Below are 288358 nucleotides of genomic sequence, written 5' to 3' on the forward strand. Positions count from 1 at the left end.
GAGGAACACAGCAGACTAGGCAGCATCAGAGGAGCATGAAAGTTGAATTTTGGGTTGGGATCCTTCTTCAAAAATGGGAAGAGGGAAAGGAGCTGGGAAATAGAGAGGGGAGTGGTGGGGCTGGGGAAGGTAGGTAGGATGGTGATAACTGGATGCAGGTAGGGAGTGGTGGTGATTGGTCAGAGGGATGGGTGGGACAGACAGGTAGGAGAGAAGATGGACAGGTTGTGTTAGGTCAAGGACGCGGGGATGAGAGGGAGTGTTGGACGTAGGATGAGGTCAGGGTGGGGAGACTTTGAAACTGGTGAATTCGTTGTTTTGGACATTGGGTTGTAGGGTCCCAAGGTGGAATATAAGGTGTTGCTCCTCCAGTTTGCATGTGGTGTCATTCTGACACTGCAGGAGGCCCAGAATAGACACGTCACCCTGCCAGTGGGAAGGGCAGTTAAAATGGTTGGCGACCGGGTGGTGCTGTTGTTTATGAATACAGAGTGCAGATTCTCCAAGAAACAGCCTCAAAGTCCACCTTTTGGTCTCACCAATATAAAGGAGACCACATCAGGAGCAGCAGATACAGTAGACCAATTTGACGGATGTACAAGTGATCCACTGTTTGATATGTCAGTTTGTTTTGGGCTTTGAAAGGAGGTAAGGGGGAAGGTATAGAGGCAGGTGTAGCACTTCCTGCAGTTGCAGGGATAGATGCTGGGTGTGGTGGGGTTAGTGGGGAATTTGGAATAGATGGGGTAGTTGTGGAGAGCAGTCCCAATGAAAGGCAGATAAAGGGTGGGGAGGGAAGTCTCTCTATGGTTGTGGGGTGGGATTGTAGGTGGCGGAGAATGATATGCTGGATCTGGAGTTTGGTGCGGCGATGTGAGGACAAGGGGAATTCTGTCTTTATTTTCATTGAGGGGAGGGGATATGAGGGCAGAAGTGCAGGAAATGCAAGAGATGTAGTTGAGGGCATTTTTGATCACTGGGGTGGGGGGACAAGTTATGGTCCTTGAAATAGGAAAACATCTGGGATGTTTGGGGAGTGGAACTCTCCATCTTGGGAGCAGACACAGGAGGTGGAGAAATTAGGAGTAGGGAATTGCAGTCTTTCAGGAGGGTGGATAAGAGGAGGTGTAGTCTAGGTAGCTGTGAGAGTATGTGGGCTTGAAATAGATGTCAGTTTTGAGGTGGTTACCAGAGATGGAGGCAAAGAGGTCCAAAAAGGAGAGGGAGATATCAGAGATGGTCTAGGCAAATTTGAGGTTGGTGTGAAAGGTGTTGGTAAAGTTAATGAACTGTTCACGCTCCTCATGAGAACACGAGGCAGCGTCGATACAGTCATCAATGTAGCAGAAGTGGGGGATACTGCCAATGTACAGCAGAAAAGTGACCGACCCACATATCCTACCAAGAGGCACGCATAGCTTTGGACCATGCTGGTGCCCATGGCCACCTGCTTAGTCTATAGGAAGTGGGAGGAGTTAAAGAAGTTGCTCAGGGTAAGGACAAATCGATGGAGGTGTCGGTGGAAGGGGGCTTGTTGGGCCTGTGGGAAAGGAAGAAGTGGAGGGATTTTAAGCCTTCTACATGGGGATACAGATGTGCAGGAACTGGATATCCATGATGAAGATTAGGTGTTGGGAATTGGAAGTCTTGGAGGAGAGGGCATCGGAGGTGTCATGGACATAGGTGTGGAGTTCCTGGACTGGTGGAAAAAGAGTCAAGGTAAGCAGAGATAAGTTCGGTGGGGCAGGAGCAGGCAGAGACAATGGGTCGACTGGGGCAGTCAGGTTTGTGGATTTTGGGAAGGAGATAGAAGCAGGCGGTGCAGAGTCAGGGAACGATGAGGTTGGAGGCCGGGGGTGGGAGGTCACCTGGAGCGATGAGGTTGTGGATGCTCTGAGAGATGATGGTTTGGTGATCAGGGGTGGGATCATAATCAAGAGAGTAGTAGTAGGAGGAGGTGTCAGAGCGTTGGCACCTGGCCTCTATGATGTAGAGTTCAGTATGTCCCATCGCTACCGTGCGCCCGCCCCCCCCCCCCCCCCCCCACCCTTATTATAGGGTTTGATGGTGAGGAGCACCACCTCACATTCCACCTCAGGAGTCTACAGCCCAATGGCCTGAATATAGAATTCACCAGTCTTAAAATCCGCCCCCCCCCCCCCAAACTCCTGGCCTCATCCATGTCCAACCCTCCCACTCATCCCTGCCTCCTTGACCTGCCACAACCTGTCCATCTTCTTCCCCACCTATCCATCCCACCCTTCCCACTGACTAATCCCCACTACTCCCTATCTGCTTCCATCTATCACCATCTCACCACCCTTTCTCCAGCCCCACCCATCCTCCCTCTGGCATTCTTGACCTGACACATCCTGTCCATCTTCTCTCCCACCTATCTGCCCACCCATCACACTGACTAATCCCCACCATTCCCTACCTGCATCCACATATCACTATCCCACCTACCTTCCCAAGCCCCACCCATCTTCCTTTTTGCCTCCTTGACCTGACACAACCTCTATATTTTCTTCCCCACCTATACACACCTCCCATCCCACTGATCTATCCCCTACTGGCATCCACTTATCACCATTCCACCTAGCTTCCCCCAGCCTCACCCCTCCTCCCTCTATTTATTTCCCCACTGCCTTCATCCTGCCCAATTCTGATGAAAAGTCCCGACCCAAAACATCAACTTTCCTGCTCCTCTGATGCTGTGCACCTCCAGCTCCACACTGCATTGAGTCCTTCAAAATTGCTGGGTCAAATTCCTGGAAGTCTTTTCCTAACAGTACATCTAAATCTGTGAACTGCGAAAATTCAAAATGGCCAATTCTCCAGGCCACATTAAGGAAAGGCAATTAATGCACACTACATTCATGACGTCCACATCCCTAGGAGAGAATTTTTTTAATAAAATCACAGTTGTTAAAAATTAATTACTAAATCCAGGCTGAAATTCTCAGGGCAGTACTACACCATTAAACCTGGTGACTTTACAATGAGACTATAAAAGGAGTGTCTGTTTGCCCCCTGTTTGTCGATATAGAGAATACCTTGATACTCTTTGAAAAAGAGCAAAATGAAGCTCTCTCTGCTAACATCGTTAACATTTGCCCCTCCGAGTTTGCTACTGTTTTGGGAATTTGTGTCAAACCCATGACCTTTAGGCTCAGTAATGAGAATGCTACCACTGACCTATAGCTGAGATATGTGATCAGTAGACCACAGATTTCACGCAGTCTAAAGCATACTCCAAAGTGCCTGATGAACTAATCAGATTTTTTTCCCTTCATGTGAAACAAATCTATTAATTAAGAGTTTAATGAATTAGTTAATTCAAACAAAAACTCATCCTTTCGAAATAGAATTCTACAGGTAGGGCAAATAAAACTGCACTCAAAAATACAGCCAGTATATTGCCCAGATTTGCCACTGAGTATCTCCCAACCTAAGGCATCTGTTAAGATGGAACTACAGAATGGAACTATTCAGTCTGAAGGGATATTGGCCTTATTTTTAAATGGACATATCAAGAGTTGGGAAATCTGTTGCTGTTTGGCCTAAACATAGATTGGGTGGGGGGGGCTACCCCATCCACAGGTGAGGTGTGGCATACCTAACAAGACCCAGGAAGTTGCTGAAGGAACATACCAATTACTACACAAACCGCAGTTTTAAACAGGGCCTTGAAATGTCAGAAATGACTTTCTTCTTCCTCTGATAAGAGTGATGCAGCAAAGCTCAGAAATGAGATGAGCTATAAGGATGCCAATGGTGTTTTGGTTCAGGGAGCACAGTTTGCTACAATTTTAAGACTTCATTGAGTGGATCCATGTTGTGTTAAGTCAGTTGTATGAAAAATGATGTTCTTATTAACAAAACATTCTTGTCACAGCTGTGCATGTGACTGGTATGAATTAAACTGAAGTACCATCTCATCTGCTTTCCTCTTCCATATTGAAAACTGTTTCTGCTCTTTACTTGTCTGCGTTCAGGGTCTAAGCTCTTTATATTTTTCTGAAACACATTACAAATTAAATCCTCACTGAACTATTTCCTCACTAATTTCGATAAAGATTCAAATGTTTCCTGCCAACAGTAACGAGAGATTTGAGATGTCACAGGACGCAAGTTAAAGCCAAAATTCTGTTAACCAATTCATTGTTTTATGATTAGCAAGCTTCATGTTACATATTTATGATGGTGTTTTGAAATGTTTACACATGTTCTATATTTGTGAAAAAGAGACAAATGTCAGCAGGAGTGAAAAATATTGTTTGGCACTAAGATGAAGCAGAACTTTCATCTTGGTGTACATTGAAACTATTATTGCATTCTTACTGGTTTTTTTCCCAAGTTCTTTAAAGTTTATGTCTTTCTGATTGTTTCTAACCATCCCTCAGCCACTTCTCACTCTCTTAGCCCACCCCTCCACCACTGTCTCCACTTCTTCACCAATCGCCAATATCCCTCATCTACAACTTGGCTCCAGAGAATCTGCCGATTTCATCTACCAGCTACATCCCAACCTCACTCCAGTGTCTGCTATTCATGATCGGGCCTCACCAACTTCCAGTATCGCCATTTCCCTGTCAGGTTAGGCCCAGTGGGAATCAACGCTAGTCTCCTTCAACCCAACCCCACCTCGACATCTCCAGCACTCTGCAAACTCTAACAGACCACCCTCCCATCTCACCTAATGCCAAACCAGTTCCTCCACCCCAGCTGCACGTTCACTCTTTGTTCCCAACTCCACCCTTAATCTCCACGTCAATGGCAGTATTGGTTGACTACTGAACTACAGGGGGTTGTGGTGGTGAGCACAAAGCCCTTGCCCTTCCACAATCAGATATGGGTCTTTTATAACAGAACATCCCTGAACCAAAGCTCTTCTGGGTCTGGTGGAAGTTTCTATTTGAATTGGCATTGTACTTTATACAGCATCCACGTATAATCTGGATTTAATTTTAGGTTTGAATCAATTTTCTTCACAAGGAGACATTTGTCTGTACACTTCATGTTTCAATGTCAGTGCTACTCAAAGCGCTCTTAAAATCGTAGGAGAAAGAATTTACATTTCTATAATGCCTTTCACAACTTCAGGGCTTCCCAAAATATTTTCCAGTTAATAAATTACTTTTTGAAGTGTGGTCACTGCTGTAATGCAGGAAATGTGCAGCTAATTTATACACAGCAAGCTACCACAAATAGCAATGTGATAATAACAGAAAAGCTGCTTTAGTCAGGTTGTTTGGGTGCTGAATATTGGGTGGGAAATTGGAAAAGATCCCCTGCTTCAAAATAGCTCAATGCCATCTTTTACACTTACCTGGGAGGGCAGCAGCTATTCAGCATCTCTTGTGAAACATGGTACTTTGACAGTGCCCTCAGTACCTCAATACTGCACTGGGGAGAGCATCAACCTAGATATACACTAAAATCTCCAGGCTGAAATCTGAAAGAACTATTGACCATTTTCTCAACCCTTCTCCAATTGGACTTACATATCGAAGAGCTTCACTTTAGGTTTCACTGCATTGTATTTAAATGTCACCATAAGACAGGGGAGTGGGAGTAAGGCCATTCAGCCCATCGAGTCCAGTCCGCCATTTAATCATGGCTGATGGGCATTTCAACTCCACTTACCCAGATACTCCCAAAAGCCCTTAATTACAAAGTGGCCAATAATTTATAACTTACAATTGCAATGATGAATTCAGAGCCTCCAGCATCTCTAACTTGTGTGGCATTTAGAAGAATGAGGGAGGATGTCATTGAAACGTACAGAGTACTGAGAAGCCTGGGTGTGGAAATGTTTTGACGAGTACAAGTGACTAGAACCTGAGGGCACACCCTCTAGAGTAAAGGGACAACTTTTAGAACAAGGAAGAAGAGGAACTTCTTCAGCCAGAGGGTGGTTAGATTGTGGAACTCTGCCATAGAGGATTGTGGAAACCAAGTCATTGAGTTTACTTAAGACGGAGATGGATAGGTTCTTAATTTAGTAAGGGGATCAAGGGCTATGAGGAAATGACAGGCAAATAGGATTGAGAAACATGTCAGCCAGGATCAAATGGCAGAGCAGACTCAATGGGCCGAATGGCCTATGTCTGCTCCAATGACTTATGGTCTAAAATCATAATAATCAGGTGAGTTACCCAGTTCAGAAATAGAAATGGAAAGTGCTGGAGAAACTCAGCAGGTCTGGCAGAGTTTGTAGAGAAACAGAGTTAATGTTTTGAGTCCAATTCTGAAGAAATCAAACTGAAACTCTGTTTCAGTTTTCCAACAGCTACAGCATTTTTCTTTTATTTGAGTCTCCAATTCAGTATGCCTGCTCTATTCCAAGTTAGCTGACTTGATTAATAGGACTTTTAATCACTGGCCTAAGGACAAGATTGCTAACATTGGAATAGGAATAGACAATTGTGCCCTGAGGTCAATCTGCCTTTGGTGTGGCCTAACCACCTTTTTGTCCCACATAATTATCAGTCATCACAAGAACCAAAGCCTTTAGAGGAAGAGTAACCAAAATTTTGGGTTGAATATGCTTCCAGAATGAGCTGAATCTAATGTGAAGAATTTGACTCCAATGCACAAGAGTAAACTGTTCCTGTGTATCTGTCCTCTCTGGCTGTAATTTATGATAATTATGCAGGAGGATGCAACTGAATGAGGATCACTTGATGTCAGCATGGTTTACCATTCTGTCAGCATTCACTACCAGGATACGCAGAGGATCAATAGCCAGGTGGCCGATCTATTTACTTACATTTAAATATTTCTTGACCCAAAGATATTCTGAGATCATAAAGGAGTTCATGCTCGCTACAGATGCACAGGGAGCTGATCAGTGCATTGGTTTTCTACGAAGATGGCACTTCATGGATTAGAACCAAAGTACTGTGGTGCTGGGAATCCAAACTACGAACAGAGTGTTGGAAAACTCAGCAGGACTGGCAACATTTGTGGAGAGAGAAAGAGTTAACCCTATTGCAAAAAACAGTACTCATTTTGTTTCAATTCACTTGTGGGATGTGGCATTGCCAGCCAGGCCAGCAATTATCACCCTAGAGAAGGTGGTGCTGAGCTGCTGCCTTGAACTACTGCAGCCCATGTGTTGTAGGTGGACCACAACACCATTAGGGAGTGAAGTCCAGGATTTTGACACAGTGACATTGAATCAATGGTGAAATATTTTGAAGTTAGGATGGTGAGTGGTTTGGGGGAGAATTTGCAGGTGTTAGAGGTGTTTCTGTGCATCTTTTACCACTGTCTTTCTAGATGGAAGTGGTCATGTGTTTGGAAGATGCTGTCTAAGGTCTTTGTTGAATTTCTGCTGTGCAATTTATAAATAGTATACACAACTGTTACTGAGATAGTGGAGGAAGTGGGGATTTGTGGAAGTGGTGTCAATCAAGCAGTCTGCTTTGTCCTGGATGGTGTCTTTTGACCTTATATGCTATTCTTGTTGTTCATTAGGGAACTTTGATATTGCTGAAAAGAGAAACATGTTATTGAAAATTTTTCAAATTGTCTTGCACTCATCAGGCCAATTTCACACATTCACAACAACTAACACAACAAGAAGAAAAGCTGCTCCTTGGTTGGTAAGTCACATCTGAGTGGCCAAGGTATTGCCATAGAAAAAGCCACAGGAAGCCATGGGTTCACCTATAAGTTGCTGTGATTGTTTGTTTGAAATTTGGTATTCTTGCATTTATCTTGATTGAATGCAAGACAAAAAGTTACATTAACATGGCTTTCTTTTCAGTGATATTCAAATTCTGGACTTTAATCTTCGACTTGTCGATGTTCACTTTATTAAATAAACCAAGAGGCTGGACAAAAGGGATAGCACGGTTATTCCATACTTTATCAGCGACTCGAGCTCACAGCAGTAAAAGGCTTGATGGACATGATCAGAAAGACCAATACCATCTATTCAGGGCTGGGTATGTGTAATTATTGGTACTGTCACTGCCTAGGTTCCAATATGCAGAATATCCAGTTTATCAACAAAAATGTGCATTCACCTTTAACATGGTGAAAATGCCAAACCACTCCACAGGACAGTTATGAAACAAAATTTGAAAGGGATCCACAAGAAGAGATATTAGGATCGGTGACCAAAGATTTGATCAAAGAGTTAGATTTAAGGAGCATATTAAAGGAGGAGAATGAAGCAGAAAAGTTGAAGACATGGACACCAGTGGTGGAAAAAATCGTACTTGGCATGCTCCAGATGTCAGAATTGGAGGAGCTCAGATCTCGGAAATTTGTAGAGCTTAAGGATGTTGAAGGGAGAAAGAGCAGTGAGACCACAAAGATTTCAGTTGCAAAGATGTGATGTTTTAAGATTTAAGTCTTAATTGTAAACCAACATAAGTCAAAGGTCACTGGGGGATGGATGATAGGGACTCTGATGGATTATGTGTTTAGCACAACTCTGGATGACCAGAAAAGAAAAGGTTTGGACACAGGAAATGTCAGAAATGAGTTGTGGTTTGAAGCAAGTCAAATACTGATTCACTCCAGGAACAGTAGGTCAGCCTGCATTGTAAAAACGACGAAGGATATGAACCCAAATTCTGAAAACTTTCCTTTACTTGTGAGAGATGTTGACGGAAAGTCTTTGTACTTTAAGTTGATGCTCTGGGCAAAGATTATTTTCCTTTTTATCGGTAGCAATTCACATTGACCTCCAATCAGACCTTTGGAATTTGAACTATGGAAAGGTTGTAACCCTGACACTGTCCTTTCACCACCATGTGATGTGAGATCATTCCTCACACCAGCTGCCTCGATATGCTTGAAGGCAATGCCTTCATCGGGGCCCAGATGTGTCCCATTGTACTCCATGCTGACTCACTGCTGCCTTGAGATCCTTCCCAGACTGTGACATGTCAGGACCAAGGGTGTCATCTCACTGGTTTCGTAAAGGCCTCAGTCCATTTCAAATCCCTTCAAAATTCCCTGTGGTGGCATCAACAGCTAATTGGGTGGACAAGCTCAAGCTAACTAACGTGGTTGCTAGTCTACCTCTGAGTCAAGGCTTCCGACTTCAAGCTCTACTCTTGGAAGACAGAATGTAATCTGGTACTTCCAGTACAGCACTGAGGGAGGCTGGACTGCTGGAGGCCCGACTGCTGGAGGCCCATCTTTCTGATGCAGTTCTATGAAGTGCAAGCCCCTAGCCTGTAGTGGACTTTATTCCAAGGTTTTAAAATAAGTAACTAGTGAGATGGTTAAGGCATTGGTTTTAATTTTCCAAAATTCCCTGGATTTTGGGTACATTCACTGCTTTCCAATCTAGGACAATGTAACTGCGTGATTCAAAAAAAATGACGGAGACAGAAATCTGGAAACTATAGATCAGTTAACTTACAATTTCATAAGGAAATTATTCCAAGTTATTGTTAAATCCTATTAAATGTTAAAGGAGGGCACACAGAAACTTTTAAGTTAATCAGACAGTCAACATAGTTTTGTGCAAGGAAAATTTTATGTTTAATCAATTTATTGGCATTCTTTGAGGAAATAATGTGCGCTGTGGGTTGGGGTAGCTGGAGGATGTACTGTTTAGATTTTCAGAAGGCATTTGATTAGTTGCCTCATTATATATTACTGCGGGAAAATAAAATCTGTGTACAGGATGACATTTTCTCATTAGAGATTAGCTAGCCAATAGGAAACAAAGGGGCAAAAATGAATTATTTTCTGGCTGGAAAGATGTAATAATAGATATGCCACAGAGATTAGTTGTGGAGCCTCAGCTTTTTACAATTTATATAAATAACTTCTTGAAGATGTGGTTACTGAATTTGCAGGTATTACAATAATAGATAAGAAAGTAAGTTGAGAAGAGGAAATAAGGAGAATACAAAGGGATGTAAATCATTTAAGTCAGTAAGCAAAGATGTGGCAAGTAGAATATAACACATAATATAAAAGATGCATATTTTCTGAATTATGAGATTACAGAGTTCTGAGATGCAGAAAGATCTGTATGTCCCCCTAGTGCATGAACTACAAAAAGATTACTATGCAAGTACAGCAAGCAATTAGATGGCTAATAAAATGCTATCATTTGTTGTGAGAGGAATTCGGAGAAAAGAAAGTAGAGAGTTTGTATTTTTCAGTCATCTGCGAGACCACATCTGGAGTTGTGTATGCAATATTGGTCTCCATATTTAAGGAAATATGTAACTATGTTGAAAATATTTTAAAGAAGATTTAGTATTGTAATATCTTAAATAGGAGGATTGTCATATGAGAACAGTTTGGACAGGGTAGACTTATCTGTTGGAGTTAGGAGACTGAGAGGTCACTCAATTGAAATATAAGATCCTGATGTACCTTGACGAATGGATGTACAGTGGATGTTTACCCTTGTTGGACAATCTCAAACTAGAGAACATTGCTTAGATAAGTGAATGCCCATTTAAGACAGAGATAAGGAGAATTTGTCTCTTGTTCTTTAGAAGTATCTTTCTCAAAAGTGGTGGAAGCGTGGTCTTTACCTGTTTGAAGGTGAAGTATTCAAATCAGTCTTGGCCTAACTGAATGATGGAGTAGGCTCAAGAGGCTGCATTGACTACTCCAACTCTTCATTCACATGGTCCTGTATTTACATGATGTGCATTCACTTTTGTAAAGGGGAAAGAATGATAATAACACGGCAAACTACCACAAACATCAGGCGATAATGACTAGAAAACTGGTTTGAGACCATAAGTTATAGGAGCAGAAATAGGCTATTTGGTGCATTGAGTGTGATCTGACTTTGAAAGAGAATGAATGATGAGACCATTCACTCTCCTGTCTCTTCCACATACCCTTTGATTCTCTTTTACTGCTTAAAAATCTTCCTCGGACTTGAATATACTTCATGAACTAACCTCACCAGTCCTCTGCAGTAAAGAATGCCACTGATTCACTGACCAATGCGAGAAGACAATCGTCTTCGTTCTCTGTCTTAATTGAGTAACTCTTTACTCTCCAATTATTTTCCCTGGTTCTAGACTGCCTGAAAATGAGCAACTACCTTTCTGCATCTACCATCTCAAGTTCCCTAAGACTCTTGTATATTTCAATAAAGCTATCTCTCCTTCTTCTAAATTCCAACAAGTTCGGGGCCAGCCAACTCAACGTGTCCTCATAAGACAGTCCCTCCACATCAGGGATCCATCTGGTAAACTTTTTAGTGGTGATGGGGATTGAAGCATCAATATTAATCAGGACACTGGGCAAATCTCCTCTGCTCTTCAAATTGTACAATTAGATGTTTTATGCCTACCTTAGAAGACAAGCAGGGCCTTGGTTTAATGTGCCACCTGAAACAACACCTTCAACAAGTGCAGCATTCCCTCAGAATGCATTGGGAATTACAACCCAAAATGCTATGCTCTATTTCTGGAGTTCGGTCTTGAACCGATAACCTTGTAAATCATCGGTGAGAATGCTACCAATGTGTTAGTTTTCCTAAGTATTAAATGGCTTATATACTTACAGAAAATAAGACATAAGATTTTTCAAGGAGATTTACCCAAGGCAATAAACAATGATGTCTCAGTTTTGCCCTCAGAAGTTATAGGGAATTTTCAACTCCACTTGTGACTAGCATCTCCGTGAATAATAACTTCCACATTTGTCATTCTATGTCAGGGCTATGGGATTGTTCCAACAAAGTAACAGCATATATGATGAAATAAATTACCTTTTGGCTATTGTAGACATTCATTGAACCAATCTGTCTCAGTAGGTCTCCACTGCTGAAATTCAGGCCTCCTGGAGGAACAGCACCTCATTCCACCTGGGAACCCTACAACTCAATGGTTTTGATGTGGTCTTTACTAGATTTGAAATCTCTCCACCCCCGACCTCATCCCAAGACCAGCACGCCCACCCCCGCCCCCCACAACCCTGCCTCCTTGACCTGTCCGTCTTTTCTCCCACCTATCCACTCCTCTCGCCTCACTGACCAACTTCCTACGTACACTCACCTCACCTCCAATAGCCTCAGCCTCATCCCAGCCTCCTTGACCTGTCCATCTTCCCTCCCACCTACCTGCTCCTCCCTCCTCACTGACCAACCCCCTACCTACACACACCTTCACTGGCTTCGTCCTTGCCACCTTGGCCTGTCCATCTTCTCTCCACATATCTGCTCCACTATCCACCTTCTGTCATAGCTTCCCCCCTCCCTATTTATTTCAGAGCCCCCTTCCCCTCCCCCATTTCTGAAGAAGGGTGCAGACCTGAAACGTCAGTTTTACCTGCTCCTCTGACGCTGCTTGGCCAGCTATGTTCATACAGCTCCACGCCATGTTATCTCAGGTTCTCCAGCATCAGCCGTTCCTACCATCTCTAAACAAAGGCTATGTTTGCCTTCTGAATGGCAGTCGGGAGTTGAGGTCCCACAGTAACGGAGTGTTAGGCAACCAATGGCAAGATCATATCAGCAGGGTAAGAAATTTTAGGACCGAATTACCAGGAATACATTCCAAACAGATTTGGCATCCCAGATCCCAGTGCATCCACATGTTTTGGATTGTGAGGATGACTATCTCACAGCGGGGGTGGGGACAGAGGCACTGCAAACTAGCAATCAATAGATATTAAATAATGAATATGCTAATTCCAGATAATAACGAGTGACTGGTGGATGTTACTAAGTACCAGATGTGGGCAAAGCTCATGTGTTCTTGTGCACGGGAATCCATGGAAACATGGTCACAGAGTTGCTCCACATGTGTTACTGGCCCATTATTAATCCAGGATGCTGCGCAGGTTAAAGTAGTGGGTTGTTGACTGATTTATAAGCTGGGCTGACAGTCTGTTAAACTGCAATAAACAAAAATCACATTCCAAGCTGAAGACCACCCAGGATCCGTGAGCAGGGAGGGGAGTACATCGGGGGGGTGGGGTGGGGAATAATGTATGGGACAGGGTGCAGGGGATGGGGGTAGGGGCAACTCAAAACATGTGGATGTTAATATTGACAATTGGGAATTTTACAGCTTCTGTAAAAGAGCAGTCCCCATTTCACAGTTTCAGAAGGACAAGGTTACACCTTAAAGCACCAGAATCTGTCCATCACACTTGGGATGTCTTGACTGCCACTCCATTGATGCCTGACTGAAATTCGCAAGTCCAGGCACAATGCTATTTTAGCAAGAATTCAGACATGGAGCTACATCCAGCGAATGAACCTGATGTTGAGGCAGCAGAGATGGTGAGGCTGAAAAAGAGAAGTAAGCAAAAGAAAGAATGAACACGCAAGGGAGAAAGAGCGAATGATTGAAAGAAAGATCATGGGAGAGTGAAAGATAACGACAAAGAGTGACATAGTGGGAAAGAAGAGAAAGACATTGAAAGAGGAAAACGGCTTTGTGAAAGTAATATTTTGCAAGAAAACATGGGAGAGAAAGAGTACTGTAGAAACTGAGTGAGAGTGTGTGAAATTAATTATATGTAGGAGACCAGGAGTGAGAATAAGATAGACAATGAGTAAGAGAAGCAAGCAAAAATAGAGGGAGAGAAAAATGGAGTGACCAAAAGAGTGTGAGTGCAAGCAAGGGAATTAAAATGTAAACTTTGTGATGTGATTAGTTTAGTTGGGGGTTATAATTTTCTAATCAATTTGCAAGCTTGGATATTCAAAATAGAGGCAATAAATCAGACTGTTTAAGAAAACATTTAGGAGGTTCAAAAGCTGAGGTGAAAAGTATTTCCTGAGAACTTGATTACCTGATAGCTATAATTGATACAAATTATATTACCGCATCATTCATAGCTCCTTCATGTCCTGAAGGTGTCAGCTGTACTTTAGTGGGTAAAAGTGTACCTCAGTTTTACAGGGTTGTGGAGTCAAATCACAATTCCATAGACACGAGCTGATGACACTCCCATCATTGTACCAAGGGAGTCCAACCCCATCAGAAGAGCCATCTTTCCAAGGTCTTGTCCAGAGTTATATAAGAGATTTTGTATCATTATTTTGAAGACAGGTGAGTTCCTTAGCCTCCTGGTCAAAATTCATCTCTTAGCCAATATTGCAAGAATAGCTGTGACCACATTGGTGTTTGTGGGAGCTTGCTGTGCACAAATTGACTGACTGCTATGTTTCCTGCATTATAAATGGCCACACTTCAAATTTTTGGTTCTTTGGTCATGAAGCACTTTGGATACCCTGAGCCGTAGAAGCTGCTACAGAAATACAAATTCTTTCTTTGCTAAGTTGTTGTCTTAACAGCAAATGGAACAGCATCTGTGTTTATTCCCATAAAGAACAGATGTGGGGAAAGTTACAGAAGGTGCTGCTTTAAAACATGCCATTTTGACAACTGATTCATTAGTGGCTCATTAACTACAGAGAGAAAAAAAACACAGGTATATTCATGTCTCATGTTAATGAGAGTCTTGGACCCTATTCTGGGCACAGTCTGACATTTGTAGCTGAGCCACCTTTGATTTAAAAGCTGCTTCTGCTTTTTTAATATAATTTATTCTCCCTGTGAGGAATCCAGAAAATAAAACAAAATCAATGCTGGAAATCTGAAGTTAAAATCTGAGACTGTAGGAAATACACAGAACATTCAATGGAAATCAAGGCAGGTTGATATTGCGGATGTGGTCTTTTCAAAAGTACACTGTAATATGTTCTGCTTGTATCATGATCAGTCACACATAAAGAGGGGTTAGAACCCTTTTTATCAAGTTTTCCACATCAGAATACTGTAAAGTATTTGAAGTCATGTCGACAAGAAGAAATAATTTGTGAGTGTTTGAGTGCCGAGTGTTATCCCGTCCCCCCCATCCCATCGGTATCAGCTTACATCTATGAGAAACTAATTTATTACGTGTTTGCTGAATGACTAGTCCTCAAAAACAATGTAAGCCCAGAATTGTCAACTATGCAACTGGACAGATTTTCTGCTTTTATTTAATTAACATACTGTTTTTTGGCAAGCTCTTGGGTAGGTTCTAGAGAGAACATTGTCCTCTTACCATATTTTCTTTTGCACTCTGAGCAGTCATGATGTTGACATGTAGAGATACATTATGCAGACTGGGGTCAGCAGTAGATATGACATGCTCCAATTACTTTGTAGATTTATAAAGAGACAGAATTGGCAATTGTAACATAATTGGAAAATAGAGAAACCTTGCTAATTTACACTGGGTGGTGAATTGATAGTATAAATAATATATTGCCCTGTCCCTGTTGCATAGCATAGAGATCATAATACAATGGGATTAAAAGGAGGAGGCCATTCAGCCTTTAAAGTCTGTTCCTCCATTCTGAGATAATTGCTCTTCTATCATTCCATATACCTGCCTTTTTGTCTCATAACATTTAATACATTGACTGGATTCATAAAAGAAAATCAATCTCCAGAAGTGTTCCCTAGCTTTGGCCTAAAAGGCTTGGCTCTAATTCTGCAAATTTCCCCAAGCTCCAGAATGATTGCCAAGTAAACATCATGTGTGATGGATGCCAGCTTTATAATTCAGAAAATGGCAAGTGTGGGACAGCATTGCATGTTGAATAACACTTGAGAAATGGTTTTACATCATTCTTTCAAAGGATGTAGTTGTCACCACTGAGGTCAGCATTAGTTGGCTCTCCTGAATTGCCCTTGAGAAGATGGTGGTGTGCTGCTGGCTTGAACTGCCACGGATGGTGTGTGGCCTGGAGGGGAAACTTACAGGTGGTGGAGTTCACACATCTGTTGCCCTTGTGGGTGACTAGGATTGAAACTGGGCCCCTGGCACTGAGAGGCAGCAGTACTAATCACTGAGCCACCTTGCCACCCTATTTCTGAACAATGGTAACTCCCATTACTTTGATATTTGGGGTTTCAATGATGGCAATATCATTGAATCTTAAATTATTTGTGTAGCATGAATGTTCGACCAATGGAAAACAGAAAAATTATTTGTAAAAAGAACAGGTGAAAATTCAAGGCCAGTGGTCAGAAGAGGGTTGGCCAGAGAGAAAGAGAAGAAGGGTTGGGGACAATGTGAAGTAATTGGCTGCAATCTTGGTCAATGCTGCGGTAGAGACCAATTTCACCCAGAAGACTTCAAATAAGGTGCAAACCCTCTTGGTAAATTCTAAATTCTGCAAGTAATGCACACTGTACATATGGTACCTCAGTCAGTGATTTATATACACAGAAGTCTGATACTTTTATTGTTATATGATGTCAGTGCATATATGTAAAATATATGACCTCAGCACTCAGCAATCTAGAGTTTACCCAAAAATCTGTTGATTTTCCCCACCCTAACTTGCAATAATTCTAATTTACCTATCACCATGCTTGCTGACCTACACTGACTCCCCAACTGACAATTCTATTTTTAAATATTTATCCCTGTTTTCAAATCCACCCATGGTCTCACTCCTCCATATCTCTGTAATGTCCTCCAATCTCACAGACCTGTGAGATCTTTGTGACCCTTCAATTCTTGAACATCCCTGATATGAATTGTTCCACCATTGCTGCCTGTCCTCCTAGCTGTCTGAGCACACAACTGTGGAATTTCCTCCCTAATCCTTTTCACACCACCACCACCACTGCTGCACCCCCCCCCCCTTAAAACCTCCCTCTGATGAAGATTTTGGTCATGTACTCCAACATACCTTTCAGTGGATAGACGTCAAATTTTGCTTAATTTTGTCCCTGTGAAACAGCCTGGGGCATTTTGCTGTGTTAAAGGTAGAGCATGTATTGCAGGCCATGATTGGTTAGCTCAGTTGGCTGGACAACTGTTTACAGTGTAGAGCACTGCCAATGCTATGTGGTTGAGTACCACACTGGCTGAGGTTACCACATGGGATTACTTGTCAATGTGGGAACTCTGAAACCCAATGTAACTCGGCTTCTCAATCTTTCTTCTGGAGCAATTTGAACTCTTCCTCAAATAAGAGACCACTGTATCAGTGATTTAAGATTTTCTAAATGATTCCCACACCACCCTGTCTTACTGTGAAGGGTACCCTCTGTGACCCATCTACCCTCAATGAACTTAAGGGGAGAGGCCATCCAACAAATGAGAAGCAGTAAAGCCTGCAGCTTAAATGACATCGCCACTGCAGTGTGATATGCTGGCGGCCATTGGCTCACATTATGACCCCAGCTGGAGATGTCAGAAGATGATTCAGATTTTGCTGCAGTCATCAATGGCCAACAAAAATGTTGGCAGATGATCCAAATGACTTCACAGTTTAGATAATCAAATGTTATTGTCAGACCAAAGAGCCATGTGCTTGAGAGTAGGGGTTGGAGATTACGGCAGATGAATGCACGGTTAAGGGGCTGGAGTAAGGGTCAAGGAAACGCATTTTTGTGCCACTGAGATCTCTTCTGGGGTCGAAGTCAACTGTATAAGAAGGACAGGTGGCCATAACATTTGATTCTCTAAATTGTGAAGTCTTTTGGATCATCCTCCAACATTTTTGTTGACCTTTGATGGCTGCAGCAAAATCTGAATCATCTACCGACATCTCCAGCTGGGGTCATAATGTGAGCCAACGGCTGCCAGCATATCACAGCATAGTGGCGATGTCACTTCAGCTGCAGGCTTCACTGCTTCTCATTTGTCGGATGGCCTCTCCCCTTAAGTTAATTGAGGATTGATAGATCACTGAGATCACTCATCTTCAGTCCCGGCCACAAAAGAAACATCCTCAGGGATTTCAAGAATGCAAGCATCATTGCTAACCACCAGAAGGGGCATAAATCTGATTATGGAAACTATAGGGGCATTACCTTGGTTGCCCAATGCAGGTAAGTTACTGGCCTGCATCTTCCTGAAACACCTTTGTCCTATCTCTAACGTGCTCCTCTTGAAACCCGGTGTGGAACTCAACCATCCTGGGATACCATGGGCACAAATCCTGTGGCTAGGCAGGTCCTGGAAAAATGGTAGGAACAAATTCTGGAATTGTTCCTTGTCTAGAGTCATAGTTATATAGCATTGAAACAGACCTTTTGGTCCAATTTGTCCATGCTAACCAGATAAGATAAACTCATCTAGTCCCATATGCTAGTTTTTGGCCCATATTCCTCTGAACCCTTCCTATTCATATACCCATCCAGATGCCTTTTAAATTTTGTAATTGTACCAGCCTCCATCACTTTCTCATTCCATGCACCAACCTCTGTGTGGAAAAAGTTGCCCCTAGGGTCCCTTTTAAAATTTTCCCCTCCTACCCTTAAACCTATGCCCTCTAGTTTTTGACTCCCCTATCCTAGGAAAAAGACTTTTGCCATCCTATCCATGCCCGTCATGATTTATAAACTTCTATTAGGTCACCCCAGGGAAAATAGCTCAAGCCTATCAAACCTCTCCCTCCAGCACAAACCTTCCAACCCCAGCAACATCCTTTGTAAATCTTTTCTGAACCCTTTCAATTTTAACAATATCTTTTCATATAGCAGGGAGACCAGAATTGAATTGAGTTCAGTATTCTAAAAGTACAAGAGACAATAAATAAATAAACCAAATAAATTAAATCAGTTAATATTTTTTAAACTGTAGCCATCCTCTTTCAAAAAAAAAGCACACCTGAATTAAAAGTTTGATATTGTGCACAAGTACTTCAGTTCTGTTGTAACAATCTCCCTCCCTGAGTGAATCCATGACCTTCTCTGTAAGAACAAAGCTTAGACATGAAGACCAACCATAGAATCCCTGTGGTGCAGAAATAGGCTATTCAGCTCATTGAGTCTGCACTGACTCCCTGAAGAGCATCTCACTCTATCCCCATAACCCCACATGGGGTTTTCATCATGGCTTTTTCACCATGGCTAATCCACCTAAACTGCACATTGCTGGACGCCACAGGGCATTTTTAATGTGACCACTTTGCCTACTGTGCACATCTGAAATATTTACAACTAACCACAGTAACTCCCTTAACGTAGCAAAATGTCCCAATGATGCTTCGTAGGAACACTGTTGAGCAAAATTTGATACTGAGCCATATAAGACGGTGACCGAAAAATTAACCAATCAAGTAGGTTGTAAGGATTGTCTGAAAGAGAGGGGGGAGCTTTAGGGCAGGAAGCCCATGGCTTGGGGGCTAGAAACTGTTCTGTTGTTCAGCCTCAATCAAATCTGGTATGCTCAACGGGCCAGAATTAGAGGGATGTAGTTATTTCAGACAGTTGTAGGGTTGCAGCGGATTACAGAAATGGAGAATGGTGAGGACATGTGTAGATTTGAAAGCCAAGATGAACATTTTAAAGTTGAAGCATGACCAAGAGACAGAAGTGAATGGAGGAAATTGACCGCAGAGTTTTGGGTGACCTCCAGTTTAGAGGAACTGAAAGATGAGAATCTTTAAGGTGGAATTGAAGAACCAAGAATGGGTACATCAAAAGGCTAGTACAGTGAATCAGGCTATTATTTCTTGTCCTCTGAAATGAATATGATCTGGATTAATAGAAAAGAACAAAAGTCAAGTTGTAGAATATTTCCATCAAATCTGCCATAAGCTCAACATATCATCAAGTGATTTTCAGCCGTGAAGAACATTTGAATTTTCATTGTGCAGGAAAATCTCTTTCAGTGCTGGCTGAAAGAACCTCAATGAAAGAGGCCTGTGATGTATTGGCCCAGTTTATGGAGGGAACAATTACACATCATGATTGGGCAGCATGTGACATGTCAGCTGTGGCCCAGAGGGTGGTATTCACATCCTGATAATTTGCATTCAAGAATTCAGCCTGACATCCAGGGCAACACTGCAGGAGTGCTGCGAGATCAGAAGTGCTGTTTTTTTTTTGGATACAACCATAAACTAAGGCTCCATCTTCCCTCCCTGTTGAACATGAGATCCCAGCATACATTTTTAAAGGGGCTTTCTCAGATATCCAATATTTATCTCTGACTCAATAACAGAAACAGATAAAATGGCCAGTGACTCATAGGCAACTATGAGATTTCACCGGACACAAATTGCTTTCATGATTCCTAACATTTACAAACGTAGCTATTTCACAAAGATTTCCTTTGACTGTAAAGCGCTTTGAGACATTCCAAGGTTGTATTAGGTGCTGTTTGCAAAAAAAAACCTTGCTTTTTTTTAATGGATCGTAACCTGTCATGGTTTGGCAGTGTGAGGATGATTAATGTGGGAAATCCAATGCCAGACCAGTCCAGTGTTGGGAAGATCTTGTTTCAATCCTGGGCCATTTGACACTGCGAATGTCTGAAAGAGGGAAGTGTTCTATTCCTGGTTCTCAACTCCAAATGGAAAACCAGAATTTAATTGTGAGTTGATAATTAAAACAAAATCTTAGATTGGATGTTTACTCTCACTGCATAGTAACAATTAAGTGAGAAAAATCAATCTCCACAGCAGAATGATTCAATCACACCTAATTTTATACATCTTCTCTTAGCTTTAACAAGTGCATCAGAAATGACACAATATTGCAGCACCATTTTTTTAATTGTTTATTAGAAAATCTCTCCATAATATACACATGCAGAGAATATTTGCTTTTACTTATAAAGAGCTGTCTGCAAAATCAAAACAAATAAAAGAACTCCTTCAGGCATTTTACCTACATTCCTAATTGGTGTCGATTGTAGGAATCGGTATTTGAAAAGAGAACATGATTCATGTGATTCAGCATCTCCTGTCCCTGGTAGTCACTGGACAATATTGGAATTACTGATCAATCACAGTGCTCAATATCTATCAGTATGTCTAGCAGAGACCCAGACATAAGGTGAGGAAGTCCCTAACGGCAGGGAGCTTCATGAAGCTAAGTCCTCACTAACAAACCACAATGACCTTATGTCATGTCACAAGTTACTCAGGAATACAAAAGATGTGCATTCTAATATTCTGCTTGCAGAAAGTAAAGACATTTTACATTTCTCAGTACTGCACAGATAAATATTTTTAGTATAACTTTTCAATCTGCATTAATAGTCCAAATGAGAAGCTGTTGTTGAAATAAGCCATTTACATTGGTGTCTATCAAGCAGCTGACAGAGAAGAAATAGATGGGCAGAGAGGCGGCAGATATAAACATACCCATGTGTTTTGGAAATAGCCCTTCATAGTCTCAGCCTGATTCTCCCAGAACTGTTCAGAAGGTGTTTCTCAATGCTCCAAAAAAGCTGCCAGAAACTCAACATCACCCAAAAGCAGACCTCTTGATCATTGCCCCATCCACCATATTAAACATTCACTCCCTCCATCTCTGATTCACCACCTCTAGAGGTGTGCCACCCAGGATCATGTGTTCACTTTCAGATGGAATTGTTTCCACTGCCTGATGGGAGGCTCATTGGTTTATCTCTGCTGCTTGTTTCTGCTTACACAACATACAACTCCATTGTACATCTGCAGTGTGAGACATTGCTTCAATTCTCTTAGACTCAAACAAACCAAGCCAAGTTATAATTAATAGACAAATGGCATATATGCCATAAACAAAAAGGACACAAGGAGTTGTGCATTAGAAAACTAGTAATATATCGAAGTGAATCCCCTATTAGTCATTATCAATATACCAAAAAGTGAATATAGTTTTGTGAGAAACTAGATGGATATTGACAAGAATTTACCAATTGCTTTACGGGTGTAGTTAATGCCTTCCAATGAGATTGGCTGAGCTCTTGATTGGTGTTGAGTTTTTGATCTCAACCAGACCCAGGATTCCATCTCAGTCTCCCAGCAACCCCCAGTCCTCCTCCTCTACCTGCACTATTCTCACCAGGCTGGAGTTGTGAGAGGTTCAATTGCTCCTGTAAAGGACCGTCCAAACCCAATAGGTTGCAAAAGAGACTCACAGCTCATTCTTAGAACCAGAAGACTGCATGATATGGAAGTAATCTGAAAACAATGATTGGCACCTTCCACCACCTTAGGCAGTCACTCCCTCTGTCACACAGTGGCAGCAGTATGACAACTATGTATAGAACAACTCGTCAAACCTCCTAAAATGGCACTTCCCAAGTCTGCAACTTCTACCACCTAGAAGCAGCAGATGCATGGGAACATCACCACCTACAAGTTCCCCTCCAAGCCACACACCATTTTCACTCAGAACTTTTCGATAATACCTCCTTTCCTAACAGCATTGTAGGTGCACTGGCAAGGCAGAGACTGCAGTAGTTCAAGACGCAGCTCAGTACCACCCCCTCAAGGGCAATTAGGGATGGGCATAAAATGCTAAACAATTCAACGATGACTGAATTGACATATTAATGACTGAGGTGCGAATATCTAGCATACATAAGTCAATAATCCTACATGAAAGAAGAACTACTTCAACTACATGCTACAAGGAACAGAACGGGGATCTGAATCAGTGAAGATGAACAGATTAAAAAAATTGTAAACATGCAGCAGGTCAGGCAATATAACAGTTTTCAGTTGATGATCTTTATCAGAACTGGAAAATTAGGAAAAAGGAAGGACAGATACGAAAGAACAAAAGAAGTAGAAGTCCTATGTGGTATATTACAATAACCAAATATTTTGTTACACTGCCATCTGGAAATAGAATGTATGAATAAACTTCATTAGCGAGTTTTGAGAAGATTAACTTCGTTAAATACTGGCCACCTGATGATGTATTAATCTCACTGAATGCAATGTGCAACAAAAAGATGTTGATGAGCCGGTACACAATGAGTCAGAAGGTTACATCATCTGCAGGTACACTGTGAGTCAGAAGGCTACATCATTGAAAAGAATATCGCTGAATAATATTCAGGGTGAATTCAATGAGTGAATTCAATCCTAACAAAGACGATTGGTATAATTATGAGCAAAGGTTGCAAACTTGGATGAAAGCAAAGAAATAGAAGGTCGCCACATTACCAAAAGGATGTGGATGCTTTGGAGAGGGTGCAGAGGACGTTCACCAGGATGTTTCCTGGTATGGAGGGTGCTAGCTATGAAGAGAGGTTGAGTAGATTATGATTACTTACATTAGAAAGACGGAGGTTGAAGGGGAACCTGGTTGAGGTCTACAAAATCATGAGGGGTATAGACAGGGTGGATAGCAAGAAGCTTTTTCCCAGAGTGGGGGACTCAATTACTAAGGGTCACGATTTCAGGGTGAGAGTAGAAAGGTTTAAGGGAGATATGTGCGGAAAGTTCTTTCCGCAGGGGGTGGTGGGTGCCTGGAACGCATTGCCAGCAGAGGTGGTAGAGGTGGTATGATAGCGTCATTCAAGATGTATCTAGACAGATGCATGAATGGGCAGGGAGCAGAGGGATACAAATCCTTGGAAAATAGGCGACAGGTTTAGATAGAGGATCTGAATTGGAGCAGGCTTAGAGAGCTGAAGGGCCTGTTCCTGTGCTGTAATTTTCTTTGTTCTAGAAAATAAGGATTAAGTAAATGTTTTCTCATCATGATAGACCAAATACTTCTGAGGTTGGTGTCTAGCCAAAGTTGTCCAGTAGTCCTCAGGACTACAGAGTGCTGGTTTAGCTCAGTTGGCTGGATAGTTGATTTGTGAAGCAGTATGACGCCAACAGTGTGGTTTCAATTCCCAGACTGGTTAAAGTTACCGTGAATGATTCTCCTTCTCAACCCCTTCCTTCGCCTAAAACAGCAGCAATATGTTATGGTAAGACAATGGTGTCTTGCTCCTTAACAGTGTTCTAAAATTAATGGGATTATCAACACATATTACAGAATGATTTAAGAATAAGCTTGTTCCAAGTGGTGTTTTCCATGGAAATAAACAATTCACAAGGGCAATCTAAATGTCAAATTAAAGACCCCCTCTTATCAATGTGCATTGTGTAATCATAGAAATCAATCTTAGACACCTGTTTGAGGGAGACCTAAAGAACGATAATCCCAGGCCAAACTTGTGCAAAGCTTGTAATGATGCCACATCCATGGATATGGCAGGGATTTGTAGATTGCAAGGGAGTTCCTATCCTGACTCTGCAGGGTGATCCATTAGATTTCAGCCAGATGGAGGCTATTGTAGCCAAATTCATATTCTCAGAGTCAGAAATTCAGATGTTATCTATGACAGCATAATTACAACATTTAAATGTCCCCATTTTCAGTCAAAATGCTGTGCCCGTTGGCAAGTTAGTCACTCCCTGACTGCAAACTGAAGGGGAGGGAACAATAATGCTTCAGATTGTGGTAAAGCTCCAAGTCTAAACTATATAGTTGGTCAAGCACGTTTATAGGTCTAAACCTAGTTTAGGTGTTTGGAAATTTGAAAATGTACACTTGATAAATGCGGAAGCAGAAGTTGATGTTATTAAACAAGAAAGTCAAGCATTGTACTCAGTCAGATAGCAACAGAAACTGCATGCAGAAGATGAGAGTAATAAGGCTGAAGATAAAATCCCACTGCCCATAGTAGAAATTCAGGGCAGAGATTCATAACTTACTTTCCTCAATGATATGAGTCTCTAAGTCATATTTGTTTACACCAAACCAGTAACTTCTCATCTTTCCACTTTTCAGGCCAGCCATTCGTTACGTAATTGAGAACTTTAATGAGCACACATGCTTGTGAGTTGTTTCATTAACTCTTCTGCCCGACACTAGCACAACACGTCTTTCTCTCGTTTACTGCTCAATGACTTATTTGTGATCAAATGCAAGCAGGCATTAAAGAACTAACTTTATACACTGCTCCAGCACTAAAGAGAGAGAGAAGTATAACAAAATGGCTAACTATTACAATTTACTGCAGCATGTACAAAGCCTTAGGTCACACCTGGAGGCCTGTGAGCAGATTCATTCCTTAAGAATGTATATTAACCTTGGACAGATCAATGATATACCAGAATGATGCCTGGACTCCAAGGATTAAGTGACAAAGAAAGATTGCACACACGACGTTATATTTCCTGGAATTTAAAAAAAATAAAGTTGATTTCATCAAATTTTTCAAAATATTAATGGGAGCCGAAGTGGTAGATGGGGTAAAAATATTTCTGCTGGTTGTGGAGTCTGGGCCAAAGTCATTGTCTGACAAATTGGAGCGAGACTTCTCCGGAGTAGATTTCAGAAATATTTTGACACATAGGGTGGGAGGAGTTTAAAACTCTCCCTGTGAATAATAATTGATGCAAGATCAATTGGTAATTTTGAAACAGAAATTGGTAAAAGCTGTTAAGAATTCGGGGCCAATGTATGTATATGTAATCAGGTCATACATCAAACATGATTGCAGAGGATGGGGGAACAGACTCAAAGGGCCTTCCCCTGTTCCTAAAAGGGTAGGTCTGTGTTAACCTGAAAGGCAGGTCTGATGAAATAACAAAGGAATGATGGCATAAGGCTGAAAAATGCAGTAATGAGACAAGGAAAGAAGCTGAAGGTGGGTTCAGGGGAGATGAGAATAAGAAATGGCAGAATCATCATCATGTCATAGCTGCAAAATAGAAGCAGTGGTTATGGTGTGGGATGAGAAAGCAAACTGAGGGATGATATTTAGAAACATTTCACACAAACTATAACTTACAGTTTGTTCTCTGCTTTAATACATGTGTCAGGAGATAACATGGCTATGGAGTAGAAAGAGACAGAGCGGGTGTGCGTGTGTGCACGTGTATGAGGTTGGTGATTCCTGCTTGCTGCCAATGTCTGTGATGTGTGGCTTGGGAAGGTGGAAGCAAAACCTCTCAAATCACCCAATTTTTTTTTATTCATTGGATGAGGGTGTCAGTGGAATTTATTGCCCATCCCTAATTGGCCAGAGGGCAATTAAGAGTCAAGCACATTGCTGTGGATCTGGAGTCATATGCAGTCCAGACCAGGTAAGGACAGCATTTTCCTTCCCTAAAGGACATCAGTAAACCAGAAGGGTTTTTTCTTGACAATCGATTCACAGTCATCAAATTCTGAATTCCAGGCGTTTTTTTTTAATTGAATTCGAATTCCACCATCTGACATTGCAGGATGTGAACCTGGTCCTCAGGATGTTACCTAGGTCTCTGGACTAAGAGTCCAGCAATAATACCACTAGGCTATTGCTTCCCCTTTTCTTCCCGGAGCGCTAAACAAGACATGATCAAATTCCCCTGCTTCATTCGTATTCGCCTCAGGAAGTGCACTGAATAAAGCAAAATCCTGGAATTCCAGGTTTCTGGCTGTCAAGCTGATGAGGAATGGATGGATCTCCAAGGGATGCTGCATCAGCAAATAGTTATACTGCTTCTCGGTGTTTGTTCCCAATTAGCCCTCAGCCTCTGGGCTGGAGATCTAGGGCAAACTAAGGCCCAATGTATTGCTGGACCTTGCTTGATGTAATACAATTATGTATTGATTTATCCTGCTCATTTTTAAATCTCAATGCTTTGCTCATTTATGAATGAGTCTTTCATTATCAGAATCAAGCCAGGAAACTGTGAAGAGAAAAAGCAACCCAAATATTAGCAGTCACATTGAAAACCATAGATTGATCACACAGTGCCTGCAGATTTTCTTATTTCGATGTGTTAAATTAATTGGCGTCATATAAAATGTTTCCCTTCTCCTTTCTGGGGTAAACCTAGTTCGAATCATATTTTGAACCACTGTGATGTACTGCAGCCTGATTTTATCATGAATAGGTTGTGCGCAGAGCTAATAGATGTCATGACTGGTCCCACAGGTTTTGCACTCTGGCTTTGAGTTTGCTTTTCATTATTATACAGCAATTAGCCATTTCATGAAAGTGCTGGTGGATCCATCTCTGCCTCCTCCTTGACCAGCCCCTCCCAGTTCCCACCCCTCATTCCCCATTAGTTTTCTTCCCTTTCATATGGAACTTCCAAAAAGGAACCTTTTACTGCTCCTAGGCAAGAGGGGCCTATCCCTCAAAGATCCGTCAATTGTGAAAGATATTGGGAGGTAAAATCACAGCAATAAAGGTACTAATATTTGGCAGTTTTGCATCAATTCGAACATGAAAAGTTTTTTTTTCTTTCTCTTCTTCTTCCCCTTACTAGTTCCAAACTGCCAAACTGCTGCAACGGCAAATAAACAGATGTTTAAAAAAAATCAGTAAGGGTCAATATGAGCATGGGCATGCTGGGTAAAGGAGCGAATGCAGCGAGTCAAAGTTCTTTCACTAATTCTTGATGCTGGAGAGAGAGGAAGGTTCTGGAGGAAGGTGGCTCCTGGAATTGTCCTGATCTAGTTTCAGGTTAGTACTGGGGTTTGGCTCGAGCCGTTTGGTTCAAAAACCCGAAGGCCGTATCATCATGGTGACCGTGCGTAAGGAATAACTCGGGCCTTTGAAGTAATGCCATTTAATGCCATTCAGCTTGCCCAGCTTCTGTCCTGCCGAGTAATAAATCCCATTGAGATTGGAGGGTCCGCAAGCATCAAACCACCAGCCTGCAAGAGCACAGATTAGAGAGGTTAACAGATCAGCCTGTTAGGTTAGCTGCACATAACAGTCATACATTCACAGAGTACAGGAGGAAACCACTGAGGCCATCACACTTGTATTAGCTCCGTTCAAACAGACTCACTCCACTGCTCTTTCCCATATCCCTTTCTCCTCCATTTCCCTTTTGTAATATTCTTGTGGAATACGCTCCACCACCATTCCAGTTTACACCAACTCAGTCTGTTAAAATAACATTTCATCTTGCCCTCTGGTCCTTTGTAATTTTTCTTAAATCAATGTCTCTCCACTTGTACTGACCCTCTTGCTACTGGAAGCTTTTTCTCACTACTTATTTTGGTAAAACCAGTTTATAATTTTAAGTTTACTTAGATTCTCCCCGCCTACGATTTTTTTTCTAGTCTAATGAGAACAGCCCCAACCTCTCCAGTTCTCCACATAACTGAATTCCCTCATTCCTGACACCATTCCAATCAACCACCCTGCATCCTTTCTTGCTTTGACATTCTTCCTAAAAAGATTTTCCCATAATTGAACACAATGCTACAGACAAGATCTTCTAGAGATTTGTAAACAGGTTGGAATAACATGTTTGATTTTACAGTAGTGTTTTCTAAAATCAAGGGTCTCAAATGCTTTTGAACAACTTTATCCTCCTGCCCTGCCTCTTCAGGGTTTTGAGATTGGAAATCTTATTTGTCATTCTCTGTGTATTTGCACACATGCAGTCCCAGCTTGAGTTATTGCACCTTCTATATCTGCCCTAGTATATCCCACCATCTCCTTGAGTTGGACTATTATTTGTTCTAACAGTGTCTGTCTCTCCAGGAACTTTATTTGACACCTTTCAGTCAAACTTTTATCAGGGTTTGGGAAAGCCTGACCCACACACTTTCACAGATTGAACAACTCACAAGTGATAACAAAGTGTGGAGCTGGATGAACACAGCAGGCCAAGCAGCTTCTCAGGAGCACAAAAGCTGACGTTTCGGGCCTAGACCCTTCATCACACGTGATTCAGGTTTATCAGAGTAGGGATTATTGTCTATTTCACTCAATAGACTGGACTCGCAGTGTATTACGTGGGCTGTGATGGAGCTGCGTGAGGAAAACAGCTGCTGGAGTGGGTCAGTTAGAAGGTCCACCTCAGTTCTCCCAAAACAACAACCCAACTACTGACATCAATTTAATTAAACTTCATCCCCCAACCTCCAAACCTCATGGGGACTCGTACCACCTCTCATTCCCTGATACCACTGACACCCTGTGTCCTTTCACACTCTATCATACCAGATATGGCACCAATGCTAGTCACGCTCTCAAGCATGCCTCCTAATGCATTTTGCATGGCCACTCAGCCTCTTTACACGATATACAGTTCACAAGATCCAGGCGGTAGCAATAGGAATTGTTTCAAAATAATTGGAAACCCATTAAACCCCCAGCAATTTAAAGCAAAAGCCTAAATTTGAACACCGTATGTTTGATTCTGGACCAATAACCCTAAGGCATTACGAAGTTGTAATCTTCTAAATGTATATTAGGTTTGTAAACAAACAAGAAAGACAAATATCAAAGACACAAATGTTATAATAGGCTCATAAAAGTTTCAATCGTTCTTAGATGAAAACAAACAGAGGCTGGATTGATAATTTGGAAATTGAGGCAAGCATTCATCACGCAACAGCTGTCATAACAAAAGCTTCTAGCTTCACTGACCATTTTCCTTGGTCACACACACCACTGCCCTGCCTCTATCGTCAGTGACACATCAGCCTAACTCCCAGTACTGAGGTTTAGTCAACACTCCCATAATGAAATAATCTGATTCTCCTTGAGTGGCTCGTTCTGCCACTGTCCTCTGCAGAGCTCTCTGTTTTCATATGGGTATGGAAGAACGGCTGTGGTCATGTTACTAAGAATCTAGAGAATGCGAATTCAGATCGGACCATGGCGAATTTCAGAATTAGGATTCAGTTTAAGAAATTCTTAATAAATATTGCTCTCATTATGACTAAGAAGCTTTCAGGTTGTAAAAATGCAAAGGGTTCATTAATGCCAATTAGGGAAGGAAACTTGCTGTGGCCGCTGGGCTTGGCCTGTATGTGAGTCCAGGCCAACAAGAGCACATTTCTGTCTCTTTATTCTGAACTCTCGATATCAGGGGAGATTGTTTCTTTCTATCTACCCAATCAAATCCTTTAATTATTTTAGACAGTTCATTTCGACCATGCCTCAATATTTTACATTCAAAACAGTACTCCAGTTAAGTCTACTTAACTTATTTAAGCCTGTACATCTTATTAAAGTCCAGTGAGTGTAATTTACATCAACCCAGTCTTGCAACATATACAAGCTCAGTCAATGCAAGTTATACAAGACCAGTCTGTGTACACAAGCCTAGGCTGTGTAACTTATTCAAGCCCAATCTGTGTATTTCTACAAAACTAGTCTGTGTAAATTATACAAGCCCAATCTGTATAATTTATACAAGCTCAGTCTGAGTAATTTATGCAAGTCTGATTTGTGCACTTCTACACATGTTGAGGCCTGACATTGAACAGCACCCACAGTGATGCTAGCTGTAGCAGTTTTTTCTTAATCACGCATCAGTTCAACCCTTAAAACTCTGCTTAATGTCAAAGTCATTGAGGCAGATACAGGGATTTACACAAAAGAATCGCAATTACCTCCGCATGAGGTATGGCTGACATGAAGCTGCTTACCTCCTGTTAACATCTGCGCACACTTGCAGATGCACTTATCATGATCCATGTCTTTGGTGCTGAAATCTGCTCCATGTAAAAGCAAACTGCTCTGCCTGCCTGCTGTGCCACTGTATCCTTTCAGGAAGAGCCTAGAAGGAACCAGAATTAGCGGAAGCTGAATTCCATGACTGTCAGTAAACCACATCAAATATGCAACACAGTGTACTGTCAACGTGCTGAACAAGCAAATCAGATGGTGGAGAAAGAGGAAAAAAAGAGTAAACAGGGAATAGGAAAGAAGAACTTGCATTTGTATAGCACCTTTTACAGCCTCAGGACATCCCAAACTGTTTTAAGTTGATTAAGCATTTTTGAAGCAATAGTCACTATGTAGTTTGGGGAACACTGCAGCCAAATTGCACACAGCAAGATCACACAAACAACAATGTAATAATGACCAGATAATCCACATTAAGGAAGTTGGTTGAAGGATAAATTTCAGTCAGGACTTTGAAGGAAAGTGTCCCTGCTCCTTTTCAATGCACTGCTGTGGGATGTTTGTATCTATCCGAAAGGAGACAACGGGTCAGTGTACTGTCCCATCTGATGGTGCAGCACTGCCCTAACACTGCACTGGGGCTGTCAGCCTGTACTTTGATTTTCGAATTGGTAAGAGTGACATCCACTGTGCTTAGCCTGACACAGAAATTAAAAGAATAAGATGAAGCTTTTTCTGTATTCTTGCCTGTTCTCATACTGTTTCTGATGGGTGTTGTTTTCATTTTACAATAGAACAACAGAACTCGGTCCATTGCAACAGCTCCTGTTCCCCTTCCACAATTAACCAGAAGGAAGTTCAGTGTAAGAGACTCACGTAAGAGAGAAAGTTAGTGTGCCAACTCAAAAACATTTCCTCCTGAATGATAGTTGGCATATGAATTATTTTTTTCAGTGCCTTTCAGGAATCAAAAAGCCAAACAAAATAATAGTCTTGCGTAAACAATGAAAAATTAGGGTGGGGAGAGTTTGAGATGTTATTTGGGATGTATCGTGTTTAACCCGAGCACACAAAACCATAACAGCTATTTTTTTATTATAAAGCCAAGCACTAATTATCTCTCAATATCATTACAGTTAACATCATACAAAATTGTTGACAAGTTTTCATTCCCACTTTGGAATAGTTCCATTTCTATTTTTCTCTCGTACCACTAGCACTAGCTACTCTATAATTAGTCATAGTTGTTCATTATGGTGAAGAGCAGAATAACAGAAGCACAACATGCTGTTCCAATGAAAGATCATTAACCTGAAATATTAATTCTGTTTCCCTCTCTAGGCCTGCTGAAAACTTCACCACTGTTTGTGCTTAATTTGCATTTACAACATGTGCAGTATTTTGATTTTGTAGGGGAATGACAGGTTCACCTAAACATATGTCTCATCAAGTACAGGCCATATTCTGCATTGAAGATGTTACACAATTCCATCCCTCCCTTCTGCCACTTTCCACATTCATTCGCAGGATGTGCTCATTGCTGACAAGGCTGGCATTTATTGCCCATCCCTGATTGCCCAGGAGAAGGTAGCAGTGAGCCAGCTTCTTGAACCACTGCCCCTCCAGTTGGTGATTTCTTGCAGTAATTTTGATACAACTGCACAGTCACCAGAGGACGCTGCAGAGTCAATCACGTACAGTGATGTTGTGATCACACTGAACTAACAATCTAGGGAACACAGCTCAAATCCTGTCATGACATCTATCACCTAATGAGGAGAGAGAAGCTGAGGGGACTGGAAAGGAATTCTAGAGGTTAGGGTCTAGGCAGCTGAAGGCATGAATGGAGGAATGATACTTAGATGATGCATAAGAGGCCAGACTGGAAGACTGCCAACACCTCGGAGAGCTGTAGGACTGGAAGAGATTATAGAGAAGGGCCAAGGTCAGGGAGGGATTTGAAAACACAGAAATTTAAAAATTTCCTCCATGTGTGTGCTTATTCAAAAGTAACATTGGGATATAATGTAAGTGAATGAGCGCATAAGTGACCAGGACTTGGTGCTTGTTGTCTCATAATGAGCAGTTTGCCTGGTGAAACCTGATGAATTTTCAACTATTCCACTTCAGTTTTCACAGAAAACCAGAAATCTGATGGCTACATAAAAGGGATCTTATTAAAATAGCCAGAACACATCCTGCTGTCTGTAATTGAGGCTGGTGATAATGGAATACTTGGTTTATGGCCTGCACATTTTCCACTGTGTACCAAACACGATGAAGTTGACAGAGTTTGCCTGAATTACTTGTAAAACTAGTGTTCACTACAGGTCCCAGTGCTCAGTTAGTTAAAACAACCTGGGAACGAAAGGCAAAGCTGACAGTGATTGATCACAGTGGGAGGCAGCTAGGGTTTGGATTGAACCTTGTTCCGTTTAATACATTTTGTCAGCTGCAACGTGACTCTTAGCGCATTGCACATCAGCTGCCTATTCAGATGTTGTACCTTGACTACTAGAAGTATAGAATCTTTCATTGTGAATGAAAACCCTTCACTCTGAATCACCAGCACAGTCACCAGTCGGCTGTGTTGCCTGAACAAAGATGAAAAATAGAGATGAGGACGAACAGAGACATCGTCTGCTGAGTGAGTGCTGCTCTGGCAGAAGTGCTGGCTCTCAAGTGAAATATTAAACCAAAATACTATTTATTACTTTGGTAGATGATTGTTCAGAACAGCAAAGGAAGTTTTTTCAGTGTCCTAGCCTATATTTACACTATAACAAACTTCATTAAATAAAAACGTTGCCTGGTTGTTAACCCATTGTTGTTTACAGGACCTTGCTGTGTGCAAACTCATGCTGAGTTTGCTGCATTACTGCAGTGACTGTACTGAGGTTGTGCTAAGAAATTCAATTCTCTTTTTGATTTAACCAGAGATTAAGAAGCAGGAAAAAGATGAACCACGTGTACGGTGCATCAAGCAAGCTATGCTTTCATGTACTGGACTGAAGCTAATTCATAGCCATTATACTTATTGACCAGCATATCATCCACATATGCTTGTGGACATACTGTTCATTTGAAGTGCATTCCACACTAGCCACTGATTATAACCAACTGACACACCAGTGACAATAAAGAGAAAATGATTGAGGAATTTAAGAAAATTCAATATGAAAGTTTTGGTTTAAATCTTGGCAAAGGACAGGAATTCCAGGGAAGACAGCTTCCTGCTGCTGAGGTAAGGACAGCGCACAATATCGACAAACATTGAAGCATACAGAGAGGCCAGTTTCTTGGAAAAACAAAGAGTTGAAAGAGAGAACACTTACTCTCAAATGAAAGGCCTTTGGGGGGTAGAGTTTTACAAACGGCTGCTTTTGAAGTCGGAAAGGGAGTAGCACCAATCATCATGCCAGAGTTGAACCAGGACAAGGTTAAGGAGGAAGACGAGGGGGAGGATTGAGGAGACTGTGTGGTTTAAAGTGTCAGTGTGGGCATGAATGGAATGAATGAGGGACTTTCTAGAGAGTATGAACATTTTGCAACCACATTAAAAAATAAATCAACATGTTTTCACAGGCTGTATAGGGCTTGTTCCACACACTAAACCAAAGTAGACCCACTTAAAGTTCAGAAAACTGGCTGGAAATTATTACATGTAGTGGGGCACAAGGATAATCTCGTGCCAGTCACACATATTAACTGAGCTAGTTAACTCAAAATTCCACAATAAAAATCAGTGTGATCTTTGCACCAATAAAACCTAGAGGAGAGATGTAACACAGAGCAGCACAGGATAACTTTCATTTCCTTAGACCAAGGGAAGAAAAGAACATACAAGAAACTTTAGTATAAGAGCCAATGATAATTAAGAACTGACAACCAACTTCTGTAATCATTAATCATTTAGTAAGACTGAAATAAGGAATGTATGTTTCTCCATAACTTCATACAAACTTGGGACATCGATACTTGTATTTTCAGCTAATTAAGTTTTTCTTCTGTAGTCACTGTTGTACAGGAAACATGGCAACTTTTATAGTAAGATTCCAAAAAACAGCAACAATATACATTTATTTAGCACCTTTAAGATGATGAAGCATTCCATTCTCAGGAGGGACTATAAAACAAAATTTGACACCACCCACATAAGGATAGGTGATCAAAACTTGGTCAAAGATGTAGGTTTTAAGCAAAATCTTCAAGGAGGAAAGGCAGGCAGGGGGATGGAAAGATTTAGAGTCAAATGCTAGAGCTTCCAGTCCACCAGGAATGGTCACCAATCGTGGCGTGGATAAAATTTGGGATGCTCAGAGTTGAGGAGTGCAGAGATCTTGGAGGCTTGTGGGGTCAGACAAGATCATGTGGAGGGGGAAGACCATGAAGGTATTTGAAAATGAGGATGAAGTTTGTGGTGACTGATGTAGATCAGTAATCACAGGGTGATAAATGAGCAGCACTTGGTGCAAGTTTGGGCCCAGACAGTGAATTTGACTGGCCCGAGGGGGTAGAATGTGTGAAGCTGGCCTGCAGACTGTTGGAATAGTCAAGGCCAGAGTTAGGACAGGCAAGGATGTGGGTTTCAGCAGCAGGTTAGCTGAGGTAAATGCTGAGGGAGATGTTTTGGAGGTATGCTTGTCAAACCTCCAGAAAGGCTGGGAGATGAGTGGATTCATCCTCAAAGTCATGGTGACACTTTACCAAAAGGTTATTATACTTGAAGGCAGCATCCCCGTGCAGCCACAGGACTATGACATACAATGATCATGTTGTGAAGGTGCATGTATACAGCACTGCCTGGCATCATGAACTGGTGCTGAGCTTGGCACTGAGTGAACATAAAGTTTTTTTTTTAATTGATTCATGGGATGTGACCTTCACTAGCTGGGCCAACATTTATTGCCCATCCCTTTTTGCCCAGAGTCAATCAAATTGCTGTGGGCCACGTGTAGGCTGGACCAAGTAAGGGTGGCAGTTTGTTCCCCTAAATAGCATGGGTGAACCAGGTGACTTTTTCCAACAATCGACAATGGATTCATGATCATCATTCGCTGTTTAATTTTTAATGAATTCAAATTCCACCATCTGCCATAGCAGGATTGGAATCCTGGTTCCCAGATATGAGCTGCATTTCTGGATTAATAGCCTAGTGATAATATCCTAAGCCATCACCTCCGCAGTCACGAAAGAAAGTTAGAGAACTAGGAAGTTAGAAATCGAGAGGCTAAACCCTGATGTCAAAAGTGTCCTGTTTAGAACCCTGACCTTAGCTGTATACTGTAGAGATTGTGGTTAATTTGCAGAATAAATAATTTGAATGGAATGAAATCTAGTATGTTATTTCCTTTTAGTGCATTCTTCATTATACTTCACATTACACACATTGGCGGAATGGACACTATGGGCACTCCTTTCACCTGCAATGAGATGAAAAGAAAATGGTAGCTTCACTGCGCACAAATTTGGGAATATCAAGTTAAAAGTCAATTCATAACATCAGCATTTTCCGAGTCAACAGTCTCATAGTAATTGCTGCACTCTGAGTTGGTAATCCTGAATGGAGGTGGAAAGCGACATGCTTAGGGATGGCCCAACTGAGTGGTCCAGACTTCATCTTAAGAGTTTAATATGGCATCACGGTTGAATATGGAGCTTTGCAGTAGGGCTGGGGGTTGTCAGTGACTAGGGAATAGAGTTTATGGTGACAGCTGAACACAACAGTTTCAGCTTTCCCAAAATCTAGCTGAGGGAAATGCAAAAATGCCCAACTCATCTGTTTCTAGTGATGTTAATTGAGCGATAAATATCGGCCAGGGACAACTTCTTCAAATAACATCATGGGATCTTTAACAATCTACCTGAAAGGAAAACAACTTTCCTTCATTTAATATCTTGCCCAAAAGACGACGGAGTATCCTCCCACGACAACATTGGCAGTGATAACCCAGATTGTGTGCTCAAGACTCTGGAATAGGACTTGGACCATCTGAATCCAAACATGAATGTTACCACCGAACAAACAGTGAAAAACTGAGGGAGGAAGGTAGCCTATTATTTAGTAAGGCCCTGATTAAAAGCTGTGAAGACTGAGATTGTTCCAAAGTTGAATCATCAAAAAGTAAATATTGATGCTGTAAATTTCTAATGCCTCAGTAACACAAGGAAATAATCCAATAGTGGTAAGATGTTTCCCAGGACTGATGATTGTGGCATTTCCCTCCTTTGTGATACTGCAATCTAATGTTCAATATTGACTCTACACTGTGTTTGTTGTATTTACTATAGTTGTAAATCACCCAGCTCTAAATAACAGACAGAATGTGGGAAAAACAAGAAAAGGATAGACTAGACTAAAGTAATACTGTTGATATTAGTAAAAATGGCCTATGTCATTTCATACATGCTCATGTGATGATAAATCAGTTTGCGATTAGAAATAAACTAGCACTTTAATTCAAACAAATATTCCAAACCTATATGACCCTCGCTGATCATAAGGCACAGAGCCAGTCATTTATCAAACTATATCAGCGTTTCCCAGAATTAGCAGTTTCTCTCCTGGGTGAGGTCAGAGGCGGAGGAGTAATTCATTGCAAAGGTATTGCAGACAAATGGAAGCATTTGCTATTCTATTACATTTACCAAAGATTAATCCGTAATCCACAGTTTTACAGTTCTACGATAGAATCTCTACATGAATTCAAACCCTGCCTCATCCAAGCCTGTTTCTGTTTTCTGCCCATTTTTCTCAGCACTCCTAAACGCCCTAAAAATGTTAACAGTTTACTGTGTGTGACTTTACCTGCACTCTCCTGGAATTTAACTCAAGAGTCTGGTTATATTTGACTACACAGGCATCTCAGCTCATCATAGTCAGTCCCCACTCTATACCGAAGTGAACATCTGAGGAGGACAAGATAGCTGAATAATGAATTGGATGATCAGGAATGCTGATTGATCTTCCTTGTTTCTTACACATTAATGCTGGGGAGACTGAGTAACTCCTTTGTTTAAGTTGATAGGCTCCTGACCTCTGGATGCTGGTTCCTGGGACCAGGATGTGAATTCAAAGCTCAGACCGATCACTGATACAGAACAGTGGAGCGGAGGAACAGGAATTCAGTGTTAAACACGGATGGTGTCAGAAATTAGGGTCCTCTTTAAAGGTGAATTATTTTGATGTTTCATAGTTAGCATTCCCAGTGCATAGCGTTAAATAGCCTTCTGCAAATAGGAAAACAAAGGTAGAGGTATAAGAATCACTGAGGTCATATTGCTCTATCGAGTTGATGTCAAAGATTTGTCAGGTGCCACACTGCCCTCAAATCAACCCAGTGCCCAGAGAATTAGGACTTGCAGCTTTAGAAGGAAAGGCAACTACCGTCAAATGGAGACTAGGAAGGGGATAACAGCTGTCCTGACATCATACGCAACTGCCCATGGTCATTGTTCAAACGTGCCTGCATGGGTTTCTGCTGGGTGCTCCAGTTTCCTCCCACAGGCGAAAGACGTGCTAATTAGATATATTGGCCATGGGAAATTGCACAATAATGCTCAGGGATGTGCAGGGTAGTCGGATTAGCCAGGGGAAATGCAGGGTTACAGAGATAGGATAGAGGGGTAGGTCTGGTTGGGATTCTCTTCAGATGGTCAGCATGGATTTGATGGGCTGAATGCCTGCTCCACAATGTAAGGATTCCATTCTGTTTTATTCTATTCTGTTCTATGACAGGGTTCAGACAGGTGACATAGCATAGACTGCCAGTCCTCATTATGAGGTACATGAACATGACTTGGTGGATGGATAGATAGATAGATAGAGAGAGAGAGAGAGAGAGAGAAAGAGAGGGATCGGGGTAGGGGATTCAGGTGGACAAACCATCACCTTCCTGGAGAGAAGACTGGGAGTTTAACGGAAGAGCATCAAGGACCCAAGGGCTGTGAAACATCAATGATGAATACCCCACCCCATCACTTCATACTGTTGGGATGCACCGCTTCTGCTTCTCTATTCTATAGAGAGGCTTTGGGATCAGGAAAGTGTCCTCATCTGTGACTGGCTATATAGTTCTTTTCTTTATCTAATTAAAACATGCATCATAGATCACTGCTTTGTGGAGCATCTACGCTCGGTTCATGACAAACGACAACACCTCCCAGTCCTTGGATGACATGTCCATCCTGAGCGTCCTCCAGTGCCACAACGATAGCACCCAAAGGCTGGAGGAACAGCACCTCATATTCTGCTTGGGAACCCTGCAGCCCAATGGTCTCAATGTTGACTTTACAAGCTTCAAAATCTCCCCATCCCCAAACTCATCCGAGGACCAACCATCTCATCCCTGCCTCCTTGACCTGTCCATCTTTTCTCCCACCTATCCGCTCCTCCCACTTCACTGACCAACCCCCATCCCAACTCCCTACCTACGCTCACCTTTACCAACTTCATCCCCGCCTCCTTGACCTGTCCATCTTTTCTCTACCTATCTGTTCCACTATCCACCTTCTATCATCAACCCACACTTCTCTATTTATTTCAGAGCCCCCTTCCCCTCCCATATTTCTGAAGAAGGGTCTACACTCGAAAGGTCAGTTTTCCTGCTCCTCTGATGCTGCCTGGCCTGCTATGTTCATCCAGCTCTACACCTTGTTATCTCAGACTCCAGCATCGGCAGTTCCTACTACCTCTGTATCATACCAAAACTGCTGATTCTTAACAAACTTGATAACTTATCTGAAAATTGTTTAGAAGTGGTCAACTTCAAGAGGAAACCCAAGCAGACAATGACCACAGGCATTTACTCCTGACATCAGGAGAGCTGTTGTCACTTTGCTTGCCTTCATTTGAAGGTAGTTTTCCTTCCTTCTAAGTAAGTGAGAGTGGAGCAGCAAAGAAATCTTGTGAAGGGTGTGGCAGAAGGTGAGGGCTCAGTTATATGCAGAGGGTAAACAGCAGGCAAACAACAACCCAATATTCCTAACTGGACCAGAATGGTGGATTACTGAGAGGTAAAAGTGTCAAACTAGAAATATTACCACCTAGAAAATGAACAATCTGCTTTCAAGTGGATTGATACTTTTAGACCTTCACCTTTTTTTATTCCATTAACTTTCAGCTGCAGCTAAATTATTTGAGAAGTACTTTTCAATGAATGGTTGGTTTTTAATGATGGGTGCTTGGGAGTCCTGAGTAAGTGTGGGATTTGCTACACATTGTATTAGAGAGAGGGATGTGACTGGATCCAGACAGGGAGCAAGGAGAGCATATGAGTGAAGATGAGAAGAGAAGAGACGAGACGAGACGAGAAGAGGAAAATAGGGGAGGAGAGGTGTGGACAGGATGAATTGTGGGGATGAAAGGAGGGGAGTGGAACATTTTTGATGCAGAGAAGGGGAGGGGCTGGGGTTTAGATAGATGTTTTCCTCACATGGAAAAGGAGTGTGAAAAAGCTACCCTAAAATTAGAGAAGAAAGCTGCAGGTACAAGGTGCCACTTTCCTGCAATAGCTTTGGTCAAGTGTCAAGTGTTGACTGGCTGATCTTCCTTTGGGAAGCGAATGGAAAAAGCCCCAAGAAATTGTTATTCTGAAGCTGCCCTCATGTGTCTCTCTGCTCCCGCAACTGTGTACAATGCACGACACAAGGTATCAGATGAAAAGGAAGAGCGAGGAGGCAACTGCAAAATTAGATTTTTTTAAAAAATCTGATACAGCTTTTCTTACACTGTCTTTTGCTGCCTCTACCATCCCTACAGGCAGTAAGTTCTATATTCCCACTGCCCTCTGGGTGAACAAAATATTCTCACATCCCCTCTAAACCTCCTATCTCGTACCTTAAATCTATATCCCCAGTCACTGATTCCGTCCACCAAGGAGAAATGGTTCTCCCTATCTACCCTGTCTACACCTCTTAATTTTACACATTTTATACATTTGTCTCCTCTACTTCCGTTAATAAAGGAAAATGTCCCAAGTGACTTCTTAAACACTTTATCCACCTGTCCCACTGTCTTAAGGGACCAGTGGGTACACACACACACTGCGGGCAACTGTCTGTGTGGAGTTTGCACTTCCTCCCTGTGTCTTTGTGGGTTTCCTCCCACAGTCCAAAGATGTGCAAGTGGATTAGCTATACAAAAATGTCCCGTAGTGTCCAAGTCCAGGACATTGGGAGGCGATGGCCTAGTGGTATTATCGTTGGACCATTAATCCAGAAACCCAGATAATGTTCTGGGGACCTGGGTTCGAATCCCACCACGGCAGATGGTGGAATTTGAATTCAATGAAATATCTAGAATTAAGAATCTAATGATGACCTTGAATCCATTGCCGATTATTGGGAAAAACACATCTGGTTCACTAATGTCCTTTAGGGAAGGAAAATGCCATCCTTACCTGGTCTGGCCTACATGTGGCTCCAGATGTACAGGTATGTGGCTGATTCTTTACTGCCGTCTCGGGCAATTAGGGATGGACTGTAAATGCAGCCTAGCCAGCAACACCCTCATCCCGTGAATAAATCAAAAAGAAATCAGGTCCCTCTGATCCTTGGTGCTTCCCAACGTCCTACTGATCCCTATATATTCCTTTGTTTTGTTTGTCCTGTCCAAGTGAAACACCTCACATTTACATGGACTGAATTCTATTCGACACTGATTTGGCCCATCTGACCAGCCTGTCTACATCCTCCTGCAACCTAAGGCTTGCCTCCTCACTATTTCCTACAACACTAATTTTTATATCACCTGTGAACTTACTGATCAAGCCTTCTACAGTCAAATCTAAATCAGTTATACATGCCACAAACAGCAAGGGCCCTCAACAGCGACACCTGTGGGTCCTCACTAGATACAGACTTCCATTTCCAAGAACAACCCTCAACCATCCCCTCAGCTTCTTGCCACTCAGCCAATTCTGGGTCCAATTAGACAAAATTCCTTGGATCCCATGAGCTCTTAACTACAATATCAGTCTCCGATGCAGGACCTTATCAAAAGCTTTGCTGAAGTGAGAGTAGAGTATGTCAAATGCATTGTCCTCACCTACAAACTTCTTCAAAAAATACAATCAACTTGGTCAGAAATAACCTCCCCTTTACAAAACCACGCTGACTGTTTGAGATTAATCCCTGCTTCTCCAAATGCAGATTAATTCTGTCCGTTGCTTCCAACGGTTTCCCCACCACTGAGTTTAGCCTGTAGTTTCTTAGTTTGTCCCTTGTTCTCTTCCTGAATAATGGCACACAATACATTATTAGACAATCCAAACATATCTCAACTGTCTCAGCGCCAATGTGTATGATGAAGAGTCATGCGCAATCAATTGGTTTATTGAGGGTGATGGGCCTCTATGTGAAAGTTACTACTACTGAGGACAATGTGGGACACGGCTGGTGTCATCCTGACAAAGCCACATTACCTTTTATATGACTTTTCTGCATTTTTAAACAGTACTGGCCATGAGGAGGAAAGGCTATTGGTCACTTTTATTTCTATTTTCCTGTGTTTTCTTTATGAGATACAAATAGAAGAGCAAGCACACAAAACCAAACATGTTGCTTTCTACTGAAGAATTTGAGGCTTCTAAACATCTGGGTGACGGAGTCAGGCTGAAATCATTCCTTTGTTTCCTCAGAACTTCTTATCCATTTACTCCCTGCAAAAAGTCTCTTGCCCTCAATCTTTTAAAAACTTATTGAGACATTAATTACAAAATAAACCCACTACAGTAAGTTAAAGCTCAAAATTTAACAATTTTATCAAGATGATAATTGTTAAGACAATTTCAATGCATTTGAACCAGAAAGGGAACTATTTGAATTGCTCAATCTCACTCCAACAAGTAGTGAATTCTTCTTCGTGATTTTAAATAACACAAACTTTAAAATTTTAAATATTTTATTTCCTTTTCCTTTTTATTTTCTGGTGGCATTTGCATCTCAATTAAACCACAACTTACCAGAATGAAATGGCCTGTTCCAAATGGATTCTCTTCCACAGAGAAATCCAAGCCCTCAGAAACCCGGATGTGTATCAGAGGTGGGCACCTGGTGACTGTGCCCTGTGCCCAGACCTTGCAGGAAGTGCTTGATACTTTGCCCTTGAGAGCAATAGGACTTGAAGTCAATGTGAATGATTAGTTATGACGTATGTTCACCCAGCGGAGGGAAGACAGCACAAGGCTGCAGGCTGGCTGTCACCCTGGTGCAGGCTGGAGCAACGGCAGCACTCCAGAGGGAGGAGTGAGGAAAGGAGGATCAATGCCTGAGGAAGGGCGGGATACGGTCCATCCGTGGCTTTTTATTTATTTATTCATGGGGTGAGAGCATCGCTAGCTAGGCCAGCATGTACTGCCCATCCCTAATTGTTAGGAGTCAACCACATTGCTGTGGGTCTGCAGTCACACGTAGGCCAGACCAGGTAAGGATGGCAGCTGGCTTCCTTAACAGACATTAGTGAACCCGATGAGTTTTGTTCTTGATAATCAAGAATGAATTCATGGTCATCATTAGACTCTTAATTCTAGATTTGTACTGAATTCAAATTCCAGCATTTGCTGTGGGGGGATGCAAATCTGGGTCCCCAGAAAATTACTTTAATCCAGAGATTAAAAGTCCAGTGATAGTACCATGAGACCATCACCTCCCCTGCAAGGTGGAAAGATGGACATGGGAGGATGCATCTGTCATTCATCCAGACTTGATGGCTGGGGATTTTGCACCAGAGCTGGGTGTCCAGGTCATGGTCAGTGCCAACAAAAGTTACATCTGGGCATTTGAACGGTGGCATTGAGCATCAGAGGGGATAAGCACCAGTCAGCGGGAAGAGTTGATTATTGTGAGGAGGAAGTTCCTGAATGAAGGTCTCATGCTGTGGGAGGGTTGGGGGAAATGAGGACTCATGGCGAGTGAGGCTGCGGGTCACCTCAGGAGCGGGAGGGTCAAGCTCAGGACAGACATTGGCATGTGGATAGTTAGTGGTTCAGTAAGGGGTGGCAGGATGGAATGAGAAAATCAAAATAAACTGGGATGGGGTCGGTGGAAACATGGAGCAGTTCAATGCAAACAGGTGACAGAAATTGCAAGTTGGGTAAAGATAATGAGATGGAACTGGAGGATAACAGGGGAGGAAGAAAGGTGTCCAAAAAGGAAGCGATCTTTGTAGATCAACAGTGTTGCAGTTAGCCAAGGGGAGGATGACTAATCAATGGGAGCCAGTTCATCCCTACTCACCCAGGCGCTCAAAAGGCTCTCCTGTCTAAAACCATAACAAAACAGGGAAACTCATCCGGTATCAAGTCATAGCAATTCATGTTTGCCTAGGTATTGAGCATGTTTTAGAATGTATACATTTTATTAAAAAATGATAACATAGTTAAAAACAATCTTTGCAATAGTATTCAGTGGTTCTTGCTATTTTAAAAACTCCATGTTGCAAACTGGCTGATGCAAGACATGAAATTATATCACTGATCCTCACTGTCATTGGGTCAAAACTCTGGAATTCCATTCCTAACGGCACTGTGAAGCTAAATTGCATAGAAGACAGCAGTTCAAGATAGTGGTTCACCGTTCTCAAGAATAATTAGGGATGAGCAACAAATGTTTATCTTGACACCAACATTTATGGTGATGCTAAATTAGGATTTTAGTGTATGTTTATTGATGTAAATAGGCCTCTTGCCACTCACTGTTAAGTATCTCATCCCACTATTGAACACTTCCTTGGAAAATGAGGTTCTTTTTGCTCTCACTGTCAGGAAACAGCTCACTGCCAATCTCACAGAATTCTTCCAATTTTCTCTCCAATGCCTACATCATTTCTGGGCTAGAGGATTCTGCCGTGAGAAGATAATTGAGCAGATTGAAAAAAATTATGATTGCTGACAGGGCTTCCGTTAAACTATATTGTTTTCCAAATTTCAGAAAATGAACGATTCTTTACAGTACTTTTGATGAGCAATCACAGCTGTAATGTTGGGAAATTACCTCCTGCGTAGCAAGTGCCCCCACACCACAATACGATAATGATCAGATAATGTGTGTTGATAATTATTGAGCAATAAATACTGGTCAGGGCGCCAGTGACAATTCCACTGATGTTCCTCAAAACTGTGCCATGGAATCTGATAAACAATCTGAGTGGACGGATGTGCCTCATGTGAAATATAGCATCTCTAACAATTCAGCACTCACTCAGTACTGCACTGGGAGTGTCAGCCTAGATGTTATGCTTCACTTTCCAGATTAAGACCTGAACAACCTCAGATCTGGAGTACTAGCTAGTGAGTATATTGTAGCAACTTTGGGTTCAAATGAAAATATAAGACAAAAACCTCACCTTTAAGCAAAGAATTAATTTAGGATGATCAGTTGAGCTCCCAATGTGACTCATTAACTTCTGCTCGAGATTACAGATATTCAAATGCATGCCGGTTCTCTGCAGTAAAAAGGAATGTGTCCACATACTGTGCCTTTGTTGAATTAAACAAGAGCAAGGGGACAATAATTCACTGGTGCAGTCCCCGTGGTAACACCTCAACCAATCAGAGCTGATTTGCCAATCAATCTGCCCCTTTATTTTATGTACCATAAATTATTCATCTCTTTGAAATCTGGCATTCTTGCATCTGTCCTGATGAGTGCAAGAAGAAAAGCTTTGGTTATCATTTTATTGTTACAGCTGTAAACCACCTCTTTCTAACTGGTGATATTTTAATCAATGTTATATAGGTTAACACCAGAGTTACAGTAAGACAAAGAGCAAAGTCTAAGTTTCCACCGAAAATAAATGCTTGCCAGATTTTTGCCCAGGGACAGACAAAAGAGCTGTGCCTTATTTCCAATTGCCTCATGTGTGAATGGTTCAATGATATACAAATAGAATGAAAGGATTTCAAAACAGCATTTGGAGAAAGTGCCGCAAACCCATCAGCCAAATTGTGTGTGATTTATGTGTTCCATGATAAAGATGGGTTTGTTAGGTTATATTGCAAATTGTTGGCACAGAATGTATGGCGGAACCATGATAATTGGAAGTCAAGTATGGCGCTGACAGGAAGTGCACCAGAACCTGAGTATCCACAAGCATACTTTTGATTTTGGCAATGCCTAAAATCGATCATAGTGATTCAAAAGTCTGTGGGATTTCAAAGGCAGGTTCTTGCAATGCAAATCCTCTTTTGCACCTTTTATTTTTAAAAAGGCATGCCTTAGGTCATGCACTTTGGTAAGAAGAATAAAAGCATGGGCTATTTTCTAAATCTGGAGAAAATCCAGAAGTCTGAAGTGCAAAGAGTCTTCGGAGTTCTAGACCAGGATTCTCTCAAGGTAAACTTGCAGGTTGAGTTAGCAGTCAGGAAGGCACATGTAACGTTGGCATTTATTTTGAGGACTTGAATATAAAAGCAGGGATGTACTACTGAGGCTTTATAAGGGTCTGGTCAGGCCACATTTGGAGTATTGTGTGCAGCTATATCTCAGGAAGGATGTACTGGCCCTGGATGGGGTTCAGAGGAGCTTCACAACAATGATCCCAGAAATGGAAAGCCTAACAGAGTGGGGTTGAGGAACTTATCAGCCATGATTGAATGACAGATCACACTTGGTGGGCCGAATGGCCTAATTTCTGCTCCTATGTCTTATGGTCCTATGAAACCAGCCCCACCCCCAAAAAATGGACAAGCCCAGATCAACTTACAGATATTTGGGGCCATTTGTGGGATGTTGGAAAAGCGTGCAAAAATTAACGTTCTTTTCAGGTACAAAGACGCCAACAGGCACATTTTAAAAGCTTTTAAGTCTTGTCAAGTATCTAATTCATGAATAAACCTGCAAAAGTAGTAAAAATTGAAATAACTGCAGATGCTGGAAATCAGAAAGAAAAACAGAAATTTCTGGAAAACCTCTGACGAAGGGCCACTGGACCCGAAACGTTAATTCTGATTTCTCTGCATAGGCGCTGCCAGACCTGCTGAACTTTTTCAGCAATTTCAGTTCTTGCAGCATAAGTAGTAAATGGTTCTGGGTAGTTTATAGTATTGGCAGTGATTTTAAAATCACAAGATTAGAACCCTTAGTTTTAAAAAGCTTATTTTTGTGGTAAACTCAATTTCTGCCCCAGTGATAAACCTGCACCGAGTTACCACTCTTGACTATAATCAAATAATTTTTCTTAATATTCGGGAGAAAAAAATTCATCAAATTGCAAAACACTGTTAGATTGTGCTGGCTCATGGGAGATTTTGCATTCAGCAATATGCAAATAGTTTCAAGCAGAAATTGAGCAGTGCATTTAATCCAGTAAATGGCTGGTATTTTGATCTCATTTTACAACCAGGTCACTGACTGTAGCTCTGAAATTGTGTAATATTTCAAGTACGAGATATGAAGGGAAAGAAAGGAGCAGAACCACATCATGATGAGGTCTAACAGATTAAGAGGAACATTGCCAGGTCTGTTATTATTCTGTACTTGAACTGGGCTACACTTGGTGTTAACTGACATGTTCTTAAATACAATGGAATTTGTGTCTGAACACTCCAACACTTTCACAAGTGCTCAAGGTTGAAATCAATAGTAACAGCAATAAGAAAGGAAGTGTGGAATTACACTGCATAAAGACTTGTATCTACCAAATATTATAATAAGGTTGAATGGTCAGAACTAAAATACCAGATGTCTCAGTTCAAACTCTGGTCTGCCAACTGTCTGCCCCAGGCTGGAAGAATAAAACAGAACTTGGTTCTGGAGCCAAAACCTATTCCTTTCTACAATTGATAAATAAAGCTCTACATCTTTTCTGATGTCTTGGCAATGTTTCCGCCTTCCAACTACATGCTTTTAGCAGATTAGCTTTTCGCCCAAAAAAATGGTAATTTTTCTTTCCCTCGTAATTGGACTTCAGGAGTTTGGAAGTCGTTGCCAGGATGTATTTATTAACAGAAAGATTTGAAATGCTTGCTCCTATCTGACACGTCCATCAGTTGGAATGAGTCTCAATGAAGTGTCCAGGGAGCCACAGCAATCCAAACACTTTGACTTTATTGTACATGACACTGTAATTGTCTAGCCCATGCCTTGTGGCTCATTAGTGAATGCTTGAATCAATCATGGTTACAATTGTTTTTCTGCCACTATTGCAGTAGATATTTTTCCTAACTGATGTTATCTCTGTGTGACAAAATTGATGGAGTCAATGTGAACAGTTTTGAGAATTCTGTATCTGATTCATGGAAAATATGTAGCACAAATGCAAATTGATGGTGTGCACACTTACAGAGATAATTTTCTGGGAAGAAAGCAGGGAACGATTATCTAGTTGTGCCCCTCTTTCAGATAGTGAGTTTTCAGTGCCATATTGCAGCAATGATGACTAACATTTAACAGAATAAAACATCCCAAGGTAGTTCACATGAGAGCTATTGGACAAAATTTGACCAAGTCAAATTTGAGGAGACATTAGGGTCACGTGACCAAAACCAGGTTAATTGTGCAGCTTTTAAGGAGCAATGTTAAAGGAGGAGAGAAAGGCAGAAAGGTTTAGCTGGTAATGCAAGTCTTTAGGGCCTTGGGAAGTGAAGCATGACTTACAGAGATGGAGCAATTAAAATTGAGGATGCTCAAAAGACCAGAATTTGAGGAGTGTGGAGATCTCGGAGGGTCGTGGGACCCTCTCTGTGTGAATTCATGCAGGAATTTAGAAACAAAAATTAATATGTTACAGGTATGAAATGAACAGAGATACTTTACTGTAGGCAAAAATGGGGGAATTTTAATAAATCACTCATCCAAAGCAGCATTACTGACATCAGCACTTCCTTACCTTTGCGTTAAACGTTGTATTTGCACTTCTGAAGATGTCAAACTTCTGCTGTTACCTAAAATCTAAGCTCACTTAAGTGTCTATCTTTTAATTTTTAATCAAGATTATATATTTCCTTTTCAGGCTATTAGTGCAGAACCCCTCTCAGTGTGTAGTAGGAGACAGCAGTACTGCAGTTCATTATAACCAGCACATTTACATCAGCGGTTCTGCTAAAATTTAATTGAAAAAATCAAAGTAGTTGGGCAAAATCAATGTCAAAATACATGAAGGTGAGTCTGGAAAAATGTTTAACTTACTAACTGGCTCATAATATTGGATTCAAATTTATCAACCAATTACAGGTGTGTATGTCCTATAACAGGTCAGTGAAACTCTTGAAGTCAATTCATGGTTTTGTTTGTTTGGTTTAAATTGACTTAAGTGACTTGCGACCAAGCTCGCAATGGACTCCTCTCAAACAGATTGCGCAACTCAGACAGAATGATATATTGCATACAAAACTGTTCCCTTGAACATCAATGGTACTGAGGAAATTTACCAGGCGTGTAATCATTCTTGAAAGAGTACAGAGATCTCGACTGCATGGGGTATTGTCTGAGAATGTAAAACGATGAATCATATAGTCATGTGGTGACAGAAGCATTCTGCCCATGGTGAGCAGAACTCTATAATCAAATGGCACTGGCTGCTGAGAATTGTATTAACATATATTGTACCATTATAACCAAATAAAGGCAAATACTAGGAACATAAAAAGGAGGAGCTGGTGTAGACTATATAGTCCCTTGAGGCTGCTCCACCATTTAATATGATCTTGACTGATCTTCTACCTTAACTCCACTTTGTCAGCTGCTACCCATATCCCTTAATTCCCAGACAGGCCTCTCTATCCTGTATTCATGATCACATGTTTCTTCTATTAAATCAATCCAATGGAGATTCATTCAAACAAAAGATTTCTATTGGGAAACAATATTTTGGGGACCAGTACATCCATCATTTGGGAGATGACATGTAGTGCATGTGGTTTGGGAGGACCCTACAGCTCTTGATGCACTCAACCACCTCACTCGTTTCTGGGTCAGATGTGGACCCATTGATAGAGATTGATCACTGCGATTGATCAGTGACTCTATCAGGCTGTTGGAGATTGAGCAAGATGAACTTTGGATCTTTTTGTGTCTAGCAGTTCCCGCAAGACTGGGAAAAGCAGCTAATGTACCAATATTCTCTACCTGTAGTTTTCTTTTTCACTTGCCACTTGCATCTTCTCATAGAAGGAATAGGCCTGGTTTCCCTCCCAATCTCTCAGATCAATTCTCAGTGAGTACTGTCGTCGGTTTGTTTGAAGGAAGATCATCTCATTGCCGAGCCAGTATTCTCCAGCTGGATTCCCAAAGCCCTACCAAAAAAGCACAACAAACAATGTCTGTACAACAGCTCAAACGTTCAAGGGAAGATATTTGTTCCATCAACAAAAAGCACTCAGGTGCATTCTTTGCAAATGCATGACCAATTTCACAGAACTTGATGCTGGTGTGATGCCTCCTGCAGAAAGATGTTCAAAATAAGGGCTGTGGATGTGGCATTTCCTGCTACACATTGGCAACTGAAGGCAGTTCAAAGTCCAAACCAGGGTGTCTACATTTTTTAAAAAATGGAAATTAAGTGAATACTGGAAATCTGAAACAAGAAAAAGAAACATTGGAACTGAGTTCCAATACAGGCTTCATTCCAGAATGTTAACCTATCTTCTCTCTTTTGGATTCTGCCTGAACTGGTGTGAAATTCCAACATTTCCTGTTTAATTAATTGTCATTCATCTGCTGTTTAAAACCAAAAATCTAGCCATCAAGCATAGAGACAAGTAATCACACCTCAGAGGAGCCCATTTAGCCCACCTTGTTGTGCCAGCTCTTTGAAAGAGCTAACCAATTTCCCTGCTCTTTACTGGCCATTCTAATATTTCCTTTCCCAGTCTTTATCCAATTCTCTTTTGAAAGTTACTATTGGTATTATTACTTCCACTGTCTTTGTCAGACAGTACATTCCAGATCCCAAGAGATTACTAAATAAAAATCATTCCACACACATCCCTCTTATTCTTTTGCTAATTGACTTAATTCTACATCCTCTGCTGATTGACCCTCCTGTCAATAGAAACAATTTCTCCCCAATTCCTCAAATTAAAGCCTGCATTTTGTTTATTAAATGCCTCTCATAAACTCCTCCAAGAAGAACAATCCCAGTAGGTTGTAAAGCAACAAAAAACTTGTCTTTCTTTGGTAAATTTAATGTTGGAAAATTTACCCAAGGAACTTCACAGAGAGGATATTAGTCCACGACAGATGGTGAATCGATAATCAGATATTCAGAGGGGCAAATAAAGCTCAATGAAAGCTTTAAGGAAGATCTGAATACAGGGGAGGATTACAGAGAAGAGAAGACACAAGTGAGAATTCCAGAGCGTGGGTTCTAGACAGCTGAAGTCACAGCATCCAAAGCTGGGGCAATAAGAGTTGAGTAGATGCAAAAGGAAGCTAAGATGGAGAAATGTGGAGTTTTAAGGCAAAGTGAGGAAAATGTAAACAAGAATGAGAGCCAAAGCAACATTAAACTCAATTCAGAGAGGTTAACCACAATGGTGTGGGTGAATAACAATGAAGCATATGGGAGTTAATTATAATAAATAGATCAGAACAAGAACATTCCTTCAGGGAACCAGAGTGACTATGAAACACAGATCTGGTTAAAATATATTTCTTTGTGCTTATTTCCTTTTTTATCTTGTAGAGTTCAACCCGACATAAGCACATTGTAAGTTGCCAACTTGGAACTGTTATATGGCTTTAGATTTGTCAGGCTGTACATGATAAGTTTGATGAGCACAAATTGTACAAGACAGGAGACCACAGAATTTTTCAAAGTCAATACTGAGATTGTTCTGGTGGAAAGAGGTAGGGGGGGGTGGCAAATGAAATTTTAACCCTCACCAAATCCAGGCTCAAACCATATTGACCCCAGTGTGATTTAACCTGCTCAATCTCACTCCCTCAATGTAGATTCCTCCTTCACCTGTTTTTTTTTATTCCTAGAATCCCTGCAGTGTGGAAACAGGCCATTCGGCCCAATAAGTCCACACCGACACTCGGACCATCCCAGCCAGACCACTCCCCCCTATAAGCCACCTAAGCTACACCTCCCTAAAAGCTACGGGCAATTTGGCATGGCCACTCCACCTAGCATGCACATCTTTGGACTGTGGGAGGAAACCAGAGCACCCAGAGGAAACCGAAACAGACACGGGAGAATGTGCAAACTCCACACAGACTGTCACCCAAAGGTGGAATTGAACCTGAGCCCCTGGTGCTGTGAGGCTGCAGTGCTAACCACTGAGCCAACATGCCACCATGAGTAGACAAGTGGAACACTCAGAAGGCGATGGGGACTTTCTTTAAATGTATAATTTATATCATCAGGGACACCTCACTATTCCCCAGTGAGATCATCCGACTCCAATGTTCACTTTTCAGAAAGAAGACCAAGCCACTTAACAATACACCATTCATCATTGAATGCTTAATAAATTTGAAAATCTGAAAGGAGGTAAAGAGATACAGTTAAATTCTACTTAAAGGTAACATTTAGTTGACAACCTCATACCAATGCCCGGTCAACATTGCATAGCATTGACGAAAGTTAGCCAATCTTTCAACTAAAGCAATAAATGTATCATTTTTTTCTGAAATTACAGATCATTTCCTTCCAAGTGTCTATTAAGAAAACTTGCCAATATTTTACATTACTAGCATTAACCCAATAAAATAAACAATTTAGATATAAATTCAGGCAGATCTCTATAATGCAATCATTAAAATGGATGAGGGTATCAAGTTACACATCCATTACAATATAATTCGAGTCTATCTCAAGGAAGTCTTCAGCAATGATCTTGTTCTTCCTTTTTTGCATCAGAGACTGACAGCACTTGTTTCCACAGCTGCTTCCATACTCTATTGTATTTACCATAGCTGTGAACATAGGGTATTGTATAGGCAATAGTAACCTATCTCTGATTCAGATAATCTGGGTTCAAGTCTAACCTTTTGAACAGTTGATTAAAAATAATTATAACTTTATCTTTGAAACCTTGAGAAATCCAATCAAAAAAAGCTCCAACTTGTACTCTGGGTATTAAAATGATCCAGTGTTTTGCACGGTCACCATTTTGAAATGTCATTGACAGCTCAATGTCTGTACCACAATTTACAGTACCTGAGTAATCTTCACTCAACACTCTAATAATGCATGCTGTCTGACACTAAAGCTATTCTGTGAGAAATATGCGTGTAAACAGCCCATACGTGTGTTATCATGTGTTTTGTTGTTGCTTTAATATCTTTGCACTCTTCCCTTAATGTTTGAAGAACTGGAAGGATTCTTAGGCTCCTTCACACTCCGACAAACTGGTGTCAATATTAGTTTTGTATCTTTAGTCGTTGTTTTGGAATCAGCATGATCCTCAGAGCAACGGGCACTCCTATTAGTTGTGACATGAATGCTTCTTCCATTGATCATCACCACCTTTCCCCCAGTGGACATGGTGGTGGTGATGAGGGCACATCCTACACTGCCAGGTCAGGTGTGGTCCCTGCAATGCACATGATCAGGGGTTGGTGCCACCTACAACTACCAGATATGAGGGTCCTCTTGAGTTCTGCCACTATCTGCCTAATCCAGCAGGATGGTAAGGTCAAAGTGAAAATTGAACTAAACAGTGTTTTGATCCTTTGGATATTCAGAGATTTGTTTTTTAAAAATCTGTTATCAATTTGTAGTTAGATATTCCAAATACTTTATAGGATTACAAGAAATCCTAATACTTAGGCATGGCATTTCATAACATAATTGAAGTTTATTTTCCCATTGAGTGTAGACCATTGCAACTAAATATCAAGCAGTGGCTAAGGAATTTTGGCCAGCTTTTTCCAGATTTATGCTCAGTCCCATCATAATTCTGGTGTTTTCATTTAGCGCAAAGGCTTGTTTGCATTTTAATCCTTTTCTGACAAAGCAGCAGTCAAGTCAATTGGTCATTCTCACTCACTGATGAATGAAATGTCCAAAACCAAAACTCACTCCTGCTCATCCCACCAAGCGGTACTTAACACCTGGAATTCTCTCCCAGTGAAGGTGGTATATAAAGGAGTGGAAATTATGCTGCAATTGTACAGAAATCTATTCAGAGCCCACTTCTAGTAGTTCTTGTTGCTCTGGGTACCAGACTTCAAGAAGGCTATAATTAGCCTTGAAGAGGATGGAGTATAGATTCACCAGAATGATACCAGGGTTAAAAAAAAAATTAGGTTTCATAGCTGATGTTTCTATTCCAGATTTGTACATATGTACTGGAAATGCATTTGCTGTGACCTCGTTAATCTTCAAGGTGTATTTAGGGATATTATTTCTATGTATAAAGCTGTGCATCAATTATTCTGAAAGAAAAATACTTTAGAACATTCAATTTAATAGAAAATTAATAATTCTTGGGGATATTGATGAACTCTTCAAATTCTGCTGCTATGTCAAAAAGGCTTTATAATTACATAAATACAGCAGATGATGTTACCTCTTAACAGCAGAACCTAATAAATGAGAGTTTGTGAGAAGGAGAACACAGCCTGTGAAAACCAAAAGTATCAATAAGAGAAAATCTCAAGGGGAGGTGTTGAAAATGGAAGTATTTCGTTCCCTGCTGTATTCCTTTGATCTTAAAAGAATAAAGGAGATTTGTTTGAGGCGTTTGATAGGGCAGATAGTGATCAACTATTTCCTTTGGTGGAATGAAGATTCCAGAACAAAGAGATGGGGGTCAGGACCTTAATACTGGAGCCAGACTGTTCAAGGGGCATGTCAAGCAGCACTTCGTCAAAACGGAATAAAAATCTGGAACTCAACATCAACAACAAATTGCAATTATGTAGCATCTTTAATGTAATAGAATGCTGATGCTGCATAGGACCATTCTCAAACAAAATTGGGACAACAAGCTACCTTAAGAAATACTTAGACAGGTGACCAGGTTTGGTCAAAGAAGCAGAAGTTACAAAAGGCAGCAAGGTGGCTGAGTGGTTAGCACCGCAGGCTCACCGTGCCAGAGGCCAGGGTTTGATTCTACCCTCGGGCGACTGTCTGTGTGGAATTTGCGTGTGCGAATTTGAGTCTGCGTGAGAGTCCTCCAGGGGCTGTAGTTTCATCCCACCATCCAAACCTGTGCAGTTTAGGTGTATTGGCCATGGTAAATGCAGGATTACAGCGAGTGGGTTTGGGTGGGATGCTGTTCAGAGGGTTGGTGTGGACTCGATGGGCCAAATGGCCTGTTTCCCTACTATGGTAACCTATGATTTTAAAGACCAAAAGGAGAGGTGGAGGTGTGTTTTATGGAAGAAATTCCAGTGTTTTGGGCCTGGACAGCTAGTGCACAGACCAAATAAGACATTAAGGTCACAGAAGCAAGGTGGGCAGATGGAGTTTAAACAAATTGAATAGTAAAATATGCTAAATAGCCTCTTCCTGTTCCCATGTCACTAAACAAAGGTTAAACAATCATGATTCTCCAGAATATTTGGGATTTAAAGTTTCAGCTAATGTGAATGAATACTGTTTCTCTCATCAGTTGTATATTTTTGTTTCACTCAATCCACGTCACGTACATTGACTGAAAGGTCTCACTTACCATTTTATATTCTTTCCAGGTCCGGTGAAAATCTACACTACCATCTCTTCTGTGCTGTATGACCATCCACCCACCTCCTGCTGTCTCCATGTTACAGTACACCTGTGGAAAAAGACACCGAGCGGTTAGACACAACTGTGAAACATATAAAATAATCAGAGGGTTAGATAGGGTGGATAGGGAGAGCCTTTTTCCTAGGATGGTGATGGCGAGCACGAGGGGGCATAGCTTTAAATTGAGGGGTGAAAGATATAGGACAGATGTCAGAGGTAGTTTCTTTACTCAGAGAGTAGTAAGGGAATGGAACGCTTTGCCTGCAATGGCAGTAGATTCGCCAACTTTAGGTACATTTAAGTCGTCATTGGACAAGCATACGGATGTACATGGAATAGTGTAGGTTAGATGGGCTTGAGATCGGTATGACAGGTCGGCACAACATCGAGGGCCGAAGGGCCTCTACTGTGCTGTAATGTTCTATGTTCTATGTTCTAGAGAGAGGAGAGAGCTAGGTGAAAGTTTCCATCAGTTTATGCAGCGATATCTTCCAGACCAATCTTAATCATAGGCTTTAGGGTAGTAATGTTATTGATATTATTAATATAACAAAGATAAGAATAACAGATGCATTTAAGAGAAGAGGGATAAACACATGAGAGAGAAAGGAACAAAAGAAAATGTGAAGGTGAGATAAAGTAGAGAGGGAGGACGTTTGTGTGGGCCATCAACACCACCGTGAACCAATTCAATTGACTGGCCTGTTCCTGTAATTCAGGTTTGATATGAATCTCGAAGTAGATTGATATTAAGAATAATCCCCCACTTACTGTTCTTATAATTGAAAAGTGTCTTTCTGTTATAAAGTAAGCGTTTTACTTTTGTAGTGGAAGAGATTAGATGAGGGAGGCTGAAGAGTACATCATTTCTCAAAATATCCCCAAGAGATTTCAATATTGGTGTCCCACTGATATATTTGTACAGTAACTTTCACACAGGTCATTTATGCTGAGACATTGGCTTCAGACTCAAGCTAAACCCATCGCTCAATGTTGACAGGTACTTACAAAACAATAAAAGCTCCTAGAGACTCAGCTTGTTAGCATCAATGTGATGGATGTCAGTGCTGGGGAACTGAATACATCTCCCAGACACCGATCTTAACTCTTCCCTACTGCTGCTAGAAGCTGGAGTCAGGGTGGGGGAAGTGCAAGGATCTGCAGTTTGAATGAAATCTCACCCTGACACAATCCCACTGTCTTCCCACTGAGACATGGTTATGATTCAGTGGTGTGGGTGAGGAATAGACAGCCACAGAAGGTCCTTCTGTAAACCCGCAGATGCTAAATGGGGCTGTCTCCCCCTGTCCCCACAAACCAAGGCAATATCCCGTCAGGTGCTGCCTGAGGATAAGGAGAGTCCCAGTATGGTAAATTTCAACTGATGTTATTTTTGGAGTTCTGTATCAGGGCCAAGAGGAGCAAAACATTTGGACCTCAGAAGGAATCCTCACGTCTCCCATGCCTTGGTCAGTAATTGGATTTAATGTGCAATTTTTGAGAAAGGAGACAGAGGTTTAGGGAATGAATTTCAGGGCAGAGGGCCTCAGCATGAAGGCACAGACACGACAGTGAGTCATTTAAAATCAGGGATGGTCAGGAGGCCAGAATTGGAGGCTGCAGATATACGGAGAGTTGTGGGGCTAGAGATTGCAGAGATAAGGTAGGACAAAGCCATGCAGGAATTTCAAAACAACACACTCTGTACATTTCAGACAATTCTTGTGTACAACAAAGGGATTTAGACACGTGAATATCAGTTGCTATTCTGAAGATATCAGCCCAGATTACTACTTCAATGTGCCAGCAGGTATCTCTCTTGCCATTAACACATGACTAATGTCATGGCAAACAGCCAGAATGGTCACATATTTCTTGTAATATCATTGTTGGGAGCTTACTCCTAACAGTACAGCTGTGAGCAGCTGGTTAATGTGAAGTTAATAGCCTGTATTGATTTCAAGGAAGTTTAACAAGTGTTGATAATGTTATTCCATCAGATATAATTCTACCGAGAGCCGTTGGGTGTGAGTATTCTGTACGCGAGAGGGTCAAGTTACATCATACACCAGAAGTGTGAAACTTGGCACAACCAAGTGACTAAATTAAAGACTCTTTACTTTCTCCCATTAGTTTTTCATTTAAAGCTTATGATTTGCATCAAATAAATACAGTGTAAATGATGGCGAGATGTGGTGCTGAGATCAATGAGGTGAGACTGAGAGAGGCTGATATAGAATCCTATTCAGAACTGTTCCATCAGAGAGGGTGAATTTTTTTTTTCATTAATCCACAGGATGAGGGTGTTGCTGGCTAGGCAGCATTTATTGCCCATCCCTAATTGCCCAGAGGGCAGTCAAGAGTCAACCACATTGTAGTGGGTCTGGAGTCACATGTTGGCCAGAATGGGTAAAGATGGCAGTTTCCTTCTCTGAAGGACATTAGTGAACCGGATGGGTTTTTCCAGCAATTGACAAAGGATTAATGGTTTCATAATTCACAGCTTAATTTCTGCCTTTTACAAATTCATGTGATTTCTGTCGCACGGTAGAGTCAGTTTCAAGCAGAACGAAGTTTCAAGAGGATGAGGAATGCAGAATAGATGGGATGTTTCAGACCTGTAACATTTTAACTCCTTGTTTTGCTACCAGAACAGACTGGTAAAAGCGCAAAAGGTAGGCGTTATGAGGCAATGATTGGTCAGCTCTTGATAAAATTGGGAGTCTTGTGGGAGTGGAAATGTAAGAGGATGGGAGGATGTAGTGAAGGGCTCATTATACCGTTACTCTAAGAATATTGACCATGTGCAAAAGAAACTATGTCATTATGATGTCAGGTCACATGGAAGTGTAAGGGTGCCTGTGAGGTTCCAGAAAGATGTTCTCTCTTGCTGTGCCTTGTACATGGTTATGTTAACTAAAGCTTGTTAAATGTTCACTTGACAGAGTGTAGATGTCATCTTACTACACAATGGGAACAGTGGCCAGACCCATGGCCCTAGAGGGAAGTGACCAAGAGTGCCTGAAGTAGAGACACAATGTTACAGGTGAAGCACAAAGTCAATCCAGAGTTGGAGGAAATACCCAAAGAGAAGCGCAGTGACAACATGGATCAGTGATCAAAGGACTGAAGATTTAATAGACATTGAATAGGAGAGAGGGAAAGCCTAGATAAAGCTCGCCACAGGAAAAATGACAAGGAGTCAAGAAAAGCAATCAGTTTGTCACAGTGAGTAATATATTTCTGCACATCAGAAAGCTTTAGAGAAAGAGATAACCACACAAGACAGAATACCTGGGCAACAGACTGCAGAGAGGGAAAGTCCATTCAAAATCTGATAAAACAAGGGAAAGAAAAGAAAGTGTTTGGGTCACAATAACCCACACAGCAAATCCATCTAGCATGGAAAAAGCCTTGTTTTTTTCTGGACCCTGTAGAGATTGTGCAGGATCCTGGCCAAGCCATAAATTAGGTACAACGGCACTGACAGCTTACCAGATATGGTACTGTTTCAGGTCTCAATGGAAAGTCAGACAATGACCAGGTCTGTATGTTGTTGAAGCTAAACAACAATATTCTCAGCAATAATGTATAGCAAAAGAAATTGTAATATCATCAGCAATAATGTAATTAAAGTTCACAGCCTATTTCAATTTAAAATGAAACCCATTTATAGTTGACAAAGTTTAATTAGAACAACCAAGCGGGAGTGAATCCCTCAATTCCTTTCTAAATGATTTATACTGCATCACACAAATTTGAGATTTTGGAACTCTGAAAGAAGAATCCAGAGGGGATCACATTGTATTGGGAGTGTTGGATGAAGCTTGATCAGAATTTTTACAGTCTAAACAAGTGGTGCAGTCCAGCAGACCAGACTTTTATCCACTAGTACAGAAAATCTTCCTGAAGTCGGTCACTGACTCTGACTCCGTCCACTTTATTAAGCAGAGGGTTTCCAACACGTTGGGATGGTAGCAGTTACAAGGAGAAATGGGAACTGCATCCTCCATTGCTTCTTGTGGCGACAGGGATGTTCCACATCAGTGTCTACAATGCTCAACCAGCAATGCTGAATACTGAGCATTACATTTTTATGGCCACTTTCAAGCCATTTGCTAAAGCAGCAATAGGCAATTTCAACCTACCTTAAGAAACCTTGAGAACAGACCTTCCCTGTTTGCAACCGTCCACAATGTACATACTACTGAGGATCAAACGAAATTCTTGTGTGTGTGTGTGTGTGTGTGTGTGTGTGTGTGTGTGTGTGTGTGTGTGTGTGTGTGTGTGTGTGTGTGTGTGTGTGTGTGTGTGTTTATGATATGATTCAACAGGGACAAGTAATTTCAGGAAAGCTCTTCAGGGAAAAGATTATGCTTAGGTCCAAATCAGGTCAGGCCCATATTCAACATTCCCAAATGTTTAATCTGTAATAAGCCAACAAAAGCCAGCAAATGAAACCCATTCTGAATCCATGAGCACTTGTGCCACCTCACAGCAAAGAGAAAGAGGAAACTGTAAAACTCCAAACAACACAATGCCTTGGCAAAGCTCAAAGTTGAGCAACAAAAGTTGCTTGAACAAATCAAAGTTCAATAAGAATTGGAGCAGTCCAACTACTTCAAAAAGACTGTTGAAGTAAAGACCCAGCTACTATCCATTATAATACCATCAAACCTTGGAGGCTAAAAAGAAAAGGCTACAGAGATACATTGATGGAGGAAGAAGTCTCTTTTTCACAGTGGTATTCAGAGCTTCAAGGTCACTATAGGTGTGGAAAACATTCTGTAGCAATACTGAATGATGATCTTACATTTAAAAAGGACACTGTTGAAAGGGAGAAGCAAAATCTTCATTTATGTTTGCACAAGACCATCAGGTGGTAGCAAGCTCTTGTTAGGGATAGACATCATCTACAGAAAAAAGCCTGAGAAATACATGTGGACATACAGCCACATTGCAATCCAGCCTGCAGCCCATGGTACATCATAAGAAATTCTTCTAGCTCCTGGTGCAGAAGTCTGTTTCTATATTGTTGATGAACACATCTACTTTCTGATGGAGTTCGAGAAAAGCTTTTGGCTAGGGAGAAGCTGCCAATCCTGCGTTCACCATTCCAGATAATTATAAGGGAATAAATAGATTTTGTATGTCCTCCAAGAGAGCTGAGAATGCTGTTGGAAAATAATACCTCAGCAGAGTTAAATGTAGAGATGGGGAAGGGGGGGTGGTGAGTAAGTTCGTTTAAAGAGATAAATGCTCAGAGTTAAATGGTAATAGTTAAATGGTGTACCTGAAAGAACGTTGGAGAGGGCGGTGCATTATGTAGTATAAGGTTATTTATACTTTTATTCTAAGGAGGCTACTAAGCATGTATGAACAGAGCCATGTCATAGTAACATTCCAGAAGGATGTCATCTTTTACCCTACTTTATAAATACATTTGTTTAATAAAACTTATTAATGTTCACTCACAAGAGTGTGGACATCATCACATTCTGGTAGTTGGGGGAGGGAGGTGCAGGGCAGCTGGAGATAGGGAAGAGGACATATAAGGGGCGGAGAAGCATGGCAGAGACCAGGGGAAAGGGAAATATTGGGAGAACATTGTGAAGGAAATCTGTCTCCAGAGTGAGAGGGGAGTTACTCCAGGTCTGGGGACACAGCTAGTTCCCTTGAAGGATTTGGAAGATGTCCGTTCTCTGCTAATTGTACATGAGGAAGCTGTGAAGTCATCCGGAAGGCTGGAATTTATCCGAGGCCAAGCAGGACATTCGGATGTAACACGGAGATTCTTTCTAAGATTATTTCCTGTTCCTCCAGCATTCGCTGTAATAATTCAAGAGTGGATTTTTCTGAGCTGCTTCAGTTCCAGCACCCATCGGATTGGGCAGAATGGGAATGGTGTGTGCTATCACGTGAACTGGTGATCCATGTCTTATCTACATCATGGGGCCAAAATTTTCATTTTGAAAGGGGCCAGTCATTTTAATAAAGCAGTGCATTGTTCATTTGACTGTTGAGCTTCCCAGAATAGCAGCAGCCATATTAGCAGTGAGGCACTTTGCAGTCAGTTTAAAGGCTGTTTATCCTCTCCGTTAAAGTGAATTGTGTGGTAAAGTAACTTAACCTTCCACTCACCCTGTTTCTGCTGGTACTCACCTTTCATTATTATATCCCAATCATTTCAGCACTGTGCAGTAATCTAGTTAGAGGCTCAGACGTAACTGCTCATCAATATAACTTGCTAAAATTTAACTGGGACTGCATAGTAGGCTTTGCACTAATGATTACACAGGCAATGGCCAGAGAACAAATTTCTAAAGTGCATTTAGTGTACCAAAACATCCCAAAATTCTCAACAGGACTGTTCACCAAGTCAAATAACCAACAACTTCCTCAAAGAGGTAAGTTTTAAGGAGTGTCTTAAGAGGAAAGAGGGAAAGACAGATTAAAGAAAGATTACGATTAAAGAAAGACAGAAGGAATTCCTGAGTTTAGGGTCCAGGCACCTGAGAACAAAACTTTCGAAGGTAGAGCAAACAGCATGGGAGAAGCTACAATTGGAAGAGCATAGAAAGACAAAGAAAACACATGTTTAAACTTGGGAGCAGCACCTCTAATTAAAAGCTAGTTTAGAGCTTAGAATTAAACTAAAGGCCATTGTCAATGCGATGCACGTAGCATACAGACAAAATTAATCATTTAGATAACAAAAGCGCATTTCGAACACTTTTCATAAGTTTGCTAAACAAGTTGGAATATATGTATCAATGGCAACAATTATTTGTCACTGTCAAGCAAACATCTATTTTTAAGAACTTCTTCTTGAAATTGACAAACAAATTAAATAACTGCTTCATAATTCAAGGTGCAAAGTGAGCACATGAACTAATTTCTGGTTGATTTAATCTTGGCGTATTTGCAATGCTCTATAGTTCTCCTGTCTCAAGTTTCAAAGCCTGTCTCTGTGTGTTTGCATATTTGTGTGTGTGTGGGGTAGCTGGTCACTATAAATTGATTTTGACTCTGTACTATGTCATGTAATGGGACACGTCACCAGGGCTTAAGACTATAAAGAACCACGCAGGATGGAAAGACTTTTCATTTTGCTCATATCTGGTTCAAAGAAGGGAAGGAATGATTTTTTATTCCCCCAGACATAACGAACAAACCTGAGAGTATTTTATTTCCAGCACTGGAAAATCACACAACATTCATTATGAACATTTCACCATCACTGGCTCTGGTTCAGATGTACCATACTAGACTATGAGCCAGCAGGAGAGTATGGCACTGAGAATGAATTGCCCATCCTCCCCATGACCCCTCCCAATATTACGTTTCAGTTGACAAACTGACACTGAAGAGTCCAATATAGATTGCTGGGTTTTTCCAACAGGTAATATGACATTCCACAATATGGAGCCATCCATGGAGGTGCTCTGAATCTATCCTTGGTCCAACTTAAACACTCAACATCTGTTTTTGGATCCTTCTCTATACTGGAAGAAAAACCTATCAGAGCTTATGCCATGCATGCTCCAATAGGTATCTTGTCTATTTTGTACAGTAATTTAGGTTTAATGAAGAGATAGCTGGAGGCATAAGTAATAAAAGCACAAAGGTTAGATATTACAATGCACCAGAGCTGCAAGTTGAAGTGGCTCTTCTCAGTTCCACATTAATAATGCTGCTATCTTGCACTTGTGAAGCCACTCCATGGCCTTCTTCCCCTTAAACACACAGTATCAGTTTTGCACTCTGAATTGCCACACACGCACGTGACTAGGGCTTGCAGTATGCCTTTCATCTTTTGATGATGCGAAAGGATCAATATATCCCAATCCTCCAGACCATCCCTTCCACCAATTGGTTTGTGTCCCATATCTAGCGCCAATGAATTACCTAAGTTTCAAGTAAGTTCTACCATGCAATTCTCACCTTCTTAGGCTCCGACATGTTATTGATGCGAATGGTGTAGACCCCACTTGTGTTGTGACCGCTCTGATAGGCTTCTGCGCAGTCCCGGAACAGTTTCTCCTCTTTAGTGCCTTTCATTACAACTGGAGAGAGAAAAGGTGCAACTGGTCATACAGAGTTCTCTCAAGGTCTGGAGAGAAGTCTCATTGAATAGGGAAAAAAGGTAACACATCTCCAACTGTAGACGGAGTACACGGTCTGTTTGAGTGACGTTGTTTTCTTTGGATTCCAGAGTACTGACTAGCTGTGCTAAACTACAGTAGGACATGGGCTTTGCTCCTCTGATTTTATCAATCCTGCCAAGTTCTATGTCCAGGTAAACACTCAAATCAGTATGGCATCAACTAGCTGTTTTTATTTCTAGCTCCCCCACCCCACAGCTACAACAAAAGCTTTGTCAGGGATGCCTTCTTTCGGATAAGACATTAAAATAAGATTGCACCTACCCGCTCAGAGATATCATTGCCTGACACTTGGGTAGCATGAATGCTACTTGCCACTTATCAGTATGAACCTAGGTGTTATCTATGGCTCACTGCATGTTGACATGGAATGATTTGGTGTCTGAGAAGTCATAAATGGTGCTGAATATTGTGTAATCATCAATGAACACCTCCACTGTGACCTTTTAAAGAGGAAAGGCCATTGATAAAGTAGGTGAAGACGGTTGGGCCTAGCACACTACTCAGAGGAGCACTTGCTCAGTACGATTAACCTCCAACAACCAAAACCATCTTCCTTTAAAAAGTTATGAGTCTAAAGAATGGAAATATTTCCCTTGCTCTTATTGACTCCATTTTTTTTAAGTGATCCTTGATTAGGTGTAGAGCTGGATGAACACAGCGGGCCAAGCAGCATCAGAGGAGCAGAAATGCTGACGTTTCTGGCTAAGACCCTTCTTCAGATATGAGGGAGGGGAAGGGGATTCTGAAATAAACAGGGAGAGAGCCGGCGGTGTATAGAAGATGGACAGAGGAGAAGATAGGTGGAGAGGAAACAGACAGGTCAAAGAGGCAGGGATTGGAGCCAGTAAAAGGTGGGGAGTTAGGGAGGAGATAGGTCAGTCCAGGGAGGTCAAGGAAGCAGGATGACGTTAGTAGGTAGGAGATGGGGGTCGAGCTTGTGGTGGGAGGAGGGGATAAGTGGGAGGAAGGACAGGTTAGGGAGGCGGGGATGAGCTGGGCTGGTTTGGGATGTGGTAGGAGGGGGGTAGATTTTGAAGCTTGTAAAATCCACATTGGTACCATTGGGCTGCAGGATTCCCAAGCGGAATATGAGGTGCTGTTCCTACAACCTTCGGGTGGCATTGTTGTAGCACTGCAGGATGCCCAGGAAGGACATGTCATCTGAGGAATGGGAGGGGGAGTTGAAATGGTTCACGACTGGGAGGTGCAGTGTTCAGTGCGAAACCAGCATAGGTGTTCTGCAAAGCAGCCCCCAAGCCTCCACTTGGTTTCCCCGATGTAGAGGTCACAACAGGAACAGTGGGTGCAGTATACCACATTGGCGACTTTGCAGGTGAACATCTGTTTAATGTGGAAAGTCATCTTGGAGCCTGGGATGGGAGTGAGGGGGGAGGTGTGGGAGCAGGTGTAGCACTTCATGTGGTTGCAGGGAAAAGTGCCAGGTGTGGTGGGGCTGGAGGGGAGTGTGGAGCAGACAAGGGAGTCACGGAGAGAGTGGACTCTCCAGAAAGCAGATAAGGGTGAGGAGGGAAAAATGTTTTTGGTGGTGGGGTCGGATTGCAGATGGTGAACGTGTCGGAGGACGATGCATTGGATCAGGCAGCTGGTGGGGTAGTATGTGAGGATGAGGGGGATTCTGCTTTGGTTGTTATTGTGGGGAGGGGGTGTGAGGGATGAGGTGCGGGAAATTCGGGAGACACGGTCGAGGGCGTTCTCAACCATTGAGGGGGAGAAGTTGCAGTCCTTGAAGAACGACGGCATCTGGGATGTGCGGAAGTGGAATGCCTCATCCTGGGAGCAAATGCGGTGGAGGTGAAGGAATAGGGAATAGGGGATGGAATTTTTACAGGAAGGCGGGTGGGAGGAAGTGTATTCTAGGTAGCTGTGGGAGTGGGTGGGCTTGGAATGGATATTGGTCTCTAGGTGGTTGCCAGAGATGGAAATAGAGAGGTCCAGAAAGATGAGGGATGTGTTGGAGATGGCCCAGGTGAACTTGAGGTTGGGGTGGAAGGTGTTGGTGAAGTGGATGAACTGTTCAAGCTCCTCATGGGAACATGAGGTGGTGCTGATACAGTCATCAATGTAACGGAGGAAGAGGTGGGGTTTAGCGCCAGTGTAAGTATGGAAGAGGGATTGTTCCATGTATCCTACAAAGAGGCAGGCATAGCTTGGGCCAATGCGGGTACCCATGGCCACCCCTTTTGTCTGTAGGAAGTGGGGGAATTGAAAGTGTTGTTGAGGGTGAGGACAAGTTCAGCAAAGCAGATGAGAGTGTCAGTGGAGGGGGACTGGACGGGCCTGCAGGACAGGAAGAAGCGGAGGGCCTTTAGGCTATCTGTATGGGGAATGCAGGTGTATAGAGACTGGATGTCCATGGTGAAACTGAGGTGTTGTGGTCTGGGGAATTTGAAGTTTTGGAGGAGGTACAGGGTGTGGGTAGTGTCAAGATGTAGGTAGGGTGTTCCTGGACCAAGGGGGAGAAAATGGATTCGAGATAGGTGGAGATAAGTTCGGTGGGGCAGGAGCAGGCAGAGACAATGAGTCGTCCAGGGCAGTCAGGCTTGTGGATTTTGGGAGGGAGATAGAAGCGGGCAGTGCAGAGTTGGGGAATTATGAGGTTGGAGGCTGTGGATGGGAGGTCACCTGAGGTGATGAGGTAGCAGACGGTTTGGGAAATGATGGTTTGGTACATGGGGGTAGGATCATGACCCAGGGGACGGTAGGAGGTGGTGTCGGAGTGTTGGCACCTGGCCTCGGTGATGTTGAGGTCAATGCACCATCCTGCGGGGATTCCCTGCTTATAAAATCCACTAGGACTTATCAGTGGATTTAAGCTACTCTGAAGGAGTTCAGAGCAATTGGGCAGGTACAAGAGTTAAAACATTACAAACTCCTCAGTTGAGAGAACAGTAAAAACATACTGTTCAGAAGTTTATTTAAAAAATCTGTTTGCTCTCTCAATGCAGCTTAATTGAAAAATAAACAATTTACTTATATCTGTTCTCAGTGGAAAGATAAGGAAAGAAAAGACAGTGCTATCCTTTTTTGATCACAAAAGACATTCCTTATGTGTTCCTAATCTTAACTGATACATCAGCGCAATGGGATTTGGCAAAAGACCATCCACTACACTCATGGAGTTATTGGCTCTTTCAGGCTAACTGGCAGAAACTAAACTCAAAAGTGCTTCAAAACAGAATTATTTGAAACACTAACAAACAGAAAGGGCTGAGGTTATTATATAACATAAAGAGGGATTTCACCCAACCACCCCACTTGCCAATCATCATTTCTTTCTTTACTCACAGATTTCAACATCTGGAATTCATACTTTCACACAAAATGATATAAATCGACTGAGATGGGCACTTTAAGAAAGGGAATGTTTTGTAAAAGGGACAGTGATGGATATCTGTGGTGTGCCAGTGTCTTTTATAATGGGCAGTATCTCTGCAGAAAAATGTTTGTTTCCTACTGAGTCAGAGCAGACTATTTTTAGCAAGCAAATTTGAATATATACATCAGACTGATTTACAGGACTTAGACTTCTACTTCCCATGTGGATAACATCAGAAAACGGGTGGGAAACAAACTTTGATGGAGATTCAAAACAAGCTGGGTACATCACCCAGCCATTATTCAAGCCACCCTATTTTTAGCTGTATTAAAGTTAGCGGCATACAACAGCATTATAGCAGGAATAGATTTGACAGATATTGAATATGCAGAGGCTGTATATTGGGTATACAACAGTTATAGAAACAGCGTGAATTGGACAGTGTAAACAGTGGCTGTACGTTAGTGAACATAAAGGCTGTTAAGTGAAAGTACCATGTGAATATAAAATAGGCGTCTATCAGATGTACATTTGGTGTACAGTGATCTATAATAACAAATTTACTGCCTTCAAATAAGCCTTCCGGCCCATCATGTAATTTTCCTCTCCAAACACAGCAAACTGACTCCTGCCTGAGGTAGATGTTCTGAGTGCCCCCTCTTAGGCTGTTCTACAGACCTGTGTGTTAATAAGACCAATTAGTGCTCCTGAGATGTTGCTTGGCCTGCTGTATTCATCCAGCTTCACACTTTGTTATCTTGGATTCTCCAGCATCTGCAGTTCCCATTATCAGCGTTAATATGCCTTCCTTATCCCTTCCCTATCTCCAACCTTTAGTTTTTCAAGTTCACCTTTGTCCTTCCCATGACTGAGTTCTTGCCCTTAGCACTCCAAATTTGTGTTTTCTCTATTTGTTTTACGTTCTTTCCCCATTCGGTCATATCTGACTCATAAACACTGTCACTTTCTCATCATAATTTTGCCTTCAAATTTATTTCTTAATGTTTATGCCTTCTACTCCTGTAATTACCTCAATTCTTCTTTCCTGCATCTCCCATTGGTTTTGCTTATTATCACATCTGCCCCTTTACTGAAGAATTGCTAAATTCTCTTCCTCACATTAATGCAAATGGAGCCTTTGTATTTTGTTAGTTTCAGTAACATGTGATTTTTAGATACACACGGGAACATGATGATTGACTTTGGAGCTTCTTTAACCAAGGACATTGCTATGTCAAGTCCTTTAGGAATGTGGCTTTCTCTAATCACACTTCATCAACCCAATATGATCTATTTTGTGAGCTGTCCATATTTGAGTCAACACCATGTACTGAATTTCCTGTTGTTATTACAATGCTGGCAATTCTACTCCCATGTTGAGTGATGTTATTTAATGTGAATTTTTTTTTCAGAAAATGTTTCTTCCAAATTTAGCCTTCCCAAAGGATTACAGCTCTCAATGATCAGCCTGTCAGTCAAAACATGCACAAATGATTCCAGTTGCTGTACTTAAGATATGAATAATATTATTATGGAACGACTAAGCAAGTTTAAGGGGGTAGGAAAACAGAATTGGTGTACAAGGATCTAAGCAAAAGACAATTTTGTGTTTGTGTGCATCTTTCACAGGCTCAAAATGTCCCAAAGTGCTTCACAGCCTATGAAGTAGTTTTGAAGTGTAGTAACTGTGGTAATGCAGAAAACGTGGTAACCAATTTGAACACAGCAAGCTCCTACAAACAACAATATGATCATCACCAGATCTGCTCCACTTTAGCAATTTTGGTGTAATTATACAACAGGGAGCAATCTCTGGGAGGAACATCCCAGAATAAATACAGAAAAGAATCCCTTTTGCATTGTCCGCTTCAAATATCTAAGGAATGAAGAGATGTCAAAACTTAGTGCAAATTTGTTTCAAAGAAGTTCCAGCCTGCAAATAAAATCCAAGTGCCAAACAAGTAGACCAGGTTCTCCTACTTATTACTGGAGAAAGCAAACTTTATAAACATTAAGAGATAACAAGGTGTAGAGGTGGATGAACACAGCAGGCCAAGCAGCATCAGAGGAAAAGGAAGGCTGATGTTTCAGGTCTAGACCCTTCTTCAGAAAATTTCTGCAGAGGGGTCTAGGCCCAAAACATCATCCTTCCTGCTCCTCTGATGCTGTTTGGCCTGCTGTGTTCATCCAGCTCTATACCTTGTCATCTCAGATTCTCCAGCATCTGCAGTTCCTACTATCTCTTATAAACGTTAATTCTGCCATAATTATGTTTAATTACATGCAAGGGCTGGGTACTAACTGTGGATTTATTTTAATTGATAAATACATGCAAGTTGAAACAGTGATTTTTGGATTTGGAAATATATGCTTGGAAAATATTTTCAACTCATTCAGTCCCCGCCATTGTCTCATTCCAGGAAAAAGCAGCATAAATTGAGCAGGGGGCTGACACAGGAGATGGGATGCTCAACATTCATCTGTTTAACCCTCACAAGGAGAGAATAATGGTTCCAATAGGATTGCACCGTGGCCACTCATATAGTGACGCTAAGACCCCCATGTCCCAGCAACATAGTAAAGTTCATTGACAAGCGCTTTGCTGCTCTCCCATTACCAACACAGCAAATATATCCATAAAATCGTAGAATCCTGACAGTGTGGAAACAGGCCCTTTGGCCCAAAGAGTTCACACCGACCCTTCAAAGAACATCCCACCCAGATCCACCCCTCTATCCTATCCCTGTAACCCTGCATTTTCCATGGTTAATCCACCTAGCCAGCACATCCTGGACAATATTGGGTAATTTAGCATTGCCAATCCACATAACCTTCAAATCTTTGGACCGTGAGAGGAAACCAGGGCAACTGGAGGAAACACAAGTAGGCACAAGGAGAATGTGCAAACTCCACACGGACGGTCACTCAGCGGTGGTATCAAACTCAGGTCCCTGGTGTTGTGAAGCAGCAATGCTAACCACTGAGCCACGATGCCATCTTGACTAGCCCAAGCTTCTCTCCCTGTAGCACAATTCATTCCCTCTCATCTCTGTCAGCGTGAGCAGCATCTGTATAGCCTCCACCCTGAAGAAACCAGTCCTCTGGACTTCATCTCCTCTTCCACCTTAGAGCAAGAAGAAACAGGTCGCAGGGGATGTACTAGCCAGGTTGTCTCATTGACTTTCCGCCAGCTTAGATATTGACACCTCAGTGGGTATGATATCTAGATTAGAGACAGGAACAGAGTCTGGTGAGCACGCTACTGCCACACCTGCACTGCTGGCCAAAGAAGAAATGCTGCAGATTGGGAGCACATGGAGGACTGTCAGAGGCTGCCAAGGCACCTGCTCAGCCCCAGCCAGGACAGGGCATCATGGTCAGCAATTCATGGCTTCACTGAAGTGCACAAACACAGGAGCAACTGGCATGTTTGTCCAAGGCACGGTAAACTGGGCTGGAGGTTGGAGGAGTCCACCAGCACTATCTGTACTGACATGGCTCCAGCACTTGTGGTCTGGCTGCCTCCATGAACAGAGTGGTGGCTGCCATGGAGAACCATGTCCGGCCAAATGCTCCTCGGTTACACAGGCCTATACCTCACAGCTTTGGCTACCGGGGATCAACACCAATGGCAAAGAGACAAGGGGCCTTACAGTAGGTGCCCCTTTCTTACAAAGAGATAGGGTGGTGCCAATAAGCACCCAGCTAGAGGGGTAACCACATATAGACCCCCCCTCAGAAATTCCCCTCAGGACACTCCAGAGGTTCCTAGCTCCTCCACCTCCAGCCTACCAACAGGCTCCACTATAAGGTATCAGTATCTTAGCTGATGGAGGGTCCAGGAGGCAGCCTTGCCAGTGCGTCCCCTAAGAGACTTGTTTCTTGCTTCTTTGAGGTGGAGGAAGAGATGTGGTCTAGACGGACTGGTCCCTTCAGGCTGGAGGCGATACAAATGCTGCTCATGCCTACAGAAGACAAGGAAAGGAATGAGTCATGCTACAGGTGTAGAAGCATGGGCATGTTAAGAATATACAGCAACCACCCCTGAGCTGGACTGGGACCACACCTGGGGAGGGAAAGGAATAAAAGCTTACAAAGGCACAAAGGTGACACAAGTGAAACTTCTCTGTAAATAGAATGTGACATTTGTAAATATATGTTCACTTTATGTCACCAGATGTGAGACTGGCTGTCATTTTAGCTGCAGCTAGAAGACTGAAGTTAGAGAGGGTAGCCTACTGTAGCACCATATAATCCTGTCTGAAGGACAGCTACTCTTTCTCTTGTTGAACCTGTTGTCATCTCATGCTCATCACAGTACAAGCAATTATTGAGGAGCACATGCATCTGGAAATGAACGACAGCGACCACTGCATCATAAAGTTTTGTTATTACTGAATGAGGAAGCATCAGATGTTGTGAAGGCTTCCACCAGCTTGTAACATTTACTTTTATTAAACAACAGGAAAAATGAACAAAAAACAAATGGGTAAGGTCCATGTGAAATTGAGATTACGGAGGGGATGCTGGCCTGCCCAGCATCAGCATATTTACAGCTAATGAAACATTATCATGAAGTAGTTGCCAATGAAGTCCTTGTATTGATTGCTGTACCCAATGCTGCTGGGTTGTAGGATAGTCAAGGTGATGTTCATTCTGATCAGGAACCTTATTTCCTACTCGGAATGATCTTACCAGCCTCACAGATCTTCATCCCCAACACATTCCTCATTGCTGCTCAGTTGTCCACTGCACTGCACACAAGGACCATACAACCCATTTTGACTATACTGTACAGCATGAAACCTCAAACTTCAGCAAGCGTGGGAACTTCACGCTGCGGAGACATTGTATGGTCCTTATGGGCCCCAGTGGAAGAAGCTGTTGCACTGTACATATGCTGGGCCTTATGACAAAGCATTTTGACTGTTAGCTCTGTACAGGCTTTAACATCCCGCATCTGGAATGTTTCAGCAGATGGCACAGTTTTGTCATAGTGTCCCTTCTTCCACTGGGGCCATGACAGCTGTGCACAGTGTCCCAGGACATTCTCATTCAGCAGTGTCACTGCCAGTATCTCATCTGGAGGACATTCCACTGAAGAAGAACGTGCGTAATTCTACTTTCTGTATCATGAGGGCACCTACTGCTAGAAACTCTGCTCCACATCTCCAGGACCTTGATGTTTGTCCTTTATTTCCAGATGCATGTGCTCCTCAATAATTGGTTGTACTGTGATGAGCATGAGATGACAACAGGTTCGCGGCTTGAACTATTGGTGACAGTTCCAATAAGCCTATGATGAGAATATCAGAAACAAAGCAGCTCCTCAGTCACGTGATCAGGCAGCAGGCACAAATAACCTGTAGCCATCATCCTCCATATATTGGAGCAGAGGTGGCAATAGGATGCCTCTATATAGACATTTTACACAGTGGATCTGATTCAGATCTGGATTTCACCAGCTGTGTGCTACACTACTGTAGGGATGGGCAGCTGAGACCTTCCCCTTCCATCCCAACATCCACATTTCCCGAAAAAGGCAGCGTTGTGTCTATGATAATGTGCAGGCATTTTACAGTCCAAGGCATGAGGAAAGCAGCTCTAAGACCTCGTGCAACCTATGAGACCTGGGAATGTGTTTGTGATGTGTGGAAAACTGATGAAGCTTTCCTCTCACCAGACATTACTTCTGCTTCATTGTCATTAGTAGGATTAATTTGTAATGACCAATGAAACGGTCACAACTGTTTGTGGCTAGAATTTTTTGCTGGTCACTGTTCACAGTTCACATGCAGAATTTCAGCTGTCATTAACCTGTAGTGTATAAGTCTCAGATTAACGTAACTGTCTACTGAAGGCCTTCCCACTGCTAACAATAGAGCTTCCTCACTCAAATAGAAAAGCAAGAATTGCTCCACCCACCCTGGGTTAGGTGGCAGCCATTCTTCTCTTTGGTTGCACATTTGCAATCCAGATGAGGATGGAAGAAGACAAAATCAGTGCTTCACAGAGTGAGTCACAAACTCAGCTTGATAATCAAGGTGAGCCCCCAAATCTTCACATTCCTTTCTGTCTTGCACTTCCTGTCAATCCCATCGAATTCCCACCATCTCACCTAACTCTTTTTATTTAACTCTTTGAACCCCACTTTACTCCTGAGATCCTGGGGCAACAGCTTGATTATGCTAAACATCATTATGCACTGCTCTCCTGCATTAAAGCCAGATGATGGTGACTCTCAATGGTACACCCCTCCTCAACACTATTCCATACCCTCCCATGTTCTATCTTCTCCTATCCATAAATGTTGAAGTGCCCTCTCTTTTTCAATTATTGTCTTCTCCATGTCCCAGCATGCTGCTTCTCATCCCCACAATTGACTTCTTGACATAGCAAGGTGTGGGGCTGGAGGAACACAGCAGGCCAGGCAACATCAGAGGAGCAGGAAATCTGACATTTCGGGTCTGGACCCTTCTTCAGGAATGCCATTTCTAAAGAAGGGTTCAGGCCCGAAACGTCACCTTTCCTGCTCTTTTGATGCTGCCTGGCCTGCTGTGTTCCTCCAGCTCCACACCTTGTTATCTCAGACTCCAGCATCGGCAGTTCCTCCTATCTCTGACTTCTTGGCACCCCCACCACAGCAGTGAGCCCTAATAAACCCCTCTGACTTTCAGTTAACCATAGGGACATGGACCAACCTCCTCACCAACGTGGAATGATGGCCCAACTAATGAGTGGCCAGGCCCCTAACTGATCTCTGTGCTGCTCTGCACATGGCTTACCACTCAACCACAGACTAGTTACACTGTACCTGCTGGACTAATCTCAGCCCACTCTCCAGCTTGAAATGCGACAGAATTTCTGACCCCGACTGCCTTGATTAACCAAGTAACCACATTCGAGCTTTTAGGCAGATACTGGATGATGCCCTTGACTGACTGCAGCAGTATCCCTTAACTTGATGGAGGACCACTCCCTTTAGTCTTTGGGATATAGCATTTTAGCTGAAGCTTATGCAAAACATTTGTTCCATAAGCTGCTGGTAGATGATATAGCTGTGAGATTCAGTACTGCAATATTTCTTCCCTTTTGACAATCATTTCGCAAACATGTTAAGCTGCTTGACTTTTTTCTGCTTTGGTCAAAGGCCAGGCAACACAGAACTTCTGTCACAGAACCAGAGTAGTAAGGGCGTGGAATTCCCTGCCTGCAACAGTAGTAGACTCGCCAACTTTAAGGGCATTTAAAGGTCATGGGATAAACATATGGATGATAATGGAATAGTGTAGGTTAGATGGGCTTCAGATTGGTTTCACAGGTCCACGCAACATGGAGGGCCGAAGGGCCTGTACTGCGCTGTAATGTTCTATGTCAGCCTGTAAGTTCTGAATGAAATGGCGATGCAGAAAAGGCAAGGCAAGGCAAGGTAGAGGTGCTGTGTGCATCCAAGTGGACACACAATGAGTAAGTACTAAGAGCAAACCAAGAGCCCTGAGATGGGCGAGGATTGCCTCAATGACGCAGTAGTCACCAAGAACCCAAACTCGCCTCCAGTACCACCGCGACAAGTTGGTACTGCTGAGCCTACCTGAGTCCATGCTGCTGGGCCCATTCACTGCTACCAACGCTGTAACTGCAATTGAAGTCTTCACCAAGAGGTAAGTATATCAAAATGAAACCGAAACAAAAATGAGAGAAGAGAGAAAAGAAAGAAAAGAAATGAAAAAAGAAAAATAGATGGAGCAGATGGCCCCCCAGGTTCAGAAGCCCTACTCCACAACAATTGTACCAGAAGTCTTCCATGATGGTAAACTTCTATGAAGTGTTGGGGAATGCTAGCCAGGGTGTAGAGGACTCCGATGAGCTACAGCCACCAAGTAAGCATTCTGGCTTTCATGTCAGAAATTGGTACAATTGAGTTTTTTTACATTGCTTGGGAAAATAGCAACACACATACAAATAAGGTGAGATTAAACAATAATGAGATGTAAATGCTTGCAAATAGGCTGCTCACCACTTACTAGTGCGTTTCTAATCTAGTTGTTGAAATCTTATAACGAAAACTGTACTCTTCTTCCTCAGCAGGGAGGATCAAACATTTCTATCCTCACCATAATTTCCCCACTTTCTCTCCAATGCTCACACTGTTCAGAGGCTGGGAAAATTCCATGATTTACCTTCCAACTATCTATTTTTCTGCAGTATTTTTTATTCTTTCACAGGCTGCACAGATCAGTGACAAGGCCAAAATTTGTTGCCCATCCCTCATTGCTGTCAAGCACAGTGGCTGTATGCCATTTCAGAGGGCAACTGAGACTCAACTACATTTGCTGTGTGTCTAGAGTCACATGTAGGCCAGCCTAGGAAGACTTCCTTCCCTCAAGGACGCTGGCAAACTAATGATCAATGATAGTCACATAATTTATTAATTGATCTTAACTTTATTTAAGTCAGTTTTCATGGCGGAATTTGAACCCAAAGCCTGAGAGCTCTTACTCAGTGTCACTTGCTCAGTGACATTACCATTACGGTCTCATTTCTCCATGCACACATAATGAGCTATCATGGATAATCAGAATCTTCATCAACTCAATTGATTGTCTTCGGAAGTAAGGAAGTTTTTATCTTAAAATTTGCCACAATTCACATCATTTTGTTGCATCTTTATGACTTAAAATTACATAGGTTGTAGGATGCACCCTAATATTGGGTTTAATTAAGAAGGTAAGCGCAGGTAGACTGTCGGATTGCTGTGATTCCCTTCAAATATCCTTCCGAGCATGGGAAAGGTGGCAAAGCTTACAGATAAACTCTTCCCTAGTCCAGGATTGGCTTCTGCAAATGCACAGAGACAAAGGCAAGACCTTTGAAAGCATTCCCGAGAGACTCCAGGTGTATGACTCGGGATCAACGCATCACCCGATGACCTTTGAGTGGAACCAGAGCAGGTGCAAGGTGACATGCAGGAGAACATTGAGTTTCATCTGTCATCAAACTCTGGCCATCACAAATCTGCAATGAGATAGTCAGAGATCAGGAGCGGCTCATGTTACCCTCCCAGCTCTGTGTCCTAAGACTGCCACCCAGGCAACAATGCAAACTGTGTTTTATAGCTGTCACTTTGATCATCGGATCGTATCAGCTGCACTGAAGCCATAGTTAGGAGTCTACTTGGAATGTGCGGAAGACACTCTAGTCTTAAAGCTACAGTTGAATACAGTTCACCAATTCAATGGAGACAATATGGGGGACAGATAAATGTCACTCACTGGGTGCTCATCCTGGACCAAAATGTTCAGTCATCTTTCAAGTTATCTCATTCTGGGAAAATAAACAAATGAGGGAAAACACAAAAAACAGGAAATTCAGGAAACAAAGTTTCTGATACAAACCCTTCATCAGAACTGAAACTGAGCAGAAAATAAAAAGACCAAATTACCACAGAGCATATTAAACATAGATCAAGCACTGAGATCAGAGAAATTACCTTTGTGATTGTCAGACTGCAGGTTACAAACTACTCACTACAACAGCAGGAAACTGATAGACACAAGAGAAGATTTTACAAGTGAGATCACAAGTAGTGTTTAAAGGGTTTGTAATTGAAAACCATACAATGCTCGAGAGATAGCCACACCAGAGTCTCCAAGAGATAAAACTTAACCTCCAGGGCACTGCTACATGTAAACATGGGAGGAGAGTCACATGTTTGAAAGGTTAATGTTTATTTTCAATTTTCCTTGGATACTTTCATTTATTTGCCCTAAATATTAAGTCAAATGCTAGCCAGTTAAAGCTTGACACTAGACACCAATACATTTCTGGATTATAGGAAAGTCACAGGAAATACCAAAGGGAAAACAACATTCTCTATGAAAGGAGATTGCTGATTGGTTTGCAAATGTTCTCTGATTATTGGAGAATGAACCAATTAATGTTAATTGATAGTTAATGGCAAGGATTTGGTTAAATTTTAAACAAGGCAGGTTGACTCTGACAGGTCAAGGCATTGGTCTGAGTGATGGGCCAGAAAATGGCTTTAAACTATTTTGTTGCATTGAAATGGGTGCAGTGTATATGTTCTTTCTGTCTTCAAAGAACAAGGCAATATGTATTAAGACATGTAGCTTCAAATGCACACAAGTGCTGCAAGCCCAACTGACAATCTTATATTGGTTGCCAGAATAATTCTTCTCACACTGAAGACTCTGTAGCAAATATTATTCAACACTTAACAAATGATACTAAGTAGTGTGCTTTACACAGGGTGATTGTATACAGTCAGTGTCCTGCTTGTTGTGAACAGTTGAAGAGATATGCTGTTCGATTGGATCCTCCAGACTTTGGGATGTATGACTTACATAGCTGATATCGGATCAACACTGAAATCCATATACCATGACTCAATGGTGTGACAAGGAGAACAACAGTTTGGCTTCACAGCAGAATTCTGTTGGTATCAAACACCATTAATGCTGCTATGGCATTGACTTGGGGGTGGGTTGGACCCTGAGCCAACTGCATGAGCAGTAGTGCTTCACCATCAGAAGATCAGTGTTGAGCAATGGTAAGTGCTGTGGGAGCCCTGCACACGTGGATGGTCGGTACTCAGGGAATACTGTATCATCAGAATCAGAACTGAGGGAGTGTCACATTGTCAAATGGTCAGTATTGCAGGAGCATCATACTGTCAGAGGGTCAGTCCTAAGGGAGTGCTATACTGGAAGAAGGTCAGTGCAGAGGTTCAGTACTGAGGGAGTATCACACTGTCACACGGTCAGCACTGAGGGACTGTCACACGGTCAGCACTGAGGGAGTGTTACATTGTCAGAGGGTCAGCACTGAGAGGGTGCTGCACTGTGAGAGGGTGCTGCACTGTCAGAGGGTCAGTACTGAGGGAATGCTGTATTGTCAGAGGGTCAATGGTGAGAGAGCATCACGCTGTCAGAGGGTGGGTATTGAGGAAGCATTGAACGCTCAAGAGACTCTACTGAAGGAGTGCTACATTGTAAGAGGCTCAGTACTGAGGGAGCATTAAACTGTCAGATGATCAGCACTAAGGGAACACTATACTTTCAGAGGGTCTAGGCTGATGAAGTGTCACGTGATTGGAGTTGCTGCCTTTCCGATAAAGGACAACGTGTGCCCTTTCAGCTGGATGTGAAAGATCCCACAGTCAATGCTTTGAAAAAGGGCGGCAGAATTAGCTGCCATACCCTATCAATACTTATCTCTTAAATCAACATCATTAAAAACAGGTTGCCTGGCATTTAGAACATTACTATCAGTGGAATCTTGCTGTGCACTATCTGATCGATTGTCACGTTTGCTACATTACAAAATTGGTTATGCTTTGAGAAGTACTTCCTTGACTGTGTTGGCTGCCATAGAAGTGTAAATTTGACGCACATTAGTACAGTAATACCTCAAACGTTCTCAAAGAATGGTTCTGTTCCATATATGTTTAATAGTCAGAGTGCAACCGATAGCAGCACAATTCTCCACCTCAAGGGGGGGCACCAGACAGGAAGCCAGGGAGATAGCAAACCAGGCAGCTTACTCCCTGTAGGAACTGGCAATGAAGATTAATTAAATAGACCAAGCAAAACGGAGCTGACTGTCTTGGTCTCTCGCATCGAACTGTTGTGAGTTGGGCAGGATCATAGGGGAAGAGCAGAAATGTTATTTGAATAAAAATACAAAAGGAGGCATCAATCTAGGATTACATAGAGTATACAATTCAGAAGTCCATGATATTGTTTATGTTTCACTCGAGCCTCCTGTAAAACTCCCTCATCTATAACTTGCTGATCCTCTCTTCCCCTTTCCCTCCTATGCTTGTCTAGCCTCCCTTTCCACGCTTCGACCAGTCGCTGCAGTAGTGAGTTCGACTTTCTTACCAATCTTTCGTAAACATGTCTTTTTTGTCCTGAGTTCAATTTCTTAGTGGCTATCTTAAACTGAGAGCCTTGCATTTAAATCCTCCCACAAGTTGATCCACACTCTGCGTCTGTTCCATCAAAGCCTTTCATAATTTTATACATGCCTTCTCTTTTCGGAAGAATAAAGCCCTCGCCTGCCCATCCCCTCCTGCCAGGTATAATCCTCACAGTTCTGGTATCAGCCTTGTTATTATCCGATTCCCATTTTGAAAATGGAATAAGTCCTACCACAGACATACACCGAGGGATGTTACACTCGGACCCAATGGCTGGATGCCACTCTCCAACCGTCATTGAGGGCTCGGCTCTCAGCTTGAATCTTTCTTTTGAGGAACCATGTGCTTCATAAGTGACTATTTAGAGTCATCGCTCACCTCCTCCTCCTCCCTGCGAGACCAATTTCTGGAGATTCTGCACCGTGTCAGCCAACTCTCGTTGTTGTCTTTGCAAGCTGGTGTTGTTGGCAGTAACTCGGTTCAGTCTTGCCTCCAGCTCATCGATGACCCGGTTCTGACGGAGGACTAGGTCCTGGAGGCTGCTCCTCTCCTGCCTTAACGTCTCAATCTCCTCTTTATGCCGGCCTTCCATGTCTAGAAGTTTCTGTTCCAGAAAGCTGAGAAAGTGGGGATTGGAAGGATTGAAAGAAAGCAAGATTTGCATTTGTGTAGCACCTTTCATCACTTCCACAGGAGTTCCAAAGCCCTTTACAGCCAACTAAGTACTTTTTCAAATGCAATCACTGCTGTAATGTAGGAAACACAACAGCAGCCAAACTTGTGCACAGCAAGATCCCACAAACAGCAATGTGACTCGTAATCAGCTAATCTTGTTTTAGTGATGTTGGTTGAGGGATAAATATCGGCTGGGACACCAGGGAGAACCCCCTATTCTTCTTCAAGATATATGTTATGAGATCTTTTACTTCAGAAAGAACATAGAACCTCTGTTTAACTCCTCATTTAATATGGAGCAAATATGCAGTTCAGTATGGAGTAGATGTGAGACATTTGAGTTCACAATAAGGTACAGGTGACAGACAAGCTGACAAGTTTACTGAACACAAAACATTAGTAGTTTATACATTTTTAAAGCCTACTATTTGCTGGCAATGTAACAAAGATGAGTTAACTCAGTGTCCTGTGCAAATACGCTGTCTTTATGTGTAATATATTGTGGTATAATTTACATTATTAAAGCAGCATGTAAACATTCTGTTGACATAGTTCTTTATGAATTTCGATACACATTTGTATTTTACTAGACTGAGGTCTACAGAGGAGTCCTGAGAATATGTAATCTGACTCAGGATGAATAACAAATCACATTGTCTCACCACCTCAAGGTTTAAATTAGCACTTTCATTGCACAACAGATGTGGAGACAGGCAACAGATCAAATCAGCTTTATCTGAGTGTAGAATTAGTACAGGACAATTACAAAGAGAAGGGAAAATGCTGCTTGTTTCTCAGCTGAATGGATTCCCAGTCTTAAAACAATGGCAATGAAAACAAGAAAGCTAGAAATGAGACATAACACGGTGTGAAGCTGGAGGAACACTGCAGGCCAGGCAGGATCAGAGGAGCAGGAAACTCGACATTTCGGGTTGGGATCCTTCTTCAGAAATGGCGGGAGGGGGTAAGGGAGCTCAGAAATATATACAGTGGAGGGTGGGGTTGGGGAAGGTAGGTGAGATGGTGATAGTTGAGAGCTGGTAGGGAGTGGTGGGGATTGGTCAGTGAGGTGGGAGGAGCAGATAGATGGGAGAGAAGATGGACAGGCTGTGTCAGGTCAAGGAGGCGGGGATGAGAGTAAGGATTGGGCATGGGATGAGGCCAGGGTGGGGAGGTTTTGAAACTGGTGAAATCCACGTTCAGGCCATTGGGCTGTAGGTTCCCAGGGTGAAATATTAGGTAACGCTCCTCCAGTTTGTGGGTGGTGTCGTTGTGAGACTGGAGGAGGCCCAGAAACAAAAGATTTGCTCTGATGATTGCTAGACAGTCTGTAATATCAAGTGGCTGCAATGAGTGACCAGCACTAACAGTTGATAGCAACTCTATACTGAAAGGTCTGCATTGATGTACATGGGGAGTCTACACTGAGGGTCCATACTGATAGTTGATGTGGAGTCTGGACTGAGGGACTGTGCTGATACTTGATACTTGTACTGAGAGATCTAAACTGACATAAACAGGGAGCATGTAATGAGGGACCTGTACTGATAGTTGATTGCAGACCTGTAATAGGAGATCAGCATGGACATGTGATACGGATCCCACAATAAGGGATCTGCACTGAGATTCTGTTTTGAGAGATCTCTACCGATAGTTGGTTGGGAACGTGCAATGTAACCTGAAGTGCAAGAATTCCATCATAGCTCAAAGAAACTGAGCAGTTTAAAGAAACCTAAATGAAATCGAAGAAAACTGCCATATTTTAATGCATATTTCTTTAATCTTTTCTATGCTGTGCTAGTAAACAGATTTAGGAAACATTACAATTGTCAGCTCTTGAGCGGGAGAAGGAATTTTATTAAAGGCCTATAATTTTTAGATATGTAAACATTCAAAAAGCAATGTGTTTACTGTCGATGTAAACAAATATGTGCTTAACATGGAAACATGCAGCACAATAAAACACTGCATTTTTTATATGTTATATCAGCACAAAATTGTTGGCAATCAACTTCCCTGGTTCAGACATCTCTCCAAAAAAACAAAATCATTAGATACTTTTTGCCCAATGTACCTTGACTCCAACCATCACTATTAAAGCAGTTTGTTTGCATGTTCATTAATATTGCTTTTTGTGGGCACTTGCGGTGAACAAATTTGCTGCTGCGTTTTCTGCATTGCAATAGTAAGTACACCCCAAAAAGGTATTTCATTGGTGGTATGGAGCATTGGGATGTCCTGAGGTGGCAAATGTACTTGAAAAATGGAAGTCTTTCTTCAAATGCAAGGAAATATATTAAATGCTCGGTCATTGCATTCTTTTTGCTTTAGTCATGTATCATTGGGAATAATGAAAACTTGGGCTGAGAAAGGAAAGTTCCAGAGCTACATCAAATACCACAGTAACAATGATTCTTAAAATTGATATCAATCCAGAATTTAGAAATGACATTGGTAAATAAAGCTCTCATCTGTCAAAATAATGCCCAAACTTGCTTAAGTGATCTTGGATACAAACCAACTTTGATGAAGAAGTATCATGTTTCCCGCTTTGGGAAAACTAAGGAGTAATCTTTCAAATCCTGGGATTTTCATAAGGTAATTTTTCATTAGGTGTTTCTTCATTATTGAGCTCTAGAATCTGATGTAACTCTGCTCTGCTCCCTCCAGCCAGTCACCAATTCAGGAACAATAAAGTGGTCAGATTCACACCTCAAACAAGGAAACCTCAGACTAGAAATCTGATCTGCTTCTTCTTTGCTTCCCCCCAACTGCACTGTAATTTTGAAGTGCAGTTCCTTTGCAAGTACAGTGAGTTTACGATCTTCCATCCTGGGCATTTAAAACAGAAGTAACTAGAGGATGCTGACAGAGTGAGCAGAAATATTTCAGCATGTCTGCCAAGCATTCCTGTATTGTTACCCCTGTGAAGTGCTCATTAACTCAAAGCACAGATTGATTAATGGCATCAAGTGCTGTGTGAGTTGTATAAATAGGTTCTAGAAATAAAAACTGCCTCAGGTCCCAGCTGAGGTTTTCTTGTCAAACTGTTCAAATTTATTTTCTTTTTTGCTTCTAAGTGGGAAAATTGGTGCTTTATCGGAAGAAAATGAGCTGCCCAGCACAGGAACAGGCCATTTGGCCCAATCGGTTCGTGTTGACGCTTATGTTCCTCCTCCCTCACTTACCCAGTTAGTATGTTTCTTTTTCCCCCTCACCGTATAGTGAGGTTCTCTTTATAGAAACTAACAAAGTTGTAGAACAAGTCAGGGCTGTTCATTAGGGCTATTCTACATGTGACAGACTTGTCATTTTGAAGTGAGTATCTCCAGGATGAAATAACTTCACCGTATCTGTTTAATATTCAGAGTGCGTGGATTCAGACTGAACCACAGTGATCTCTCAGTCCAAAGCTACTTCACTCATCCCTTTTTCGCCTAAATGACTGATTGAAAATCCTCTTAACCTCCCTCGTGGAGTTAGTCAAACGACCCAACAATCTGGAATCAAGGCCTAGTGCAGATTAGAGGCTAGGTGCCAGCATGAACTGGTTTGGAAGGACTGTTGTTCTGAACTTATTTCTTTATTTTTCTCATTTTTTTTAGAAATTGTACTGAAGAATCTGTACTTAAGTATTTGTATTAAGTTGTAGCCATAGGTGGTGGCTTGTAAACGTCTCTGTACTTATTTGAGTACTAGTGACAAGAAAGCTAATTACATTCAATTCAATGCAACATCATTCATTTTAACAAACGCCATCTCGAGAACTATCTTGCATTGCTTGCCAACTAGAGGGCAACCATTTAAGATGATTGACAAAAGAATTAGGGGCTGAGATGATGGGAAATAAAATTATGCAATGATCCATAATGTGCAGGGACTCAGATACAATAATAACTTGAAAGGTAAAACGTACAAGCCTTTGGGAAAACAGCTGGAAACTGGGACTGATTGGATAGCTCTATCAAAGAGCTGACACTGACATAACCAGCTGAATATCCTCTTTCTGTGTAATATGGTTCTATGATTTGATGACGGAGCTAAACATCGGGTCAATTTTAACTCAGGGTTGTGTCAGGTGTATGTGGGGAAGCAAAGTATTGACTGAGTTACACCCCACTTTGCTTACTGCTGGAGAGAATGCTGACATAGCTTGTTCATACCCAATAGCATTACAAGTTTCATTTAACCCTCTGGACATGCCCAAACATGAGGAACATTCACAGCATCATTCAACATGTCAACCACCTCATCCCTGTACAAAAGGAACTAATCTCTCATACCATGTATTTTCTTGATTGACTTACTGTCCACTGACTGCATTCCCTCTGCTGGCTCACTGGAGTAAGAGTTGTGGGTTCGCATCCCACTCAACCCCAACTTCCAGGCTGACACTCGAGTGACAAAACAGAGGGGCTGCTGCACTGTCAGAGGTGCTGTCTCTCTGATGATTTGTTAAAATGAGATCCTGTCTGCTCTCTGAGGCAGTAAAATATTCCATGGCACTAATGAAAGAAGAGCTGGGGAGTTCTCCCTGGGTCAACAAATAGTGTTTAAATACATACCTTTAAAGAAATTATCTGGACACAACACATGGTTGTTTGTCAAAACTTGTTGTGTGAAAATTAGCTGCTGTATTTCCTACTTCGCAAAAATGCCAACATTTCAGAAGTATATAGTTGGTTGCCAAATACTTTGAGCTTGCCAAAGTTTGTGAAGGATGATGTAGAAATGGAAATCTTTGCTTTCCTTTCTACTGTGCTGATTGGTTATTGAGCTTAGATTTGCTACACTCCAGGCCCAACTAATGGTCTTTGAAAGCTGTACATTATGCAGGAACCCAGAAGTACCACGTAGCTCATGCATGCCTCAACCCTTTTAAGACATATGCATGGATGTGCAAAAAAAACCTAAAAATGACCGTACATGTAAATAAATCTCCATGCACACCCAAAACAAATTAAGGGGAGCCATGATCCTAATGATTTTACAACTACTGCAGACTGAATCTGAAATAATGTAACTGGATAAATTTTAGTTCAGGGAAAGCTGACTATGGCTGTACTATCCACACTACTTGCGCTTGCAACAACTGTTGCCTGGTCTGTACAATGAGACAAATGAACAATTTCTGCTGAAGAAATCACAGTTTCCAATCAAGATAAGAAGGGGTGAAACTATCACTGGGCAAAAATGCAAAGCTCATACTTTGAAATCATACAGTGTGGAAACAGATCATTCAGCCCAACAGGCCCACACTGCATCTCACCCTGACCCTCGACTAACCCACCTAAACTAACGACCACAGCCGCTATAACATAGCCACTCCACCTACCCTGCACAGCTTTCGGACTGTAGGATAAAACCAGAGCGCCCAGGCAGAATGTGCAAACACCAAACAGACAGTCACCCAAGGCTGGAATTGAACCCAGGCTCTTAGCACTGTGAGGCAGTACTGCTAACTACTGAGCCACCATGCCACTTACACATTTAGAGCCTCCCCGGCAGGGAACTGAACCCCAGTCTCCCATGTGACAGGCAGGGATACAAACCACAATACTACTGAGGCGGGCAAATCAGAAGTCCGTCCAATTACTGGGGACTGTTCACTTACTATCAATCATCTTGAGCTATAACCCAGTGTGAGAATGTCCCCACTTTTGTTTCAGAAATGGGAACCTTGTAAGTTGCCTCTTATCATCAAGTAGTGCACTGTCAATAAATACAATTTTGTGGATATAATGAGCCTACCTGTTCTTATCATGCAGCTTATAGATCTCATTGGTCTGAAGAATCAGCTGTTTCTCCAGCTTATATGTAAACAAGGAATTTTCCAAAAGCTGAATTTCGAGCCTTGAGGTTTGGTTCAAGACCTAAATGTAAGTTTATAAATCAGTATTCTTGTGACTTATTTATTTTCTCACAGCATTTCGGAATGAAACAGTTATTCACAGAAACAGACTAAAGTAATTATTAAACAAAGGAGATAACAAAGAACATGGCAAAATCCTCCAGCTCCACACTGTGTTATATCTGACTCCAACATCCGCAGTTCTTGCTATCTCTCATGGCAAAATCCCTGCATTGTTGTTCATTATGTTACCATTTGGATCGGGAATGTACAGGTACTTTACACTTTCTACATTGAGACAGCTGATCAAGGAACACTGGAATAAGAGGATAACAAAGTGTGAAGCTGGATGAACACAGCAGGCCAAGCAGCATCTCAGGAACACAAAAGCTGACGTTTCGGGCCTAGACCCTTCATCAGACCCTCTCTGATGAAGGGTCTAGGCCCGAAACGTCAGCTTTTGTGCTCCTGAGATGCTGCGTGGCCTGCTGTGTTCATCCAGCTTCACACTTTGTTATCTTGGATTCTCCAGCATCTGCAGTTCACATTATCTCTGGAATAAGAGGAACCTGCTCAGCCCATCAAATTTTTTCCAGCTTTCAATTAGATTATGATAAGCTGTATCTTTATTCAATAAACACACTTAGACTGTACATGTCTTGAGATGCTTTCCCATCATAAGATTGCCAATACCCAGCCAAATGCAACATTGTGGGTGTTAACCTCAGTGCCTTGGGTTAGGGAGCCTATTCGAACCCCTAGGGACCCCCATTACTCAATGGAAAGCATGTTCACAGTGGGTTTGGACAAACTCAAGCAGCATTCAGTTAATCTATTCCCGTGGAAGGTCTGTGTTCACATCCTAAACTCGTGAAGGATACTCACCAGAGTGAGTTTCTCATGGGTGTTTAGTAAGTCACTTGGAAATGGTAGTGCTGCATCAGAAAAATTCAAACCATAAATCCAGGAAAAACCTGGAACTCTACATTGATCCAAATTCTGAAAGAAGGTTTTACACGTTTGCTTAGGTGCGAGTCTGCAACAGTGAATGATTGTGTGTGATTGGGTGTGTGCATCTGTGTGTTTGTCTGTGTATGTGCATGTGTATACATCTATGTGAGCATTTGAGTGTGTATCTATGTGCAAGTGTGAGAGTGTGTTTCTGCTGCCAAGGGATTAAGGCTGCTGAGTTACGGTGTGGTGGCAGGCAGGCTAGGCTGCCCAGGACAGTGGTGGGTGTAGGGAAGAGTAACTAGGAGCCAGGGACTGAGCAAGGTTGGGGAACTGAGAGGAAATTGAAGCTGAAAAGTGTAAAAAGGAGCTGCAAAGAGGAGAGAGGGTATGCAAGAAGGAGAGAGGCAATGGGGAAAGGAGGAGGGACTGCAGAGGCGAGTAAGGGACTGCAAAAGGAGAAAAGAGGTGCAGTGGTCAAGAGAGGAGCTGTTCAGAAAGAGGAGTTACAGTTGGGAGTAGGGTGGGGGCTATAAAAGGAAGTGAGAATTTACAACGGAAGAGAAGGGCTGGAAAGAGGAAATAGTAGTTTTAAACCTTTCAACAATGGATACCCAGCTAACTAGTGACCAGGAAAATCTGAAGTTCCTATGAGGAATTAGTTCCTAGTGAATGTAGATGGCCTCTCCTGTGTAAAGTTTCAGAAGTTCAGAAGCTACGCTAGAGGATAATGAAATGGATGCTATTGTAATGAATACTATGCCAACTAATTAATTTCATACTGCATAGTTTTATTTAAAAAGACTAACCTTTATGCATTATCTCATATTGTCTCACTTGAGATACAACATTAATTAGAGATAAACCTGCAACCACTTAGCTGTGACCACACCAGTTCAATGCAAATGTGATAGATTTTTGTATGTGTTTTTTTTCAAAAATAAGCATTTGTTGCTCCCTTGTGCCAGTTAGCTTTAAATATCGTGCTTTTCTTGTGTATTTTGGCTTTTAAGTTCAATAGAGTAATAACACATATTGAGGACATGTATGTCTTTTTTTAAAAAAAGAATCACATCTGTGTGAATCCAAATACATCACGCATCAACTTTGATACGGAAGTCAAAGTTACTATAACAGCACATCACCTAACCATTGAGTTACTGAGAATAAACATTTCTATGAAAAAGGAACCTCAAAAATCAAAAAACCCTGAAAAACTAAAACACATCCCTCGAGAATATCTCAAAAGGAACCTACAAGGAAATAATTATGTATGCTTATGTGAATGTTTCTGAGAATGCATGAAAGTGCACGTCTGGAAATCTGCATTTAGAAGTGTGAGTACATGTGAGAATGCGAGTGAGTGTAGCTGTAAGTGCATGTGTGCATGTACATATGGGTACATATGTGCATCAATGTGTGTATTTATACATGTGTGTGAGAGTGCGCATGTGTATTTCCCTGAGTGTCAGTATATGTATGTGAATATGTGCATCTGTGAAAGTGTGCATGTGCATGTGTGGGAATGTATGTAGGAATGTATGTTTGAGTGAATGCATATGCAAGAGTGTGTGCATGTTTGGGAGTGTGTGTGAGTGAGTATGTACATGGGTATATGTATGTGCAAGGTTGTGCACCCGTGTGTGTGTGTGCTGGAGTGTGCATGGGTGCAGATGTGTGTGTGTGTTTGTGCATAGATGCATATGAGTGCATGTGTGTATGCACTTGCATGTGTGTGAGTGCATGTCAGTGTGTGTGTGAATACATATGTGCTTGCATCATGTGTGTGTGTCTGTTTTTGTGTGCATGAGTGTCTATGTGTGAACATATGTGTGAATGTGTAAGCAAAAACCTGTGGGTCATTTTTACCAACCTCTGGCTGAATCCAAAACTTTGGCATCATCTTAAAGAGGGAGCTTTTAGATTTATGGGTTAATTCTTCATCTCTTCATCTTTAACAACGAGCTCCCCTTTCCAGTTCCTACTAGACCCCAACCCCAAACAGAAAGAGTTGAAAAATAAGTGATTAAATGTGATGAGTATTAGGTGTTAACACAAAGACTGAAAATCATCCTGTTCCTTCAGGAACAAGCTTTAGAATCCCCACAATCTTAAATTATTTATTGACATTTTCCTCAGCTTTGTTTCTGTGCCAGCAGGGCTGATCACTCTCACAAACCAATTTAAACAAAATTCTTACAACATGCTGTAACCAGATAAAGATACCAGAGACATATTTGCAAGGATCACTCAGACTTGTATGATCTCTGCCAGTGAATGTTTTTCAAAGCTCTTATTTAATTTGGAATGAGGTGCTAGAAACTCTGTTTGTGTGTGTGTGCGTGTATTATTTTGGCCCAGTTGAAGCATGAAGGCTTCTGTTACATTTTGTACCCCTTGCAGCAGCTGATTGACCTTTCCCCCAAACACTCCGCCTGCCCATCAACAACATTCCCACCCTCTCCCCGTCCCCAGTGGGATCTTACCTGTGTTTCCACGTCTGTGAGTCTGCGTGTTTGCTCTGCTGACTGACTCAGCAGACTGGTGCCAATCTCCAGGATAGTAGCTGTGTGGTTCTGGACAGCAGTCTGCTGGATCTGAACTATCTCTGCCTTCATATTCTCCTGGACGTAATTCTCCAGCTGCAATGAGACCATTTGAAATGCCTTTAAATATCAAAGTGAACCAGGAACATCACCTTTTCTGAAGTAAACCAAGTTTGATCACTGGGCAAATTGCAGCATGCAGTGACAACTTGCTTCTTTGTGGCACCATTCTCTATTTCCCAAAACACTTGCCATTCAATGCAATTTTGAAGTGTAGTCAATTTGGTAATGTAGAAAACATGGCTGCCAAACTGCACACAGCAACATCACGCAAACAGAAATATTAGATTACCACTTATTGTTATTTCTGGTCCTATAAAAACAAAGCAAATTTGTTCAAGCGCTGCAACATTTTTGAATCATCTGATAGCATGGGGTGCCTACAGATCCCCACTGCTTTTCCTGCATAATGCCTCTGCCAATCAGAGTTGACTTGCCAGTCAATCAGCACTCTTTTCTCCTGCAGTCATAATTGTTGTGATCGTTAAAATTTGGCATTCTTTTGTTTGTCCTAATGAATGCAAGATGAAAAGATCCAGTAACGTATCTGTCTTTTCAGAAATATTAGCAGAGCCTGCTTGTGACAGTCCCACGTGGGAGGATGTCAGGCTACATTGAGCATTGTCAAAAGAGTAGCACTCCCTCTGACAGGGTGCTCAAATGGGATTAGACTAAAGACGAGTATCTGTGCAGCACCTCCTTTCTAGTTTCTATGTAATTATTACCAATGTGGACAATCACAACTGGATCACTTCCCTCCTTCTCCATGTTACTGCACAGCTCCAAGGAGTCTTCAATCCTGGCACCAGGTAGGCAACACTTCTTTCAGACTCAAGCTCACAGAAAAAGAGAACATGATCTATCCTCCTAATGATACCATCCCGAGCCACTGTTACAGTCCTGTTTCCTCCACCCCATATGAATAGCTCCTTTTATTAGCACATTGTGACCAGTTTCCTCACCCTCCTCCCAGTCCTCACTCAGTTATCAAGATTTTGTTACTCTTGGATAATTGCAGAGGCTAAGACTGCTTGAGAGCTGCCCCAAGACCTGTTTCACCTAGAAGCACACCCTCCCATCCTTGATGATAAAACAATTTTGAATGATCAAGTCTGAGAGATATGATAGCTTTCTGAAGCAAAGTGTTCAATGAGTTTAGCCCCTCCTGATGTGGTGCAGTATCTACAGTTCAGACTCCAGCTCTTCTACTTGGAGGTAAGTTTGCTTGGGCTGTAGACGCTTGCTACATATCTGTTCATTATGGTTCATATGGTATCCAGAAGCTCAGTTACACTGCAAATACAATACATCATCCAGTTTGCTAACTCTAAGGTGTTTATGTTATTAATTAATCATGTTAGTATCCCTGCCCATATCACTGCCCTCCTCCCTCCGACAGCATCTGCAGTTCCCATTATCTCTGACCACTTAAAAAGTCTCCACTTTTTACACTATCTTGAAACCTTTTTTTAAACACCAGTAACAATTTGATAGCTAACAAGCAATTTATAAGGAAAGATGAGAAAAAAAGACTAGAGACCTGAAAACAAACTGACGACTTTTACTTAAAAGACTAGAAATATTTACCGGAGATAGTAGGAACTACAGATGCTGGAGAATCTGAGATAACAAGGTGTAGAGCTGGATGTACACAGCAGGTCAAGCAGCCTTCCTGCTCCTCTGATGCTGCTTGGCCTGCTGTGTTCATCCAGCTCTCTGCAGAAATATTTACCAATCGTTTTCACCAATCAGCTGCTTTGTTCAGGCAAAAGCAACCAAATACATTTCTCCTTCCTCCGCCAGACTTGAGGAGTCCAATTGCAGCACGCTATTGTAAGTCACACTAAATTGGCTACTTTATATATGTACCAACTATAATGGGCCAATTTCAGTCAGTTCTTTTTAAGATTAATGTCATCCATTAAATTATAATCACTTTGTAGGATACGAATCCGATTGTTTGCCTCAAGGTCTTTTCTCTGCAAGAGGCTTGAGCTGATCCAAGCAGTAGCAGAAACAGAGATCCATTTCTGCTATATGAAAGTTTTACAGTCAGCTATGAGGTAAACAATCTCAAAGAAATATAGAAAAGAAGAACAAGAGTTGGCTATTTGGCCCCTCAAGTCTACTGCACCATTCAGTATGATCATGGCTTGTCATCCTAGTCAGTATACTGTTCCCACGTTTGTCTCAGCCCCTTTGATCCCTTTATTCTGAAGAACTATGTCTTCTTATTGAAAACATTCAATGTTTTTGCCTCAACTGCTTTCTGTGGCAGAGAATTTCGAAGACTCACCACGCTTTAGATGAAGAAATTTCCCTCATCTCAGTCTGAATTGGCCAACCCCATATCCTTAAACTGTGACAATTGGTTCTGGACTCCCTGGTCCTTGGGAGCATCCTTTCTACATTTACCCTGTCTAGTTCTACTAGAATTTAAAGGTTCCTATGAGATCTCTCCTCATTTTTCTAAACTCCAGTAAATATAGTCCTAACCAATCCAGATTTTCTTCAATATCAACTCCGTCATTCCAGGAGTCAATCTGGTAAACCTTTGCTGAAATCCCTCCATAATCAGAATATACTTCTTCAGATAAGGAGACAAAAAGTACAGATAATATTCCAGGTATGGTCTCACCAAGGCATTTACAGTTGCAGCAAGACATCCTGCATGCGTATCCTCTTGCTATGATATTCCACTTGCCCTCTCTACTGCCTGCTACATTTGCATGCTTACTTTCAGTGACTGCTGTACAAGACACTGAGGGCTCATTGCACCTCCCCATTTCAGCTCTACACCTTGTTATCGCCATTTCCTAATCTGTTGCAATTCTGGTAATAATTCATCCTCCTCATTTTGCTACCAAGGTGGATAAACTCACATTCAGCCACATTATATTTCATCTGCCATTCATTTGCCCATGCGCTCCACTCATCCAAATCACACAGAAGCTTCTCTTCATCCTCCTAACCGTTCACTCTCCCACACATCTTTGTGCTGTCTGCTAACTTCGGCACATTATGTTTAACTCCCTCATCTAAATCATCAATATATATACAGCGAATATCTTGTTCAAGCATTGATCCCAGTGATACACAACTAGTCACTGGCTGCCACTCAGAAAATGACATATTTATTCCTGCTCTTGATTTCTGTCTGTCAGCCAGTTATGTATCTATGTCAAAGTCAATTCCATGCACTTTAATTTTACATGCTAATCTCTTATGTGGGATCTTATTGAAAAGTTCAAGTAAACCACATCCACTGGATTCCGTTTATCAATTCTATTAGTTATGTTCCCAAAAAACATCAATAGATTTATCAAGCATGATTTTCCTTTTGTACATTCATGCTGGCTTTCCTTTCCGTTTTCTGGCTACTATACACTCAGCCAAGCCTTGGCAAGGATAACCCTCAAGTATCCTTGATGTTACTTGTTCAGGATATTTTGCCTCTCAAGCTGAAATGACTAGCCTTTCTTCAAACACCAGCAAACCATCTTGGGCTGTGAAATGCTGTCAATGCTGAGAATTGATCTTCATTATCAACCCACTGGTCTTTGATCTTGCTAATATCAACAAGCTCTCAGTCCTTCTTTAGTTGCTCCTGTTGTATTTGAATGAGACTGTTATGTTGCTGGCCACTGTACCACTGTGGCATGATTACAATGCAATCTCCTGAACAAATTCCTTTTCATTTGTTGTGAATGTTGTAAATGCTCTGGATGCATAATACACCAATTACCAACATCTGTTTACTTCTGAAAGAGCACTGCTGTCTATATTTTGTAGCTCAAACATTAGCTTCTGTAATAGATGGAAAGGATAGGTCAGGGCATCCATGGATATCTGTGTGCCCTGGGTCTTTTGAAAAGCATCCTCCAATACCATCCCTGTGCCTTCACGAGGAGTTGCTTTAAGAATTCAGTAACCATTGCCAAGGGAGGCAAAAAGTTTCAACAGTTGTGTACCATGCCTAAAAATTATTGCATGGTCATGAACTGAGCGAGACATTCATTAACAACCATCATTTACTGTGGGTCTGGCATTACTCCATTCTTGCTGATATTCTGTGGATAGGTTCCTCGGAAAATTTACACATTGTTGAGGATAAGCCTGTCTTCCTATCAGCATTTCAAACCCCTATGCAGCTCCTGATCATATTTCTCAACTGGTTCTCCATGTATCATCCACCTTGTTGAGCTGTGCTCGGTCAATGCATATTCTGATGGGTCCATTAGATTTGGTTCCAATAGCCATGCCTGAACACAATTCAGTTGGTTTTGTCATCAGAGAAATTACACCCTATCTGGCTATTTCTTCAATTTGCTTTTGAACTTGATTCATTAAGGAATGTGGAATTTTCCTGGGTAACTAGAGGCATAATATATAATAACATTCTTTTTAACATGATGCAGTATTTAGTATCAAGTACTCCCTAATCCTGTGCGCAATCTATAGATAACCTTTCTCAAAGGTATTCCTGTTCTGTAATATATCACATCCTAGGGAGTCATGCCACATGGACCTTGTAGTTTTCCCTCTTAGCCTCTAACTTCTGTTTCTTCAATCATGATATACAAACTTCCAGGCAGTGGTCCTCACCCTTGTATCAGATTTAAAATTAGTGATGTCCATTGTTCTGTTAGACTTAAATTGTTTGGATCGCCCTTTCCCCCATAATAACATTGGGTTCTTTTTTCTGATTCTGGAGTTTCAGTTGCAATAACCATAAGACCATAAGACATAGGAGTGGAAGTAAGGCCATTTGGCCCATCGAGCCCACTCTGCCATTTAACCATGGCTGATGGGCATTTCAACTCCACTTCACTGCGCTCTCCCCGTAGCCCTTGATTCCTTGTGAGATCAAGAATTTAGCAATCTCTGCCTTGAAGACATTTAACGTCCCGGCCTCCACTGCGCTCCGTGGCAATGGATTCCACAGGCCCAGCACTGTCTGGCTGAAGAAATGTCTCCTCATTTCCATTTTAAATTTACCCCCTCTAATTCTAAGGCTGTGCCCATGGGTCCTATTTGCCCCGCCTAACAGAAACAACTTCCCAGCGTCCACCCTTTCTAAGCCATACATTATCTTGTAAGTTTCTATTAGATCTCCCTTCAACCTTCTAAACTGTAATGAATATAATCCCAGGATCCTTAGCCATTCATCGTACGTTAACCCTACCATTCCAGGAATCATCCATGTGAATCTCCACTGGACACGCTCCAGGGCTAGTATGTCCTTCCTGAGGTGTGGGGCCCAAAATTGGACAAAGTATTCTAAATGGGGCCTAACTAGAGCTTTATAAAGCCTCAGAAGCACATCGCTGCTTTTATGTTCCAACCCTCTTGAGATAAACGACAACATTACATTCGCTTTCTTAATCACGGACTCTACCTGCAAGTTAACCTTTAGAGAATCCTGGACCAACACTCCCAGATTCCTTTGCACTTCTGATTTGTGAATTTTCTCACCGTTTAGAAAAGAGTCCATGCCTGTATTCTTTTTTCCAAAGTGCAAGACCTCACATTTGCTCACATTGAATTTCATCAGTCATTTCCTGGACGACTCTCCTAAACTGTCTAAATCTTTCTACAGCTTCCCCACCTCCTCAGTACTATCTGCCTGTCCACCTATCTTCGTATCATCGGCAAACTTCGCCAGAATGTCCCCAGTCCCTTCATCCAGATCATTAATATATAAGGTGAACAGCTGCGGCCCCAACATTGAACCCTGCGGGACATCACTTGTCACCGGTTGCCATTCCAAAAAAGAGCCTTTTATCCCAACTCTCTGCCTTCTGTCAGACAGCCAATCCTCAATCCAAGCCAGACATTTTAACACATTTGTATGAGTAGGCATTTAACCTTTTGCTGCTCTGAAACTTCATCGTAATTCTACACAGGCTCAGAAAGTTGTGCAGATGTAGCTTTATTTTGTCACAGCTGGTCACTGCTTGTGTTTATGAGGCTTTTTTGATTCGCAGCACTGACTCTGATTCTTAGTATTTGTTCTTTGAAAAGATCTTCGTTTCGGCTTCCATTTGTGTTTGCAGAGTTTTTGCACCACAATAAGTCGAAAAGTCCTGTTGCACTCAATAAAAAAGACTGTCCTTTTGCCTACATTTTATCTTGGTTGCTGATTCCAACACAATCTAAACAGTTTTCTCTAAAGTCAAATCTTCTTTTGAATGAATTAAAACTGGCAAAAACTCATCAATAATTCCAATAACAATTCCAACTTTCATGACTTGTGATTTCAAAGCTCCACTGTCGCAGTTTTCCACAAATCCGTTGAGATCATTTATGACATTCTTTACGGTTTCTCTGGATGCTGAGCTCTTCCATCAAATTTTGCTCTTTCAATCATTTTATTCGTTATCAGATCATTGTATTTGTCAAAATGAATTTGTCAAACATCTTCAAAAGAATATATGTTGATTTACAACATCATCAGCAATGTCATAGTGAATGCAATTGTATCCAGTTACATATTCTGACTATGGTTAAGTATTTAAGTTTAAAGCAATTTTATATCTTCATGAATGTTTTCTCCAAGATTTTCAATCTTGAGTCTTATTTGGGACTTCTTTGGTATTAAATCTTGCAGTAGTTTATTTTCCTTGCATGTCTTCCAGTTATGATTATTCATTCTTCCTTCTTTTAAGCTTTCCAGTTCTGCAGTATCTCAATGGTACTGTAAGCTCTTTCCCTTCAACATATCAATACAGAGCAGCAGTAGGCCATTCAGCTCCACAGACCTCATCTGATTACAATTTCATGCAACTCTTAGCAACTTCTGTTTTTATGTCTGATTTTCAGCATCTACAGTTCTTCCAGTTTTAATTAATAATCTATGCATTTCTGCCTTAAAAATATTCAAAGATCTGCTCTCCAAACTTTTTCAGGATGACAGTTCTAAAGACTCAACCTCTTGTCAGAAAAAAATCACCTGTTCTCAAATGGGTGGCACCTTATTTTTAAACAGGAGCCTGCTGCTAGATTCTTCCATAAGAAGAAACAACTTAAATAAAAACCAAAAGAGCTGCGGATGCTGTAAATCAGGAACAAAAACTGAAGTTGCTGGAAAAGCTCAGCAGGTCTGGCTGCATCTGTGAAGAAAAGAACAGAGTTCACGTTTCGGGTCCAGTGACCCTTCCCCAGAACTCATAAAAATCTTCTCCACATCTGCCCTGTCAAAAACCTCGGAATCTTGTATGTTTCAATGAAGTCAGCTTTTACTTTTCTAAATTCCAGCAGGTACAAGCCTAGCCTGCCTAACCTTCCTTCATAACACAACATGCTCATTCCAGTTACTGAAGATTATTACTTCGGTAAATAGCAATGCTGTTTTATTTTCCTTGTTTTAAGGCTTTTAAATTATGCAGTAGAGCAATACTGCATTTTCCTTCTTTTACGGCCTTTTATTCTGTTAAGTAGAAATACCATATTAGATTAGATTCCCTACAGTGTGGAAACAGGCCCTTCAGCCCAGCAAGTCCACACCGCCCCTTGAAGCATCCCACCCAGACCCATCCCCCTATAACCCACACACCCCTGAACACTACAGACAATTTAGCATGGGTGCTTTTCCACCTTTTCATTGTCAAATACATGTCCTTTTCTACACCTTGCCCAAATAAAACTTTGCGCTTACAGCATTACATCCAAAAAGAACCCTTTGTTCAATCATGTTTGACAACGATTGAGCAAAAAACATTAAAGTCTTCTTTTCAGGAAATTTTCCAGGATAAACAGAGCCAAGATTCTTCTGCGAAAGAAACAATAAACTCCAAGTGAAATCCTGTCTCAGCGGGATTTGGACCAGAAAATAGCTTAATCACTTTACTAAGTTCTTCAGGAGCTGAAAATGTGTTGAATTAGGTGTGAATGATGAAATAATATTTTTTAATCATTGAAGCTTCATCTACAAGCCACAAGTCAATTGTATGATAGAACACTGTCCATTTGCCTGGATGAGTGCAGCCTCAGGAGCACTCAAAAGTCTTTACATATTACTGATCTATTAATTGAACCCAATGCTTATTTTAATCAGTATCAGAGGATATTATCTTGGGCTTCTGGATTAGTATTCCCTTGACATTACCACTACACCACCAACTCCCCTGTTTGTGTCTCAAAGGCTGTTTCCTGTGGGGCAACTCAGCAATCAGTGCTGAATCCCTTGCTGATTTAAGCATAAATGTACCTGTAGTTTTTAAATGATTAAAATGTTTGATTCTAAAGCTGATTCTAAATTTGGCTAAATAGTTGCTAATGAGAATGAAAGCAGGCAGATATCAATGTGTAGCAACATTCAAATATAATTCAATCGAGCAGTATTTACGTTCTGTACTCCCAAGATACTGATTTTAAGTTCTCTTGTTAAACTGTACATCGGTATAGAAATGTGGGAAAGTTATCTCTTTTAGGCTGTCAAATACATGAAACAATATGTACCCTCTCCTATTGCCTCCACTATAGACTCACACAATGTTACAGAAGTGGAGAGAAAGGCCATTAGATCAATTTTGTTGGTGCTGGTGTAGATATCCTACAGAGGGTTTCTCTTATACTCCTCTAACATATACAGTCAGCATATCCTTCCATTCCCTGCTGTGGATTCGGGAGAATATTCATTGGTAACCTTGACGGGGCAGCATGGTGGTTCAGTGGTCAGCCACTGAGCTGGGGACCTAGGTTTGATTCCAGCCTTGGGTGACTGTGTGGAGTCAGCACATTCTCCCCGTGTTTGTGTGGATTTCCTCTGGGTGCTCTGGTTTCCTCCCACAGTCTAAAAATGTGCAGGTTAGATGGATTGACCATGCTAAATTGTCCGTAGTGTACAAGGATGTGCGAGCTAGGTGGATTTGTTATGGGTAATGCAAGGTCATAGACTTGGGAGATGGAAATGCGTCTGGGCGGGATGCTCTTCAGAAGGGCAGTGTGGACTTTACTGGCCGAATGGCTTGCTTCCGAACTGTAGGGATTCTATCCTTAAAAAAAAATCGCTGCTTGTTGTAACAACCTATCGGGTTTTATAAAAATGTCCTTTAGGGAAGGAAATGTGCCATCCTTAGCAAATACGGATTACATGTGACTGTAGTCCCACAGTAATGTGATTGACTCTTGATAGCCTTCTATTAAAACCCCGGCACAAGGACTACAAACTGCTCCCCAGTGATGCTCACATCCCAAAGATGCTCAAAGGACACAACCATTAGCCTGAATATTTTGCTCCCCATCACTGAGTGAATTTTGTATGCCATTTGCCAACCTGCCCTTACATCCTACTTTTCTGACCAGTATGCAATGTGAGACTTTTTCGAATCTATGTACACCACATCAAACATGTTACCCTCATCTATCCACCATCTTTTCAAAAAAATTCAAGTAAGTTTTTCTCTTGACAGATCCTTGTTGATTGTTCTTTTTCTAATCTGTGGCTCTCTAAGTGACAATTATAGTACTTCTCAGAACTTTCTCCAGTCACCTGTTCACCACTAACATTAGGCTGACTAACCTAGAATTATTCAGGCTATTGCCACCTCTCTTTTGAAAGGACAGTACAACATTGTTCGTCCTTCCCAAATGTGCCTGTGCCAAAGGACATGGTAGTTGATCATCTGCATGCTGATCCATTTGGGTCCTGGGAGAAGTATTCAGGTCTGAGGGCAGGATTGGATCTCATGGCAAGGACACTAAAGCGCTCTCAGATCTGGCCACATCCATTCCTTTCCAGTTGCTGATCCTACGGGATCATTTGTCAATTAAACCAAACACTAGCAGACAGTCAGGTGTAGGGGTTTATTTCCTGCATGCTGCTGATATACATAATGTCAGTTTTCAGACAAAACACAAAGTGAACATGTGAATCCTGGAAAAGTTGTGTGCAAATTGGTGAGACAGTATATATTTTTAAAAAGCATGATTAGCAAACAAGAGGAAGCTGAAGGTGTTTTTTTTCTGCCTGACTCACAGGAGCCGTGGAGTGGGGGCTGATAGTAGGATGAGCGGTGTTTGGCTGACTGGACTATTTCTCGAACAAACATTCCGAGCTGAAAAGTAATGTCATCACTTTTTCTTAACCGTTTTCTTTTCTTCAAAAAAAGACTTAAATACTTCCTTTCATTCCTGTTCCTTTTTTTTTGGAAATCACAACTGGCGTGAAGTGGTTTCAATTTCCTGCAGGCACAGATGTTAACAAGCATTTCTCAAAACAAGCAGCTCCATTTTTCCAGAAGTTTTCAGGTGTGTGTTTCAAATGTGCACATTACAGCTGCAACATGTAGATATGCAGCTGTCCTCTCAAAGCCCAAAGTTCAGAGAAAAACATATACTTGTTCTGAGAGTTAAACTAAACTTAATTACTTTGACATTAGAGTATCACCAGCTGCTATAAACACTCCAAAAGACTAAAAGATGGAAAAACTCGCATTTATATAGCACATTTCAAAACCTTATGACCTGCAACTATTCTTAAAGATTCTGCTATTCCCATTTCCACCTCCCCTGGATTCATCTTCTATTTATCTACGTGTACCTTTGCCATCTCCTTTTGCTTTGCTTTGGTCTGATTTGTGTAGCCTTAGGCTCTCCACAAAAATCTCCAACACTAGGCTCACTATCACAGATTTGGGCCAGAAATGTTATATTATAGACTTAAAATGTTGAATGGTTTAAAATCATTCAACTATTCACGTTTCCGTTAGGCGGGAAGACTAGGACCCGTGGGCACAGCCTTAAAATTAGAGGGGGTAAATTTAAAACTGAAATGAGGTGACATTTCTTCAGCCAGAGAGTGGTGGGCTTGTGGAATTCATTGCCGCAGAGTGCAGTGGAGGCTGGGGCATTGGATGCCTTCAAGGCAGAGATCGACAAATTCTTGATCTCACAAGGAATCAAGGGCTACAGGGAGAGTGCAGGGAAGTGGAGTTGAAATGCCCATTAACCATGATTTAAATGGCGGAGTGGACTTGATGGGCCAAACGGCCTTACTTCCACTCCTATGTCTTATGGTCTTAAAACCTGGTCTAACTCAGTGATTATCCAGTGTAAATAAACTGATCACCACAACTGAGTCTTCGCTCTGACTTTCCTGTCTTTCCCACCAACATTAGCCCAACCCCAACTCAACATGGCTGTTCACCCACCCACTCATTCACTTACTCAGTCACCCACCCATGCATTCAACTGCTCAGCTATTCACTCAAGCCCAGCTATTCACATCTGCACCCTCTCCAATAGGAACTCAACCACTTACTTAAATAATCACTCACTAACATAATGAAAAACTTGAGATCTTTAAAAACCTATCTGAGTATGAAAGGTTTTGTCATTTAAAGCAGCCATGCCTGCTCTTTTCATGTCTTCGCCTATATTTGTTGGCTTGGCTACATACGCCACTTCACTGCTGTAGCTGAGTTCAGATCCTTGGCTGAAAGAACTAACAAGTACACTTAGTACGTTAAGAGCAAGGGGATGTGTAAGGAAAGGGTTAGCTTATCAGAGATCGAAACAGTAACTTGTGCTTAGATGCAGAAGACGTAGGCAACATTCAAATTAAATATTTTGTCTCTGCATTCACAAAGGAGAGGGATGGTTCAGACATTCTTGTTAAAGAAAAATATGTCATATCAGATAAAATAAGCATAATGGTAAGGGAAGTACTGGAGGATCTGACTTCCTTGGATAAATCACCAGATGAACTGTATTCAAGGCTGTTAAAGGAAGTAGTGTGGAAATAACAGATACTCTGAGAATCATTTTCCAATCTCACTTCATACAGATGTGGTACCAGCTGACTGGAGGTCAGTGAATATTGTACCATTACGCAAAAAGGGTATGAGGAATAGGCCAAACAATTATAGATGGGTCTGTCTAACCTCAGTTATGAGCAATCATTACAATAAGTATTGAGAGACAGGATTAGCTGTTACTTGGAAAGGCAGGATTAATCTGGGATAGTCAGCATGGTTTGTTTGAATTGAAGTATTTTGAGAAAGTAACAAAGAGAACTGCTGACTGTATTTCAGGTGGTTTTATCTACATGGAGTCCAGTAAGATACTTGACAACATCCCACATGACAGCCTGGGCAGAAAAGTAAATGAGCAAGGGATTAGGGGGGGATGTTCTGACTTTGATCCAAAATTGATGCAGTGACAGGAAACAAAATGTCGATGGATGTTTTTGCCAATTGAAAGTGGTTTCCAGCAGCATTCCACAGGGCTCAATGTTAGGTCCCTTGCTGTTTGTGGTATTAATGATTTAGACTTAAATGTGGGAGACATGGCTGGGAAATTCAACATGAAAGTTAGCATGGATGGGGATGGTTGTCAACTCCAGGAAGAAATCAACGGTTTGGTTGAGTGGGTGGAACAATGGGAAATGGAATTCAGTTGAGAGAAGTACAAAGTTATACCTTTGGGGAAGGCAAGAAAACCCTCAATTCATTCAAGAGGAATCTGAATCTGCACCTGAAGCACTGTAGCCTGTAAGTCTATGGAAAGGATGATGGTGTGGTGGTACTATCACGGAACTGTTAATCCAGAGACTTGAACAATATTACAGGGAACCGTGTTCAAATCCTGACACAGCAGGTGGTGGAATTTGAACTTTTTTAAAAAATCTGGAATTAGGAATCTAATGATGGCCATGAGTCAATTGTTGAGGAAAAACTCATCTGGTTCACTAATGCCCTTTGGGGAAGGAAACTGCCATCCTTATCCAGCCTGGCCTACAAGTGACTCCAGACCCCAGCAATGTTGTTCACTCTTTCAATGCCCTCTGGGCAATTAGGGACAGGCAATAAATGCTGCCCAGCTAGTGATGCCCTCATCCCATGAATGAATAAATAAAAAAGGACCAGGCGCTGGTAAATTGCAATAGAATAGGTGGCTGATTTATTCAGCCAGTGCAGACATGATGGGCTGAATGGCCTCTTTTGCCTCTGAATGCCATAAACATTTCAATGGTTCTCTGGTTAAATGATCAGTTACAGAAATCTCTGTGGACTGCATCAACACTGACCAGAAGATCTGGCCACAATCTCTTCGAGCTGCGACCAAATCACAAACCTCTTCCTTTGTACATCCTCCCTTCCCCTTTTACTTACTTACCTGAAATCTGTAACATTTCCACCATTTTCCTCTCCTGGTGAAAGATTACAGACCTGAAACCAAAACTGTTTCTATATCACAGGGGCTCTCTTGTCCTGCTGACCATTTCCAGCATTTTCTGTCTTTATTTCAGATGTTCAGCATTTGACATTAATTTAAGATTAGCTACAAGAGTATGAAGAGTTTGGGAGTGATAATGGGAACTGCAGATGCTGGAGAATCCAAGACAATAAAATGTCAGGCTGGATGAACACAGCAGGCCCTCTCTGATGAAGGGTCTAGGCCCGAAACGTCAGCTTTTGTGCTCCTGGGATGCTGCTGGGCCTGCTGTGTTCATCCAGCCTCACATTTTTTTGTCTTGAAGAGTTTGGGAGGTTGTTTTATGCACTGGATTCACAGAACATTGAATGCTACAGTACAAGTAGACCAAATGAAATAGAGTGGGGGTGTGATGAGGTGTGCAAAACTCTATCAGAGAGATAGCATAGACTTTGTAGGCCAAACAGTCTACTCTGACATGTAAAATTCAACGTCAAGCAGACCTGTGAACATTCAGTCCAGAGCACTGCAATAGAAAGTAATGGTTTGGGAAGCTTTGGAAGCTCATTGGACTATAGGTGTTAGTTATCACTGGCAGGGAGTATATAATGAAGTGGATCCCGTACAATCTGTAGAATCCATCTGACTCCAGTTCCATTAAAATCAACCGATGCAACAATGGACATTTCCTCTAAAGAATATGCTATCAGATCATTAGGATGGAAGGGGGAGGTTCAAGTTTTAACCCTGAAGTGGAAACAAAGTAGTGAATCCATTTACAATTCCAGCAGGCTGAGTGGCTGAAATACAAATTCTGATTTCAATAGCACATTCATTCATAGCCTACGCAATTGTCTTTTTCTATTGGAGGCAAGTTGTCTGGTGGAGGGGGTCATATGGGCATTTTAACTCTCATCGGCAGTCGAAAACTAGACGGTAGTAAACCTGCGCTTGGTTGTTAACCCCAGTTACATCATGTAATAAATAATTGAGTGCTCGCATTTAAGGAAAAAAGTCCTTGGATCAAAGTGTTAAAACAATGAACAATCGCAGCCAGGTAATGATCTGATATTCAGAGCAATGTTACAGGTTTAATTAACTGGATTCAGATCTAGTAGGCAAATATCGCCAAAGAGAAATGGATTACAAAAACAACTTTTACACGAGCATCAAAAGTTGGCAATTAACACATCATAAAGCATTCATTTAAAATCAAAATTCTTGTGAATAATCAGAAACTGGATCTTTTGAACAATTCCTGGTTCCCTTTATTCCTCTCTCTCTCTTACACAGAGTCAGAAAATCATAGATATGACGAAGGAAATTGCTGAGCTCTTCCAGCCTAAGAAGATTCAGCATGCTGTAATCCCAGTGAAGTTTTTAAATTGCTTCACATATCAAATATTTGAGTTGAACAGCCTGTCAAATGCCAGGATCCTTAATAAATTTAGAACACACCTGAGTGATAGCAAGGAAAATATAAATTGCCACATACTTCAGAAAATGAATGAACTCAGTTGCAGCACTGAATGGATCAAGACTCAGAGAAACTAACAGTGCTGAAAAAGGCCTTTCAGTCCACTCTGTTTCTGTTACGCACGTTCCTTACCCTCAAGCACTACCTAAAACTTACTTCTAAAATTATTAATGAAATATGCTACCGCCAACTTTTAATGCCAAGTATTTCAGATCCTGACAACTCACGAATGAAAACACTTCTTGCCACCCCGGAAACCATTTACAATTATTCTGAATCCATGATCACTACTTTTTGAAATTATTAACTAATAAATTCCTTAGCTCAAATTGATTTATTTATACAACAAACAAAAAAAAGATCTGCAGGTCATTCCTAAGATTAAAGAGAAACAATTTGGACAAAATTTAGTCATGATGGTAGGTGGAGGTCTCAGAAATGTAGAATTGGGAAGACATGCTTCTCTGGGTCTCTGCGTGACCCAGGGACACACATAATTAGTCACTTAATTGGTTGGCACTGGTTATGCCAATCACATTAAGGGGAGCTCTCCCACTCAGTCTATCTCCAGTGGTTGCTCACTAGTGCCTATTGGAGTGCTAGCCATTGCTAGGATAGCACCTGTAAGAGGAGGGAACGTTGATGGATTTGTGCCTTGCAACCAGCAACAAAATGGGATTTGGGGGCACCAGCAATGTCAGGCAGACCCCAATGAGAATGAGAGAGGGTTTCTAGTGACAAGCAGCATAGGTATAGCAAATACCAGTGAGTCAGGTTCTTGTGGGCAAAAGACTGCCAAATAGGATGGCATCATACTCCTTCCCTAGAGCCCTGTGGGAAGTCTGCAACGTTTATCTGGTAGCACATAGAAAATGCAACCCTGAAATCATATTGCCAATATACAAGTCTATTAACAGATGTGGTGCAAAAACCAGGTGAATGGAGTTGGGATAAATATCAACCATGATCTGAAAGAATAATGGAATAGAACAGAAGCTCTGAGTTACCCCTTCCTGTCTTTGGGTTCCCTTTCAACATATTGTTAATGTCATACAGTGGCATAAAATTCCTGCAATGGAAAATAAATATGTGACAATACTGACTCTATTAACAACAAGACTCAATATGAACATATCACATACCAAGATTAACTCAACAATATTTAATTTACATGCTTGAGGATACACAATGCAACAGAATTACAGAAATTACAGCACATGAGGCCCTTCAGCCCATCATGTCTATACCAGTTCTTCATGAAAACAATCCAGTTAATCCCACTCCCTTGCTGTTACCCCTTATCCCACAATTTCTTTCTCCTTCAAGGCTCAGTTACAAACTTGGGATGAAATGGATTAAGTGACATTAGATAGTGGTTCCATGCTATTATAATCCTAACCATAAACTTAGATACAAAAACAAAGTTGCTGGTAAAGCTCAGCAGGTCTGACAGCATTAGTGAAGTAAAAAAACAAGAGTTAATTTTTTGCGTCCAGTGAACCGTCCTCAGAACCGGACCCAACCCATCATCAGACCCGAAACGTTAACTCTTGTTTTTTTACTTCACTAATGCTGAGCTTTACCAGCAACTTTGTTTTTGTTCCTGATTTACAGCATCTGCAGTTCTTTCAGTTTTTATAAATTTAGATAGATATTTCTGGTGAAAAGAAAATCTAAACAACAGCAAATCACTTAATCATCTCAAAAAAAATTTCTAACTTGTCAAAAAACTTTAAAAATGAGATAACTAGTCCAGAAAATTAAAGTCTACATAATCTTTCAATTTATTTCATGGAATCCTACTTTAAGAAAGATATATTTGTGCATTTGTCCAGCAGCTGTGCAAATTCTAGCTCCTTATACAATTAATCTTTTTAACGTTTGTCATATAATTTTGGGCCAATTTCTAACCTGAAAGAAAGATTGATTATTTTCACATGATTTAAGCTAATCATTGCCTTCCTCAAGATGATTTTACCTGGCACTGAACAGATCCAACTGGTTGAAATTGTAAGTGTGTGACTGAAGGAATTGAGCAGTGAGAGAAGGAGGCCCCAGGATTAGTGTAGAGAAGGTGAGTGAGATTCACATCAATGCAGTCTTAGCTTGCTTCCAGTTCAACTAGATTTGACAATTATTGAATCATCATTATGATCTATCTCTTCAGAGCATGCCTACTGGCAGCTTATAGCTCAGTCCCATTAAAGACAGGGGAGTATGTTTGATGACATTGATGGATGAGCCACAAAATGGGAGAGAGGTAGGAATCTAGAGCCTTTCAATGTCTTTGGGCTTTATATTGTTAATGCTCAATGGCATTTACTGAAAACTCGAGTTCATTGTAACTCTACCTCCATCGTGACCCCTTCCTTAGTTAAGCTTACGTTTCACATGTTAGAAGTAAAGTGACAGATCTAACTATGTGGGTCAGATCCAAACTGATTCTAGCATCGAATATATTTAACAAGTGAAATGACTGAGTAGTTTCTGGGGAATTATCAAATTGTTATTAAAATCTACCCTGCTAAAATGTTATTTCATGATGTCCTGGGAACATAGTATTCTTCTACAAATGGATTTAAAAGTTTTTGGCTGTAGATTCCATTTCAGATATTTCTCTTCCCCTTCTTTGTTGAAGGTTTATGATGGCAAGGTACATTCCCATAAACACTATAGCCCTCTCCACTGATGCCCTCCCCACAAAAAATTACCAGTATATCAATACAGACAAATAGTGCAAATGTTTTGTTAATAATCTTCATAGCACCTTTTAATATGACAAAGCATTCAAAAATGCTTTATAGCCAATGAAGTATTTTTGAACTGTAGTTGTTGTTGTAATGTAGGAAGCAGTGGTAAATCAATATATTTGTTATTTAAGATAACAAAGTGTGAAGCTGGATGAACACAGCAGGCCAAGCAGCATCTCAGGAGCACAAAAGCTGACGTTTCGGGCCTCAACCCTTCATCAGAGAGGAAGCAGTTCCCATTATCACTGATACATATTTGTTATTTAGTTGGTTGAGAGAAGTATTGGTCAGAACACCAGTAGAACTATACTGCTCTTCTTTCAAAAAATTCATTGACAAGATACGAGGATTGCTCGGCAGGCATTTATTGTACATCCCTAATTGTCCAGAGGACAGTTAAGAGTCAACTGCATTATTGTGGATCTGGAGTTACATGCAAACGTTACCAGGCAATGAAGGCAATTACCTTCCCTAAACGACATCAGTGTACCAGATGGGTTTTTTACTGACAATTAACAGCGGTGCTTTTGTCAATACTAAACTCCTAATTCCAGATTTTTTTTTAAAAAATTGATTTCAAATTCCATCCTCGCTTCCCATAACTGGACCTCTGGATTAATAGACTATTGATAGTACCATCAGGCCATCACCTCCTACGTTCACAATAATACATTGAGATCTTTTATATCTGCTTGAGGGGGCAAACAGAACCTCTGATGAAGATGTCCTCTGAAAGACAGCATCTCCAGCAATTCAACACCCCCTAAGTCCTGAACTTGAGAGTATCAGTCTTGATTTGTGCTCAGGTCTTCAGGGTGGCACTTGAACCCCAACCTTCTGACTCAGAAGTAAGAATAATTTCCACAGAGTTTTTTGTTGATTCCATGATCCCTCATGCTTTGCCACGGTATTGATAAAGTCAGAACAAATAGTCAAAGGCCGATAATGCAAAACTGGACATTTCAGAAATCGTAGTCCATAGTAAAATAAAACTATTTAGTGGGAAAAATTAAGTCATCTCACAAAAGCCATGGAGTGCAGCATTAAATATTCAAATAATTTTTTTATCATATCCTATTACAAAGTAACAGAAGTAAGATGTTCAAGTCTGTACCACCATTCAATTAGATTATTCGGTTCTGTTTCAGTCCCTTGTTTCCCAACCCCCTCCCGCACTATTAACCTGATAATTATTCCTTTTTGAGATTTGACATTTTAATTTCCCTTTGTGAGTTAGTGATGAATCAGCTTCCACCCCATGTATTTGAGCAAAACCCATCATTTTGCACAACCTTTTTCAAATCTCCCATAAATCTTTCTACTCTAAGGAGAAAAACCCAACTTCTCTCTGCAGAACTAACGCTTTTCATTCCTGATACTATTCTACTCAGAGTCTCCTCTGCTCCTCTTCAAAACCTTGATATTTTTCCCTAAGTGCAGCATCCAGAATTGGAGTTAATTCCCTAACTGGAGTTTATCCAGTAATTATTTAATGTTTAGCAAAATGGTTTATGAAGAACAAGTAAAGAAATGATTCATTCCACAGCTTTGATCTTGTTTTCCACTTGTTGTCTGGTCAAAAATAAAGAACCAATTTTGGAGATTATATTCCCTGGTCCAAGGGTGTATGGGTTAACTTTTCAGGTCTTCTCACTAATCACCTTGTGCAGAGGTTAATGGAAAGATCATTTTAGAACCTTCTGAAGGGCTGGGCTTATTCCCTTCAGTTTTATTTTTATGACACAGAATAGGCTGTTGCCACAGGCACCATCCAGTTCCATTGCATCCTGAGGATTACAGCCAGCTTGTGATCACTTCTCCTATAGGACTGTAAGGAATAGGAACAATAATAGTCCATTTTGTCCTTCAAGCCTGCTCCACCATTCAACAGGATCATGGCTGATCTGACATTCTTCATATCCACTGTGCTTTGTTTTCCTAAACTCCTTGATTCCCCTACTATTTAAGAATGTATCTATTTCAGCCTTAAATATACACAGAGACTCTGACCCTACAATTCTCATCCCAATCTTAAATCAATGCCTCTTTATTCCAAGACAATGCCTTCTGGTTCTAGGCTCTCCCATGAAGGGAAACATCTATCCAATATTTACTGTGTCAAGCCCCTGAAGAATCCTGTATGTTGCAACGAGATCACCTCTGATTCTCTAAACTCCAATGAGTATAGTTCCAATGTATTTAATCTTTGCTCATAACACAAACCCTCCATACCAGGGATCATTCTAGTGAACCTTTTCTGAACTGGTTCCAATGAAATGATATTTCCTCTTAAATAAAGGAACTAAACTGCTCACCGTATTCCAGATGTGGTCTCACCAGTACCTTGTACAGTTGCAGTAAGACTTTCCTACTCTTATACTCTAATCCCCTTGAAATAAGGGCTAATATTCCATTAGCCTCCCTGATTACCTGCTGTTCTTGTGTGCTAGCTTTCTGTGTTTCATGTGCAAGGAATCACAAGTCCCTTCGTGCTCTACTGTTCTACACTTCTTCTTCTTTTATACTCTGTTCTTTTGTTCTCCCTTCCAAATGAACAACTTCACATTTTTTCCACATTATACTGTGTTTGCCAACTTTTTGCCAACTTACTCAACCTATCAGTGTCAGGAACCTGGGTTCGATTCCACCCTCGGGCAACTGTCTGTGTGCAGTATGCACATTCTCCCAGTGTCTGTATGGCTTTCCTCCGGGTGCTCCGCTTTCCTCCCACAGTTCAAATATGTGCAGGTTAGGTGGTTTAGCGAGGGGAAGTGCAGGGTTACGGGGATGAAGTTGGGGGGATTAGTTGAGGTAGAATGCTCTTCAGAGGATTAGTGTGGGCTTGATGGGCCAAACAACCTGCTTCCTCACTGTAGGGATTTTATGATTCTATGACCAATATCTCCCTGTAAACTCTATTCCTCTCACAATTTGCCTTTCCACCTATTTTCCCACTACCCTCTTTTCCTGAAGGTCACTATTGACATTTGATACTCAGCAGAGCTCTCCTCAATCCAATTTCCTAACTCAAAGCCCAAAAAGCAAATGTAAATCCTAAATCTGAAATTCACAACCCACAGCCCAAACCCAAGTCCCAACTGCAACTCCAAAGAACCAAATCACAAGCCCAAACCCAAAGCCCAAACCAAAATGTAAAGCCTAATCCAAAATCAAAAAGCAAGATCCCAAAAGGTTAAAATGAAGCAGACCATTTGGAGAAACTCAATCATTTGGCTATTATTCATATTTTTGTCTTTAGCATTAGCAGGTTGCCATTTGATTTTCAGCATATCTCAAGGTTAAGGCATTTCGTTACACTAAAAATTTGAACTAACATAAAATATTTAAATTGTTTAATAACATGTTTTATTAACACCAAGTATGAACAGGAATGTATCTTTCAGCAATGAGGTTGATGGGTTCAATTGATTCAGGTGTCTGAGGGATAGTCTCTCTGTAACTATTGCCATCTTCCTCACTATTCTGGTTTGAAAGTCATAACAATCAGTTTTAGGCTGTCTTACTGTCAATTGCCTTTTAATGGAAGCTTTACATATACTCAGTGAGGTCAATTTTTCATTTTGTTTGGCAGCTTTCAGATATACTTATCAAGATTCCATTATTGTATAATAATACTTCTGAGTATTATTTTGAGTACATTTGCTCTACAGTTCTTTACCACAGAGAATGGTTTGACTGAATCTTTGTTTTATTTTCCACAGCTGTGTGTATATATACAGGGAAAAGAAACAGAATAAAGGAAATAGTTGGTGTATAAGCAATGAGAAGAAAGATTGAAAATTTGACTCTGAAAGAGACATTCTCTTCAGTACTGGCAGCAACCACACGTGGATCTGCAATGCAGCATTTTCATTGTGAAGACCCACAAACAGGAATTGCTCAAATTTAGCCTGTCTAACCCACTCTGTGATTCAGATCATGACTGACTTTTATCTCAACCATGTTTGTCAATCTTTGTTCTATGCCCCTTAGTTCCTTTGCCCCACAAATATCTGTCCATCTCAGTCTCGAAATCTCTAGCTGAACTCCCAGTTTTTGGGGGGAAGCGTTCCAGACTTACACAATCCTTCATGTGGAAAAACATTAGTTGAGATCACCGCTGGACAACCTGGTTTTAATTTTAAAGTGTGGAGCTGGAGGAGCACAGTGGCCCAGGCACCATCAGAGGAACAGTAAAGTTGACACTTCGGGCCAGGGCCCTTCTTCAGAAATGGGCCCATTTCAGCTGACCCAAAATGTCAACTTTCCTGCTCCTCTGATGCTGCCCCTAATTTAGGGGTGGCACGGTGGTTCAGTGGTTAGCACTGCAGCCTCACAGTACCAGGGACCTGGGTTCAATTCCCACCTCAGACGACTGTCTGTGTGGAGTTTGCACATTCTTCCCGTGTCTGCGTGGGTTTCCTCCGGGTGCTCCGGTTTCCTCCCACAGTCCAAAGATGTGCAGGCTAGGTGGATCGGCCATGCTAAATTGCCCGTAGTGTTCAGGGGTGTGTGGGTTATAGCGGGATGGGTTTGGGTGGGATGCTTCAAGGGGCGGTGTGGGTTTGTTGGGCCAAAGGGCCTGTTTCCACACTGTAGCGAATCTAATCTAATCTGACTCCAGCATCAGTGGTTCTTACCATCTCTTTAATTTTAAAATTCTGTTTTTCTGGACTCTCCCCAGCATCAGTCAGGGAAAAGGGGCAGAGTTTGATAGGGGTCTCAGCAATGTGAGCTATGACGGAACCACGCAAGAAATCCAGCCAGACTTAACCTTGACATCACAGGCATCTTGCTCTGTCCTTTATGCTTTTAACAAATGGCATCGCAAGTTTTCTGTTTAGGCAGCTGCAAATTGCCAACTCAGAGGGATTGTCGCTTGATAAATGTCTACTTAACAGCCCAACTCATTTCATTAATATTCGGCTTCCTGCCTGACCAGATAATCCAAGCAAACTAGATGCCAAGAATTCTTGACATGGAAATCAGAGTGGGTACCTGGTGAATTCAGCTCACTACTTGCTCCAAAGTGCCTGCATATTGGACACTGGCTACCAACATCTCAGGGAAGCACCATGGGCACTGGTTACATACACCCTGTGTCCATGGATGTTGGTGTCAACCTCTATCAATCCTTATGGCACATATCTGACTTACAAGATACTTCTGCCCTTTAATATTACATTTTGGTCTGCACTGGCAACTCTTACTGCAATACTGCAGCAAGGACACTTGTGCACTTACAGCCAGTTCATGGACTGCATCTCTGAACCTCCAAGCTCACATTGTCACAGTATTCACCCACTCTGAGCCTATCTGGATGATCACGGCATCCTTGCCTTCCCTTGCCTTTGTGCACCTTGCCCCTCAGCCAGAGGTTCCAGGCTCATGTCAGTTCCATTTTGCCTAGTAGCTTAGCAGCGACACATATGTGGTTATCAGTAGACCTCGGCCAAGTTGGGAGGATAGCCTTTGCTCATGGGGTCCTGGCACAGGGCAGATTCTGATACCAGTCCAGGGGCTTGGACAGGATCAGTCAGAGGAGGGTCAGAGTCAGGATAGCCAGAGACATGATGCTGCCCACATAAGGAATGAGGAGCCAAATGTGAGGTTGTGCACCACCAGTGTTGAGACTTTCTGCCCTGATGGGGCTGTTTTCCTCCTGGAATGAGAGAGATAAATATTACAGGAGGCAAAAGTAGGTGGCACACCTTTTGGCACAGTTGAAGGTGCCTCTAGCAAGTGATTTGACAGTGCAGAGGGCATGCAGGGTTAGTGGTGTCAGTGTTGGGATGGGTGATAGTAAGTAAGGGAAGATGTTGCGAACATTAATGAGAACGATAAAGTGTGAACCTTGATGGAAAGTGGCTTCAGTAGCAGAGATATAGTGAGAGTTAGGTATCAGGGAAAAGATGCTGGCACTTACATTAGCAGAGTGGAGGTGGACACTGGACTTCTTCCTACCAGCTGGGCATTCCTCCAGGTGGCTGAGACTGTTTTAATCTGAGTGACAACTTCAGGCCAATCTGGCATGGTCTGTTGTCATGTCCTTTGTGGGTCCTGGGAAAGAGGAATTCCTGTGTCTGTACCACCCCATGCAACAGGGCCTTCCAGAGGATTTCCCCTGCCACCATATCCGTGGAAAATGTCAGGAACTGCATTTGACTGCTCTGGACTGACTGTGTTCAACAAATGGAATACTAGGCTTTTAAAGAGGGGGGCAGCACAAGAGATACTGGTGAATTCTGGGCTACCTGCTGACTGGGAGTTGTTCTGGGAATGGTGCAAGACAAATTGGGAAAAGAAGCAAACAAGTGGAACGCCATAGGGCAGGTACGTCATAAGACGGGTTTGGTAAGATGAGGTGAGAAATCTTGCAGCAGAAATCTGTCCAAGGACTTAACACATCTCAGACTTAGCCAAAAAAAACCGCACCCCATATTTTCTCTTGATTTACTGCTTCATGCCCTTTAGACACTCTCAGCACAGCAATCAAGATCACAACTCAATGTGGGGAATTGAAAGCCTCATGGTATTATCACTGGCCTGTTAAGTCAGAGTCCCAGCTAAAATTTTTGCAGACCTGAGTTCAAATTCCACCATCTGTTGCAGAGGGACTCAACATAAAATCTGGAATTAAGACCATAAGACCATAAGACATAGGAGCAGAAATTAGGCCACTCAGCCCATCGAGTCTGCTCCACCATTCAATCATGGCTGATAAATTCCTCAACCCCATTCTCCCACTTTCTCCCCATAACCCTTGATCCCCTTAATAATCAAGACGCTGAGTCTCAACTGTACGCAATGACCTAGCCTCCACAGCCTTCTGAGGCAGTGAATCCCATAGATGCACCACTCTCTGGCTGAAGAAGTTCATCCTTATCTCCATTCTAAAAGGTCTTCCCTTTACTCTAAGGCTATGCCCTTGGGTCCTAGTCTCTCCTACAAATGGAAGCATCTTCTCAACATCCACTCTGTCCAGGCCATTCAGTATTTGAGGAGTTTAATGATGACCGTGAATCCATTGCCAACTTTCAGGAAAAACCCATCTGGTACACAAATGACCTTTAGAGAAGGGAACTGCCATCTTTAGTTTCAAAGACAGTAGGAACTGCAGATGCTGGAGAATCTTAGATAACAAGGTGGACAGCTGGATGAACACAGCAGGCCAAGCAGCATCAGAGGAGCAGGAAGGCTGACATTTCGGGCCTAGACCCAAGGCCCAAAATGTCAGCTTTCCTGCTCCCCTGATGCTGCTTGGCCTGCTGCGTTCATCCAGCTCTACACCATGTTATCTGCCATCTTTAGTTGGTCTGGCTCCAGACCCACAGCAGTGTACTTGATTCTTACCTGCCCTCTGGACAATTAAGGGTGGGCAAAAAATACTGGTCTAGCCAGCGATGCCCTCATCTTGTGAATGAATAGAAAGGCATCAACAAGCTCAAGGGATAAAAGTGATAATTATGAATAAGTTCATAATTTAACTATCTCAGCTAAATACATGACATGCTATTCAACTAATGCAATGCCTTTTATCCCCTAAAAATATATTTTCCATAAAGTTTATAAAAGTACATTACATGATATTCAAAGTTGACATTAAACTAATGAAACCGAGAAACTACATTCCTTTCAACTCCGCTTGTTATTCACTAAATTTACAGTTCAAGTTAATATTTACAATATTCATTACATGTCAAACATATAGCCTGCAGAGTTTTATGCAGTTTCCAGCCTCTCGGTGTATTATAACTGAAAAGCCTCAAATTATGGCTTTGCCCATCGCACCTTTGCGACAGCTACCCAAACCTTTAGTGAATTCCACAGCAGAGTCTTGAGCCTTGGGAAGTGCTATGGGCCAGCAGAGCTATGAAATATTTTAACTTAAATTCCAGCATTACAGCTAAGTCTCAATTTTAACCAAACTCTCCCAGCAGAATAGTGTTGGGTTTATGTCAATTGTCTAATAACATTCCAGTTCATTTACACCAATTGTCCTCATCAGCTTATTCATGCTTGACAAGCAAACCAAAAACATAGTCTCACTGTCTCTCGTGGTTGAGGAGATTCAATTTGAAAACAAGACAGATTCAGCAATAAGATTGCAGTTTGATTATTTAGTTACTCAGTTGGATAGTACTGGAGATGCTGCAGCAGGCTCTCTGGGCTCAAGAGGAGGAAAATTTACCTGAGGCCAAGGTTAATATTCTGGGGATATGGTTCAAATCCCACCATTTTAGCTGGTAGAATTATATTCAACTAACTTAATCTGGTCTATAAAGATAGTTTCACTGGCGGTGATCATGCCAGCCGTCATCATTTTTTGTAAAACCTATCTGATTCGCTAATTAGGAAAGGAAATTTGCCATTTTACCTGGTCTGGCCTAACATGAGACTTCAGACTCACAGTGTAATGTTTGACTCTGAACTACCATTTGCAATGACCTAACAAGGCACTCAGCTCCCAGATTATAAAGGATGGGCAATAAATGCTGGTCTTGTCAGTGGCACCCACATCCCATGAAAGAATACATGTGCACAAATTAATCTTGTTCTCTGCTTCTGATCTCTACTAAGCAAACCCTACTCTGTACATTCATGGATCATCTATACCTACACTATTTGCCCTCCAGCCCTCTCTATGGATTGTGACAAAAAAATGCATGAACTCATTGGGGCTGCAAACGTTGTCAAGGCAACAATCCAAGACAAATCATAGAAAATATAAACAAGAATAGGCTATTTGATCCTTTGAGCCTGCTCCACTATTAAACTTGTTCATTGTTGATCATTCAACTCAGTACCTGGTTCCAGCTTTCAACGCATATCTTTAATCTCTTTAACCCTAAGAATTATACCTATCTCCTATCTAAAACTATTCAATGTTTTGGGCTTAACTGCTTTCTGCAGCAAAGAACTCCACAGGCTCTTGGGGTGAAGAAATTCCTCCTTAACTCAGTTCTAAATAATCTAGCTTGTATCCTTTGACTGTGACCCCTACTTCCGGATTCCCCAGTCATTGGGAACATCTTTCCTGCATCTACCCTGGCTAACCTGTCAGAATTTTAAAGGTTTCTATGAAATTCTTCTCATTCTTCTAAATTCCAATGAACATAGTCTTATCTGGTCCCATCTCTCTTCATAAGTCAGTCCTGCCATCCCAGGAATCAGTCTAGTAGATCTTTATTGCACACTTTCTATACCAGAATATCCTCCCTCAGGTAAGGAGATAACTGCAATGAGACATCCCTGCTCATGCATTTATATCCTTTTGCTATTAAAACATACCATTAGCTTTCTTCCCTATTTGCTGCAACTGCATGCTTAGTTTCAATGACTGGTGGATAAGATACCCAGGTCTCATCACACACCCGCCTTTCTCAGTCTCTTGCCATTCAGATAATAATGTCCTTCTTGCTTTTGCGGAGAAAGTGGATGACATCATATTTATCCACATTATACTTCGTCTGTCACTCATCTGCTCGTTCAGTTTGTCCAAATTATATTGAAACACCGATGTGCTCCACACAGTTCACTCTCCCACCCAGATATGTGTGGGCTGCCAACTCAGACATTACATTTTTAATTCCCTCATTTATGGAATGGTTGGGGTCCAAGCACTGATTCCTGCTGTACCTCACAGAACACTGGCTGCACCTCAGAAAATGACCTGTTTATTCCTATATTGTATGAAGTTTAAAAAAAAACATTGTTAGGTATTTCAGGGTGATCTCTCACTTAAGGGATTAAATACTTAAGTGAAATGTTTGTTGGCATAAGTGATTATTTGAAGGAATTTCAATTTTTTTTATCAATGGGTGCTTTCTTCCATTATTGATATCATTGATACACACTGTCAGCTTGCATCTTCAAGTTTGCTCTTGTTGCACACAACGGGTGTTGGCACGGAGAGGGCAGCAAAGCATGGTGGGTACGGAATATGATTTGGCACAGAGGACATTAAGGGCCATAGAGTTAATAGGAAGGCATGGGCCATATGAAGGTGTCAAAAGGCTAATAGTCTGATGCATAATATGGTGCAGAAGCTTTAAAGGGCCTTAAGGGATGCTAGATGGTAAGAGGATGGCATAGGGGCCATAAAGAGTTCTGCGGGTTAGGTAAATTGGTGTAGAGTGACTAAGGGATACATGAGGCTGTGAAGAGTGTGCAGATTGGCACAGCGTGGCATGGGAGTATGAGAATCTCCAGTGTTAGGGTTAAGGAACATACTATGGCTTGAAAGAGGCAATTGTGCATGGGTGAGGGAGATTGAGCAGAAGGCATGTTATATATATTTCCTCATTAAGTTTAATTCATTCTGGAGCACTGATGTAGGCTCTCTGCCCAGCCCACCCAGGATACTGGCAGATCTACATGTCAATCTCTGCTATCACACTCTGGTATCTGGAAACACTCTGAAGAGAAAGGGGAAACAAGAAAACTGAAGAGTCACTTAATGCCCCTTTAAGGAGTTAATGTGGACAAGTATCCTATTACTTCAAGAAATTAAATCCAAGTTATTAAAGCCTGGGAACTGTGATAACGTTTGCAGGAATTTGTAGCGTTGACGATTTGTTTAGAATTGGATGTGGCTCAATGGGTAATACTCTGGCCTCTTAGTCAGAAGGTTATAAGTTCACATCTCACTTCAGAGAATTGAGTGCAAAATCCTAGCTGAAATTAAAGCAACACAAGTCTGGGATTTCTCCATGGTGTTCCAGGTTGATGTTTATTCTTCAATTATTATCATAAAAGCATAATAGGTCCAGATCTACCATTGAAGATCAGAAACCCTACGTCTATTCCTGATTAGTCAAATCCTCCAATTGTGTGAGTGATCTTCCAATGGAGGACCCTTAATACCTCGCTCAGTGCAGCATTTCTCAAAGGGAACGGCACAGAGAATCCATGCAGACCTCACAACCTCTTTTTACAGTACTAACTCCAGGAAGTAAAGTATAAATGTCTCAGAGCATCTTGTTATGTTAGTGCGAACGTATGGGTGGGTACATAGTTGTGTAAGTGTGTAATTGGGTAAGGTGGGTGAGGTCTGTGGATAAGAGCACAGAGTGCCAGCTGAGAACATGCTAGCTGGGGTGGATGACTAAGGGCTGGGATGATAGTGTGGCAGCTGGCTGGAATGGCAGGGTGTCACGATGCTGGGTCAGGTAGGGTCAATGGGGGAATTGGTGGGAAAGGATTTAAGAAGGTGATAGAACGATTTTTATCTGTCTGACATATCTTGCATAATTATGTGGGTAAGTAATTCCAAAACCTCAGAAACATCCAATTCTAAGTCAGAGTTGAAGATGTTTTCAGAGGGTTCCAGACACAAAGTAACAAGCCATTGAAAGATTAAATATCTGGGGTGATTCCCAAGTAAACACTGCATTGATACTTTTGAGGGCTCTTAACACGTATCTTGGCTTTGTGTAGGGATAAACTGACTGCCACATTTCCCACCTTAAAACAGTGACAAGTCTTCAAAAGTACTTGTTACATAGTTTTGAAGTTGCGAAAGATGAAATAGAAATATGAGCTCTTTTCTTATTGGCCGCCATTAAATACACATTTCAAAACATTAGAGAAAACAATGACAAGCCTGCCTTTATTTCACGTATTTAATATGAACATATGAATTAGGAGCAGGAAGAGGCCATTTGGCCCTCTCAAGCCTGCTCTGTCATTTAATGAAATCATAGCAACACTGATTATTGTCCCAATTCCACTTTCCCATGCACTTCAAATCACTTTGTCTCCTTTGTTAGTCACTGCAGAGAAACAAAGAAGACATGGAGTCAGAGTTGTGACTGAAATTTGGTTAACAAGAGGCATTTTAAAGAGCTCATTAACGGAGAGAAAAGAGGCAACAACAGAGCTTATATTTACATATCACCTTTCATGTAATAAAACAACCCAAGATGCCTCACAGAAAGAAATTTCAAACAAATTATGACTAAATCTCTTGTTTGATGTTCACCCAAGAGGGAAACACAGGACAGTTTCAGATCGATTACAGGATGTAGTGAAAATCCATATTTGCCGTAGTGCACTCTGTGTATAGAATGGGCAACAGGATAATTCTGCGAAATGTGTTCATTCTTGTGTAAGTGTTCCTCTAATGGCAGCCATTACTAATGGCCAACAGATAATGGTGAGAGCTGCTCTCCACTGCATCAGCTAACTCTAAGCTTGATCTGCAGAACGCTGTAAGAGTCCTGTTAGTGGGAAATAAAAAGATCAAATTCACACTGAAATTACTATGACTATTTTACCACACTTCTGTGAATAGTAAAGCCTTTGACCTAGTTCCAAGGTAAAATATGTCATGTTGCCAAATGGGTAACGTTTCCTCAATTCACAACAGTTAAATCAAGTTTAAGAAAACTTGTCTGAAGTGCCGGAATATCTAACAGTTTTAGGAATAATCGGAAAAGATGAGCTAACGCAGCAAATCTATATCAAATGACAGGTCTGACCCCTCCACTATTCCTATTATATTGACTCTGGTAGCCTCCTCTCCATCTGCTTTGTGATTATTGGAACACACTCACTCTGCTAAGCAGGATAAGCTTTTTGGCAACTCAGATACCCCAGATGACAGATTGTTGAAAATCATATGGGTTTAAGTTCAGGTCTCTGATGTACATTGCCATGGTGTGAGGAAGAACACTTGAGGAAGGAGATTTTCTGAAAATTCACCCCAGTCTTGATGAATAAATTAATAGGGAAAACCAAAAGTATTAATAAATTCACTAAATTTAGCGCTGATACCATCACATTAAAATGTGGGATGGGGGCCAACGTATCCGTTAATATATCAGCATTAATTGACAAAAATAGAATAGAAAGATGTGAAATATAATTAAGTGAAAGAATTTGGTGAGTTTCTGAAGCTCTCAGTCAAGTATAATCAAGTACAATGCTGGGATTCATCTGGAGAGGCTCAATTACAAGTCAAGTCAGGTTATTTTTTATTTTTTACTTACTTGATCCAGCCTTTGACAGAGAAAACAATGCCTGTAAATCACCTGAAGCAACTGTCAGGAAAATAACTATGTTATTTCAAATATTTTACCAAAATTGGTTATCTTAACCACAATTCCAACAAAAACCAAAAGAACTGCGGATGCTGTAAATCAGGTTCAAAAACAGAAGTTGCTGGAAAAGCTCAGCTGGCCTGGCAGCATCTGTGAAGAAAATATCAGAGTTAACATTTCTGGTGCAGAGACCCTTCCTCAAAACAGAGGAGTTCTGATTTTTTTTCTTCACAGATACTACCAGACCTGCTGAGCTTTTCCAGCAATTTATGTTTTTGTTTCACAATCCCGACAAACCTTTCATAAACATTCTTCACTCTCTGTAGCTACAGTGTCAAGCCATTTTATGTCCCAAACATGCCTACACACTTCAACATAAGGTCAAAGGCAGGGTGACAATGTAAATTACCATGCAGGGCATTGTACATAAACTATAATAGTCTCTTTCTTAAAATCTGGAGGAATATTGGGTTTATTCAATCAATTTTTACAGAGTTATGAGCTGAATTAAATCACAGTAAGATCAACTTTATTAGTTCCCTCTCTTCCACTTTAAGCTCAGTATAGTTTTGTTCCTTTTCTTTCAACTCTGATTTTTTTCTCTTCTTGCACGTCTTATGGTCCCTCATGTGCTCTTGTGCTCCTTTGCATTTCCTCATTCATCCTCGTATAATCTTATGATCCCAAATGCTTTCCTTGCACTTCCTCATGTTCGCTCATGCATTATCATGCTCCCCCCGTGGCTCTTGTTTCTGTCATAACTCCTCATGCATGGCGTTCCCTCATGCATGCTTGTGTCCCCTCAGGTATCCTTGTGATCTCTCATGCCTCCTTATGCACTGTCATGGAATCATGTGGGAACTTTGTGGGAAGCTAGGGAAGTCATTGTTGGGCCTCTTGCTGAGATTTTTGTCTCATCAATAGCCAATGGAGGGTGCCAACATTTAAGAAAGGTGGTAAGGAAAAGCCAGGGAGCTGGATGAGCCTTGCGTCAGTGGTGGGTAAGTTGTTGGACAGGATTCTGGGATACAGGATTTTCAAGGATTTGAGATGGCAAGGGCTGATTAGGGCGAGTCTGCGTGGCTTTGTGCAAGGGAAATCATGTCTAATTAACTTGTTCGAGTTTTCTGAAGAAGTGACAAAGAAGACTGACGAAGGCAGAGGGGAGGATGTTGTCTATAATGGATTTCAGCAAGGCATTTGACAAGATTCCACATGGTAGACTGGTTAGAAGGTAAGACCACATTATAGCCAGGGGCAGCTGATCATTTAGATTCAAAACTGGCTTGAGGGTGATGGTACAGGGTTGATTTTTGGAATGGAGTCCTGTGACCAGTAGTGTGCCACAAGGATCAGTGCTGGGTCCCTTGTTTTTCATCACTTATATAACTGATTGGATGTGAATATGGAAGGAATGGTTAGTAAGTTGCAGATAACACCAAAATTGGTGGTGCGGTGGGCAGTGAAGAAGGTTACCTCAGAGTACAACAGGACCTCGCTCAGATGGGCTAAGGAATGGCAAATGCAGTTTAATTTAGATAAATGTGAGATATTGCTTTCTCTATGGAATCCCTACAAGTTGGTCACCAGACCTGAAACATTTTCTCTTCACAGATGCTGCCAGGCCTGCTGCTCTTTTCCAGCAACTTCTGTTTAGGTCCACACCCAGACCCAGCCCCCATCCCATCCCTGCATTTCCCATGGCTATGACACCTAACGTGCATGCTATGGATAATTTAGCACGGCCAATCCACCTAAATTGCACATCTTCGGACTGCGGGAGGAAACCAGAGCAGCTGACAGAAACCCACACAGACACGGGGAGAATATGTAAACTCCACACAAACAGTCACCTGAAGCTGAACTGAACCAGGTCCCTGACGCTGTGAGGCAACAGTGCTTACCACTGAGCTAGTGTGCCATTGATTTTGGTAAGGACATATAGACTTAATGGTAGAGTACTGGGCAGTGTTTCTGAATGAAGAGGCCTTACGGTTCATGTTCATAGTTCTTTGAATGTGGAGTTGTAGGTAAGCAGAATAGTGATGAAAGCGGTTGATACGCTTGCCTTTATTGGTCAGTGCATTGAGCATAGGAGTTGAAATGTTACATTTCGACTGCACCAGACACTGCTTAGGTCACTTTCAGAATACTGCCTTCAATTCTGGTCTCCATGTTACAGGAAAGATCATGTTATACAACTTGAAAGGGTTCAGAAAACATTTACAAGGATCTTGCTAGGTTTGGAAGCCTTGACCTATACCAAGAGGTTGAATAGGTTGGGGCTATTTTCCCTGGAGTGTCGGAAGCTGAGTGCTGATCTACTCGTGGTTTATAAAATCACGAGAAGCACAGGTAGGCTGAATACCAAGGTCTTTTCCACAGAGTAGGGAAGTCCAAAACAAAGGGCATGGGTTTAAGGTGAGAGTGGAAAGATTTAAAAGGGACCTAAGGCACGACTTTTTGACCCAGAAGGTGGTGTATGTATGGAATGAGCTGACAGAGGAAGGGGTGGATGGGTACATGAAGAGAAGAGTTTCGAGGGATATGGGCCAAATGCTGGCAAATGGGAGTGGGTTAATTTAGGATAACTGGCTGGCATGGATGAACGGGACTGAAGGGTCTGTTTCTGGGCTGTACAACTCGATGACTCAATGAATCTATGTGTCACACTTGGCCTCCTGTGTTGCCTTGCATTCCTTCATGCATCCTCATGTTTCTTTGAACATTATCATATTGCCTCATGTTTTCCCTTGCTTCCCCACACTTGCCATTACATCATTGTATTTACTCATGCACTCTCGAGCAGGGTCTACTGCTCTTCCTCCTCATTTTAGTTCCACGTTACATCGTTATCATACTTCTGCCACTCCTGCCTCCCTTGTTCTCCTTTCTCCAACATTTTCCACTCGTATAGTCCAGTTCCTTCTCTGCTGCAAACAGAGCCAGTTCTAAGTTTCTATTGATATTTTCAGAGTTTTTGGAACTATTATTTGTTGCCGCAAATTTATTTTTGTTGAAACCTTAAACAGCCCATTTGATCTGCCAGTGATTCAGCTCCCAATTGTTACTATTTTGATTGCTGCCTTGGAACAATTTTAACTTGGAAAAAATACAGCACTGCATGGTCTGAGGGTCAGTACTGAGGAAGTGCTGCACTGTTGAGTGTCAGTATTGAGGGAATGCAGCAGTGTCAGAGGGTCAGAATTATTGAGGGACTGCTGCACTGTCAGAGGGTCGTACTGAGGGGCTGTTGCACTGTTGAAGGGTTAGTATTGAGGGAGTGCTGCAGTGTCAGAGGGTCAGAATTATTTGGGAACCTGGCATAGTCCAAATAGCGGTTTTGGGGGAGCACAGCACAATTTGCAAGGTTGTACTGAGGGAGCACCGTGCTGTCAGATGGTCAGTTCTGACAGTATATTGTCCTGTTAATGAAGGGAATGATGCAAAACCAGTAGTGTCACCTTTTCTATGTGATCTCGAATGTTAAGACTCCATCTGCCTTCTCCAGTGGGTATTAAAGACATATGGAATTACTGGAATAAGAGCAGGGCATTTCTCCCAAATGTCCTGGTCAATACGTATCTCTCAACTAACATTTGATTAGCTGGTCATTTTCATGTTGCTATTCATGGCAGCCTGCTGTACACAATTTGCCCACTGATTTCAATGGAGGCTGCATTTCCGAAAGTGCCTAATTCACTCGAAACGACTTTGCTTTAAGGTAGTAAGAGGTGTTATGTAAATACAATTCTTCCTTTCTTTCCAGTTCTGCTTGAATGAAAGCAAACCAAGAGTTAAAGATTTTAGACGGTGAAAAATGCCAGTGGGTTTAATAATAATTGCTTTGATAGGCGTATGGTAACAGCAGTAATTTCTGTTTGGAGGTCTGCAGCCGCGGAGGCCATTCATGATTCCATGCTGGCTCTCCACAGCTCAGCATCACTCAAAATGATGGAACATCCGATGAGTCACAGGCTTGCTTTCAGGAAATTCTTCAAAATGAGGATCACTGCTTCCAAAATAAATTCTGATCTGAAGGAGGAAAACTGATCAGGCAATCTCAAACTGCTTGGAGGAAAACCTCCAATCTCAGTGTGGGGGTTCACAGCTAGTTCTCAGCGTTCCAGTCTTGTGTAGCCAAGATCCATCAATCATTTTGTCCACTTGCTCAGAAACAGCAACCCTTGCTGTTTTCCAAATGCCCAGGAAGTCCCCAGATATAAACAAGAAAGTGAAAGTCTAAGCAAATTAATCATCGTAGAACACTCACGATGGCTTCAAACAGAGGTGTAAACATTTGTGAACAGCACAAAGTGTTTCAACTGCTACCAACACTCTGCCAAAGAGAGGACACATGTCGTTACAAAGGAGGAGTGGTTAATGTAGATCAAGGAGAGGACTGTGCTGTGTGGGTTGTTGTGTGGATTTTCCAGACAGGCATGCAGAGTCTTGGGCTGGAAAATGACAGAGCACACAAAACACAAACAGCATAACTCAAAATTTCTCAAACCTCCAGCACCACAGGTTACAGCTTTTCCTCATCAACAGTTTCCTCATCAACGCTCGGTCTATTTCAAAACATAGAAATGGGAATTAATCAGAAATGGGCTGTTCTCGGGACAGGAAAACAGTTATCGATGTCTCAGTGAGCTATCGGGGAGACAGTGGTAAAAGTGGATGGTGGATGGACAGATTAAAATCAGTTTTTTGGCAGGTTTAGACCTGAGATGCACTGCCTGAGAGTGTGGTGGGAGAGATTCAATCAAGGCATTCACAACTGAATTGGATAAGTATGTAAGCAGACATAATGTGCTTGGTGATGGTGAGAAGGCAGCTGAATGTGACAAGGAGTTCATTCAGTGAGCCAGTACAGACATAACGGGCCAAATGTCCCCCTTCTAATGCTGGAAGTATTCTGTGATTTCTTTGAATGAATGGGTGGCCCAGCCCTTGCTTCTCTTCCAGAACCATTAGCAGCAATAGAACTCTACGATGGACCTCACTGCTCAGGCCAGGCCAGTGAAGCAGGAAAATTTACTGGCTCTGTTTCGCTGGTGATTTGCCAGAAGAAAGTGGCAAACCGGAAATGAACGGCACCCGATTTTATGAGGACAGTCTCCATACTTCCAAAATCTTACATGAGAAAGCTTTACCTCCGAGGGATTAGAACTCCAGATGTTTCCTAGGATTTTCTTCATGCACATATTTTCTTGCAGTATTTTGATGCTAAAGGAATCTCTTTGATTGAGCAAAAAGAAAATTCTGTTGTTTGTGCTTCACCTTTCAGGACTTGTGGACTTTCCAAAGTACTTGGCTGCCAACATAATCTCTTTGAAGTCCAGTCATTGACTTACCTCACATTACAGCTGCGGAGCATATATTAAGTATTCCTAAATACTGTAAATTAAACATACGCCTCAGTCTGGAGCTTTTGGACACAAACTACTGCTTTAGATAAATATACTGTAACCTACTGTCACTGATTTGAATGCCAATAAAATACAGCAATGCTCCATATGGAAGGGTGCCTAGGATACTATGTCATTGTCCTACTTCTCATTTTACAAACCAAGAGGGTTCAGGATGAGCTAAGGGCGCCACTAGCCCGGTCAATTCCCATGTCTTGCAAAGGAATAATCTGCTCACTGATGCTCAATTTGAGTTCAACCAGGGTCACTCAGCTCCTAACTGCATTACAGCCTTGGTCCAAATATGGACAAAAGAGCTGAACCGCAGAGGAGAGATGAGAGTGACCGCCCATGAACATCAAGAAAGCATTTAATCAAGTATAGCATCAAGAAGTTCAAGCAAAACACACCAATTGGAATCAGGGGGAATTCTCCACAGATTGGACTCATACCTAATTCACAGAAGATGGTTGTGATTGTTGGAGGCCAAGAAGCTCATCCCAAGGACATCTCTGCAGGAGTTCCTCAGGATAGTAACCTCAGCACACCTACCTTCATCTACTTCATCAACGACATTCTCTCTTTGATAAGGAATGGGGATGTTCACTGATTATTATGCAATGTTCAGCACTATTTGCAACTCCTCAGGTACAGAAGTAATCCATGTTCAACTGCAACAACAGCTGGACAACATCCAGAGAGTTAAGTGAGAAGTAATAATCATGTTATACGAGTACCAGGCAATGACAATCACCAAAAAGGGAGAATCTAAGCATCTCGCCTTGACATTCAGTGATGTTGCTGTCACTGAATTCCCGACTATCAACATCTGGGGATTATTATTGGCCAGAAATTGAACTGGACCAGCTAGATAAATACTACGGCTGTAAGCATAATCAGAGGCTGGGAGGTTTGCAGCAAGTGTCTCATGCCTGACTCCCCAGAGCCTTTCCACCATCTACAAAGTATATGTCAGGACTGTGATGGAAAACTCTCCACGTGCCTGTAAGAGTACAGCTCCAATAACACTCAAGCAGCTTGACACCAAAAGGATGAAGCAGGCCTCTAAAATAGCATCACACGAACCACATTCAATTATCCCTCCCTCTCGTACTGACATACTGCCAGACCAATGTGTTGGCTTTGGAGAGGGTACAGAAAATGTTTACGAGGATGTTGCCTGGTTTGGAACGTATTATTATGAGGAGAAGTCAAACAAACTTTGGTTTGTTTTTAAGAACAAAAACAAAGTTGCTGGAAAAGCTCAGCAGATCTGGCAGCATCCGTGAAGGGAATAAACGGTGGCGCTTCTGAGGAAAGGTCGTCGGACCTGAAACGTTAACCCTGTTTTTTCCTTCACAGATGCTGCCAGATCTGCCCAGCATTTCTAGCAACTTTGTTTTCATTCCTGATTTATAGCATCTGCAGTTCTTACGGTTTTTATTCAGTTTGTTTTTATTTGAATGTCGGAGGTTAAGGGATGATCTGAAAGAAGTTTACAAAATTATGAGAGGCATGGATAACATAGATAGTCAGAGTCTTCTTCCCAGGGCAAAAATGTCAATTACTAGGGGACACAGGTTTAAGGTGAGAGGCAAAAAGTTTAAAGGAGATTTGAGAGGCAAGTTGTTTTTTACACAGAAGGTAGTAAGTTCCTGGAATTTGCGGTCAGGGAGATCATAGAAGCAGATGCAATATCAACATTTAAGAGGCACCTTGAAAAATACATCAATAGCCTGAGATTAGAGGAATACAAACAGCATAGAAGCAAAAAGTTTTTAGTTCAGATAAGAGTCATGTATCAGCACAGGTGTGGTGGGCCGAAGAACCTGTTCCTGCGCTGTAGTGTTCTTTGTTCAAAACGACAGCCTTAAATCTTGAGAATGTATCCCTCCTCCAGCCAGGGGAATTGCCCTCTCAGTGTCTACTCTGTTAAGTTTCTTCAGAAACTTGTGTGTTTCGATGAGATCATCTCTCACTCTTCTGAACACCAGACAGTAAGTCCTGTATCAGACCACCATCTCGGGACAATGGTCTCATCCCAGCTACTAGTTTAATGCATTGTGTGTTACCACCTGCCTGAGCTCACAGATCCGGAATTTCCTCCCTAAACCTGTCTACTCATCTTTTTGTCTTCTCCTTTAAGAAACATCCTAAAAGCTTACGCTTTCTTTACGTTTCCCACATCTCGTCACTGTCAAATTTTATCTGATAACTCTTCTGTGAAGTTATCTGGGACTTCTTAATTATGTTAGAGGTGTTATGCAACTGCAAATATAGGAGCTGGGATGTCATGTTGAGGCCTTTTCTGGTGTACTGTGTTCAATTCTGGTTGCCCTGATACAGGAAGGACATTATTAAACTGGAGAGGGTTCAGGAAAGATTTACCTGGATGTTGCTGGGACTGGAGGGTATGAGTTATAAGGAGAGGCAGCGTAGACTGGGACTTTTTCACTTGAGTGATTAGATTAGATTCCCTACAGTGTGGAAACAGGCCCTTCAGCCCAACAAATCCACACCACCCCTTGATGCATCCCACCCAGGCCCATCCCCATATAACCCACACACCCCTGACCACTACAGGCAATTTAACATGGCCGATCCACCTAACCTGCACATCTTTGGACTGTGGGAGGAAACCGGAGCACCCGGAGGAAACCCACGCAGACAGTTGTCCGAGGCTGGAATTGAACCCGGGTCCCCAGCACTGTGAGGCTGCAGTGCTAACCACTGAGCCACAGTGCCGCCCACACTGAGTGTCGGATGTTGTGGGGTTTTGAGGTTTATAAAATCATGAGGGGCATAGATAAGGTGAATGACAAGGGCTTTTTTCCCTACGGTGGGGGAGTTCAAAATTCCAGAGCATATTTTCAAGGTGAGAGGTGAAAGATTTAAGAAGGACAGAACTTTTTTACACAGAGAGCGATTTATGTGTGGAATGAACTCCCAGAGAAAGTGGTGGATGCAAGTAAAGTTACAACACTTGAAAGACATCTGGACATGAATGTGAATAGGAAAGGTTTGGAGGGATATGGATGAAGTGTAGGCAAGTGGGACTAGTCTGGTTGGTTGGACCAAAGGGCCTGTTTCCACGTTGTCTGATTCTATGACTTGTACTCCAATTTGTTGGTATCACACACAGCAGGAAGATTCCAATTGTTTGCTATGCCAAAAGCTGTCCCGTGAGATAAATATACAAAAGCAAGGTATAGATTCAAAAATTAAACCAGACCAGTAATTTACTCCAGCTTTTGTCTGCTGTGGCAGAACAGTTTTCTCCCCAGAATACAGTTTCTAAAATAAGACCCATCTGGTCTTTCTTCACCAACCAGGTTTGGTTAGATTTTAATCAATGGCAATGAGTAGTTCTCAAAACACAGTGGACCACACAACCTGCAGGCTGCCTCTGAGAGAACGCAAGCCTCCAAAATGCTTTAACATTAAACAGACAACTTGCCACTGGCCTTGCTCAATGTGTGGCATTCTCACAGCAGAAACGTTCAGCTGAAGTTCCAGGCTGACACGGCTGTGCTGGTACTGAGGGAGTGCAGCACTGCCGGAAAGGCCATTCTTCAGATGAGACGTTAAACTGAGGCACATCTTCCCTCTCTGCTGGATGTGAAATATGCCACAGTCACTACTCAAAGATAAACAGGAGATTCCCCCTAGTCTGCTGGCCAATATTTCTCTCCCAATTATACATGACTAAACAAAACATTTGATTCAATTATTATCACATTTCAGTTTGTGGGAGCTTGCTGTGCACAAATTGTCTTCCCCGTTTCATACATTACAACAGTAACTAAACTTAAACATGTATTTTATTGACTGCAAAGTCTCTCTGTCTTTCATTTGTCACCAGACAGTTGTTTGCCTTCACAGATGTGGATTATAGATTACACTGTTGCCCTTGACAAGTTCTTTTACCTTTATTAATATGATATGACATGATCAAGCAAGTGATAGCAACAATTTGCATTCATGTGGTATCTTGAATGTTAAAAGCCAGAGCACTGAGAGTTGTGTGGAAAGGAAACCTGGGTCCAGGAAGGTAGGCAATAGGAGGAACAGCTAAAGACTTGGTCATCGAATCACATTGTTGCTTCTGAGAGGGATGATATTGACTGGAGAAGCAAAGTACACGTTTAGGGAGGGGGTTCCAAAGAAAAAGCACTCTCCGATGTAGTTCTCTTCATATTGTTGGAATGGCATTGGGGTGACAGGTGGTTGTGTAGTTAGAAGCCAATGTTCATTGAGGATGGGGTGCCTGACCGGCAGGACTGAAGTTAAGGAAGAAAATGGTCAGCAGAGTTATAAATATGTTTCAGGCAGAAATTGGGCTGGTAGCACAAAGTTCATTCCCCATTTAAAACAAATTTAAAATAGGTTTTTTATTCACTCATGGGATGGGAATGTTGCTGGCTAGGCCAGCATTTATTGCCAATCCTTTGTTGCCTGGAGAAGGTGGTGCTGAGCTGCTTTCTTGAAGTGCTGCAGTCCATTTGCTGTAGATTGACTCACAATGCCCTTAAGTAAGGAATTTCAGGATTTTGATGGAACAACTGTGAAGGATTGGTAATGTATTTCCAAGTCAGGATGGTGAATGGCTCTGGAGGGAAACTTGCAGGTGATGGCATTTCCACGTATCTGCTGCCCTTTTCCTTCTAGATGGAAGTGTTCAGGGGTTTGGAAGGTGCCGTCTGTGGATGGTTGGTGAATTTTGGCAGTACACTTTGTAGTTAACACACACTGCTGCTACTGAGCTTCAGTGATGGAGGAACTGGATGATTGTGGATGTAGCCAATCAAGTGGCCTGCTTTGTCCTGGACGGTGTCAAGTTTTTTGAATGCTGTTGGAGCTGCACTAATGCAGGCAAGTGAAGAGTATTCTATCATGCTCCTGACTTTTGCCTTGCACATGGTTTACAGGCTTTGGGGAGTCAGGAGGTGAGTATTCTAACCTCTGACCTGCTCTTGTAGTCATTGTATTTCTCTAGTGAATTCAGATGAGCTTCTGTTCAACAGTAATCCACAGTATGTTGATTGTGGAGTATTCTATATTGTAATTTCATTGAATATCAAGGGGTAGTGGTTAAAGATTGTGTCTCACTGAAGTTGGTAGTTGCATGTCATTTGTCTGGTGTGAATGTTACTTGCCACTTTTCAGTGCAAGCCTGAATACTGTCCAGATCTTGTTGCATTTGAACATGGGCTGCTTCAGTGTCTGAGGAGTTTTGAATGGTGCTAAACATTGTGCAATCATCGGCGAATATCACCACTTCTGACCTTATGTTGAGGGAAGCTCATGGACAGCTGAAGATGGTTGGGCCTAGAACACAACCCTGAGGAACTCCTGTAGAGATGTCCTGCAGCAGAGATAACTGACCTCCAACAACTGCAATCATCTTTCTAAGTGGCAGGTATGACTCTAGCCAGTGGAGAGTTTGCCCCTTGATACCCATTGACTCCAGTTTTCCAAGGGCTCCTTGAAGCCACACTTATTCAAATGTGACCTTGATGACAAGGGATGTCACTCTACCTTCGCTTTTGGCATTCTGTACTGTTGATGACACCTTCTATTTATTTACTGATGCTCAAGAATAGATTGACGGGGTGGTAATTGGCCCAGGTGGATTTGTCTTTTTTTGTATACAGGACATAACTGGGTAATTTTCAACAGTGTTGCCAGTAAATGCAAGCGTTGTCATCATACAGTGATAACGGGAACTGCAGATGCTGGAGAATCCAAGATAACAAAGTGTGGAGCTGGATGAACACAGCAGGCCAAGCAGCATCTCAGCAGCACAAAAGCTCCTGAGATGCTGCTTGGCCTGCTGTGTTCATCCAGTTCCACACTTTGTTGTCATCATACAGTTTGGTGAGTGCAGTATCAAGTTTTGCAGCATAGGTCTTGAGTGCTATTGATGGAATGTTGTCAGGGACCGTCATCTTTACAGTGCCTAGCGTATCCAATAATTTCTAGATTTCACATGGATGAATTAAATTGGCAGAAGACTAGCATTTGTGTTCAAAAACAAAATTGCTGAAAAAGCTCAGCAGGTCTGGCAGCATCTGTGAACGAGAAAAACAAAGTTAGTGTTTTGCGTCCAGTAACCGTTCCTCTGAACTGATGGTGGCTGGGAAATCGTCAGCTTATATGCAGAAAATAGGGGAGGAGGATGGGGTAGGGAGTAAACAATAGGATAGAGCCTAAAAAAAAGAGAAATCTTAACAGACAAAGAGTTGTTAACGATTCGGCTGGGAGGGTGAATAGTTGTTAATGGGGCCTATTAGTGGCTAATAACAGGTAGTGGTGTAATGGCAGGCTATGTGGTAACAAGACCTGGTTTGCAGGGTAGGGGGCTGGGACATGGGAGAGTTTAGGCCCTAAAATTATTGAACGCAGTATTGAGTCTGGAGGGCTGCAGGAACCCAAGCAAAAAATGAGCTGTTGTTCTTCCAGCTTGCGTTGAGCTTCACTGGAATACTGCAGCAAGCCAGAGACAGAGATGTTGGTCAGGAAACAGGGTGGTGCTTTAAAGTGGCAGGCAACAGGTAGTTCAGGGTCCGTTTTTACGAGCAGAGTATTGATGCTCTGTGAAGCAGTCACCCAGTCTATACTTTGTTTCCCCAGTGTACAGGAGACCACATTGTGAGCAGCGGATACAGAAGACTAGATTCTGGGAAGTGCAGGTAAAGTGTTGATTCACCTGGAAGGTATGTCTGGGCCTTTGGATGCTAGGGAGGGAGGAGGTAAATGGGCTGGTTTTGCACCTTCACCGGTTACAGGGGAAGGTGATGTAGGGCTGTGGGGGTGTCTTGAGGGTGAAGGAAGGAAGAAGTCCCTGTGGAAGGTGTACAGTGGAAGGGGGGGGAGGAATACATGCCTGGTGGTGGCATCTCGCTGGAGGTGGCAGAAATGGTGTCTGATGATCTTCTGGATGTGGATGCTGGTGGGATGGTAGGTAAGGACAAGGGAAACCCTATCGCTATTGCAAGAGGAAAGAGAAGGGGTGAGGGCAGATGTGCGGGAACATCTGTGTTGTTAGGGCCACTGGAGGGGGCCAAGAGTGGATTGTCCATTTGACTCTTCTGGCTGAAAATTGCTGCAAAAGCTTCAGCCTTATCTTTTGCATTGATGTGCTGGTCTGGTCTCTCCCAACATTGGGATGGGGATATTTGTGGAGCCTCCTTCTCCAGTGAGTTGTTTCATTGTCCACCACCATTCAGGACTGGATGTGACAGGACTGCACAGCTTAGATCTAATCCATTGGTTGTGGGATCACTTAGCTCTGTCTGTCACTTGCTACTTATGCTGTTTGGTGTGCAAGTAGTACTATTTGGTAGCTTCACCAGGTTGACATCTGATCTTCAGGTATCTGATGAAGGGTCTCGGCCCGAAACATCAGCTTTTGTGCTCCTGAGATGCTGCTTGGCCTGCTGTGTTCATCCAGCTCCACACTTTGTTATCTCTGATCTTCAGGTATGCCTGGTGCCAGCACACCCTCCTGCACTCTTCATTGAACCAGGGTTGACTCTGCTCCTTGACGGTAGTATTTAAGTGGGGGATATGCCAGGCCATGAACTTTCAGATTGTGCTGGAGTACAAATCTGCAGCTGTTAATGGCCCACAGTGTTGCATGGATGTCCAGTCTTGAGTTGGTAGATCTGTTTGAAGTCTGTCCCAATGGACAAGGTGACAGTGCCACACAAAACAACATAAGGTGGTATCTATGCAAAGGCAGGGGTTCATCTCTACAAGGACTGTGCCATGGTCACTCCTACAAATACTGTCTGCTGAATGATAAATCAGCGGTTGACTGATTGGTAAGGATGAGGTCAAGTGTATTCTTCCTTCTTGTTGGTTCCCTTACTACCTGCTGCAGATCCAGTGTGACTGGTATGACCTTTAGAACCTTAAGTGCTTGATCAGTAACCTAAGGTTCCATTAGTAAAAACAGGTTTACAATCTTCATGCAATCCATTAAGCATTTATTGATTAGTTGGCAATCTATATCAACATGTCAAGACTTAAAAAACTTTCCTCCTTGCACCTTCGACTTCTTACATGCGAACACAAAATAAGTTTTGGGATAAGTTCACGAAAGCCTGTTTGGTTACATGCCTTTTCATGGGCAGGTAAGGATATAATTCTCAGTGATCACAAATGGGAACAGGTTCTGCCTTGCGAATATGAATGGACTCCAGGATGGGTTAATTGTCCTGAAATAGTTCTTTTTCGCACAACATTATTTGCTCTCCATGGAACACAGCTATAAATTATCCTCAAAGGTGAAGATTGTAGGGAAAGGTTCACCCTGGAGAGGAACTGGTGTCGTATCTGAAAGGAAAATAGTCCCAGGAGATGAAGTGCCTGCCTCACTCACATTTCTTTCTGAAATGTTTACCTTGGTTTCAAGTCGTTTCCCCTTATCTCTGAAGGGAAAGGAATTACAATATGTTCAGCTGATCTTTATCATCACTTGTTCTACTCATCTGAACAAGATAAAATAAAAAAACACATTACCGTCTTGATGATGTGACAGGGAAACAGTTACATAGCCATGCGGCACTTCCCATGAATCTGTCCAAATGGATGCTTAGAATATTTTCAAATGAATTGCAGACTGTAAATGTCAGAATACTTTGCGGAGGTCTGAGGTTTGTTTTTGACACATCAGCACAATCCTAACTCACTCACACACAATTCTGCTGTTCACAAGTTGTGTGTTGCATTGCTTATAAATGCTGACAAACTAACCTCAGTGCAGTGCCTTTTTGAGATTACCTTTCACACACTGAATAGGGAGGTCTACTCAAATAAAGGTTTATCTTATTGGTGCTGCATACATTTTTGTTTTAATTTTGTACATTTTGTTAAAACACCTGTTGACACCCAATTACTAATGCTGAGATTTGTGCCCCCCCCATCCAGACCAAAGGGTGACCCCAATCTTCAGGCGTCCTGTCACTTTATTTCTTCACCTTGTTCTCACACTAATTTGTCTCTCTTGTGCTATTCTGAAGAAGCTCAGTGCAAACTCAAAAAAAACGCATGTAAACTTCCCATTAGGCACTGTACAAATGTCTCAATTCAATATTGAGCCACTCCCGTGCCCTATGTTTTTGCACATTTGCACTTTCTCTTGATCTTTTTATTGGTTGGTTGCTGTTCATTATTTTGCCTTTCACATCTTCTCCAGGCACATCTTTTTCTTCCTTAGCTGTCTCATTCCCACTTCCCACGGACCTACACAATCAACTCCTTTGGTCATTTCATCTCTCCTGCCCTTTCCTGCATCCCCGACCTTCCCTTTTACCCACTCTGTTCATTTTCTTAAAACTTGGCACATTTTAAACTTTTCTCAATCTAATGAAAGGTCAACATGGGACTGGATATTCAGGAGTCAAGGATACTCGATGGAGGGGATAAAGTTCTGGTGTCCCGGCTCTGTTCCCAGAGTTTCTGATTTACGTCAGCATCGGTTAAGGTTGCAGGCTGACTCAGGCTGTGAGCACACACCCTGGCCAGGTCGAATACAGTGATAGGTATGTCAAAGTCCTCTGAAATACCCACAAAGTTGGATCAGTTTTTAAAGAAATCATAGCTCATGACATCTGAGAGTTCCTCGGAACCTTTCTGGAAGCCAAGTTCAAAAGGTCTGGCCCTTGTCCCTCAAGCTAACTGATGACCCCTAAATACCTCCCATGGCTCTTTATAGACAAGAATCTACTTTGTCAGGCAGCTTATTCCATACACACCACCCTCTGTGTGATAAAGTTGCCCGTTTTGAATCTTTCCCCTCTCACTTTAAACCTATGCCCGCTAGTTTTGGTCTCCCCTACCCTGAGGCACAGGTCTTCGCTATTCACTTTATCTGTGCCCCTCTATGACGTCATGCCTCAACCTCCAGGGAAATAAATTTGGGCCTATAGAGTCTCTCCTTATAACTCAAACCGTCCAGTCTTGCTAACATCCCTGTAAATATTTTCTGTGCTATTTCCAGTTTTTAATAACATCCTTCCTATGGTAGGGGTGACCAGAATTGCACACAGTATTCCAAATGTGGCCTGAGCAATGTCTTGTACAGCTATAACATGACATCCCAACTCCTGTACTCAAAGAAACAAAAGAACTGTGCATATTCACTGGAGTTAGAGAGTTGTACTTACAGCCAGTGATTTATCCAAGAATGGGAAGGAGAAATTTTAATTGGAAGTCTGTATTTCAATTCAAAATTATTTTAAGTTTTCAGTTGAATTTAAATGTGTCTGAGGCACTCATTTTTGCTGCTAAGATGCAAGTGTGAATGTTTGTCCATGGTGGTTTGAATGGAATTCACATTTAGTACTTATGAAATTGGACAACCAACAAGTGACTGAGTATTCCCTACTCCCTCTTCTTTTATCCGCCTCTGTCTGGCATCTTCATTGACCCTACTCTCCACTTCTTTGCTCCTTTCAGCTCTCATAATAGACTGTTCAGCCTATTGAGACCAATCCCCCACTCCTTTCAAAACTTTCATGGCTGTGCTTCCTCATTCCACTTTCCTGTTCTCTGAAAATATCCATTGATCTGCTGAGACACTAACATTCTGCTTACCCCACCCTCAAATATGTTCAACAGTTGAGGAAAGGCTGTGGGACTTGAGGCTGTTTTCATTAGAGAGTAGAAGGTTGAGAGGTGACTTAATTGAAACATATAAAATAATCAGAGGGTTAGATAGGGTGGATAGGGAGAGCCTTTTTCCTAGGATGGTGACGGTGAGCACGAGGGGGCATAGCTTTAAATTGAGGGGTGAAAGATATAGGACAGATGTCAGAGGTAGTTTCTTTACTCAGAGAGTAGTAAGGGAATGGAACGCTTTGCCTGCAATGGTAGTAGATTCGCCAACTTTAGGTACATTTAAGTCGTCATTGGACAAGCATATGGATGTACATGGAATAGTGTAGGTTAGATGGGCTTGAGATTGGTATGACAGGTCGGCACAACATCGAGGGCCGAAGGGCCTGTACTGTGCTGTAATGTTCTATGTAACTGTGGATGCTGTAAGTTCTGAGGAAGGGTCACTGGACATTAACTGTTTTATCCTTCACAGATACTGCCAGACGTGCCAAATTTCCCAGCAACTTTGTTTTTGGTCCTGTACTCAATTCTTTGACTGAAGAAGGCAAATTTGCCAAATGCCATCTTCACCACCCTGGCTACCTTTGATGCCACTTGCAACTAGCTATGTACCTGCACACATATGTCTCTCTGTTCAACAACACTCACCAGGGCCCGGGCCCTAACTGTCCTGGATTGACCTACCAAAATGCAAAGGCCCCCGATTATCTAAGTTAAACTCCATCCGCCATTCCTCAACCCACTGGCCCAGTTGATCAAGATCCCATTGTACTCTTAAATAACCTTCTTCACTGTCCAATTTACCACCAATTTTGGTGCCATTCGCAAGCTCACTAACCATGTTTCCTATACAGTCATCTAAATTGTTCATATAAATGATGAACAACAGTGGACCCAGCATGGCAATTGTCTGTGTGGAGTTTGCACATCTCCCCATTTCTCTGTGGGTTTCTGTCAGGTGCTCTGGTTACCTCCTGTAGTCCAAAGATGTACAAGTTAGGTGGATTGGCCATGCTAAATTGCCCTGTAAAGTCCAGGGATGGGCAGACTAAGTGGAATAGCAACGTGAAATGTGGGGCTGCAGGGATAGATGTGTGGGTGGGTAGCTCTGAGTGGAATACTCTTCAGAGGGCCAGAGCAGATACAACAGGTTGAATGGCCTCTGTCTGCAGTGTAAGGATTCTATAATTTTAACCAATTCAAAGTCTTGATCATCCAGGCCTTTTAAAATAGCAATAGCAGAAACTGCAAGCTATTTGAAACCTCTGTATCGTGTGTAAAGAACTAAATTATTTGTTATTATATTACAAATTGTTTAGAGTGAGAGCAGTGAGTCAAGCAATGATTTCACTGGGGCTCAGCTGTTTGAACACTCTAGATATCTGGGGTGAGCCAAGAAAGCATAATGAAGTTCGATACTTTGTTGATACTTTAAAGGGCCAGGATGATTGAAACTTTATATTGGGTTGTAGTAAAAGCCCTTTTTATAAATGAATGACTTCCATAAAGCTTTTTTAAAACACATCTCATTGACACTTTAGAATTTATTGGTTCTACACAGAGTTTATAGTGGACTAGTGGAGAAGTAGGAACAGATAGATGAGATTCTGGGATGACAGTTATGAAGAGCAATAGGGTGTTGGTGGAGAGGCCTAGCCCTGTACCGTGAGTATACAGGTCTACGGAAAGGTAGATGGAGGAGGATGACTTGGCATGAGGGTAGTGGATATCATGGGGTTTGGATGAAGGACATGGTTTGGGATGGAGGGTATGAGCTGCCTTAGGCAGGTGGAGGGCATGAGGTGGCACTGGTGGAGAAATGGGAATGTGAGGGTTGAGACTAGAGATCCTACTGTTTTCTTCATAAATGGGATGAAGTATCACAGCACTAAGGACGGCCTACTAAACCAGTCACTTCAGCACCTGACAGATGGTGTGGCTTCCTCCAAACCAATTCTGGGGCAGGGAATGAGCCTGACAACCCTTAACTAATAGGATCCATGTTAGTATTTAAAGTTCAGTTCCACACACCCCCCATTATCTACCTTTTTCTGGGGGAGAGTTCCAGACTCTCACTCCCCCTCGGGTAAAAAAGTTCTTCCTGGCATCACCTCTGAACATTTTGGCTCTAATTGTAAGGTTATGTTGCCTTGTTTTGGACCTCCCAACCTCACTAGGGAAAACAGATTCTCTCTATTGACCCTTTTCAATCTTTTAATCAACTTAAGCGCCTCAATTAATGTTCTAAACTCCTCCGCAGCTCCTAGCAATATGATTAGGAAAACATTCCAAGTTGTCTTTTTTGGATCCAAACATGAGAAAGCACGATACAAATTCCCCAACGATGACAAGAAATTCTTCTTTCCATGCACATCTGAATCAAAGGCCTCGGAATAATTCCATTTGCGTCATTTGGCAAAGCCACTCTCTCTGGTCAGGCAGGAGCAGCACAGAGAACAAACATCGAGGTGAAAAAGGGGTCCATAATTTCCTCGGAGTTTAGATTTTACAGCCATTATGCATTCTCATGATAGCAGGGGTATGTCAAAGGCAGCATCACACATTCATCAGGAGCTGTCCTTTATAGTAGCCTACCTCACTTTAAAGCAGTGCCGCACAATGATTAACCTTATGTGATTTTATTAAAAAATTAATTCAGGCAATGTGGGCTAGGCCAGTAAGGCCCAAACATTTACTGACCATCACTAATTGCTGTTGAGCTGCCCCCTTGAGCCGCTGTTAGGGAGGGGGTTTACAGGTTTTTGACCTATTTCACTCTCCACCACTTTTACATACTGTTTACACTGGAAGGTAGTGGTCAATGATTTCAAATCCTTGCCCAAAGATCAGGGTTTCCATTTAACCGCCTCATCCTGCAGACATTAAACAGACACACACAACAAGGGAAAGTCCTGTCTTAGAGAATGTCAGCGAAAACAGAGGGTCAACAATTCCAATGTCCCAGGAGTGCAACTGTTTGGGAATGCAGCAAGGCCGAGAGGACGACACTGGGCCAGGATTTCAAGTACATTTCGAGTTTTGCAGTGGCCAGGAGGCAGTCGCCAGTGAAGGGGTGGGGCATGTGGTTGGAAAAGGAAAGAGGAAATTGCAAGGTTGAGGTGGGTCCTCCAATGGACACGGGCGCCCATCGGGAGACACCAATGCTCACACACAGCCCAGCTCTGCAGCCTGATCACAAGGCATGGCCATCTGCAGCAATGGGTAAAACACCAGCAGCAGGAGGCTCTTAGTGTGCCACTAATTAGCCACTTAAGGACCTCAATGGTTCCACTGTCCAATCATTGCCCTGTCAGGGCTAAAATATTGCACAGGAGTGGAGTTAAAGACAGGTCACTGGGATTGTGCTGTGGCCTAATGCCCAATTTTTGTTCCCCACTCCCTGTCAGCCTGTTCCCAGAGTGGGGAAAGTAGAAACCCTCTATCCAATATTGATGTACATTTTAAAACAGCGGAAAATCATGAGGTCCATTATTTTTCCTTCAATACTCTCAGTGGAGAACTGTAGAGGCTCAGATCAGTAACGGTCACACCAAATATACAGGATATTTGCAATTTACTGTGGAGTGAACTTCCTTTGATCACAGCTGGGCAACTATTAAACCATTTTAAAATAAATCTTGTGGTTTGACTCAATGCCCCTGATCTAAATATCAGCCTCCAGTCAAAGGTTTGCACAACACCATTCAGTCCATTGTGTCCATGTGGGCAGACAAAGAGCTGACTACATTAATCCCATTTTCTAGTTTTTGCCCACAGTTTTTAAGGCAATGACAACAAAAATGATTATCAAAGTTCCGCTTAAATGACTACAGCAAGACTATTGCACTTACTAAACAAACTTGAACTGAAAATACAAAGCCAGTACAATGATAAAGAGTGAAGGGACTTAATATAACCATATGCCCGACTACAACTCATCTCCTAACAAAAATAAAATGGTCAATTGCCTTCCCTTGGGCATTTCAGTACCCTCCAAAATACACAAGCATTCTTGGCTACAAAACTTACAAATGTAACCACCACAGTATGTAATTATTAGATCCAAGAACATTTTTAAGATTTATGTAAAATTGTACAGTACAGGAGGAGGCAATCCACCCCACCATGTCTACATCAGCTCTTTGAAAGAATAATCCCATCCTGCTGCTTATTTCCCTCCAGCCCAGTTACTGCTTCCTGTTTCAGCAGATTTCTTTTTAAGAATACGTCCTTCACAGAATATGGGCACTTATTGCCCATCGCTAAAGGACTTTGAGAAAGAATGACTTCCTCAATCATTGCTCTTCAGAGTCAACTGCATTGCAATGAGTCTGGAGTCACATGTAGGCTAGTCTATGTAAGGACAACAGGTTTTCTTCCCTAATGGATATTACTAAATAACATCGCTTTTTGTAATAATCAATAATAGTTATCTTCATTGCCACTAGCAAGTCTAGCTTTAATTTCCAGATTTATTTATTGAAATTGTTAATTAAAAGGATTAATTTCCACCAGCTATCATGGCAGGATTTGAATCAATACAGTGTGCAGCTGGGGGAACACAGCAGGTCAGGCAGCATTGCAGGAGCTGGAAAGTTGACGGGATTGCTGAAGTGTCCCGACCCGAAACAGCGACTTTCTTGCAATCTGATGCTGCTTGACCTGCCATGTTCCTCCGCACTGTATTGACTCTGACTCCAGCATCTTCAGTTCTTGCTATTTCCAAATGGCGGGATTTGAATTCATGTATCTGAGATATTAATTTGTGGTCTGAATTATTGGCCCAGCAACATCAACACTATGCATCCACCTGTATGTGATATAATTTATTAGATGTAGTGAGTATTGCGGCTTTGCAAACTAATGATTCGTTTTCTGTCCAACACTTTCCAATCACTCTGCTTTAGAAAAAGGCACTGGAAAATGCAAATAATTCTTGCTTTCTCTTTTCTTTTCACTAAATCAAATTGGTTTCCCTGCTGGTGATAACCTCGAGCTCTTTGGGGTACATTAATTTATTGCCAGTACTTGAAAAGAACAGCTATCACTTTAACCAATCCGACCTCCCAACATTTTTCAAATTCATAAAAAACAGAGAAATCTAGTTCAAAAGCTTTTGTGATTAATCTGATCAGATTTATAGATCTACTTACACTGAAGAAAATAAATGATTTGAGGCTAACCCCCACTGCTTATAGTAGCGCAAGGAGACTCTGGAAACTGAACTTACTTTAGAAGATTAATTTAAGACAGTGTAACATGTGTTTATGACGTGTGTAGCATAGCCAGTTCCTTCTGATTTGTCATTTAATGGATAATAAATGGCATTCAAGCTGTAAAAATAATACACCATAATTTATTATTAGATGTAAATGAAGAGTATTTCTTTTTGTTGCCTCACAGGGTGTACGATATTTCAACTCTGATCCCCACAATGATGTTCTGTGCTTTCGCTAACGTGTACAGTTTCCATCTGTAATGCCTTCTTATCATATTGCAATCATCTGCAGGGCTCTTGCCTACACTGAGAACTTCCTACCTATCGTAACTCCATCCATCCCAAAATTAAAGTAGCATTGCCCCACCTAGCAATCACCAGATGAAGAAGAGACCAAGGTCCCCCTAGTTCACCTTTCACCACTCTGGTAATCCCAGAACTACCACTGAAGATGGCACCAAACCCAGTGAAAATAAAGCCACTGCAAAGCTGTGTGCTGTCTCAAGCCAACATGCCAAGTACTGAGGTGTTAATCATTCAAAAACCAGCTCTAAAAAACCAGACATATTGTTCATATCCCTGATACCAGACTTCCAAAGTAACAGCTCCTTTGAGTATGGTTGCTATGGGAGACTCCCTGGAAGGCAACAACACCACTTTAGGAATGTCCTAAAGGCATTTCTGAGGAGGTCAAACATTCCCAGTTGACTCATGGCAGATCCTGGCATGTGACCAACCAAAATGGAGAAGGTGTTTTTGGAAATGACACCAACCACATTTGTAGAGATAAAGGAGTGGCATCAGTTGTACCACGGGCTGTGACATTGCGCATTTCAGATCAGCAGACTGCAAGCTACCTCTGAGGATGATATCTCTGAAACCACCAGTACAGGTAAATTCACTTTGATGTGCCCACTCTCTACTTGGGCGGGGGGTGGGAGTTGGGGGTTGGGGTTGGTGAATCACAATCTGGTGGGCACATTACTGACATGGATCCAAAGCCTGTACAGCAGGCAATGGCCAAGATCTCCAAGACTTCCACGCAAATAATGTACTTCTCTACCAGACCAGAAATGGTATGCCACGCATGCAGAAAGAGGCAGGAGAACAATAAGCAGAGATGTCAGAGGCCCTTGTTAGACTAGAATGAAAGATGGTAGAAGCCATCAAATTCTTACTATTGAGGTAGATCTACCATCTGATGGCCTCTATGAAAGGGTCGGCAGCACTTTTGAGACCCAGATTCAGCAGAACTCTCAGTGACTGCCAAGTACACACTCAAACCTGGAATCCATTGCATTAGGCAAATGTACTCAGCATCCATGGCAAGACAAAAGGTGAACAAGGCACTTCAGCCTCACTTCAGTCATCCCTTCATCTCAAGGAGACTAGAAGGTGCCAGGAGGTATTCAAAAGGAGAAGGAGCAACAAACAGGCATTGTGGGAGGTTTATCTCAGGACACTCCAGTAGTGGCCTATCTCTCTCTCTCTCTCTCTCTCTCTCTCATCGTGCCGGTGAACCCATTTCCTTTGGGAGGCCCAGGTGAGGAGTGTGCAGCTCCCCTGTGCCAATGCAGGTAGGGGCCTTCTAGGCCTTGAGACCCCAGAGAGCACCAGCCAAATCACCACAGTCACCAGGCAGCTTCCAACTCAGCTCCGGATGTTAGGACAACCCCTGGATGTAGTGGAAGGCAAAAAAAAATGATGTTTTGAGGGCACAGCAAGAGTATTCATTACATGTCTACTCTGCATTCTTGTAAATATGTATTCACCTGCACTGCATAACATTTAATGTATTCAGCAAATGAGTCAATTGGAATCAGGAAGCAATTCTCACCCAGTTGGAGTCAGACTTGCCACAAAGGGAGCTGGTTGTGGTTGCTGGAAGTCAGTCATTTCAGATCCAGACATCTCTCCAGGAGTTCCTCAGTGTTTGCCCTCGGCTGAACCATCATTAGCTTCTTTATCAACAGGTCATCATGAGATCAGAATGGGAGATGTTTGCAGATAATTCCACAACGTTCATCAACATTCCTGATTCCTGCGGTACAGAAGCAGTCCATGTCTACATGTAGCAAGACCTGGACAATATCCAGGCTTAGGTTGACAAGTGAGAAGTAACATTCAAAGAGCAATTAACTTAAAGGAAGAGAGAGGTAGAGAGGTTGAGAGGTTTAAAGAGAGAATCCATGCCTTAGTGTCATGATTGCCAACAGTGGAGCAAACAAAATACGCATTCCTATCTCGCCCTGTCCTTGGAGGTGGCTAGCAGAATGGTTAGTCTCCTATAGCAGCACTTGAAATATTCATGGAAGTTTGAAAACTTGCTCAAGCCTCCCAACAAACTTCTGATTTCAGCAAGCTTAAGAGTTTTATCCTTTGCTGTTACTACTTTTAGGCAAAGTCAGCTCTAATTCAGTGTTTTTGAACCATGCTTCCAGTTTTCATCTAAAACTAGACCTAAATCCACATTGAATGTCCTTTAAGTATGCCCTCAATGGTGTGTGAACAATTCACTTTAAAATTTGATCGGCCTTTGAATCTAAATCACACTCCACCACTGACAAGATTAAGTAGCATGGTTACAAGAAGGTACAACAACGTGTCATCCTCCGGTACTTCTGCCATCTGCAATCCCATCCCACCACCAAAGACATTTTTCCCTCCCCACCCTTATCTGCTTTCCGGAGGGACCACTCTCTCTGTGACTCCCTTGTCCGCACCACACTCCCCTCCATTCCCACCATACCCGGCACTTTTCCCTGCAGCCGCAGGAAGTGCTACACCTGCCCCTACATCTCCCCCCTCACCCCAATCCCAGGCCCCAAGAAAACCTTCCGCGTCAAGCAGATATTCACCTGCACATCTGCTAACATGGTATACTATATCCGCTGTTCCCAATGTGGCTTCCTCTACATCGGGGAAACCAAGTGGAGGCTTGGAGACCATTTTGTGGACCACCTACGCTCAGTTCGCGACAAACGACTGCATCTCCCAGTCACGAACCACTTCAACTCCTTCTCCCACTCCTTTGACAACATGTCCATCCTGGGCCTCTCCAGTGCCACAACGATGCCACCGGAAGGTTGCAGGAACAGCACCTCATGTTTCACTTGGCAACCCAGCAGTCCAATGGTGTCAATGTGGGCTTCACAAGCTTCAAAATCTCCCCTCCACCAGCCGCATCCCAAAACCAACCCAGCTCGTCCCCGCCTCCATAACCTGTCCATCCTTTCTCGCACCTATCCCCTCCTCCCACTTTAAACCCCTGTGCTGTGATGTTCTATGTTCATTATATATTATCTCACCAATCCTGTTTGCCAAACAATGGATATGCCCATTCATGTCAGCATTGCACTGTTAATGTTTGCATTTCAGGGTTCTAAAACTAGAGAAGCAATCAACGGATGTAGTTTCCCTTCTTACATGTCTACCTTAATCTCCTACCACAGCCCCCTTTCCCACTCCATCTAATCACTCCAATCCTTTGTGAGATTCTAGCGGTATTTTGTCTAAGATCCACAATTCAACTCATTAGCATCATTAGAACAGAAGAAATTAAATCAGTAGGAGGCCAACTCATCCTTCAAGCTGGCTCTTATCGTTCAATATGATCTTGCCAGATGTTTATTATCAACTTCACTTTTTTCCATTCTCCCCATCAGTGTTTTCTGTAACCTGTGTGTGGTTACGTAGCTACCCCGAGCTTCATCTAGGTCCTGCATGTGCCAATTAGTGCAATCAGCTTGCCACTGCATTGACTTCCTTTCTGGAAGTTGCTGCCATATACAGTCTCGGAGACCCTCAGAATGAATAAAGAATTAAAGGGAACATTGATTCCTGTATCCCCAAACACACAACAATCTTTGTTTTCAATGTAGAATTGAATAGCCTCCAGGTACAATTTAAATCACAGCATGTCCTTTCCTAGCCACCCTGCTCAGGGATATGATTACATATCGATGAAGGAGATAGGATTTGAACCCAGGATTCCTGGCTCAGAGGCAGGGACATGACCACTGCTCCACAAGACCTCTTAAGTGATTAGGCTTTACCCTTGAATATTGTCCTTGTATAATTCTTTCCACTGAATCTTTTTCATGAACTCAAACCTTTCCAGTGAAGACTGCATTGCAAATCTGTTAATTTATTAGTTTTAAAGTGATGTAAACTTGGGGGCAATCCTGAAAACCACTTGCAATTAAGGGACAGGAAATCCATTATGTCCCTCCTGGTAACCCCTGAGGTGTGTCAATTCCATGGAATGACTCTGCAAAGATGCACTCCTCAAATGAAGCCCGGACACATAACAGACTAACTAACTCTTATTACTACTGTGGGACTTAGGGGAAGTGGTGTCCCTGGTCAGAATCAACAGACAGCATTGGAAACTAGGCTGTTGGTAACTTTACCTGTTACTTAACATTCTTCATGGTGGTTCAGTGGTTAGCACGGCTGCCTTACAGTGCGAGGGATCCAGGCTCAATTCCAGCCTCAGGTGGCTTTGTTTGTGGAGTTCGCACATTCTTCCTGTGGGATTCCTCCGGGTGCTCTGGTTTCTTCCCACAATCCAAAGATGTGCAGATTTGGTGGACTGGACATGCTACAATTGCCCATAGCATTAAGGGTTATGTGGCTCGGTGGATTAGCCATGGGAAAATGCAGGGTTACAGGGATAGGACAGGCATACGCTGCAGAGGACCAGTGTGGACTCAATGGGCCGAATAGCCTGCTTCTACACTGTAGGGATTCTAATTAGTTACAAGGGAAGGCTGTTAGCACGTGGTATTATCACAGAACCTATTGTCATGACTTTTCTTACATCTTTGATGATGTAAATTGACTATTTATATATTTAGCATCAACCTTTTACACCACTTCTCCCCAATTCTTTAATTTTATACATTCTTGCTGTTATCCTACATCCCTACCTTCTCTCATGCCCATTCCATGTTCATCCTGATGGCTCACAGAGATAATCACTGTGAAATAGGGTTTTGTCCATATTTGGTCTTCTTCCTTCTTGTTGAAAAGGAAGGTAGCATCAATCCACAGGTAATACAGATGGAAACCTTTCCTTCTAGTGCTTTTGAAATTTCCACCCACCAATGGAATTTTATAATCTGGCATGGCATGTTGTAATACCCAAGTGACCGTAGTGTATCCTCTGAAGTCTCATGGAATGACCAATCTCTGATCATTGATTAATAAGTTATGCATAGCATGGAGATATCTTCCCTGCTCAAAGTATTATCTGAGAATGAATTACTTGAAACATATTCTGGCTATCTTTGATACCGTATTAACACATTTGAACATACTCTTCATCTGCTTTTTGAGCTTCCTGAATTTTATCCATTCTGAATCTCTGTTGCAGGTAAATATTCTGTAGTTTATTAAGCATATGATTGAATTTATTTAATAAAGCTTTTGTCCTCTTGTGCAGGATTTTCAAGAGGAATGTGTGACAACGTGTCTGTTGATGTTTTCATAGAATCCCTACAGTGGGGAAGCAGGCTGTCCAGCCCATCAAGTCCACAACGACCCTCTGAAGAACATCCCACCAAGACCCAGCGCCCTAACTTATCCCTGTAAGCTTGCATTTCCCATGGCTAATTCAACTAGCCTTCACATTCCTGGATACTATGGGCAATTTAGCACAGCCAATCCACCCAACCTGCACATCTTTGGACTATGGGAGGAAACCCACACAAGCACAAGGAAAATGTACAAATTCCACACAGGCACTGGCCTGAGGCTGGAATTGAACCCAGGTCCCTGGCACTGTGAGGCAGCAGTGCTAACGGCTGAACCACTGTGCTGCCTGCTTCATTATCCTCGATTATGGTCTCGAGCCTCTTTAATCTTAAATGAAACATGCAGCCTTGATGGCACCTTCACTAGTTCCTTATCATCCAACAATGTAAGCAATGGGTTGTGGTTAGTTTCAATGGTTAACTGTTAACCTGTTGCATGGGCTGAAAACTTCTCAAAAGACCATGTTACAGCTACTGTTTCCTTTTCAGTTACTCTGTATCTCTGCTCCATTTCAGTCAAAGGTCTGGTTATGTAATAGACTGATCTACCTTTCTCCAACTCTGCACTGAGAAACATACACCTCTTAGATTAGTTGATGATGCAGCTTTTATCTCTGTTAAGGGGGAAGCGTTTAGGATCATAGAGAGCTAATATATATAGTGAAATTGTTTTAGCCCTCTTAATGGAAGTTTCATGTCAAGCACCATGTTTAGTCTTCTCTGAGCGGCTGTCATAATTTACACGTGCCAAATTGGGTAAGAGCTTTCAACTAGATTCATCAACTCCATGAATTATTGCAGCTCAGTTCCTGGTGTGACAATGACGTATCTCAAGATGTACTGGTGAGTTATGAGAATTCACGTTTGTCATTGAGGGTAAGTCTTGCTTCTTTTAGGCATTGCTATGTTGCTGTTACTCAGTCAACATATTTTCTTGTAATTGAACCATGAATTAGAACGTCATCTGAATAGCAGGTAATTCCGCTCTAATCCTTCTGGGAAATTTATCAACATTCTTTGAAAAAATTCTGATGTAATACTAAAGAGCAGTCGATTGAAGCAATATCTTCCCAACTGTGTGATGAATGTTGTCAGTAGTTTGGATCGTCCACCCGAGTTGGTTGCCAAAAAGTTTTGCTCATTTCTTTGTGCTTTTTACTATCTTTGCCAGACTTTCATCAACAAATGCAATTAAGTAGATCTCCATTTCCAATCCTTTGTTTAATTGTTTGAGGTCAACAAAAAGCTGCAGTGAGCCATTTGGTTTTGGTGCAGGAACTGTGCCAGAACACCAAATGACTTTGTCACTGGTTAACTCACTCTCTGATACCGCACTGACTCAATTTCTCACTTTGCCTTCTTTAAAAGAGGAAGCAGACTTGTCTTGGGGTGAATAAGCACAATACGTTGGCATCTGGTCTCAATGTGACATGGTAAGTCTTCTAAATAACTTTGGAAACTCTGAATTAAGTCCTGTCAGTTTTCCTTAGTTTATTAATTCGTCTACTTTATAAAATAGTCACAGATCTGTGGAAGCTTTCCAGCTTAGTGAACATGCTTGCTTTTGAATCACATACACAATTCTTGCAGACAGGGCATTTACAGCCAACTGACCCTTTACTTTTAGTTGAATTCCCTGGATCCATAGAGTTGGATGTTGGATGAATGGAGGAAATCTTATTTTAGCCATCCAATGTTCTGAAAGGACTGGTACTCCTCCTCCAGTATCTATCTTGAAGCTTGTTTCATGCCCACTCGCCATAATTTCACTGCTGCATCATTGGATCCTTTAATTTTTCCCAGGAACGTTCATTATTAGCATCTTTACATTTCTTGAATGCTCCACATTTTGGTGGGTTTGTCTTTTTGATTTCATATCTGGTTTCTTGCAGCAAGAAAATTTGCTATCACACTCCTCTGTCTTATACCATTCTTACTCATCCACTGCAGCTCTCTTCTCACTAACTGTGTGACATTTGCCATCCAACTTTGCCAATGTTGATTCCTCCTTCTGCTACCCTGCACTTTGCCCTCTCAAAGAAATCTCTACATCTTTTCAGCTTTGATCAAATGGATGAAATATTGACAATTTCTTCTCTGAAAGCTGCATTTTTAAGATATATTTTTGCTTTTTCAATTTCAGTACCCCTTCATTTGACTTATGATCTGTATGTGGAATTTTTAGAATATGTCTAACATTTCAAAGGTCTCTATATTTTTCCATTGATGTTTACTTCTTAGCCAGGTTTCTAAGGAATCCAGCAGAAAGGGAACAGAAAGTAGCATCTTTCGAGTTGTTACCTCATTACAAGCTTTCATTTTTGTGTCAGTACATCCATCATCTCCACAAAACCATTTTGGCTAATCAACTTTTTGCTAACCCCTGCATCACATACGCCATCTTCTGTTATCATTTGTCCTAAACAGACAAATTTACAAAATCCAAATTAGGGGCAAAAAATAGGCAAGTCACAGCCTCTAGCCTACTTTGCCACTCAATAACATCATGGTTGATGTGACTGTGACCTCAGCTCCACATTCCCACCATACCTCTTACGGAAAGTGAGCATTCCTAGATCAACATTAGTTGCCCAACTATAATTACCCCGAGGACATTTATGAGTCAACCACGTTGCTGTTCCTCTCTTAATTTTTCTTGCTGTCTTCGTCCTCCTGTGAGTTTAATTTGGTGCTTCTTCCAATGTCTTTACTGGTGCTCAGTTGGTCTGTTATAACCAATTGTTATTATTGTAAGGATCTTAAAGGAAACGTGTCCTTGATCAGGATCAAAAGAGGTTGCTGGAACCCACACTATTGATAACTTATATTAAACATTTTTAACCATTTATGGGATAAGGCTTAACATGTGGCTTAAAAGAACAATTTGTCTATGGAATCTGTTGCCATGATCTTATGATGTAGATTGACCAGTTACGTATATAGCATTAACCGTTTACACACTAACAATATCTGATATCTTTTAATTCACAAATGCAAGTCAGCAAAAGCTATTGTTTGAGTGAATATAATCAGTTAATAAGAAAGAATGTTAAAATTCCAGATTTTAAGTTCTAATGATATTGTCTGTGAACAGGCAAAAGCCATCTACAGCTCATCACTTCACAACAATTTCAATTGATAACACTTTGCCCGATGAAATAGAAATCAAGTTTTAGTAATTGTAACGAGGTTAGCCAGGTAGATCTTATAGAATATGAGTTCCCTGATTGGGCCCATTAATCTGGTCCAGTCATGAGGCCCTGGCTAACAGATATATAACAGGAGTGTCAGAGTTTCTGTTCGTTCTGAGGAAGCCAGGCCAACATCAAGTATAATGCATGTGTCAATAAAGGTTGACTTGGTGATGCAGTATTCACCTCTGTGGAGCTATTTCACAAGCGATTTAGATTTCTAAATCTCAAGGATGCAAATCAGACAGAGCCTGAAAATGACATAATTCTCCAAACTATTTTTACTTGTTTCATCCAAGTTACTGCACGCTTAAGATAATAAAGTGTGAAGCTGGATGAACACAGCAGGTAAGCTGTCGATGGCTCTGCTCAGCTCATCAGCAGTTGGCAATGTGTCAAGCTCCTCCATGACCATTAGGCATTCCACAGTGTCAAATGCGTTGTCCAAGATGCCGTTTTCCCTGGAGTAGTGTTCGGAGTAATGCTCCACCCATCTCTCCATCTGCTTGCTTTTGTCTTTGATGATCTGGCCTGTCCTGGATTTTAGTGGAGCTGTCTTGCTCTGTTTTGGACCGATGGCTTTCTTGATCCCCTCATACATTCCACGTAAGTTGTCTGTGTCAAATGATAGCTGGATGCTTTCGCATAGTTGTAGCCAGTAGTCATTTGCACAGCATCTGGCTGTCTCCTGTGCATTGTTTCTTGCTGTCCTCAGCGCTTGCAGTGTTACCTGGGTAGGTTGGTGTTTGCGTTTCAACAGTGCAGCATGCTTCGCCTCAACGGTCACGTTGAGCTCTTTCGCGTTTGCTTCAAACCAGTCCTGTGTCTTGCTCTGCTCTATCCCGAAGGTCTTCAATGCAGTGCTGTGATAGTGTCCTTTAGAGAGTCCCATCTCTGCTGAGCAGCTCCTTCTGGTGGGTCTGCAACGAGAGCATCCTCCAATGACTTGATGAATACTGCTGCCTTGTCTGAATGTTGGGTCATAGTAGCACTGATACGCTGCTTGCCTGTAGGCTTGGCATAGCGCATCTTCTTTGGTTGGAGTCTGAGTTTGCAGCAAACCAGGGAGTGATCCGTGTCACAGTCAGCACTGTGAAAGGATCGAGTCTTGAGCACGTTTTTCAGGTGGCTGCATCTTGTGAGGATCAGGTCTAGCTGGTGCCAGTGTTTGGAGCAGGGACGTCGCCATGAGACTTTGTGCTGAGCTTTGGCCTGGAAGTAGGTGTTGGTTATACATAGTTCGTGGGGCGTGCAAAGCTCGAGCAGTCGTTGTCCATTTTCATTCATGTTGCTGATCCCATACCGTCCCAGACAGCCTGACCAGGAGTCGTGGTCGGCACCCACTCTGGCGTTGAAGTTGCCGAGTAGCAGCAACTGTTCCTGATTCGGGATCACCTGTACTTTCCTTGAAAGCTGGTTGTAAAACTCATCCTTTGCATCTTGTGTGGAATAGAGGGTTGGGGCATAAGCACTGATAAGGTTGGCAGGACCATCAGTGGTGTGCAGTCGAAGTGAGAGGATCCACTCCGATCCATCCTTCCTGGGTTCCACCAACTTCAACTGCGAGTTCTTCACGGCAAAGCCGACACCATGCTCTCTGGCCTCGTCTATGCCTTTCCCCTGCCTGAAAGTATAGTCTCTCTCACGTAAGGTCCCCGATTCTGGGAGCCTTGTCTCTTGAAGTGCTGCAATGTCCACTTGGAGTCGTAGCAGTTCATTGTTAATCACTGCCGTCTTGCAGGTGTCACTGATCTCTCGAAGGTCGTCTGACAGACCAGTTGTCATGATCCATACATTCCAGCATCCAAGTCTGAATGCTGGCTTCTTTCCTTGTTTCCCTGTTGTTTTACTTGGTGCAGTGTTTACAGTCCGCGATTCTGGATACTTGTATCCCTAAGCCCCACGCACCCAGTGGAGCGGGCGGACTGTGGCAGGACAGCACTTAATTGGCTGGGGGCTGCCCAGCTTGAGGCGGGCAGTAGCTGTCCAGTGAGTCCCTCGTCGAAAGCAATTCCTGGCACCTTGCTCTACGCCAATCGAGCACCATAGACTGCTGCTTTCCGAGTTTTCCTGTCGCAGTGAAGTGACGCTGGAGTGTCCTCTCCAGGGCGCAGGCCTGGGCAGGGTTTTATGAGAGATCGGCAGTTGCCCATGAAGCTCGTCTCCCCTCTCCACACCACCAATGTTGTCCAAGGGAAGGGCAAGGGCCGATACAACTTGGCACTGGCATCATCGCAGGAGTTGCCAGAACAAGGTTGGATATAACATTGGACTGCCTTAGGGACTCCAGTTCCTCAGGGTTTACTCCCGAAGCCTTTCCCATGATTGGGTATGGCCACAAGGCAGCGAAGGTTTAAAATCAGAGTTTTCCTTCTCTTAGATGGAATGCCCTCTCAAGCTTACGAGTTCCATCTACCTGGATTCCATCGACCTCAATTACAGATTTAATTTCCTCATTCTGCACCACTGTTCGACCTTCTCCCTGTCATGCACCCTGTCAATCCAGGTGGGGGCGGCTCCACCTGGATTCTATACCCATTGGAATTAGGAAGAATGAGGGATGATCCTATTAAAACATTTAAGATTTTGATGGTCTATCAAGGTAGATACTGAGAGGATGTTTTCTCTTGTCAGGGAATTCAAATCTAGGAGGCATTTTACCACTTTTATTAACTCTTTGATAATTGTTACAATTTTCAATCACAAGAAGTTTCCAGTATTTGCCAAATAAAACTTCCAGAGCCTCTTTGGATTCAAAACTTTTTATAACCATCAATTACAAGATCCTGAAAAGAATTGTCAGTTTTACAATGGCTACCCATTATCAAACTTAATCCACCTGGAATGTTATCACTTTAATGATAGGTCAAAACAAACTGACACAACTGGATGACAATGAGGCCACAAACTTCAGTTAGGTGTCAATGGTGCCCTAACCAGACCTTCTGCAACAGAGAACACGGCAGCATGATAATGTTTCTTGACTAGCCATTTAAAAAGACTGAGACTAATGATCAGAGGTGAGTTCAAATCCCACCGCTGCAGCTGGGGTGTTTCTATTCCATTAATAAATAACTCTGGGATAAAGCAGATAGTACAAGTAATGATGACCATAAAAGTTCAAGATTGCCCTAAAAATCCATCTGCTTCATTACTGTGCATTAGGGAAGGAAATCTGCTGGTCCGGTTTCCATGTATCTGCAGACCCCGATCTTAACTCTTGATTGCCTTTTGATATGCCAAGCAAGCCATTCGGTTAAGGATAATTTGAGCTGGACAATCAATACTGGCCTGTCAAAAAGACCAAGATTCTGTGACTGAGTTATAGGAGATATGTTTGCATAAAAGAAATAAACTAAGAAGTATGAAGCGAAACATTTGGCCAGGGAGAGTGAGACAAGGCAAAATGAATAAAACACTGCAATTATAAACCAGATGCAGGAACAGGAGTCTAGAGGTGTACACATATAAATATGTGAAAGTGACAAGACAAGTTGAGATGGCTGTTAAAAATAGCATATGGGTTTCTCATCTTTCCAAGTGGAAAAGTAAGGAAATTACACCAACCTTTGCAAAACTGTTCAGGCCCCACTTAGAGTTTTCTGTTCACTGCCAAGTTCCAGAAGGCAGCAAAAAACCACAGCAGTAACTTGCCAGGCGTAATCATGGAGCAATCCAATGGAAGCCTGTACTTGCCAATGTCCTCTTAGGGGCAGCAGAGCAAGGGAAAGGAACTGTTTTCAGTAGGAGAAGGCCCTGTGGCTCCAGGATTTTTGAGGTGACTGGCAAGAGGTCAGAAGGGAGAAAAGTAACATTTTTGTTACATAACAAATTATGAACGATCTGCCTTAAAGAGAGCGGGAATAGATTCAATGATAACTTTCAAAAGGGAATTGGATAAATACTTGAAAGGAAAATATGTACAGAACTATTGAGTGAGAGTGACTTCCCATTGCTTAGTGCACACCACAAAATGTAGTTTATATCCCTATCCCGAGCTGGTGGAATTAGCTTACAAATGACAGATGGAATTTAATGCAGAGAAGGCTGAAGTGATTCATTTTGCTAAGAAGAACATGGAGAGAGAATATAAAATAAAGGGTACAATTTGAAAGGATAGGACAAGAGCCCATGCACCAGGGATGGTTATGCATAAATCATTGAAGAAAGCAGGACAGAACGAGAGACATGCTCACATTATCACTGTCTCATAGCATTTGACATGAGTGTATAAAGATCACAGCTACTATCCACCTGGAGATTAGCTGAAGCATGACATGCTACTGGAAGCATGTTGCTCTGTTGTAACCGAATAGCTTAACACTGGCCCAGGCACTTCTGTACCCATGAATGTAATAATTGTCTATGATAGCCAGCTGGACTAATGTCTGTTGGATCTTTCAATATCACTATATCTGTACCTAGTTTCTTATGCAATGACAGATAACAGAAGCTTTGCCACATCAGGTGAAACATCAGTTCTCCTCAGGAAAAAGAAAGTTGAGAGCAGACTTGACATAAATGCTCAAAATCATGATCATTCTAGACAGCGGAGACACAGAGATACTGTTTCCACTGGCAGAAGGATTGAGGATTAATGGAGTGAGATTAAAGTGGTTGACAAAAGAAGCAAAAGTGATGTGATGAAGAACTCGTTCGTGCAGGGGGTGGTTTGATCTAGAATGTGCTGCCTGAGTGTGCGGTGGAGACAGATTCAATCATGACTTTCAAAGGGGAACTGGATAAGCAGCTCAAAAGGGAAGAGTTGCAGGGACTTACAAAAAGGCTGGGACATGCAACTAGCTAGGTTGCTCTGTAGAAAAACAGCTTGGGCACTATGCGGTGAGTAGTTTCCCTCTGTGCAATAACCAATGAAAACACAGAAAGTGAGTCTACACAGCTAGTTTCCTCCTGGAGCTGGCAAAGATGTGATAAGATGAGTGGCTTCCTTCTGTGTTGATGATTCCACAATTTATTATCTACTGAACAATCAGATCTTAAAGCAAAGAGTTAAACAAATGAGACACTATTGTTCACCAACATGTATATTTCACCAACACCTTCCATCCCAACCTCAAGTTCACCTGGGCCATCTCCAACACATCCCTCACCTTCCTGGACCTCTCTGTCTCCATCTCAAGCAACCACCTAGAAACTGATGTCCACTTCAAGCCCACCGACTCCCACAGCTACTTAGAATACACCTCCTCCCACCCACCCTCCTGCAAAAATTCCATCCTCTATTCCCAATTCCTTCGTCTCCGCCGCATCTGCTCCCAGGATGAGGTATTCCACTCCCACACATCCCAGATGGCCGCGTTCTTCAAGGACCGCAACTTCCCCCCCGCAATGGTCAAGAATGCCCTTGACCGTCCTCCCGCATTTTCTGCAACACATCACTCACACCCCACCCCCACCATAACCACACTCATCCCCTCGTCCTCACATACCACCCCACCAACCTCTGCATACAACGCATCATCATCCGACACTTCCACCATCTACAATCCGACCCCACCACCCAAGACATTTTTCCAACCCCACCCTTGTCTGCCTTCCGGAGAGACCACTCTCTCCGTGACTCCCTTGTTCGCTCCACACTGCCCTCCAACCCCACCACACCCAGCAATTTCCCCTGCAACCGCAGGAAATGCTACACTTGCCCCCACACCTCCTCCCTCACCCCTATCCCAGGCCCCAAGATTACTTTCCATATTAAGCAGATGTTCACCTGCACATCTGCCAATGTAGTATACTGTATCCACTGTACCTGGTGTGGCTTCCTCTACATTGGGGAAACCAAGCAGAGGCTTGGCGACCACATTGCAGAGCACCTCCGATCGGTTCGCAATAAAAAACCGCACCTCCCAGTCGAGAACCATTTTAACTCCCCCTCCCATTCCTTAGACGACATGTCCATCATGGGCCTCCTGCAGTGCCACAATGACACCACCCGAAGGTTGCAGGAACAGTAACTCATATTCCGCTTGGGAACCCTGCAGCCCAATGGTATCAATGTGGACTTCACAAGCTTCAAAATCTCCCCTTCCCCCACTGCATCACAAAACCAGCCCAGCTCGTCCCCGCCTCCCTAACCTGTTCTTCCTCTCACCTATCCCCTCCTCCCACCTCAAGCCGCACCTCCATTTCCTACCTACAAACCTCATGCCACCTCCTTGACCTGTTTGTCTTCCCTGGACTGACCTATCCCCTCCCAACCTCCCCACCTATACTCTCCTCTCCACCTGTCTCCTCCACTATCCATCTTTGGTCCGCCTCCCTCTCTCTCCCTATTTATTCCAGAACCCTCTCCCCATCCCACTCTCTGATGAAGGGTCTAGGCCCGAAACGTCAACTTTTGTGCTCCTGAGATGCTGCTTGGCCTGCTGTGTTCATCCAGCTTCACACTTTGTTATCTGAGACACTATTGTTTCTCATTCATTTAATTTAACTGTGGCCAATAACTTTTTAATCGAAACTGATCTGACTAGGAGTTTTTTTATCATGTTGACACGGACAGGTGGTGTAACAAGATCATGGGAGGCTGGTACATGTGAGTAGGGGTGTCGATAGACTGGCTTTGTGAAGCTCGTTATGAACTAAAGAGCGCTGAGAGTTTTATGTGTCTATAATGTTCAAGGTGACTGTACCAACAGAAATAGCTCTGATGTAAAGGCCACCTCAGAAATGAATACTATCCTAGGATCATTGAAATGGAATAGCCACACATGAATGTGCCAAGGAATTTCCAACTTCAGCCTGAGTTTTGATCTATAAGACCAAGGCAGGATGTGTGAAACTGAACAGATTACGTAGTAATAAGTATGAAGCCACAGGATGGAAAGGAAATGATGCAAATTAGCTGCAGGGAGAGGGTATTCAGAATTCAATGATCAGATATTGCTGCTTTGTGGAATCTCCAGCTAAAATAAATCAGTTGTTAAATTATTGTCAATTATAAGTATTATCATGCACTTAGTAAATCTGTAATTGTTAACCCAAACAGAACACAATCACTTTGAGAAGTTATTGAAAAGAATATTCATCCTCTGTCGCTGGAGATTTTAATTCCACTCAATATGCAGGGACAATTGTCCATGAATTGGCAATGCCACTCCAGCCCATTGTATAAATTCACAATACTCCCCGTGGCCAGTAAGCTATGGTTATCAAACAACAATTGCACAGATTCAGTTCAGGCTCAGAAGCAAAAGCTCTCCACAAAACTGTAAACGTTTATAGTTCAGTGCAAGCACACAAATACCTAGTAAATTACAAACCACCTGGTTTGGGTGGCACAGGGGCTCAGTGGTTAGCACTGCAGCCTCACAGCACCAGGGACCTGGGTTCAATTCCAGCCTCAGGTGACTGTCTGTGTGGAGTTTGCACATTCTCCTCGTGTCTGCGTGGGTTTCCTCCCACAGTCCAAAGATGTGCAGGCGAGGTGGATCGGCCATGCTAAATTGCCCGTAATGTTCAGGGGTGAGTGGGTTATAGGGGGATGGGTCTACGTGAGATTCTTCAAGGGGTGGTGTGGACTTGTTGGGCCGAAGGGCCTGTTTCCACACTGTAGGTAATCTAATCAAAAACCAATTACTTGTCCCTTCACATAGCCTGTGTTTTATCTGCCAGACATAATAAACGGAGGTCTAAAGTTGCACAACATGCTTTTGGTTAACTACTAAATAAAATGTGCTAACACCAAACAAGCATTGGAAGTCAGCAGAGTCATAGATACCAAGAGCTCAAATACCATCATTTTTTAAAGATATTGAAATATAAAGATAACAAAAACCCTGCAGGCTGAATTTTCCATTTATGTGGCTAAAGTCGAGTTGGATTGAGTCTTTTGGAGGGCTTCTGTGTGAGGCCTCATGTGTTCCATCGCCATCGCTTATCAAGCACATCACTGCGGGATCTCTTATGTCCAGTTCAGGCTCCATACGACCACACAACATTCCCAGAAATCGCTCCGATAATATTTACCGAAAGACCATTTCGCTTATGCCCACACCATCTTTGAAAGGTTGCTGTGCACCTGGACAAGCACTGGCAATCCAGCATTATCCCTCAGCTAACTTCATGGCACAGCAGCCACTAAGCTGCAATGCCCCTGGCAGATCAGTGAAGAGGCGGATGCTTCCTCAAACATACAACTCCATTCTCTCAGACAAGTCAACATTTAACCAGCAAGTTATCTGTCCATAGCTACATCCTGTCTGCAAAGCCTCTCAGTTACTATTATTCTGTCCCCAGTGCCTACTGTACACCTGCAGAGTGTCATTGTTCACTAGTGGAAGATCATATGCAGAAAATCAATCAGCCAAATGCAAATATGAGCTTTTATTTACAGAAAGCAAAGGGGAACGCAAACAGATGGCACGGTGGCTCAGTGGTAAGCACTGCTGCCTCACAGCGCCAGGAACTAGGTTCGATTCCACCCTCGGGCAACTGTCCGCGTGGAGTTTGCATGTTCTCTTCATGTACATGTGGGTTTCCTCAGTCCGCTCTGGTTTCCTCCCGCAGTCCAAAGATGTGCAGGCTAGGTGGATTAGCCATGCTAAATTCCATAGTTTTCAGGAATGTATAGATTAGGTAAGCTATAGGAGGATGGGCCTGGGTGGAATGTTCTGAGGGTCGGTGTGGACTTGTTGGGCCAAAGGGCCTGTTTCCACACTGTAGAGGATTCTACGATTGAACCTACAAGGGCTGAAGTTCACCCCAATAATGCATACCTGATTTCATCATGAAATATTCTACAGTCCACAATTTTCTGCAGCACCCAGCTCTAGTTTCCTGTAACTGCGTGTCAATCAGGTCTTGTCTGACTGCAGTAATTAATGCTGTTCTGGACAAGGAGAAGCTCCTGTGCCTCAATGTCCTCACTCTCTTCCTCAGAACAATGCTCTCATTTCCCCAGCTCCTCGGTATGTAGCACATCGCCTCATTTCCCGCTTCAAACATGCAGAGTATAGCAGCCAGAATGTTGCTGCACACACTCAGTGCAGACAATAGTCGAGAACTCTCCAGAACAGTCCAAGGAGCCAAACTATATCTTCAGTGACCATATCATTTGTCCCACCATAGACCTGGTCACAGCATGGAGGGCATTGATCGGTGCTCCACATTAATCAAGGGGTGTGTGCAATGATGCCATGAGCCATGGTCACAGTGGGTATCCCTTGACTCCCAGTAACTAGCATTGTAAGGCACCTGAATCCTCACATGCGCCAGGTACAGGAGAATGCTCCAGGAAGGGGTAACAGTGATTACAGATCAACTCAATATTAATGGAATGGTGCCCTGTCCTATGATATTGTCCTCTCAAATGCTATGTGAGTACAGTCAATGGAACTCTGCACCTGGGAGGGTACTAGCAATGTTCCTGAATCTTACTGCCCGGGCTGCGGCACTGACCTCAATATCAGGAAACTAAATGAACCGGTGTGTGATCTTACAGAGGTGGTATCAATCACTGTCCTGTTGCATGGTGGGTGCACAACTGAGAGACCCCAACACAGCTCCCCCTGGATGGAACCAGTACATAGAGATTCAAAACAGTTATCACCTTCACAATCACTGGGAGGGGATGGCCTCTGATTCTTAGAACATAGAACATAGAACATAGAACAGTACAGCACAGAACAGGCCCTTCAGCCCACAATGTTGTGCCGACCATTGATCCTCATGGATGCACCCTCAAATTTCTGTGACCATATGCATGTCCAGCAGTCTCTTAAATGACCCCAATGACCTTGCTTCCACAACTGCTGCTGGCAACGCATTCCATGCTCTCACAACTCTCTGCGTAAAGAACCTGCCTCTGACATCCCCTCTATACTTTCCACCAACCAGCTTAAAACTATGACCCCTCGTGCTAGCCATTTCTGCCCTGGGAAATAGTCTCTGGCTATCGACTCTATCTATGCCTCTCATTATCTTGTATACCTCAATTAGGTCCCCTCTCCTCCTCCTTTTCTCCAATGAAAAGAGACCGAGCTCAGTCAACCTCTCTTCATAAGATAAGCCCTCCAGTCCAGGCAGCATCCTGGTAAACCTCCTCTGAACCCTCTCCAAAGCATCCACATCTTTCCTATAATAGGGCGCCCAGAACTGGACGCAGTATTCCAAGTGCGGTCTAACCAAAGTTTTATAGAGCTGCAACAAGATCTCACGACTCTTAAACTCAATCCCCCTGTTAATGAAAGCCAAAACACCATATGCTTTCTTAACAACCCTGTCCACTTGGGTGGCCATTTTAAGGGATCTATGTATCTGCACACCAAGATCCCTCTGTTCCTCCACGCTGCCAAGAATCCTATCCTTAATCCTGTACTCAGCTTTCAAATTCGACCTTCCAAAATGCATCACCTCGCATTTATCCAGGTTGAACTCCATCTGCCACCTCTCAGCCCATCTCTGCATCCTGTCAATGTCCCGCTGCAGCCTACAACAGCCCTCTACACTGTCAACGACACCTCCGACCTTTGTGTCGTCTGCAAACTTGCTGACCCATCCTTCAATTCCCTCGTCCAAGTCATTAATAAAAATTACAAACAGTAGAGGCCCAAGGACAGAGCCCTGTGGAACCCCACTCACCACTGACTTCCAGGCAGAATATTTTCCTTCTACTACCACTCGCTGTCTTCTGTTGGCCAGCCAATTCTGTATCCAAGCAGCTAAGTTCCCCTGTATCCCATTCCTCCTGACCTTCTGAATGAGCCTTCCATGGGGAACCTTATCAAATGCCTTACTGAAGTCCATATACACCACATCCACAGCTTGACCCTCATCAACCTTACTAGTCACATCCTCAAAAAACTCGATAAGGTTTGTAAGGCATGACCTACCCCTCACAAAGCCGTGTTGACTGTATTTGATCAAGCCATGCTCTTCCAGATGGTCATAAATCTTATCCCTCAGAATCCTTTCTAACACCTTGCAGACGACAGACGTGAGACTTACCGGTCTATAATTGCCGGGGATTTCCCTATTTCCTTTCTTGAAGAGAGGAATTACATTTGCCTCTCTCCAGTCCTCAGGTACGACTCCAGTGGAGAGCGAGGATGCAAAGATCTTCGCAAGTGGCGAAGCAATTGCATTTCTCGCTTCCCAAAGCAGCCGAGGACAAATCTGATCCGGGCCTGGCGACTTGTCAATCTTAATGTTTGACAAAATTTTCAGTACATCAGCTTCCTCTATCTCTATCCATTCCAGCATGCACACCTGCTCTTCAAAGGTTTCATTCACTACACAGGTCGTTTCTTTCGTAAAGACAGAAGCAAAAAACTCATTTAGGGCTTCCCCTACCTCCTCAGGCTCCACACACAAGTTCCCTATGCTATCCCTGATCGGCCCTACTCTTTCTTTGACCATTCTCTTGTAGAATTTTATTCAAACATCCAGCACAGTTCCATCACAACATCCCAGGATGTAGGGAGCCTGTGCCTCCTCAGGCCCAGGAAATGGAGTCAAGGCAAAAATCTCTGAGCCTCCTGCACACACATCCTGAAGGACCCTTTGACAACAACCTCTCATTGACCTGGGGCTCCTTCATGTGATGTTAATGTGATTCAGTCGATTACATTGTCCTCTGGGTCACAACAATGTTGTTTAGAGTCCTCTGCTAAATATAGAAGACTAGACTGACCTTCCAATGCAGCAGTGATGGAAGGGCTGCACCTTTGATGAGATATTAAACCAAGTTCTGTACTTTTACTTACCTCTCTGCTTCTTTTTTCAATCATTCCTTTACACTCCTGTACTCACAATCAACCGTTTGACTATCTTGGGAGTCTATATTTTTCTCTCCCTCATCTTGTAGTCACCAAAATAATTAATGAAACCTTATGAAGTCTGCAATGAGGTTCAGTTGAAAATTGAACACCAGAACTCCAAACTTAGACCACAGCAATGTAACAGGACAACCACAAAATCTGGAGGCCCTGCACATCTGTGAATCCTTCTGGAGCACCTAGTGACTGTACTCGCATTCATTACCTGTGCCTTTCTCCACTGGGCCTCAGAATCTACCAGGGGGTTTAATAAACACAGTCCTCACTAATCAGGTGAGCCAGCAGCTCCAAGCCAGCAATAACAATATGCAATCTACAGCACTCATGATTTGATCAAAAGTGACGCCTTCAGCCTGCTTTAGGCTTTTTTTAAAACTCCCTTGAGGTCCCCTTTGTGGTTTTGGTCAGTTGACACAAATTGAAAAAAACTCAGATTGCATGACAAGGCGGAAATTGTGTTTCCATCTGAAACTCAATAAATTCTCCACAATACAGATGTTCTGCATATCTTGTTTCACCTTGAAGGCAACAAAGATTTGCCCCTTGCTTCACACGTTCCCTGTGACTAAGCTCAAGGAAGATCCCACATGTTGAGTTCGCTGAGGCTCACTTGGTAGCTCTCTCTGAGACCTTTTTTTTAAAAAATGCATTCATGAAGTGTGGTAACACTGAGTAGGCCAGAATTTATTGCCCATTCCTAATTAAGACTTAGTTAAGAGTCAATCACATTGCTACATATTTGGAATCACACATAGGCCAGAAGAGGTAAGGGTGGCAGACAAATTTTTAATCAGTAAGGAAATTAAAGATATGGAGATATGGGAGAAACTGGAATTGAGGGTTATCAGATCATCCATGATTTTATTGAATGATCTACTTCTATTCCAATGTCTTATGGTCTTAATAGTCAACCAGACAGGTTTTTACAAAAATGAACAGGACTACACAGTTTCCATTAGGCTAGTTATTCGTTCCAGATTTTTATTGATTTAAATTTTCCCCACAACATTTACCTTTTTCTCTGAATTACTAAACCAAGACAATACTATTCAACCTCCCCTACTCATGTTCCAGTACAGTACTGAGGGAATACTGCCAGGGCAGAGCTGCTGGTGTTCCAAAGAGATTTAAAGTGACACTTTCTCAGGTAAGCATTAAAGATCCCAGAGCTACTATTCAGAGAAAAGCAGGAGAGTTCTCACTGCTGTTCTGGCCAATATTTATTACTTGGAGATGGAGTTAGGGTCATTTTAAATTAGCATGCCCAGTAAAATCCCAAAGTTTGACTGACCACTTGTTTGCACCATCATACCGGGTGATGGCAAAATTAGAATGTCACTGGGCTGGTAATCCACAATCTCAGGGTAATGCCCTGGAGACATGGCTTTGAATCCCACTGTGATGGAATTTGCAGTACCAATGGGATGCTAAATGATGAGATTTCAAATTAGTAGACTTCTTGTGGCATGGTGGTAATGTCCCTACTTCTGAGCCTGGAGACCCAGGTATTCAAGTCCCATCTACTCCAGCAGTGCATTATAACATCTCTGAATTGGCTGATTAGAAAATATCTACAAAGTAAAACTGAATGTCTGATCTCATCCGATCTTGCAATCTACGCAGACTCCAAATGATTCTGTTCATTAGTTATAATGGGTCTTTGTAATAACATAGGTGTGTAACACATTGACCACAGTGGGACTGAACCCAATTGAGATTGTCATCTTCTAGAATTAGGGCAATTATCGAACAGGCTGACTGAGGAGTCACTGATCCTAACAATGTGAATTAACACCAGTAAAAAGCTAGGTGCTTTCATGGATGGTGTCCATGCTAATTCAGTGTCCCTGCATCGCAAGGCAGTCTATTCATCAAGAGAGGGTTTCACTACAGTGCCGATGGTATTCACTACTTAATTTTTCAGCAAAAAAGAACAGAGATAAAGAGAAGTAATGGAGCCTGTAAGGTTAATCAACATTGTTCTATGTATTTTTACAACAGCGATACTTGTTTGTTCCAAGATTCTTTCTGACAGTTTTGAAACATGCAGTTTTCTTCCAAGTGCTTTTCTTTAGTGCAAAATTTTCCAATCAGCCAGCTGCAATTATTTCACATGGAACTTGGTTTGTCCTGTCTACAATTGAGTTAAACACTCTCCCTCCACTTGAAACTTTGTAAAAGAGTGATTATTTTCACAATCCATTTGTGACGAAGCTCATCGAAACCAACTACAGTGGTGAATAACGAGAGTGCATTTATAACAACTTAATCTGAGCTTCAGAGTTTTAAATGAATTCTCAAATTTCCTGTGATCACTGGCATTAACTCTTCATGCACTAAGTTGATTACATGTCATTTGGAACAGGTTTGGGGATGGGTTGAATGCTAGTAATTCAGGCAAAGTCAGATGATAAAATCATACTACATTAGAAGGAGGCCATTAGGCTCATTCATCACGTTCTGTCTCTTTGAAGGAGTTAGCTTGGCAGCTCATTAGCCTCCCCAAATCAGCGTCCTATCTCATAAACAGGACTACAACTGAATTTGCATGTCAGGAGGTATGGATTGTGAAACCAATCCTTATCAAACTTCAACATTCCTATTCCCCTTAGCCCAAAGCCCTAATGTAATTACTACATTTCACTAACTTGTCTCTGTACCTCCTGAATTTACTAATCGGGACAAAGGTGGACCAAATCAACAATGTCACGATGTATAAATCTGAAGGTGGGTATCAGAGAAAAAGACTGATGGAAAAGCAGAAGATCACAAAGGCAAGAAAAGAACCTCTGAAAACTTTAAAGGCTGGCCAATTTTAACAATGCAGGAGGCTCACAATAATGCCAGGCGTGGAAGCTCTAAAGCAGTAGTTTCAGCGCTTTGAAACAGCAACAGCTTTATACACAAACACCACGGAGTCAGTTTCTTTTGGTATGCTATAGGTCCAATAGCTGATAATGTTCTGTAAGGCTAATCATGGAGTACATCACAGCAATCTGTATTGATTAATGCATTCAACACTCCTCTCCCAGCACCCTAAGCTGACATTTAGTATTCATACTTAGTGTTTGACAGCAGCTTTCAAAGTGGCTGTGTGTGATTCAGAATACTGAAGCTGCCCGCTGTTAAAAGGGGCTGTACTTTGCTTTCCCCTTGACAGTTCCATACTACAAGGGACCTGTCAGAATGGGTGTACAGTTCCCATTTTGGAAGGATCCCTGATCATAAGCTCCCGTTAGCCATGCAGAGCTCTCCCCTTACTCCAGAAAGAAAGGCCATGAAGGGAAAATTCATGAGTTTGGAAAATTCTGCCCATTGTCGTTGAACAGCAACTTCATCACCTCAAAAACAAAGAAAAAATCCTGCTGTAGGAAAATTTCCAGAGACATGGTAATTGTACAAGGGAAATGTTCAAGAAGTTTTTGATACAGAAGAAAAGATGAAATCAACATTCCAAGGTGCGGTTGAAGAGAATCAAAACAAATTCTGTGCGTGCCATGGCGAAGAGGCCAGGCTTTGAAACAGACTTTTATATTAAACACAGAAGAAGCTGTTTCAATGCTGACACGTAGCTTTTCATGATAAAAATTTGTACAAGTCAGACCAGTTAATGTAGAACTCCAAAGTCCAGGAGGCACAGATCTTTAACTGCTTGGACAAATCACAGAGAAGTGGAATTACAGAGGACTAAATGTCAGTGAAATTTTACATATACTGAGGCATCAGAGTACCTCATTGTTAAGCTGAAATGTGTGCATTCATCTCAGTCTCTTCAAGCAAGTAGATACAGTTCCTCAGAATGAATGTAGGAGATACTTTTGGCAAGAATTTCCAAAGACGTTCAAAGGTTTCAGCTAATCAAAGCAGGAGACTCACATGGTCCTGCAATTATATGCGAAATCCATCAGCTTCCCAGAATACAAGGTGTACAGCTGGGTGAACACAGTAGGCCAAGCGGCATCTTAGGAGCAGGAAAGCTGATGTTTCGGACCTAGAGCCTTCATCAGAAATGGGGGAGGGGAAGAGGGTTCTGAAATAAATAGGGAGACAGGGGGAGGCAGATCGAAGATGCAAAGAAGAGAATATAGGTGGAGAGGAGACAGACAAGTTAAAGAGGCAGGGATGAAGCCTGTAAAGGTGAGTGTAGGTGGGGAGGTAGGGAGGGGATGGGTCAGTCCAAGGAGGACGGACAGGTCAAGGGGGTTAGTAGGTAGGAAATGGGAGTGCGGAAGCAACAAGGGTGGGGAGGGGAAAATGTATTTGGTGGTGGCATCGGATTGCAGATGGCGGAAGCGTCGGAGGATGATGCGTTGGATCCGGAGATGGTGGGGTGGTACGTGAGGACGAGGGGGATTCTCTTTTGGTTGTTATTGCAGTGTCAGGGTGTGAGGATTGAGTTCTCAACCACTGTGGGGGGGAAGTTGCTGTCGATGAAAAACAAGGACAAATTCCGGAGGGACCACTCTCTCCGTGACTCCCTTGTCCGCTCCACACTCCCATCCAACCCACCACACCCGGCACTTTTCCCTGCAACTATAGGAAGTGCTACACTTGCCCCCACACCTCCTCCCTCACCCCCATCCCAGGCCCCAAGATGACTTTCCACATCAAGCAGATGTTCACCTGCACATCTGCCAATATAGTATACTGCATCCGCTGTACCCTTGTGGCCTCCTCTACATCAGGGAAACCAAGCGGAGGCTTGGGGACCGCTTTGCAGAACACCTCCGCTTGGTTCGCAACAAACAACTGCACCTCCCAGTCGCGAACCATTTTAACTCCCCCTCCCATTCCCCAGACGACATGTCCATCCTGGGCCTTCTGGAGTGCCACAATGATGCCACCCGAAGGTTGCAGGGACAGAAACTCATATTCTGCTTGGGAACCCTGCAGCCTAATGGTATCAATGTGGATTTCACATGCTCCAAAATCTCCCCTCCCATTACTGCATCCCAAAACCAGTCCAGCTCGTCCCCGCATCCCTAAACTGTTCTTCCTCTCACCTATCCCCTCTTCCCACCTCAATCCGTACCCCCATTTCCTACCTACTAACCTCATCAGCTCCCTTGACCTGTCCATCCTCCCTGGACTGATCTATTACCTCCCTACCTCCCCACCTACACTCACCTTTACTGCCTCCATCCCTGCCCCTTTAACTTGTCTGTCTCCTCTCCACCTGTCTTCTCTACCCATCTTCGATCTGCCTCCCCATCTCTCCCTAATTATTTCAGAACCCTTTTCTGATGAAGGTCTAGCCCTAAATGTCAGCCTTCCTGCTCCTAAGATGCTGCTTGTCCTGCTGTGTTCATCCAGCTCTACACCTTGTTAGTTCGGATTCTCCAGCATCTGGAGTTTCTATTATCTCTGATACAATAGCTTCCCAGGTAAATTCCTCAATTTCCAATTTAGTTAGCATGGTTGAAAGTGAGGTCATATCACCATTGACCTCACACAGTGGTACTCAGGGCTACTCATTGTTCTGTAGATAAATGGAGAATTAAGATTGTATGTAGATCCCACTGAGTTAAACAAAGAGGGAAAGTCCATCCTATTTCATATGTAGATGATAGTTTGGCAAAATTGCAAGTAGATTTTTTTCCTCACAAAATTGAATGCAAACAGTGGATTCCTGCTGATACCATTTGACTATGAATCAAAATTGATAACTACATCTTGGCAGTATTGCTTAAACTAAGTACCATTTGGCATCTCTGCTGCACCAGAGATTCTACAAGAAGCAATGCCCAGGATCCTGGAATGGAAGGAGGGAGCTATTTGCCACGTGGACTATATCCTAATGCATGATAAAATTAAAATAAAACATGACCAGAGCATTAGGGACACGTTAGATATTCACTGTAGAATACTAGCCTTGCACTAATTGAGAAATCCAATTCACTGGATGATTACCCTTCTGGGATATGTTATGTTCCTCTAAGGAAGATTGGAGCCATCTCTAAATTTCCAGCACTGACATGCAAATACTAGCTAAGAATACATCATCCAGAAGACTAGGAGCAGCCTTGAGCCAAGCACAAACTATTGAAATATGAAAATTTGTCTATTTTACTTTGTGAGCTTTGATATGACATATGCAGCCATAGAGAAGGAAGCATTAGTGGTAACATGGGCATCTTAAGGTTTTCAGATTACCTCACAGGACTCAAATTTCAGATCAATATGGACCACAAGCCTTTGCTAAGATTGCTGAAGTTGAAAGAAATGTGAAAAATACCTCCACACATACAAATATTTTGGTTTAGTGTGAGGAGGTATGATGATGGAATAGTCATATTCTTGGCAAAGCACAAGTAGATTCTTAAGGGCAGCAGTATATCAGGCATAGAAAGAGGAAGTGGAAGTATTAGAGGAGTAAAAGTAGAGTTTTATTCTATGGCAATAACCAGCACAGTAAACGATACTTGACATTTGCCGTTTCCCTGTCTAATTGGTATTGGATGATGGAACTCAATGACAATTTCGGAAAGTTCACTTTCTGGCTTTGACTCCACTCCATTCATTTCAAGAGCAAGAAAGAACAGTCCAAACTGTGACAATACAATATGGAGCTGGATGAACACAGCAGGCCATAGGAGCATCATAGGAGCAGGAAAGTTGATGTTTCAGGTCAGGACTCTTCTTCAGAAGTCTCCGACTCCAGCATCTGCAATTCTTGCTATCTCAGTCCAAACCATGAATCGCTGATGCATAAGAATGTAGGCTGAGAATTGGCTGTACTCAGGTACAGAGAACACCATTGCATAATGAGTATTCACCAGCAGAAGTGTTAATGGGAAGGGGATTAAAAATGGATATGTCAGTTTTAGAACACAACCTCAGGCCAAACATATTCTCTCAAGAGCTTAGGAAGGTAAAATAATTAAAGAAAGTCCAGGCAAAAGTGGTAGAGGTGGTACAACTCTAAACAAAGAGCAAAAACTGTTAGTCTTAGAGGCCAGGGCAGAAAGTCTGGTTAAAAAACAAGAAGTTAGAAGCTACAGTCATCATAGAAACACAGCAGCTGAGATATTATGTTTCCCGGACTCCTGAAGGGAGCTTCAGGAGGTAAAAGAAAATATTGGTTCTACTCAAGAAAGAAATCAGGCAGCATAGGTTGTGAGACAGCCTTACCCAAACCACACTGGATAAAGTGCAGAGTGCTAGAGTACAACAATTCCAGACATGGTATAACGCCATCACTCTAATGTTGAAATCAAGTGAACCAGCTCAAAACATTCAGTAAGAGTTCCAGATCATCTCAGTCTGTGAGATTCAGATTTTGGGAAGATGGTGATAATGGTGAAACTAGTGATAACGATAATAATGACTGCACAGACTATAAGTAAGTAAAAGTAAACTGCTGAAATAATAGACTAGATAGAGAGAAACTTGACAAAGCGATATAGTATGATGAGATTCATATAAATCATGAAGACAATGAGCAATAATATTGCACAGCATTACAGGCAATATATTGGCATGGATCGAAGGGATGTGTGTGTCACTGGCTAGGCAGCTTTTATTGCCCATCTCTAATAGACGAGAGGGCAGTTCAGAATCAATCACGTTGCTGTGGGCCTGGAGTTACATGCAGGCCAGACCAGGTAAGGATGGCAGTTTCCTTCCCTAAAGGATAATAGTGAACCAGATGGGTTTTTTCTCCAACAATCAACAATGATCATTATTAGACTCTTAATTCCAAATATTTTCAGTGAATTCAAATTTCACCATTTGCCATGGCAGGTTTCGAACCCAGGTCTCCAGAATGTTATCCTGGTCTCTGGATTAACAACAACAACAAAAACAAAGTTGCTGGAAAAGCTCACCAGGTCTGGCAGCATCTGTGAAGAAAAAATCAGAGTTAACGTTTCAGGTCCGGTGACACTTCCACAAAACTGAGAAAGGATCACCGGACCAGAAACATTAACTTGTTAGACTTAATGTCTCTAGAGAGACATAACTGTAACTTAGTTTGTCTTTCTGTTCAGTAAAGGTCTTGAATTTGGAATGTGCAAGTGTGTGGCTGGAGAGCATTTATGTTGCAATGCACAAGGTATCTGAATGGTGTTGGATAAGCCGGATAAACTGCAGTGTGCTCTCCTGGTCATTATCTCTGTACATTCATTAAGAATCTTTTATGAAAATGATTGTACCCAAACAATAGCCTAAAGTCTGTAGAACAATGAAGATGGCAAACTAAGTCCTGATTCTTAAGATGACTTGTCGTTTAAGCTATTTGAGTTTTGACACTACGCAAGCATGACTTCATTTACAGACAGTAAACAATTCTGTCACCACTAGCCTCGTGTCGCTGTACGCTGTCTTTATGATTGATTAAGATATTCCAAACAAATCCTGGAAGATTGACAGAGCCAGCTTTTTGCTTAAGCGATTCATAAATAATGGCCTCTTTGGAAACGAGGCCTTTTTTGGCCACAGGTATTTCATATCTTTGCAATATCCCTTTCCCTTCTTGATTTTTTGTTGGTGGGGCAAGGCCATTCCAAAAAGCTGGAGACAGTAAGGACTGCCGATGCTGGAGTCAGAGACAACACAGTGAGGAGCTAGTGTAACATAGCAGGCCAGGCAGCATCAGAGAAGTAGGAAAGCTGACGTTTCAGGTTGAGACCCTTCTTCAGAAATGGCCATTCTCTATCTTGGGCTGTTGGAATAGATCACAGCTAATTGGCAACCTTCAGAAACAGTACTGTCCTAATGACATCATCAATGTTTTGAGGTCCTTGGATTCTTCCACTAAATGGAGTGGCCAGTTTCCATGCTTTGCATCTTCTCTGTGAAAAGAAACTTGCTCTGGAAAATTTATGGTTTCATTCTTCCTGCATTGGTACTTTGTATGGCCACTTTTCAAGCGAAAGGTGAGGCATCTTGGATCCAGGCACATTCTTATATTGCCATCTTTCTTTAAAATGCACATGAAAGAGCTACACTAATCTGTGTAATGGTCGACCTTCCAACTAACACCATTTTGCTCCATCTCGTTCAGTTCCACTCAAAGCTTCTGCTAAATCTGCCACAGCGCTTCCCTGGCAGAACAATAAATAGGATTGCATTATGATTACGATGTCAGACTGCATCACCCTTAAAATTCCAAATCAAGTCAAATCTGTCTGGGTACTACTGTTTGAGGTTATTGGCTGATTTAGTTATGTCACGCATGATCTTTTCTGTCACAGTCAGCGTGAATTTGAAACTCACAAATTGTGACGACACCAAAATGAGTGCGTGCTGGTAATTCTGCCGCTATTGGACTCTTGGTATCTACCAGGTAGAAGATTTTGACAAGACAAGATGAGTATTAACACTGCACTGTGGTTCTGCCAATGCATGAAATTTGTGATATACCACATACCGAGGGCCAGTGCCTTATAGGCTGTACCATGGTGCATCACTTGTTGATTTTATCAATTGTCAGGAACAGAAAATTCTAACTTTCTAGTTTTCTGTACTGCTCTGCACTGACCTTGTATCACAGATCAAGAATATACTTCAGCCTATCTTTAAAAATGAAGTTATCTCTGCTTATTGGTGATTAATGCCCCATATCTACAGATCTGTTTTGCTGTTACTCACAGATGCTGCTTAAGAGTGAGAAACTCTTCCTCAAGTTAAATTCTCTGATGTCAAAAGCTGCTTTCCAGTTGGTCTTCAATTAGTTTCCAAATACTTATCACTAATGTATTGGAGTCTTTTGCAGATGGCCATTTCTGTCACCATGGTGTGAGTTTGCATCCACACAGCATTTTACCTGGTGCTGCAATGCTTATGTTATCTCCTGTAGGATAAGAAGCTGGCCATAGATATCGGTAAGGCGAAGTGAGAGACCTTTATACCCTCAGTCACATGCTATGATACAGTAACAATATCAAGAGCGTGTCTCTTTAAAGGTATAATGACACACTGATGTGAGACATAACATACACAGTTAATGTAGAGAGACTAGAGAAGCTGGAAAAAATGATTCCGTCTGGAGGTGATGTGTAAGGGGAGACTTTGTTGGAGGTGTTCAAAATTTTGTTCACATCGAGCAAGCAAGTGATAAATATGATGCAATTCACAAAAAGGCAGGAGACAAATGAGAACTATTTTGTTGCCACACATTGATTAGATTAGATCAGATTCCCTGTGGAAACAGGTCCTTTGGCCCAAAGAGTCCACACCGGCCCTTGAAGCATCCCACCCAAACCCATCCCCTATAACCCACACACCCCCGAACACTACGGGCAATTTAGCAAGGCCGATCCACCTAGACTGCACATCTTTGGACAGTGGGAGGAAACTGGAGAACCTGGAGGAAACCCTAGCAGACACGGGGAGAATGTGCAAACTCCACACAGACAGTCACCCGAGCCTGGAATTGAACCTGGGTCCCTGGTGCTGTGAGGCTGCAGAGCTAGCCACTGAGCCACCGTGCCATTCCAATTGAATTGTTATGATTTGAAATGAGCGGAAGCAGATTTGATAATGAATATCGAATGGGAATTGGAATTGTACAGAAAGGAAAAGTTTGCAGGCCTATGAGGAAAGCGCAGGAAAGAGTGGGGCTAATTGGAAAGAACTGACACAGACACAGTGGTTCAAATAATTTACAAAGCCGAAGGATTCTGACATCCTTGGACAGCACCTTCCAAATCCAGGTCCTCTACAGTGGAAGGACAAGAGTAGCATTTATGAGGCAACACCACGACCTGAAAGTTCCCCACCAAGTCATACATCATCCTGGCTTGGAACTGTGTTGCCATTCCATCACTGCCGCTGGATCTAGATCCTGGTACACCCAAACATTATTGTGAATGTACCAACACCATATAAGCACCAACAGCTTGAGAAAGCAGATCGCCACCATCTTCTCATAGGAAATTAGGGGTACGCAATAAATGGTGGCTTAGACAGTGATGTCCACACCCTGAGAATGAATTAAAAAGCAAGTTTAAATTCTACACCAAAATCTGGTGTCAAGAAGTGCTCAACATCTTAAACACTGTGTTCATAGTTTAAGATGGGCAAATACAGAATGTGGAGAGTCAACCTCTGTTATTGTGATTTACCACAACTAAATCTTTCCTGACCAAGAGCCACCTAACCTGCCAGTCTTTCTAGCAAAGAAGTTATTTATGTGGGGGTCTGAGGGTATGGTGGGACTGGAAGAACACACCTGCCTGTGGTTTTATGGTTAAAAAGTAACAGCCAAATTAGTTTGCAAGCCCGTAAAAACGTTAGTAACAGGCAATATCAGGTTGAGAATTCCACTGCTCAATTTGCACAGTGACACAGTAAGCGTTCTATAAAATGTTTGCTACTTCTAGCCTGTTCTAAAAGAACATGTTTATAATTTCATCACCAAGCAAACAAAATAAAAGGACTTTTGCAATGTGGTTATATACACATGTCTGGGGAGTTCACACCCTAATAATGAGAAGAAACCAGCTTTGGGTGGAATTCCTTGGAGAATTTTCCAAATACCAATTCCAACATAAAAGAAGTAAAAAGAAATTATTTTTGGAAAATTTAAGCTCAATGTTTTGATTAAAAGCATAAGTAGAGAAAAACCAAATATCTCTCTCTACAGAGGGTGTGTTTTGGCTCATTAAGTTAGAATATTTAGGAACATAAGGAGACCATTCAGCCTTTGATCCAATTGTAACAATCTAGTAGAATCATGGTTGTATACTCTCAGGTCCTTTCATGTTCCACATCCCTCCTTATAAAAAGCTATCAATTTCAATTTTCAAACTGACCTCGGCATCCAGAACATTTTGATGAGTGTTAAGTGTCAGCTGTAGCTCACTGGGTAGCACCATGCCTCAGAGTCAGCAGTTCCCACATTGAAGTCCCATTCAGAGAATTGTGTCCATAATCTAAGGCTAACATTGGAGAGATATTTTGGATGAGGTCCTGCCTGCCCTCATAAGATGATTGAAAAGATCCCAAGCCACTCCTTGAAGAACATCAAGGCAGAACTCCCTGGTGTCTTGATTAATGTATATGCTTCATCGAAATATATCAACTCACTTGTTATTATCACATTGTTGTTTGTGGGATCCTGCTGTTCATAAACTGGCTGTTTTATTTCTTACATTCCAGTAGTGGCTACACATCAAGAGTTCTTCTTTGACTTTAGGACAACCAGAGATTGTACAAGGTTCTATACAAGTACAAAATCCTTCCTTCTGTTCCAATCAGCCCATTGCAGTAACCCTTTGAGGTGGCACATAGAAATTCAGAAATAGTGTCATTGTGTAATAGTATAGAACTTGTTTGTCCTACTAAGCCACTCAGTCTTAGGGCAATTAGGGATGAAGAACAAATGTTGTAAATATCCAGCAACACTTTTTCTGTGCTGCAAGTTCTATGTACAGTACAAGCAACTGCTTCACAGCTTTCTCAGGCTGATGAATAGACTTCTACTAATCCTCTAACCGATGAGTTTTGAGTTATGCTGGAAAACTACAGTGTTGTCATTTGTCAAGGGACAATTTAACAAAATGCCTTTCTTTGAATGCGAAACAATTAGGACATCCCTTCTCATTCCAAGACTATTTCAGCTTCTGTTAAATAGCAAAGCTAATTAAGGCCAAAGTGAGCGACATTTCATAGCTAGTGCTAATATTGAGTTAATAAGTCAGTAGAAAGGCCCTTCAGGGCAAATTACTCAGTAAATAGTAACACTCAATCAGAAACTCATTACTGTTGGCAGGCTCTTGACATCCTAATAGAAAACAAAATGCTAATTACAGATTAAATGTTATAAGTCCACTGTTCATAACAAGAAAGAATTTGTTAAGCAGTTTGTAAATTAATGAGATCAAGGTTAAATGTACCCTTGGTCCCAACTCATAGTGTTTTGTTTGATCCATGAAGTGATGACATACAAAAATATTGCAGATAGTGTTTTCCCATGTGCTGTGTATAGTATATAGCAGCTACAGGTTTCCCAGTATCAATGAACATTCTACCGAAGAGATCAACGTGCTAAAAATTAATCAGTACAAAAAATATGGATCTGATAAAAGGAGGATTCACTTGCATTACGATCATTCCACCTCTTTTGCTTTTAATCATCATTCTCAGAAGGGTTATTCCACATGTCTGGAATTGGTAGGGCTTGAATCCAGGTCTCCTGGCCTATAGGTACAGGCATAACCTCTGCACTACAAGAACCCTTACTTAGCTCAGCTTCCCAATGTTCTTAATGGGTGTCCGCTGTGACTCAGTGAGGAGCACGCTCAACTCTAAAACAGATGGTTCATGTGTTCATAATCCCAATCTTGGAGCACCTAATCCAGGCCAACATTTCCAGTGCAACAGTGCTGTATCATTGCAGGTACTGCCTTTCAGATGTGTTTTAGGCATTGCTAGCAAATGCAGTATTTGTTTCTCATTCACAGTTGCCCCAAGACTGAGCGGCTTAGTAGGACAACCAAGTTGCTGTAGGCCTCCAATCACATGTAAACCTGATAAAGGGATTAAATTTCCCGTCCCTAAAATACATTAAACCAGATGGATTTTTATGCTAGTAGACCATGGTAGCTTTCCTGTTTTATTTGACCCTGTATGCCCAGACCATTAGCCTGGGTCTCTAGATCACTGATCCAGTGTCCATGGCTAGAATGGGAAACAGTCCCAACCTGCCCTTTTAGATGACCAAAAAATCCCATTTCACAGTAGACTGGAGCAGTTTTTCTTGGAGTCCTAACTGATATTTGTCCCTGTTCAATACTCAAAGCAGGTGATGCGATTTTTATCACAATGCTATTTGTGTATGGGATCTTGCTGTATGAAAATTAGTTGCTGCATTTTCAACATTACAACAGTAACTGTATTTCAAAATCGCTCCATTTTCAGGAAAACAGTTGGGTTTTGGTTGGTTGTGAAAGACGCTACAGAAATTGATTGATTTATCGTTGGTTGATTTATTTATTATTGTCACATGTACCAAGATACAGTGAAAAGTGGTGTTTTGCATGCTATGCCGGCAGATCATACGATACAAAGTGCATCAGGGTAGCAAAACAGAGTGCAATATATTGTGTTACAGCTGCAGAAAAGGTGTGCAGAGAGAGAGATCAGAATTAATATTTGAGAGGTCCGTTCAAAAGTCTGATAACAGTGGGGAAGAAGCTGCTCCTGGATTTATTCGTACATATATTCAAACTTTTATATCTTTTGCCTGATGGAAAAGAATTGAAGAGAGTATGCTTGTGGTGGGACGGATCTTTGATTATATTAGTTGCTTTCCTGAGGCAGCAGGAAGTATTGATGGAGTCAATGGATGGAAGGCTGGTTTGCATGATGGACTGCGCTGTGTTCATGATTGTCTGTCAAATGAAAGCGTTCTTTCCATCATTTTTTTATGGAGCCATTGTCAATAGCTACAAACGGGCAGGAGTCAGTCTGAAAAAAACAGGTCAATCAAAGATTTTTGTCTTGTAAAAAAATTAACAATGGAATGTTGGTGATTTTAACCTTCCCCCTCCAGGAGGGAGCTGGCTGGATCAATCACAAAGCCTGAGTGAGATTTCAATCAAGATGTTAAAGGAAAAGGAAGGGGAGTCTAAATCTAATTAGGAACAAGAGAAAGATTCTTTCTACTGACAGTTCAGCATTATCTGCACAGCAATAAAGCACAAGCTGTTTGGAAATATGTCGAAATACATAATTTAAAACACTTAAACCAAAATGCATGACGCATTCCCACTTGTCCTGTCTTCAAGGGAAGCTGTGATTTCGAAACACTTACTCAACATTTTTGTAACATTAGATTTCATTACACAAAGACAAATAAATAGAAAGCCGATTACATTAAATAATCTGAACCCTCACTTCCTAGAGAACACTATTCACAGCTACCCATTCTGTAAACTGTTTGAGAGGTAAATGGGGAGGGGGAAGATGGGGGCATGTGCAGCCTTTAATGATTTAGAATGCTTGAACTCATTATCCTTTTGGGATTTTTCTGCTGTACAGTAATTGTGTTGATGACAAGTTCACAATGAAAGACATGGCAATGGTCCGAACCTTCTGCTCTCGCTGTTGGTGAGTTTGGCGATGGGAAGGGCATTTAATTAGATAAAATGATGATACACACAAACACTGCTGCCTCTCCACCTCCACCATAACTAGCCTTCCCACACCAATGGAAATGGAGACCCTAATGATCCTGTCGTAGGCGTCATCCCTGCCCACTGGGATTAATCCAGCTGCAGGCTGTCCTATCACAGTGCAGTATGCGCAAAAGCTGCTACCCTGTAGGAAGCTCGCTCTAGCGGGGTTAGGGTTGGGGATGATAGATTCTATCACTCAAAGGGAAGCAGTGCGTCTGATCAAGGGATGTGACATTAGCAGGGGGCTACCACGTTTCCTTGCACCTCACCATGCACCTTCCCTCACATCACTTACCTTTGTCCTGGATTCTCCAGTCTTAGGATTCTGAGGGTGTTCCTGTGCCAGCAGCCATGGGCTCCTGTGTGGTACTGCTGATCTCATGGAAGAGGCTCATCACTGTCTAATGGTCACATAGGCCTACGCTGGCAGAGTCAGCTTGGGTCTCTTGCTTGCTCTCAAGCTGGCTGTTGAGACCCTCAATGCCCAAGAAATTTTCACCCATTATAAATACAATTTGGAACACTGTTGGCTCTTTATATGACAAAACATGAGTTCTAAATTTGATTGCTGAGCAACTTTGTATGAGCACTGTAGCGCAGTGGGTATGTTACCACTGTCACAGTGCTCTGTGAAGCCTGGATTAGTAATGCAGAATAGTTGAGTGGAATCAAGGCATGGCATCGTGAATTACAAATTCAGTTTTGGAAAGATCAGATGATTACAATTAGAAGGGATGCTGTTGGATTATTGCAAAAACTTCACTGGTTAACTATTCTTCCCTTAGCAAGAAAAGCCAGTCATCCTTACCCAGACTGATGTACAAGTGACTCCAGATGTATAGCAATCAACTGGCCGGACTAACACTGCAACATAGCATGGGCACGAAATGCCAGCATTGCCAGTAACGCACACATCATGAGAATAATTGAAATAAATGTGCAAGAAGACTGAAGGGGAAAGGCAGTCAATCACTAAGGAAGGGAAAGAATCTCACTATTCTTGAAGTACAATCAACTTTTACCATCACAAGAGCATAGCCCGAGTGAATGTCTAGTCACCCCCCCCCGTCTAACAATCCATGTGTGCAGAGCTGTCTTGTGATTGCTGTCTGCCTGTTTATGGGAACATCTGAGAAGTAATCCAGACTGTCTTTCTTTTCTATAGAGTGGAGCATGCCAGAGAATATGAATAATGGCCACTTTGCTAATGTTTATCTGTCCAAGAGAGAAAAGTGACAGAAGCCAGAGTACAACTTGTACATAAACAGAGAAAACACGCCATTGCCAAAACTCTTGCTTATGGTCCATATGCTAAAGCATCTAATAGTACGCTAATCTAATAGCAGTATGGTACGATACACCATTCAGGACAGTTAATGGGATAGTGCAAGAAAGTGGAGTTTGGGTAGAGGGTTAGACATGATCTTATTGAATGCTGAGCAGATCTGAAGGTGCCAAGTGGCCTCTGACTCCTATTCCTGTGTTTTTGTGGACATTTCATAGGAAGAGTTCCCTAATGGGTCTGTGATCCATTGCCGTAATTTTCTTTACCAAAGTGATCTAACAAGCCCACAAACAGAATCAGGAATAACTCCAGAAATCTCTTCATTAAATGTTCATTTTGAGGCAAAGCATCAGTGCTGAGTTCCTTGGAGCAATTTCTGATCCAACATCATAACCTTGCCAGAATTGCAGAGGATAATCCCACAATCCCAATGAAATGTGGAAAGCAGACAGACCAGATATCTGTCATATCCAGTAGCAATATCAACTGAAGCTGTGTTTACTGCATGACAAAATAAATACTCTCAAAACTCACCCCACATGTTGGTTAAATATTTTAAACTCTTTGTAACCTGTTAACCAAAGTGATATGTTCTTTTTTTATTCATTCACAGGATGTGAGTGTCTCTGGCTAGGCCATCAGTTATTGCCCATTTGTAACAGTTAAGAATCAACTACATTGCCCTGCAGTCAGATATAGGCCACAATAGCAGATTTCCTTCCCTAAAGGACATTAGTGAAATAGATGGGTTTTCCCAACAATTTGTTAATGGTCATCATGAGATCTTTAATTCGAGATTCTTTATGGAATTCAAATTTTTCTGTTTGCCATAGTATGATTTGAGCCCAGGACTCCTGAGTATTACCTGGATTAATAGTCCAGCAATAATGCCACTAGGCCATTGTCCCCTCCATGACATTCATATTGTTTGCAACTTCAGGGACCTTGGACAGATGAGAACTGGATACCATACTAAAGCAAATTAATAACAATTATTAACCATTAAACTACATACAGCAGCACGATAAAGCAGGACTGCACTTGAATCTTCTTCAATCAGGCCTCAGCTCTATGTGATTGACATCATCTGACACCACTGATGATACAATCTTCTTCTAACCCACATATGACAACTCCCACCAAGTTCACTCTTCCCACGAACTGTTAACATCATGCACTATTTATGTTTTCATCCTAATCCTATTTACTCCCCCCATATCTAAACCTCTTTTGCCAAAGGTATTAATCTCCAAGTGTTCTTGGTTCCCTTGGAAGACTCTATAGATCTCTGTATGGGCTCTGTTATCATTTTCTCAGTAGGTACACTGTCCAGTGGAGTAGGATGACAGCTGGTACCTGAGCTATGGCACTTACAATGACCCAAGTGCAAAGACAGTGAAAACTGAGGAAGATGACAAACGAAAATTTGCATTCTTTTCTCTTCCCTTGTATACCAGAAAAAGTTACATCACCAGTTTGAAAAATGAAGCACTGCCACTCCCAGCTTCAGCAGTGATTCATCCCCTGCGGCCGTGATGTGAAAAGAACCATTTAAAGCTTTTCCCAGAGTTAAATCCAGTAAATAGAAATAAGAACAAAGAACATTCTGAAGATGATTTTGAGGATGAAGAAATGATGATTTCAGTACCACTTCCAGGTGAAGACTTCTCTTTCTGAAACTGTTCATCCACATGTTCTTCAGCTTGAGTCTGCTCTTCTGCAGACGGTGACATCTTTGGAACACCATCAGAAATTTGGAGTGCACTATCATCAGCAATGGAGGAAGCATGAACATTCAAGCAAATTAGACACTCGTGGACGTCTGCATCAGAACTGGCATGTATAGTAAGTCTCAGCACAGTTCTCTGATCTGGAGCTTGCTTCAAAATTCAGTACTGCTTCAGGCATTTTTTTCCACCAAGTCTATATTTTATACTTTTTTATGTAATTGCTTTGTGGTCAACATTTTGCCCTGATGTTCATGCAATGCTTTCAGAAGTGGGGCAGAATTCATCCACTCCTCCAGCTTGTCATCCGCATTAGCTGCCCCATTTTTAATGTAAGAACCCTCTCCCCAGCTTGATAGACAGTGCTGTGTAACTGCTAGTAGCTGAGACTGTAAGTCAGTAGTCTCCGTTAGGCAGCTAGACATCTCCAACCCTTGCTTAATTTTAATATTCTCAAGCTCCAATTTATGCTCAGCCTTAAGCATTTCTAAGGTACCCCTCCGCTTTATAAGTTATGAAGTTTAGACCTCTTTCTTTATTGAGAGAAAACTTGAGTACTTCTTTGGTTTGTGATCAGATTCAGTTGCAGACTTCAGCTTACATTTATGCAAATTAACAATATCTGAACCTTCAATATTGTCCTTATCTAATTTAGATTTAAGTTTCACAGACAGCGTATCACAGGCTGCTTGCATTTATTGAACAATCTCTTGCTGGGCTGCTGCTTAACCTTTTCATCACTGAGCGTATCAAGTTCATTTTGATGCCTTTTGCAGCTATAAGTTTATCTCATGTACAGGCTCATATTGATTTCTACCAATAAAGGTGAGGTGCTGTCCTCGCTCTGTGGGCATTCGGTGTTCACGAGGCTGTTGTAGCTCTAAGACATCTTTTGTGGATGAAACGAAGATCCCTTTCAAACTCCATAATCCGAGATTTCTTAGTTATTGTGACCACCCTGCTGCCCACATAAAGAAAAGTTGAAGCTTCACTGGTTTTCATTTGTCATTCAGCTGCCATAAGCTGCACTTTTGCTATTGCCATTTTCAGTGCTCAAGCCGCTCTAGTTTGTACCTGCTTATTGCAATTAGCCCCCAACACTGGCAAGTCTTTTAGTTTTGTTCAGTTTGCTACAGCTTTACTATGGTCTAGGTCAGCTCAGTTCTGGCTGAAGGCTGCTGGGACTCCAGAATATGGGTCTCTTTCTCCTCCATTACAGTCCTTCGTCACAGGAAGGAATTTCCCTAAAGTTGTTGGTGCAGTTGTTGTAGTTCTTCTTGCATGGTATTAGTGGGTTCGGGGGAATGAACAAAAATAAAAATCTTTCTTTTGTCGCCTTCTCCAACCAAAGGCTGATTCTCCTGAAAAGAGAGATCAGTGACTTCAGCGTCATCACCTTGCTTATCAAATAGTTTAGCAAGTTTGAGGGCCTCTTCTTCCAACAAGTCACTAGCATCAGTGGCAGTTTCATTCTCTTCCATTCTTTCCTGAAACAGCAAATTAAAGTCTTAAACGTCCTCATGCAGTTACATCCTTTAGTACCTTACTTTTCCACAGCTTTAAGACTCTCTGCCAGTAATTGCAATATTGAAATACAATACCTGAACTATCTTTCTCTGGTCTTATGGATGGACTTTCCACAGTGAAGATTGACACACAACGTAATGAGCCAAACTTCAATTTCTTCATCAACCGATCAATAAAGAAGATTCAAAGCAACATAAGATTCTCTGTTTAATTAAGAAGAGTGGTGATTAGGAAAGACAACAAAGAATTGGTGATTTCTTTCCAAGCATACATTTGTCCTCTCACTCTTGCTCAAGTACCTCCTGCATCTAAAAGCTGAATGAATGACAGTTTGTGAAATTCAGGTTTCAACCATTGTACAGAACCTGAAGGAATAGACTTGATTGCTCCTCTGTCCAATTCAAATTAGTTTCTTTTACCAATTAGTATGAAAACTGTAAACTAGAAGTTGCCTTTTGGATCTACAAAATCCTCTCAGAAGAATAATCGTATCAGTGATAATGGGAACTGCAGATGCTGGAGACTCCAAGATAATGAAATGTGAGGCTGGATGAACACAGCAGGCCAAGCAGCATCTCAGGAGCACAAAAGCTGACGTTTCGGGCCTAGACCCTTCATCAGAGAGGGGGATAGGGCGAGGGTTCTGGAATAAATAGGGAGAGAGGGGAGGCAGACCGAAGATGGAGAGAAAAGAAGATAGGTGGAGAGGAGAGTATGGTTGGGGAGGTAGGGAGGGGATAGGTCAGTCCAGGGAAGACGGACAGGTCAAGGAGGTGGGATGAGGTTGGTAGGTAGGAGATGGAGGTGCAGCTTGGGGTGGGAGGAAGGGATGGGTGAGAGGAAGAACAGGTTAGGGAGGCAGAGACAGGTTGGACTGGTTATGGGATGCAGTGGGTGGAAGGGAAGAACTGGGCTGGTTGTGTGGTGCAGCGGGGGGAGGGGACGAACTGGGCTGGTTTTGGGATGCGGTGGGGGAAGGGGAGATTTTGGGGAAACCAAGCGGAGGCTTGGGGACCGCTTTGCAGAACACCTCCGCTCGGTTCGCAATAAACAACTGCACCTCCCAGTTGCAAACCATTTCCACTCCCCCTCCCATTCTTTAGATGACATGTCCATCATGGGCCTCCTGCAGTGCCACAATGATGCCACCCAAAGGTTGCAGGAACAGCAACTCATATTCCGCTTGGGAACCCTGCAGCCCAATGGTATCAATGTGGACTTCACCAGTTTCAAAATCTCCCCTTCCCCCACCGCATCCCAAAACCAGCCCAGTTCGTCCCCTCCCCTGACTGCACCACACAACCAGCCCAGTTCTTCCCCTCCACCCACTGCATCCCAAAACCAGTCCAACCTGTCTCTGCCTCCCTAACCGGTTCTTCCTCTCACCCATCCCTTCCTCCCACCCCAAGCCGCACCCCCATCCACCTACTAACCTCATCCCACCTCCTTGACCTGTCCGTCTTCCCTGGACTGACCTATCCCCTCCCTACCTCCCCACCTATACTCTCCTCTCCACCTATCTTCTTTTCTCTCCATCTTCGGTCCGCCTCCCCCTCTCTCCCTATTTATTCCAGAACCCTCACCCCATCCCCCTCTCTGATGAAGGGTCTAGGCCCGAAACGTCAGCTTTTGTGCTCCTGAGATGCTGCTGGGCCTGCTGTGTTCATCCAGCCTCACATTTTATTATGCTGACTAAAATGGTCAGTTTTGACATTTTTGCCCCGTAGTTGGAGAACCTCTGCAGATGTTCATGCATAGTACTTTACAATCTTCTCTCTTATCCCCTAGGACTAGGCCATTGCCTCTCCTGGGTGTGCAGGGTTAGTGCTGTCGGGAAGCTGGGCAACAGTGGGTGATGGAAGATGCTGCAGGCAGTAGTGACAATGGTAGAACCTTAGTGGGAGCTGGATCCAGTGGTAAAGATAGAGCAAGTGTGAGGTATTGGACAAAAACATACCCTGGCAGAGTGGAGAAGGTCATTGATAGTACTGGACATTCCTCTAAGTAGCTGACACTGCTCTGACCCAGGTGATAACCTGGTGCCGAGGGGAGCAGGCATCCTGCCACAGAGTTACCCTGTCCACCAGGACCTCGAGGTCCCTTCCTGCAAAATGGGACTCCAATTATCATCTTGGCCATTTCTGGGGCAAATGTCAGGGGTTGCACAGGGCAGATCTCGAATGACACAGCATGTCCAGCTGAACAACAGCCTTTTGGAAGCTGGCACAGGCACCAGGGATGCCAGTCCATTCTGAGATATCTGGGTATCAGTGAGTTATAGCTAGTACAGTGAATGAGCTAGAATTGAACAGAGGGCAGTGTAGGGTTGAGGTAGGTAATTAATGAGCTGAGGTTGGTAAAGGTATGGACAGAGAACCAGCGAAGCCTCACAGCAAAAAATTTCCTTGTGAACTCATGTCATCTAACAGCACTGACGTTGCAGGTGAGCTATTAACAAATAACTAGGAACCCACATACTACAGTGAGAGCCACTTTCAACTGCACCTTCCAAAATTCACATTTTAACTAAGAACAGGGTGTCCTGGGAAATGCTAATATCTCTAGCGTAACAATAACTGACATCACTGTAAAATTATGCTCATTGCTCTTTGTGGGGTCTTGCTGAGCACTTTTTTGTGCACCTGTATTTCCTACATTACAGCATGTATTACATGTCAAAAGATGTAAAGCTTATTCAAACATCCTACTGTTGTGAAAAATTTTATACAAATACAAGATTTTCTTTAAAATTGTACAACAGCAACACGTGTCTTGATGATGCACAACTTCACAAGTTTATTATGAAGGAGATCTGACAACACCCTCACAATCTGAAAGAAGTCCAGTCAATTTTTTTAACAGAAAACCCAGAGAACAAACAGTAAGTTTATTTTGAGTTTGAGCATGAGGATATCTAGAATCTTACCAGGACCCTTCAGGTACTAATTTTTTTTATTTTAAAGTAAATGCACTCATATTTTTTGACAAATAAATAAACATATCCTTCTTTAAAGCAAGAATCTTGGGAGACCATCGTTGAAACTGGTCGAAACACATGAGTGTAGAACCAACTGGCTAAAAATGTGAAATTGCTGACTCGCAGGATCTTTCTGCCATGTTTTCTGCCCCCCATCTTTTTGACCAAGATATAATGACATATCTAGGAAATGCCCTTCTTTTCTATTGTACACTCCTGAGATTCTAAGCAACTACTCTGCTCCAACCCTGCTTGCTGACTCCACAATCCAAACACACATCCCGATGGTCCATGTAGAGCTAAAATTTGTGTGGTCAGTGGTGAGGCAATCACTTTCAACTCAAAGACAGCCTTGTGACCGCAAGAGTCACAATCCTCTGAGTTAATAAATTTCTCCTCAGCTTAGTTATCAAGATCATTGTCTTTGATTATTATATATTACAGAATCACAGAAGTGTTATGGTGCAGGTGGAGGCCATTCTGCCCATTGTGTCCGTACTAGCTCATTAAATGAGCATCATTACCTAGCACCAATCTCCTGCTTTTTTCCCCAAATCCTTGCACATTATTTTGACCCATTAAAAAATCCAATTCCTTCTTGAATACCTCAATTGAACCTGCTTCCATCAGATTTCCACACAGTGCTACTCTAACTTTTTTTCTGAGTGAAAACAATAGTATTCACTTTACTCTTGCTTCCTTTGCACATCACTTTAAATCTATGCCCTCTTGTCCTTGTTCCTTTCCTTTTACAAGTAGGAACAAATCCTTCCTAAAGACTCTAGCCCTCCCCCTCATGATTTTAAAAACCTCTACCAAATCTCCTCTTAGTCTTCTTTTTCTCAAGTGGAGCAGATCAAACTTCTTTTCTACTGTCCTTATAACCAAGTTTGTTATCCCTGGAAAACCATTCTTGTCAACCACTTCTGCACTCTCTCCAATGAGTTCACATCTTTTCTATAACATAGCACCGAGAACAGTACACAATACCACTTAGGTTAAATAACGGTCTTGTGCTATTAATTATATTAAATTCCTGCTGGTGATGGACAGACTGAAATTTTGGTGGTTGGCTCTGAAGGCATATGCTTGTGTTGTGGATAAATGCTTATGAAAATCGTGTAAAGATTAGCTCCTGCACTCTATCCTTCACTAACCAGCTTTTTAGAATATAAAACCATTATCCTGAAAAGTCTCACCCATGGCTCTAGAGTCTCCAGCTAAGGGAAACAGCCACTCAGCATTTACCCTGTCAAGTCCTCTCAAACATTAAAGCTCAATTCTTTAATGTTTGGATTTCAGTGCTTCAAAGTACCATTTTATATTTCCATCTTCACTGTACTATTTGCTTCTTACTTAATGACTGTTTGCTTTGATGCTATCCTCCCTGACTCGTTTCTTGTTCCCAAGATTTGTCACTGATACTGACTACAACATCTTTTACAGACTGCTGAGCATTTAGGAGTCTAAAAAATACAAAATATTTGAGTTGAAAATGATCAGAATACTTTCTAGATGAGAAGGCAGTCACTGCCAAAAGTGATTACGTTGAACCTTATAATGAGGACAAATTGATGTGGAATGGAAACATTTATTTTTCTGTGCTTTCTTGATTAGCAAGGGGATGAAAGATTCTTGGGGATATACAGGAATATACAGTTGACGTTAAATCAGATCAGCCACGATCAAATTGAATGGCAGGGTAGGCTCAAAGGGCCAAATGGACTATGTTTGTCCTTGTTCTATGCTCATCTGTTTGTATAATCTAGAGATGATTGTAAAGTCATTGGGTATCAGTTCTGAGGAAGGGTCACTGGACACGGGACGTTAACTCTGATTTTTACTTCACAGATGCTGCCAAACCTGCTGAGACCTTCCAGCAACTCCTGTTTTTTGCGGAGGCTTGGAGACCGCTTTGCAGAACACCTCCGCTCAGTTCGCAACAAACAACTGCACCTCCCAGTCGCAAACCATTTCCACTCCCCCTCCCATTCTCTAGATGACATGTCCATCATGGGCCTCCTGAAGTGCCACAATGATGCCACCCGAAGGTTGCAGGAACAGCAACTCATATTCCGCCTGGGAACCCTGCAGCCATATGGTATCAATGTGGACTTCACCAGTTTCAAAATCTCCCCTTCCCCTACTGCATCCCTAAACCAGCCCAGTTCGTCCCCTCCCCCCACTGCACCACACAACCAGCCCAGCTCTTCCCCCCCACCCACTGCATCCCAAAACCAGTCCAACCTGTCTCTGCCTCCCTAACCGGTTCTTCCTCTCACCCATCCCTTCCTCCCACCCCAAGCCGCACCCCCATCTACCTAGTAACCTCATCCCACCTCCTTGACCTGTCCGTCTTCCCTGGACTGACCTATCCCCTCCCTACCTCCCCACCTATACTCTCTCCACCTATCTTCTTTTCTCTCCATCTTCGGTCCGCCTCCCCCTCTCTCCCTATTTATTCCAGTTCCCTCTCCCCATCCCCCTCTCTGATGAAGGGTCTAGGCCCGAAACGTCAGCTTTTGTGCTCCTGAGATGCTGCTTGGCCTGCTGTGTTCATCCAGCCTCACATTTTATTAGATAACTTCCCACTTCCTACAGACTAAGGGGGTAGCCATGGGCACCCGCATGGGCCCCAGCTATGCCTGCCTCTTTGTAGGTTACGTGGAACAGTCCCTCTTCCGCACCTACACAGGCCCCAAACCCCACCTCTTCCTCCGGTACATTGATGACTGTATCGGCGCCGCCTCTTGCTCCCCAGAGGAGCTCGAACAGTTCATCCACTTCACCAACACCTTCCACCCCAACCTTCAGATCACCTGGGCCATCTCCAGCACATCCCTCACCTTCCTGGACCTCTCAGTCTCCATCTCAGGCAACCAGCTTGTAACTGATGTCCATTTCAAGCCCACCGACTCCCACAGCTACCTAGAATACACCTCCTCCCACCCACCCTCCTGCAAAAATTCCATCCCCTATTCCCAATTCCTCCGCCTCCGCCGCATCTGCTCCCACGATAAGACATTCCACTCCCGCACATCCCAGATGTCCAAGTTCTATAAGGACCGCAACTTTCCCCCCACAGTGATCGAGAACGCCCTTGACCGCGTCTCCCGTATTTCCCGCAACACATCCCTCACACCCCGCCCCCGCCACAACCGCCCAAAGAGGATCCCCCTCGTTCTCACACACCACCCTACCAACCTCCGGATACAACGCATCATCCTCCGACACTTCCGCTATTTACAATCCGACCCCACCACCCAAGACATTTTTCCGTCCCCACCCCTGTCTGCTTTCCGGAGAGACCACTCTCTCCGTGACTCCCTTATTCGCTCCACACTGCCCTCCAACCCCACCACACCCGGCACCTTCCCCTGCAACCGCAGGAAATGCTACACTTGTCCCCACACCTCCTCCCTCACCCCTATCCCAGGTCCCAAGATGACATTCCACATTAAGCAGAGATTCACCTGCACATCTGCCAATGTGGTATACTGCATCCACTGTACCCGGTGCGGCTTCCTCTACATTGGGGAAACCAAGCGGAGGCTTGGGGACCGCTTTGCAGAACACCTCCGCTCAGTTCGCAACAAACAACTGCACCTCCCAGTCGCAAACCATTTCCACTCCCCCTCCCATTCTCTAGATGACATGTCCATCATGGGCCTCCTGCACTGCCACAATGATGCCACCCGAAGGTTGCAGGAACAGCAACTCATATTCCGCCTGGGAACCCTGCAGCCATATGGTATCAATGTGGACTTCACCAGTTTCAAAATCTCCCCTTCCCCTACTGCATCCCTAAACCAGCCCAGTTCGTCCCCTCCCCCCACTGCACCACACAACCAGCCCAGCTCTTCCCCCGCACCCACTGCATCCCAAAACCAGTCCAACCTGCCTCTGCCTCCCTAACCGGTTCTTCCTCTCACCCATCCCTTCCTCCCACCCCAAGCCGCACCCCCATCTACCTACTAACCTCATCCCACCTCCTTGACCTGTCCGTCTTCCCTGGACTGACCTATCCCCTCCCTACCTCCCCACCTATACTCTCTCCACCTATCTTCTTTTCTCTCCATCTTCGGTCCGCCTCCCCCTCTCTCCCTATTTATTCCAGCTCCCTCTCCCCATCCCCCTCTCTGATGAAGGGTCTAAGCCCAAAACGTCAGCTTTTGTGCTCCTGAGATGCTGCTTGGCCTGCTGTGTTCATCCAGCCTCACATTTTATTATCTTGGAATTCTCCAGCATCTGCAGTTCCCATTGTCTCTCACATTTTATTATCTGTTTTTTGTGCATTGGGTCTTTGGGCTATTCACTATGCCTCATCACTCCAAGGTTAAGTGAGGAGACAGGCAAAGTGTAAACTGCAAGTCTGTGGTTACCACTCATGGGACATTTGAAGGTTCAAGTTCCACTCCAGGATTTGAACACAAAACCTAGGCTGCCACTCCGGTGGGGTGCAGATGGAGTGCTGCACTATAAGGGAAGATGTCTTTCAGCTGAGATGTTAAGCCAAGACCCCATAGACCAACTTAGGCAGGTGCAAGATATCCCTGTAATTTAGTAGTGAATACATTTCAAAAGTACTTTATTCGCTGTAATGTACTTTGGGATGTTTTGAGGTGATGGACGGTGCTAAAGAAATGCAAATTCTTTCTTCAGTTTGGGCTGGTTTGAAGATGAGCACAGAACTTCTCTACAGTGTCCTGACCTGTATTTATGCTTCAAGTAAAATCATTAAAATTGTTTAAATGGTCATTATTTTGAGGTAGTTAGAATTGACGGTTGGGTTTCCCAATATTGCTGGGTACATCATTAGTTGCAAAGGGCTCGGGAGTGTTGCGACAAGCACAATATCAAAGCAATTCCTTTGCTCAATAAAACAATAGCATGAGATTTGTGCTCATAAATTCTCTTTCACAAAGTGGCAAATCTGAGCCAGCTGACACCATCATATTTAATTTCCTAGACTTTTGCCTTTTGAACAATAACGGTTCAACAAAATCAAACTCAAATCTCCCCTAATCCTAGGCACATTGCTACACTGGTACTAGTTGCCACTGGGTTAAGCTAGTATGGGAGCTGACGCATTCCTCTGATGCTGATTAAATCTCTCGTATGGTGTACAGTGACATTTTAAAAACCACACAAGGTTGCTAAGTTAGAGGCATTCGGAAGTTGTGTTGCCAACCTTCCTGTATCATTCCGGAGTCATTAGGAATTGAGAATATCTCCCAGAAATTCCTGCAAGAAAACGTAGACTATGCGCACAGAAAGATAAAAAAAATTGAACTGCTTTTGCATTTGCATTTAATAATGATGAAACTATTGGGAATGAATCTTACACTTTTTGGTTAAAGCCTGTTACATTGAGTTTTTTAGGGGTTGTTTCTCTGCAAGGCTGGTGAGATTTCTTGCTGTATCTGACCAATCTCACCTTATTCTGAGTTCTGAGTTCTGAGGAAGGGGCACCGGACCCGAAACATTAACTCCGTTTTCTCCATCACGGATACTGTCAGGCCTGCTGAGCTTCTTCAGCAACTTTGTTTTTGTTCCTGATTTACAGCATCCGCAGCTCTTTCAGTTTTTCACCTATCAACTACCTGCCCCGCCCCCAAAGTTGATTCTAGCCCATTCCACCACCCTTTGTCCCCAGAATAACTCGCCACTCAGCAGATTTCTGCTGAAAGATCGACACTTCTTGCTTCCATGCAAATTTGAAAGGCCATTGTGCGAACAGAGAATAGTTAGCAATATGCCGATAGCAATGCTACGCTGCCCACTGCACATAGTCATTGTTGCCACTTACAAACCCATTCTCTCACACTGGTCACTATTTAACAACTCAGTTCACATTTCTCAGATCCATCCTATCTCAACATCCTCTGTAGGTCACCTGTACTTTAACCCTGTGGGCACCCATGTCTCCGCATTGTCCAGAAGGGGAACATCATAAACAAGCAAACACTTGGACAATTCAAGGAACAGCGTTAATCTACTGCCCGCAAAAGTAAACACATACAACACGAATACAGTTTGCCCAAACAATCCAATCCAAATGCTGGCATCATGATCACGATACAGCTTATCTGCAGCTTATAACAGTCTGTGACACCCATATACCATCACCAGAAGAGGATATTATTCACTTCCTGCCTGGCTTGTAGTGCCTGAAACAACTGAACATGGCTGTACACAAGGGAGCTCCTATTTTCTTCCGGAGGAGGAAAATTGCTCCTCTTCTCCAAGTTTCACAGTATCTAGTACATTGCCTTATCGCCTGCCCCAGTTGTGCAGAGCAGGATGCTGTGACATACTCTGTCTAGAACACGTTCAGCAGCCCCAGAGTTTGCTACGCCACACCCCCATAGTCACAGCATGGGCACCAACTTAGCGAATGTGCCTCATTGGCTAAGTGACGCAGAAAAGAGGTGGCTGCTGTCCCATGACCCCTTTCCTTTCCCAGACCTACATCAACCATGAAACTCATCACTGAATTCATTAGAGTCCATTGTCATACTTACATGCAGCAATGTTCCTCTTGTTCCACTGTACCACAGAAATTTCGCAAGGAATGGAATCGTTTGGTCAAGGTTGACTGCTTACTTGTGCATCATTGAGATGGCATTGTTCAATGTGCAAGCACTAATGACATTGTGCAAACTGCCTTCAACCTAACCTCACTCTACATGCATTGCAAATGGGCGATGAAATGATTGCAAATACAATGTAGCCAGAGTTTGCAAATGCCTGCTTCACTTCATTGCCTCTTCAATGTCCTAGTGTGCAAAAGACGTCCACTTTCACCCATGAAGTTGACACTGATTCTGTTCTCCCTTGGCATCCCATTCACTTTTCAATTGTTTTTTGCAGCTAATGAACAACAAGTGATGACAGACAGCAGAACTTGTGGTGAGCTCTGTCAGCACTGGCCTCTGCCTGGTCACTGCCTCCCCAAACCTCCTCCCTACCAAAAACCTGCATGTTCTCTTGTACCGTGTACCATCCCAACACTCAATATCCACCCATTGCTCCATGTGTACACACACCACATTGATCTTTGCCTCAAACTGTCCTTCTTGTCCCCTGAGCCCTGACATTACACCATAATGTTGCCTAGTCTGGACCACAGTGGAGGCCCTGGTGGTGGTCGCTGTTTATCTCACCTTCCAGTGCTGTTCCAAGTACCTCCCGTTCACCATAGGTTTTCCCTGTCCCTACCTCTACACATGTCTCTGCCTACCCGCCAAGCCATACTTCTCCATGCCATCAGCAGTGATTCTCTCCGTTGCCCCTACCAGCTCCTATTTCCTGAGCAGTGTGTTTGCTGCACTGGCAGTTAGATCATGCCACAGAAATTAGACCGAATTAGTTTGTGTAAGATTGAGAAGATGACTATCCCACAGGTCTAATTACTACTGACAGCCAATCTGCCTATGTGTCTGCGCAAAACAATGTGCCAAATGGCAGTACTGATAGCATTTGGGCTCTGGCTCAATCACTAATGCGCCAATTGGCATGCCACAGCAAGGCAGGGATGCTGTGAGCAACCAGGTACGGATTGGGTGAGCACATGCTAAGAGAGCAAGTAAGCATCCCTGAGATGCAGCTTAGTCCAGCATGTGAGCTATGTGCCTGTCCTGCGTGCAAAGTGTCCTTGAAGCAATCTTTCAATGCTATTTGCTGGTGTACCCTGCAATGCAAATCAGTGCTACCTAATGTTATGAATTATGGCATTAGTAAGGCATTTAACAAACTACAATAACTCTTAACTGGTAACTTACTGCCACCAAGTGAGAAATTTATCTTGATACTCGGCAGGTATATAAGAGATATTCCTAACACCCTGACTAGATATCTTGCCCAATCATGCCAGCATGCTGCCATAGCCCACATCATTTGGGCACCTATAAGATTCTGCCTTTGGAAGATTAAGGCTTAAAAGCTTATGTCTGAGAGCCCAGGATCAATTGATTGAGAACAGTGAAGATTGTTACCTCTCAGTTGGCTGAGGGAAGGTGGAACACTGATGTTAGGCTAACAATGGCAGGTGGGTGTAAGTCGCAAGTTTTAAAAGATAAAGGTCAGCTGATAAAATATCGAGGGAGATTCCCAAACACCACTGTGAGGGGCATGAAACAGCATCAGAAATAATTAATGATAACACAGCAGCAGAGAGACGTGGAAACTTAGTATTCTGTTCATTGGCCGTTAAACAGCCTTGATAAATGGTTTTTATTACGTTTTCAGATTCTTTGAATCAGACACAAGCCCAATTCAGTCATAAATAAGTTAATTTATGGTAGTCGAGATAACACTCATGGATTCAAACATCACCAGAAACATTAATAAAAGCCAAGCTCTTCGGGAAAAAAATTGCATTTGTTCACTTCATACAAGCAGCGTTGTTTTATTTGGCCAATAACAGTTGCCAGGGCAGCTTCTCCAGGGTCCCACATCATTGACAGTAATACACTTGTGGCTTTGGTGTAATCCACTCTAGACATTTGCCAGCTTATAAATATAACGTGTTTGCACAAGTCAATTCCTCTGGCTGTCCAGCAACCTATAGCCAACATAAAGGCTGCATTAAACAATTCTTTTCTCTGCAGGGTATGTTTTTGCATCAGTAAAATGAAATGCAGGGATACTTTGCATCTAGCTACCAAACTGAACCACAATGTTTACAAAGACACCCTTGTCCCATGATGGCAGTTACCCACATTCACATTGTCTGTATTTTGTCTGGTGAATGTTCTCGTAAACTTGACCCTTTGGCTGTTGGCTGTTAGTATTTTCTTAACTTTGACAATCAACTGCATGGAAGCTACACCAATTATTCAGTTGGCATATTAATCTAAGCATCAAGACTTCACGACTGAACTGTAGTTTTAGTGATATGATTAAACCCTTGAATTCTGTGTTTTTTTTTTGCATTGACATTTGAACAATATTATTTTGTATTCACACCTCAATAACATTATTTTACACCCACCTCAAGAAGATTCAGATACTGCAAATGTCTACCATAAAGTAAACCAAACTCTGGACCATATAAATGAAGGCATAATGTAAAAAAGCAAGGAAACTGGGCCAAACCTTTAGACATGTTGATTGTCAACTGGAGGATTGTGTCAACTTACCTCCCAAGGAATTGTCTCTCAAGGAGAGAGTGGCATAGTGGTAATGGTCATTAATTCTGAAATAGAAATCTAATCTCAGTAATTGTGAATATGAAGTGAGCATTAACTGTTATTAAAAATAAATCAATTTTGCGAATATCCATTGAGGGTGAAAATCTGCCATGTTTACCAGGTCTGTATTACATGTCAGTCCAGACCCATGGTGATATAACTGACTCGTAACCACCTTCTGAAATAAACTCACAGGTCACCCAGTTCAAGAACAATTAGAAATGGCTAATAAATGCAGACCCTGTCCACAATGGCCATATCCCATGAAAAAAAGACATTACAGTTTAGAAAGGATGTCAAGCCCTTGGAAAGGGTGTGCAAAACATTTACTGGAATGATACCAAGAATGACAGACTTCATTTATGCGGAGGGATGGTGAAATCAAAGTTGTTTTTGCTGAAGTAGAGCAGGTTAAAGGGCAAATTTAATGGAGATGTTCAAAATTCTCAGGCGTTTGTAAAAAGTGAGTAGGGGGAGCTTCTTTCTCTGATGGCAAGACGCTCAGAAACCAAAAGATAAAAATTTAAGGTCATTGGCAAAAAAATAAGCTGAGGAAGTGAAGAGAAAGCTTTCATGGCAAGTTATTGCAATCTAGAATACATAGCTTGAAATCTTGGAAGCACAGTAACTTTCAAAAGGGAATTGCATGAATACTTGAACGGGAGAAACTTTACAGGCCTATGAGGACAGGATAGGGACAGCAATGTCACTTTTAACCAATGCACAGGCCAGGCCCCTTAAAAATTAGAACCACATGGGTAGTAACCCAAAGAAAGAGCCACACACTTAAGTAAATCATGCAAGTTTTACAACTGAGATGGGAGAAGTGCACTGTCCCACAACTCCACAGATTACAACATAAATGAAACTGTTTTACGCAGTTTTCTACATGGCTAATCATACGCTTTCTCTACTTTAGACTTTGAATAAAAAGATCCAACAACTAGGTTTCTTTCAATAACCATAAAATTACAGTTTGATCGTAAACAAGCTTATTACACTCAAAGAAGAACTGGTTAACATGCACAGTTTGCAATATTTAATGCTATCAACATTTATCACTCAAACACACGAGCAAAGGAAAATTCCAAAAAAATGGATTCTGCTCTGCAATCATTTTTAAGAAGTAAGACACTTTTGGCTACTAACTCTTAGTTAGGGAAGACAGAAGTGATGAGGTTAGAGCTGTTCATATGGATTTCAGTCTAATGTTCTGGCACACAAAGATGGATGTTGCTGAATATGTGCAGGCGTCAGGAAACTTTGACAACCTATTTCAGAGGCTTCTCATGGGAGATGAACTGGATTAGGACTCCAGGAATGACATGGAACCCATAATCAAATTTCTTTTTCTACGGAAAAGAAACAGGAAAGCTGAACTAGGAAGCTTCTTTCTTTCAGCAGGCTTCTCTCTGTCTACTCCAAACAATACCCAAAGCTGAAACCTGAATGTGAAATTTGCAAACCCAGGCAGGTTAGCTCCAGTAAACAAGTAGTTATTACAAGACATGTTACCATCAAGAAATGCCTCATTTAAAAAAAAAGTTCCAGTATCGTTTCATGATCCACAATCCTGGTTTACAAATGTTATTAACTATGAAGCCTTTGCAACCCAGCAGGCATCAAAATGTATTACAGAGTACATTGAAAGGAATGGGGCTAATTAGATAGCAGTTTTTGGAGCTAGCGTGGGCTAATTGCCTGCATGGTCCCCTTCTGTCCTGCATGATTCAATGATCTTATGTGTAGAGTCCTGAGGAATAGTCTGACTCACTGCTCATAACTTTGTCAGACTGGCTGGGTCACCTGGAGAACTGGTGTTAAGCCTTTGTCGTTTTAATAGGGGAGGATCTAACACACTTAAGACATTTAATTGGACTACCCTGTGACTGAAGTCCCTGGAAGCTGAAATCCCACCCTCAGAGAATGCTGGCCAATTAGAAGTTGACAACTTGTCACAGTGGAATGGGAGCAACTGGAGGCACTGTGCCCACCTAAGAACCCTGAGTCATGGACAGACTCAGAGATAAATGAAAGCAGAATGGGGTTCACAGGATGTGTGCCATTAGACAGGGGTACAGTAGGGGTCAGGGTAGGAGCAGGGCCGTGGCTTTCTGCAGACATCCCTCTGCCTAATGTCAGGTCTCTCAATTAGGGGTAGGGATGCTTTAGCAGATGGTTCAGGGAAAACAGCTGTCAACTGGGTAATTACTGCCAATGATGACTGGGACTATCACATCAGTTCCTTATGTAATTATGGCAGTGGAAGATTTTCAACATGTGAAAACCAGCTGGGTCTTTCCTGTGATTATGTGGGCCTGTGTTTTCTGTGGTAATGGGCTGCATTAAATCTAGTTCACTATTCTTCTACAGATGTAACCTCTCCAAATTAAACTTTCAAACTGTTAGTGTGCTAACTTTCATATTTCCAGCATCAGAAACTTTGCTTTTTAACCTGTTATAGCTTTATTAAATTGATTGACCCCTGTTTGCTCCTGTACTAATTCCTGGATCAGCACGCTCTCTCATTCAGTCTGATTAACACTGTCTGGCTATGGAGTCCTTCCCATTCGTTTTGAGGTTATTCTGAGTTTCATAGAATGATACAGAACCAACGTGCCCCATCCCCACCTCAAAGCACTACACTTTTGTTCAAGTAATTCTCAAAATCCCTGTCGATGGGATTGTTCTACCGTTTATCCCTAGCCACTTACCATCAGGGATGTATCTTCACTGGGCCTCGCCAACACCTAGCAGAGCCTGATCAAACATGGCTGGATGTTAAATCATTCGGACTTTGAATTTGTTGAGTTTAGGCCAGAATATTGCAGCGATATTTCATTCTAGGAAGCTTATGGATACTTTCAACTTCAAAATGATAATTTCTCAAGTGGTTTCTCATATTTGTTTCAACTTCTTTTATGAGTTCAATTAAATAATTTGAATTTTCAGAAGTGGTTACGTTCAGTATTAATGTCATCCATCTGCGAAAACACGGCAAAATAGTCACCAAGACTGGATCAGGTCACTGACAAATTATATGCTGTTCGCATTTCAAGTGTGCATTGGAGAAACCTTCAAAAGACTAAAAGTGCAGGAGAAATTTATTTACCCAAAGAGTGATTAAAATGTGGAACTCACTACCTGACCGAGTGGTTGAGGTATTGGCGTAGCCACAAAAAGATATTGACAGATTAACTGAGCAGGCAAAGATATTGCAAATGAAGTGCAGTCTGGGAAAGCGTCCCTCTGGCAGGAAGAATAGGAAAATGAAACTTAAAGATAGTGAGAAATTTCAGAGCTCTGGAGTACAAAGGAATCTGAGTGCCCTTACTCATGAATCACAAAAGGTTTTTATTCAGGTACTGCAAGTAATTAGGAAAGCTAATAGAATGTTATTATTTATCAAAAGTGGATTCCAATACAAAAGTGAAAGTTTAATAGGGTACTGTTGAGACCACATCTGGAGTATCATGTACAGTATAACTCTTTTTAAGGAAGAATATAAGTTTATTGGAAGTAGTTCAGAGAAGGTTTACTAAGCTAATACTTGGAATGGAGGTATTGTATCATGTGGAAAGATTGGACAGGCTGGGCTTGTATTTGCTGCAATTTAGAGAGCAAGAGCTGACCTGGTTGTAAAATTCTGAGGGGTCTTAAACAAAATGGGTGTGGAGAGGATGTTTCCCTTTACGGGTGGATCTAAAACTCAGGGGAACTGTTTCAAAATGAAGGGTCACCTATTTACAACAAAAATTAGGTGAAATGCTTTCTGTCAGAATGTCGTAAGTTTTTTGAATTATGTTCCTTGACAGGTGATGGAAGCGGGGTCCTAGAACGTTTTTTTAAGACTGAGTTGATAAATTTTGGCCAGGGGATAATCTCCCAGCATTTCTTTAAATGGTGCCTTGTTTATATTTAGGAATTAGTTTTCTGAGGTAATTTGACAAAACTAATTGTGTTACTTCACCTTGTGAAAATGACATATCTCCAGGAGGAAGCCATTCAGCCCCTCGAGCCTGTTCTGCCATTTGATTCGATCGTGGCTGATTTACAACTTACTCCTTTGCTAAATAAGGGTGTGAAATGTTATCGGGGGTAGGTGGGAATGTGTCTTTTTTTGTTGCAATCAGATTATCCAAGAATTTATTAACTCACGGAAGCAGGCTTGAGGGTTTGGATGGCTTACTCCTGTTCCTTATTTGTACACATTTAAGGGGAAGCTGGATAAACACATGAGGAAGAATTTACTAAAAATATATGCTGAAATAATCAGGCTCTCGTGAAAAAGATGAGCCTTTCAGGAGCAATGTCACAAAGCACTTCTTCACGAAAAGTGGAGTGGAAATCCAAACCTTTTTCCCCAGCAGAAGCAGCATTCGATGGTCAGGTTGGGGAGATACGGGGATACAGTTGAGACATTTCAAAGTTGACAGTGACAAACTTCAGAGGGCTAAGGATATCAACAGCTCTTGAACCAAAACTGATAGCTGTATGTAGGTTTATCCCTCAAAGAACATTAATATCTTCTCATGATCACATTTACAATTTGTGGGACCTTTCTGTGCACATTTGTAGATACTGTGTTTATTGCATCACAACAGTGGCTACATTTCAAAAGTACTTCATTCAAGTGCTTTGGTGTGTTCTGAAGTAATGAAATGTGCTAAACAAACACAAATTTTCTTTTCTTTAACAGTCCTATAAACACGCAGTACACTAGTCCCTGTTGTTTCGGAAGTGTGAAGGTTCGATTTCAATGCAATTCACTGCACAAAGTTGTACATTATCACATTCATTCCACACAGCCATAGTGAGCACACTCACTCTAATAAATGAACCAGATGATGTATTTGTTCACAGTAACTAAAAATGAAGCCCAACCATAAATCTGCATTGCATGGTTACAAGTCTTTGACTTTTCAGTTCACACATCCACCAAGTAAAAGGCCAGCATGTTCATGTTAAGTAACTTTATCCAGTCTTATTAGTGTCTTGAGAACACTCGTGGCGTAAATACATTTAGTAATTGCTGATATAATGTAATGTACCACTGATTGGAGGTGAGGATTCAGTCATATTGACTGTGGATTTGTATCTGTAATTGCAGACTTTCAACCAAACACTAATGGGGGTCTGAAATAATGGGAACTGCAGATGCTGGAGAATCCAAGACAACAAAGTGTGAAGCTGGATGAGCGCAGCAGGCCAAGCAGCATCTCAGGAGCACAAAAGCTGACGTTTCGGGCCTAGACCCTTCATCAGAGAGGCGGATGGGGTGAGGGTTCTGGAATAAATAGGGACAGGGGGGAGGCGGACCGAAGATGGAGAGAAAAGAAGATAGGTGGAGAGGAGAGTTTAGGTGGGGAGGTAGGGAGGGGATAGGTCAGTCCAGGGAAGACGGACAGGTCAAGGAGGTGGGATGAGTTTAGTAGGTAGGAAATGGAGGTGCGGCTTGAGGTGGGAGGAAGGGATGGGTGAGAGGAAGAACAGGTTAGGGAGGCGGGGACAGGCTGGGCTGGTTTTGGGATGCAGTGGGGGAAGGGGAGATTTTGAAGCTGGTGAAGTCCACATTGATACCATTGGGCTGCAGGGTTCCCAAGTGAAATAAGATTTGCTGTTCCTGCAAACTTCGGGTGGCATCATTGTGGCACTGCAGGAGGCCCATGATGGACATGTCATCTAAGGAATGGGAGGGGGAGTTAAAATGGTTCGCGACTGGGAGGTGCGGTTGTTTATTGCAAACCGAGCGGAGGTGTTCTGCAAAGCGGTCCCCAAGCCTCCACTTGGTATCCCCAATGTAGAGGAAGCCACACCGGGTGCAGTGGATACAGTATACCACATTGGCAGATGTGCAGGTGAACATCTGCTTATTATGGAAAGTCATATTGGGGCCTGGGATGGGGGTGAGGGAGGAGGTGTCGGGGCAAGTGTAGCACTTCCTGCGGTTGCAGGGGAAGGTGCCAGGTGTGGTGGGGTTGGAGGGGAGTGTGGAGCGGACAAGGGAGTCGCGGAGACAGTGGTCTCTCCGGAAGGCAGACAAGGGTGGTGGGGTCGGATTGTAGATGGCGGAAGTGTCGGAGGATGATGCGTTGTATCCGGAGGTCAAATGGGGGTCTATTCAGTTATCAGACTCTCACAGTGTCTCAAATGAATGTCAGTATCATCTTGCACAATTAAGAAATGCCTTTGGTTTGTTTGTTGGAAAAAGTGAAACTGCAATGTTTGTTTGTTTTCTTCATATGCTACTGTACAAAGTCAAACTATTTTAGTGACTTTGTGCATATATTAATTTGTTATGAATAAATTATTTTATTAAATTAAAACAAACTAACATATAAATTTACATTTGTGTCTTTAGATTTTCTACTTAAGGTCACAGGAAATAGGACAGGAAGAGGTCATTTATCCCTTGGAACCTGCTCTGCCAATCAATGGGATCAAGTGTAAAATTCCACATCAATCCTTCCCTACCTGGAAATTTTGACATTGATTTTGTTTTCGTTGCTTTTACAGCCATCAAATTTTCTCTTTCAGAATGAGTGGATAGGCACTTGTAGATGTCAAATATACTTTACTGCCTAATACCTCGATTCCCTCAGTGTCCAAAAGCCTATAGATCTCAGTCTTGCATATACTCAGAAACTGAACGTCCATAAATCTCTGGCTGGAGAATTCCAAAGATTCACAACCCACTGACTACTGCTCAAAACATAAAGTTGTTCCAATCCCCCTGGCATCCCCCGGCAATTGTCGACCTGTCAAGAAGTGTCAGAACAGTGTTTTCCAAAATTCTTCCCTGTGGAAATCCATTTCAAGGCTTGGAAATTGTCATGGCCACTAATTGAAACCTGAGACATGTGGAGGGAGAAGATCTGAGAGTAGGCTATGGAGGTGGGGAAATCTGTGAGAACAAGGGAAGGTGGGGGCAGAACTCTGTGGCAGCTCTTGCCTCTCAGCAACATCTCAGCTCATGACACCAATCAAGGTCCTGTTTTCGGAAACCCAGGAGTAAGTCTCAAAATACTCATTTTTGAATGACAAAGTCACACAATAGTACACTTTTCTCAATGATGTTGTCCATAAATCCTATCGTTTATAATCACCTCCAACAATTTACCCAGACTGAACTCAGACTCACTGGTCTATGGCTCTCCTGTTTCTTCTTACAACCTTTCTTAAACAAAGGTAGAACTTGAGCCACCCTCATCAGGCACCTCACCCATCATATAGAAGATGCAAACATTTCTGCAAAGGGTCCTACAGTTCACTCCCTTACTTCCCACAGCATTCAGGCATACAATAGATCAGATTCCGGAGATTTTTCCACCTTTATATTCTCTAAAACCTCCCAAACCTCCTCTTCTGTAATGTAAACTGGTTTTAAACATCACAATTTATTTCTCTGTATTCTCTAGACTCCATTTCTCTCTCCACAGTAAAAACCAACATGAAATATTCATTTTGTATCTCTCCTATCTCCAGGGGTTCAACACTAAGATGGCCTCCTTGATCTTCAAGGGATCCTACTCTCTCTCTAGCTACCCTCTTGCTCTTAATGTATTTGTAGAATCTCTTTGATTATTCTTAACTTTATTTGCCAAGGCTATCTCATATTCCCTGTTTGCCTTCCTGATTTCCTTCTTAAGAATGTCCCTACACTCTTTATATTGCTTGACAGATTCAATTGAACCAAGTTATCTATCTCTAAAATAAGATTCTCTTTCATTCTTGACTAGAATCTCAATATCTTTATTCATCAATTGTTCCTTCATCTTACCACTATTATTCTTCATTCTAACAGGAGCGTAATACCTTTGAGCTCTCATTATCACACTCTTGACTGCTTCTCACTTGTCAGACATCCTTTTACATGGGAACAGTCTACTCCAATCAACATTTCCAAGTTCTTGCCTTTGTCCTTCAAGTGATAGAGGTCACAGTTTAGAAAGGTACTGTCTAAGGAGCTTCGATGATTTGTTGCAGTGTATGTTGTAACTGATACAGACTGTTGCCACTGTGTATCAATGGTGGAGGGGCTGAATGTTAAGGATATCAGATGGGGTGTCAGTCAAGTAGCTTGCCTTGTCTTGGATGGTATCAAGCTTCTCGTGTTATAATGAAATTAAACTCGTCAAGGATACTCAGTCAGTTGACATTGTAGGTGATGGGGAAAAGGGTGGTGCATGGAAGTAGGTAGTAAGTTAACATGGGTGATCAGGGGCTGTGGGAGATGATAGGAGCAGAGTTGGGTTGGCATGCTTTGATATGGGGAATATATGGAAGTGAGGGGGAGTGAAGGATTGAGGAATGTTTAATACTTCCCTCCTTGCAGACAGGTAGCACACCCCTTTTCATGAAAGTAGGCTGTAGGGTGATAGAGCATGTATTAGGGGATGTGGGTTGATGGGCAGAGAATGGCATTGGTGGGGCATAGAGACTGGGCAAATTTGAGGGGGAATATAGGCCATTTTTAGTTTTAAACTTTAAGCAAAATGTCGGTGCCCGTAGGCAGGTTTTACACGCAGCCCATCTCAGGAACAGTGGAATTTGTCAGGGTCTTGTAGATCACCTGGTTCAACTCCTCATCCAACTTGGCCCCACCCAGGACCACAAATCTGAAGTGTGGGCCCTCCCACCTCCATTGTTAAAGATCGTGATCGTGATTTCTCCAGATCTGTGCCCCACACATGGAGCAAAAATTGGGGCCTACGTATGCAGTGTGTACGCAGAGATTTACGTAACTGGACCTGACTAAAGTTAACGCACAGCTCTGTTAATGAAGAAAATTTTGATCATTGACACATATATTAGGTAGCTTGGCTAATTTGCAATTATAGTACGTGCAATTTTTTGTTGTTTATGAAAAGACGGATGTTAGGAGAAATGTGCTAGTTGACATTCTATAGTCATGAGTTTCTATCTTAACTGTCAGTGTCTTAGTGTATAGTCTGTGGTAGTGATTACATACATCACTTAAGGAATTATCCAGGTTTCTGAGGCATGTAGGAAAGTTGGTAGAACAGAGCATTTTATGACTATATTTTTTCTTGTTATAAGCTTGAGATTTCTTGTTATTAACAGATCATTCATTAATTGCCTCTCCCTTTTTCTAAATTGTGTATCCCATCAGCCATCTTGTCATTATTTATCTGGAATAGGCAAATGTATCCCCTTATCGAGCACCTGATTACTTTATGACCACTGAACAAGATGAGTTGGAAGAGAGAGGTATATTGGGAAAGGAAACCGGTAAGCAAGAATGACAGGTCACAAGACTCTTGTAACAAAGTCATGGTCCAAATTTCCAATTTAAATACTAATCCTGTTTAGCACATTATTTGGGTCCTGTTGTGAATGTGTTAGATTTAGATTAAAGCCAACTCCACTCCCTACCTAATTTTGCAGTTGTTAATTCTATTGACATCAATCCACATGGTACTACAAATACCAATACCCTTGGACTGGGATGCCTGGCTTAACAACATCTCTGAATAGTCTGATTCTCAATATAGGTTAAATGAAAAAATTAAGAATTGGAAATGACTATCGAATACCATGGCATCCTTTCCTTCCCCTGAAAGGATATATTTTCAATGCTCCGTTTTTATATGTTTTCTTTAAACATTTCCAGTTCTACTAATGTTGTATATATACTTTGTTCAAAATCACCCTTCTACCCATCACCCCCCACCCCATCCCTTCCACAGCCTAATTGGATTTTGGGAACATCCAGCTCACTCCCATCAAAAGCAGAAGGGAAATCATTCCATGCTCTGCAATGTACAGTAATGTTGGCCTTGAAACTATTGCTCATTATTCACTTTAACCTTTTTCCCCATATCCCTGCAAATAATTTTGCATCAAATTGTTGTCCATTTCCTATTACTTTTGAACGTGCCACCAAAAAAAATCTAGTTGTTTCCCAGAGTTAGCAGTCAACAGCTTGAAACATGAATGACACTCAAACACGCCACAGACAAACAGGCAGGGAATTACCACAGAGACAGTAAGAATTGCTGACGCTGGAGTCAGAGATAACACAATGTGGAGCTGGAGGAGCACAGCAGGCCACGCAACATCAGAGGAGCAGGAGTTACCATATTTTGAATCAGTGTGAAGGCACAGCCTTCCCACACAACTGATCACCTGGAGGCTACAAGCAGGTAACATCCAAACTGAAAGCCACATATAAGATGCTAGAAACTGCAGACCAGTTGATTCTATTAGTTTCAATGATAATGGGAACTGCAGATGCTGGAGAATCCAAGGTAACAAAGTGTGAAGCTGGATGAACACAGCAGGCCAAGCAGCTTCTCAGGAGCACAAAAGCTGATGTTTCGGGTCTCTCTGACAAAGGGTCTAGGCCCGAAACGTCAGCTTTTATGCTCCTGAGATGCTGCTTGGCCTGCTGTGTTCATCCAGCTTCACACTTGATTCTATTAGTTTAACCGATAAATGTATAACTGTCAATTAATTCTGTAACAGTACAGGATGAAGTGCTTTATTTGTTTCCATATGATTCTAATTTAGTGGATTGAACAAAAAGGGATTGATTAATCTCAATTTTAATCTCCCATTTTTCTTCTGACGATCAGTTCTGTGGTCTTCTTCTGGCTACAAAGTTTTGCCTGCACTACAAGTTTCTGTGGTGAGGGTTTAGTACATGTATGAGGCTAAACTGTATTTGAAGTCTTGCATGTAAACTATGTTGTCTGTTGCTGCTTCTGGGATGATTTCCAGTATTCTCATATTCTGTGGAATGTGGACTGACTAAATCTGCAAAATATAAATAAAATAGCGATTATCCTCTTCCTGGTCAAGTCACTTCTCTTAATTAAACCACAGTATTTCACAATGATGGCCTGTGTGTTTTGTTTTAGAAAACACTTTTCTGAAATGTAACGAACAGAATGAGGACTGGGGCATTCTTGGATTTTTAAAATTCTCTTTGTTTTCAAATTCCTCTGTGGTGTCATCTCTCCTTGTCTATGTATTCTCTTCCAGTTTCACAACTCTCCAGAAATTCTGTCCTACTCCAATACAGTTTCCTGAGGTTTGAATCATCACACCATTGGTATCTGTAGCATCATCTGCTTGGGCCCGAACCTCTGCATCATTCCCCCCAAACCTCTCCATCTCTCATAGCTCACCTTTCTCCTTGAAGGCATTCCTCTAAACTTACCTTTTTGATCGTACATCTGCAAAGCACCTTTGCAGGGCTTGCTATCTTAAAGTTGCAATATAAAGGCAAAATTTGTTGTATTTAAAAGGCTTTTAAGTTTGCTTATAAAGCAAGTGAAAACAATTTTAGTTGAGCATTAAAAGGGAAATTGGACTGTTAACTAAAAAGGAAAGAATGTGCAGGGTTACAAGCAAATGTTCTGGGTGGATTGTTTGTTTGGAGAACTTCTGTAGACACAGTGGGCTGAATGGCCACCTTCTGTGTTGTAACAATTCTGTGATTCTGTTATTTCATTCAGTTGGAAAGAGTTAATTGACTAATCGGGGAATTCTGTTTTCAGTAATACACATAAGACCACAGCAGTCTCAAAGGTTCAATCATCCACCACTCTATCATAGTCATCATTGTTCATGGAGAGTCTGAAGCAGATTTTCAGCTAAAGGGAGGGTAAGTTTGCACGTTCCAGCAGAACACGTGATTCCAAATGACCTTAGATTTGTCATGTAGTTGGCATGTCACCCAGCCCTCCCAGGGTGTGTGGGACTACTGATCCTTCCTCAGTGGCAGCTTAAGCAGAATTTGATGCTTATCTTTGTTCCTCAATATTTGCGCAATTAGATGAATTATACTGCAATGATGACAACCCTTTGCTTGGCTCTTCAAAACTGCAGGGATCTTACACAGATTTCCTTTCTAAGTTGCTGTCAAAACTTGTAAAGAAATAATAGATTGACAACATCCCAGAGTCACTTCTCCCTTTCTGTAAGTCAGAAGCTTCAGTATTTTGGAAGTTCCTTTACAGTTTGATGGGAATAAAATTGTGGTGTTGCAGTGCAAGGTAATACACCAATATTCATTTCTTTGATTACGAGGAAACTAAATACATATACGAATGATGTTGGTTAAGGGTGAGATGTTGGCTCAGAGCACTGGGAAGAGCATTGCCCTTTTTGAAAATAGTATTCATTATTTATCCATAAACGAACATTTAACACAAACAATCTCGACAGTTATCTCACTGCTGTTTGTGGGATATTTCCCTTTGTGCAAATCTGGCTGCTGCACTTACTACACTACAACAGTGACCACCTTCCAAGAACAGTCCATTGGCTACAAATGCTTTGGGATGTCCACAAGGCACTACATAAATGCAAGTTATTTCTTTCTGTCAGTCTTGTAAAGGAGTATTGCAGTTTTTGAGAGGCTGATGATCGTGCTTGTACAGGTATATACAAATGTGAGGAGGCTATTCGACAGATTCAAGGTTGGGGTAAACAGATTTTGTTTAACCTCTCACAGGGTCAAGCGATATGGGAACGTGGAATTGAGACAGAAGATCAGCCATAATTGTATGAAATGGTTGAGCAGGGTTGCAAAACTGGGGATCTCATTTGAGATCTTGTTTCTCACATTCTTAAAGGCAAGCCTGTTCCATCATTTAAATAGATCCCAACTTATCTGTATTGTAACTCCATCCATCCACCTTGATCTGAACCCTCAGTACCCTTACTCAACCAGTCTCAGTGTGTATAGGGGAGGAGAGTCTAGCGACCAGCAGATGTACTCATTGATACAAAATGGCAGTGATTGTGCATCAGGTTCGAACAGTCACACATTGATTTAAGACACCTGCCCGATGTATGCCATTGTCCTCCAAAATATCTTCAAGGAGGGGACATTTTAAGAGTTATGGAGTGAATAATTCTACATTTTCAGGGTCCAGAAATAGGTCATCAAGTCATTCTGCAACAGTTCGTTAGACAGCTAATTACCAGTTGACTCCAAACATAGCTGAGTTTAATCGTGACAGTTCACCAGCCAAAGCTCATTGCCAAATAATAGTATAAGCTGATACAAAACATGGGCCCATAGGAGGCATCCCAGCTACCCCAATCCCCCCCACCCTCGTGATTAATTCAGCAACAAGGAAGCTGGCCTGTGCAGTGTCAGTCTGATCCTGAAGCCTCTGTAATGCTAATTGTGAAAGTGTCACCATGCACATGCCAGAGATCCCAAACTGACATGAACCAATTGATGCCAAGAATGGAGCGTACTTCCAGCATGGTGCAATAGCTGGAAACTGAGTCAAAACTGGAAACATTTCCGGTTCAAAGAAAGTTCAGCATTTCTGGTTAATTAACATGGTTTCATCAGAAATTATAGCACTGTAGTTTTACTGCAACTGCCAAGCTATATAATTCATCATTGGCATTACCCTGTTAAACTCATCTGTTTGCACAGCGATCAGTCAGATTTGTTTAAACTTCAATCCACTGAGATTGTTTGGTAATGACTCCCTGGAGGATGTTGTGCTAAATGTGTTGTTCTGGAATTGCTGTTAGTTAAACTTTCTGCAATTAGAAAACAAAACTTGCATTTACTCACAGTTTTTCAAAACCTCAGAATGCCCCAAAGCATTTCACAGCTAATGAACTACTTTCGAAGAGTAGTCACTGCTTTCATGTAAGAAATGTATCAGCAGATTTATGCAGAGCAAGATCTCACAAACAGCAATATGATTGCTAATCATATAACCTATTCCTGTTATTAATTGAGGGATAAATATTTTCCAAGACATTGGTGGGAACTACCCTTCTTTTCTTCAAAATGCTGCTGTTGGATCTTTTACATTTGCCAATGAGGCGATTTAATGCCTCATTATGCGTTATTTTTAAGTATCGATAGACTGCAGTTCCATGCGTGGTTTCAACACTGCGAAGGTGCCTTTTCAAAACGTTGTGATTTGATTGTTGTCGAAGAGTGGAGTGTGCTGATTTTATACGAAAAACAAATTATTTCAAATCATTCCAGCCCCTATAGTCCCACTTCCCAGAATACTGAATGCTCAAAGTATGTACACTGCATCACCTCCTCAAAAGATACTTGTGATGACCCCAACAGTTATCAATATGGCACAGATCACTCCCTCAGTCACCTCTTCTACTGTTTAAGAAGCTGACAATGACAGAAACCGTTGAAACCATGATATTAGCATGGAGCTAACACACTCACAGATTAAAATCATTTGCAGTTGCTACTGATTAATCAACTTCTGCTTGGTTAGTATGTCACAGGGTACGTAATGACTGATTTTAAAAAAAACTAAGAGTTCTGAGTTAAGATAGACAAAGCATTTGTAATTTCTGTGTTAAATTGAGGAACATTGCTGAAAGCCATGGTAGTGGATAGGCAATGGCAAGCATTTAAAGCAGGAAACACAACAATTATTCATTCCTGTCTGCACAAAAATAAAACAGGAAAAGTGACCTAACCTTGGGTAACAATGGAAATTAGGGATAGTATGAGATCCAAGAAAGGAGCTTACATATTGGCTAAAAAAAATGCAGCAGACCTGAGAAGTGACAGCATTTTAGTTTTCAGCAAGTGAGGACAAATGAAGAGGGGAGGTAAATGAGTGAAGGTGAAATGCAAGAATAAGCTTGCATGGAACATACAAACTGATTGTAAAAGTTTCTATTGGTATGTGAGGAGAAAAAAAAGATTAGTGAAAACAAATATAGGTGCCCTACAAGCAGAAATGAGGCAAGTTATAATGTGGCATAAAGAGATGGCAGAGCAAGTAAATACATATTTTATTTCCGTTTTCACAAATGAGGACACAAATAACACCTCAAACATGTTTGAGAAAGCCAGGGTCTAGTGAGAGGGAGTAACTGCAGGAAATTACTACTGGAAATTGATGGGATTAAAGGCCACTTCTAGGTTGCAATATTCTACAACCCAGAGTACTTAAAAAAGTCACCTCAGAAACTGTGAATGTCGTCTTTCAAGATGATAGGAACTGTGTAACAGTTCCTTTGGATTATGCTGTAGCTAATGTAACCTCACTATTAAAAATGAGGTAGTAAAGAAAGCAGAGAATTATCGATTAGTTAGATATTGGTAGTAGGTAAAATGCGAGCGTCCATTATAAGGGAACGGACCATAAGGTAGCAAAGCAAAATTAGACCATTTGGCCTGAATCTGCTCTACCATTCAATCATGTCTGACATTTTTCTGAACTTCATTCTCCTACTTTCTCCCTATTACCCTTGATCCTGTTACCAATCAAGAACCTATCCATCTCTGTCGTAAATACACTCAATGACTTGGCCTCCACAGCCTTCTGTGGCAATGAGTTCCATTGATTAACCACTGTTTGGCTGAAGAAATTTCTTCTCACCTCTGTTCTAAAGGGTCATCCCTTCACTCTGAAGTTGGTCCTCAGGTCTTAGTCTCTCCTACCAGTCAGAACATCTTCTCCACATCCATTCTATCTCAGTTTTATATAATTTTCAATCAGATCCCCTCATTCTTCTTACCTCCATCGAGTACAGGCCTCAACCGCTCCTCATGTGACAAGCCCTTCATCCTCAGGGTCATTCTTGTAAACTGCCTTTGAGCCCCCTCCAATGCCAGCACATTCTTCCTTAGGTACAAGGCCCAAAACTGCTCACAATATTCCAAGTACAGCCTGACCAGAGGCTTATACAGACTCAGCAGTACATCTCCATTCTTGTATTCTAGCCCTCTTGAAATGAATACTAACAGTATATTTGTCTTTCTAACTACCAATTGAACCTGCATGTTAACTGTAAGAGAATTCTGAATTAGGACTCCCAAGTCTCTTTGAACGTCATACTTCCAAAGTGTTTCCCCATTTACAGTAGAGTCTACATCTCTACTATTTTTACCAAAGTGGGTAACCTCACAATTTCCTACATTGTATTCCATCTCTCACTTCTTTGCCCACTCTCCAAACCTGTACAAGTCCTTCAGCAACCTCCCCACTTCCTCAACACTGCCTACCCTTCCATCTATCTTTGTGTCATCTGCAAGTTTAAAAAAATGCCCACAGTTCGTTTGTCCAGATCATTAATACATATGTGAATAGTTTTGGTCCCAACATGAACTCCACTCGTAACTGGCTACCATTCCCACTCTCTGCCTTCTGCCAGTCAGCCAATACTCTATCTATGCCAGTAAAACATTTAATAGCTGAGCACTTGGAAAACAGTGATGGGATCAGTCAGCACGGATGTACGAAAGGAAAAGTATGCTTGACAAATCTACTGAAGTAGCCACTGGATGTGGTGCACTTGGACAGTGACAAGCCTTTCTACACCATCCCACGTAAGAGATTAGCATGTAAAATTAAACTGCATTGTTCTGGGGCATTTCTGAAGAAGGGTCCCTGCTCTTCTGATGTGGCCTGGCCTGCTGTGTACCTCCAGCTCCACGCTGCAGGAATAAATGGGTCATTTTCCTTTGCGTCAGCCAATGACAAGTGGAATCAGTGTTTGGATCACAGCTATTGACAATATATATTCATGATTTAAATTACGGAGCCAAATGCAATACTTCCAAGTTTGTCAATTCTATAAAGCTGGGTGGAAGGGTGAACAGCAAGGATGGTTTAGAAAAGCTTCAATGTGATTGGGGCAAGATGATAGCAGATGAAGCATGACGTGAACAAATGTGAGGTTATGCACTTTGGCTCTAAAAACAAGAAAGAAGTTTATTATCTAAATAGCAACATACTGGAACAGGTGAGATGCAACGAGACTCGGGTGTCCTTACACATCTTCCTGAAAGTAAGCATGCAGGTGTACCAATTGGTGAGGAAGGCAAATGGTATGTTGGCCCTCATTGCGACAGGATTCAGGGAGAGGAATAGGGCTGTCTTCCTGTAATCACACTGGGCCTTGGTAAGACTACGCCTGACGTATTGTGTGTAGTTTTGATCTCCTTACCTGGGGATAGCTGTACTGGCCATGGATGGCATGCAACAAAGGTTCCTAGGATGGCACGACTGATGTATGAAGAAGCTGGATCATTTACAACTATATTCACTGGGGTTTAGAAGAATGGTGGGTGGGCCTTAGTGGCAATGACAAAGAAATTTATAAAATTCTAACAGGTCTAGACAGGGTAAACACAGGAAATGCAACTAAATACATATTTTGCTTCTGTCTTCACATGACAGGGAGTCCAGAGCTAGGGGGTAACAGTCTAAGAATTCGGGGTAGACCATTTTGGACTGAGATAAGGAGACATTTCTTCTTCCAGAGAGTGGGGAGCCCGTGGAATTCTCTGCCACAGTTTCAGCCAAAACATTGAATGATTTACAAGAAGGAGTTAGATATAGTTCTTGGGGCTAAAGGGGTGAAAGGGTACCGGGAGAAAGCAGGAACAATGTAATGAGATGGATGATCAGCTACAATCATATTGAATGGTGGAGCAGGCTCAAAGGGCTGAATGGCCCGCTCCTGTTCTTATTTTCTATAATTCTATGAAACAGTGCTCTGGGATATTTCACCACAGATCAGGATGAAAGCTGGTTCCCTCAGTTCAACTTCCCACCTGAAAGATTGGACAGGGCAGCAGTTCCACAATACTGTCCTGGGACAGTTTTTGCTCAAGTCCTGCGATGGGCCTTGGATCTATCATTCTGCGTCAAAGCTAAGAGTACCCACTGAGCTACAGCGACAATGCAATTGATCCTACTATTGCAAAATCACTGCCCTTCTGCAATTCTTTCTTCATAAACTTTTAACATGTAATTAGAAATATTTGTCAAATCACATTGCAATTTTTCTCCTAACTGAAGCGTAAGTAGCAATCTTATTGTTTTAACATATCATAAGTCATTCATTACTTGTCAACAAATCCACAGAAAATTAGACCTCTAATTTCTGGCTAAAAAACGCAAGGTTACTGACCGGGACTTTGTTGGAGATTCTCTGTTGTATACACTCAGTTCTGCATGAATAAGAATGACAGAAAGAATTTCGCTCCATGCCTGCAATCAGTGCGATATTTATTGTCCAATCTTTACTCTTGCACTGTTCCACCATTATTACTGATACCTCAGGTCCTTATGCAAGCTGTCCCTCAACGATGCTGGAAGTGCCTTTTAATCACCTTGCAGAGAATTCCACGGGCTCCCCACTCTCTGGAAGAAGAAAGGTCTCCTCATCTCAGTCCAAAATGGTCTACCCAAATTCTTAGACTGTGACCCCCTAGCTCTGGACTCCCTGTCATGTGAAGACAGAAGCAACATATGTATTTAATTGTGTTTCCTGTGTTTACCCTGTCTAGACCTGTTAGAATTTTATAAATTTCTCTGTCATTGCCACTAGCTCCCACCCACCATTCTCATAACTCCCTAGTCTTTCTCATGTGAAAAGTTCAGGGAATCAAGCAAAGATCCCAGTCACGAGTTGATGTGCAATGTATGAAAGGGCCATAGGTGGATCTATTTAATAACAAATGGTGGGCATTCCATCGAGTATTTCAGTTCACAGAAGACTATATCATAGAAGAAAACTATTCAGTCCATTGTACATTTGCTAGCCCACTGAAAGTGCAATCCCATCAGAACCTCTTGCCCTGCTCTTTCTACTCAGCCCTTGCAATTTTCAGGTGGACTTTAGTTCCATGTGGTTGATCAATTTTTGTCTATTGATCTAGGTTATACATGGATGAACACTCTCAGACACATGCACAGTGATTCAGACACAGTCCCATTATGCAGGTCAAGAGCTTAATTGTAGGATTTTCAGTTTAGATTTGTTTCCTCTTTTCTTTTGTTAACTGCACTTTAAGACATGACAGAGGAAGATCCTTTATATGCTACAAGTATTATTGAGTTGGAAACCCATTGCCTTGTGAGGCTGTGGAGGTGGAGATGATCATTGACTTCAACTGGAAACTGAATGACCATGAGGAAAATGAACATACGAGTCCCTAAGGAACAGATCTGACTGGATTGCACTGAAGAGAGTCAGTATGGAATTGATGGGAAGAATGGTGTCCTTTCGTTCCTAGCTGGCACTAATCAGAGAATTGAACACAGATAAGAATTCCTATTAGTATCAAATTGTTGGCCTTTGCAGAGGCACTGACTCACCTGAGCACACTCCTAATTCAGATTTCCAAGACTTGCTAGATCTTTCACCTGAGGTACAATAGCTCATCCACAACACATAAGTAATAGTGAAGTAGAGAAATACTTGTAAGGAAGATGCCAGATTTTCATACGTACAACATGTCACATCTTAGCAAATGGGTAAGGCCAGCCCAGTGATAATAAATCAGGAAAGTGTGGGCAGGGGTTATCAACTGATCAGCGGGACTCAGTATCTGTTTCGGATTTTACAGCTTCCAAGGCTGAAATGGAGTATCTCACAACATGCCCTGATATTTAGACTTCACCCTTAACCTTGAAGATTTTTTACCCTGTAATTTACAGTGAGCCTGAGCTGATGATTAATTTAAAGAATACAACATCTAAACACCTTGTCAATTTGACAGTTCCTTTTTAAAATTACTTTTGGCAGGTCATTGTGATAATTTTAGTAGGTCTTCTTGACAGTTATAATAGGTATCTCTTGACAATTTTGACAAATGATTTGAATCAGTTTTTGACAATTCTAATGAGCTTGACAGTTAATAAGATTATCTAATATTTAATAATATTCATTCCAAAAAATCCTTTATTGTGCCCAAAGGGTGTCTTCCTCTAATCTGGGAGCAATGTACCCTGAAGGTCACCTGACTTCCTAAAAGATGTCCAGGACCACATGCAAAAAGAGTACTATTCCTCTCCAAAATACTTCTCTGGCTGTCTAATGAAAACCCAAAGCTCAGACCTACTGTTAAAGTTCTGGACTAAAGTGAAGGCAGCCTGTAATTCAAATGATCAGCTGTATCCATGAACCATACACGTGTGAAGCCTGACCCAATGCTACTCCTGCCCCTGAAAAGACGTGAAGTGCCATGTTCAAGGACAGGACTTAAAATTTCAGGGCTCACTCAGCATTTCGCTATGATGGAGTGCTTTCCCATCACGGTGAAAATCCAGGCCTAGGAGACAGAGACAGGGAGGAAAAGGAAGAAAGAAAATTTCTGAAGGGCCCCGACCCGAAACATCAACTTTCCTGCTAATCTGATACTGCCTGGCCTGCTGTGTTCCTCCAGCTCTACACTTTGTTATCTCTGACTCCAGCATCTGCAATTCTTGCTTTCTCTAAGAAAAATTCATGTTTTTAAAACCTTAAACAATAACACACTACTTGAAGAAATGAGGCTGAATTACTTAAATCATTGCCTTTCCAGGCCATAGAAATTCATTGACATTACATTAACAATTAACTTTCCGCAGTGAATTTAATGGGAAGTCAATGTGTCAATCCAGCAAGCTCTTAAAAATAATGGGAAAGCTGCGGATGAGTCTAGTAGTGTGAAATAAATGATAAAGTGGCTTAAATTGACCCATCAGTTCTAGAGATTTGCAGTTTACAGCATAGCTCTTCATCTTCTACCTCACTGGCTATTTGTACATTAATAACATTAAGCATTGTTAATACTCCAACAAGATTCAGTCCCAGCAGTGTAAAACAATTTGGGTCATTTAGAACTGGTCTATCCATCCACTGTAAAATTTTGCTGTTGGAATGTATAATTTTAAAAGCCTCACATTACAAGCCCCTAGAGATAAGCTGCGAAAACTGCTGAAATGTCAAAGGTGGGATAGATTTGATTTAAGACTATTTGAGATTTGGTACAATGCTCAAGTTTATGTTTGGTCTGGCAAAAAGGTCTGTATCTTGCTGTCCCTCCTTTAGCAGGTAGCTGATCCCAGCTTGGGTATCTCGGTTTCACCAGTGAATGGCAGGAACACACCACTTTAATAAGACAATTATGTTGAACAATCACACCCAAGGGGAATGATCGAGGGCTGAAAAAAAGCACCTGCCATAGAATTGTAAGAGTAACTGCACAGGAACTCCCTCAGCTCCAATAATTATTAAAGAGAACTGTTTCAAATAGTTCTACAAATGCGCGCACACACACACACACACACACACACACACACACACACACACACACACACACACACACACACACACAAAGTATAATATTGAAACGTTTTAATTGACTGCAACACCCAAATTTTAGGGCCAAAGCTTGCGTGAAGTAGTCTTACCTTTCTTTAATCATAATAGATGAGCTCTAAATTCAAAGCTATCCCTCTTGCTTTTTGTTACCCACCCTAATCAATCATATCAGTATTTTAAACATTTTCAATCCTAGCAGCCCCACAATAGACACCTAACTTCGTCTGTTTTGTACTTCAGTTCCTTCATTAAGGTTAAAGTCCAACATTCCACTTTCCAATTATTTTGTCTATCTATGTACACCAGCTTGACATGTCATGTATACTTGATAATATATACTTTTAAAAATTAAAGCACAGATGACCTTTGGCCCTTTACTGGCCAGTATATAACTAACCAAATTATCCCATTTTTCAACATTTGACCTTTAGCCACATAAATCATAAAAATGCAGCACCCAAACATCTTTGTTCCTTCACATCATCAATTCTCTCCCAATAATAAGACAAATTTGTAATTTGTTTTCCCGGATCTGTGGATGATTTAGCACTTGCCCATACTGGACTTCACTTGCCCCAGATTCGCCCAGGCAATGCAGCTGATTTTCAATGTAAATTATCGCTGTTAAGTAATCAATGTAAGAACAATTAGGAGGATGAAAATATCACTTAGAATCGCCCGAATAATAGCTAACTCACTCTTACTCTGTCTATCCCTTTGTAACTTTTTGCTCCAAATTATCCAACTTACTTCATGTCATTTGCAAACCTGGAGAAAGAACTCTTGATTCCTCCCTGCCAATCACATACATGGTGAAAAACTGAGGGCCCAGTACACATCCCTGGAGATAATCACACATCACATCCCATCCATCAGAATAAATTTTCTTTATCACTATCCTCTGTCGCCTGCAAATTCTCAAAGATGTCATAAGGCTACTTCCAATTTAATGAGTTTTTACTTCTGCAATAATCTGGCATGCAAAATGACATATTGTTTTTGAAAGCCCATCCAGACACTATCCATTGGCACTCCCCTATTCACCATGCTAATGACCTCTTCAAAAATATTCGTTTTGGCTAGGCAGACACTATTTTTCACAAATCCATGCTGAATCTCTGAACAAGTCCTATTAATCCATTTGATCACTCACATTGTCCAGAAACTTAACGAGAGCTGACATTATACTGACATGTCTGTAATTACCCACAATCTCTCTCTGGCTCTGGAGTTGGGATTGACTTGAACTTTAGGGCCCTTCTTTTATTCACATCTATGCCCCCTATCCACCCAGCTGCTGCTTTTCACCAGTGGGCAACTGATCAGGGAGAGAGAGGCAGTCAAGCCCTCGGACTAAAGGGATCACCTGGCCACATACTACCAAGGTTTGGGATTGGTTTAAAATCTGAATCAGTGCCCTGCCACCCTGAGTTGTTATTAGAGCTTCAGACTTAGACACCAGCTCATAAGGGCTAGTTATTCAATGTGATGGGCACTGCCAGTTTTTGTACTGGCATTACAAACAATTCCATGAAATTGGCAGCACTGAAACAGATCATACAGCCTTAGTGCTTCTTGCAGAAGTTTATACACTGCAGGAGATCCCCCTTTACAGCATTTCTTAACAGTCCTTTCTCCTTCTTCTGTTTTTCCTGCTTCCCCTTCAATTTAAGTATGAATTATATTGTATAATTCATATTTACGCTCTCTTTGGTAGCAGGTTCTACAATCTTACCCCACTCTGGGTAAAGAGTATCTACTTTAATGACTGTCTTATATTGATGATGCTCTATTGTGGACTCCCATGGAAGTGGAATCATTTTCTCTGCATCCACTTTATTGAACAGCATTCATAATCTTTAAGTTTATCTACTGCATTAGTCTTCAGTCTTCACTCTTCCAGAAAATAGAGTCCTGGTATGTATAATCTTTCCAGTTCTCACACCATCCTTGCCAATCTCTTTTGCACTTTCTCTATGGCCTCTATCTGGAAAATACAGGACATGTGCAATACTCATGAACAGTGAATGTTTACATAGTTCAAAAGGAGGCTCTGAGAAGCAAAAATTAGTCTGACGCTGGCTGTAAATGGATAAGATTGGATTTGGACAGTTCGAGTTTCCTAGAAAGACTCAGCTGGTTGAATGTTTCTTCTGACTTTAATTTTTCCATGTACAGAACTACCAAAAAGCAAACGGACTTTAGGTTAACACAGTAGGGCAGCTGGAAGAGGTGCCCATAAAAAACAATGAGCTAGATAGCCTTCCATCTTGATTGCCCAAAGTCTGAGTGACCCCAGCAGCACATTTTCAGTTATAGACACTCGGTTATATGGAAAGTGTGATAGTAAGAGACAAGTGCATTTTAAGTCATTTTTACCGCTGCAGTAACAGTTCTAGAATTCAAGCAAGTTAACAGAACAGCTCTTCCAAAAAGCGTGTATAATCAGGACTTGTACCATTTGGTCACTGGTATACAGCCAACATATAATTGTGTCACAAATGTTGCTTTTTGCTATGATGAGCGTATTCAATTTAGCCTCATGTTTATAGACTTATTTATACACAGAGCAGCCTTTCCACTTACCAGATTGAAGAATAACTGTTGAAGGCTGAATAGATCTCCCTTGCCTGTCCTAAACATTCAACAGTTTTTGTAACAGTGCGGCTGTGGACTAATTACAACAGAGCCAAAATCCATTTGTGGCAGGTCCAGTCAATTACAACTGTTAAACTTGTTGTCAGAGAGGGGGATGGGGTGAGGGGTCTGGAATAAATAGGGAGGCGGACCGAAGATGGAGAGAAAAGAAGATAGGTGGAGAGGAGAGTATAGGTGGGGAGGTAGGGAGGGGATAGGTCAGTCCAGGGAAGACAGACAGGTCAAGGAGGTGGGATGAGGTTAGTAGGTAGGAGATGGAGGTGCGGCTTGGGGTGGGAGGAAGGGATGGGTGAGAGGAAGAACAGGTTAGGGAGGCAGAGACAGGTTGGACTGGTTTTGGGATGCAGTGGGTGGAGGGGAAGAACTGGGCTGGTTGTGTGGTGCCGTCAGGGGAGGGGACGAACTGGGCTGGTTTTGGGATGCGGTGGGGGAAGGGGAGATTTTGAAGCTGGTGAAGTCCACATTGATACCATTGGGCTGCAGGGTTCCCAAGCGGAATATGAGTTGCTGTTCCTGCAACATTCGGGTGGCATCATTGTGGCACTGCAGGAGGCCCATGATGCACATGTCATCTAAAGAATGGGAGGGGGAGTGGAATCCCCCTCTCTGATGAAGGGTCAAGGCCCGAAACGTCAGCTTTTGTGCTCCTGAGATGCTGCTGGACCTGCTGTGTTCATCCAGCCTCACATTTTATTATCTTGGATTCTCCAGCATCTGCAGTTCCCATTATCACTGTTAAACTTGTTAGTTCAGTTAAGGAAAAGCTTCACCTTAACACCAGGGAATATGGAAAGATGCAGAATATACATCCAACATTTAACACAAACTGCACACAGCTTTACAATCAAAGCAGAACATTGTGGAGACAACGTTGACTTTGTGTGATCTGGACCATAATGAATTGGTAGCCTCCTTTCTCATCTCACCTCAACTTTATTTCCATTATTGTGATTGAAATGAGACATAGAGCAAAACTGTACAGGAGGCTATTTGGTCTATCATGTTTATGCCAGCTCTCCACTAGGCCAACTCCACAAACCCCATTCCCCAACTTTTTCCTCATAGCCCTGCAAATATATTGCCTTTGGAAGCTTCTCAAGTTTCCTTTTGAAAGCCATAACTAAATCAGTCTCTACCATTCTCTCAGACAATACATTCCGGATCATAACCATTTACATTCTTGCACAAGGTCAAAATGACCACCTCCATTAACTTGAGCAGGTAACTCAAAGCATGCTGCTTCATAATATCACTAAGCTGCACAAGTTATTTAAACATCATTCATTCATAAACCGTAAAATCATGCACAGCCCAACTTTCACAATCACACAAAACATATTGCATATGTGACTGAACAGAAACAATACATTTATAAAAATATCATGCCACGTAGTGTAAGCATGAAGTACAATATCTAAAAATCTGCGATACATAAAATGTATCCAGTACATCTAATATGTACAGCACATAAAATATATTCTAGTATATACAACAACATGCTGCATTTGGCTTGAGATAACTCTATTAGACCAGCTTTGAGGATATCCCTGGATCATTGCAGTTTTGTAAATGCAGTACAGCCTATGATCAGCTTGAGCTTCTGACTAACATCAGCAATTCTCGTGAAGATTCACCAATCTAACTGGGCATCCAGTATCATTGAATAAAACTGCCACTGTGAGTTAAGCTGAAATTCAAGCTATTTGCCAGCAAAATTTGAAGCTCAACTGATGTGACCAAATGTTAAACCATTGTGGGGAGCCACATTGATATATACATTGTATAGAGGATTGCTTTTCACTTGTCACATGAAGATTATTCAACACAACAGTAAATAGTATTAACGTATCACCTTTGACATAGCAAAACATCCCAACGCACTCTATAGGAGCAATTATCAAACAAACAAATCATACCAAGTCACATAAAGAGATATCAGAACAGAGGATCTAAAACGTGGTCAAAAAAAGACGATTTGAGGAGTATCTTAAAGAAAGAGAGAATAATGGACAGGCAAATAGGTTTAAGGAGGGAATTCCAGAGTTTACAGCCCAGAGATGAACGCACATCTACTAACGGTGGAGCAATGGAAACCAAGAATAATTAATAGGTTAGATCTAGAGCAGCACAGATATCTCAGAGGGTCATGGGCTTGGAGGAGGTCATTGAGGCTGCGAAGGGATTTGCAAAACCAGAATAAGAACTTTAAATTTTAGTCCTTGCTGGCCCTGCTTAGGTCAGTGACTACAGGGGGTAATGGGTGAACAGAACTCGCTGTGAGTTGGAACATGGCAGCAGAGCGTGGATGAGCTAAAATTTATGAAGGGTGGAACATGAGGGACTGGTCAAGAGACCATTGGAATAGTCGCCTGGAGTCCAGCAAAAACATGAATACTGGAGTGAGTTCTACCATGTTTGGTTGTGATGCTGTAGTCTGGTACCCAATGTGAGTTGAAGCATTGACAGCTTAACGTTCGGGAACTGACAATGCAAGAAAGGAAAACAGAACAAGCTCCTACCTTGCGTAGCCACTGGGTATTGTTGTCCGATCTGCTCTCCAGCTGCTGCAGCTTCTGCGAGGGCCACTCCTGGTCTTCTAGGGGTGCGTCCCGTTGTAGGGAATTGCTGCTGGGCTGTTCCGGAGACCCGCGGCAGCCCCCCTCCGGTTCAGGCAGGACAAAGGTGTAGCTGCAGGCTCCGTGCTGAACCTTACCGAGCCTCCTGCGGCCTCCCTCCGTCCCTCTTGCTTGCCCACTGCAACCAGCATGTGCCAGGGCAGCACATAGCAAGGCCACTGAGAGAGAATCCATCGCCCACATTCCGTGTGCTATCACTCCTTCTTTTAGCCTTTCTGGAAGTAATAGGCAATTATAACCTCTTCAATGCTGCAAACAGCTTGAACTTTCAATGGGGGAGTGCAGGTGATTTCAAAAAGAAGTTTTATTCTGAAGTAAGGAGGATCAAAACTTTGTTTATTCCTTCCCACTGTCTCTCTCTCTCACACACACACACACACGGTGAGTTACCCACTTCAGCACCAACCTATTACTGAAAGCACTCGGCTGTTTCTCAGTCTGTTGTAGAGTGAAGTTCTTCAGCCTGTGCACTGAGCTCTGGACTGTATACTCCTCACTGAATACTGACTTGAAGAGCACAGCGTCAGTTCAGACTGCAGGGAGGCGTGCAAAGACTTTGACAGGAATGTATACGCCACTATGCTAAGGATGTCTGATACCTCAGTTGCACAGGGATCATCTTACACACAAAAAAAACAGCGTCCATCCAGCTTCGAGCATGTGGAGCAGTCCAGGCACACGCCCCCTCCCTCCCGACCCGACTATCGTCCTTATCTGCTTCAGTCCACCTTTCGGTTCCCTTTTGACAAGCCACCAGTGAAATCTGCTCGAGTTTTCTTTGGCTGCGAAGAAGCCGAGAATCCGGGGTCTCTCTTCAGAAGCTGGCGACCACAACTTGCTGATATAATGTTGTAGCGAACTGCAAAGTTACTGGAGGCAATTAGAATAAATTACATGGCTCTCTGAACTGTTCAGTACCCAGCTGTTTTAATAAAAGCAGAGCACAGTCGGAGATTACGGTGAATTCCGTATTGTTTCGCTGCCTTCCTCTGGTTTTGAATCGCTGCCAATTGCTGACAGGCTTGTCAACTTCTGCTTTTTACACTTGCGGATCTGTAGTTTAATCTTTTTCACTCTCTCTGTCCTGCCCACATATTCTGTGGTGATCTCTCCCACTCTCTCTCGCTAACTTTCTGTCATAATCTCTCTCCCAGCGTCTCTCTCAGATCTCAGTGTGTCTCTGAAACAGTATCACTTTTCTCATCTCTCACATGCTCCAATTCTTTTTCATTCTCAATTTCACATTCTGTCACTTCTCTCTGTCCCTCCAATATTCGATCTTTCCAACACTTATTTTTCAATTTCTTATCCTTGTTCTCTCATTCTCTCTCCCTTGCACTTGTTAATTCTTTCTCTCTCTCATTATCTTCCATTCTTTCTAATATGTTCTGTCTTTTCAATTCTAACACAGGCCCTTCTCTTTTCCACTTGCTTTTGCATTCTCTCTCTCATCGTGTTCCATTCTCTCCCCAATTCCTACTCTTATGTATGCCCACTCATTCACTTTCTCAATTCTTTCCTGGCTTCAGGATGGGCTGATGGACTGGTGGCTCAGTGGTTAGCACTACTGCCTCAGTAGCGTCAGGAACTTGATTTCAGTTCCACCCTCAGGCAGCTGTCTGTGTGGAGTTTGCATATTCTCCCCATGTCTGCATGGGTTTCCAGCTGCAGTCCAAAGATGTGCAAACTAGATAGATTGGCCATGCTAAATTGCCTGTAGTGTTCAGGGATGTGTACATTAGGAGGGTGGGGTGCTCTGAGGGTCAGTGTGGACTTGTTGGGCTGAAGGGCCTGTTTCCACACTTGTAGGATTTTATGATAATTTGTTTTTCTTTCACTCATTATCTCCATCACATTCTCTCTCATTCTCTGTTTTCCTATCACATTCTTGCTCTCATTTCCATTCCCTCTAATTCTCTCTTACAATCTGTCTCTTTCACATTCTATCACTTTTTCTCACTCTTTCCCACATCCTCTATCATTTTGTTTCACATTCATTTGTTCACCATCATCAATCAGATCTATTAGATTATATTTCACGGCTACAGGTTCACAACTACGGGGATAATATCTCAGTACAAAGCATCTAAAGGCCTCCAGTGTTGTTTGTGATGATCTGTACAATGAAGCTTCTTGTTCTGGGATACACAGACTGCGTACCTGCAGAGTCATTATGTCAAGCATTTTATTGCAATTGAGAAGACTAGAGATAATCTCATAAGGTCATAAGGTCTGACCTACTGGTCAATGTCTATAGATTTTCAAATTGTTTAGAAGATAGTAGGAACAGCAGATGCTGGACAATCTGAGATAACAAGGTATAGAGCTGGATGAACACAACAGGCCAAGCAGCATCAGAGGAGCAAGAAGGCAAATTCTGATGAAGGCTCTAGGCCGAAAACATCAGCTTTCCTGCTCCTCTGATGCTGCTTGGCCTGTTGTGTTCATCCAGCTGTACACCGTGTTATTTTAAATTGTTTAAAAGCACTTGACTTTTTTATATTGTAGCAGTCATGATAGCTCATGAACTATTTCCTCTACATTTGATTGTGTTGAGAGTGAGTCTGCTCACCTTTCAGCCCTGCTAACTGAATACAAATTCAGCCCAGGTAAAATCCTATAACAAAAGTTACTATCCATGAGGATCTCTGTAAGTTTGGTCTCTTTCTGTTGAATCTCTCTGAGCCATCTAAAAAAGTTTACAAACACTGTATTACTATTACTAAGATGCAATTATCTTTTTGTCTTCATTCATGGAATACAGGTACTGCTGGCTGGCCCAGCATTTATTGCCGATTCCCATTACCTGTGGAAGGTGGTGGTGAGCTGCTTTCTTGAATTGCCATAGTCCTTGGGGTGTAGAGGCACCAAAAGAGCTGTAAAGAACAGAGTTTCAAGAATTTGAGCCAGTGACAGAGAAGGAGCAACAATATGGTTTCAAGCCACCATAGTGTATAGTTTGGAGGGAAACTTGCAGATGCTGGCATTGCAGATCGTAGACATTGTGGAATTGTAAGGTGCTGTCACAGGCATCTGAGAGACGCACTGTGGGGCATCTTGTAGATGGTGCACATTGCTCTCAATGTGCCTCTATGGTGAATGGAGTGAATTCTCAAGGTGGTGAATGTGTTATCAATCAAGTGGGCTGCTTTGTCCTAGATGATGTCAAATGTCTTGTGCTGTTGGATCTGTGCTCACCCAGGCAAGTAGATAGCATTCTGTCATACATCTGACTTGTGGCTTATACCTGGTGTACAGACTATTTCTGTATTTCTAACCTCTGATCTACTCTTGCGGTCACAGTTTTTGGTTGGATAGTCCAGTTCAGTTTCTGATCAGTGGTAATCCCCAGGATTTTGGCAGAGACGGAAATGCCATTGAACATAAAGGGGTGATGGTTAGATTCTCTCTTGTTGGAAATGGTCATTCCCTGGCACTTGTAAAGCATGAATGTTAATTGTCACATTCCAGCACAGGCCTAGATGTTATCCAGGTCTTGCTGTACATGTACATGGACATGAAAATTATGCAATTATCAGCAAACATCTCCATTTCTGACCTTATGATGGAAGAAAAATTGTTGAAGTAATTTAAGATGTTTGAGCCTATAGAGATGTCCTGAAGCTGAGATAACTAACTTTGAACAGCCACAACCATCCGTTGTGCCAGATCTGACTCCAGCCAGCTAAGAACCCCTGATTGCCAGTTTTGCTTGAGATTCTTGTTGCCACGCCCGGTCAAATGCTACCTTGATGTCAAGGGCTCCTTCTCTCATCTCATCTCTAGAATTCAATTCTGTTGTCCAGTTCCAAGGCTATAATGAGATCAGGAAGTGAGTGGCCCTGGTGAAGCCAAATCTGAGCATCAGTGAGGAGTCCTTGCTAGGCTGTTTGACAGCTTCAAGCATTACTTTGATCGAGGGTAGATTGAGGGGAGGTAAATGGCCAAGTTGGACTTGACCTGTTTTTTTTGTCTGTGGAGGACATATCTGTCCAATTACAACATCCTCTTGCAAATGCCTGTGTTGTAACTACACAGAACAGCCTGGCTAAGGGAATGGCTTGTTCTGGAGGCACAAAAAAAGCAACTCAGCCTGAATGGATTAATGTTGGTGTTTATCCTGCACAGAATCCTCCTTCATCACACCTTTTGAACATATTCTTCAATCTCTCTGTCCTTCATGGATTTATGTAACTTCCCCTTAAAAGGATCAACATTATTCACCTCAACCTGTAGTTTTAAGTTTCACATTCTCCTCACTCTCAGGTGAAGAAGTTTCTCCTGAATTCCTGCATTTGCAGTCTGTTATGTTTAAAGCCTCTGATTTTGGTCTCACCCACAAGTCGAAACATTTTCTCTACAGTACTTGACAAAACACCTTTCATAATGTGATCCGAAATGTTCTACCTGAAAACAAGGTAGAACCTGAATCAAGAAATAATTTGAAAAGGGATTTGGACAGCAATTCAAGCCCGAGGAGCTGAGACAAAGGCATATATGTAGAATTATCCATGACTGTTCCTTAAAAGTGCCAACAGAGCGAAATGGGCTGCATGATCTCCTGTGTAAGACTGCAGGATTCTAAATCTTAAAGAACGCCATTGAGTCATCCCTCAGACTTCTCTTTCCTGTAGAAGACTGCCCCAATCTGTTCTGGTAATACTATGTAAATCTATTTTCCACCTCAGTATCCTTTGCGTCATATGGAGGTTGTTCACAGCAATTAATTTTGTTATGTAAGTAAGCAGCTCTAATCAATAGACAAAATCTTGCAAACAGTAATTAACAAAATCATGGAAGCAGGCCATTTGGCCTATTGAATCTACACCGACCCTCTGAAGAGCAGCCCATACAGATCCACCATCTACCCTATCCTTATAACCCCTGGTGGAAAGAAACAATTTGCTTTTTCATAGTACTATTCACTTTGTCTTGGAGATGCAGAGGTTAATTATCCCACTCTCTGCTGTCTATCTCCAGCCAACTCAATGCAGAAACTTGCCCAGATCCAAACCAGACTGGTGTTACTATGACTCAGTGCATACCACCTTCTCCTCAAATCAGGAGGTTGTGTTTCTGAAGAAGTCATATTGAACTTGAACTATTTGGTTTTCTTCTCTCTCTCTACAGATGTTGAGTTACTGCTGAACTGCCACTGTACAACAATGGTTGAAGCAGTGAATGTTTAAGATGGTGGATGTGGTGCAAATTGAGGAGGCAGCTCTGTCATTGCTAAACACATGCCACTATAAAAGGAAATCTGGTCCTTATTGTATTGCTAGCCATCTGAGAATGTCAGAGCTTGCTGTGCGCAATTTGGCTGCTGCACTTTCTACATTAACATGTTCAGAAATACATCATTGGCAGTCAATTGCTCTGGGTCATGCTGAGATTGCAAAATACACTATAGGATGCAAGTTCTTTTCTCTCTCTGCCTCACTGACAATTAGAAATGATGAACCCTCTATATTGTTGTTTGGAAGTGATTTATGTAAATACATAGTCCTGTAAAGTCTTTGCATGGCTGTGATGTACATTACTTTAAGGGGACTGACTTAGGTCTGGCCTTGCTGGCATTTTCAGGTTGTGTGGAATGTATCTTACTCTAAGCACCTGCAATGGTAGGCATAATATGGGACAGCAGGGTGGCTCAGTGGTTAGCACTGTTGCCCCACAGTGCTAGGGAGCTGGGTTCAATTCCAATCTCTGGAAACTGCCTATGTGGAATTGCACATTCTCTGTGTGCCTGCATGTGTCCCCTCTGGGTGGTCCATTTTCCTCCCACAGTCCAAAGATATGTGGGTTGGCCATGCTAAATTGCCCTATGTGCAGGTTAGGTGGTTAGTCATAGGAAATCCAGGGATAAGCTGGTGGTGTTTGGGTGGGATGCCCTTTAGAGGATCAGTGTAGACTTGATGGGCTGGATTACCTGCTTCCACGGTGTAGGGGTTCTATGATTATGACCACACAATTCAATCTGTCTGGGCTAAAGTAGAAAATACAGCTGGAACTGACACCAAAGCCAGCAGCAGTCTTCATAAAACTACCAGTAAGTCACAGCACAATGCTACCTGCTTTGCTTCAACCTTTAAATTCTCTCACTGATCTTTTATGTGACTGTAACAATTTAAGTAACGCACTGGAAAATTGATGACAATAAATGATTGAACAAATATGATCAGAAGCATTAATTGGGAGCAAACGTTTCAGGACTACAGAGAAAAAAAAGGGAGCTAGGACTATTTGTGGATCTTTGTCAAAGAGCTAACTCAGTTATGATGGACTGAATGGTCTCTGTCTGTGCGATATTCCCTCTGGTTGCGCTGTGTGTTGATCAAAGTTTGGGCTGTTGGCCAAAAATTCCTGTTAGCCACTGAAATGAGAATCAGAGCCATGTGTATTTATCAATTTCCCTTCAATAATTAAGGAAAAGTCTTCATACGATAAGTAGTCAGGATCTGAAATGTACTGTATAAGAATGTGGTGGAGGCAGATTCAATCATTGCTTTCAAAAGGGAACTGCATAAGCATCTGCGGAGGAAGGAATTTGTGGACCTCAGGGTAAGGGAATGATCATGTGACTTGCATAAGGTTAGATGAACATGGTGGGCTATATGGCCTCCTTCTATGCTGGAGCCATTCTTCGATTCCATGATAATATTTACTAATTTAAATGTATACACAATTGGTTAAATTAGATATTATAATTTATATTGAAATGTTTATTACTTCTCTTGAGCAAATTGCATGGTTGAGAAATAAAAGCCTTGGTCAGATGATGCAGCAAGTTGGTGCAGTCTCACAGACTGAGTCTGCACCAGTGATGCAGACAGTTCAATTTCCTGCTGTCCATACAATCACATTTTGTTTGATGAATCCACCAACAGGTTAGGGGATCTCCAGTTCCCCTGGATAGCCCCAAAGCCTTCAGGAGTTGCAGTTTAATCTCTCAGAGTTTGCTGAAATTAAGACCCAAGTGGAAAATCATCAAGGAATTTAAACAAATTGTAAACTTGTTTTCATTTTCACTCAACACCTTAATTAATTATAAAAATATCAGCAAAGAGTCTTAATAAAGAAGCTGCTTGACCAAGCGATAAAAAATGATATTTCTTCCCACTGGAAAAGGAAACAATTACAAAGGGTAGAGCTGTAAGTGTTTAAAGTTTTTGCGATGACTTGTAGCTCAGCTTGTGGAATGGGTTATTGATTTGTTTGCCGAGCTGGTAGGATGATTTGCAGACATTTCATCACCATACTAGGTAACATCATCAGTGTGCCTCCAAGGAAGTGCTGTTGGTCTATCCTGGTCATTATTTATGTAGGTCCCGTCTGCTGTGGTGGTTGACCTCATTTCCGGTTCTGTTTCATGGTGATTAATATGTGGGATCTATTTCCACATGTTTGTTGATAGCGTTCCAAGTTGAGCACCAGGCATCAAGGAAATCCGGTGCATGTCTTTGGTTGACTTGACCTAGGATGGTTACATTGTCCCAGTTGAATTGGCGGCCTTCTTTGTCCAAGTGTGTGGAAGTGAGTGATATTTGGTCATGTCTCTTGGTAGCTAGTTGGTGCTCATGTGCCCTGATAGCTAGTTTTCTCCCGGTCTGTCTGATTTGGCAGTGCTTAAATGGGATTTTATATTTAATGTTGGTCTTGTTAGTTGTGGGTATGGGATCCTTTGTTCTTGTCAGTAGTTGTCATAGTGTAGTTGTGGGCTTGTGTACTACCACGTTTCCTAGTATTGGGAGTAGTTTGGTGGTCATCTCTGATACGTTCTTGATGTATGGCAGGGTGACTAGTGTAATCGGGCGTGCTGTGTCTTCAATGGAACACCCATGGGATCACCCATATCAGGACCACACCTGAAGCAGTAATGCAAAGTCTAGAATGGACAGATTTTCCCACTATCCAGCCAAAACTGTAGGTCCTCTGTGTGGATGTCATTATCTAGCACTCAAACTGGAGGAAATCCATCAACTCATCAACAATACCCTCACAAGCATATAATTCACCAGGGAAGAGGAGAACAACAACTGACTCCCATTCCTGGACATAATGGTCAAACAAAGGACAAAAGGTGAGCTCCAGACCAGCGCATACAGGAAAGCTATCCAAAGGGATCAAATACTTGACTACAACAGCAATCATACCAATGCCCACAAATGGAGCAGCAGAACTCTGTTCAAAAGAGCCATAACACACTGCAGCACCCCGGACCTGTGCATTGCTGAACAAGAACACCTTCACAGCTTCTTTAAAAACAATAACTACCTAAAAAGCATCGTCAGTGGTACTTACTCAACAGGCAGCAACAAAAAGACAGCAAGCTCAAATAATCTAGTCACCCCGCCATACATCATGAATGTATCAGAGATGACCACCAAACATTCCCACCACTAGAAAACCCACACTACTGCAATTACTAATGAGAACAAAGGATCCTATATCTACAGCTAACGGGACCAACGTTATTTATAAAATCCCATGTAAGAACTGCCACAAACACTACATCAGACAGACCAGGAGAAAACTAGCTATCAGGGTCCATGAGCACCAACTAGCTACCAAGAGACATGACCAACTATCACTCATTTCCGTACACTCAGACAAAGAAGGCCACCAATTCTGTTGGGACAAAGTAACCACCCTAGGACAAGCCAACCAAAGGCATGCATGGGAATTCCTAGAGGACTGGTAATCAACGCAGAACTCCATCAACAAACATGTGGAAATAGACCCCATATACCAACCACTAAAAAGCAGAACTAGAAATGAGGTCAACCACCACATCAGACAGGACCCACGTAAATAACAAACGGGACAGACCAACAGCGCTTCATTGGAGGCACACTGATGATATTACCCAGCATGGTGATGAAATGTCTGCAAACCAACCTACCAGCTCGGTGAACAAATCCACAACCCCAGTAGAGGTGTAGGATGAATTGGATAGCTCTGTCCTGGTATGGACACAATGGGCTGAATGGGTTCCTTCTGTGCTGGAAATTAAGGGAAGACATTGGCCCAGTGGTATTATCGCTGGACTGTTAATCCAGGTAAAGCTCTGGGGACCTGGAATTGAATTCTACCGCGGCAGCTGGTGGAATTTAAATTCAATAAATATCTGGAATTAAGAGTCTAATGATGACCATGAATCCATTGTCGATTGTCAGGAAACCCATCTGGTTCACTAACATCCTTCAGGGAGAGAAACTGCCATCCTTACCTGATCTGGTCTACATGTGATTCCAGACCCACAGCAATGTGGTTGACTCATAAGTGCCTTCTGGGCAATTAGGGATGGGCAAAAAATGCTGGCCTAGCCAGTGATGCCCTCATCCCATGAGTGAATATAAAAAAAACTTCAGATTCTACAAGTCTTCAGCACATCGACAGCTGTAGTTCAAGCGTTCTGTGTAAGTCAGTCACCAGGTTAATTACTGCTGTACGAACTCTGATTTTATAGACAGAGTTATAGTCATTTGCAGAGATTGCTTATGTGTTGCTGCAGCTAGCAGCTCCAGTGTACAACTGCTCAAAACAGAATAGCTCACTCTCATTTAAATCTCTGTTCCTTCAGCTTTTTTTTCCTCATGCACCACTAAGTTGCTTTAATTCAGATATCTGAATTCCAAACAAAAGACCAGGAAAGTACAGGCAAGGAAGGAGACTAAGGTAGACTGACACAGAGAGAAACAGAGAAGGAGACAGGGAAGTATGGAGACAAAGTACGGAGAGCGACAGCAAAGAGAGAGCGAGAGAGAGAAAGAGAGACAACAGAGAGACACAGGAAGAGTCAAGGGGAGAGACAGAGACAGAGGCAGATAGAAAGAGATAGAGAGAGAATGTCAAAGGGACACAGAGGGAGGGAAAGATGGAGAAAGAGAAAGCTAGAAAGAGAGAAAGACAGAAAAGAAATAAGTAAAATTAAGGACAGATTCAGAGAGAGCGAGTGAGAGAGAGACACACAGATTAAAACAAAAGGCTTGGGGCATAACAAGATCTGAAAAGATTCAAAACAAATTGTAACACATAATGTTTTACTTTATCCAAAAAGGAAGTCAGGACTGACATTCACCATTGGAGAGGTAGCTGAACAAAAGATAGTGGAAGAGAATATCAGAATGTGGTGATCCTTCCCCACGCCATCCACCTCCCTTTAATCTCCCAAGTGTTCTAAATGAAATTTGGGTCGCTTCAATTTCAAAATGTGCTAAGAAACCAATTCGAGAATTTGCCTTTTTGCTCAACCAATACAAATAAGCCTTCTAGTCAGAAAGTGTGATTGATAACACTTCAGGTAGCCAGGAAACATTATCTTGTATGCTGGAAAGATAAATGAGTGAAAATTCATTTATAACAGCAGATAGATGCAAAACCATGACTCAAATAACTAATTCAAATTTGCCACCAATGTGGATGGAATGTTAGCCACACACTGACCCAGACATGCCACAGTTCACCTCTTGAAATATCTCATTCAGGGAATTTCTGGTCTTCTATGTCATTCACTCTAAGTTTTTTTTCAGGCAAAGACCAAGCATTCATTTTCTGGTTAAAGTTTTATTTCATGCATCCATGCGCCATAAAATTTAATTAAATTCCTGACTGACTTTCCTTTACGTACAAAATACTATTGAAAAACTAAAAAATAAACTTAAATAAAAGTTAAATTAAAATTAATACTTAAAAATTAAAGCGATTAACTAATAACTCACATGAATGCCTTGTTACCTTTGACTCCTAGGTATTTGCACCGTATTACCAGAAATAAAGACTAACAATCCTCACAAGGACTCCCCCTTTCCATAAACGATGGGTAAATAAAATGTTTAATCACAAAGTGCTTGCAATTCTCTAGCACTTTTCATGAACTTTTACAGTAATGAAGCACTTTTTGAAGGTTACCCATTTTTGTGAAGCAGGAAACACAGCTCTCAATTTACACACAGCAAAATCTCACGGGAAATGGTCAGATTATTCGTTTTATTGTAAATTGAGCGATAATTATTAAGTAGGAGACCGAGGATGACTGCAGCCTGCTCTTCTTCTCTGTCAGCTCAGTACTGACCCTAGATAACAAAGTGTGAAGCTGGACGAACACAGCAGGCCAAACAGCATTTCAGGAGCACAAAAGCTGACGTTTCGGGCCTAGACCCTTCATCAGAAAAGCTTTTCTCGGATTCTCCAGCATCTGCAGTTCCCATTATCTCAGTACTGGCCCTGTGCACGCATCCCTCCCCCCCCAAAAAAAAACTGTACCACTATCCCTTAGTACAAATCTGCTCTCTGTGCATCATTCTCTCAGTTCTAACAATGCAACACACCCTCAGCCCCAAACTCTGACTGTGCAGCACACCCTCAATACTGACTCCCTGAAAGTGCAGCACTCCCTTAGAACTGAACCTATGACAGTGCAGCACTCCCTCAGTACTAACTCTCTGACAGCAACTCACTCAGCAATGACCTATGACAGTTCAGCACTCCTATATTACTGACTCTCTAGTACTGACTGCTTCTGTTGTTCAGTACTAGCAGTTGACAATGTGGTGCGCCTTCATAGCTGACCCTCACCACTAACTGTCTTACCATGCAATGCTCCCTCAGTATTGGCCCTTTCAAAAGTGCCATGCACCTGCAGTACTGACCCTCCTACATTGTGACACTGTACTGCACCAAGGTGTGAGCCTAGGCTACATGCTGAAAACTCTGCAGTGGAGTGTTTGACTCAGAGAGTGCACTACTGCATTGCTTAATATGACAGTATCTTTCTTGCTTTGTGTCCAAGTCAAAAAAGAATGATCACTCCAATTGCAGATTTCTGCAAATTATTGACGGTGGGAGAGGGGATGGGACGGGTCTATCGATTGAACTGATTGAATAGTCCCCATAAACAATAAGAAGTGTTTGATTAAGTGCTAGACGAGCTGGTGAGGACTCAAAATACAACAATGAACCATGATTTCATCCTGGCTGTCTCTACCACAAGGATTAACATTTAACTGGAAACAAGCATCACACTGTCAGGAACTAAACAACACTTAATTGGATCCCACAGAGAATCTGTGGTTTACACTTCATAACATGGCTCAATACAGACAAAACATTAAGCAGACTTAACAGCATGAGCCTACAGGTCCTGATGGGATGTGTGTATTCGTTGTGTCACTGAATTGGCAGAACTAATATATCATCATTACTAATGTCCCGATAAGGCTATGTTGGTGGCATTTTTTTGTTTCTCAGTCATGCTGGTTTCACTCTGGAGGAAGAGGACTTTGAAGTTTCTGCAGCCCAGGCTCACACCTCCGAGGATGTTCCTGAGCTGTCTCACCTCCATGAAGTCGTTTGATTTGAATTGATTGCTCAGGAGAGGAAAACAGGACAGTAACCTCAGACCAACTATGAGACCATTCAGCCCCTCCAGCTCATTCTACCGTTCAATGACACAACACCAGGTTACGGTCCAACTTGTGTTTACAAATAAATCTGTCGGACTATAACCTGGTGTTATGTGATTTCTGACCTTGTCCACCCCAGTACAACACCAGCACCTCCACATCATGGCTAACATTCAATGAGATTAAAGTTGACGTTCAACTTGCATCTATATCTCCAGATCTCTTAATACCATTGGGCACATTTCAAAATAAGAAAGAGTTCTACCAATGATTGGGATGAACTTAATATCCTCCTCCATGGTGAAAATAAAGGAGGCACCTGGTCACCACTGCTCTCATGGAAGAGATATCACCTTGAGAACAATGTGATGGCTAACAGGCGTGGGAGAACTGGTCAGCTTTATTAGAGATAACAAAGTGTGGAGCTGATTGAGCACAGCAGGCCAAGCAGCATCTTAGGAGCACAAAAGCTGATGTTTCTGGCCTAGACCCTTCATCAGATGAAGGCTCAAGGCCCGAAACCTCAGCTTTGTTATCTCGGATTCTCCAGCATCTGCAGTTCCTATTATCTCTGGTCAGATTTATTGTCCAGATACAATGTTCTAAGGAAATGAAACACCAATAACAAACCCAAGTCTTTCTTTTATTTAAAATGAATAGTATTTTCATCAATGTTGAGTTCTCAGCATCAAGCCATGAGTGAAAGATGGCAGTTTACAGCCTGACCATTGGCAATTCTCTGACAGCTGTGCTTGCAACCACTTACCTCAGAGGGCGCACTCACCACACATGCAGTTGCAATGCCTGTAACTTCACTGCCCAAGATACCTGCCTGCATCAAAGAATATGACCATCTGAAGTATTGAGCAATGTAAAGGGTTTTTTTTAACAAGTGCAGCACTGAAGAAATATTCCCCCGATTGAGAGAGCTGTCATGTGGTCTGAGTCTGACAGCCCTGTTCAGGTTATAGTTTGCAGTTCTCCCAGAATATTGATCTCCAAAAGCACCAGCTAAAAATCCTGGGATCACAATTCCAATGCACTCTCCACCCAATCATTATCTCATTTACCACCCCACTCTCTACCTCTCCCTCCCCGTTCTCTCACTGTCTACCACAAGTGAGGAAGAAGGCTGGTGAGTTGGAGGGAGGCTATGAGAACTGGTGTGGTCAAGAAGATAGCGAGTAGGGAGGCCATGGATTGCGAGTGGCAAGGCAATTTATGCCACAAAGGCGGTGGCAGAGAAAGCAGTGAATGAGGCAGCAAGTGCAGTGGGCACATCGACAAACAAAGCAGTGGAGGGGGTGAGGTGTGTGATCAGTTAACGGGCATAAAACAATGATGTCAGTGTTACCACATGTGTGCCTCTAGGTGGCATGGGTACCAACTTCTCAAGCACAATAGTGATGTGAACTGCACAAATTTCCTTCAGTGCATTGATAGACGATACAGTTGTTTTTTGAAATACCTTGGATTTTGGGCATCTGTAGATCCCACTACTTTCTTCAATGCAATGTCTCAGCCAGGCAGAAATGACATGCCTACCATTCAGCACCTTTTACTTCTATAGTAGAATTGGTTTTGTGATTGTTTGAAATTGGGCAGTCTTACATTTGTACTGATGAATGATTTCAACAATATTTCAGGTCTGGAATACCAAGAAATTATTAGATTTGTTTTAATTTGCCCCATCTTGTGAATGATGTTTTCCACCATCAATCACTATTTTCAAGTCCTGTTTCTGAGGTTAACACCTATGGAGTGAAGACAAACCTTATCTGACGTTAATGACACCCAGCCAGCTCAGTAATAATACTGCTTACCCAAAGATATCATAACTTTTGAGGAGTTATTAAAAGACTGACTGATCCACAAGCTGTCACTCAGGGGCTCACACCTCCTTTATCCTTTGAACATAGTACACATGAGGCATAAGCAGTAAACTCTCCCCATTGAATATGGGTCACTAACGGACTGGTTTGTCTGCACAAAGCCCAGATTAGCAACGGTGCTGGATATCCAGCAACTAAGTGAGTCTGGAATAATTTTCCTACTTTTGCCATCTTAACATACTTTTGCAGCAGTAATGATTCCTAATTTAAAAGCAGGAATTCTGCTTTCTATTCTGAGAGAACAAGAACACAGTATGATAACAGGCTTCTCAGGTGATATCCCCTGCTTGAGGGGGGCACAGTGGTTAGCACTGCAGCATCCCAGCACTGGGGGCCCGGGTTCGATTCTAACCCCAGGCAACTGTCTGTGTGGAGTTTGCACATTCTCCCCATGTCTAAGTGGGTTTCCTCCCACAGTCCAAAGATGTGCAGGCTAGGTGGATCGGCCATGCTAAATTGCCCGTAGTGTTCAGAGGTGTGTGGCTTATAGGGAGATGGGTTTGGGTGGGATTCTTCAAGGGGTGGTGTGGGCTTGTTGGGCCAAAGGGCCTGTTTCCACACCGTAGGTAATCTAAGCTATCTTTTTAAACTACAAATAACTCCAAACTTCCAGGGCACATCACAATGATTTGCACATTTGTCGGAGTTAGAAGGTTTAACTTCACGAACAGCAGTCTAGTTGATACAGCTACTTGATGAAGGAATCAAATTTCTGGATTTAGAAGCAAAAGTGAACCACTGCAGGTAGAGGAGATTTGAAACAAGCACCAGAAGGTGCTGGAGAAATGCAAGCCATGAGAGAAAAACCAAATTAACGATTCAAGTCCTGTTTGACTCTTTGGATAATTTTGCCAAAAAGACAACACCAGAATTTGTGATTTAATTTTCAGTTTAATGGTTTATTCCTGGTCACCATATTAACAGAAGGATGTGGTTACACTAGAAAGGGTACAGATGAGATTTACAGGAAGATGTTGCCAGGAACAGAGAATTTTAGCTTTGGGGAAAGGCTGGATACTTTGGGGTTATATTGCTTTGAAAAGAGGAGGCTTGGAAGATTTAGTGAAGGTGTACGAAATGCCGATGGGACTAAATAGAGTGGAGCGATGTGTTTCCCTTTGTAGGGAGATCAATAATCTCATAGATTTGAACTAATTAATTAGAGGTTAATTGAGAAGAAATCTTTGTACACAAAGGTATTGGGATTCTGGAAGTCACTACCTTAAAGGACATTAGCCCTGAGCACATTTATAAAGTGCTAGGATATACATTCGAAGTGCAATAATTTACAGAGTTACTGTCCAAGATCTAATAAGTGACAGCTCTTTTGGCCAGCTGATCCGAATGTGTGTGTGTATGTATACTTCGAAATGTAAATAATAGGAGCAGGAGTAGGCCATTCAGTCCTTTGAGCTCCACCGTTCATTCTGATCATAGCTGATCGTCCTATTCAATAAACTGTTCCTGTTTCTCCTCCATATATTTTGATTCCTTTAGCCCCAAGTGATATTTCTTGAAATTATACAATATTTTGGCCTTGACTGCTTTCTGTAGTAGTGAATTCCACAGGCTCACCACTCTCTGGGTGAAGAAATTTCTCTTCATTTCAGTCCTAAATAGTTTACCCCTTATCTTTGGACTCTGACTCCTAGATCTGAACTCCTGCGCCATAGGAACATCCTTCCTGCATCTACCCTGTCTAGTCCTGTTAGAATTTTACAGGTTTCTTTGAGATAAGTACCTCATTCTTCTAAACTCTAGCAACTAAAATCTTAATCAATTCAACTTCTCTTCGGTGATAATGGGAACTGCAGATGCTGGAGAATCCAAGATAATAAAATGTGAGGCTGGATGAACACAGCAGGCCCAGCAGCATCTCAGGAGCACAAAAGCTGACGTTTCGGGCCTAGACCCTTCATCAGAGAGGGGGATGGGGTGAGGGTTCTGGAATAAATAGGGAGAGAGGGGGAGGCGGACCGAAGATGGAGAGAAAAGAAGATAGGTGGAGAGAGTATAGGTGGGAGGTAGGGAGCGGATAGGTCAGTCCAGGGAAGACGGACAGGTCAAGGAGGTGGGATGAGCTTAGTAGGTAGGAGATGGAGGTGCGGTTTGGGGTGGGAGGAAGGGATGGGTGAGAGGAAGAACAGGTTAGGGAGGCAGAGACAGGTTGGACTGGTTTTGGGATGCAGTGGGGGGAGGGGAAGAGCTGGGCTGGTTGTGTGGTGCAGTGGTGCAGTTCATCCCCTCCCCCCACTACACCACAAAACCAGTCCAACCTGTCTCTGCCTCCCTAACCTGTTCTTCCTCTCACCCATCCCTTCCTCCCACCCCAAGCCGCACCTCCATCTCCTACCTACTAAGCTCATCCCACCTCCTTGACCTGTCCGTCTTCCCTGGACTGACCTATCCGCTCCCTACCTCCCCACCTATACTCTCTCCACCTATCTTCTTTTCTCTCCATCTTCGGTCCGCCTCCCCCTCTCTCCCTATTTATTCCAGAACCCTCACCCCATCCCCCTCTCTGATGAAGGGTCTAGGCCCGAAACGTCAGCTTTTGTGCTCCTGAGATGCTGCTGGGCCTGCTGTGTTCATCCAGCCGCACAGTTTATTATCAACTTCTCTTCATATGTCAATCCTGCTAACACAGGAATTAGCCTCATGAACGATCACAGCATTGCCTCCATTGTATAAACATCACTCTTCACATAAAAAGACCAAAATTGTGCTCAATATTCCAGATATGGTTTCACAAAGCCCCTATATTACTGCAGCAAGACAGCTTTGCCCCTGTACTCATATCCTTTCACTACGACTCTACCTATATGTTCTATGTACTGTGCTATTACTTCTTTTAAAATGGACTCTAGCATTTCCCCATTAATGATTTAAAGCTACCTGATCTCTAATTCCTGGTTTTCTTTCTGCTTCCCCTTTTTTAACAGTTTGCATTAGCTACCCTCCAATCTATATCACTCTTGGGATCAGTTAGCACAGTTGGCTGGACAGCTAATTTGCCATTTGCCCTCAGCACCACCTTCAATGATTGTTGTATGAGAACATATAGATTTCATTACACATCCTCCTAATTCAATTTACAGCCATTCAGATGGTAATCTGCCTCCCTGTTTTTGCTCCCAATTGCCCACATTATATTATATCTGCCATGCATTTGTCTACTCACTCAGCTTGTCCAAATCATACAGAAGCATCTCTGCATCCACCTCACAGCTCACCCTCCCATTCAGTTTTGTATCATCTACAGGTTTGGAGGTGCTACATTTAGAACCATCTTCCAAATCAATAATGCACAGTATGACTAGCTAGCGACTAAGTATCAAACCCTGTTGTCACAACCAGTCATTCGGAAAATTTTTACACATTAATTTCATATGTGGAACTTAAGCAAAAACCTTCTCAAAATCCAAGGAAACCATATGCAATATCTCCCCTTCATTAGGTCTATTCGTTACTTCCTCAAAGAATTCCAGTAGATTTATCAAACTTGACTACTCAGTTATAAATCCACACTGACTGTGTCTGATCCTACCGATGTTTTCCATATATCCTGCTATTTGTTCTTTTATAATGGACTCTAGCCTATCCCCATTAACGACTTAAAGCTGACTGGCCTCTAATTCTTAGTTTTCTTTCTATCTCCCCTTTTTAAATAGACAGTTTACATTAGCTACCCTCCAATCTATACATGTCTGGGGATCAGTTGGCGAGACAGCTGATTTGCCATGAAGAAGGATGACAACAGTCTGGGTTCAATTCCTGCCCCAGCTAAAGTTACCATGTAGGATTCCCCTTCAAATACTCTCCCCTCACCTCAGGCATGGTGACCCTCAGGTTAAACTACCATCAGTGATCTCTCTATAATGACAAGTGGCCCTATGGTCTGACAGAACTATGATGACTGTAATCTATATTCCAGACTCAGTAGTATCTTGGAAGATGACCACCAATGTATCCATTTTTCTCAGGCCACTCCCTTATCTACTTTGGGATATAGGTCATCAGGGCCTAGGGATTTATCAGTCTTCAATCTCAACACGTTTCTCTATTAATATTGACTTCCACCAATACCTCTCACAAAACTGTGCTCCCCAACATTTCTGGTATGTTATTTGTGTTCTCCTTTGTGAACACAGAACTGAAGTGTGTATTTAGTTGATAATTCTCCCCATTATAAGTCTCCCTTTTACTGACTGTAAGGGATCTACATTTGTATTCACCGATATTTTTCTCTTCACACACCTGTAGAAAATTTTACAGTCAGTGGCCTGCAATCTTACTGTTGTACATTATTTTCGTTTTCTTAATCAATCAAGTGTAAATAGGTAGATGTGAGTTTTTATTTATTTATTATTTCATGGAATGTGAACATTGTTGGCAATTCCTATTGACCTTTAAAATGAATGGCTTGCTAGGAGATTTCAGAGACAACCACATTGCAGGGTAAGGACAGCAAATTTCATTCAGTATGACATAGTAGTGAACCAGATGGGGTTTTTCAGCATAAACGGCAGCTTCATATTCACCATCACACAATCTGGCTTCAGAATTGTGAATTGAATTTAAATTCCACCAGTTGTCATGGTGGTATTTGAACTCATCTCCCAAGAGCATTCTGCCTGGGTCGTTGGATTGCTGTCCAGTGACATTCCCTCAGGACCACAAACTCCTGTGTCTGTCTGTGCACATTTTACTGTGTGCATATGTGGGTGTGTTTGTATGGTGGGGCGTTGTACGTGTGGGTGTCTTTAGGTGTGGGGGTATACATATGTATGTGTGCTTGTGTTGGAGGGTTGTATATGTATGTATGTGCTTGCATGGGGGTCAGTGCATATGTTTGTGTGTGCTTGTGTGGGACATAGGTGTATATGTACATATGGGTATGGATGTGTGCACAGATTTATGTCTGTGTGTGTGTGTGTGTGTGTGTGTGTATGTGTGTGTGTGTGTGTGTGTGTGTGTGTGTCTGTGCAGTTGTGTATGGAGGTGTATGTGGGACATGAATGTGCATGTAGGGATGTATGTGTATGTGCGCTTGTGGGGAGCTGTGTAGATGTATGTGTGGGTATGTTTGTACATGTCAGTGTCCGTGCCTCTGTGTGTATATCTGTGTGTGTGTGTGTGTGTGTGTGTGTGTGTGTGTGTGTGTGTGTGTGTGTGTGTGTGTGTGTTTGCGTCCTGGGCTGATGGGGGATTTGTGGTATGAATCTGTGTTGCTCCTACACGGGTTAATTGCCTACACTGCAATCCCTTCATCAATATGATAGCAGTCCTTCAGCTTTTGGGAATTTTGCCCCCTAGATGTTTTCACATTCTTGAGGAGGTGGCAGAAAACATAGCTCCTTGGTACCATTTTGATTATCTGACATAACATCTCCTTTAGGCTCACAGTTAGATTTTGTTTTAGACTCCTGTGAAGCACATTTTTGAAGGAGCTAGCGTCACAGTGGCTCTTACTGTGACTATGTTCCATGAACCAAAATTATTCCTCTTAATCTGTGGACTCTCGCTTTGCATTCATAATTCAAGTTTAAATATTGAGTAAGGCTTGCATATAGGTGAAAGGTAACATGCCCGTGGCACAATGCTACCGATGCACGAGAATGTTCACCATAGCATGCTGGGCCAATATTTATCTTATGATCAGTACACTAAAACATATTAAGTGGACATTATCACATTGCTGTCTATAGGAGTTTGCTGCACTCCAGTTAGCAGCCATTTTTCTTGCAGTTCCCCCCAACAGGGGCCACACTTCAAAAGTCCTCCCAAGTGCCTTGGGATGTTCTCAAGCTGTGAAAGGCTCTAAAGAAGTGAAAGTTCTTTTTTAAACACCCAGTGTCCATCCATGCACAAAAAGCTTGCATCAGTTGGGTTATGCTGGAACTGGCTGAATCTCTGGTTACAGCCTTGCACTCCAACATTTAGAGGCAGTGACGAGGTGAAATCAGACCAATTCACTAACACTCCACTGACTGCCTATGAGTCAGATTGGAAATTCCCAACTTCCCCTTTTCAAGGTACACGCTGTACCCTGAAGATTAGTTTCTCAGTGAAAGGCCATCAGCACAACAGATTGGTTGTCACTGCTGAAAGGCGTTGGCTTCTTCCCCACCTTATCACATTCTCTTCCAAAACTGTCTGTCTAGTTCTTAACAACTGCAGGAGTTAAAAATAATGCAGAGGTGTCAGTTCAAATGGCTTCCTCAGAAAGTGCTTTCAGTCAAACAAGTGTGAGCTGACAGACAACATTTAGCCCATGATAGTTTTGACACCTTGCAAATCTCACTGTTCATGCTCTGTGAATATTGTATTCACTGAAAGTAAGGAGCATTATTAGCAATAGATATGAAATCCTAAATCTGTCAGTCTCTAACTGAGGCTGAATGAAGGCTGCATTATAATTTATTTTTATGCTGTGTGAGTGAAATATATTACATCCCACCTCTATGAGGATTGTAACAAATACTGTTGTACTAAATTCCCTTGATTATCTTTTCTTCACAGGTCTGGGTTAAGTGGCTGGTTCATTCCTTAAAATGGACAGTCAATGGACTAATAGCTGAGCCTGTGATGAGCTTGTTACCCCACTCCTTGGCTCAGACTGAATCAGTCTATTCGCAATCTTGGAGCCACAATTGATTCCAAGATTAGCTTCGAATTTCCTTTCCATGGCATAATTAAGACAGCCTATTTCCACCCCCGTGATATCGCCCAGTTATGCCCATCTGAGCTCTGCAGCTTCTAACCTCTCACCTATGTTTTTGTTACCTAGAGGCTCAACATTCCAAGCGATCATTGACCAGTGCTCCACATTCTACATTCTGTAAAACTGTAGTCATTCGATGTTCTGATACATGGCAAATTCCATTCCCCTGTCATCTCCTGTGTGCAATGTCTGGCATTGACTCCCAGTCAAACAAAGTGCTGTGTTTTAATTTCCCTTCATTTTTACATTTCACAGGGCAGCACCATGGCTCAGTGGTTAGTACTGCTGCCGCACTGCCAGCCACCCAGGTTTGATTCCAGTCTCAGGCAACTGTCTGTGTGGAGCTCTCCCCATGCCTGGGTGGGTTTCCTCCCACAGTCCAAAGATGTGCAGGTTAGTTGGATTAGCCATGGGAAATGTAGGGTTACAGGGATAGGATGGGGAGGTGATGGTGGGGTAGGTCTGGAGAGGATGCTCTTCAGAGAGTCACTGTGGACTTGATAGGCTGAATGGCCTACTTCAACATTGTAGGGATTCTATGATTCTAACTCTCCAAGGCCTCAGCTTCCATATCTCCGTTACCTCCTCGAACTTCACAACTCTCCAGGGCATCTGTGCTCCACAAAATCTGACCTCTCTCACAGTCACAAAATTGTGCTTTGCGGCACTGCGTTATGTCAATGTCACACATGGAGTATGTGCCAGCATCTTACACAGCAAATACACTACAACCAAATAGCACATTTCAAAGGGAGTAGTCTTCAGGCAAGACCAGCGAGACTGTTGTTGCTCAGGGGGTCCTCCCATAGTCAGTCAAGGCACCATCCAATTTCAGCCCAAGTGCTTAGACACAGTCAGTTCAGGACTTTCAACAGTCAGGGGTTGCATTTAATTACAATCCAGGGAGTGTGTCACAGTCACTCCTGCAGGGCCAGTGCAACCATTCTGTTGATTAATAGTACGTCAGTCCAGGAACTGCACAGATATCAGTCAGGGGCCTGGTTACCCATCAGTTAGGGCTGTCCATCCAAGTCAGTTGAGGATTAGGCCCCAGTCCAGTTGGGTGTGCTCGCTGAAAGTCTAGGTAGGTAATCATGGGCCACCTACAGTGTGGGATAAATTGGGGGAGTCAATTTTGTGTATTGAAGCAGGGGAGAACGCAGCATATAAGGGCAGGAGCTGATAGAGCTTTGGAGGAGGAAATCACCGCAACTAACTGCAATAGGCAGACAGTGCATTGTGATGGTTGGCATAATCAAGCTGAAGGCCTGGCATCCTTCAAGGGCCAATTGCATTAATCAGGCATTTACACCATGCACTTTAAAAACATCTGTAATCACAGAATTTTGTATGTTAACTGCTTGCAGTGACCAACTATGTCACCTAAAAAATCCTGGACACAAACAATTTTAATATGTCATTGGTCATTACAAACTGATCATCATTATCACCATTTCTGTGAAGCTTAACTAATCACAGGTGACCATTAACATGTCACCTTATGACCACCTTCACAAAGATAATAAAATATCCCTTAAGCTGCACAAAGGTGCAAACCACTCTCCTCTCAGGTGGAGCTGAAAGTATTTTACAACATGTTCTATGATTCAATTCTGTTTTTTTTGGCTAATCAGGTTGGAGGAAAAGTTTCAGCGATCCTACTGCATTTACAATTGCTATTGTATTTGCATGATGTGGCCTGTGTTACATACATCAGAATAAGATCCACTATGTCAAAGGTCCATATAGAAACATTAAACCGAATGTTCACATTATTGCTCTGTTTCTGATAGTTCCCATTGGTTAATTGGAACTGTAGCCAGTGGATTCAGCCACAGAGGAATTATCATCACTATGGCTGGTACATGAAGATGCAGAGAACTTGGGGATGACCAAATGCACCTATGACCCCTGGGCCAGTAACTGTCGAACAACATCAACTTGAAGATGTCAGAGTAGAGAGTGCCCTTGGGATTTGGAGAAGCTAAAAGAGACCCAGAAGTTCACATCCTCAATATTATTTCCTCCAGATGAGTGAGGATTATTGCTGCAGAGACTGACAACATCCTAGAACACCATCTGAGAACTGTGTTACCTGTTGGAACGGGTTCTGATCAACTCCGTCTCAACTCCACAGTCACTCAGAGGGTCTACACATGCTTATTGTGGACACATTGACTTCCTGCTCCAGAAGTGTCTACCGCTCAAAGATATCTAAGGTCCATGCAGTACAGGGAACCCACATGGCCATCCTATCCCAGAGGCCATCAACATGATAGCTGTGCTAAACTTCTTTATAGCTGGCTGCTTCCAGTCATGCCACTGTGTGGGATCTCTCAATCCTCCACCCACAAGTGTATCAAGACTGTCACTGATGCAATTTGTGCCAGACCACACCAATTCATCTCATTTTTCCATGACAAGGGCAGCCCAGGCAGTAAGTTTGACAACATAGCAGACTTTGCACAGGGAGTTATTGACTATACACAAGTTGTATTGAGACTATCATAATGTGGCTAACTTCATCAAAAGAAAAGGCTTCCATTTTATCAATATACAAGTTCACCGGTGATCATTAGTCCCGCATGTTTGAGATTAAACCAGTTACTCTAGTTGTTACCATGATCCCTCTATCCTTTAGAACGCTCAGATTCCTGCTTCACCTCAAAGGCCACATACTCACAAGGATGGTTACTGCGAGATGAGGGCCACCCTCTGCAACCCATGCTGATGACTCCATTACACAACGTACCGGGGCTGAATGTAGACACAATGCAGTCCATTCTTCCAATAGGGCCATTATAGAGCAGATTACATGCCTCCTCAAGATTAGGTTTTGATGTTTGGATCAGTTTAAGAGCTTTGGCTATGAGTCCAGACAGAGTGTGCTGCATAATGCTTGCATTCTGTGCTATTGTACCAGCAAAAATGGGATTTAATGAATGCCGAAGAGCTGGGAGAGCTACAGCAATTTGCTGAGGAGGAAGACAAGGTCATTAAGGGAAAGACGCATCACCTTCATGATGATAAAATGGTAAAGTGTCAGAGAGAACAAGGCAAACAGGACTTAATTAAAACCCACTTTCAAAAGATGGAAGCTGAGTGAAGTCGTCTGTAAATGCAAGCAAGCACTGTTTATCCCAAAAAGGAAGACAGTTTTTTTTTTGGTTGTTCTTTCTTAAATTCTGTAAGTAACCGGAAAAGCAAACATTAGTAACTGTTTGAAAACTTTATAAGGTGTGATGTTCATACAGCAATGGCAAGATGTTATCATTGCTCTGCACCAAGGAAAGGGGAGTATTCCTTCAGACAGGACCATATCATGGCTTGGCAGGATGGACAGATAGCCTGTGTATTTCCATTCTTGCAGCTGCTGATAGGAAAGTCAGCAGACAGGTGCTGATACAAAGCTGACCTTCTATTTCCAAAGCAAGTGTTGCCTGTGCTGCTCATAGACCCTCAGATGCTTCTTCCTTTCTCTCCCGTATGTGATTGGTAACATTTGGTCTGGTGTGTGGCTGCACGTGAAGTATGGTGCCTGCAGTGGGAAACCTGGAGCATCCTGTCAGCGACGAGCACTTCTGCTGCTGGTGAGCACACAATAGCAGGAGAGTGGTGCCATAGGGGGACTACTAAATGACAAGAGCAGTGGAGAATTATGTGAGACAACTCGCTAGAGCTCATGGAAGGACACCCCCTCCCTAAAACCCCTCAAATTTGACTCTTAGCCAATTTTGGCCAAATTCAGCCATGTGTCTCAGATTTGACTCTACTGGGGAAGAATCTTCCTTTTGTGGTTTTCTCAGTGGCTACAGCTGGTACTTCAGTGGCTCCAGCTGCATTTGGCTCACTCTGCTCAGTGGTTTCTTCCAACTCTTGCTTTCAGCCACTAGAACACAATCTGCTATTCCACAAACTGCCTACCAGTGTCAGTTGTAGCTTTATGAGTAACACTCTTACCTCTGAGTCAGGAAGTTGTGGGACAAAGTTTAAGCTGATAATCTTGTGCAACTCTGAGAAAATGCTAAATGACTCAGGGGACATACTAAAATGAGACAATGGAACAGCATCTGCAAGATGCTGAGAATGTGTGAGCAGTTTAGAGAAGCAGCCAGTATCACAAGTTTCTTAATCTCTCCCTTCTGCTTAAGAACTATGCAATGACACTAAAGAGGAAGAGCTGCTCCTCTGCCACATCCTTGCCTTATACAGGGTCACAATTAGAGCTCATTACATAAGACAGTAATCAAGTAGGAGTCAGAGTGGGGAGCTCTGATATCTGCTTTCTCAACTTCTCTGATGTATTTGGGTCTAAAATGATTAACACTCATAGAGTCATAGAGATGTATAGCACAGAAACAGACCCTTAGGTCCAACTTGTTCATGCTGACCAGATATTCCAATTTAATTTAGTCCCATTTGCTAGTATTTGGCCCATATCCCTCTAAACTCTTCCTATTCAAATATCCATTCAATTGCTTTTTAAATGGTATAATTGGACCAGCTTCTACCACTTCATCTGGCAGCTTATTCCACACATGCACCACCCTCTGCATCGAAGAGATGCGCCTTAGGTCCCTTTTAAATCTGTTCCTTCTCACCTTAAACCTATGCTATCTAATTTTCAACTCCTACGCTGAGGAAAAGACCTTGACTATTCATCCTATCCACGCATTTAGTGATTTCATAAACCTCTGTAAGGTCACCCCTCAGCCTCCGATGCTCCAGAGAAAATAGCCCCAGCCTATAAGTCTCTCCCTGTAGCTTAAACACTCCAACCCTGACAACGTGCTTGTAAATCGTTTCTGCACCTTTTCAAGTTTCACAACATCTTACCTTTGGCAGGGAGCCTAGAATTGAACACCATATTCCAACATTGGACTAGCTACTTGACTGAAAGTAATAAGCATCACCCACTGTAAGAATGTCACAGGGACTTCGAACAAAAGGAAGAAGCTTGTAGAAGACAGGCCATAGGCTAATGTGGTCCTAATGGTCTCGAAGCAACATTCTTCTATTTAGACCAAAAGGTGGCTATCATCATCCATGCTATAACACTTCATGCTTGAAGGAACCCACACACAACATGGCGATATAGCTGTGTGATGGCAACAGTGGGCCTCTGCCACAGTTTAGTCCGCAGTGATAACCAGCACTATTTCTAACCGGTGTCAACTAAGAGAAATTAAATCAGGGCAAGATCATTTACTGGGTGACCTCAGAACTCCTCAAGAGAAACTGATACTGCTTGAATGCTGATGAACAAACTTCATGGCAACAGTCAGCACAGGAGAACAACACAGAGCACATGTCAGGCCTGGTTGAAGACACACAGGAACAGGAAATCTGCTGCACCAAGGCAGAGGCATGAGCAAGTAGTGCCCTTTGGGAATGGCCCTGTGCCCAAGATAAGATAGTGAGCCAACCAGATGTTGACGATTGAGTGAATTAAAACTAAAACTCCTTTGTGGAAAAGGGAAAACCTTAAACACGCAGTAATTCAGCCAGAAAGGGCAGGCATTTATTAAAACATAAAACACTGGCAGCCCCAGTCAGGCATTGTTGCCTTAGCATGGTGAAACCATGAAATATGCCTGGAAAAACAAAGCAAAGGTGGTCACCACTGAAAACTCATTTTGGGAACAGAAAGTCAGGAATTTAAATAATCAAGCTATTTAAAGCAGATAAGCACCGAGTGAATTAAAAACGTATTTGATTCTGATATGGCACAAAAATTATTCTAGGGAAATAAGAATAATACATGAGAAATCACAGCAAACATAGAAAAATCTCCTGTTATATCTGGGAAGTATGAGTATATCATCATTACAATCTTAAAGGGCAGTAAAATCTCCATAACAGCTATTAAAAGGAAAGTATAGGATGGTGGACATAATGAATTGGATCAGCCATGAACTAACCAAATGGCCAAGCAGGCTTGAGGGGCTGAACAGCCTGCTCCTGTTCCTATCTCTTGCAGGCTTATGGATTTAGCTGTAAACCAAACAGTGTGCCTTCTACATCGTTTCTCCTGTACTTTGGTGTCAATGGCATAAAGCACCAATATGAACACAACTTCTACTTAGTCTGGTTCCCTTTATGAACACTCCAAACTATTACATATACCCAAAGCACTGGTGGCTCAGTGAGTTTCCACATGCAAGAACTTGTTACTGGGTGATTATTCTGCCAACAAAACCTCTGGTCTGTCTTCCTGGATCGGTTAGATCATGTTTCCAGATACATTCCTGAGGTCCTTGAAAGCTTCATTTGTACATATCACCTTGATCCATTTTCTTAGCACATCTCCAAATGAGAAACCTAATTAAATTATGAAATGTACTCTAGCCATGCTGAGTCTACCTCTCTGTGGTCAGGGTTGCCCCTAGGTGGATGCTGTATTAGATGTGTTCCTCCATGTCTTTGAGCAGGCTGAATATCACTCACGCCCCTTGGGTAGTATTGTTTAGTCAGCTTTTATTGACAAGCAATCGGATGTGTGAACTATAGTTTTCACACCATGTCTCGTCATGCCTGGGTGTGTGTCTGCGTATTAGTTAAAATGTTTTCGGTAAAAAGTCTTACATTGTCCCTGTAAGTATGTCTTCAGTCTTTTTCTATCTGTGTAGTTCCATTTTTGTATCACACTGTTAAAAGCTCTGACCACTAGCAAACTTCAAACTGGTTATATTTTAACATAAATGCAAGTATAACGCATATCTTGCCAATGCTGCAGGTAAGATACTTCACAAGGTATGAACATGCCCAGCTTTTAAAACCAGGTGCTTTTATTGTCAGGCAATAGACAACCTTCAGAAAATATGCCAAAACAGAACAGAGCCACAGAAAAGCAGAAGACTGAAGGAATACTCACATACATGAGGTAGAACAGTCTCCAATAGTGGATAAATCGAAAGTTTTCCCATGGGACATCAGCAACCCAGCCCAAACACCTTGCATGCTTACATTTTTGGAAATGGGTACCTCATGAATTTCAAGTTAAACACAGGAGTAAATGTCAACAGATGTTAACAGATGTCAAGCTTTGGTGGATCAAACCCTGTCACAGCCAACAGAGGTTCAGCTCAATGATTTAGGGAGCATCACAACTGATGTTAAAGGTGCGCTGCAGTATACTTCCAATGTAGGGGACTCCAAACACTGAAAAAAACTTTTTTTATGCACTTGAAATAACAACACAAAGGTCAGCATCCTGTCGCCAAGTCACCCTTTATTTACATGTGGCTTGTACATGGGATTTGACAGTCGGATCAGAATTAGTCTTTAGAATCAGGAGACTCTTTAAATCTCCTGTTGGTGTCTGTCAGCTCCCTAATTGGATGTGAACATAGGAGATGTGGTTAGTAAGTCTGCATATGACACTAAAATTGGAGGTGCTTTGGACAGCAAAGAAGGTTACCTCAGAGTACGACGGGATCTTGATCAAAAAGGCCAATGGTCCAAGGAATGGGAGATGGAGTCTAATTTAGATAAATGTAAGGTGCTGCATCCTGGAAAGGCAAATCAGGGCAGGACTTGTACAATTAATGGTAAGGTCCTCAAGAGTGTTGCTCAACAAATAGGCCTTGGAGTACAGGTTCATTGTTCCTTGAAAATGGATTCACAGGTAGATAGGATAGTGAAAAAGACATTTGGTATGATTGCCTTTATTGGACAGTGCATTGAGTATAGGTGTTGGGAGGTGATGTAAAAAGGTTTCAGAAAAGATTTACAATGATATTACCAGGGTTGAAGGGTTTGAAATGTAGGGAGAGACTGAATAGGCTGGGGCTATTTTCCCTGGAGAGTCAACGGCTGACGGGTGACTTTTTCGAGGTTAATAAAATTGTGAAGGGCATGGATAATGTAAATAGGCAAGGTCTTTTCCCCAGGGTAGCGAAGTCCAAAACTAGAGGGCATAGGCTTAAGGTGAGAGGGGAAAGATATGAAAGGAAACTAAAGGGCAACTTTTTCATGCAGAGGGTGGTGCATGTATGGAATGAGTTGCCAGGGGAAGTGGTGGAGGCTGAAACAATTACAACATTTAAAAGGCATCTGGGTGGGCATATGAATAGGAAGGTTTTAGAGGGATATGGGCCAAATGCTGGCAAATGGGACTAGATTTATTTAGGATATCTAGTTGGCATGGATGAATTGGACTGAAGGGTCTGTTTCTATGCTGTATATCTGTGACTCTAAATCACCCATGGCAACAGAAATGCTTACAATTTAATTATTAAATAGACACTCAGAAATTCCATATGCTACTTGTTCAAAATTCAAAAATTAAAAATTAAAAATTAATCATATTAGTACACACACACACACACACACACACACACACACACACACAATCTCTCTCTCTCACACACCCACACACTCACATACTCACTCACACACACACACTCTCTCACTCACACACACACTCTCACACACACACACACACACACACACACACACACACACACACACACACACACACACACACACACACACACACACACACACACTCTGTTTCTGTGCTATATATATCTATGATACTATGACTTCAACAAAAAACTCCAAGATGAAATACAAGCAAAAAGGCAGTAATTGAACTTCTCATACTACCTGTGGGGACGTATAGTGTTACACAGAACGTGCAAGCACCTACGTATGGAATTGAGTCAGATTGCCACACACCACTGTTAATAACTTTACACTCCAAATTCAAGTATCTCTTAAAGGCTGGGGTGATTCGAAATGCCAAATTTTAAGGCCATCCAAACCCCACACATTGCAAAAACAGATCCCATCAACAATAAAAGCTATATCATATTAAGCAACCGCGAATCTCAATTGAGGAAATGAACAAGTTAGTTTAGCTAGTAATTCAAGCATTGACAGGGAAGGAGAAAGTCCAACGTATAAGAACGTGTAAGAAATTGAAGTACTAAGTCTGTCTGCTTCAGCTCAGGTCGAAAGGTGGAATGAGATCCAAAAGCCACTGACACAAAGGGAAGAGGTTTCATTCAACTCAATAGAAGATGCCACTAAGAAGAGGGAAACATTATGTAAGGAAAATAATTGGCTGCTACAGTAGGGACCGCTATGACAGTTGTGAAAAATAGACAAAAACACCAAAGGAAATACAACAACATAGAAACCTTCCAGATAAAGACAGAACTACAGACTTCAGACTAACAAGAAGATAGTCTGAGTCAACTGGCATCTGCCCAACAAATTACCTTTCTTCTGGATCCATAGAGAACACATTTAGGAAGGAGCTAATGAAACCTCCAAGTTGTTTGAATTTGTAAATTTAAAGACTTGAGGGTAGCTGGGGTAGTTGTACATAGCTATAGAGAAGAAGAGGATTAGGCAAAATGGGAAGATATTTAATTGGGGAAGAGGAAACTATGATGCGATTAGACATGAGTTAGACATGAGCAAAGATCTTTGCATCCTTGCTCTCCACTGGAGTCGTACCCGAGGACTGGAGAGAGGCAAATGTAATTCCTCTCTTCAAGAAAGGAAATAGGGAAATCCCCGGCAATTATAGACCAGTAAGTCTCACGTCTGTCATCTGCAAGGTGTTAGAAAGGATTCTGAGGGATAGTATTTATGACCATCTGGAAGAGCATGGCTTGATTAAATGCAGTCAACACGGCTTTGTGAGGGGCAGGTCATGCCTCACAAAACTTATCGAGTGTTTTGAGGATGTGACTAGAAAAGTTGATGAGGGTCGAGCTGTGGATGTGGTGTACATGGACTTCAGCAAAGCATTTGATAAGGTTCCCCATGGTAGGCTCATTCAGAAGGTCAGGAGGAATGGGATACAGGGGAACTTAGCTGTCTGGATACAGAATTGGCTGGCCAACAGAAGACAGCGAGTGGTAGTAGAAGGAAAATATTCTGCCTGGAAGTCAGTGTTGAGTGGTGTTCCACAGGGGTCTGTCCTTGGGCCTCTACTGTTTGTAATTTTTATTAATGACTTGAATGAGGGGATTGAAGGATGGGTCAGCAAGTTTGCAGATGACACAAAGGTTGGAGGTGTCGCTGACAGTTTAGAGGGCTGTTGTAGGCTGCAGCGGGACATTGACAGGATGCAGAGATGGGCTGAGAAATGGCAGATGGAGTTCAACCTGGATAAATGCGAGGTGATGCATTTTGGAAGGTCGAATTTGAAAGCTGAGTCAGGATGAAGGATAGGATTCTTGGCAGTTTGAAGGAACAGAGGGATCTTGGTGTGCAGATACATAGATTTCTAAAAATGGCCACCTAAGTGGACAGGGTTGTTAAGAAAACATATGGTGTTTTGGCTTTCATTAGCAGGGGGATTGAGTTTAAGAGTCGTGAGATCTTGTTGCAGCTCTATAAAACTTTGGTTAGACCGCACTTGGAATACTGCGTCCAGTTCTGGTCGCTCTATTATAGGAAAGATGTGGATGCTTTGGAGAGGGTTCAGAGGAGGTTTACCAGGATGCTGCCTGGACTGGAGGGCTTATCTTATGAAGAGAGGTTGACTGAGCTCAGACATTTTTCATTGGAGAAAAGGAGGAGGAGAGGGGACCTAATTGAGGTATACAACATAATGAGAGGCATAGATAGAGTTGATAGCCAGAGACTATTACCCAGGGCAGAAAGGGCTAACACGAGGGGTCATAGTTTTAAGCTGGTTGGAGGAAAGTATAGAGGGGATGTCAGAGGCGGGTTCTTTACACAGAGAGTTGTGAGAGCATGGAATGCGTTGCCAGCAGCAATTGTGGAAGCAAGGTCATTGGGGACATTTAAGAGACTGCTGGACACGCATATGGTCACAGAAATTTGAGGGTGCATACATGAGGATCAATGGTCGGCACAACATTGTGGGCTGAAGGGCCTGTTCTGTGCTGTACTGTTCTATGTTCTATGTTCTATGTTAAATGTAAATATATAAATAAATGTACGACTATAATAGCATGAGAAACAAATGTCTTGATGGACAAGATGCAGGGGGAGATGTTATGCATGTGTCTGAATGGGTTAATATTTAATTAATTGAGATAAGTACTACACACAGTGGTGACTCGATCAGCATAAAGAAGGAGCTGATAGGTGACCGAACTGAGGCTAATTTGCTCCTAATGTCTCTGCAGCATAAATATGTCAACAGTTGCAGGATTGAATAAACGCCATATTGTTCACTCAGCAATATTCTTTTGATAAGATCAGAGTTATGATCATTCTTATTTACGCTTGCACACCTCAGGCATAAAGGAATCTGTAACAATCTCAATTGCCTCTGATTGCAAGATTATTTGTTCATCTCTGGATGAGCACAAGTTTTCTCCAATTAAACATTGGGAAGCTCAAAGCCATTCTGTGTTCCGACCCCACCAGTAACTCCTTTCACTAGTTACTAATATGATCCAACTGGCAGGCTAAATTTAACGCAGAGAACTGTGTTGTGATTCAGCTTGGCAAGAACATTGCAGAGAGAAAATATAGTATAAGGGTTACAATTCTGAAGGGGTTGGAAAGTATGGAGACCAGCACGTATCAGTGAAGATGGCGGGACAGATTGAGACAGCGGTTAACAAAAGCACAAGCAATACTGGGGATTATTAATAGACGCTACAGTACAAAAGCAAGGCAGTGGTACCTCTATAGAAATATTGGTTCAGGCTCAACTGGAATCCAGTTGTTGGCACCACACTTTAAGGAGCATGTGAAAATAAAGAGAGCGCATAGGAAAGATTCACCAGGATGAGGAACTTTCATTCGGGAGGATAGACTGGAGAAGTTGGTATGATTTTCCTGGAGAAGAGATTGAGAGGTGATTCAATAGAGATATTCAAAATCATGAAGGCTGCACATAGAGAGATCAGAGAAACTGTTCCCATTGCCTGAGGGTTCAAGAACCAGACGGTGCTGATTTGAGGCAATTGGTAAAAGAAGCAACAACAACACAAGATGCAATGAGTGATTAGGACCTGGAATGCACTGCCTGAGAGTACAGTGGAGATAGACTCAATCATGTCTTTCAAAAGAGAATTGGCTCATTATCTGGAGATGCTGGTGTTGAACTGGGGTGGACAAGGTAAAAAATCACATGACACCAGGTTATAGTCTAACAGGTTTATTTGAAAACACAAGCTTGCACTATAACCTGTTTTTTATGTGATTTTTGACCTTGGCTCATTATCCCATGAGAAGGACAACTGCTGCAATTCTGATTCTGTAACTCCCATCTACACTGGAATAATAACTGTCTGGTTATGTGACAATCGTCGTCAAAACATACACTCTGTAAATAAACAATTATCAGTACTTCTTAAGCATGAGAGACCTTTTTTTTAAGAATAAAGCTTTGAAGGTGAAGGACTCAGAACATTAGTAGCCTAGCGAGAAAGTTCAGCCTCTCAGAGAACAAGTGAAGACATCCAACTTTCTAGAGAACCAAGAGAGCACAGAGTTCATGAAAGCACAACCAGCTGGCAAGTGACCTGTGAGCACAATCCATAGAGTTAGCTGCAACAGTCCAAGTCTTGGTTAGCGCAGAGTTTTCACAGATCAATGGTATTTACAAAGAATATAGGGTACATTTAGACACTGAAGGCCCAAATTTGGAGGTATATTGACAGTTCTGCAGTTTACAGACACTTAGTCATTTTGTAGTCTGATGCTTCTTGACTAGTATGTTGAAGAAAGCTACTCAGTGTGTGTATATTGGGTTTTTCACATCCTTTGGAATGCTGAGACACAGAATCAGGTCAATTTCTGAAAATTGCCCACCACAAATAACTTCTGCTTTTAAATGTTCTTTTAAGTTGAATGCATTCTTGCTAAATGAATGCAAACAGGACTTGACCCCCAAGTCTCTGATGTCTAGCTCCTTAGATCATCTGTCACACTTGAGCACTTCTCCTGTTTCTTGCTGAGCCATAAGCTAATGTCTTAACTTTCACTCTCATATTTTAAAGTCAATGCATTCCTGCTGAAGAACTGTTTACACGTTCTTTTATTTTCTGTCAGAGTTGTGTCTACTAACACTCCACTGAAGTGCTTTAGAACAATTTATGATATTAATCCTACTCCATAAATACAAGTTAATGCTTGTTGATGAGAATTATTTCAACCAACTTGAGCTCAGCAAGCTCCATGAACAGCAAGGAGATAAATGACCAGAGAATCTGCATTTTAATGACTTGGTGGTTAGTTGAAGGCTAAATATTGTCCCATGTCATGAGGAAAGTCACTCTCCCTCTTCCTCAAAATAGCATAATTAAATATTTCTTGCCCATCTGACATGTTGGACTGTACTACAGTTTAATGTCTTACTTGAAAAGTGACCCTCTGATGACGAGCACTGCCTCAGTACCAAACTTGAGCATGAGCTCAGGCTGGGTTATGAGATCTTGAAATCATTACTACCTGCCTTATATTGGAGCAGACCACAGCTGAAGAAGAAGTTCCTTGCCCTACTGATGAATTTAGTCTGTGGAGCATATACCTCCACATCTTTGACTTCAGCCAGCCTCAGCAATTGAAATTAAATATTTCAAGGAGTAGTAAGAATGATTTATTATTATATATATTAAGAAAGACACAAGTCTATTTAGAATTCCAAGCACCAGGAGGCCAATGGTGTGAAAGCCATTGCCATTTGAAAATTCTCTGGCTTCGAGCCTCTCGGTTGTGAAGTATTGACTCTGGTATAGTGATTACATTCACACACCAGCTAAAATACACTGGAGTTAACTTGGCACTTAGAGCAAGGGTAACACTCCAAGATTGTTCTGAAGTCTCCTGGGACTGAAGATTAATCTCCAGGAAACTGGTGCAAGCAACACCCAGGAGAAGAATTACGGGGACGTAAAAATAAATTGTCAGGCCTTTTTATTTTGTTTCCAATTTCTCTGAATATTTTAGTATATTAGTTAGAGAAATGCTAGCAAAGAGGTGGGCAAGTCCACTTTCACTACACTGCTATTAGCAGGGAGTTATGGGATTTTGACTCAGAGACATTGAAGGAACAGCGATATACTTCCAAGTCAGGCAGGTGTGAGATTTGGAGGAGTACTTCAAGGTGATATGTTGCCATGCATTTGCTACCCTTGGCCTTATAGATGGTAAGAGCCATAGATTTGGAAAGAAAAGGAGCAAAGAACTATGCATTTTGGAAATCAGAAACTGAACAGAAATTGCTGGGAGGACTCAGCAGGTCTTGCAGCATCTGTGAAAAGAAATCAGAGTTAACATCTTTAGTCCAGCAGAATTACACTCAGACATAATCTGTAACCTCACGGCCTACATATCTTTCATTCCTTGACATTAGAGTCCAGGTTAAAATCAGATCAGCAATGATCTTATTGAATGGCACAGCAGACGTGAAGAGCTGAGTGGCCTACTTTTTTATTCTTGATCGGATGCTCATTGCAACCTTCAGATGTCAGATCGGCATCTAATTGGCAAATGAAAGGCTTGGCATGATGACAACGGACATGTCAGGAATCAGGAGAGTTAGGCCAGCTACCAGATGTCGAACTTTGTGTCATGAGGTTTCTAGGGCTACATCCAGTGTTAGAATCATAGAATTACAGAATATCACAGCACTGAAGTCAATTCGGCCCACTGTGCTGGTGTCAGTTCTGTGGAAGACATATTCGAGTTTCCCTCCTGTCCTTACCATCAAAGCCATACAAAATCTTTTCCCCTTGGAGTGTGCATCCAATTCTTCATTGTCATCTCCACTTAGAATGATGTGACACTCCACCAAATGAAGAAAGTCAAACCCTACAATGTGATCCATATATCTGCCTGGTCACCAGCAGCACAGGCTCAGCGCTAACAAAACTCTCTGCTAACATTCAAATTAACATTACAAAATAAAATACAAATTTTTGAAAAGCTCATGGTTGCAGTTGCATTGTAGCAGCTGTGATTCAGGTGCCGAATCCAAAAGGATTAGCTTTAGTTTGATTTATTGTAGGCACATGTGCCTAAGTACAGTTAAAAGGTACGTTTTGCAAGCAGTCCAGGTAGATCATAGTAACAAGGACATACAGAGCATAGGGTGCTTAGACAGAGTGAGGCTTGCAAATAGGTTTCAAAGTGCAAAATGATAATAAGAAATGTGAGAACAATAATGATTTATTGTCATGTATACCAAAATACAATGAAAAGTTTTGTTGACAAGCAGTGCAGGCAGATCAAAGTGAGGAAGGATGTACAGATCAAAAAGATTTAGACAGAAGCATACAGGTTACATTGCATAGGGAGTGTGCGAGGCAAGATCAACGTTAGCAAGATCAGCAATATTTGAGGTTAGAAAATCCATTTGTCAATTTAGTAATGACCAGAAAGAAGCTGTTCCTGAACCTGCATGTGTAGGTGTTCAGGCTTCTGTATCTTCTGACTGACAGGTGAGGTTGTAGATTACCAGGCCTGGCCCACACGTGACTCCAGACCCACAGCAATGTGGTTGACTCTTAACTGCCCTCTGGGAAATTGGGGATGGGCAGTAAATGTTACCTAGCCAGCAACACCCTCATCCTGTGAATGAATAAAAAAAGAAAAAGATCATTATTGGGGTGCGATGGGTTTTTGATAATGTTGGCAGCCTTTCTGCAGCAGCGGGCTGTGTCAATAGAGTCCATGGATAGAATGGTGGCTTCCGCAATGGGCATGCTAAATTTCCTGATCCACCTGAGGAAGAAGAAACGTTATGGTGCCTCCTTGACTGTCACATCTATGTGGGAAGTCCAGGACACATTGTCGGTTATCATCACTCCAAGGAACTTGATGTTCTCCACCCTCTCAGCCTCAACTCTGTTGATGTGGATGGGGGCGTGTTCTCCTCCTTTCTGTCTGAAGGCAATGATCAGTTCTTTAGTTTTGCAGACATTGAGAAACAGATTGTTTTCATTGCAACCACATCACCAAGCCCTCTATCTCCCTTCTGTATTTTGCCTTGTTGTTGTTAGGTATCCATTCCACTACAGTGGTGTCATTAGTGAACTTGTAAATGGTGTTCATTTGGAATTTGGCAACACATTCGAAGGTGTACAGGGAGCAGAGTAGGGGGCTGAGGACCCATCCTTGGGGCGATCCAGTGTTGAGTGTTAATGGTGTGGAAGGTGCAGTTGCCTATCCTCACTGATTGCAGCTGATGGGTCAGAAAGATGAGATCCAGTTGCAGAGAGTGGGGCTGAGACCAAGGTCACACAGTTTTGAGATCAATCTGGAGGGGATAATGGTGTTGAAGGCAGAGCTGTAGTCAATGAGAGGAGTCCAATGTCTTTGTTGTCCAAATGTTCCGGAGATGAGTGCAGGGTTAGGGATATGGCATCTACAGTGGACCCATTATGCAAATTGCAGGGGATCAGGACAGTCTTGGAGACTGCAGTTGATGTGGGCCAAGACCAGCCTCTCGAAACACCTCCTGATTATTGAGGTCAGAGCCACTGGATGGTAATCATTAAGGCACTTTGCAAGTGCTTTCTTAGGTATGGGAGTGGTAGTGATCTTCTTGAAGCAGGTGGGGACTTCAGCCTGTAGGAGGGAGAGGTTGATGATGTCAGTGAATACCTCCGCCAGTTGGTCTGTACAGGATCTGCTATAGAGAGCTTGCAAAGAGTCGCCCTTGTGTTGGCACCATCTTCAATCAGATCTGGAGACATTAGATTAACTGTAAAAGTATATTTCTTTCATTCATTCCCAAGAAATGGCATCACCAGTAAGGCTGGTGATTCCCTGGTTGTCTTGTCTAATCCTGCCTGGTACAAAACAACATCTGTGAGGATGCCTCAAGTGGCAGTAGAGAGTCAGTCATCAGTGTGGGCCTGGAATCGAGTACAGGCAATGAATAGGCAAAGCTAAACTATTTCCTTCTCTATACAAGGATGTAAATTTATGATACCAGTGCTCAGGTGATAATGAATATACATGCTTATAAGGCATGGCAAGAGAGGAATTCTGGAAGGTTACATGTCAGCATCCTCCCAGAATCCTCTAGAGATCTCTGTCCCCAGTTTCCCATCTTATATCTCCCCAGCCCTGTGCAGATCACTTATGCCTTCTTCCCAAAATCCAAAACCAGGACTATTTTTTCTCCCTTATCCAGCCCCTTTCCTCCCATATATACAACTCTTCTGAAGCCATACTCATTTCAACAATTTCCAGTTTCTCAGCTGAAGTCACCTCCTCATTGCAACGGTTGGCCTATCCTTCGACACCTCCATCCTCCATCAAGGTGGTCTGAGGGCTCTGTGTTTCTACCTTAAACAAAGGCCCAAACAGTCTCTTCCTCTGCCTGCTTGAGCTTGTTCTCTCATTGAACAATTACTACTTTAAATTGTCTCACTCCCTCCAAACAAAAGGTGTAGCCACGAGTCGCTCGTTGGCCATAGCTATTTCTGTTTTCTCCAGCATGACACCATTGCGAAACATATCTTCCTCTACCCATTCTCTGTCAGTATTCTGAAGGAATCATTCCCTTCGTGACACCCTGGTCTACTCCTTTATCACCCCAACACTTCATCCTACTCTCATAGCATCTTTCTGTTCAAGGGGAGGCAGTGGCCTAGTGGTATTATTGTTGGACCTTTAATTCAGAGACCCAAATAGTGTTCTGTGGACCTGGGTTCAAATCCCATCACAGCAGACGGTGGGATTTGAATTCAATTAAATATCTGGAATTAGGAATCTAATGATGACCAAAGACCCAGCTGCTTCACTAATGTGTGAAGGAAGAAAACTGCCAGCCTTACCTGCTCTGGCCTACATATGACTCAAGACCCACAATAATGTGGTTGTTCCTTAACTGCCCTCTGGCTTGGGCAATGAATGCTGTCTGGTCCATGACATTGTCATCCTGTGAATGAATGAATGAAGAAAAATCACAGGAGCTCTACGCTGGTACCTCCTCCTCCCTCATTATATAAGGCCCCAAGCATTCCTTGCAGGTGAAGTAGCCTTTACTTATAATTTTGCTAGTGTAGTGTACTATATTCAATGCTGACTATGTGGACTCTTACCCACTGGGGACAGCATATGCAAATTAGGTGACCAATTGCAGAATACCTCTGCTCAGTTTACAAGTATGGCCCTGACTCTCCAGTTGCATGTCATCTTAATGCACCATCTTGCTGTTATTCTCACTGGACTGTCCTAGCTCTGCTGCAATGTTTCATTGAAGCCCAACACAGGAATTGGCCTCACTTTCCATTTAGATACTTTACAGCCTTCTTCAACATTGAGCTCATTTCAACTTCAGACCATCGTCTGTTCTAAATTTTGGGTACCTGCCTATCTCCACACTCCCAGTGTTTGGTTTTCTTGGTTCTGCTTTCAGCAGATCTCCCCTGGATTTTATATTAATACCTGCTCTGAGCCAATCTCTTCTCTATAACCATAGAGGTTGTTCTTGTAGAAGGGGCACCAAATATAGTGTGTCAGAGTTCATATACAACACTGAGATGAGTGGGAGAGCAAAGAGCGCAGACGGCACTGAAAGTCCACAGAGAGATACAGAGATAATGGGAACTGCAGATGCTGAAGAATCCAAGATAATAAAATGTGAGGCTGGATGAACACAGCAGGCCAAGCAGCATCTCAGGAACACAAAAGCTGACGTTTCAGCCCTAGACCCTTCATCAGAGAGGGGGATGGGGTGAGGGTTCTGGAATAAATAGGGAGAGAGGGGGAGGCGGACCAAAGATGGAGAGAAAAGAAGATAGGTGGAGAGGAGAGTATAGGTGGGGAGGTAGGGAGGGTATAGGTCAGTCCAGGGAAGACGGACAGGTCAAGGAGGCGGGATGAGGTTAGTAGGTAGGAGATGGAGGTGCGGCTTGAGGTGGGAGGAAGGGATGGGTGAGAGGAAGAACAGGTTAGGGAGGCAGAGACAGACTGGGCTGGTTTTGGGATGCAGCTAGGGGAGGGGGTGAGCTGGGCTGGTTGTGTGATGCAGTGGGGGGAGGGGACGAACTGGGCTGGTTTAGGGACGCGTTGGGGGAAGGGGAGATTTTGAAGCTGGTGAAGTCCACATTGATACCCATTGGGCTGCAGGGTTCCCAAGTAGAATATGAGTTGCTGTTCCTGCAACCTTCGGGTGGCATCCTTGTGGCACTGCAGGAGGCCCATGATGGACATGTCATCTACATGTCATCTAAAGAATGGGAGGGGGAGTGGAAATGGTTTGCGACTGGGAGGTGCAGTTGTTTATTGCGAACCGAGCGGAGGTGTTCTGCAAAGTGGTCCCCAAGCCTCCGCTTGGTTTCCCCAGTGTAGAGGAAGCCACACCGGGTACAATAGATACAGTATACCACATTGGCAGATGTGCAGGTGAACCTCTGCTTAATATGGAAAGTCATCTTGGGGCCTGGGCTGGGGGTGAGGGAGGAGGTGTGGGGGCAAGTGTAGCACTTCCTGCGGTTGCAGGGGAAGGTGCCGGGTGTGGTGGGGTTGGAGAGCAGTGTGGAGCGAACAAGGGAGTCACGGAGAGAGTGTTTCTCCGGAAGGCAGACAAGGGTGGAGATGGAAAAATGTCTTTGGTGGTGGGGTTGGATTGTAGATGGCGGAAGTGTCGGAGGATGATGCGTTGTATCCGGAGGTTGGTGGGGTGGTGTGTGAGAATGAGGGGGATCCTCTTTGGGGCGGTTGTGGCGGGAGCGGGGTGTGAGGGATGTATTGCGGGAAATGTGGGACACACGGTCAAGGGCGATCTCGACCACTGCGGGGGGAAAGTTGCGGTCCTTGAAGAACTTGGACATCTGGGATGTGCGGGAGTGGAATGCCTCATCCTGGGAGCAGATGCGGTGGAGGCGGAGGAATTGGGAATAGGGGATGGAATTTTTGCAGGAGGGTGGGTGCCAATGTGGTATACTGTATCCATTGTACCCGGTGTGGCTCCCTCTACATTGGGGAAACCAAGCGGAGGCTTGAGGACCGCTTTGCAGAACACCTCCGCTCGGTTCACAATAACAACTGCACCTCCCAGTCGCAAACCATTTCAACTCCCCCTCCCATTCTTCAGATGACATGTCCATCATGGGTCTCCTGCAGTGCCACAATGATGCCACCCGAAGGTTGCAGGAACAGCAACTCATATTCCGCTTGGGAACCCTGCAGCCCAATGGTATCAATGTGGACTTCACCAGCTTCAAAATCTCCCCTTCCCCCACCGCATCCCAAAACCAGCCCAGTTCATCCCCTCCCCCCACTGCATCACACAACCAGCCCAGTTCACCCCCTCCACCCACTGCATCCCAAAACCAGCCAGCCTGTCTCTGCCTCCCTAACCTGTTCTTCCTCTCACCCATCCCTTCCTCCCACCCCAAGCCACACCTCCATCTCCTACCTACTAACCTCATCCCACCTCCTTGACCTGTCCGTCTTCCCTGGACTGACCTATACCCTCCCTACCTCCCCACCTATACTCTCCTCTCCACCTATCTTCTTTTCTCTCCATCTTTGGTCCGCCTCCCCCTCTCCCCCTATTTATTCCAGAACCCTCACCCCATCCCCCTCTCTGATGAAGGATCTAGGCCCGAAACGTCAGCTTTTGTGCTCCTGAGATGCTTCTTGGCCTGCTGTGTTCATCCAGCTCCACACTTTGTTGTCACAGAGCGATACGGTTGGGTTAAGTGAGTAGGCAAGTGTCTGGCCTATGGAGTACAAAGTTGGTTAGTGTGAAATCATCTATTTTGGTGGAATAAACAGAAAACAAACTGTTAAATGGCAAAAAAATTCAGCATGCTGCTGTGCAGAAGGACCTGGTTGTCCTTGTGCATACATCATAAAAAGTTGGTTTGCAGATGCAGTAATTAAGAAGGTAAATGGAATATTGTCCTTCATTGCTGGAGGGATTGGGTTTAAAAAGGAAGGTTATGCAGCAGTTGTATGGGGTTTGGTGAGGCCACACCTGGAGTAAAAAAGTGTACACTTTTTATCTCCTTACTTGAGAAAGGATGTACTTGCACTAGAGAAGTGGAGGTTCAGTAGGCTGATTCAAGAATTGAGAGGGTTGACTTATGTGGAGAGATTGAGTAGACTGGGACTATACTCACTGGAATTGAGGGGGAATCACATGGAAACATAAAATTATAATTGGAATAGATGAGATAGAAGCAGGGAGGTTGCTTCCACTGGTTGGTGAAACTGGAACTAGGAGGAATAGCTTCAAAATAAGGAGCAGCAGGTTGAGAACAGAATTGAAGAGGAACTTCTTCACCCAAACAATTGTGAATTTGTGAAATTCCCTGTCTGGTGAAGCAGTTGAAACTACCTCATTGACTGTTTTTAAGGCAAAGATGCATAGATTTTTGAACAGGAAAGGAACTAAGGGTTATGGTGAGCAAGCAGGCAAGTGGAGCTGAGTCCACAAAAAGATCAGCCATGATCTTAATGACTGGCAGAGCAGGCTTGAGCGGCCAGGTGGCCTATTCCTGCTCCTGTTTCTGATGTCCTTAAGGCCTTGTGTCCATGACGCCTCTAATATCCAATCTCCCTCATCTTATGACCGTTACCATACCTTTCCTTATGTTCCTTTTGCTCCTCCCTACACTTTTTCTACAGTACAGTGTCTATTCTCTCATTAGTTAAGATACTAACAGTTAAGAATCTCAAGCTGTCAGCGCTATTTCTCTTTTCACATTTTCTGCTAAACCTACTGAGCTTCTTATTTTTTCTTTACTTCAGATTTCCAGCATCTGCTAAACTTTTCATTTGTTATACTAATGCACATAAAATGACCGTGCATACATCTTATTGGCTCTGAAAATCCCATATTCTGTATTCTCTGCAAATTCTCTATGCACTTCTGTCACAGGACATTCTATTCTAACTCCTGTGCTCCAGACCAGTCATGTCATTTACCTCATGCAGCTTTTGGTGAATATGTTTCCTTCACAGACAATTTCAGCCAAAGACTTTTGAAGCACTTCTTTTAAAAAATGAAGTCACTTCTCCCCAGGACTCTGACATCCCAGTTGGCTCCTTTTTAAAAAGGTTTTGCAGTTTTTGGTGGGTGAAAGCATTTGAAAGTTTCAAGCTGCCATTGTGACCCCACAACAGCAAAGATGTTTAAAGAAAAATCATACGTGAGACACAAAAACAAAAAGAGAGATAGCGAAATTCCACTGTAGCCTGAAGGGCTGGTGCACTCACAGTAAATAGAGCGGAACCCCTCTCTTCTGTTCATTCATGGGACATGAATGTTGTTGGCAAAGCCACAATATATTGCCCGTCATTTGTTAACAAGAGAAGGTGATGAGCTGCTTCCTTGAACTACTGCCATCCTATATCTTTTGTAGAAATTTGATACAACCGAGCGTCATGTGAGCCATTTCAGAGGGCAGTTAAAAATCAAATGTGTTTATGTGGAACTCGAGTCACATGTTGGCCAGACTTAACAAGAAAGACAAATTTCCATCGCTGAAGTACAATCAGTGATTTTCTTTGTATGACAATCCGAGACCCTCAGGGTCACATTTACTGAGACCAAATTTATGCTTCAAATTTTTAAAAAACTGAAATCAGATTCTCAAATGGGCTCTGGTGGTCCCCAAAGGATTACTAATCTAGATTTATTACTTTGACAATGTAATTGTTTTATTACGATGACCATATCAGCCAGGGGTTAATAGTTCCTTTATTGTAAAAAATTATTCTATGGTTTTGTGGCACAAAGGTAATGTCCCTTGGTGTGTGTGTGTGCGCGCGCGCACGCTAATATCATCCATTTTTAACTTTGGATTTTTGAATTTTGAACAAGTAGCATATGGAAATTTCTGAGTATCTCTTTAATAATTAACTTGTGAGTATTTCTGTAGCCATGATGATTTGGAGTCATAGAGACACAGAGATGTACAGCACAGAAACAGACCCTTCCGTCCAACACATCCATGTCAACCTGATGTCATAAATAAATCTAGTCCCATTTGCCAGCATTTGATCCATATCCCTCTAAACCCTTCCTATTCATATACCCATCCAGATGTCTTTTAAATATTGTCATTGTACCAGCCTCCAGCACTCCCTCTGGCAGTTCATTCCATTAAGGCACCACTCTCTGTGTGAAAAAAATGTTGTTTAAGTCCCTTTTAAATCTTCTCCCTCTCACCTTAAACGTTTGCTCTCTAGTTTTGGATTCTCCCACTCTGGGGAAAAGGCTTTATCTATTTACCTTATCCATGCCCCTCATGATTTTGTAAACATCTATAGGGTCACCGCCGCATCCTTCAAAACTCCAGGGAAAATAGCCTCAGCCTGTTCAGCCTTTCCTATGGCTCAAACCCTCCAACGCTGGCAACATCTTCATAAATGTTTTCTGGGCCATTTCAAGCTTCACAAAATCCTTCCTGTAGCAGGGAGACCAGAATTGCATGCAGCATTCCAAAAGCGGTTTAATCGATGTCCTGTACAGCTGCAACATGACCTCCCAACTCCTCTACTCAATGCACTAACAAATAAAGGCAAGTATATCAAATGCCTTCTTGACTATCCAATCTAGCAGTGACTCCATCTTCCAGGAGCCATGAACCTGGTCTTCAAGGTCTCTTTGTTTAGCAACACTCCCCAGGAGCTTACCATTAAGTATTTAAGTTCTGCCCTCATTTCCAAAACACAGCACCTCACATTTATCTAAATTAACTTCCATTTGCCACTCCTCAGCACATTGATCCATCCGATCAAGGTCCCATTGTACTCGGAGGTAACCTTTTTTGCTGTCCACTGCACCTCCAATTTCTTTTAAAACAGTTTGCAACAGATAGTCTTCAAGACCTAAAGCTTTTTGCTTACATTGGGAATGCTTACAGGCAAACAAAGTACATGGTGTAGTGTATTAGAGTTTTTGATGGAAGATTCTGGACTATTTTTAAGATAAGAAGAAACACCCATTGCGTGGAGAGCAACCTTTCAGTTTTGGTTTCAGTTTGGGGCAATTCTGAAAAAGTCTGGACTGAAGAAAGATATGTAAAATAGTTGTTCCTGAGAACGGGAGAAGATTGCTTAGATTTATTTTTCAAAACTACATCAGTGCTGGGAGTTCAGTAAAAGTGCCAGCCCAGGAGTATTTGGGTTGCAAACCTGAAAAAGGTATCTAAGGCTGAGAAAGTTTAAGCTTCAGTGGAAGCTTCCAGATTCTCCAGACTGGGAGTTATAACCACAATTAGAATAGACACGGTCAAGGGCATTTTCGATCACTGTGGAGGGGAAGTTGCAGTTTTTGAAAAAAGAGAACATCTGGGATGTTTGGGAGTGGAATGCCTCATCTCGGGAGCAGATGCGGCAGAGACGAAGGAATTGGGAAAAGGGCATGGCATTTTTACAGGAAGGTGGGTGAGAGGAGGAATATTCCAGGTAGTTGTGGGACTGGGTAGCTTTAAAATGGATATCGGTTTCCAGGTGGATGCCAGAGATGGAAACAGAGAGGTCCAGGAAGGAGAGAGAGGTGTCAGAGATGGTCCAGGTGAACTTAAGGTTGGGGTGGAAGGTGTTAGTGAAGTGGATGAACTGTTCGAGCTCCTCGTGGGAGCACGAGGCAGCGCCGATACAGTCATCAATGCAACGGAGGAAGAGGTGGGGTTTAGGGCCAGTGTAGCTTTGAAGAGGGATTGTTCCATGTATCCTACAAAGAGGCAGGCATAGCTTGGACCCATGCAAGTACCCATGGCCACCCCCTTTGTTTGTCGGAAGTGGGAGGAATTAAAGGAGAAGTTGTTGAGGGTGAGGACAAGTTCGGATAAGCAGATGAGGGTGTCAGTGGAGGACGGCTTCTCCGGTCTGCGGGACAGGAAGAAGCGGAGAGGTTTTAGGCCATCGGCATGGAGAATGCAGGTGTATAGGGACTGGATATAGGACCTTGTGTGAGTATGGTTACAGGCCGCGGAGGTTTAAATGAGTTTAAATTCACGGCATGGAAAATGTGGGAGGCCAGCCAGGAAAGCCAAGAATACCACAGGCTGTAAAGTTTGTCCATTCTTGCTAATTAATATGTCCAAAAAATCTAAATATTCCTTTAAAGTTAGTAGGTTGCCAGTTACAGATTTTTCCAAGCATGAAGGATTTGATAATATTCAACACAAAGAATCACAGGCTGAGTGCCTGTCCCTGTCGCAGGAACAACAAGCAGTAAATGAACATGGTTCCTTCCAATTAGTCTCTGTTGATTCAACAGAAAATAGTGTCGAAAAATAATAAAGTAAAAACGTCTTTGTTGGGGAGCTGCTGTCAATATGGACATACTCCCACAAACATAGTGCCAGTTATCCACTGTAAATTTTGATACACTCCCCAGGCAACTCCTGTAAATATTCATGCTCTCCTGGGGATCCCCTGTAAATACGCACCCATGTCCCAGGAACCCATGGCATGTGCTGAAAAATTACCTGCCACCATACACCACACCTCCACCTCCACTAAAGCTGACATACACCTAGAGATTGCTTGTAAATTCTGACATATTTTCTGAGGATGCCCTATAAATACAAATGCTTCACCCAAGTGTTCCTGTAAATGTTTACCTACAAGTACTAACACATTTGCAGGGATCATCTGTAAATACTGATACATTCCTTGTGAATTACCTGTAGCTGCTGACACACTCCTAACAGTCGCCTGTTAACACTGATATGTTCTCTGGAGACCCCCTGGAGATACTGATACATACTCCTGTTATCCCGTGGATATACTGACATAGTTCCTGGGAATTTCTTGTTAATACTGACACTCTGCTAGGGACCTCCAATGAATACTGGCACATTGCTGGGGATTGCCTTTGATATATTTCCAAAGAGCAACAGGAGTGCCATTGATGACAGGGAGACACGCGGTGCTTTGGAATGCTGACCTCATGGATCGGGAAATTACTGTTAAATTACACATATGCTGCTTTTACAATATCAATGTCCTAGCCTGATCAGTATTGATGGTTGTATAAGGATGGAGAATGGGGGTAAGATGCAAAGTCAGATGGTGAAATGCCAACACGTGTGATATTAGTAATCTATATGAGAAGGGGAACATGTTAGAACTAATTATATTTAAATATTAATCACCTCAGCATAGTTCTAGGTTTAACTATAGTATTTTTGAATTTAGTTTGAGAATTTTCCGTAGTGATTTTGCTCGCTCCTACATTGTTCTTAATTCTGAAATACTGCTGTTTACTTTGCCGTTTCATATTACTGAGAGAAGACAAGCTTTCACTCTGCTTCACAAACATGCACATTCTGGAGCCACCAACAACATGATCTTGGTCCCTTTCCAAACACTGCTCCAAACTTCTCACTGTTGGAGAAAGTGACACTCCAACATGTATGTGCACGCTTATGGGTGAGAATCTGTGTGTGGGTGTGTATGTGGATGTGAGTGAGAGTTTAAGAAAATGAATGTGAGTATGTGTGTTTCGCTGTGTGCATGGGTGCTTGTGTATATATGTCTGGAATTTTTGTGAGGTAGGGGTGGGCTTGCTTTTCAAACTGCTGTGGGTCTTGGAGTGTAAATACACCTTAATGTTGTTACAAGGGGAGTTTGCAGATTGTGGCCTGGCAACTGCCAGGGATAAAGCAATAAAACTCCAAGACAGGATGGTCATAGAGTCACACAGCAGAGAGACAGTCCTTTCAGCTTACCATGCCAGTGCCAACTATTGGGTTTTTCCCAAGACTGGAAAAACAGGAGCGAGACAAAGACTGGGTAGAAGTCTTAAACGTTGTCTTCTTAATACTTCTTTGAGCTTAAACTGCTTACGGTGAGTAGATGTGGCTTTTTACACAGTAGTGCAACAGACACTTGCATGGGGAGCTTGTTTATACAGCATTTTTATAGTTATCTGTCCCAACTATGATAAATAGGCATTTTCTTTACAGACTATTCACTTATTGCAACTCTCTAACAGTTAGCATGACTCACACAGGCATGACAACATTTGCGGCCCTGCTCCTCTGTAGTCATTCACTTTTATCCGATCATTTTTGCTGTCACGTGCCACTTTAGTCATCCTAACTACCTTCGGATGCCACCGTCCACAAATCCCCCTTTTGATTCTGTCAAAGCACCCCACACAATCACAATCGCTAAACATAGTTGCCAAGAAATTTCTTTCATGCCAGAGAACCGGACTGAACAGAGAAAATTTTAGGGGGCATTGATCTCTTAGTATGAGCAGAAAATTATTGCAAAAGGATATCAATGGCAATTAAAACATGGAGAAAGATTATTATGCCTTGGACAATGGAAGTGGCCAAGGACCTTAGCAATTCCGTAGCCCAACTCCAAAGGGTGTTTTCTGGAGGGTATTTGAGTTTGTCAGACTCTTTACAAATGTGATCTGCGAGGGTGATAATTTTCTCCAAACTATTAGACATATACCCAACGAATTCTTTCCCAGTGAGGACATGTGTGCCTCCTTTTTCAGAGAGATGCCAGTCTAAGGCTATTTGGTTTTGTAAAGCAGTTGTGCGAATGGTTACAGTTTCGGCAGCCATGTCATTGGCTATGTGCACCAGGGCAACAGCCATATTGTAGGATTTCTTGGCCAACCTGGCAGTGCCATATGGGGTAAACAGAATAGAAAGGAATCATTCCGTTTCAGTGATGGCACACTCGCACATGGTAGAATGGACATAGGTAGGTTTAGTTAGGAGACGCATAAATGTGACTTAGTTAGCTTTGCAAAAAGTAAGAAGGTCATTGGAGCCCTGCATGAGGATAGAATCATTAAGAGTCCCTTTGGTCAGAAAGGATTGGGAAATTTTCCTGGGAGGGGGAGAATAGGGACATTATAATACTAGGAGCATCTGCTGCACTCCCATGGGTGCCCCCCTCTCCCGAATTGCAGTTCTGGTGAGATATATAAGGGCTCTGCATCTTCCTTCATACAAAATGTTGGTCAGTGTAACAATGGTGGGAGGGGAGGTAGTGTAGTAGTCTGGCTGGTGCCATCTGTGGAAGGCAGTGACAGGGGTACCCGGCAGACTGCCACTCTTGCATTAGCATGTTGGTTTTAGCTTTGGTCTGTAAATCCTCCCGATTTCCGGGCAGCAAACTGTTCTGTTTCAGCAACCAGTCTGCCACTTTTTAGGCATTGAAGGAGCTTGGTCCTCATGGGATTCTCCCTTTGGAATGGGTTGGAATGTGGGTACACACCCAACAACTGGACATATTATTTGTAAAGGCATAAGTATATGAGAGGTGAAGGAAAGTATTTGCATTTAGTTCTTGATTAAGTACATTGCCAGTAGAAGCAATACAAAAAGACACAATTTATCACAGACAACTTCATGTTTCAATATTGTGAGTAGTCCTTTTCACATGGGATATGTGGATCCAAACTTTCTTGCCATGGACTTTAACAGCAGAATCTGTTGTCAGCAGAACATGGTACAGACTTTCGCACTTGGCGCCCAAAGGTTCTTTATGTGCTTTTTTGATGTAGACCCAGGTACCAGAAACTAGGTCATGTCCACCATCCAGGGGATTTCCCCAGGCTGCCAATGCCAGCTGAGAAGTCAATCTCACAGCTGTGGTTAGATCTTGTCAGTATTGGAGCAAAAAGTCACCTTGCCGGTGGTAGTCAGCAGTATGGAGGTCGATTGTACGGGGTAAGGACATAGGCCATTCTGTTAAGGCTTCAAAGGGACTGAGGCCTGTAATCCTGTTGGGACTTGCCTGCAAACTGCACAAGACCAGGGATAAAGCTTATGGCCAAGATAGGCTTTCCTGCTGGTACTTTGCGAGCCCCTCTGTTTAGTTCTGTTGGTGCACTCCATGTACCCTAAAAACTGGGGGTGATTTGGACTGTTTCGATCCCATTTAATCCCTAGTAGCCTGCAAACTTCCAGACATACTACACCTGTGACGTGGGTACCTTAGTCTGAGTCAATACTACTAGGGAAACCCCATTGGAGTATATAGTTTTTACAGAGACTTTAGCAGTGTAGTTAGCAGTCAACCACCTCAGGAATTTATCCACTATAACCAGGACCTCTGAGTATCCCTGACATTTTGGCAAGGATGTATAATCAACCTGCAGATACTGGAAGGAGCCCACAAGGGACGGGGTCTCAACTGGGCCATCACAGTGGTGGGCCCAGGGATATTCTTTTGACAAGTCACACATCTGTGTACAACTGACTGCGTGTGTTTAAATCTCCTTCACCACCAACTTCTCTGAAACCTGGCTGTCATCTGCAGTGCTCAGAGATAATGGGAACCGCAGATGCTGGAGAATCCGAGACAACAAAGTGTGGAGCTGGATGAACACAGCAGGCCAACAGCATCTTAGGAGCACAAAAGCTAAGATGCTGCTTGACCTGCTGTCATCTGCAGTGCTCCTAGCTGTCCCCAGGAACAGATGTGCAGTGCTCCTAGCTGTCCCCAGGAACAGACGTGCAGTGCTCCTAGCTGTCCCCAGGAACAGATCTGCAGTGCTCCTAGCTGTCCCCAGGAACAGATCTGTTGAGTCAAAAAGGGCAACAGCGCTTGTGTTTCCACTGGTTTATTGGTTCCACTGCGTCTCCAAATCCCATCCTCACACAACTTCAATCCTGACTCAACCCATGGTCCGCTTGTCTTCTCAAGAGCATTGCTATTGCATAGTTTTTAATCTTGCAACCGTTGTCTTCGGTTGAGACTCAAGTTTAGTCAGGCATTCCATGGGGGCAAATTTATCCCATCCAGAAGCCTCTTTAGGTAGTTTATGGTTCTGTTTCCCGCCTGGATACTTTTTCTTTTGTCGCCAATTTGTGTTCCAATATCCTTGTTTTCCACAATGATAGCATTTTCCGGGATGTTTATCAGTGTTAGCAGGGTCTATAGTCTGAACGACTCTGAATTTTAATTCCACGTCCGGTTCCAGCTTACGTCCTCCTCTAATCAGGTCTCTGAGTGAGATACGGTCCTGCTCCCAATCACGGCAATGTACCTTCAATATTTTCATGAGTTCGGGTTTAAGGCCGTCCACAAGGGCTAATTTTAGCGTCTACTTTTCCATATCGTTTATCCTGCCACCTCGAGCAAGCCCTGAGTGTTCTGTCCCAATGTCTATAAAACGCTCCGCAAAGACTCTTCCATCTTCAGGACCTTTCTGTTGACCGGCAGTTATTTTGTTTAGTTTCTTATCAGGGCCATAATCATGGAGATAGTTGTGGAATCTCTAACTTCTGTCCATTCTCCCTTAACTGTGCTGTTAATAGAATGCAAAGTTTATTTCCCGTGAATGATCCCACCGTGGCAGATAAAATTTGAACTCCCAGGGGATGCTGAGAGTAAATATTTGTCAACTTTTTCAATTCTCTCTACGTTTTTAGATCCCCCTTTCTGGGACGCGGCAATTCTTTTGAATACCTTTCAACCAATTTCGGATGGGGGGCGCGGGAATTTGCGGACAGCCCATCGTGTGTATTCATGGTGTGACCCTCCGGGTTCATAGTTCTTTTCTTTAACATTAGTATTTTCTCCCATTTATTGTTGCTTTAGTCGGATTGGGCATGTGGCCGCAGGGGCTCCCCTATTCGCATTGGAATCATCGCTTTCCGAGACATTTCCGATGTGCCTATAAGAGGGGACGCACCCACAGTTAGAACGGGATATAACGGTGAACCGGAGTAAAGCGGCGGAGTCAGGGAAATAATCTTCATGTTTTGTCTCCCTTTTAGCAGCGGCCAATTCGTCTTCAGTTGCTTTTAATTCATAACATACCGCTATTAACTGGTCTTTCAAATTGTTTACTTCTCAGTCATGATTGGACTTGTGAATGATCTCTTGTCTCTGTGTTAACTATTGTATAACATAAAGAGACCATCGAGTTTGTTCTTTATATTTGAGTTGGGTATTTTTCCCCCCAAGCTCGTTTGATATCACCTAGGGACCATTGTCCCACGGAGGTGCTGTATTTTTTACAAATTTCCGTTAAGGTGGTAGGGAGATTGAGTCATTTGTTCAATATATCCTTATAATTTTTGCAAAACTTCTTCCTCTTTTAGAATGTCAGGCAGTGCCTGTCTGCCTTTGACAGTAGTTGGTAATGAACTAAACATTTTTACACCGGGCCTTGCGTCACTCAGATCAGAACAGAAACTGTCTGCAGATAATCTAACTGCTGACCGAAAGAGACGTCTCTGCTTAACAATAGATTCAGGACCGACTAGTTTCGTCATGTTTGGATCACGTCAGACGGTACCTTCCACCACATAAACTATCACTTTCACTCGAGGTCGTTTAAGGAGAGGAGTCCTTACCTCACAGGTGCCAGTAGATTAAACAAGAGTGTCTTAGTGTGATCCTGCCGGCTACACCCAGTTGTTGGGTTCCTCCTTACACCAGCAAATAGGAGTGAGACAGAGACCAGTAGAAATCTTAAAGATTGTCTTTATTGAAAGCTTCATAGTACATCTTTGAGCTTAAGCCATTTTTGGTGAGCAGACGTGGATTTTTACACAGTATTGCAGCAGATATAACAGGTACTTGCCTGTGGACCTTACAGTTGTCTGTCCCAACTATGACAAACAGACATTTTCTTTACAGAGCGTTCATTTATTTTATCTGTCTGACACTGTTAGAATGACTCACACAGGCAATGCAACATTTGTTGTCGCACACCACTTTAGGCATTCACCTTAACCTGATCATGTTTGCTGTCATTTGCCACTTTAGTCATCCTAACTACCTTCAGATGCTGCCAAACGCAGACCAACAAAGACCAAACTACATTAATCCCATTTACCTGTGCTTGGTCCAGAGCTTATCATGCCTTGTCATTTGAAGTACTCATCCAGACGTTTCTTAAATGTTGCAAGAATACCTGCCTCCACAACTTTCTTAGACAATGCATTTCATCTTTATACCACCTTCTGGGTGAAAAAAACATTTTCTCAGATCTCCTCTAAAACACTTACTCCTCACCTTAAGCTTGAGCCCTTTAGCCTTCGACACGTGTTTCCTGCTAGAGTGATTATACTCCCTGAGATCCTGAGGTTATGAAAGCTGCTTTAGAAATGCTGTTCTGTATTCATCTTCACTTGTTTTGACTCAGTCCATAAAACCACATCAGACAATTCACCAGAAAGAGACAAATAGACTCAGAAGGTAGTAAAATGCAGAACAACTCTCTACACAGTTTGTATTGTGTTCCCATTAACATAGTGTTGCAACGTTGTAATTAGTAACACTCGGATAATTTATTCTCAATATTTGCTGCTATAGCTTCTGTGTTACTCCCATTGAAAAAGAGGACTATACAAAATTGTCCCCCATAAAGTTACTTCGCAACAAATAAATAAACAAGAGTATCTGCTGACATCCACAGGATGGGAGTGATTATTTCTAGCAACAAGTGTTAGTGGCAAGTTAACTATGTTTTTTTTAAAATAGATAAAGATACTACAGCTTGGGCCTAAAGTGATTCCATCATCCTGAAGCTCAGTCCATCTCTATGATCGCCAGGTTCCTGGATCAGCTCAATTCTTTCTTTTGACAACATTATGAGTGATATCTTCCTTATTGCATGTTGTTGAGGAAAACTTGAGCAGATTAAGCCTATACTCTTGGAGTTTAGAAGAATATGAAGTTGTCTTACTAAAACATAAGATTCTGAGGGGTTTTGATAACCTGGATGCTAAGAGAATGTTTTCATTTTATGGGGGAGTTTAGAACTGTGGAGCACAGTCTACAAATAAGGAATGTCCCATTTTAGACAGAGATGAGGATGAATTTCTTCTCTCAGTTGGTCATTAGGTTTTGGAATTCTTTTCCACAATCAATGGCAATGGCTGTAGGGTCATGGAAAGTATTGAAGGCTGGGATAGGCATATTTTTGATTGACAAGGGAATCAAGAGTAATCAAACAGGCAGGAAAGTGAGATTAAGGCCACAGTCAGATCAGCCACCATCTTCTTGAATGGGAAAGCAGGCTCAAGTGTTAAATGGCCTTCTGTTGCTTCTATAATATTCTGTTATGTTTGTCAGCTCATTCCACTTGTAAGAATATGGTGCATTGTTAGACAAGTACCTTAGCTGGATAAGTAACTCTAAGCCTCCAGATGGTCTTGACGTTGTGTTAAAACACGGTCTCCAGTTTGTTACAATTCTGTATGGGGTACCCCCAAATGATTTTGCTCCAGATGAGCAGGAATGAAATGGCAGCAATTCTTTATTCAATCTCTCACCAAGTTGGTCTAAAGAAGTTGATTTAAATGATCTTTCCCTTCATGGATACCTTTTTTTTTGCCCGGATGTAGTTATGTTCAGAGGGAGCCAATTTAATTATGTTTTCTTGAGTGAGTTTAAAAACAACAGTATATTTCTAAGTCAGGATGGAAGGTAACCAATACGTGTTGGGTTCCCAAGTTTCTGCTACCCTTTGCCTTCTAGACGGTGGTAGTCATGAGTTTGGAAGGTGCAGTCAATGTGCCTGTGCTGCACTGAGCACCACTGGTAGACGGTTCAATGTTTGAGAGTGACCATTCATGCTACTTTGTCCCTGATGACGTCAAGTTCCTTAAATGCACTTGGGGCTGCACTCATCCAGGAAAGTAGAGGACGTAGCCTCCTTGCTGGAAAAACACAGATTGCTAAATTGGTCAGACAGCAAGGGATGTTGGGTACATTGGCCAAGTAAAACTCTGAAAAAACAAAACCTAGACACCAGGTACAATGCACACACAGCAGCCATGTGCTAATGAGAGTAGTACAATGTAAAAGTTATACTGGACAGACATTTCTATAACAATTTAACCACCAGACAAAGGAGGGCCCAGAATGGAGGTCTCAGACAGAATGCACTGGTTCTTGCTAAACAACAAAACAAACGGTAGCAAGCTATCCAAATGATTGAGATGCTCCAAACTATTAAGCAAGTCTCCCTGACTGGCCAGAACTACAGTAAGTTCCAGAAAACCATCCAAAAGGTATAAAAACAGGATTCGCCTGCAGACTTCTGAGGAAACCAGCATGGCAAAAGGCCGAGACCTGCTGACTGTCTGGGCGGAGAGAGAGAGAGAGAGAGAGAAAGAGGGAGGGAAAGAGAGAAAATAGCTTTGCAGTTCCATACTCAGTGACATGTCCAGAGAGAGAGAGTGAGTGACTGTGTAAATCTACAAGAGACTCGGGAAGTATTATAAGCTTAAGGGGTTGAATAGGATTGTAAATAGTATTGTTTATTACTGAGGGTTATTGTAATTTGTTTCCTAATGAAGTTGAGACCTTTTACATTGATACAGACTTGTGTTTCTGACCGCTTCAGTATCATGCAACACCTGGGTAAATTCATTCATAATATTCTGGTTGGAGTTGTGTAACTTGCTTAAGGAGGGACTAGAAAACAAGAGTATTCCATCACATACCTGACCTGTCTCTTGTAGATAGTGGATAAGCTTTGGCAAGTCAGAAGATGAGCTATTCATGTTAGGATTCCTAGCCTTTGTCCTCCTTTTGTATCCACAGTCTCCGCACGCTCAGTCCAGTTCAGGTTCTGCTCAGTGTTAAATCTAGGATGTTGATTGTGGATGATTCAGCAATGGAGATGTAACTGAATGTCATGGAGTGATGATTAGATTTTCTATTGTTGGTGATTACCATTGCCTCACACTTATGTGGCACAGATGTTACTTGACTTTTATCAGCCCAAGCCTAGACATTGTCCAGGCCTTGCTATATTTGGACATAAGTTGTTCAGATCTAAAGCGTCACAAATGGTGCTCAACATTGTTCAATCATCAGGAAATACCCCCGATTCCAACCTTGCAATAGATGGGAAATGACTGGCCCCCAACAACACCAATCATCTTCCTTTGTGGTATGTATGACACAAACCAGCAAAGAGTTTTTCCACTGATTCATAAGGAATTCATAAAAAAAGACCTAAGAAATATTCCCAATCACTCCAGATTTTCTCGGGTTATTGGATGCCACTCATGGTCAAATGTGGCCCTGATGTCAAGGGCAGACAGTCCCACTTTGCCTCTGGAGTACACTTTTTAATTCATGTTTAAAGCAAGGCTCTAATGAGTTCAGGAGCTGGGTGGCCCTGGTGAAACCAAAACTGATCAACAGTGAGCAGTTACAGAGATAGTAGGAACTGCCAATGCTGGAGAATCTGAGATAACAAGGTGTAGAGCTGGACAAACACAGCAGGCCAAGTGGCATCAGAAGAGCAGGAAAGTTGACATTTCGGGTTGAGACCCTTAGACCCAAAACATCAGCCTTCCTGCTCCCTTGATGCTGCTTGGCCTGCTGTGTTCATCCAGATCTACACCTTGTTATGTCAGTGAGCAGTTTATTGCTCGCAAACTTTAGTTGATAGCATGGTAGGTAACTGTTCCTATCACTTTGCTGATGATCGAGTAGATGAATGGGGTGGTAAATGGCATTGTTAGATTTGTCTAGCTTGCTGTGTGCATAACATAGCTGAGTAATTTTCCAAGATAATAAAATGTGAGGCTGGATGAACACAGCAGGCCAAGCAGCATCTCAGGAGCACAAAAGCTGACGTTTCGGGCCTAGACCCTTCATCAGAGAGGGGGATGGGGGGAGGGAACTGGAATAAATAGGGTGAGAGGGGGAGGCGGACCGAAGATGGAGAGTAAAGAAGATAGGTGGAGAGGGTGTAGGTGGGGAGGTAGGGAGGGGATAGGTCAGTCCAGGGAAGACGGACAGGTCAAGGAGGTGGGATGAGGTTAGTAGGTACCTGGGGGTGCGGCTTGGGGTGGGAGGAAGGGATGGGTGAGAGGAAGAACAGGTTAGGGAGGCAGAGACAGGTTGGACTGGTTTTGGGATGCAGTGGGTGGGGGGGAAGAGCTGGGCTGGTTGTGTGGTGCAGTGGGGGGAGGGGATGAACTGGGCTGGTTTAGGGATGCAGTAGGGGAAGGGGAGATTTTGAAACTGGTGAAGTCCACATTGATACCATATGGCTGCAGGGTTCCCAGGCGGAATATGAGTTGCTGTTCCTGCAACCTTCGGGAGGCATCATTGTGGCACTGCAGGAGGCCCATGATGGACATGTCATCAAGAGAATGGGAGGGGGAGTGGAAATGGTTTGCGACTGGGAGGTGCAGTTGTTTGTTGCGAACTGAGCGGAGGTGTTCTGCAAAGCGGTCCCCAAGCCTCCGCTTGGTTTCCCCAATGTAGAGGAAGCCGCACCGGGTACAGTGGATGCAGTATACCACATTGGCAGATGTGCAGGTGAACCTCTGCTTAATGTGGAATGTCATCTTGGGGCCTGGGATGGGGGTGAGGGAGGAGGTGTGGGGACAAGTGTAGCATTTCCTGCGGTTGCAGGGGAAGGTGCCGGGTGTGGTGGGGTTGGAGGGCAGTGTGGAGCGAACAAGGGAGTCACGGAGAGAGTGGTCTCTCCGGAAAGCAGACAGGGGAGGGGATGGAAAAATGTCTTGGGTGGTGGGGTCGGATTGTAAATGGCGGAAGTGTCGGAGGATAATGCGTTGTATCCGGAGGTTGGTAGGGTGGTGTGTGAGAACGAGGGGGATCCTCTTGGGGCGGTTGTGGCGGGGGCGGGGTGTGAGGGATGTGTCGCGGGAAATGCGGGAGACGCGGTCAAGGGCGCCCTTGACCGCGTCTCCCGCATTTCCCGCGACACATCCCTCACACCCCGCCCCCGCCACAACCGCCCCAAGAGGATCCCCCTCGTTCTCACACACCACCCTACCAACCTCCGGATACAACGCATTATCCTCCGACACTTCCGCCATTTACAATCCGACCCCACCACCCAAGACATTTTTCCATCCCCTCCCCTGTCTGCTTTCCGGAGAGACCACTCTCTCCGTGACTCCCTTGTTCGCTCCACACTGCCCTCCAACCCCACCACACCCGGCACCTTCCCCTGCAACCGCAGGAAATGCTACACTTGTCCCCACACCTCCTCCCTCACCCCCATCCCAGGCCCCAAGATGACATTCCACATTAAGCAGAGGTTCACCTGCACATCTGCCAATGTGGTATACTGCATCCACTGTACCCGGTGCGGCTTCCTCTACATTGGGGAAACCAAGCGGAGGCTTGGGGACCGCTTTGCAGAACACCTCCGCTCAGTTCGCAACAAACAACTGCACCTCCCAGTCGCAAACCATTTCCACTCCCCCTCCCATTCTCTTGATGACATGTCCATCATGGGCCTCCTGCAGTGCCACAATGATGCCTCCCGAAGGTTGCAGGAACAGCAACTCATATTCCGCCTGGGAACCCTGCAGCCATATGGTATCAATGTGGACTTCACCAGTTTCAAAATCTCCCCTTCCCCTACTGCATCCCTAAACCAGCCCAGTTCATCCCCTCCCCCACTGCACCACACAACCAGCCCAGCTCTTCCCCCCCACCCACTGCATCCCAAAACCAGTCCAACCTGTCTCTGCCTCCCTAACCTGTTCTTCCTCTCACCCATCCCTTCCTCCCAACCCAAGCCGCACCCCCAGCTACCTACTAACCTCATCCCACCTCCTTGACCTGTCCATCTTCCCTGGACTGACCTATCCCCTCTCTACCTCCCCACCTACACCCTCTCCACCTATCTTCTTTACTCTCCATCTTCGGTCCGCCTCCCCCTCTCACCCTATTTATTCCAGTTCCCTCCCCCCATCCCCCTCTCTGATGAAGGGTCTAGGCCCGAAACGTCAGCTTTTGTGCTCCTGAGATGCTGCTTGGCCTGCTGTGTTCATCCAGCCTCACATTTTATTATCTTGGAATCTCCAGCATCTGCAGTTCCCATTATCTCTGAGTAATTTTCCACATTGTCAGTTAGATGCCAGTTTTGTAGTTGCACTGACTCATTCTGGAGCACGTCTTCAGTACTATTGGCAGAATGTTGTCAGGGTCCCATCCCTTAGAGGTATCTTGTGCATCCAGCCATTTCTTGACATCAAGTGGATTGAGTTGATTTGGCTGAAGACTAGAACCTGTAATGCCAGAAAGCTTTTGTGAAGGCCGAGATGGATCATCCATTCAACACATCTGGCTGAAGATCATTATAAATTGCTTCAGCTTTATCTTTTGCACTGATGGGCTGGGGTCCCCTATCATTGAGAATGTAGATATTTATGCAGCCTCCTCTTCTGGGGACTGTTCAGTACTGGATGTGATAGGACTGAGAGCTTAGATTGATCTGCTAATTGTGAAACTGTTTAGCCCTGTCTATCATGTGGTGTTTATGCTGTTTAGCACACAGTTGTCCTGCTTTGTTCACCAGATTGACATTTCATTTTTAGATATGCCTGATGCTGCACCTGGCATCTCCTCTCACACTATCAATTGACCCAGGGTTGATCTCCTGGCATGAGGTTAATGACAGAGTGGTGGATATGCCAGACCATGACGATAGAGATTATGTTTGAATACCATTTTGCTGCTCCTGATGCACTACAACATCTCATGTATGCTTAGTCTTGAGTTGCTGGATCTGTTCGAAGCCACATTTAGTAGGCTGGTGGGGCCACACAACACAATGGAGCACATACCTAATGTGAAGACATTCAATTCCACAACGACTATGCAGTAGTCACAATCAAAATTGCCATATATGCACTGTGTCTGCAGTAGGTAGACTGGCGAGGATGAAGATGGTTTTGTCCCTAATTCGGAGGTTTAGTTTCAATAAGCTACATGATGGTGTGACTGCAAAGGGTATGCTGCTAAATGAATCTAACAGTTCTGCAGTCCATTAATGACCTTTCTTCTACCATAAGATCAGAAGTGGGATGTTCACTGACAATTGCACTATGTTCAGCACCATTCACAACTCCTCAGGTACTGAAGCACTCCATGTGCAAATGTAACAAGATTTGGACAATATCCAGGCTTGGATTGAGAAAAGCAAGTAACATTCAAGCCACACAAATGCCAGACTATGACCCATCACCAGTAAGAGATAATCTACCACCACACCTTGACATTCAATGGTGTTACCATCATTGAATCCCCACTATCCCCTAGACCATTGTTGTTATCTTTTGTAATCTTCAGCCACGTGTCGAATGGAGGTTACCATTGATCAGAAAATCAACTGGATTTGCTGCATAAATACTGTGGCTGTAAGAGCAGGCCAGAGGGTAGGAATACTGCAGCGAGTAACTCACCTGGTGACTTCCCAAAGTCAGTCCATTATCTACAAGGCACAGCTCAGGAGTGTGATTGAATACTTCCCACTTGCTAGGACGGGTGTAGCTCCAAAAACACTCAAAAAGCTTGACACTTTCCAGGACAAAGCAGCCCGCTTGATTGGCCCTACATCTATAAGTATCTATTTACTCCGCCACCAACATTCAGCAGCAGCAATGTGTTCTATCTCCAAGATGCACTGCAGAAATTCACCAAAGACATCATTTTCCAAACCCATGACCACTTCAGTTTAAAAGGACAAGGGCAGCAGGTACATGAGAACACCACCACCTTCTAGATCCCCTCCAAACCACTCACCATCCTGAATTGGAAATATATCGGAATTTCTTGTGTCGCTGGGTCAAAATGCTGGAATTCCCTCTCTAATGGCATTGTGAACCAACCCACTACAGGCGGACTGCAGCAGCTCAAGAAGACAGCTCAGCAATACTTTCTCAAGGGGCAACTAGAGGCAGGCAATAAATGTTGGCCAGTCAGCATTGCACCCATCCCACAAAAGAATAAAAAATAATTTCCTGCCTTCTTCCAATAATCTTTGATCCCCTAAGTAATTAACAACTTATCTATCTCTGTCTTAAATACCCTTAATGATTTGACTTCCACAGCTTTCTGTGGCAATGAGTTCCATAGATTAACCACTGTGTAGCTGAAGAAATTCCTCCTCGTCTCAGTTCTATAGGGTCATCCCTTCACTCTGAGGCTGTGCCTTCAAGTCACAGTCTCTCCTACTAGTGGAAGCATCTTCGCCATATCTACTCTATCCAGGCTTCTCAGTATTCTGTAAGTTTCAATCAGATCCCATCTCATCTTTTAAACTCGGTTGAGTACTGACCCAAAGTCCTCAACTACTCTTCGTATATTAAGCCCTTCATCCCCAGGATTATTCTTGTAAACTACTTCTGGACCCCTTCTAATGCCCACACATCCTTCCTAAGAAATATGGCCCAAAACTGCTCGTGATATTCTAAATGCAGTCTGACCAGAGCATTGTACAGCCTCAGCAGTACATCCCTCTTGAAATGAATGCGAGCACTGCATTTGCCTTCCTAGCTGTCAACTAGACCTGCATGTTAACCTTAAGAGAATCCTAAGTCTCTTTGTGCTTCAGACTTATGAAGCCTTCTCCCATTTAGAAAATATGCCTCTATTCTTCCTAGCAAAGTGCATAACCTCACACTTTCTCACAATGTATTCCATCTGCCACTTATTTGCCTATTCTCCTAGCCAGTCGAAGTGCTTTTGTAGCCTTCCACTTCCTCAACACTATCTACCCTTCTACCTATCCTTGTGTCATCTGCAAATACAGCTACAATGTCCTAAGTTCCTTCATCCAGATCATTAATAAATATTGTGAATTGTTGTGATCTGAAGACTGACCCCTGTGGAACTCACTAGTCGCCAACTGCTATCCTCAAAAAGACCTCTTTATGCCCAGTCCCTACTTATTGCCAGTCAGCCAATCATTAATCCATGCCAACATCCTGAAATTCTCCAAAACCATGAGCACTTATTTAGCAGACTTCTGCACGGCACCTTACCAAAGGTCTTCTGAACATCCAAGTAGATCACATTCCTGCCTTACTTTTGTCTAATTTGTTACCTTCTCAAAGAATTCAAACAGATTTGTTAGACATAACCTCCTCTTGATGAAGCCATGCTGATTCAGCCCGATTTCATCTGCACTTCCAAGTACTCCACACTTTCATCCTTAGTAATGGACTCTAAAATCTTACTAATAAACCACAGCCGGGCTAACTAGTCTATAATTTACTTTCTTCTGCCACTCTCCATTGTTAATCGGGAGTGTTACATTAGACATTTTCCAGTCCTCTGGGACAATCCCTGATTCCAGTGATTTCTGAAAGATCACCACCAATGCCTCCACAATCTCTTCAGTTACATCCTTTAAAACACTTGGTGTAGTTTAGCTGGACAAGGTGATTTATCCAGCCTCAGACCTCTCATTTTCTCCAGAACATTCTCCTTAGTGATGGCCACTACCCTCCCATCTGACCCCCTGACTCTGTTGATGTTCTAGTATGCTACTGATGTCTTCCATCATGTAGACTGATGCAAAGTACTTATTCAGTTCTTCCACTATTTATTTGCTCCCCATTACTACATTTCCAGGCTCATTTCCAACAGTCCAATGTCCATCCCTGCTTCTCTCTTACTGTCTATGTATCTAAAAAGCTGTTGCAATCTTCTTTTATATTGTTAGTTAGCTTACCCTCATTTCATCTTCCCATCCCTTTTTTTTTTAGGTATGCTAGTTTTTAAAGGTTTCCCACCAAACTTCACCACCTTGAATGCGTTTTATTTTCCTTTCATGCAGTACTGACTTCCCGTGTCAGCCATGGTTGCCTCATCCTCCCCATTAGTGATTTTCTTCTTCTTCTTTGAGATAAATTTCTGCTGTGTATCCTGAATTACCCTCAGAAACTCCTGCCATTGCTGCTCCACTGTCATCCCTGCTAGGCTCCCCTTCCAAACAACTCTGACCAACTCCTCTCTAATGTCTTTGCCATTACCTTTACTCAGGCCTCTACCACAAGTTTCTCCAAAAAGCCATCTTGTGGACTTTCCCACAAATTCTATTTCTTGAAACTTGCTATCAACCTGATTTTCCCATTCCCAGCGTATTGAAGCCCTATGATTATTGAAATGTGATCTTTCTTAATTACCTGTTTTAGCTCCTGATTTATTTTCTGTCCATACCTTGACTACTGCTAGATGGCCTGCACATAATTCCCATCAGGCTATTTCTTTCCTCAACTCTACCCACACAGATGATAGAGCTTCCACTTCTTGCTATCAATTTAATTTCACTTGTTATTAACAAAGAAACGCTGTCCCCTCTGCCTGTCCTTTTAATTGGATATGCATTCTTGGATATTTATTTCCCATCCCTGATCTCTTTGTAGCCATGTCTCTATGATACCCACAACTTTGTACCTTCCAATTTCAATCTACACTACAAGCTCATTTACCTTGTTTTGTATACTGTGCATGTTTAAGTACAACATCCTCAATCCTGAGTTGATTGCCTGCCCTTTCTCATAGTTGTTCCCTTATCTGCTGTGCCTGAAGTAAAGGTTCTGACCTTTTCCATACTGTCTGTCCTATTACTTGTTATGAAAATTTTAATAACCTTTGCTGAGCCCTCCCTGGCTTTTATCTTTTTGGTCTTATGATCTTACGATTTTTCCTGCACCTAGAATTCTGTGATGTGTAAATACACAGTTCAGTGAATGAGCTAAAACTCTTGGGCCTTTTAATAACAACAACAACTTGATTTATGTAGCATTTTTAATTTAGTGAAGCATACCACAGTGATTCGCAGAAGTGATTATCAAGCAAAATCTGATATCAAGCCAGGCAAGGAGATATTAGCTCAGATGTCCAAAGGTTTGATTAAGGACGTTGTTTTGAAGGGTCGTCTTAAAGAAGGTGAAAATTTAATAATTTTCCATGCAACTGAACCCTCCTCCACCACCCCCCAAACCCATATTTAGTTGGCTAAATAATACAGAGCAATTTCCAATTCAGTTAACAATCAAAAGGAAAATCTGTGGTCCCTTACAACTGGTACAATCATTCCAACATTCATGAAAAATCTTGTTTCCGTTCCACAACTGTTTTTTGCAACGAGAAAATTTGTAGGTTCATTTTTGGAGGTGGGGTGTGGAATTATGTAGCTGAGCTATCATTGGTTGTCATAATTCAATGCTCTAGATAAATCATCTAGAAAATATGAGTCACTGAAGTCAGCAGAGTCCTCTAGATGTCCATTTCAGGACACTGCCAAGATAAGAATGACACCGAGGTAACTGCAAGGATGGTCAATGGTCAAACACCATTTCAGATGAGGGAATAAGTAACATCTGTTCATGGTGTGACCAGTGATCAATAAAAACATTTTCAATCAGCATTAAAAGTATCACAATAGATAAAAATGCATTTATACCGTATTTTAATGCAATTAAACCCTCAAAGGCTTTTCACAAGAGTGACGTAAATAAAATTTGATACTGAGTTACCCATGAGGTGTTAATACAAATAATTAAAAGCTTGAAGAAAGAGACAGGCTTTAAGGAATAACTTAGAAAACAAGGAAGAGTGGATAGGTTTAAGAAGGACATACTAGAGCTTAGGATCTACGCAGCTGAAGACACACCCATCAATACTGGAGCAATTAAAATTGAAACTGTGTAAGAAGCCATAATTAGAGGAGCAGATGTATCTCTGAGCATTGTGGAGTTGGAGGAGATTACGGAGATAGGGAGGGGTGAGGCTACAATAGGGTTTAACAATAAGGATGAGAGTTTTAAAACAGAGACATTGTCAGACATAGCTAGTGTTAATCAGTGAACATACTGGATAATATGTGAATGGGGCTTCACGCGAGTTAGGATATGGGCAGCAGCCTCTTGCATGAGCTCAAGTTTATTGAGTGTGGACGGGAAGTCTGTCAAGATCGCATTGGAATCAGCAAAATATAACAGTGACAAAGCTGAATATATGATTCAAGTATTGGATTTAGAATGAAAGTTGCACCATCATATGGAGGAAATTCAGAAGCAGGAATGAACAAATGAAGTTTTGTTTAAAAGGTGTTTAAACAAAACATTAGTGTTTGGCTGAAGAAGAAATTAGTAGCTCAGGTGTAGCTGAACAGTGGTAATAAATAAGACATATTTCAGCCTGAGTAGAGAGTGGAGTAAAATTAGGTTGAGATACAATGCATGGGGTCAAGGTGTAATTATACAAGAATTCAATGCTGAATTTAGAACAGCAGGTAAGAAATTGAAAGTAGCAAGGGTGTGAACTAATAGTGTAATCGATTCCAATTCATAGCATCTGAAGAGTAACAAGGAAAACATTAGTTGAGATTGTTTGGCATTCCCTAATGTGGCAAGGAACAAGGAAACCTGAAGTTAAATCGAGCAACAAAGATCGGGAAGTAGTTCTCTGACAAGATTAATTTGAACTGTGGATGTACAAGTGCAGATTTTAATTTCAAACAAGGGGAAGAATATTATGTTGGGAGTTTTATATGGAATTACTTGTAAACAATATTGTTCAAATAAGAAAGTCAGACTTGAATTTCTATTGTACCTTTCACAATTTCAGGATGTCACAAAAGCGCTTACAGCCAATGAAATAATTTTGAGCAGTAGTCAGCATACCAGTGGAGGAAATCCTGCAGCCAATTTTCACACATTGCAACAATAAACACTGAATTGATTGGGGCAGCCTGAGGTCATGAAAGGAGCTTTACAAATACACATTTTGCTGGGGAGATGGGGTGAGTGGAAAATACAAAAGTTTCAGGCATGTCTTTGCACTGTTCAATTGGCTCCAGCTCTGTGGAAATAATACATGGAACAGATAGGAGTAAAGAAAGTTGATGTGGATTTTGCAAACAACTCAAACACCCTATCAGTTCAAAATGAGAGAAAAAAAATCGGTCGTTGGAAAATGTCCCCACATTATTTCTGCTGTCTCTCATGTCTGTCAGCAAAGATCGTGCCCTCAAATTTCATGGAATAATTTGTATGATAAATGACTGTAATAAAATATAATTAATATCGATTTGTTTGTGTCTCGTCTCTGGTCAAGAAGAGTTCAATCCTTTTAATTACACTTGAAAAGCACACAGTGTAATCAGCCTGATTGTCAAAGCACTCTGTCTGTCTGATCACTGCAAGTTTCAGTCAATAACAAAGAAGTGATTTGTTTATGAGGATGTTATTGTGACCCCTAATTTTGAGAAGAGGTATAATTTAAAAAAGACTAGATAGCTTTGAACCATTTGGTAGTCTGTGATTTGCCACCATTCACCTTTATTTTAGAGAAGACTATGTATTTTGCTGTTGCCTCACAGCACCAGAGACCTGGGCTCAATTCCACCATCAAGTGACTGTCTATGTGGAGTTTTCACATTCTCCCCATTTCTGCGTAGATTTCCTTCGGCTGCTCCAGTTTCCTCCCACAGTCCAAAATTGTGCAGGTTAGGTGGATTGGCTGTGGCAAATTGCCCATGGTGCCCAGGAATGTGTAGGTTCGGTGTATTAGCCATGGGAAATGAGGATTACAGGGAATAAGATGGGGAAGGGTGGAGATATGTCTGGATGGGATGCTCTTTGGAGAATTGGTGTGGACTCAGGGGCTGAATGGCCTGCTTCCACACTGTAGGGATTCTTTGACTCTATTTTCTATCATGCAGATTCATGTGTAAAGAAATTCTGCAATCAAATTATCTTACAATGAAAGACATGCATTCCTACGGTGCCTGCAATGCATTTTGCAGCAAATAAAGAACTTTTTAAAAATGTGGTTACAGGAAATGCAGCATCTAATGCATGCACAGTAAACTTCCAGGTAATTTTGTGATGTTGACTGAGGGATACATAATGGCCCCAGACACTGGGGAGAACTCAGAAATAATAGGAGCTGCAGATGCTGGAGAATCCAAGATAGCTGGATGATCACAGCAGGCCAAGCAGCACCTTAGGAGCAGAAAAGCTGACGTTTCAGGCCTAGACCCTTCTTCAGAAATGGGAGAGGGGGAGAGGGTTCTAAAATAAATAGCGAGTGAGGGGGAGGCAGATCACAGATGGATAGGGGAGAAGATAAGCTGAGAGGAGACAGGCAAGTTAAAGAGGCAGGGATGGAGCCAGTGGACGTGAGTGTAGGTGGGGAGGTAGGGAGGGGATAGGTCAGTCTGGGGAGGACAGACAGGTCAAAGGGGTGGGATGAGGTCAGTAGAGAGGAAATGGGGGTGCGGCTTGAGGTGTAAGGAGGGGATAGGTGAGAAGAAGAACAGGCTGGGGTGGTGGGGACAAGCTGGGCTGGTTTTGGGATGCAGCGGGGGAAGGGGAGATTTTGAAGCTGGTGAAGTCCACATTGATACCATTAGGCTGCAGGGTTCCCAAGCAGAATATGAGTTGCTGTTCCTGCAACCTACAGGTGGCATCATTGTGGCACTGCAGAAGGCCCATGATGACATGACGTCTAAGGAATGGGAGGGGGAGTTGAAATGGTTTGCGACTGGGAGGTGCAGTGGTTTATTGTGAACTGAGCGGAGGTGTTCTGCAAAGTGGTCCCCAAATATCCGCTTGGTTTCCCCAATGTAGAGGAAGCCACACCAGGTACAGTGGATGCAGTAAACCACATTGGCAGATATGCAGGTGAACATCTGCTCGATGTGGAAAGTCTTCTTGGGGCCTGGGATGGGGGTGAGGGAGGAGGTGTGGCGGCATGTGTAGCACTTCCTGTGGTTGCAGGGGAAGGTGCCCAGTGTGGTGGGGCTGGAGGGGAGTGTGGAGTGGACAAGGGAGTCATGGAGAGAGTGTTCCCTCCGGAAAGCAGACGAGGGTGGGGATGGAAAAATGTCTTTGGTGGTGGGGTTCGATTGTAGATGGTGGAAGTGTCGGAGGATGATGCGTTGGATCCGGAGGTTGGTGGGGTGGTATGTGAGGATGAGGGGGATTCTCTTTTGGTGGTTATTGCAGGGGCGGGGTGTGAGGGATGAGTTGCGGGAGACACGGTCGAGGGCGTTCTCGGCCCACTGCAGAGGGGAAGTTGCAGTCCTTGAAAAACGAAGAAATCTGAGATGTACGGGAGTGGAATGCCTCATCCTGGGAGCAGATGCAGTGGAGGCGGAGGAATTGGGAATAGAGGATGGCCTTTTTGCAGGAAGGTGGGTGGGAGGAGGTGTATTCTCGGTAGCTGTGGGAGTCAGTGGGCTTGAAATGGATATCGGTCGCTAGGTGGATGCCTGAGATGGAATCTGAGAGGTCCAGGAAGGTGACGGAGGTATTAGAGATAGTCCAGATGAACTTGAGGTTGGGGTGGAAGGTGTTGGTGAAGTGGATGAACTGTTCGAGCTCCTCGTGGGAGCAAGAGGCGGCGCCGATATAGTCATCAATGTAACAGAGGAAGAGGTGGGGTTTGGGGCCTGTGTAGGTACAAAGAGGGATTGTTCCACGTAGCCTACAAAGAGGCAGGCATAGCTTGGGCCCATGCGGGTGCCCATGGCCACCCCCTATGTCTGTAGGTAGTGGAAGGAATCGAAAGAGAAGTTGTTGAGGGTGAGGATGAGTTTGGCTAGGCGGATGAGGGTGTCAGTGGAGGGGGACTGTTCGGGCCTTTGGGACAGGAAGAAGCGGAGGGCCTTTAGGCCATCTGCATGGGGAATGCAGGTGTATAGGGACTGGACATCCATAGTAAAAATTAGGTGTTGGGGACTGGGGAATTGGAAGTTCTGGAGGAGGTGGAGGGCGTGGGTGGTGTCACGGACGTAGGTAGGGAGTTCCTGGACCAAGGGGGAGAAAATGGAGTCCAGATAGGTGGAGATGAGTTTGGTGGGGCAGTGGCAGGCAGAGACAATGGGTCGACCAGGGCAGGCAGGTTTGTGGATTTTAGAAGGAGATAGAAGCGGGCGGTGCGGGGTTGGGGAACAATAAGGTTGAAGGCTGTGGGCGGAAGGTCATCTGAGGTGATAAGGTTGTGGATGGTATTGGAGATGATGGTTTGGTGCTCGGGAGTGGGGTCATGATCCAGGGGGCGGTAGGAGGAGGGGTCAGAGAGTTGGCGTCTGGCCTCAGCGATGTAGAGGTCAGTGCGCCATACTACAACTGCGCCTTCCTTGTCCGCGGGTTTTATGGTGAGGTTGGGATTGGAGCAGTGGGAGCGGAGAGCTGCCCGTTCTGCAGGGGAGAGGTTGGAGTGGGTGAGAGCGGTGGAGAGGTTGAGGCAATCGATGTCTCGACGGCAGTTGGAGATGAACAGGTCGAGGGAGGGTAGGAAGCTTGGGGTTGGTGCCCAGGAGAAGGGCTTGTGTTGGAGGCGGGAGAAGGGGTCAGTAGAGGAAGGGTTAGGCTCACTATTAAAGAAGTAACCGCAGAGGCGGAGGTGGCAGAACTCCGCTGTTCTTCTTTGAAACAGCGCCATGAGACCTTTAAATCCACCCATGAGACATTTTAATGTTTCACCAATCTGCTTGGTACTGTGCTAGAACTGTCTGCCTCAAATCAAGTGGGTCTTGAATGCACAATGGTTGAGTGCTATTCGAAGTCAGGAAGAAATGTGCAGTGGGAGAAAGTGTTCCATTCCAAAGCACTGGCAGTGTGAGCATTGTTGAGAAGTCAGTGCTGTCAAGGTAAAATGATGATGCCAGTGATGTGCCCATCTTGGCAATCAGTTCTCAGCAGGTGGGGAAATGGGTTAACTTCTCTCTTTACACCACAACCTAATGTTTCCCGACTGCTGAAGTCAACAGAATAGAAGAAAACAGACACTGGGTGAAAACAAACAGTTCACTCATCAAAGCAGGTTCAGACCAAATAAATCCTGCTGATATGACTTTAGGGATCATTGTGTTCAGAGCTGCAGTGCAGAAACACTCACAAGAGCTAGTTTCAGCTCGTGAGCACTTCCATAGTGACCTTTCCCACTCATTAGTCAAAAAGTGACCATTATCACCTTCACCACAAGTAAAGGTCAAAGGTCAGCCTTTCTGGCTGCTGTATCATTCACACCTTCACCCTTCACTCTGTAATTTCTCAATTCCGTCAAGTGAGTGTGTGGAATGATCCAGAA

The 288358-nt window shown here is 42.5% G+C and overlaps 1 protein-coding gene across 1 annotated transcript; it reads right to left on the reverse strand.

Moving 5' to 3' along the window:
* Positions 1-20966: 20966 nt before the first annotated feature.
* On the reverse strand, positions 20967-219145 carry LOC125451826 (angiopoietin-1-like). Its single transcript, XM_048529454.2, has 9 exons — positions 218526-219145; positions 88104-88259; positions 84567-84688; positions 78519-78757; positions 62639-62760; positions 54642-54743; positions 49141-49307; positions 30096-30226; positions 20967-27356 (listed from the first exon to the last, which is right to left on the reverse strand). The coding sequence occupies exons 1-9, from the start codon at positions 218823-218825 to the stop codon at positions 27196-27198; spliced, it is 1500 nt and encodes a 499-aa protein (XP_048385411.1). The 5' UTR covers positions 218826-219145; the 3' UTR covers positions 20967-27195.
* Between the last annotated feature and the right edge of the window lie 69213 nt (positions 219146-288358).

This window comes from Stegostoma tigrinum, chromosome 5 (assembly GCF_030684315.1).
Source record: "Stegostoma tigrinum isolate sSteTig4 chromosome 5, sSteTig4.hap1, whole genome shotgun sequence".
Classification (NCBI taxonomy): domain Eukaryota; kingdom Metazoa; phylum Chordata; class Chondrichthyes; order Orectolobiformes; family Stegostomatidae; genus Stegostoma; species Stegostoma tigrinum.

Coding starts and splice junctions, on each gene's coding strand:
- LOC125451826 (XM_048529454.2), bottom strand. CDS start 218,825: ATGTGGGCGATGGATTCTCTCTCAGTGGCCTTGCTATGTGCTGCCCTG. Junction 62,761..78,518: donor CTCGCAGGGAGGAGGAGGAG/GTGAGCGATGAC, acceptor TTCTCTCTCCAG/TTGTAATGAAAGGCACTAAA. Junction 27,357..30,095: donor TGCGCAGATGTTAACAGGAG/GTAAGCAGCTTC, acceptor GTGCTCTTGCAG/GCTGGTGGTTTGATGCTTGC.